Genomic DNA, 255,204 nt, shown 5'->3' on the forward strand with positions numbered 1-255,204 from the left:
AACAGACACATAGTGCTAGGATACTCTCCTGCTCACTTAGGTTAGCGAAAGCATTTGGATTTTGTCTAAAATGCTTTCAGGTCCCCAAGTGACTCTTATTTTACCTCTGACCACTGTCAAGGTTTATAATAATTGTAATTGGAATCATTGGGATTTTGTGAAATGTTATTAAGTTAAATGTAATGCTTTTTAAACAATGTTTATGTACTCTCTCCTCAAATTTGAGTTAAATCTATGGCTAATATATGGATTATTATATATTATGGATTATAAATGGATTATATAAACAGTTTATGGGGTCTGTGAGAGGTCAAAGCCCTTACAGTTCACAAAATAACATATCTCCTTCATTTTAATCTTAAAAGGAAACTTTTAATTAAGGGTTCACTCCAAGCATTGATAAATAATGGATAAATTAATGGACTTTAACATATTCATTTTATTGATTTTTTGGTGGATTATATGCATGGTCTGAATATTTTTTTCAGGGTTACATGCCCATAAAATGGACCAAACACATTAAAACCATCCCTGAACTTTCAACTGAGATAAAAAATAAATGAAAGTCCTTTTAAGGTACAAAGGGTGGCTTTCAAGGTTTCTTGTCAATTTTAAAGGGCTTTACTCTCTGAATATAATCCAATAAGTATACCTTGTATATTTCAGTATAACAGTATATAACAGTGCATTCACATTTCATTAATTATCCTAAATATACCAAATATCCCTATAAAATACATAGTTGTAACATTGCTAACTGGTACATACATGGACTTACAATCTTAAAGATAAAGGAATTTGTTTCAGAGAGGTTCTGCCTCCCTTGTCTATAATTTATATAACTATACTGATTTCATTAATCATTGTAAACTATTGTAACTACCCCTTAAAAGCAGAAGCAGTTACTCCTTGCATTGCACAATCCAGCAGTATTTCTCTGAGAGCCCTTTCAGAATCAGACACAGAAAATTCTGATCTGAATGAATAATTTAGACGAGCAACATTCACAAAGTTTTGTAGACTACCTGCGACTGTGAAGGTAAAAGCAAACGGATAAAAGTCGCTCCCCATACTGTCACACAGCATCACTCTCACTCATCCACTCTGTACATATTCAGTTGTTTGTCCCTCTATACACCTGGCATCACAAACCCCGCTTCATCTGTCACTCTGCAGCAATCAGGTTCCTGTTCACCACCGATGAAAGGCTGAACAGGCACCGGCACCGTGACAGCAGAAGAGGACGTCTGCCCGCAGCCTGCGGGACTGAAACAAGTTAAACATATGAGACACAGCGAATCAACTTGACTGCAAAAACAGCAGCCATTTCTGTGGAGAGCAGCTAACCCCTAAAGGGTTTTCCCAAGGACAACCACTGTAATTTTATAAATAGTTTTTTTTTTTAATTGTTTTAAATCACAGTCATTTTTAGTTTTTCACTGAGTTTTTTTTTTCACTATGAAAGTTGTATCATAGCCTATTCATCAAAATAGGAGTTGGATAAATGTACTTTTTACTCCACAACATTCATTGTAGGCAGCGGTTAGACTCCCATTACAATCCTAACCGTTTAACATGCCAGCAGTAATAAAATGGTTGTTTCCCACTGTTGTCTACACTTTTATGTAAGATAGATAGATAGATAGATAGATAGATAGATAGATAGATAGATAGATAGATAGATAGATACACACATACATACATACACAGATACATAGATAGATTGTCATTTTGGTACAATGGTAGTCATACTGAAACCAGTACACTGAGTTCAGCGCAGTTACCCTCCACTCTTATAAACAGACAGTTGTTTGGGCGAACAGAGGGTGGAGCTAGATGTGTGTGGACAATGACTCACTGGACACAAATGTGTTCATAGATAAGCCCTGCAACAGATCATGTTAGCCTCACTTTATTTTAATCTAACTGGTGAGAATATTATCCCTGTGTTAAACTTGGCTTGTTATTTCAGGTCCATTAAAAAAAAAAAAAACTATTTTGGCTTATAATGTTATAAATGTTTGTCTATATATATATATATATATATATATATATATATATATATATATATATATATATATATATATATATATATATATATATATATATATAAAAAACTAATAAAAATTGCATTTTCAAAGCAACACAGCTCAGCTGTGTTTAGAGCATGATGTTATCGGAATACTTGAAGGGGTCGGGGCCGTTGTTTTCAGCGCATGCGCAATGTGGCGCCACACTGCCCGCGCCGGTGGTGAATGCAACTGGGAGAAATTCAACTGCGTGATCTGGACCAGGCAGGCGGAGGCGGCGGTACCTGCACATTTTTCACCCACCCGGACAAAGAGTGACTGGAGAACAGGTAAGAAGCCCTGGCAGTGTCCCCCCTTCGCTTCAGAGTGTATAATGTCGAATAAATTCGTGAACGAGGCCCGTTTTGTGGATGCATCAACAGCGTAGATGGTGTGGTGTCGCCGCATGTCGGCTTTTGGAGTTCAAAACAAACGTGACGAAGCAGGGAATAAAATGTGAAATTCGTGTCCTTCGTAGTTGTGTTTCTGTCATTACGGGTGCGACTCTGCTTCGCTGTGGGCCTTTTCACTGGGAGCTTTCTTAAATGTCCCCGTGGTGTGCCAGTTGGGGAAGTTTAATGCTCTACATTTCCACGCCGCCGCTCGTTCTCAGCAGGAAAAGTACAGAAAGTAGGCCTAGCGCGAGGCCCCGCGTAACGCTGTGACTGACAGCTGCACGGCCAATCAGATGCGAGATACCACCCATCGAGGACTCTCTCAACCAGTCATAGTTCCCCAAAGCGTGACGTCAATGATGTTTTATTTCGCGGTACGCCCACTGGTTATAAAACAGCGGACAATAAAGTGTTGGTAGTAACGTTGGTAGAGGCGGTCAACAAAAGGGAACCTGAAGGGAGACGAGGCAGCATGCGCTCGTCGTATGATCTGACCTGAACGCATGTTTGAAAAATTAAATTAGTGTATGATACCGTTGTCTCCGATTATAACAGTAAAATAAACAACTAAGGATTAAACATACTATCGCAAAATATGTTTCTTTCAACGTCACCCGTAAATAAATAATCATAACTCGTTTCCGGATTCAAAATTGTGGCATGACCAACTCCTGGTTTTCGCCCTGCCTGCCTGTGATGCTGTCGTCTGTCTGGCTCTTCGTGCAGGCCATAAAAACACCCACTGTGATTAAAAATCCTGCATTTTACTGAACAGAACGATGTTCCCTCTATAATATCCTGCTAGGTATCTGTCTGCAACACGCTAATAATCAGAAGGCTCTCTTCCATTGTCTCCTATTGTGTCTATACGTGGGATCGGCTGATCAGAAAACACGTGGGCCGGGTAGTGTGAAGATATCCGGTTTGTAGGCTGCATTGAAAGCCAGTCACTCCAGGCTGCCTCCGCAATGGTGAACCGAGCCAGCTATATCCTGGGCAAAAAGTAAGACGTTTTGATATATAATGTTAATGGTTTAGCTTTTGTTAAATGTCGCCGATATCTCGTTTCATCTGTCCTCGACACGTTCATCTGTATGCCCGACAAAAGAGGCGCTGCTATCGGGAGAGAACGGAAATTTTCCATGACAGACATGCAGATTATCCTCCTACACCAGGCCTTTTATTGCAGCTCAGGAGCTGGACACCAACCCCTGAGCTGCACTAAAAATCGGTCGACTATTAGCTTGCTTCGTGATTGCATGAATGCTTTCCTACTGTACTGGTGGGTGCTTAGGAGAGGAAGTGAAAGCTGTGGACACGATTTCCTAGTCATTCTTGTCCATTCTCTCATCGTGCCATTTTGATAGCTAATGAAATATTAAATATTTCCCATTTTGATATAGATCCTTATAGGAACCCATGTGAGGTTATTTTCTCAACTGATGATCATTGAGCATCTGGTATAAGTTGCACATTTCACCACCATTTGAGGGGCCTGGCTCACCATGATATGTATGAATGTTCCCTTGCTTTACACTGTGTTGTACTACCATACAGCATGTGTAATCTGTAGCTTGTGTATCTTTTCCCAGCTTTGGACTGCATTATTGTTCTGCTGGCATACAGTGGGAGTGGCCTACTAGCCTTTTAACACCAAAATTGCTGCTCAGGTACAAAGCTGTGATTTAACATAGTCTTCTGGTAAAAAAAAGTATTATTGTCTGAGACAGACGAGGCTGACTGCAAGATTGTAAAGACCTTGATAGTCAACTAAACTGTAGTCATGGCTAGACACAATGTGTGTTTCTCAGTAGTGTACCTAAGGTCAAATGGGCGCAGTTTTGATTGGTATCTTTATGGGTTAATGTGTGTGTGTGTGTGTGTGTGTGTGTGTGTGTGTGTGTGTGTGTGTGTACAGGAAGGGAGCCTTGATGTGGGCAGTATGAGTAAGACGCCCCCCACCAGAAGAGGGATATCATTTGAGGTGGGAGCTCAGCTTGAGGCCAGAGACAGCCTCAAAAACTGGTGAGTCATGGCCTCACTCATTCCTCTCCATCCCTGTAACTGTTCATTGGCTTCACTCTCTCTCATATATTCTTGTTTTCTCTATTGTGGGCCTGGGCTAGCTGTTTTCTATGTCTCTCCAACAACAAAAGATTAATAAAAGAGCTAAGAAAACCTTCCAAACATCTTAATGCTTCTTTGGCGGTAAACAGCTGTTATGGATGTGTGCTCTCGAGCAGCCTTTGATCTGGATTGAAAATGAAGGGCATTGATTGATTGATTGATTGATTGATTGATTGATTGATCTGTGAATGTTTAACAGTATTATAAATGATATTAATGGTTACAATATACTTAACATGCATATCAAATTGTGATTGTTACACAAAAATGTCAGGAGCCTTTTGGAATAGACTAGTCAATCTTTTTACATAGTGTCTGCTCCACACTTGTTACTCTAAAATATCAGTTACTAATTGGATAACATTACATTACTTCACCTTCATGATTTATTGTTTTTCTACATCCAACTTTTTCAACATTGATTGATTTATTCCTTCTGACTTTCCATCCTCATTATGTTGTGTGTTGGAATAAAGAAAAAGGAACTTAAAACCCCTTCCTCTCCATAACACATTATTGATTTTTTTTGTCTTGCAGGTATGCTGCCAACATAGAGAAGATTGACTACGAAGGTGAAAAAGTGCTTATCCATTACCGGCAGTGGAGCCACCGTTACGACGAGTGGTTTGACTGGACAAGTCCATACCTGAGACCTGTAGAGAGGGTACAGCTGAGGCGACAGGGCTTGCAGGACGACGCTCCTGTACCTGTAAGTTACGTACGTTGTTTATACTTACTTTGACCTGTGTCACATAGAGCAACTGGACGTTCGTCCCCATTTTGAGGTTATCTTGTGTTCCTATAACCTTTGTTCTGCCGTGTAGTTCTGCAGAGACAGGTTCCTTATCTTTCTATCTATATTTTGACAGCGTCTCTACAGTGTGTCAGTACTAGATCAAATGTCTCTATCCTTCCTCCAGGGCTTTCATGTGAATGACAAGGTCCTTGCCAGCTGGTCTGACTGCCGTTTCTACCCCGCTAAGGTCATTTCGGTCAATAAAAATGGTTGGTATCAATAATCTCAGGTTATTGTCTTAAAGTATGGCTCCATAATATTTTAAGTTATGCTTGATTGGGCAGTGTGTTATGGTAGATGTAAAAAGTTTTCCTCTTATTATATGTTTTTTTTTTTATTTTAATGCAAGATGGAGCAAAGTCTAAAATGTTGAACTGTCACTTTTGTTTTCACAAAGGAAACTGTGGTGTTGCATGGCATTCAGTAATAGCAAAATGGCTGTTTGTGTCACTAGCGAGAGAGCGAGAGAGAGAGCGCTGTCTGATGCATAATCACAAAACTGCAAATGGGACGATTTCACACCAAGAATAAAAAGAACAGCTGAAGCATATATATGGTATTTGATATGGTTTTCATCAGCTTTCCTTTATCCCCCTCAGCATCCTACACTGTGAAGTTCTATGATGGTGTTATACAGACAGTGAAGGGAATACACGTGAAGCCTTTTATTAAAGAGGTACATGTCATTTATTGATCATAAATATCCACAATCAATCCCACTGTGTCTGTATGCTTTGTTTTCATTCATGGATTGATCATAATTTTCTGTTCTCGTTTCCTTCAACTTCCTCTTTGTCCTTATGGCATAGAGAGGTGGTGTTGGTGGAGGGAAGTCTCGGTCCACTGAAAGGAACATGGTTAGAAGGTGCCCAAACCGCAGAGACAGGAGGCCTCAGGAGAACGGAGGTCCCAAGAACAAGCGAGCCAGACGCAGCACCTCCGACCAAGAGGAGGACAGCAACAGTGAGGACGAAGAGCGTGAAGAAACAATGGTTAATGAGAAAAACAAGAAAATAAATGGTGAGGTAGAGGCTGCAGCCACTGTCAAACAGGAGGAGGAAATATCAGAGCAAGCAGACCAGAACAAGCACAGGGATGCAGAAAAGGGGGCTGGACTCACAAATGGGGTGAAAGTAGAAGACGACGATGAGCAGAATGAGGAAAGATGCCACATAAATGGAGACGTGAAAAAGGAAGAGGAGGAACTAGAGCAGAGTGAAACAAAGCCATATACAGAGTCACCTAAGCCATACGCTGAGTTGCCCGCTCAAACGTCAGCACAAACGGAGCAGGTGTCGGTCACTATGACAACCACAGAATCCAATGGCGATGTGGAGCAGAAGCCAAACGTCCAATCAGAAAGCCCTCAGCCAGCAGCAGATGTGCCACCTCCCCAGCCTGTGAAACGTAAGTTGATTAATTGTGCTGAAATGTCATGGGATCAGTTGGATTCTGAAAATGAGAAACTGTAGTATAATGTCACAAGATCTGGGCATGTTTTCAAGATATTTTATTAAATGAATGTATTTTGTGTTTGATAGCGGTAAGGAAGCAGGGCTTCCACAACCCCAACAGATTCAGCAGAGAACCATGTAAGTACTCAAAACTAATTAAATAAATAAATGTACAAATCACTTGCATTATTTGATGTGTTTCCTTTAGATGCATCACTGATATTCTGCTTTATTTTAGTGTACCGGGTTATCAAAAACCAACCTCCCCCTGTCCTGTCCATCAACCTCGACCACAACCCGTTTAAGTGCAGCGCTCCTGGCTGTACAAAGTCATTCCGTAAGGCCAAGCTGCTGCACTACCACATGAAGTATTATCATGGTGAGGAGCAGCCTCTGGAGGGTGAGCGCAGCCCCACCAGGAGTGTCCAGACCAGAGCCTCTGAGAAACAGGTTACTGGCACCTGTTTGGACGGCCCCAAGAGAAGGCGCACTATCTCTGCCTCTATGCGTGAGTTTCTCTCCAGTTTCACTTCTGTCCCAATTAATGGGACCGAAAGACTGGATCAGCTAACATTTCTTTAATGTTCGAACCAAATGTATGTCTTGCAACCACAAAAGCAGAAATGCTGAATCACAATGCACTTTAATTACTAATCACTCACTTATAAGACAAGGCTGCTATGTAAAGTTGGCACATCCAGCCTGGCCTGAAAACATTTGCCCTTTGATTTCTCCCAGACTCTGTTGGAGCTGCCGCAGCTCCCCGTGGGGAGGTGAAGACTGCTGGTAGGCGCACATCGGCACCACCTTTAGTCAGCACCCAGGGCCATCAGCAGAGGGCACTGCTGAGGGAGAAGAGCAAGGAGAACCAGCTGGACAGAAATGGATGCCAGCAGCAGGACAAGGACCTGGACAAAAGTTGCTTTGACATTGGTCAGTATCATGCAGTAGGATGTAGTTGTTTATTAAGTTGGGAAATACACTGCAATGTTTTACAAAGAGCCCTACCTGTTCATCATAAAGTTTTCCTCTGTACAGTTTAACTTATAGAATAGTCATCTGTGCACAGACGAGGCTTAACTCATACTACCACTTGATGCTCCCCAGGGTCAGTTAAAGACAAACTGAAAGAGAAACCAAAGCAGAAGGACTTCCTCCGGATTAAACTAAAGAAGAAGAAAAAGAAAAAGAAGGCCAAGTCTGGTAAGAAGGGGGTCCCTGTCTTTGGGCCTCCTCACATATTGGCTGCTCTGCATGCGCACTCACAGTGACATTGTGGAATTGGCTTGCCTACACAGCATAAAGCACTCCATTCACTCCTCTTGGTGTGGTGGCTGAGCCTTTGTGTGTGGGAGAAGTGTCACATCTGTCGCTGGCCTCTGCCACTCCATTATGCCAATAATCAAAAAGCTCCAATTATTATTATTTTTTTAACATCATAGCTTGTATTTGCTCTTGTGTCCGGCAGCTCTGACATTACAGATGTTGAAAACCAGATTTTTATTGTGGCCACTAAGATTGACTTATCCAACACCAATCCAACACTGTTCTCTCCATTTTTAGTTGGCATTCACATGTATATGCAGTAAGTTTGGCATGAACACAGATGTAAAGGTTACCTTCCACATTGATTATTTCACATTATTTAAAGGCCTGAAACCCAGGCCAGTATGGATTTTATCAAACTGATTGTCCCTGACTGTTCTTGCAGCTATCATTTGTTTGTTGTGCCACAGTCTGTCACCTCCTGATGAGCGCCTTTTTAAAAATTTCAAAGTTGACATTTTGTTCTACATCTGCTTCCCCCCTTCCCTGTATTAACAGACTACACAGGTAGTGAGGAGAATATTGACATCTCTGTATTGGGTCTTCAGTCCAAATTGAATTTGCCACTCAAATACCCCCTCTCACACAATCACAAGCCTGAGGCCTACCCCAGCAGGCCCGGATACAGCTACTCAGAGCAGATACATGTGGATGGTGGGTATCTCTGTGACGGTGTGTGTGTGTGTGTGTGTGTGTGACTGTGTGCATGTGTGTGGCTCGGTGTGTGTGTGTGTGTGTGTGTGTATTGGTTTGTGTGCGTGACTCTACATGGCTTCCTCTCCCCTCCATTTTCTTCTTCCTCTGGATTCAATCCATCATGCTGTTTGTTTTAGTTTTTATCTGCATCTCGCCTGGTATCCGTTTCCAAATGTTGCTTGAAACACATCATGAGCTGCAGAATAAAACAGCTTGGTTGCTTGAATCCTGAGCTGTTCTTTGCTGCTGCGGCTTGCTTCTATGTCTAATCTACACACATTCATTATAACCAAAATTGTAGCATTAGGGAAGTTTAATAGAGCTACATTTTAGAAGTAAATACTGACATGTTGTGTCACTTCAATGAAAAACCAAAACTTGTTTGTTACTGTAGATGATGATAGCATCAGTGACTGGTCCACTGACAGTTGTGGGTGGAGCGACGATGAATTTGGGGGAGATTTGGACTTCACCACGCCTCCACTGAGTGTGGACTCTGGTGCCGTGGACACAAGTGACCAGGAAATAGTGAGATGTATCTGTGAGGTGGAGGAAGAGAATGACTTCATGATTCAGGTGAGCTGGCTGGTTTTTGTCACCCCTTATACCTTGTCTATTTTTAAGTCATTCCAAGAATTGTTTTTAATATGGGCATACTCGTTCTTCACCTAGTGTGAAGATTGTTTGTGCTGGCAACATGGCACCTGCATGGGCCTGCTGGAAGACAATGTTCCAGACAGATACACTTGCTACATCTGCAGAGACCCACCAGGTGAGGGAAAACACCACCACCTTAAATTTTAAATTGCTTACTGTCATTAAGATTTGTTCATACAAACACTCGTTTACTTTTATTTTGGTAGAGAAAACTTCACACTTCCTCAAATTATAGTCAAATTATAGTCTGCCATCTAGTGGACAATATGAAAGAACTTTTCAGATTTTTTTTACAGCTCATCAAAAAATGTTGTTACCTGAGAACAATGTTAACCCCAGGAACCAGTAATCAAGGTCCTGGTGTAGCAAGCACAGACCAAGAAAAAGGTGTTGTTAATTTCATACAGAGTCTTACAAATGGTTGAACGGTGGCTTTTTTTTAGAAGAAGAAATGGTGACTTTTGAGATATAGAGCTGACACTCTGCCAGAGAGGAGTAAACTTGTATGCATGATCAGAGCAAGATGCACATAGCCTGTAATGCTGAGCACAGACCACAAGATTGTAGTCAATGATTTTACTCTCACTGACAGTTTTTGAAGATCGCTGACAGGACGCCTTGACCAGAGGCTTTGTTTGCAAATCAGCAATCTATTACCATGTGTAAACTTTTCAAAAGTGCAACCCGAGAGCTTGCAGATGCCCCAAAGATATCAAACAGGAAAAATATGTATGGGTTGGGCAGCCATGCGAGGAGCTACAGCCAGTGACAGCAGACATTCATTGCATTCATGCATCTTATTGTCTGGAGGGGGCGCAGTGATGTAGTACATTGGTCAGTATCATGCAGTAAGATGAACACAGAGACCTTCAGATACACAAAAGCTTTTCAGTAGTGTAGCCTTGTCCTTGCTGAACCACAATACGAGCAGGCAACGATATTTTGTTGTTGTAAAAATACTCCCTTATTCTCTTCTTTTCCTTCCTTGTTCTTTTGCTGCAAATCAGTGCACAAACAACTTTGACCACTCGTTTCTTGTTTTAACTTCGTTTGTGTCTTTAACAAAACATGGTTTGGGGACCAGTCAGACCTGTCTGGGATTCCCCCTGCTGAAAGATGTTACCTGTCATTGAAGGACAGACTCTCTATCACAGAAAAACGGCTTTACTCATTGCATTTGATTACATTTCGTCACAATTTGTTGATCGCTCCCAGGTCAGAGGCAGAGTCTGCGCTACTGGTATGATCGCGAGTGGTTGAGCAATGGCCACATGTATGGCCTGTCCTTCCTGGAGGAGAACTACTCCCACCAAAATGCCAAGAAGATCACCACCACCCACCAGCTGCTGGGAGATGTGCACCACCTGGTAGAGGTCCTCAATGGACTGCAGCTCAAGATGAGCGTCCTTCAGTGAGTCAAAAGCATTTACATGAAGAGCTCTGAGGGTGTTATCCTGATGGATTCTGGAGTCAAATTAAATGTGGATCATGACATAAATTATTGTTGTCCAGGGTGGTATCAATCAAACCAACATAGATGTGTTTTAATTTTATTTCCCCTCTCATCAGGAGCAATACTCACCCTGACTTGCAGCTGTGGCGGCAGCCCTGGAAGCATTTAGAGCGGTCCCGGGCCTGCTCTGACTCGTGTCGTGGAAGTGATGCAGCTCCATCCCCTGTGACACCTGATGAGGACATGAGCCGAGGAGAGATTTTAATGTCCAACGCCCTGGAGAAGCTGAGCCGGGCTGCCACAGCTGCCACCTCCTCTTCGTCCTGCTCTTCCTCCCCCTTCCCATCCTTCCAGGACTCATACATTACCAGTGAACATTGCTATCAGAAACCACGGGCATATTACCCGGCGGTGGAGCAGAGGCTGGTGGTGGAGACCCGACAGGGCTCCGAGCTGGAGGACAGTATGAGGAGCACTGAGGAACTGTTGGAGCGGGAGCAGCGCTATGGAAGCCTGCTGGAGACAGACAAGCCTAAAGCAACTGGCACCAGTTACAAGGTTGGGCACTATTCCACACCAGACACTGGTGTGGAATAGTTTAAAGTGCAGCCCAAGACAGGCTACACATTTATGGGCAGTTTTTTATGCTAATGTTCCTTTGGACTTGTCAGTGACTCTCTAAAGGTCTATGTGCTGTGTTGATTTTAGAGTGGACCACAGAAGGTTTTCAATCACGCAGATAATTTGTGAAGGCAGCATCACATCAGAGTTATTTAAGGTGTTCACCGATTTAGCTCAGCTTTTTTAGTTTTGTTTGAATACCAATCATGATACAACTATCTATTTTGGTCATTTATTTCTTGTGTGCATGAATAATGTGTATCGATTTGGCTGAAAGCTTTTGTAGAATCCATTTGTATTGAAAATCAAGTCTGACGTTTTTACTTGGATATCTTTAGGCTTCATTTGGTGGCTCTTGGTCTCAGGCTGAGACGAAGGAAGAGGCGGGAAGAGATTCTGCAGATGCTACAGATGATAACAGCATGCAGCATCAACAGAGGCAGATCAACCTGCTGGATCACATCGATGCAGTTCAGGATGAGGTCTCACACAGGATGGACTTCATTGAAAGGGAGCTGGATGGTAAGACCTGTGGTAGCTTGCGCCTAGTTATTAACAAAGTGTTTTCTGCAGTATAGGAAACTTTTAAAATTCTGTCCCAAATGATCATAAAATCAGATTTTAAAATGGATGAGTTTAAGATGACACCTGCTTATATCAGTGGTTCATCAGCCAATAAATAGTTTATATAAGCAGCCAGCTCTTTTATGATTTTTTTTATATCCAACAATGTTCAGAAATGTTTGAATCAGGAGAGATCACACAGCATAAAGTAGTAGTTACTGCTAATTACTTTGAATGTATGCCATTTAAGGTATCAGAAATGTTACCAATAAAGACTGTTAATACCAACAGTTTAAAGTATTTTAACCTGTTTCATTGCTCGGACATATGAAGGATATAAAAAAATGAAACAAAGTAAAATAACATAAACCATAAAACAGCCATGGTTACAAGCATCCATTATCTCCATTATCTTAGGATGAATACATCAATTACTCACTGTGTCATAGATTATCCATTTCATCCATTTGCTCTCGATCTTAGCTGAAAAGGCAGCTTCTCCATCATATAGATCTCTCTAACAATTTCTAATCACTGCAGAATAGCAGGGGGTTCAGTTGTTTTTACTTGTGATCATTAATATCTTGTATGTATATATATTTATCACTATCAGTGAAGTCACTTATACTTCCAAGGTACACAACTTTAATTCTTTGGGTATCATAAATCCCAGAATGTCCTTGATTATAAAATGCACATTGTCCCAAAATGATTATATCTCATAAAGATCCAAACTTTGATTTAAATGGAATTCCTACATTAGCCTTGGTGGCAAAGTGGCTGCAAAGTGGAAAATTATTTCCACCCTAGTACTGTGAACTTAAAAGGCTTAATGAGTTTTATTATTCCTGGTTAAAATACCTCTATTAAAGAACCTCTATGTGTAATGTAAGTGCCACTTGGAGCACTGAATGTAAGCACATTTTGTTTTGATGATTCAAGGAGTTATAAAGCAGATCAGAGATAGTCTGGTGGCTTATGCAGGAGCACAGGACAGAGTTTCTGTGGGGTAAAAGAAACACATCTCTTGTAACCATGTGCTCACCTCTGCTTCTTCCTCTGCTTTGTTCCCAGTGCTGGAGAGCTGGCTGGACTACACTGGGGAACTGGAACCCCCGGAACCCCTGGCCCGTCTGCCTCAGCTCAAACACCGCATGAAGCGGCTGCTGACACAGCTGGGCAAGGTGCAGCAGATTGCCCTGTACAGTTCCACATGAGGGCGCCAGAGAACGGCAGTGGCCACAGTCCACATAGCATGCAGATAAAGTGCAGCGGAGGAAGCTCACTGGTCTCTGGCTGCGAAGATAACAATTTTAATGCAAGTGCAAGACTCGGATTGTATAGCACATTCATCTGCTGCTGTTTTTCCTCCTGAAAAGGTTCTGTGCGGTGGAATCCGATGCAATGGCCAGCCAGTGTCATATATGAGAATTTTATATGAACATTTATGGAAAGTCAGCATCTTAAATCAGGATTAAACACAAAAAGTAACCTCGTAAATGCAGGAGAAAATCCTTAGGACCAGATTACACTTCTATGGTTCCCATGCAACTCTAAACCTTATGAATGCCTTTTGTCTGAGCTACTGCTTAAGGTCGCCCTGTCTCTCAGTACACAGTGCTTTACATGCAGAAGCTTTATATTTCATATTTCAAATTGCAATTGAGTTCCTGAACCTACATGGCCTCTTTGCAATAGTTTTTTGAACTTCATTTCAAATGGGTCACTGTTTTTTACATTTTACCCAAAGCTCAGTTCTGGTCACGTGTCCTGCCATACTACATTAAAACTCTCACTGTACAAGCAGTTTCTACAAATAATTTGTTCTGTTCTTGATCTACCCCAAGGTTTTTGTTTTATACTACACTGTGAAGTTATTTTTGTCTGGAATCAAAGGCAACTTATTTTCAAGTGTGATTTCTTTTTTTGTCTTCAATTGTAATGCTTCTTTCCTTACAGCTTTATCAGTTATTTTTTGTGTTTGTCAGTTGCTCGTTCCCTTATTTCAATTTCCTCTTTGCATTGTTGTTGCTGTAGCACTTGACTTATGATTCACTGAAAACTGTAACGTGGACTTGTCTTTTCTTAAACTAGCATCTTGTGTGCTTTGTCAGTGACAGATACTACTTAGACCTGTAAATTTCTTTTTTTTCTGTTCTGTTTAATCTGTTTATTTACAGTATTTTGGTTTGTAAATATGTTACTCAGAAATGTGCTCTTCTGTATTGAAAAAATCTCCAAAATCTTATATTGTATGCTACTGTACTGTAAGTGTCTGGCTTAGAAGCAGGGAAATGTCCAAAACAATGCAAACAGATTTGCTGGTACATAAATAAACTCTCATTGTTATTACTCACCATGGACACATTGTTGACTGTTCATCCTATTTACTCAGCTGGCAACAACACTAAGCAGTGAAGTCAAAGGTTGCATCAGTCACAGTTCATGCGCAGGCATCATTCAGTTTGATGTAACATGTTTTCTTTCACAGCTGATTTGTGCGCTTACACAATCAGATTGAAGTCAGGGCAGCAGGAGTTTGCAGGTTGAGGGCATGAGCTTGTGACTGAGTCTTTCTCATAGAGGAAACTTTTCAAAATGGTTTCCTGTTGGAGTGCAACTGAGCAAGGCATTCGACCTCAAACCATCCAGTGGAGCTTCCCATAACCTGAAAACAGCGCTGAAAACATGTAGGAGGGACTTCTCTGTGAGAAAATACACCCCCAAAACGGGACTGCGTGCATACTTTATGTTTTTATTGCATAGCCGATTTGTGCGGTTACGTAATCCGATTGAAAATAGAAACTTGATGGAAATTCTAATCGGTTAATCTCCAAAATTTTAGTCAACATCACGTGGTGACAGCAGAGCGACCGGTAGCATGTCGTATACGAAGAACTTGTACAGTGTCAGGCCAGCATGTTCATCTCTTGATTTGCACTGCACTCTTACCAAAGATGGACTATATAAGAGAAGGTAGGCATACCCTTGATTAAGTAAATATATAAACAAATGCGATTGTCTCATGTCCCTCCGATCAACAGTGGGCGTAAACTTGAGTGTGGTTACCTTACAGCCGTCAGTTTAAACCTCCTCTTGACTCTGAAACGGAGTTGCGTCTTCATTATTTGCGAGCAGAGTGAGACCTCCCGCTCCTCCTCCTGTCTGTGCTGTGCGCCGCCTCCTCCCATTGGCTCCTCCGCTGTGTCTGCGACGCAGCGTGTAGTTCCGCCCAGAGTCACATCGAAATACTAGTTGAGGCAGAGGAAGCGGCAGGAGAGAGAGCAGCGTGTACTGTATACTTAAATATACATATCTGCGTTGATATATAACAATACAACTGGAGAGGAATTGACTGGAACCCACCGGATACACATTTTACCGACGAGGTAAGTCTCGCCATCCGTGTTCCCGCGTTAGAATTCCCCCCCATTCACCATTTACAGATGTGCCCGATGCCACAGGAGATTATCTCAGCTCGCTGTATTTCCCAACCTGTTCACGTTTCTGTCTGTACATCGCGTCGTTTGTTGGGGGAAATGGTGGCAGCCTTTAGAGAAACAACTAAACCATTGTTTCACTGGCTGAAAGAGACGTTTAAACGCCGGGAGGACCTGGCGTTAGTACTTCTTCATTGAGCGCGAGCGAAGCGGCTCAGTTGGGAAAAACTGCAGCTCAATTGAAATGAGTTCATCGCTGCTCCCCTCAACAGTAATGCGACATGAGGGCTGTTTTTACGCCGTATCTTCATTTGGTCAGCGCAGCACGGATTGTTAGTTGTTTGTTTTCTCTCACATGCTGATCCCACTATATAATAAGCCAGCTTTTTTTTTTTTTTTTTTAGCTATTTATGATAAAAAACCGAGGCCTGTCACGATGCGTAACATCGTAAAACGCCGAGCTAAAACAACTACAAAAAAAAAAAGGCTCGCTTCCAATAGCTTCTAGCTTGATGAATTAATCACAGTGATTCAATACAAAGTTCAAACCTAAAATCCCTAGAGCAATGGGAATTGGCCTATTTGATAGTAGTAACACCAGGCATAGCTTTGAAACTCACTGTTGAGTATAATAATAATGATGATAATAATTCCAGTTGTGTATTAGAGAACATTAACAGGATTTAGAGTTAGGATTTTGCTTTACCCAGACTTTGAACAGGAGTCCTTTTAACGCTAGCTCGAAAGCCCCAAAGCTGTGTGTGTGTGTATGTGTGTTGAATGTGTGTGTCTTGTCACTGTAGATAATACTCTTTGTTCTGCACATTTTTTTCCAAACAGTGCCTGAGTCTAGACTGGGCAGATCCATCATAATCAATCAGATCAATCACAATGATGTAGCTTCAGGTGCTACACCAGTGTTCAGACACCACGTGATGGATGACAATGTCACCATGGCCATGCGAAGGTCACACAGGTGGAGAGTGTAACAGAGTGGGCATCAGGTGTTTCCCCTTACCTAAAATAGCCACCATCATCTTTGGTTATACTTTCAAAGGACACTGTGTTCTGTAGTCTCCCAGTTACATATCAGGAACACATGGGATATTGTAGTAATTGTTGATAAAGGAGATTAAAAAAAATCCCATGAAGTAGAAGGTCACCATAACCTTTGTTTTAAGTACAGCAGATACACCGTGTATTAAAACCTTCATTCTGGTGTCTAATTTCAGTTTTAGTATGTTGTAGTTTTATTGCTCTGGGGGTTAAATTCAGGTGTTGTATCCCCCACAATGCCTTCAGTGGTGTCACATGGTCAATGAAGGGTTGAATGGAGCTTACACAACAAGCAACAACCGACCATTTGTTGTCACTCACAACACTCTTGACAAAGACTGGTGTGAAGACTGGGAAGGCTAATAGATAACAAGCTATTGGCAGTTTGTTTCTGTAAACTAGCCTCTTGTTTTAAAAGCAGGAGAAAGAGTCGACAGTTTATTGTTGGTTTATTGCCATATTGTTGCAATCAGTCCACTCCTGGTTGATTATTACAGTGAAAGCCAAACGAATGGGCGTGCTGAGAGTTGTTTATTAAGCCACGCGTTGTACTTGAGGTCTTGAAATCTCCAGGAAATGTGTCCATCTGGTCTCTGTATGCTGTGATTATTAGCCCCCATGGAAGTTTTGAATCATCTTAAAATGGCTTTACACGCTTTATTAAAATGCTTTGTTTTCAAGCTGCCAGTTCTTTTGTTAATCTGCCCGATTGTGGAGAGATTCCACCTTTCACACATACTTAGAGAAATTAGAAACAAATAGAAAATATGTTGTGTGTATTTCCGTTTTGTGTGCAACAAGGCAGAAAAATGTGTCTCTGCTTGCATATGAAAAACAAGTTGCAATCAGAAACTATTCAAAACAGGACATATTAAGGCATATTCACATAGGAGCTACATGAAATTCAAACCAATAGAGTTGCGGTGATTGATTGGCTAGTTATCAATGGTTAAGTTAATCTATTTTGAAAGTCAAGATTCTTTGTTTCCACCTCCTTAAATGTGAATGTTTTCTGCTTACTTAACTACTCCATGACAGTAAACTAAAAATGATTTGGTTATGAACAAAACAAGACACTTGGAGGATGTCATCTTGGGCTTTGGGAAACACTGCCATTCTGACATTATATGGAACAAAAAACAGCACACACAAGACAAGACATAGGTAATTGCAACCTCAAAAACAAACTTATCCGGGTGCTCACGTTGAAAACAAGGCAGAAGAATACAACACCACTGTACATGATATAGCAGTATACTGTAATTAAACGATATATGGTGTTTTCAATATGGCAGCATGAGGGAACCACACTATTAAGTTTCCTTTCAGCTTGGATTACAACTTGCACATCATTTATTATAGGGATTACAGAGTATATAAAAAGTGAGAAATGCTCTTGTGTAGAAGAGGATTTCTTGCAGGGATGAATGTCAGGGAATAACACTCACTGGAGACATGGAGACAGTAATTAAGCCACTGTGCTGACAGCCAGTCTGCCTTGTGTTCACTCTCACCTCAGCATTACTGTGTCTCTTGGTTTGCCAGCGCTGCAGGGCAAAACAAAGCCGTCGTCAGACATGGGCATTTACTGGGACTTCTGCTCCTAATTGGAATAATAATAAATAGGGCTGCAGCTATCGAATTTTTTTAGAATCGAGTATTCTACCGATTATCCCATCGATTAATCGAGTAATGTAATAAAAGATTAAGTTTGCATTATTAAACAACAATACCAAATACTGCATAACGAAAATGACAGGCCTGTTAAATAGACCAATCAATTAGCTTTTATTCCTGAAAAAATCATTCAGGTATTTATTCTAACTATTCCTAACACTGGAAGTAAAGGTGTGTGTGTTTGTGTGTGCACGCGTGCGTGAGTGAGAGAAGAGTGATGAGTTATTTGGTGTAGGCTATTACTCTTTTGCAGTTTAACACAAATTAGTTTTCCCATCTTAACATGATATCTAGTCATACCGACATCAGGCTACAGCCTCTACAAATACCATACCGTCTAGCTAACAATGGTAGGCTACGTTAATCTAGCTAACATCAATGTTTACGTTAGCTTGTGTTGGCGGCACTTAACAACTGGATGCTTTTGGTTCAGATGTTGAATCATTGTTGACATGCTGTTGTTGTACACCAGTTGTGATTTGCAGTAGACACACTGCACATTGTTATCTTCTTTTTTAAGTGTGAAATGATCCCAAACTTTGGACATTCTCTGTCTTTTATGGAAGGTTTCTTGGCTCTCCACCATCATGCCAACTCAATTCTGAATGCAGTGGTGTGTGTCCACAGTAACCTAAGCAGGCCACATAACGCGGGTGATAGGAATTAAACGAAAGCCTCAAGGCAGAGTTTTTGCTTCGACCATTGTTTGTAATCGAATTATTTGAGTTACTCGAATAATCGTTTCAGCTCTAATAATAATACCTCAGTTGTCAATAGCACACCCTTTTCACATTATGCTATTGCCTTTCAGTCCTCTGGTACCAAAACAGTGTTTTTGAAAAATTCGTAGCTACTAGGATGGTGTTCAAACTATGTATTTGTCTGACCCTCCTGGGGCTCTGCTGCTGCTGCTGTGTTTTTGTAACTGAGCTGCATCTGTAATCTAAGCTTTGAAAGGCCTCGAGTTACAGCACAGCAGCTTCAAGCTTTCACACTGAAAAACAGCTGATGCATAGACACCTCTGTTCCAGGTTAACTTCTTGAATTTCCCTCGACCCCGGCCGAATAGCTTATTCAAACAGATATCCTATTTATTCCTGCTCCATCGGCCTCTCTGCAGGGACGGATTGACTGTAGATATACTTATTTCAAACAAAACGAATGACAAAATGCCAGAGACAGTCGCTAGCAGGTTTCTGTGAGGTTGCGGCAGTGTCCACACACTCATCTGCTGGATCACACCCCCGCTGGAGGAAGGGCTCCATTTTCTTTATCAGCATCAGCAACATCAGCAGGTGGTGATGAGGAGGAGAGGCAGACAGAGCACAGGTGGTAAGCTTGTTGATTCAAAGTGTTGGAACCTTGCCAAGCTGGACCTCTGGATGCTCAGGACTGTCCTTCAGTGCTGCTGTTCAATTAGGATCATGTATTTTAAGAGCTTCTCCTCACACACCAGCACATATACTCCATATCTACCGCATGTATTGCATCACACCAAACATCAGCGTCTTCTTTTAGTTTCTCTTAGAGTTGTCAGTTGGTTTCCTAGTCCGTATTCTTTTAAAGTAAGAGAAGCAATTCCCACTTGGAGGAATCTCTTTGTATTCATGAGTGTGTGAGCATGATGGGAGGCAATGAAAGAATATGTTCCACTTCTCCCCTGAGGAAACTCCCAGTTTGTCATAAGCTGGCTTGCATGGACTGCACACTAGGCTGTCTTAAAACCCAAGACATGTTAGCAGCATGAAGCTTTATTTACAGTGTCTCATGATAGGCCATGCACAAGGTGAATCATTCCATACTTGGCTGGCTTCAATGGTCAAGGGAACGCCTTGGAAAGTTAAATGCTTTAGTGAGCAAATGGCAGATACAGTGCCCTGGTGGTTTGAAGATCCTCCCCTCAGGCTGTGTTAAGTTCAGACTGAGATGATGCTCAGAGTGCCAGTCATCTAATGCCGGAATTTCATATGGAGATATAGGGTCCCTAGTGAGTATGTGTAGCTCAGTGCAAGTCATGACTTGTCCATGGTGCACGTATATATACTGTTTATACACTCAAGGAAAATAGATAAATGTCTGTGGCTTTATGTGACTCATTTGACAGCGTTTTGCTGCATTGAAAGTTGAGGACAATTGCTCAGATCCTCCTGAGAGCTAAGCAGGAGCCTCGCCGACTGGCGAGGCATTCCACGTCGTATTCGTTGTCGTGACGAGAAGAGAATGACTTTATGTAAATCGTGGTGAAAAAGGTCATTCGATTTCAGCAGCGCCACCAGCTGAGCTGAGGATGACTCGGGGAAGGGGGGCCCCCGTGGTTGCCAAGGACACCGCCGACCTCCCCGGCGAGCGCTTGCAGGGGAAGGCGCCAGAGGAGCCACCTCTGTGTTTCTGTGGGAGATTGAGTTGTCAGTAATCAGTCACTGTGACAGCCAAGCTGACCACATGGATAACTCTATTAGCAGAGGCTGTGTTCCTGTGAGGCAACAGGCCTCTTAGCGCTGATTCACACAGAGACACAGGCTGAGACGTGTTCTGATTCAAAGACCTCTGTGTATTCGCAGGCAGAGGTCTCTAATGTTTCTGGGCACAAGGGTTCTCAGGTTCTGTGGTGCTGTGTTAATGTTTTATGGAGATAGTCTCTAATGTTTCCACCCAGCTTGTTCAACTAATTCTGGTTCTGTGTGTCTGAGACAGTGCGAGTGTATGTGTGATCTAGTGGTCAGGCTACACAGATGGTCACGCTGCTGCCTCCACAGCTGCCCTTCGGCCAGTCTGACCGCTGTCTACAGATCCTGCTGAGCCTCCAGCAGGACTCTGGTGCTCTGGAAACTCTGCCTGCACACATCAGCCAGCGAGGACCCACAACACACGCACACATGCATGCGCGTGCATACACACACACACACACACACACACACACACACACATACACATACACATACACATACACATACACATACACACATACACATACACACCACACATACACACAGCACCCCTCTCCCACTTTGTCTTTCTCTGGGCTGTCTGCTCAAGTGAGCACGGCAGAGGAAATCCCCATAGACTGAGTGGCAGCTAGCCTAGCGTGGCAGAGTAGCGGCAGGTACTCTGTTAGCAGCACTGAGTGCAGAACCGACAGCTCTGGCCATTCACTCTTATTTATAGCCAGATAGCAAGAGGAGCTCAGCCAGGAGAGACTCATTCAGACGGGCTCACACCTCGCTCTGACCTATCACAGCAGATTTATCAACACTCATTTGCTTCTGTGTGCCCCCTTAGTAGTGCTGATATTTTTCTCCTTTTTACCTGATCCTCCCTTCTTAGTCTTCTTTGTGTTGGACCTGTCTATGCTAGTGTGTATTGATTTATTGAAGATGTGTGTCATGTAGCTACAGCAATCTATATTGCCATTCCTTTATTAGTCAATTTATCATCGTTTGAACGCATCAGCTGTGGCAGTGCCTTGCAGGGAATTATGTGGAGTCGAAGGAAAGATGAAAATCATCATTCATGAGTGTTTTCATGTGAGAGGTTAGCAAGCACAGAATGAATATTTTGTATGTTCCCATTGTTCACACCACTCAGAACCTGTAATGTAGACCTAGTAGTAGCGGTGGGCGATCTGATGATTTTCAATTGATCTTGGAGGCGAAGGTGAATCGTAGAGATCGCAGTGTTTGAATGTCCTCTTACATCTGTTGGCAAATTTCACGTAACCTCATCAACAAGCAGATCAGTGCTACATAGATTAACTAATAAAGTGATGTAGCCAACTACATGGTTAAGTTATCTCTACAGACTAGCAGATGAGGAGCTTGAGAACCATCTTTAATGTGATATTGTGTTTTAAATTCAGAAATTCATTAAAAAACATTACAATTGATTGGGATTGAATAGATTGTAAAAGGAAATTGGGCTAGATCGACCACCTCTATCTTTTAATGTATTGTTGTACTGTTGTATAAAATCGAAGTATATTTGTTTTTGGTAATTTCTTTCATCTGTTATTGCAGTGTGTGTCATTCTGTTAAATGAGCTGTCCTCTGTCAAATATTTGTGCTCTCTTGGCTTTGTATATGTGTACCTGACACACCGTGACAGATCTACCGCTGCGCTAAGGATTGTGGGTCAGAATAGCCAGCAAAGAAGGTTGCAACTGCAATGTTGCAATTTGCAGCCGGATGTAGTAGGGCAGCCTGGTATTTTTGGTGTACTGCATTTCACATAGTACATTTTGGGACATACCAAGTCCTTTTTTGGCGTACCAAATAGTACAATAGTATGGGTGTTAAAATGCAGGGATGGACTTTTTAAAGCAGAAAAAGCACTGGTGTGACGAACAACGTTAACAATGCCTCCATTTTCTTAAGCGTTCCAGTAAGGAAAGTCATTGAAAGAGCATGAACAATACCAGTGCCCTGGAACCAGCCATCATTAATGGTTTGGAATTAATTCCGCCTGTGCTTTTCCCTCTTTGAAAAGCCAAATGTCTTCCGTGAAAAGGGTCTGCTATTAATTAAACTTTTGAGGGTTTACATTATCTCATCCGAACAGAAGAATATTACATTCATTTGGCACTTTTGTCTGAGGTTATTCACAGTAGGAGTCATCAACAGATCACGGTCTATAAATGCCCACAATGGTCTGAGAGGAGGTCTAATCAGATAAGATTAAGTGAAAACACCTGTGTTGTAGCCATCCACATTTTAATAACATGGCATTCAGTCAATTGTTGATTAAAATATTGCAATATATGTACATTTAGGGCATTAAGAGATCATGTATGTCATTATTACACATCTTGGTGTATTGTCCAGTCTTAGTTTATAGTTCAATACAAGAGTAGGGCGGGTGGCAAGAGGACACAATCACGTCTAAGAGTCAAAACACACTGACTCGTAAGACTCACTTAAAACTGATATGCAGCTCAGTGCCGGGAAACACTACTTTATTAATACATGGTGACCAAAATAGATGCCTCTCTGACTCTGTGTGGGTATATAGTACAGTGTACTAAACAGTGGGGAACATGTGAGGAATGACTCACATCCCAGCTGCCCCCACACACATACATGCACAGAAGACCTAACATACCATGCACATACAAAATTCATTACAGCTACGTACAGTCCCTCGTCTGACACGGGCCTAATGGAGTTTCCAGTTTGCTGGTCCGAGACGTCACCTCACCAGTGGAATATATTGCTGTTGGTCTCTGTGTCTGTATTAGTGCAGTAAATTTAGCGTGCTGCTGGAAGTTATGACAAATAATTTTACGAACCATAGCACTTTATTTAGGATGCCAGTTGGCTGTCTTCTGAGACTCTCCCTTTGTGGCTGTGTGTATTTTCACGTGACAGATGACGCATGCTGATCATGCCAGTAGCTATATGGTTATAAATCAATACAACCAAATGCTGCTCTTTAATCTCAGAAGACCATTAGCAGATAAAGTGGCCCCACAAGGAATAATGTAATTCGTTAAAAGCCCTCAGAGAGTAATGAGGAGGGGTCTTGCAAGGATGAGAGATGAGTATGAGTGAATATACTGTGGGTGTATGTATACTGTGCCTTAAGTTATCTGAGACTGTGTGTGTGCCTTGAGGTTATGTGCCTGTTTACATGGATGGCTGTGAGTGCAACAGAGGCTGTCCCCAATCCGCCATGAGTATAGAGGTCAGTGTGGGTGTGTGTAGAGGGGGGCCCCCTTTTTTGGCAGGCAGATCAGTGCAGTGGCTGCTGCGTGCCAATCAGTGTTGTTGCTGAGGAACCAGGCATTTACTTCTAGACACACACGCATAGAAAAATTCAAATGATTGACGGCCAGTTTAGGATTTCCTCTATAAATAGATGCAACAATGCGCTTCATTAGACACGTGTTTTGAGGAGACAAAGACGCACACACTGTGAATGATTATCACGACCCAGAAGACAAGGTCGTGAGTCTCCTGACACACATACAAATGCTATTGGATGTGTGTGTGTGTGTGTGTGTGTGTGTGTGTGTGTGTGTGTGTGTGTGTGTGTGTGTGTGTGTGTGTGTGTCTCATAGCTTCACAGCAGCAGTCGCAATATTGTCCCTGTGTGTGTAATATCCCATGTCCCATCCAAGTACAACCTCTACAACATTTTTATCACTTGCATTTTGAGTTATGGCTGGCTTCAGGCTCAGGATATTAGATGTGGAAGTGACTGAGTGAGTCTGCTTTCAGATTCAGAGGGGATGAGTCAATTATAGTAATGCTGTATTTAGCATTTATTAGGCCTTTTTAATCCTGGAAGGATCAAACAGGAAGGTCCGTATTTGAGGAGCAAGATTTGTTTCTCTCACTGTCTTAAAATAGCTTCTGTGACACGTATCTTACATTTCCTTTTTTCTTTGTAACCAATGTGACATTATTTTTGCTTTGCCGTCTATTCAGAGTCAATCTCCATGTAAATGTGTATATATCAATTATGTGAGCTCATACCTGTGCAGGATTGTTCTTCAAAACTACCTAATCCAGTATTATTAGTTTAGTTTCAAAACCAGCGGCGAGTGTTGTTCCACATTTTGAACTGGGTTTTGGATAAGAATAGACTACTTTGATAGAATCATGAGGGAAAGAGACATCACAGAGATGTCTCATTATAGTTTTTGTTGTATCATCAAAAGTTGGAAAAAGAGAGATCTGTCAGCTCATATCAAGAGAATCATATAAGCTGTGAGGAGGCCTCAGGAGAGCAAGCTGTCATTTAATTAAGTAGATGTGGAGCATGGGGAGCTGAGCGTGTGCGCCCGCATGCATGTGAGTGTGTGCTCGTCTCCAGGCCCGTTCGTCTGTGTGCGTTTGCTGGCAGTATCAGCAGGAGATGTTCTGTGCTATAGGTCAGTTTTTATGTGATTGGGAACACGAGCAAACTCCAGGTCAGGTTCCCTGCCTTGCCTCCACAACAAAACATAATAACATTCAACCATCTTTTTCTATCAAAAGGGTTGTTATTGACCTGACAGGAGGGGGTGGAGGAGTGAGGGCTGAAACACCAAACAAATGGATTTCCTTCTTTTAATTCTCTTACCAAACGGCCTGGGTTAGAGCAATAATCTGGAACTGAGCCTGTCACAGTCCATTAGCTTTACTCTGGCGGGATTGCTACCTCTGCAGACTCAGAACTGTAAACACAGGCTTGGCCTGGTTACGAAAAGTTGGAAAGAAATTTCTAGTAAGGCTCCCCTGGATGGAAAAGTCCCCTGTCTAAGAACAAGGCGTCACCACTCTGGTGACTGTGCAGGGATTAGTTTTTTGCTCTTATTTGTTGCCCTGACAGCAAAACACTCTAGCACACAAAGATGGGCAGACCTAGAAGTTGGGCTGTTGGCAGGAGGGTAGTATCCCTGGAATTTGTGCTGGCCTATTTTCTGTTGTGATGTGAAGCCAGTGAAGTCCTGACTTCAGACTGAGGCTCCAGTTGAGGACAGGCACGCTTGTGTTCCTCTTTGATAGGAACTGTCATAGAATAATTTGGTTCCCAGAGCAAGCAGACAGCCAAGTGACACTACTTCCTCTCACTGGAAATTAGTAGTTAATTGTCAGTAGCAAGGCACCTAATCTGGATCTTTTGATGGACACTGCCCATTAATGTGTCTCTGAGTGGCTGGATGCCCCCTACTCACAGCACTGTGTTGTGTGCTAAAACAGCTAATTTTATAGTGGCATTTAAATGTGACCAGCTGAAGACCCACCTGTGTGCTAATGATGCTGATTAATCAGCACTTTGATATGCCACATTCATCAGGAGAAGTGCTCACTAACATGGATTTTAACAAATTTGTGTTCAAAATTTGAGGGAAGTTGGATCTTAAAATGTTGTCAGTGCACACAAAAATCCAACACAAAAGTGTTGTGTTTATATTTTTGTTGAGTCCAAAAGTGAAAACCCAGGCAAAATTGCGGGTCCCCTCTGTCTTGGTGGCATCACAACAGTGTCTGCTAATATTTCTAGCAGATGACTGATAACAGATGGCCTGTTAACTGTTTCTGCTGTTTTCTGTTTTTAATGAATGCAAAGATGGATAATAGTTGCTCTGTGGTGGGCTTTTTTTTTTTTACATAACTTGCAATGTTTACATTTCATTTATTTGTCTGAAATATTCAAAAAATTACTCTTATGTCTGCCGGTCGCCATTCTGCCTGTAACATTGAGAAGACTGAAAACGTTAAACAGAATCCGTGGCTACTATGTTTTTGCTATATAGATATGTGTGTGTGTGTGTGAGTGGATTTTCAGTTCACTGAAGGAGACGCAGACTCAACCTCACCAGGTTTGCTGTAGACCTCTCCCTCATAGAAGGTGACAGTTTAGACGCTTATAGATTTCTGCTTTATATCACCATGGCAATTCGCCTGATGGCTGAGTCAGGCTCTCCACAGAGACCCAGAGGTGGGTTAATATGAGGTCAGCGTGCTGACATTCACTGTGGTCAAGCCAAAGAGGTCAGAGTCAGGGAACGGCCATGATGAGAATGATGATGACAAGGAGTAAATCTGCAGTCACAGTTGCCATGGCAATAAAGAGGAACGAGGCCTAATTGAGGAGTCTATGGGGTGGGGGGGGGTCAGCATCACGGCTGGGCTCTCAGGCATCCATCATGCTTCCTGCCTAGACTTCCTGACGGTCCAAGGTGAGATGGAGATGGATAGACAAAGACAGGGAGAGAGTGCATGGAGTGGAGAGGGAGGACGACGTGGGAGGGGCAGAAGGAAAATGGAGGAGGAGCAGGGGATGTGTTCATCGATCTCTCAGCGTCGGCTGCTGACATGGCAGCTACAGGACTCCTTTTTGTTGGCAGAGACACCATATATCTACTGTAGGTGTTTTGGCACACATCTCTGTGTCCACACATGAACGTGAGCCGGCGCCTGTAGCTCAGTGTTAAGGTTAGGGCACATCCTCTCTTTTCTCACAGGATGATGTGAGTGAGGTAGGAGGAAGCAGATAGGAGAGAGGGAGAGAGGGATGCTAAATATGTAACATATTTATTAAACTGACATATTTCAACATGTCTTTGTCATATAGTAATTGCATCTGAATTGAAAACTTCCCAGTCTCCCAGAGGCAGTGCTGACACCAAACTGTAGTAAAGGCTGACCTTTGTGGCATAGAAATGGCCTCATGTGGTTTTCCTCTGACACGATTTGTTCCTGCTGTCATTTCTTCACCCAGCTCACTCCCCTTGGCCCCTCGCTGCGTGGCATGACATTTAGCGCCGAGATGAGGTCCTGCTGGCAGCTACACACCCGCACTGGGAAATGGACTCAGAGAACAGATGAAGGAAATCAGCATGTAGAGCCAGCATGTAATTCGTGTTTTACCCATCTGCAAACGGAAGGGATGAGTTAAACAGGTTCTTCTGTCAGGGAGACCATTTACGAGAGCGATCCAGCACTCATGTTGTCGAGGCTAGAGGGACTCGTGAACTCTCTCAGTCCCTCCCCCATCCTCATCCACTTTAATGGTATGGTGTGAATATGGGACAAACCCTACAAGCTGCACAGATTGCAGATGGAATATCCCCCCCCCCCCCCGTCATCTGAGACTACTACAGATTTTCTCTTCCAATAACACGAAGCTCTGCTGTCGTATGTAGACAGTCTGCATGGCTCATTTGAGTGTCTGTGTTTGGCAGGGTAAATGGACCTAAATCGGTTCCTCTCATTTCTACCACTATCTATTCCCCTTGTCTCCTTGCCTCACATCTGTCCCTTGGGGCTATCCCAGCTTAGAATAAACATCGGCAACCAGCTTTGTCTCTATGGCAACAGCTGAGCATGCTGAACGGGCGAGCAGGCACAGTAGGATGGAGTGGCAGTGGATGCTACTAAGCGGGACTTTTGAGGTGATTTGATGCTAGGTTAAGGGGGTCTGAGGTTTGCTTGTGGCCCCCGGGGGAGTCGACGTTCTCTCAGGTGGAAACCAAAGGAATAAGCACAGATTGATGGTGCGTGAGTGATGGAAGTTGGTTACCAGTATAAGGGGTCAGTGGGGTTGGGCTGTGAAAGCCACCCAGTCAGTCTGTCAGTTGGTTTAAGCTCACCCTGACCCCGTCTCTCTTAACACCTCAATTACACGACTAGCCTGCTACAATTAAAGCGGCTTTTGCCCCCCTCCCTCTTTCTGTAACAGCCTGAGGAAGTGTTGGATTGATCCGGCCAATACGCTCAAGCATGCAGAGTATTTGTTTTTCTTTTTTCCTTGTTCACTTGTCTAAATATTATTTAGTTCCACCGTTGAGCCGGATTTGTCAGCAGGGATTTTGCCGGGCATGTTTTCACTCCCCATGCTGATGGCTGAGCACTTCCAACACTCGATGTTTCTACATTTTTTTTCCTGACTGTTTTATGTAATTTGAGGATTGTGCACAGTTGTACCCATCTGCTTCCCTGGTTGTTTCCAAGCAAGCAAGATGACCTCTGACTTTATTCATGCGTCAACAGGCAGCTGTCTGTTTAGACCTTTGTCAGGGAATCAAAGGATGAAACTGCTGGTTATACAGACATGGCATGAAATCGTCATCACTGTTGGTTTACTGCTAGAATCCTCACTAACCAACCCTGAAGGTTATCTGGTACCAGCATCTCAAGGTCGTTCCAGGGGGTTGGCTCTGACTCAGGAAGTGATTATAGCCACTCTTTTAGTCGCGCTAACCATAAACACAATTACAATTGCCCCCACTTCATGCATGTTAGCATTATGTGCCATGCGATCTCTGCGTATCTGGGCTGTTTGTGGTGCGGTGCAGGCAGGTTTGGCTTTGTCTTCCAGTTGTAAGCATTGACCTAGAAGAGGCAGAGGCTCCATCTGCTGTTATGTGCAACATGAGACACTCTCCTGGGCACAGCCAGGTAATTCAATACCACTTCCTGTCCTCACCTTGTGCAAACAGGCAAGGCCTAAGAGGTACCATATCAGGGAAAGTGGGGGAGGGGGGGCGTTTTGTTCAGTAATTATCGGTGGGGACAAGCGGCTGGTTTCAAGGGGAAAACAAATGAGGTGGGCTTGGGAGCTTCTTGTTAAACCTGGCCTGATCTATCTGTGTGTGTGTGTGTGTGTGTGTGTGTGTGTGTGTGTGTGTGTGTGTGTGTGTGTGTTTGCACAGCCATCTGTGTGGAAGTGTGACCTTTCCTTGAGAATTGATAGAGAAAACGCCCTCTCTCCTCGTCCCGACTGGCTCTTGTGTCATCATATACGTATCCCTGTATGCCAATGTGAAGTCAAGAAGAGACCGAGAGAGATACTGTCAGGGCTAGACTTGTGACTAAATTCTGTTGCCCCCTTCAGCCCCATACTTATTGAACTGCGACTAGTGCTGATAGGATTAGTCAATTAATTGATAAATCGATCAGTACTGTGTTGCAGATATACCTAATACAGTTAAGTATGTACAGTTAAGTTTTATTTATACAGCACTTTGCTCAAACAAGTTTGCAAAGTGCTGTACAGGATACAGTAAAACATAAATAAAAAGTTAACTAACTGGCTAACCCCAGCTCATCCTGTCTTTTAATGCTACTTTGGCCCTGAAGAGCTGATAGTATAGCTCAGCTCCGGCTCTGGTTCTGGTGCCCGGTGCGGAGCTCATGGGCAACATTTCCTGTTGTGTCACCTCTGTTACGGGCCTGAAAATCTCCTCCTGGCAGTCCAAAGTTTCTGTGGTTATAGTGTAAACATCGACAGTCCCCTATCACTCCGGCCATCAGCACAGCTAACTGAGCTAACTAGCTTACAGCAGCTACAATTATGTATGTAGTGAATCCTTGAACCTTAGACTTGGAAAAATTGGGATTTCCACTATGTTTTGACATTTTACTCTTGAAACCAGTGATTCTTAAACTTTCCTTCACCTTCAGAAGCTAAAAGAAAATTCATGCCTCACCTCCTAAACAAAAAAATGGTTTTCATTTTCATAAATCATTGATAAAACCGGGGGGGAATTCCTAATATAATGCGCTCATGTGAATTTTATTGAGGTGAACAGGTGAACAAGATTGCCTTTTTAGTATTGGAGCACTTTTTGTTTTTGCCACATTTGTCACCATGTGAATCATATTTGTGGCAACTGTGGTGCAGGAGGTAGAGCAGGTTGTTCGCTAATCGGAGTGTTGGTGGTTTGATCCGCGGATCTTCTGGCTGCACGTTTAAGTATCCTTAGGCAAGATACTGAAACACAAATTGTTCCTGATGGCTGTCCATCAGTGTGTGAGTGAACGAGTGGCTGAGCATGGAAATATCATGGGTTGCTCTGGATAGAGAGCAGGTTGCCACATTGCTTGGCAGTCTCTGACATCAGTGTATGAATGTGTGTGTGAAAAGTGTAGTGTGACAAGTGGGCTTTGTGAAGTCAGTAGACTAGGAAAGTGCAATATAAAAAAATCAATTTACCATTTGTGCAACTTTAGCTCTGCTCAACACCCCCCCCTCCCAGTCATTAGCTGCAGCTGACAGAAGCGCTGTCAAACATGAGTCAGTTATGAATGGGAAAATCCAGACATCTTCTGTCAGTTACGAAGAATTTCATCCACTCATTTTGAAAAGTCCATAGAAAGAATTATATAATGACACCTGCCTTGTCTTCAACTGGCATTTTCATTTGTCCAAGCAATGATGTCTTATGTGATGCTCTAGCAATGTCCAGTTTTTATTTCCAAACTGTTAATATCATTGAGTATAATGTTTTCTCTTCTTCTCCTTGGGCAGAGTGGTTTTCAGTGACGAGACAGGAAGATGGATGAGCTGCAGGATGTACAGCTGACTGAGATCAAGCCACTGCTGACCAACAAGGTGAGTTGAGGACAGTGACAAGCTGCTAAGGCAATTGGCACACAACTGTGCACCTGAGCCAATATGTTACACATACAAACGAAAAAGACTTGTGGTGTACGCTTAAAGCGAACGAGCACCCCATATGGCCCCACCAGGCAAATACATACGCTAATACACTCAGCATGCACACTCTGCAGTACCGTTCATCAAAGTGAATTATTCATATCTGCTTGACTGTCGAGAGGGGAAAGAAAAGAAGGGAGCGAGCGAGCAAGTCAATCTAAAAAAAAAAAAAGGTTGTAGACGGAATGAAGCAAGAAAGAAGTGAGGCAGGGTGTCTAACGTAAGACACTCAGTCAGAAAAGAGAGTCAACCAAGTACCCAGAGAGATCAAAGGAGAAACTGGAAGAAACTCATCTCTTTATTTCTAAGAGCTTGAAAGACTCCCACAAGTGAGCTATGGCAAAAACAGAAGGAAGGAGGAGAAAAAACCCAAAGGGAGATCAAAGCTCTTCCCACATCCTCATCTGGCCTCCTCCTCCTCCTCTTCCCTGCTCCATCTCAACAGCTGATGGGCTGATTAGAAAGAGGGTGTGTCTGTGGAATACACAGGAGTGTTTTGTTCTCCCCTCAGGCAACTGTCACAGACATTCAGGGTGGCAAAGTGCCTCAGAGGAGAAGTGAGTTGTGACGGATCAGATCTAAGGGGGCTGCATCACCTCAGCAGTGGGTCTGAAGAATTAGCAGTAACATATTTCTCAGTGTTGGGCTGCGTGCTGTGTAAGGTAGATGCCTTGTGTGAGGTGACAGGGTGCGGAGTATTCATCATAAAAGTAATCTAAATGAAGGATACTGGCACTGACCTCTCACTCCACCTAGTGGCCAGCTCATTAAAAAAACAAAGCCAGAAGTCTGGAAAGCAGAGGGAGATAATGACATGATAACAGTGATGATAGAGGACTCTCATTTTCTCTCTGATTCAATGTGGAAATGATGAAAGCAGCTTCTGGTTTCCATACAGATGATACATTTATGAATGATAACACTGGAGATGCAGCCAAGAGTGAGGAGTAACAGGACTGTCTGCAGCAGCCAAGTAACCTTAGCAACAGTAAATAACAAGGTGACAGATTTAATGGCCTTCAGCAAAGGTTACTAACATATGTGATTATAGTTCAACTTTGCGGCCGAAGATACATAAGGGATAATGGATAATTAACTCCTTCTCTAGTGCAACAGTTGGCATAGCAACAAATTGCTTTGCTTTGTCAATCAACCTCAGACTTACAATTCCTTCCTGAACCTTCAGCATGTTTCTATTATACTTCAACAACAGAAAAGTGTACAACAGTAATCAAGTAGTGTCGATTCTGGCTAGGGTTGTACAATTAATAGAATTTGTTTTTTAGATTTGAAATACCTCTTCTTTTTTTTTAAGTGTCTGGCTGCCAACCTATTACTGATCCAGTGGTTTGGAAACAGGGGGTGGGACAGAAACTTATTTCAACTGTCCTGTCAAGCAGAATTTGTTTTTTTGTGGTATGTTTAGAAAATAAAAAAGACAAAGCATTTGCAGTGACAAAGCAATGCTATGATTTGTCTTGTGCTATAAATCCGGAGGGAGAGCCTGTGGTCATCAAGAAAGGTGACACCAATTTAACTGATGAAGCGACGCGCAGGTGTGCACAATAGGCGTAGGCGCGACCTCATGTACAGTGAACTCGATCCCATGCAGTGCATGTACTGGCTCCCTACAGTGATGACTATACGTGTAATGTTCCCACATTCAATACTGCATGAAGAGTAGAACGTAACAGACACCTAGAACTTTTTAAAAGGACTCGTTGAAGCCCATGGTGGCGCAGAACACATTACATTCCTTTATTTGTTTTTCAGATTAATTTTAAGAGTTTAAGAAAATCCATTGTTATACTTCTTAAAGGACATCTTTTTAAAGTTCCATAAATGCATGATGTTTCCACAGTCAATGAGTAGTCATATTAGATAATTGTGATTTTGATTTGTGCCAAATTCAGGCAGCCCTAACACTGACTGGAAACACGGGTTTCCCATGATTGCTGCTGCACCTCTATATCAGTCGAAGAAGAAAGAAAGGGAGGGCCACCATCTGTTTCTACACCCATATACTCCCTACTAGTCTGGCCTGTAAATGAATTCCACAAGAGTGGTCTCTGTTGTTGCTGCCCACTCTCGCTTTACTGCCCATCTCTTCTGTGGCATCCTGCTCTCTGAAAAAAGACAAACACCAGCTAAGACAATACTCTGTAAAAATTTGGCAGCAACACTCATGTAATATGTGTAAAGCATTTATTTGGTATGATACAAAAAAAAAACTGGTTTATGGTGATGATTTCTGAAGCGGAGAAGAGCAATTTATTACCTGAAAACTGGAGATTTTTGCAGTCATAACTGGCCATGATCAAGAAAATGCTATAATTGTGCTGTATGTCTCAAATGTCAATCAGTAGATCCAGTAGCAGCAGTCACTGGTAGACACTCAGTTTGAACCCGTAACATGCTTGTTTTTCTGCAATCCAGGCGCAGCGTTCTCTGCTTGGACCCCACTAACTTGCTGAAATCTAACTGATCAGACATTGTTACTATCGTTTCTGAAAAAATGACCAAATGTTTTGATCTAATTGTGCCACATTCTGCTTCTTGTCAAAATTTGTAAAGAGATTATAGAAATGGGATACTGGTGGATTTGCTCCCAATTATTAACACATATTATAGGTATTTAGACAATTCTGTATGTTGAATACCTCTGACACATCGTGTACTGCAGTGCCGTCCACCTACACTGAATGAGCCTCCAGCAGAGTGTTACAAGTACAATAGGTATTTTGACTGGCTCCACATACACATAGAAATGTGGCATTTGTGAGTTTAGTGTATATTTAATCTCTCCTCTTTCACCTTTCTTGCAGAATGCACGCAACTTTCAAGATTTCGACTGCCAGGTGAGTGTTGCTCTCTCTGCCTACACAAAGCACTGGTGTGCCATCATGGCAGATGCTGTTACAGTGGTAGGGGGGTTGGGGCATAGGGACATGGCCCCATTCTCACAGTCCTACTGCTGAAGCCATTTGTTCGCTTGCTCTACATTTGAACATCATTTCCTCACAGGCAGCATCCAGTTTTACCTCACACGGGTGTCATCCACAACAGAGGCCATTAACTTTTCAAGATGGACTTTGAATGTTTTTGTCATACAGTTTTTGCCCAGCCTGTTCTCCAGGTTTGTCGTTTGCAGCTTTGTGTCAGTATCAGAGGGATGGTCAAACCTGACTTTAAAAGGATCTTTTTATAATTTAGAGTTCTGGTTAAAATGATAAAAGAGCCTAACACAGATGTCTTTATTTTGGTGGGTTGCATACTGTATTTGTATGAATTCACTGGTATGTTTGTGGCCTGTGGACGATTTACACTGATAATAAAATGGTGTAAAACTGCCAGTAGAGATTTTTCACAGGTCTTTCAGAACATAACTCTGTCTCTCACCAAGTGTCAAATAAGTGATATAAGTTGCACTTTGTATGTGATAAAATCAGGAAAATCGGGTGGTTCTTTAGTCTGTTTTTGTTTGTGTGACGGATGTATATGATTTTCACAGTGTACTTTCTTAGTAAATGTCTGAAGAGACGTAAAGGTGCAGTGACCTAAGACATCCATTTATAGGGAGAGTTTTTTGCTATTGCTCCTGTGTTGCAGAGACTGTTTGCCTTTTTCACAGTGAGCTGTTCGGCCATAGTCAGATCTTTTTATGTGATAATGTAAGAATAATTATCACTCAAGCACAAAGGGGTATTGTCCTTGAGCAGGAAGTGTTCCAGATCCCTTTCTTTGATAGTGTCTTTGCATTGGGAATGGGATTGCTGGCCCTCCGCCTCTGTGCTAGGCAATTAGCTTGTTCTTGCAAGGAGCCGTATGCATAAGGAGTGACTTCCCACAGGCAAGCACACTGCCGTGTTTCTTGAGCATCACGGCTGCAAAGGGTTAAACCTTTCATCCCTCTCTCACTTTCTGCAGTCACGGCTGCTTCCAGCCTGCATCCCACCAGAGCTAAATATAGCTGCTGCAGGCAGGGGAGGAGAGGAAAGCATGTTAGCTGGAGTAGGCTGCATGCTCCCAAGCACCCATTCCAGTCTGCTTTGCCAATACTAGCACTCTGACATTCATAAAATGCTCACTCGTATTTTCAATATGATTTCTTTCCAGTCATCCTCTTGTGATTTAGTCCAGGTCCTGCATTTGTACTTTAAAGAAGGATGTGTCCCAGTGGTATTGCGGCAGACTTAACTGTATTTGACCTTATTTCCATGGCAGCCATTTTGACCTCACACAGTCACATTCAAGAGTCTCAAGGAACAATTCCTTGAACTGGTGATCCTTTGAACCCTATTTGGAAGTTTAAGTAAATGTTTAGTGAAAACCAAAGTGAGTACTTAATAGATATTATAGCCATTTTCACGGATGACTTTTTAACTATTTCACGGCAGGAAGAGAACAGGTTTAACAACATTGATGATGACTGAATTCCACTGTGCTGCTTCAGTTTTGGGTCCCTGAAATTTGCACATACTGTCACACTGTCAAGACATACCAGGAGACTAAAAATAGAACAGAGCTGAAGCATAGGCAATGTTATTTATAAGACCTGTGCTTTTGTTACTATGACAAGTCAAGATGTCTGCAGTTAAAATGACTTGTGAAATTAGTTAGCAATCTTGTGAATGGCATGTATTCAAAGAGCAGCGTGCAGTTTACTTTGGGGTTCATAGAAATTAAATGTGTAGGGTTAAGATGGTATCCGGGGGCGTTAGCTAGCTTACCAGCAATTTATTAATTGGCCGCACCACACTATTAAGTTTAAATTGTAGAAGCATCCTGTAGTGTTCCAAAATGTGTTTCTAACAATATACAAAATGTTAGATATGTGTTGCTATTTTAGTCTCCTTCATTTATGTAATGTAAGAATTAAAAAAATACCCAATGTTATTTCATTGTACCTGGCTACCACTGCCACGCAGCTCAGTAGTACAAGAATACAGTTGGAGCCCAGATGCAGAACAAGGCATTAGCATCAGATTTCCCATGAATCCCTTCTGTGTGTGGGGGAGGGGTCCTCACCACTGCACCTTCAGTCTGAGCAGCCCATGTGACATTCCAGCATCTGGAGGGCAAATCCAGCTCTCTTTCCTCTCCTTTTGCTCCTACAGCTCCCACCACAGGCAGTCCACAGCCACTGCAACAGTCATGTCGGAAGCCTGTGCACCTGCATTAGGAGGGGGTGGCGTTGATGGTGGTGGTGGTGGTGGTAGGTATGAGAGGAAATCCAGAAGGGTGTGGTGCTGCAGTCTTTTGTCCCTCATGATGTCCTGCTCACACCACTGAGAAGCGAGGAGGGGAGGAAGGTGTGAGTCAGCCTCCTCCACCCATGGGACACTGCTGTGTTTTTAAGTGCATACTTTAGAACACGGAGTTACTTCATGTGCATGGAAATAGCTGACTGTACACTTTATAAATAGAACCTGTTAGGTTTGATGATGTATGCTGTGGAGAGTCAAAGATGGTCTCCACGAAACCAGAATGAATGTGATATTTTAGTTTTATGTTATTTTTATTTTTTATCTTATATGTACCATTTCAAAATAATTATTTCTTTATGGGTTTTTTCCTTGTAATCAACATGACTATTTAGGTATCACCTTTCAGGGTCACGTCCAGTTTTGATACCAGTCTCCTTATTGACCTTGTACCGTTGCAACAAGCAGTCTAGTAGAAGCTGCCACCTTTATTTGTCAGACAAAGGGCTGTCAAGTCACGACTTTGGCTTTTTCAGTCTCCACTGTCTGATTAAGCCCAGCAGAGGGTGCCATAACCCTGTTCATTGTGGCTCAAGGGCTACAGTATGTTTAGTGTGATGTGTTTTTAGTCCTCTGTGCTGCTATAAAGCTACGTTTTAGCATAACAGAAGTGTAGCTTATTGCACATATGTGGTACAGTCACCGTCTTAGAAGAAGATAAAACTGACCATGCCATGTGTCACACAATGTCGTACTGTGTACAGTTTAAAACAAGCTGTTTTCCTGATCTTGTCCATTGTTTATATGCGTGGGTGTGAGGAAAACAAACTTTATATTTTTGCAGTGTTAATGTAAAGCTCTATATTGAACTGAGCTATGCAGACCAGTGCGTCACTGTGCCAGAATGACTCCTCAGACTGCAGAGTCCTGGACACACAATGACTCAGTGTCTGACACAATGAGGCACCTGTACTGTCAAGGAAATGGTATACATGTGTTAGTTCACACACATCCTCTCCGTGAGATGATGTGACCAATTGCATGTACTCCATGATCTGGCATAAATGATTGAACACTGCAACACTTCCAGTTAGTCATATTCTGACTGTGATCTGATTTAAATGACCTGGGATTGAACTAATGATGTGGTACACTGGAAAAAGATCTTTATTGGAAATTGAATGTCAAAGATGCTACTCTCTTGTTGCAACATATTGAGCATTATTGCATTATTGTTTTTCTGTTTGTCCATTCTGCATATCATTATCATTTATTTGTTGAAATGTACACACAGTAAACATGTGTCAGTGGCACCCTCTTTGGGTTAAGATAGGGAAAATTTAGAGGAGAAACAACTTGCAATTTACAACCAAAGATGCTGCTGCATTGACTAGCCAATGGAGCACCCCTTTGTCTTTGTGATCCCACCCACCCTGTGATTTTTGCACATGTGCTATTGGCTACAAAAAGCAGTCTGTCTCAGACAAAGGTGTTATACCGTGCACTGCCTGCAGTTGTGCAGATGACAGAAGGGAGTAGAGAAGGAGAGATCAATAAACTATGTGGATCAAATAACTCTGAGGCAGATTTAGGGTTGTGAATGTTGAGTAAAAATAGCAGCCCATAATGGGATCATTTTCTGGTGAGCATGGAACATAATCAGGGTCATCTTTTCAACGCCAATACTACTACTATGCTGAAGTCAGACTGCTGCATTTTATGCTGGTCCTGCTGAGTTACTCTCTTTTGCAACTGGAAGTCATTAACAGAGTCTAACTATAGACATTGGGGGCGGGAATACTTCTTATTTGGATACTTAAGGTCATTCACACTCTCCTCCATCAGCAAGGTGACGCTAAAGTGAACCTGGAGACAATTGTTGGTGAATTTAAGTTATGAGCAGCCATTTTGCTGATGCAGTGCAAAGCCCAGGGTGTCAGCTGTCAAAGTCAGCCTCCTCTCCTCTCCTCACCTCTATATCACTATAACAGTGTGACGTCAGCAGCCTGCCCATTTTTCCACGACTGCCTCTGCATCCTTTGCACCCCATCACCCCTCTTCCACACAAACATGTCCCACTCTCCCCCTCCTCTCTCTCTGCTCTCCTCCAAGCCCCACCCTCTCCCTCCACCCACCTGACCCTCCGCAGTCCAATTAGATGCACCGGTGGCTGGATGTATGGATGCACAGTGACTACCAAGCACAAACTGCAGTCTCACTCTCCTCCCCCTCTGTCTCTTTTCCTGCTCTCTTTCCCTCCTCTTGTCTCTGTCTCTCTCTCTCTTTCTCTCTCTCTCTCTATCGCTCTCTCTCTTTCTCTCCCTCTATCTGTTTTGCATTCGTATCCACCCCTCCCTCCTCTTCTGCTTTCATTCAGATTATTTACCCATCTCCTTCTGACTCCCTCTGCTATTTCTTTCTCCTCCCTCTCTTCCTCGCCACTGCCGCTGCTCTAGCCGCCTCACCCTACATCCCTCCCTTTCTACCAACGCTCCCTCCCTCCTCCTCCTCCTCCTCCTCCTCTTCGTCCTCCTCCTCCTCCTTTTGGAGATCTTCAAAGCTGACCAGCACACACTCGCACATAGCATAACACACTCCTCTCCTGCGTGGGAAAAACATGTCAGCTATTCTGGACCTGGACCAGATTGCATGCTCTGGGAATGGAGTGGTGAGTGACAAATGCGTCTTGTCTGCCTTGACACACCTGGCTGGTTCCATGTAGCAGGGGGTTCAGATTTAAGGGAGAGGTTGTTGTGTGGTCTCCCCAAAGAGAGGGTGACAGCAGCTGGCTCTAAGACGGGAGAAGCTGGAGGAGGTCTCTCCAGGCTCGCTTGTCACCACCTTCAGCAGACGGCTGAGACTTGGGGCTTTTTCTCTCTGGGCAGCTGCAAGTGTGGGGTGAACATTTGGCTAGTGTGTGTGTTTGTGCTTGCAGGTCACACAGCGCCCCATGTGTGCAGCCTTAATGCACTTTTTAATGTGATGTTATGAAAGATGCATGTGTGTAGTGCTCAAGTGTCTGCAAATGCTACAACCAGAGGATGTGTACGTGCATGTCAGTATGTTGGTGTGCATCCCTTGAGTAGCTGGTATTGGTGTGTTTCATAGTGCCTGTGCATGTGTACTTTTGTGTTTATCCACAACTGCAGGGATGCGTGTTTTGCCTAGTAAACGGTGAATAGCTGTGGATGGTGCATAGTGCCATTGTTGAGTAAATGATCTGTTATCACTGAACAGAGGCAGGGAGGTCACTTGCCCCACACACACTCTGTAGCAACAACATATCAAAACCTCTGTGGCAGCTCCTTCCCTCCCCTGCAGAGACCTTGAGTTTGTAGTTTTCAACCCACCGCTTTGATGACATACACACACACTGTGTGTGTGCTGCAGGTGGGGAGGGCTGTGTTTGTGTCAAAAGCAAGCAGGGTGGCATGAATGTGGAGACTGGAGAACATGCAAGTGTGTGTGTGTCTTATGAACATGCTTACATGTGTACACTTTAGTCATTTTCAGGCTGCTGGCGATTTCTGCCCTGTAATGCTGCTCTCTGAGGTGATTGATGCCAGTCCTAGCGGGGTGGGGAATCAGGGAGGAGGCAGGGGGTGATTGATAAAAGAGAGATTGCGGGAAGAGGAACAGCATGACATACTGCTCTGCTTTTTCCACCTCACCCCACCTTCCTCGCTATCCACAATCGTTTTGGGACCAAAATCCAAGTGTGCCCCAGGCAACCCTCTGAAACCCCTCTCCTCAAAGCACAAACCCCTACTCAGTATTCCTGTCTCACCTACAACCCCTCAAAACACTCTTTGTCCAACCACTAGCCACCATGACCGTATGAAAGAGGAGAAAGGGGTTGCTGCCATTGCAGTGCTCACTCTCCTTTTTCGCCTCCAGCTGTCCAGGCTAGCTGCCCCACCCCATGTCTGTTGTCTTGAGACTCTGCTCTGAGCACATATATACTCATACATATTTGTGTGAAAGGAAATGGTGAGGGGCAGAGCTCTCAGATCAATACAGCTTTCAGACCATGCCAAGATTTAAATTGATAGATAAAAGGTCCTCTCCCTCATAGCTCTTTCTCCGTGATTCTCCACCCTCGTCTGTGCCAGGACATGGCTGAAAAGGCATGATAAATTTAAGCGCTGCACCCCTTCTGTTTTCTGTTAGTCATACAGGACTCCCCCTGTCTTCTCTCTCTTTCCTCCTGTCTCTGTCACTCTGTCCCTGCTCGTTTTCACGCTCTATTTCCTCCCATCCACTCCCAGACTCTCTCTATCTCTCCTTCTATCTGTCTCATCTTCATTTTGTTCATTTCCTTTTCCCCGGTGGGGTGACACGCCTGCTTTTTCTGGCACATGTACCACACATACACATGACAGACGGCAGACATTTGAGTAAGTGTGTTTTGCTCGTTTCTTCGAGCAAGGCCTCTCTTTCTACACTGAGTGTCCTTGACTCCGTCCTTGTCCAAAAACCAAAATACCTCTGCAGACACAGTCATGGGCAGCTTTCTCTCCGACTATAACAGGTTGTTTTAGTCATCTACCAGGCCGGGGTTGCAGAATCATTCCGTGATCTGTGAAAAGGCCTCTGAAGAGTGAACAGCTTCCTGTCGGCAGGAGAGTTTATTCAGGAGTTATTCTATCTCAGGAGTAGATGGGTACACTGTAGCACATAGTCAGCTTTTTGTGTAGTTTTTGTGTGCACTTGTCATGTTTTGTGTGACAGGCTAATCTCTGTACCAACACCCACACAGATGAAGATATCTCATCCCATAGCTGACAGGGCGAGCTGTTTCACTCTTGTGTTACCGTTCCCATTACAGATTGCAGATGCAAATGACTGCAGCCTTGTCCTTGAGAATTAACCTTCATCTCCTCTGAAGAGATGGTGACACATATCCATCAGCTAAATATCTGCAGTGGGAAGCCAGCAGGGGAACCAGCAGTGCACACAGTCAGAGTCTCGCTGCCTCGTTGTCTGTCAGCCATAACCTGTGTCCCTCATCCGCTCAGGCTCTCTCTCTTTATTATTGATGACCGGTGGGCCTTGAGACCAGGCGAGTGCTGGGCCCCGCCCGCCGCTCCTGCTCTGTGCAGTACATACACACATACATAGACATAGCTATATCATTGCACACCCTTGTATGCAGCACCAAGTCATGCTGACCTTGGGAAGGGAGTATGTTTGTGTGCGTGACGCAAACTGATGCTTCTGGAAAGTCTGTAAACCAGCTTTGTCACTTCCTGTACATTTTATTGCTTCTCATTATGTCACTTCCTACACAGAATCTCATCGACAGTCATGACAGCCTCTGACTGTTCTTGCTGTGTCATCTTTTAACCAATTCCCCGCACTGATCTTAATCAGATAGCGGTGTCTTCCAGGCAAATTAAGAGTTGAAAACGAAAGCTGAAACGACCTGTCAGCAATTTAATGTGTAGTTTCGTGTCTTTGTAGAAGATTGCATTGTGAAGTGCTAACATCTGGCTTCGTCTGGCTCTGCAGATATTCAAACAAAACAAAGAAGCTGGTGTGAGCTCTTATGATTTGAATGGGTCTGTCTGCAAAGACGTTCATTTTTTGCAGAGTCATACTTGTGAAAGCACTGTGAGCTTCAGCCCTGTGGATAAAGAGTGTTTCTCAGACCGCCTATTCAGTGCTTTGTTTGTCCAGGGGTACAGGGGATGTGTGGTGGCAGAGAGGAGCATGCTCTGCATCCTCAATAACCCCAAATGTCCTGTTGGTCAAAGGCTGTTTACTTCAGTCTATCTGTCAGAATGTGTTTCCTGTATCTGATGAATACCATCATTTGTGTGTGCAAGTGTTGATGTAGATTGAATGTCTTTCAGTCCCCCTTTTCCTCTCTTGCATCTGCTTTACCAGGCAATGTGGCATATATTGCTTTGATTTAACCAAAATAACTGTAAGCTTATGCCTGTTGTGGGAATCATATGGATAACCTCCTGCTTTGCGCTTGGCTGAGATAATGTTCATGTAAAGACAAAAAGCCCACACAACATAATTAATATTCTACTGCTAAGAGTGATGAGATGGAGTTTTATCATCAAAACTCCTATGAATCAAACAATACTAAAATGAATTTATCCTCCTGATAAATATTGTTTGTGTAACCTGATGTGCTGTAGCTTCTGCCTCGGTGCCACAGAACTCCAAACGTATTCAAATCACCACACAGTTGCATTTGATGACAATGAACATTCTGTTCATTTTGAAACAACTTTGCAACTAGTCTATAGTGATGATTTATGTGCTGAGCAAACACGAGTGTGGTTCTATTTATACTACTCTCCAAGTTTGACAAGTGTAAAGAAATAAAGCGCATTGGCCAGGTTCATCATAATGAGGGAGTAAGTCACCAAAATGCAGCAGTATGACTCTTTTATGCATTTTTTTTGGATGATACTTGTGTTCTGGGGCACAACCTATATGAGGCTTTAGCTACAAAGACAGAATTTTTAAGCCTTTTTTCCTTCATGTAAACCATGTATTGCTATATGTATCGATCCTCAACACTCTTCTCTATGGCTGCAGGAGCATGACATTGAGACCCCCCATGGCGTTCTCCATGTGACAATGAGAGGTGTTCCCAAGGGCAACAGACCCGTCATCCTCACCTATCACGACATCGGCCTCAACCGTGAGTCAGCCGAAAAAAAGATCATAGACTGTGATAGAAGTGGATGTGGCCGCAAGTACATCACCTATTGATAAGCACAATGTGTGTACACATTTTTTCGGAGCCAGAGGTGACCATATCTGTAGGGTGGTGCAGGGACTGAGGACACTTTTAAAGTGGTGCCCATGCGCCACATTTTACTTTGAGATGGAACAATTATTTTAAAAATAAAGTTACTGTATTAAAAATGACTTTAAACTACCTATTGAGACCATAACTGTTATATTTATAAACTGATAACTGAGTTAATAACTCAAGTGAGAACTAGGGTCATTTTCTCATAGATTTTGATACAGTCTGACTTCTTTTTTCAACCACTGGAGTCACCTTTTGAAAGAATGCAGGTATTTCCACATTGACTTCACTCATCAGACCCCTAAACTACATCCACTTTTGTTATGCAGTCCATGACATAGTCAGTAATGCACAATGCCCCAGATATGATGAAACTCCTGAATTCATGACAGTGTCCTCTGTTTGCACCTTTCTAGACAAGTCGTGCTTCAACACCCTCTTCAACTATGAGGACATGCAGGAGATCACGCAGCACTTTGCAGTGGTCCACGTGGATGCGCCCGGCCAGCAGGAGGGCGCACCTCCCTTCCCCACCGGGTGGGTGTCACACTGGCTTTACTGATGAATGAGAACTCATTTATCTTCTGTGCCGCAATCACTTCATTAACTCAGGATGCAAAGTGAACTGGTTGTTCATTTGCTAATGGTGCACATTCATTGTCCAACCATTTGATCAGAAAGTGTTCAAGTGTTTATATTTAGGATTAATTGATTCAAGCATTTACACACATGTTTCATCCGTCTGCAGTTATCGCTACCCGACGATGGACGAATTGGCTGAAATGTTGCCCTCTGTGATGACTCAGCTCAAGTGAGTGACCCTCCCTGTAGATAGCTGATCAATAATGAAATGCATAAATTGACTGTTCCTCTCCAGTCCCTCAGTAACCACTGGTTCCTCTACAGGGTCAACAGCGTGATCGGCATTGGCGTGGGAGCAGGAGCATACATCCTCTCCCGCTTTGCAGTGAGTCCCCATCCTGATGAGAGCATCTACATTTCAACCCATTTGTTGTTTACATTTTTTGAATACCTCCTCAGGGTCCTTTTTTTGTCCTCCTCTCCGTCACACCTATAATAATTGAAGCATTTCAGGCCACGCAGCGTGTTACATTACTGAGCATTAAAGCCTCCCATCAAGCCCACACAGGGCATCAGGTCTCTCCACAGTCTGCTGCATATGCTGCCATTCTCCACATGATGAATCACCTTGGTGATTCTCTCCTTTTCAGTTCCTTTCGTCTTGTTTCCACATTCAACGCAGCGGAGCTAAAATAAGCGCAGTGTGTGTACAATAGAGCAGAAAGAGCTAGAAGTGACAGAGAAGAGCGAGGGAGCACTGAAAGATGAATAATGAAACGAGAGGATGGTGGTCAGGGCTAAAGAAAAGGGAAGGTGCTGGGATTAGGAGAGCGTATGGTGTTGTTTAGAATTAATGAAGGAAATTGATTCTGAAATGCATTTGCTTAAACCGGCTTGGAACAAAATTTGTTTACCCTTCATAGATTTATAGCAGCTGTTGCTGCATCGCATTCGTGTCGTCCTGAAAGCAGCCTCCGCATTATTCCCTCAGCATTGGGCGAGATGGATCTTAGATTTCCCCAGACATTCTCCTTCTGTCTTCAAGCAATTCCAAAACCGCACCCCTTAAATTTGAAGCCCAGAATTTCATCTTTATTGTTTTGTGCCTTCATTTAAACACATAGACATGCTTCATTTTTCACATTAGAGAACACTGCAGTGGTCTGATGCTGTATCTGCACAGGGAATACACAAAACTTGGATAAGAAAAAATTACACACTGATTGTGAATATAGGTATGCACAGGCACAGTTCCTTTAGTCCACATGATGAATGTATCCTGTCAAGCCTAAATCACGCAGTAGGTTTGTGCAGGAGTGTAAACTAAAAGCTTTAAGCTCACTACTACACACACAATGCAAGATACCAGACATGAAGGACTAGCTTATTGCCCTTAAAGTATTTTCAGTCCAACTTTTAAGTTGGCACTGACTTTTCTTATCCTTCCTAGCTAAACAACCCGACCCTGGTTGAGGGGCTGGTTCTGATCAACGTGGACCCATGTGCCGAAGGCTGGATCGACTGGGCAGCTTCGAAGGTCAGTATCACCACTGAGTCATGCACCTAAAAAAAGTCTGCTGTACACAACATGGAGCTGTTGCTTAAATAATTCACCAGCCATTTTAGTCCCAGCCTTTTTGTGAGGTTGCTATTAGTGAATGCATTCATTTTTTGCTCTCACCCTCATTACTATTTACTATTACTATTTTATGCTATTTATTCTCACATTTCTTAGTATTTTTTTCTACGTGATGCATGAAGTATAGAAGATTACAGCTTACATAATCATTCACTCTCCCAGCCACTGCTTATGCCCATGATACTTATAATAATATATTGTTTTAAAGAGACCTTACACAACGATGTACTTTCTGGCTACAAGTGTTTGAGTTAATGGCAGCAGCAGGGGCTCTAATCCTGTGTTAATTGGGTTCACCAGCAGGTAGTTTTTGGGTTAAGGGCACTCCAAAGTTAATCAGAACTCAGCTTCAGATTTTACTGGACTAAACGTACTGTAGTGGACAAATGTAATTTAATGCTGTGAACTGCATTTCATTGTGCGTGCTCAACAAGATTGCTCGGGGAGAGCATTTGTTTCAAAGTCAGATGCAGGGGGACATGATAAAACTGTTGTCCCATACAGATTAAAATCGCCACACTTAATTTGCACTCGTTAGTATTTGTCTCAACCTAGCAAGTGTATAGAAGATTATTGAATAGTGGCAATGACAGATTATTGCGTGTGACTTGTCTGGTCTGATGAGGACCAACCAGGAAGGTTGCATTTATAACAACATGAATCTTAAATGCAACTGTAGGTCACCAGGACAACACATCATTCATAATTTCTAAAACATAAACATGGCCTCTCTGTGTATTTGCTTCTGTCATGAATGTAAAATCATTTTAAAAAGATTCGATACAGAAACTATATGTTGACACAGGCACAGATGTACAGCCATAACCAAAAGGTTCCTTAGTAAATTCTGAATCTTGCCTGAATGTGTCCCCTCCTCTGTGTGCAGCTGTCTGGATGGACCAGTAACTTGGTGGACATCGTCATGTCTCACCACTTCAGCGCCGTGAGTTTCTGTACATTATACTTTTTCTTACCTTTTTCATTGATGGTGTGAAACCATAACTGAACCCCTGGAGGCATTTCTTGATTTCCCTTGATACCTTTACCTCATATAGCAGACATGTACTTATTATTCTATTTCTGTCCTCATAGATACACAGACAGGTAGACTGTGACACATAGATTACAGACTCAGTTTAATAACTGTCAGTGCTGTAGTTTAGCATATTGCACATATAAACCCCACAGAGCTTGTCTGGAGGGCTTATGCAAATTTAAACAGCTTCTTGCACATTGAATACTTAGTCTACCTCTTATTTCATTTGAGCTCTTTATGGTTCAAAAAACCTTTTCTGTTTTTTTTTTTATTTTTTTCTCTGCTCTGTTCCCCAGGATGAGCTGACAGATAACCAGGAGCTGATCCAGACCTACCGCCTCCACATCGCCCAAGACATCAACCAGGACAACCTGGCCCTCTTCTGTGGCTCCTACCAATAGTATGATGCAATGCATTTGTATACACTGAAAATGAATGTTGTCTGTGTTTTATATGCAGTTTCCTAAGCTTTTCTTCAGTTATTGTGTTCTTGATCACATTTACTGTTACAGCTGAGGCAAATCTTCAGTATAACCGCATCTGAACACGTAGAATGTAGCTATGCATCACGAAATGCAAACAACAGGCGTTCAATATTACATCATGATGTCTGCAGGAAAACGGGATTTCTGCCAAGTCACCTTACAGTTAGCCAGATCAAACTGTTCCAGTTCCAATAACTCATCACAATTTGTCTCCCTCCACCAGCCGTCGGGACCTGGAGATCGAGAGGCCAGTTGTCGGTCTGAATGAGGACACAGTCAACACACTAACGTAGGTTTTCAAACCAAGAAGTCTCAAATGAAACCATTTGTCCCTGTTTGCACAGTTTTGAGAATACATACAGCTCATCTTTTCCCTAATCTAGGTGCCCTGCTTTGCTGGTGGTTGGTGACACATCACCTGCTGTGGAGGCCGTAGTGAGTTACACTCCATCATCTCAGTAACCCAAGTAGGAAGCTTTGTAAACTGTTAACAGTTGAGCTCAGTATTAACCTCTCATTGATTTGTCAGGTGGAGTGCAATTCCAGGTTAAATCCGACCAAGACCACACTGCTAAAGGTGAAGCTTTCTGTATTATGCTTGTTGAATGGATAAATAACATTTGATATCCATCATTTTACAATAAAAATAATTTATTAATGAGATGGATCATCTTTATCACAGATGGCTGATTGTGGAGGCTTGCCCCAAGTGGTACAGGTGGGTTTGTTTGTGAAGACACATGTCCATGCACTTTCCATGTCATCTAACGATTTTATTTTGTTGTCTTAATTATTTAACTTTTTCTTAATTTTAACCTTCATCTTTTATCTTTCCACAGCCAGGGAAACTTGCTGAGGCCTTCAAGTACTTTGTTCAGGGAATGGGCTACAGTAAGTAAACATGTTCTCATTTCTTTTTGCTGCTTGTGGTCAGTGAGTAAAAACATCCAAAAATAAACTTGTACTGGTTTAAACTAGCCGACTCTACACAGAATGTCCAAGAACTGTTTACCTTTTGGGCTGACGTGTTTGTGGTAAAAGGTTTCTGTTTTCTTCACTGAATTTCCTGTTGACGTGAGTGCAATGAAAAAAGTTACTTAAATGAGGATTGTTTTCACTGCAGTCTGCTATGAGCTTGTTGCTTAACACCCTTGCCGATGGGGTTTGGACCGCTGCCAGCAGTGCATGAAAAGACGACAGTTTTTTTTTTTTTTAGTCAGCCTGGTCACAGAGAGGCAGCCTGAGCGGCTCGGTGGACGCTAACACCATTTCCTCTCTGCTTTTTGCAGTGTGTGGTTCCCACAACCCTCAGTAGGTGAGGTGTGAGTGCTTTTAGCATGACTGAAATGACAGTGGCACTCAAGATACGCTGAACAGAAATTCACTTCCTGTTCAGCACAGTGGGAGTGAAAAGTACCCTCTGTTTTATTTTTTGTGTTCTTTTTCTGCCTGGTGTGCCTTTCTTTTCTATCCACAACTGTTTAATGATGCAGTCTCTTTCTAGAGACGCTCAAAATGCATACTTAAACAGACCCTCAGGATTTTACGGTCATTCATCTGCAAGAAAAAAAACAACAAAAAAAAAAACACCAATAAACCACACTGACTTGCAGTATACCAACCAGACTCTGCTCCATGGATGGATGAAGTCATGGATGTAGGTTTGCTTGCTCTGGCCACAAATGACGTCTGTCTGCGTGTGTTTTTCGGTATTGCTAATTCTCTTTTGCCCTCACCTGTTCCCAAACCCTTCACCGTGGGAGGTGCCCTTGGGTGTAGCTAGTGTGCCGGCGCCTCAGTGTTGCTGTAAAGGCCACCAAGTCCCCCTGTTGAGTAAATGCCACCGCAGGATTAGAACAGATTAAAAAGAATGTTTTCACGCAGAGAAAGTGTGGAAAATAAATCTCACCACCTCAGCGTGTTTCTGAAAGCTGCTTTTCCCTCATTAACACGTTGCCACAGTGTGAAATGCACATGAGAAAGTGCCAGGAAAGTACAGGAAATCAAGATTTTAACCTACACACATGCTATGATTTTTAACTTGGATGAATTGGATTTCTTTGTGATGATAGCAAACAGCTTCATGTCCTCCCTGACAGGGCCTCAGTTTTAATCAGAAAGGTGGGATGAAGCAACATGAGAGCTCCCTTTTCAACCTCTCTCCCTCTTTTGTTTCCCTCTTTGATCATTGCTTACAGTTCCCTACGTTCTTCTCAGTCACCTGAGCAACGAATCAGGTACCAGGTTCTCGAGCAGCTGCCAGACTTGAAGGCTTTGAACCCACTGGCCTCTTAACACCCTACAGTGCATAAATGTCAATGTATGCAGAACTTCTCCAGGGAGCTGTTTGATATTTGTAGTCAGCAGCAGCCAGTACTAAAGACAGTGAGACCCTTCTGCATACCTTGACACACATTTATTCATCCGCCTGTTGGAGTTTGTCCTGTTAGCATGGATCCTGTCCTCAGTGTCCTATTTTGTTGCATGACCTGCTGGTGTTGCTTTATGTCAGTTCAGTTGGATTGCTGTATTCTGCTGTTGTATTGCTTTCCTGTTTTATTTTCAACAGTGGAGACTCATGCAATAAGTTTCCATTACGCATTTCTTTTATTTGATTAGCCTCCATATTTGTAGAACTGTTTGCATGGTAAGCACTTCTGTTGTGGTTGCATGTGGGTATCTGAATGTTCCCACAGTGCTCTGAGTCTGTGTGCAGCGTGAGTGGAATATTAATGCGTGTCTCTCTTTTTCAGTGCCGTCAGCAGGAATGACTCGTCTGGCTCGCTCGCGCACCACCTCCTCCTCCAGCATCACCTCCATGGACAGCAGTCGCAGCCGCAACAACCTCAACAGCCTGCTGGAGGGCAGCGCCACCGGGGCCCTGGACAACCAGGCCGGACCCCAGACCATGGAGGTCTCCTGCTGAACTCCACCCCAACCCGACCCCTGCACACCCCCATAGTAACTTATGTGTCCCCTCCCTCTCTCCCTCCCCCTCCCTTTCGCTCTCTCTCTTCTCTCTCTCAACCTGCTCCCTAAGCACCTCCATGCCAGGAGGATCTGTAATGAACTATGTGATTAGAAAAAGATGATGTAATAAATATATTAACAGATGCATATTATTAAATATTGAATATTGAATACACTGTCAAAGTCACATTCCAACCAGAAACCATAACTACATTCAGATGTGTTGTATATTCAGATGGTCAAACCATATCATTGACTCAGCTTTCCCACTTTGTATTTATTTTTTTTTTTCACATTGTCTTTGTTTTAAATGTCTTCACACAAACTGTAGAAATTCTCCATGTCTTCAAAACAATTTATTTTTCATTACACGGTACATCACTTTTACTGTTTCAGCTCTTCTCCTCAGTTGTGAACTCTAAACTTGTGGGTTGCATTGATTGTGAGTCACCGTATCTTCTTGTTTTTAATCTCAAATTCGCTGCAGCGTTGCACTGAATTAGTCACAAAGCATACAGACGGATCACTAAACCTACCGTAGCTGCAGAATTAAAGGTGAAGTGATGTGGATGATAAACTGTAGCACACCATCAGTAAAACTAAATCAAAGCTGTAGAGAGAGCATTCAGTGTGAAGGAGAAGTCCTGTACCAGTGTGTCACCTCTGTCATTTCACATGCACTCGTTCATTTTGGATTCTTTTTGTAATTGAACTCCTTTTCTTCCTGCCTTGTGTTGATGTTTTCGTTCAGTTAAATAGATTCTCCAGTGATGTTTTAACAACCTGTAACAAGTGGGTTTCTGATGTGAAAAGTATGAGTCCTTTCACCGAGGGGCCCAGCGGTGCTTCTCACTATCTGCTGATTCAACTCATTTATATTACTACTGAATAAAGCTACAACATAAGAACATGTCTGTCTGCTGTTTCAGTTTATCAGCACATTGCCAATAATATATCTGCACACACAAGGTGAATGTGTTTGGATGAAAGAAAGAGAAAGTAAAGTAGTAAATATCTCCGTGCAGAGCGTGCAGTGCTTTCCTCTTCTGTAAGTGGAAAAGTGAGGTGAGTGTGGTCAGTTAGTTTCCAACCGCACTTGTTCTTATTTCCTAACAGAGTGACAACTTTTGATAGCACAATCTATATCCATCACACATGAAGAAAAACAATGGTCCAGTCAGTTATAAAAGTTATGTATTTTTCATTATCTTAAATTTAGTCTTTTTTTTCAGTTTGGTTTAGTCTCAGGTAGTTTGCAGAATGGCTTTTCATTTGACTCAAGTAATGTTTGAAACCATTTAATTCTATTATTGCCTTTTTTAAATTTTGTATTTAAAAATGTTTAGTTTTAGTTTAGTAGATAACTCCACTGTATTTCATTTAGTTGTATTACTTTCACTATTAGATCTAGTTTTTATTGAATTGTAATATGTTTTTTGTCTAAGGCAAGATTAAAGTAGTTCAAAATAGGTATTACCATACAAACAACACGTTAATAAACATACTCCATTGTCCTGGGGGCTCACTGGAGATTATTTTGTCCTGGGCACAGGCAAAACTATCGGCAGTGCTGAACTTGTCTACCAATTCCACCTCATTCTTGACATATCAAAATCTTTGATCAAATTAGATAAAGACTAAAGACAAGGTCATTCCCTATATAGTTTTATTTGTTATTTTTGCAAGCACACAATATCAATTAAGTTAGTTTTCATTGATTTCATCTGTCTAGTTTCTATTTTTATTTCAGTTAACTGAGACAATATACAGGATGTGATGAGAATAAAGCTCTGAATGTTAATCTGATGTTCATATCACCCACTGAGGCTTCTCGGATCACGGTGGTGTCTCCAGCATGACAATTTTCCTCAAGTGGCAGCAAAGAGAAACTAAAGAAGAACACACGGGGATGGAAACAATAATATCTGGACACTATGTTTCGTTAACATGCAACAAGATAAGATGTGATGTTCCTTCACTGATACTCAGATACAGAGGGAAATAGTAGCAGCACAAGATTAAGTTTCAAAAAACAGAAACTATAATAAAGAGATACGTCAAGAACTAAATAACAATTTGAATAGAAAATACAGTAAATGCTACGAGAATAAAGATAAACATACTATATACATAAACTGTCTTTGTATGTACATAACTTGTGCAAATATGATGAATGTGCATGTGCAAATGTGCAACCCTGTATTGATTATTCACCGATAACCGCAGTAAAAAAAAAAAAAAAAAAAACAGAAAATGTCTTAGCCTTATGCATTCAGTATTATCACTTCTTGTCTAATACAACCAGAACACAATCATTTTAAACATAAAAAAAAATCTAAATGTTCATAAAGCTAACACATTTACAGGGGGCAATTCATAACACCATGTGAGAAAGATCTCCTACTTTCAAATGGAGCCAATTGATTTTTGATGAGCAGTTCTTTCCACGGTGCGAACATGCAGTTCTCTGTGATGATAACGGACACAAATTTCGACCTCTGCTGGTAAAGATACTTTTATTGTTTCCATCCACAGCAGAGCTGTTCCTCTGCCTCCAGATAAGTATATCTGATTAAAGACTGGAACACGTAGTGAGCTAACGCTTCTGTGGCCTCTGTGAGCATGAACTTGGAACCAGCACATCATTTCTGCCGTCCCTGATGTGCATAAATTAATATTTATAGTTTAAGGCTGCACGTTTCTCATTGAGTGAAGGATGAACCATTTTCATTTCATTTGACCTTTTCACACACAAACAATTCACTGGTACAAAATGCCCTTATACTGACAGTCATAATGCTCCATGACTGCTCTGTTTCACTGAACTGTGGTGTCAGCTTGATAGATAAACTTGTGACTGTTGATAAACGCTGGCAGGGAGAACCTTCGTCATGTTTCTGCAGAGGTTTGACCCGTATCTGACAGAAACATCGGTGGCATCACTTTAAACTGACTGATAGTGACTGTAATTAGAGCGCTGACTGAACTGACAGGGAAAAATGCAGACAAACTTTTCCATTAATCAGACATGACAGATCAATTATAGTTTAACCTAATCAACAGGAACTGTTGGTGTGCAGTGACATCACTGCTTTGGCCCACCACAGTGCACCACAAGCTGTATGTACATGCAAATGCTGTTTACGTAGACACACAGCTCATTCCATAAACAAGTGATGCACTATTAGCTCCACTTGAAAACACTCTGCCTCAGAGAGATCAACACAAGCTTTTTTTTCTTTTTTTTTCTGAGTCAGGATGTCACGGTCTCGAGCGTCACAGGAAACTGCAGCAGGGTGACATACTTGCAGGAAGCCTCGTCTCCTCGGTCAGCCCCCCTCTATAAACAGCTGCGAAAACACTGCTGTCTTCATGGGAACAGAGCAGAGGAGGGACCACAGTCATTCTGATTGATCAGCAGGCCTGAGTGGGAACCTGAGCTCTGACATTTAAACACAACAGGCATCCATTTGAATGCGTGTGAGCATTTGTCATCAGGAAGATTTGGAGTTTACCAGTTGATCAGAGACGGACCTGGCTCACTGTCAGCGAGGAATCTAATTTTCGTGCGACACATCTAATAGGGAAAAATTAAAGGAGGTGAGCATGATACTTGCTTAAAGGAAGCATCAATTCTCTTTTTTTCCCCTTTATTTTGTCCAATGACTTGATTTTTGACCCTAGAATATTAGCAGCTTAATGCCTGATCACTTGTTTTGTATAAATCATTCATTATTCTTCCTCTAAGTGAATCAGTTGCTGGTTAAAAAGTGTTTTGTAAATGAGCTGAATTAACATTAAGCTTTTTTTTATTAACCTTCTGCTGCTGCTATAATAGAGCGATAACACTTACACAAAGGGCACAGATTATACGCTAATGCAATGAATTTCTAACCAGTGCATTTCTCATGATAATTCAATCCATGTATTAATGCAGGATGTATAATGAATTCCTGTTGCTCACATTAACATGTTGCTATCACTGTGTGTGAATGGAGTTTTTTTTTTAATTCGCAGATTCTTCACACATTAATCAATATGCATCAAGTCAGATGGATTTCAGTTAGATAAAAGTGTATTTATTCATGTCTTTATATTTATTCATTTTTGCATTTTATGACCAGTTTGACGAAAGAAAATCACCTGACGTTTCATTACTGTTACTGTTCTGCTCTCAGAAAGACTGAACAACGAGGGTGTTAAAATAAAGGTTTTATGTAACTCAAATCCAGCCAATTTGGTGGCATTCCTGCATGAAGTAAACCAGAATCAATGATCTATTTAAGTGTTAACTAATCACATTAAGTCACAGCAACCATTTGTTAATAATAAGCAGTGGGAACACATGATAAATCCTGCATTAAATCATCACGAATCAATCATTACTTAAGTATCTGATTTGTACCCTTATAATGAAGTTACCGAAAAACAAGTCGTATGCGTCATAACCATGAAATGCCATCCTTTAATTATTCGTGTCTATCACTCTTATGTGAAGTCGACTTTATTCCTCGCAAACATGCTGCATGGAAATTTAACACAGGATATCACTGCCTCTTGTTGTGGTTTGGCGCCTTCCTGTATCATCTAGCTTTTGTCGCCAGGCTATGAAATAAAGTACCTGCGAGCTGTTTCCTCTGGTGGCAGTCATAATGTGATAACTAGTGGGATAACTGAATTTTCAATGTGAAGGTTACTGAAGGCCCTTGAAGGCACACAGCTTTCTGAGGATGCACCTCCATCTCACCCTGTCTCTGTCTGTGCCTCTCTTTTTCAGCCACAAGAGTCATTTCACATCAGCAGCAAGCCAAGGAACATGGGGACCTGCCCCATCAGATGTCAGTCCAACCGTACAATCCTAGAGAATTCAGCTGAACCTGTAACATCAGGTAGATTATGTCCCCAAATCCTCAACATGCAAAAGAAAAAATAAGAAAAATAGAACTTGGTTTATTGTATTTGTCTGCTTCTTCCTCTCTGCAGCCAACGAGGACAGCATCATTGTATCCCTCTGTGACTACCCGTCCTTTGGCCGTACTGAACTGACCATGTGCATTGGAGAACAACTCACCGTCCTCTCAGAGTACGTGACGCTGCTTTCTAATGTTTCACCTTCACCCTCGTTCTCACTTAAAGAGATACAATTAGTCATGACTGCTTGTTTTCTCCAACAGTGACGGTGATTTCATGATCGTGAGATCCACAACCACAGGCCGTGAGATCTATGTACCCACAAACTACACCGCCAAGGTAACACACAGGTAAGCCCCTGTCACATGGATGTGCATTAAAACGCCTGTCCCGTCACTGTGTGTGTAAGAGAGAAAGCAGAGGAGTTGTACGGAGGTGTGATGAAAGGCGGGGAGTTCCCTGTGAGGTAGGAGGAGTCTCTGTGAAGTTGCCCTTTACCTCAGTGGAGACAGAGGCTTGGAACAAGACCTCAGTTCTCTCCAGAGACAAGACGTCAGCCTCTGCCTAATGTACTTTCAGTACTCCTCCAGTGGGGAATGAGCTTTGATATTGTTCATCTGGATTTTCCAAACTTGAAAACAACAGCAACATATGTATACAAACACACACACACACACACACACACACACACACACACACACACACACACACATTTTATTTTATTTTATTTTATTTTATTTTTTTCTTTGTCTGAATAGCAACACTGTCTTACCGTCCCCATGTGTCTCTCTCTGTGTTCAGGTGGCTGTTTGCAGGTATCAGCAGGTACAAAGCAACAGAGCTGCTCATGCAGCCTACTAACTCCAACGGAGCCTTCTTGATCCGAGAGTCAGAGACAAACAGAGGTTAGAGGGTTGTTTCCTGCTTCTTTAATTCTCACGCGTATTATAAGCAAACTCAATCCAGCTGGAGCTTCAGTGTGTAAAATTCTCCTAAATATAATGTCCTCATCTTATGTTTCTGATGAAGTTTTCACATTTTTTTTAAAACCGTATATTCTAATGTGTCAGATCAAGAGAATGGCTTGATTTGCATTAGAAACAGCTAGATCTATGGCTCAGGAAGGATAGGGAACATGAATTAATGCTGGAACAAATGAAGATTCAAGAGCCGTGTAGTTTATTCAACTGTGTGGTTTTCTGACGTTCAGATTGTTACTCGCTGTCTGTCCTGAGGAGGACCAACTCTTCATACCAGGACTGTGTAAAGCACTACCGCATCTCTTACCTCCAAAACAGCTGGGTCTACATATCTCCGGGACTCACCTTCCCCTCCCTGCATCACCTGGTGCAGCACTACTCAGGTTTGTACTGAGGATGTAATGCTTATATTCTAGCCTGAACCCAACAGTGACAAAATCTAAATAGTAAAATGTCGCCTCCTCCTTCAGAGTCTGCAGATGGACTGTGCGCTCGGCTGACCAGGCCTTGCTTCATCCAGGGTTTCGACAACGCTCGAGATGCCAGGCCTATACCCATAACTGTCAGGAGGCCGACTATCAACTGGAAGGACATCAGCAGGTGTGACATCAGCCTCTACTAATGACCGCCACAAGATGTCACTCTGTTACTTGCTGTACAGTAGAGCATGGGCCTCTAGTGGCATCCTTTTGTTTGTGCAGCTTATTATTTTCACTTTTTGTAGACTTTGTGTCTGAAATATGTCGTGTCAGCTTACAATGACTACAATAACTTGTGATTCATTGCTGAGTAAACTTGGTGTGAGGCATGCATACAATATAATAAGACTGTGGTTGTACTGGGCATCTGCCAGGTTTGATTTTGTATCCTACAGGGCAACTTCTGTTTATTACTTATGTTTATACACCAGTTAAAAAGTGTCCTAGACACCATGAATCCATGTTTGGGAAAACTTAAACCGATATTGTGATCGCTTTACTCATTCGGATCCTTCTCTGTCTCCTTCAGGTCAGTGATCTTCAAGAGGAAGAGGACAGAGTCAGGTAACTCACTGGTGAGCGAGGGGCTAAGGGAGGCCATCACCTCCTACCTCCAAATGACAGAGGGCAACGATCACAGCTGGGACACCTGAGGAAAGACAGCGGATCAGTCAGAGAGAATGAAGTCAGTCAGATGCTGTCCTGCCTCATCTGTAAGTTTGGGCAAGCCAGTAGACAAGGTTGTCTGCGTGCCCATGCGTAGTCTCCACTGACCGGCCTGGAGCAGCAATGGGGGCTGAGACACTACAACGGTTGGAGTCATACTATATGTCTGTAAGAGGGCTGTTTGTTGGTGTGTGTTCAGACAGGCCCACAGTGGAGGTGTGCGCTGAGAACTGAATGCCATTTGTTCTCAAAAGTTGAATGTTTCTTTTAATTTATACTTTAATGTATATGCTTTTTAAATGCAATATGTGGATAATATTCTAACATGATTGTTGTCATGGCAATGTTATTGGAATCCAATAAACTATGTGACAAATAAATAACATATAAATATAACCACCCAAAACAAAAGAGAGTCTTCCCTGTTTTTTTTTTCTTGGGAAAATATGTAATCATAATAAACAGAATACATAACCTGTGCAGTGTGTGTGACTGAGGCCAGTGGTTCTGGCAGAGTGAGCCTCTCTGCCAGCAGATGCCGCTTAATTACCTCCAATAATTCATCAAAGCCTTCCACTTCCTGCCGAACAGTTCAGTTCAGGAAGAAGAAATAATGGCGACGCTTCTGGGGTGCGAGTCCCCTTGTACTGGAGGAAAACGAAGAAACTGCAATAGCAACATCGTCACGAAGTTCACGTCCAGCAAAATCACTGGCCAGGGTTTCAGTCGAGGGACGCAGGTAAGAGAAACGACGAATGTTTCGACAGTTTCGACATACGAATTGTTGATCGACGCAGACCAGGGACTTGCGCTTGAGTCCAGCCTGAAAATGAAGACGTAGCCTTGGAGACTTGACTGGGGATGAACTCGCCCCTGCAAGCGTTGGGTTTCCAGCTAGCTGCAACGTTATGTACTAGTTCTACAGAGCAAACCCTTGGTTTTTTTATCCATTGTGTTCTGGATAGTAATACCTGCTCGCTGACAAGGAAATTAACGCCAGCTTTACAAAATGTGCATGAAACAAGCTCCGCTTCAAGTGGGTCTTTTGTTGTTAGCTTCACATTAGCTTAGCATTACAGGCCATGTGAAATACGATAATAAAAACGCTCTGAGCCGAAGCTTTGTCGGACTGGTAGTGTGCTTATCAGACGGTGGGGTGTGAATGTTTCTAGACGACACGTACTTTAGTGTTGGGAGTATTTGTATCGCAATAACCAACGGCCTTAACATTTGCTAATGTTAGCAGACGCGTTAACGTCAGCTAGCTAGCTAAGCCAGCTGAACAGCTCAGGTGATTACGTAACCACATAGTATCCACAATAACTGTCGTTTCCATAAATGGATACGCCACAGCAGCTGTTTGCACCAGTTAACGTAAGCAAGTTTTTTTTTTCGTATTTCCACACACGCAAATATTGACACGATAATGGTAACGTCGGAGCACATATTTGTCAGGTCAGTTTTGGTGTAACGCTTGTTTACGTCAACTGTTTTGACCAGTGGTCGGCATATGGACGTCACACCTGCCCTCACACTTAGACACTGTGAGACACTGTATATTTATTGCACCTCGCCCCTTTCACTCTCCTGACTTAGGCCTTTACATCCGTAGGCTGGTTAAAACATGTATTGCCTTGCAATTAGACTCGTGCATTTCACCTGGCTGACTTGCAGTTTTATGGTAGTGTGGAATGGTATCATGAACTCAACAAAGTTTATATCCTTGATAACCTTTACAAACGTGGAAAATGCACAAAAGTGTTGAGATAGCTGCCATATTCTGAACACTATGCAAAATCCACTATCATTAAGTCAGTACTTTAGGTGTCTAGGAAGGGAGCTGGTCATCATGACTTTGCCAAAAGCCGCTGTTTAGAACTGAAATCATTCCCAAAAGCTGCTCCATTGTGTCACTCCCCTCCATTCCACTCACAATTTATAGTTACAAAAATATGAACACTGTGTCATCAAGTGAACGTTTTCTTTGCTTACTGGGCTGCAGCGGTTGTCAGCATTTAATTTTTACGTTTTCAAATGCATGTATGGTAAATGGATTGTAATTTTTGGTTGTTATTCGGGGCAGATTTCCTCTGATCACTTACTTATGAGCTATTAGCTGCTTTTCATTATTTTATCTCAAATTAGAAGAATTATTGTGACACAGTTGTGAGCTTCTTTGCTTTGGTCATACTGATTTTCAGGGCATTTAAAAGCACTTAAAAGCCAGTTGGTGCCACTTTGGTGAGTGTTGAATGCAGCAGGATTGGGCTTGTTTACTGCTGTGACACTGCTCAAGTATAAAGAGAAATAATGTTCAGATTTTACAAAAGAGTTATTTGTTTTTAGCGTCAAAATTTTTCTGCTTTGTCAGATGTGTATTATTCCATCATACACTTTGAGAAAAAATATCACTATTCATGCACATCTCTTTTGTCAGACTGTTGCCACAACCATGTATTTTTAAAAGGGTATTTAGGTGAAGACTCTGCTTTACCTTATTGCATTGTTCCAGAATAAATTTGCACCCACGGACTGAGCAAAAACAGGTCACCGTCCTCAGCTTGAATTATTTGAGGGATTCTGTTATCTGTTACCTGGTCTGCTATGTATGACCTGAGGTGTTGCTGACCTCGAATCAAATTTAAAATCTGTTTCACAAGCTTTATTCTCTAAAGACATTTTTTGTGTTCAAAAGCTGACATTTGGTGTCTGTGAAGGAAGATTATTTTAAGATTATATCAACAGGGGGGTTCCAAACAATATGTTTTAAATGTTTATAAATGACTGGCCATATATTAAAACATTTATAGAGTACATATACATATTTTCTACTTCGAATCACTTCATGCTTTTCTCTGCATGAAACATGCCGCCAACACCAAAGTAAAGTAAAAATACTAAAGCCTTACATCCACTAGTACAAGCAAAAATAGATGATTTAAAACCTTTTTTGAAGCACTGATGCAAATAACCATACACTGTGCACGTTGCACTATTTCAAGCTGCCTTTGCTTATGTGTTGTAGCTCCCAGGAGGCCTGCTCCAGGAGAGAGATAAAAGGGCCAAGTGGCATGGCATCCCTACTCTGCTGCAGAAGCTCTACGAGAGCAGCCATCCCAACAGTGACCTCTCCCATGCCCATAGCTTTCTTAAGGTAACTACACAGCACTAGTCCACAATGAGGCTGTGGTATCGCTGGGTTTAGCAGTTTGTTGATTAATGTCACACTTGGGGCCGGGCTGATTTAAATTAAAGTTGGACAATGGCTTTTTGTCAGGTATTATCATCCCAGCTCTCCATGGAGGCCATGTCTTTTGTCACGGAGGACAGGAAGACTGCTCAGGAATCCACCTTTCCCAACACGCACACCTTTGACCTCTTTGGTGGAGTCGATGTAAGTTTGACATCTCTAGTGCTTGATGTTCTTTAACTATTGGACATGGACATTGTTACGTTTAGAGAAGCAGTTGGCAAGTGTTGGTATAGCGCAGAGTGTATTGGCTCACAGCACTGAATGCTCATTTTCCTGTTTACCTGAAGCTGCTTGTGGAGATCTTGATGAGACCCACATTAACTATGCAGAAGAAAAAACCCAAAAGTAAGTAGGATTGACCTTATATCTGTGAATATGTCAGTGCTTATAGAAAAGTGAACATCTTTTGAAATGATGATAATTTTGTTTTAATGTCATGCTACTTTGCTCAGACTAACACCTGTGTTTCTGTTACAACAGTGAATGATGACCTGGTCAAGGACTGCCTAAGTGTTCTTTACAACTGTTGTATATGTGTGAGTATCTTGTTCCACTTGTATGGACTGAGGAAATGTCAGGTGCATCATGCCTTACTTTAGTTTAGCATATGCACATAACTAGAAGTGTTTTTCTATCAGTTGGATTAGTTTATTGAATTAAAACTAAAACTTAAATATGTTTGTGTGCTTTTTTTCAAAATGCAGACGGAGGAAGTCACAAAGAGCCTGGCTGGGAGAGACGACTTTGTTCTATTTCTCTTTACCCTTATGACAAACAAGAAGACCTTCCTACAGACTGCCACCCTTATTGAAGATATTCTTGGAGTTAAAAAGGTCAGAGTTATCCTTGTACTAAATCCTCAGCATGAGCATTTAAACATTGTTTATGGGCCTGTAAATCCACTGTTAGAAGGCCTTTGAAGTCACTTTGTGATTTATGTGGTGACACATTTGGCAATCTAGTCATCTTCTTCAAAACTGATAGCTTTATGTGCCCCTTTGTTACCATAATGACAAATCTCGATTTTTCTGTGCAAATAACAGCCCTTTTTTATTCTGTGTTCTGCAGATAAATTAGTATTGTTATCGGCTCACTCTATTGTTTTTGTACAGACACCTCCAGTGCCAGAATGATTGTGCCTGGCAGAGCTTCAGACACCCTTATGTCACACCCAAGCCTTAATTTTAGAATTGTTCTGTACCTCGCTTGAATTTCTCTAGATATTTTTCTGCATTTTAATATTCATGTCACGATCTTTGCTTGGCTCTGTAGTTTAAAAAACGGGGGGAAGGGACAATTAATCAGATTGCTTGGACCCCAGATACATATTTGTGCATTACTATATCTTTTGATCAGCTAATTAATCAGCCACTCGATCAAAGTTGCTTTGTGTTTTTTCTGCTCCTGGTATTTTTAATTAATGGTTAAGATAACAAGGAACAGTTTGACACAGCATTTCTTCTTTTTAGTAATTAACAGTAGTTAACAGTTCATATGTTTGTGTATTTAGGAGATGATCCAGTTAGAGGGTATCCCCAACCTGTCAGGTCTGGTCCAAAGCTTTGACCAACAACAGCTGGCCAACTTCTGTCGCATCCTGTCAGTCACCATCTCAGAACCTGATGTTGGAAACGACGACAAGCACACCCTTTTGGCCAAAAACGCCCAGCAGAAACGCAATGCTAGCCCCTCACGAGCAGAAGTCAACCAGGGTAGGTTGTCTTCATTGGTCAGACTGACTGTATAATGTATTGTGTGCCATTGCGAAGAAGGATCAGTAAATTGACTCTTTCTCCAATAGTAACCCTGCTGAACATCCCTGGCTTCATTGAGCGGCTGTGTAAGCTGGCCACTAGGAAAGTGTCTGAGGCCACGGGAGCTAACTTCCTGCAGGAGCTGGAGGACTGGTACACCTGGCTGGACAATGCCCTGGTTTTGGACGCCCTCATGCAGATGGCTACAGAGGAGGCTGAGCAGAGCAGCACTGGTAAGACAGCTATCACTTCTGCTGCCTTTTCCCCATACTTGCTTAAATTCTCTGAACATTGATTTGGATGGATTTTTTTTTTTCACTTGTTATCAGAGTCATCAGACGAGAGTTCCCTGGCCACCAGCCCCCTGAGACATCGACTGCCCCAGTCCATGAAGATCGTTCATGAGATCATGTATAAAGTGGAAGTTCTCTACGTGCTGTGTGTCCTTCTTATGGGCCGACAGAGGAACCAGGTACTCATCTCCTTCTTCCTCGAGATTAAAACTGTAGTGTTCGGTCTCAGCAGCTTTGTATTTTGTTGCTGCACAGGTGCACAAGATGCTGGCTGAGTTCCGTCTCATCCCGGGACTCAACAATCTATTTGACAAGCTGATCTGGAGAAAATACACAGCTTCAAATCATGTAGTGCATGGCCAGAATGAGAACTGCGACTGTAGTCCGGTATGAATTTTTAACCCAACAATATTCTTATAAACATGACTCTGGGCCATTAATGATCCTTTAACACAACAATTTACACTAATCAACATTTTCATTGTGCAGGAAATATCCTTTAAAATCCAGTTCCTGAGGCTACTTCAGAGTTTCAGTGATCACCATGAGTAAGTAACCCATTGAGTTCCCTTGGATCTGACTATATGTTGTAAGTTTTGTTTGTTGTTTAAATTATTTCCATCTTTCAGGAACAAATACCTTCTGCTGAACAGCCAGGAGCTGAATGAACTGAGTGCCATATCCATGAAGGCTAACATCCCTGAGGTGGAAGCTCTCGTCAACACCGACAGAAGCCTAGTGTGTGATGGGAAGAAGGGTCTCCTGACAAGAATCCTCACTGTCATGAAGAGGGAGCCTCCTGACTCGTCATTCAGGTGTGCATCATGTAGGGCAAAGATCATGACGCAGGAAATAAAGATGCCGACGTTCACAGAATCAAACAGCCTCTCTTCTCTCTTTAAAAGGATTTCTCAATCTGTATCTCTAGTTTTGCTTTTTATACTTTAGCTCAATCTCTCTGTTTCTCTGTGTAGATTCTGGCAGGCAAGGGCAGTTGAAAGTTTTCTCAGAGGAGCCACTTCCTATGCAGACCAAATGTTCCTCCTGAAGAGGGGATTACTAGAGGTAAAACTACAACTGCAGATTGGTTTTCTCATCATCCACGAAAACACCATACATCACACAGATCTTATCTTGATTTTGATTTATCTTGAATGAATGGCGGCTCAGTTTATGCTTCAATCCTTCGACAGCACATCCTGTTCTGCATCATAGACAGCGGCTGTACATCTCGAGATGTCCTACAGAGCTACTTTGATCTACTGGGAGAGCTCATGAAGTTCAACATTGATGCCTTCAAAAGATTCAACAAATATGTCAACACTCCAGAGAAGGTATCTTTGTACACCTCATGGCTTTTAAGAATGTATTTGCTAGTCTAACAAATCACAATTTACAGGAATTTCTCAACCTGTGCAGTGGAAGACCATTTGTCTAATTGTATGCTCAAATTTCTGCTCTGTAGTTTCAGACCTTCCTGACGCAGATCAACAGTTCTCTGGTGGACTCTAACATGCTGGTGCGCTGCATCGTCCTTTCATTGGACCGTTTTGAGAGCCAGACGGAAGATGTCAAAGGTGGGACAGGGTGGAAAGTTTACACATGTCGACTCATTCATAAGAAAGCCTTTAAAGGAGAAGTTACATATCCCACCCTGGATAACTAAACAAAGATTAACCATGAATGTGAACAATAGAAATATACTTAATTCTCCTACTTAAAATATAAGAAATAATTGGAAGTGCTTTTCCAAGAAGAGGTCATTAAAAATTAATTTTGGTGTCGTGTCTTTTTCCCAGTGGTGGAAGTACTTTCTGAGTGCTGCCTGCTGTCCTACATGGCGAGAGTGGAGAACAGGCTGTCCTTCCTTTTCAGACTGATCAACATCATCAACGTACAGACGCTCACACAGGTCTCATTTCATTTTCACCTTGTCACATGGATCCATTAGACTCACAAATAAATTGAGGGCTATTTTGATGTAATCTAAAGCAGGTAACATTTTAATAAATTTTTACTTGTCAGTATTGTGATACGTAATAGTTAATCACTCAGATCCTGTTCATGTCTGCATCCATCCTGTTGATCCTGCAGGAGAATGTGAGCTGTTTAAACACCAGTTTGGTAATCTTGATGCTGGCCAGAAGAAAGGCTAAACTGCCCTTCTACCTCAACGCCCTGCGGGAGAAGGAGTATGCTGAGAAGTACCCGGGCTGCCTGCTCAACAACTTCCACAACCTACTGCGCTTCTGGCAGCGCCACTACCTCAACAAAGACAAAGACAGCACCTGTCTGGAGAACGTGAGTAGCTCTGATGAATTGAAGGCATTTACTGTACAAAAATGTACAAGAGCTAACTGTTGAAAGCAACAAGCAGCACGAGGTGTGTCCCCTCTGTTTACTGCTTATGTTCAGTCACTTAAATATCATCCATTCAAAACATTCTGACAGGGAAATCACAAGTATGCATGCTGTGAAAACAGCAAGTGCAACAACTACTTGAAGTACTTTGAGTGCTGCTTCTCAGTAACACGTGTCGTGGGGCTGAAGGCAAGCTCAAAGAACAGGTTAAGAGCTCAGTTCCAAACAATTCTCAGAGACTGATTTTTAAAAAAGCAGCAGAGTTGTGTTCTGTGAAGATGTTGTGGGTAAAACACACTTTTCGCTGCAGAAAATACATTAAGAACCAAGAGGGTGTTCTCGTTTTCAACTACAATAAGAATTTTGGTTCCCCGGCCATTGCTGATTGCTCAAAGAAAAGTGTGTTTCTCACTACTAAAATTTTCTGACCATCAAAAGAATCTTCTTAAACCCCCCCTTTTCAAGCTGTAGCACATGAAAGAACAGTTGAGATACAAACAATAATCTCAGTATTCCTGCTATTTCCGCTGAGGTAAACACAGGAACACAACAAGGTGTTGGCACCTTCCGAACTTTGTGTTTCCAGAACTTTTATTTGGTCATGATATGTTGGTAGAATACGGACTTTTAATTTTGTTGATGATGAAATGGACCAGGATGTGATAATAGGCAAGTGTGTGTCAACAAATTAGCCATAAAAAATATAAAGTGATGAGATTGTTGCACATTTTCTTGCTCTGCTGCCCCCAAGTGGCCAAAGATGACACTCATGACTGCCTCAACATGAACAGTTTCCTAAATATTTTCACAGGCATTTAGACAACCGTAACCAAGACATTGTATGTAGCTTCAATTTACATTGCTTTAGGGTGGTATTGCTTTGATAGAGTCTCACTTTCTGTTATTTAATGCTGAAGTGATCACTGTTTTATTCATCCAGGAATACAGCAAGGTTAAATTGATATCTCTGTCAGGGCATCTAGTATAATTCCCCCAAAACTATCCCTAACACAAAAAGCTTAGCATGACAGCTAACTGCAGCTAGCACACACTGCGGTTAACAAACTAATTTAAGCGTTTTCTTGTTCTAAATCCTGTCTGGTTTCCCTCTGCAGAGCTCCTGTATTCCCTTCAGCTACTGGAAGGAGACGGTGTCGGTGCTGCTGGGATCAGACAGGACTTCTCCGTGTGCCATAGCAAGCTACATTGATGAGCCCTTCATGGATCTGGACAGAGACCTGCTGGAGGATTGACCCTCAGTGTGTGCACTCGGTGTGCTGGGGGTGGGACCGGGCAGAGGGTCACAGGGAGCATGGACACCTAAAGCTGGTGATGACTCCACTGAGCTGAGCCATCCAGGCGCTTCGTGACTGCGTTCTGGATGTAAAGACTCACCTGTTTGCTGTCTGTACCTTCACATGGAGGCCCTCATCACTGAGGCGCAGGGATGAAATTTGTGTTTCCTCTCACTTAGTTACCATCCTCGTCTTCAAAGGAGGAGGATGAGATCTGTTTGCCCACCCCAGATTGCCCCGACATCGTTTAACAGACAATTAAGGGACCTTGTGAAATGACACCGACATTGGTTGTTTGCTTTAGGTGAAATTCAGATAGAGCCTTTTATATAACCTATACAAAATTCTATGAAAAAATATGTATGATTCAACAAATTCTATGTAAGAAAAAAGATTCTTTTCACGTGGACTTGGTTGGCCACAGATTACGTCACCCAGTGCTGGTCAGTGGTTCATCACGGGGTTGCCAGTAGTCAGGAGCTCTCTCACCACTACCTACACTCTCTGCTGACTCCATGCGGCTCCACTGCCCAACCTGTGGGGGCCATTGGAGTGTTTGCAGGAGTCTTATCGATGAAAAGCATTTTCGTTTAACCTGTCTGTGGGTCTATTTTATTAGGTGGCTATTGTTGATTGGTGCTTTCTGGCTCTACTCGGCACATTTTCGGTAGCTTCTGGGCCGGCTGACATGTTTCACAAATCACGCAGGGGTCCTCTCACCTAAAACCATCCACTTGATCTGTTGTGGCTTCAGAAGCTTCACCCAGGGACTCGTTTCTTTACCAGGCTATTTTTGTTGACTTACTTTTGTCTTTGTTGAAAACAACGGCTTTTAGCTCTGGGTAAACTGTAGAATAAAACATTGCACAGATAAAAAAAATGTTTTTATTGTTTATTATATTTTAACACATTTGTTGATTAAAAAGTTTTCATTTTGTAACACAGTTTGTATCCATGTTGTGAGAGATGCTTTGGGAAGAGAATAAACTATGCAGGCGCTAGTGTTACGATACCACTTTCATTGTTCCAGTCCACGCAATGTTTATGTGAACTAGCCTTCTGCCTAACATCATCAGCATTGGACTGAAGGTTTACCACTTCCTCTGGTTTCTGGGATTTCTTAAAATCTTTGACTACAAGCTGAGAATGACAATCTTGCTATGTGATGGCTCTTTTTGCATGGCACCACTTGATCTTTAGTTTGGATAAAGATGAAGCAGTGGGCACGGCTGTGTTGATGATGTGTCCGTGGCCTGAATGTGCAGCTGTTCTGTGGAAAGATGCTGAGCTGAACAGACATTTGGTGTCTCAAATGAAACAGACCCAACCTGAAATAAGTACAAATGGATGAGCTACCTCATATTTTACCCTGACACCGTACAGATCGATCCACTTCTAATGACAAGTGTACAGTTTTACTCCCAGCATGTCATGAGTCATAATACATGTTCATGTGAATGTATAAGGGCATTTCTACAGTTGGCCCCTGATGCCATGAGTTACTAGTGCTATGCCGCCTTGGGATGCAAACACAAACGTCCTTTACACTTCGAAAGCCTTTTTATTTGCTTTAAAGCTAATTAACCAGAAATGTTTCCTTCTTTTCTAGCTTTCATTCAGCATGTCTTAAATCTGTTGATGGGTGTGCACATACTTTGAATTAGTTCATCTTTTGGGCTTTGCAGTGATGTTAATGCAACACTTTACAAGTGCTTCTCTCTTACACTCTCTGTTTCTCTGAGATAATTGCAACGGTTTCTTGATGACATTATTTGACACAGGCTACGTACATTGGCAGTGTTGTCACACTCTTAGTACTGATGGTGTGTTATCACTGATCCAAATCCCTCTTATCACTTCACTCATCCACCATGGAAGTCAACAAGGTTATTGGTATGAAAAACGTGAATGTTGTGAGTGCTCTTCTGGAGCGACTGTATAAACAATCTCTGAACCCTGACTTCTGTAGCTGTGTGACCTGAACTCAGAGAGTGATCCTTCTGTATGATGCACACGAGAACTGGTTCTCGACAGTTATGCTGTATGTGGTGTGATGCTCCTAGTAGGCCTTAGATCTCATCCATTAGTTTGTATAGAAAATGGTGAAATGCTATCCCCTTGGCCACAAACATGCTGCATAGTGTTAAAATAAGACACTATTTCGGTTTTTATTTTGATCCCTCATAGTTTGACTTCATTAACTGAAGATTTATTTAATGTTTGGCATGTTTTGCAACCTGTCCTATATTCACATTCAAAACCATGTGGTGCTCTTTAACAAAAATCAAATATGATTGTGTCTCACCTCACGAGGATAAGCAGTAGTTTGATGAAAGAACCACCTTTACAAGACGCTGATGGAGTATATTCGTGGTGTAAAATCTAAATAGTGAATTTATTTGAGATAAGAGCCCATGTCTTTTTTTTTTCATTTAGCGTTGGCATTGAACAATGCGTAAAGTCTTACATGGTTGTGTTTAAAAACTCACTCTGGTCTTAATCTCTTTCTAACCCCGTTTGATCATCAGATAATAGATTCATGGTTCAGTTTCACATTCTATAAACTACTTACATAACTAACTTACACCGGTTTCCTCTAATGCTGGTATTGAACTTCATTTTCCTTATTTAACAGCTGTTTGTCCAATTAATATTATAATAAATTCTTCTTTAGACCTTTTTTGCGTGATTTCCATCTTTATCGCAACTTCACATTTGGAGATGAAAAAAAACAGGCGGTCATCATAAAGGGTTTAAAAGTCTTTATTTGGATGTGTCCTCACAGTCGAACACAGCTGTTGCAGCTGGCTGGCTGTGATATGTTTGGTCGCAGTGGTCAGCCACTACACATCATTCAGCGAGCTGAAATACACAAGACAGGGATGTTTATTAGCAACCACATACACAGTGTCATAGAGCTACTCATGACCACACTAGACATCACATGAGAGGGCTGTGTGAGGTCGTCTTCAACAGAGGATTACACCCAGTCTCTTCTAAGATTAGTTCATGTTATGAAGCCTGCGGCTAATTTTGACAAATACTTCCAAAGGTCATACAATTCAGCAGCGCACTGGTATGAAAGGCATGTATTTAGTTTACTAACCTTGCTGCCTTGGTCACGGGTGCGAACCCGGAGCTTGTCGACCTGCGTTTCGGCCATGTCAGCCCTCTCCTCTGCATCCTCCAGCTCATGCTGGAGCTTCCTGTACTTGGACAGGTTGGAGTTGGCCTGCTCCTCCTGCAGAGAGAAAGCCAAGAGGACAGTTCAGTGTACAGGCAGCTGTAGAGGAGCTCCAGCTCTTCAGTTACTTTTTACACTATATGAACCACCACAGATTTGGTTAATGATTAAGATGATCATTTATCACTGACTGTACAATAACGCTACACTACTGACTCACCGCCTCTTCCGCCTGTCTCTTGTAACTCTTCACTTTGGCCTGCAGCTTGTCGATGAGGTCCTGCAGCCGGACCAGATTCTTCTTATCTTCCTCAGCCTGCACAAACAGCAAAGGGAGCTCTTACCTTGCGATCATTGTTTACATTAGTTGTACACCCCAGCATGCATCTGTGCAAACAGACCGGTGGTTTACCTGGTAGGAGAGCTCTTTGATTCTCCTCTCATACTTGCGTACTGCCTTCTGATACTCTTGGCTCTTCTTTTGCTCAGACTCCAGTTCATTCTCCAGTTCTTTGACCTGCGAGCAAAAATGAGAAAATAACCAGTCCACCGTCCAAAATTACAAGCAAGAATGATCTAATCTGATTTAATGATGATTCAGTCTGTCTCGTCTCTCACCCTGGCCTCTAGCTTCTGGACCTGCTTCTTGCCGCCCTTGAGGGCAATCTGCTCGGCCTCGTCCAGACGCATCTGCAGATCCTTTATGGTCTGCTCCATGTTCTTCTTCATCCTCTCCAGATGGGAGCTGGTGTCTTGCTCTTTCTTCAGCTCCTCTGCCATCATCGCTGCCTACAAATTGAGACGATCGACAATCTCTAACTGGATTAGAAACAACAAGGCTGAACAGTCTACCGTTAATCTGTAATGTAAATTGTAAACTGTGGATCATTCACTTTATATTTAGTTTATCACAGATCTTACATCAGTGATGGCCTTTTTGGCCTTCTCTTCTGCATTGCGGCACTCCTGCACGGCATCGTCCACCTCACTTGACAGCATGGACAGATCACTCTCCAGCTTCTTCTTCTGGTTGATCAATCCAGTGTTCTAGTGCAAAAAAGACAGATTGTCAACAATCCTCTCAGAATGTCATTTTATCTTGTTTTTAATATAGATTCTTTCATTTCTTAAACTTGTAACCACTGGCTGGAATTCAGCGGAACCTAACAGGTCATCAATAACAAGAACAAATACCTTAGAAACACTGTCTTTTGGAGAATGTTTTGATCAGCTCATTTATTTATTTGAAATGATTTGTTCGCCGTCAGAAGCACTGTGGGTTTTAAATGCATCGTCCTACCTGAGAGTGCAACAGGTTGACTCTCTCGGTGGCCTCCAGCAGCTCATGCTCAGCTAGCTTGCGTGCACGGTCATTCTGCTCCAGCAGTGCCCTGAGCTCCTCCACCTCTGCAGCCAGCAGGGTGTTCCGGCGCTCCATCATTGCCGCCTGCTCCTTCAGCTCCTCGTTCTGGTGAGCAGTGTCATCCAGCTCCAACTGAATGTCCTGGGGTCACAGATTAATGATTAAAGAACATGCTGACAATGGAGTGTGTCTCATGTGTGAATCGGACAGAAAAGTGAACCAATGGGCTGCAAGATGAACAGACCTTGATCTGAATCTGCAGGTTTCTCAGGAGTTTCTGGGACTCTGAGGCCTGCCTGTTGGCGTGGCTCAGCTGCACCTCCATCTCATTCAGGTCACCCTCCATCTTCTTCTTCAGGCGCAATGCCTCGTTGCGAGACTTGGCCTCAGCATCCAAGGTGGTCTGCATGGAGTCCAGCGTTCTCTGGTGGCTACGGCTAGAAGACGAACGACGTAATGGAGGGAGAGATTAGCAGGATGCAGTTTTAATGTAGCGCTTGATCGGAGAGAATCAAAGGTCTGCTGTAAGAAGGACAAAAAGAGTCATCACGGAATCTCACCGAAGGTTGTCGATTTCCTCATCCTTCTCAGCCACCTTCCTGTCAACGTCCGCCTTCATCTGGTTAAGCTCCAGCTGGATGCGGAGAGTTTTGCTTTCTTCATGCTCCAGAGCGCCCTGAGAGAAACAGACAGTTAATGCTTAAAGATGCTGCTGTCCGTCATCTTGGTGAAAAACGTCCCAGACCAGAAAAATCAGGAAGTGAAAGAACCAAAACTGCTTACTTCAGCTTCCTCCAGGGCAGCTTGAATCTCACTTTTCTCCATGTCCAGCCCCTTCTTCATTTTCTCCAGCTCGTGAATGGTTTTTGCTCCCTGGCTGATTTGATCTGACAGGTCAGCGATCTCCTCTGGGGGAGCAGCAGATTGCTAGTTAATATTTGGTGAAAAGTCAACGTAAAACCAATAATCCGTTCTAATCGATCTTCGTGACAGGGTATTTGAGGTGTGAGCTACGACGACAGGTACCTTGGAGGTTCTTGTTCTCCCTCTTGAGGGTCTCCAGATGATCCAGAGCCTCCTCGTAGGAGTTCTTCAGCTTGAAGAGGTCGGTGCTCAGGCCACGAGACTCTTTCTGAGAGGTCTCCAGCTCTGACTGGCACTCCTCATACTTCTGTCTCCACTCCGCCAGCACCTGGAGGAGATGAGGCGAACTCAAGTCATGAATCGGCCTTGCAGCTCAAGACTGGTTCAAAAATATGCAATCATTCATTAAAGGCAATTATCTGTACCCGCTGCCATCTGCTGATACCTTGTCAAAGTTGCGTTGCTTCTTGTCGAGGGCAGCGGCTGCGGCATTGGCGCGTTCCAGGTCAATGACCAGGTCCTCGATCTCTGTCTGGAGTCGATGTTTAGTCTTCTCCAGGGAGGAACACTTGGCGTTGGAAGCCTCCACAGTCTCTTCAGCCTCCTGCAGACGTGTGACCAGCTTCTTCCTAATGAGAACCGAACACATTTTAGCGTTCGCGCATTCAAACGGCCGGCCATCTGATTCTGTAAGTTAGAAAGACATCTCACTCACTTGGCTTCCTCCAGCTCCTCGGTCCTCTGGATGGCGTCGGTCTCGTACTTCGTCCTCCACTGAGCCACCTCGGCGTTGGCCTTGGACAGCGCTCTCTGCAGCTCAGCCTTGGCCTCCTGCTCCTCATCGTACTGCTCCCTCAGGAGATCGCAGTCATGTCGAGATGACTGCAGCGCGTGGGCCAGGGCGCTCTTAGACTTTACAGACCATAGATCATAAAGGTGGAGATCAGTGACTTGCACAGGATGATATTTGAATTTCTGCAGAGGGAGCAACCAGTTTTCTAAGCAACAACCATTGATGCGCTGATAAGCAGCTGACCTTGTTCTCCTCCTCCAGCTGTTTCTTGAGCTCCTCAACATTCTGGCTGAAGGAGTTCTTGGCACGCTGGAGCTGGGAGACCATGGCTTCCCGCTCTTCAAGCTTCCTGCTCACTTCACCTACATGGGGAGGAGAAATGGATATCTTTGTTACTAACTGGTTGGTGAGATGTTTCTGAGATTTAGAACAAAATGAAAGCCTCTTACCACTCTCAGCCTGAACACGGGCCCGCTGGGTGTTGGACTCGTTGAGCTGCCTCTGGAGCTCGTCCGCCTTGGCTTTAGCCTCGTTCATCTGGTCTTCATAGAGACGGCACATCTTCTCTGAAGTGGCCTGCAGACAACAGAAGGACATTTTTGAGAGTCTGGTCCATTTTGGTCCCACACCAGTTTAATTTTTGATCTACTTCTTTCCACCTACCTTGCCCTTGGAGAGCTGTTCCACGGTCGAGGCCAGATCGTCAGCCTCCATCTTGGCCTCGCTCCTCTCCTTCTCCAGCTTCTGCCTGACTCGCTGCAGGCTGTCGATCTGCTCGCTTAGCTCCGCAACGCTGTCGGCATGCTTCTTCCGCAAGGCCGCCGTGGTGGCCTCGTGGTGGAGCATGGCTTCCTCCAGGTCTCTCCGCAGCTTCAGGTATTCTGACTCTCTCTTCTTGTTCATCTCGATCTGGGCTGAGGTGGCCCCACCAGCCTCCTCCAGGCGCTCACTCAGCTCCTCCAGCTCACGAGCCACGTCGCCACGCTGCTTCTCCACTTTGGCCCTTAAGGCGCGATCGGCGTCCAGCTCCTCCTCCAGCTCCTCTGTGCGAGCCTGGGGGAAAGAAACGGTCAGTTATTTTGTCATTTTGTCATTTTATAACTGATCTGTTAGAGGTCACGAGGCTAGTGTCCACCTGTAGCTCCTTCATCTTCTTCTGGAGCTGATTGACCAAGGCTTGCTCGTCTTCAATCCGCGTGCCCATCTCATTCATTTCAAAGTCTTTTCTGGTAGGAAACATTTAGCAATGAATATCAATCATCAAGTTTTAATAGCAAGACAATGTTTTCCTGTGACTACATGACAATTCTCACTTCTTCAGCTTCTCTTCGAGTTGCTGCTTGTCATTCTCCAAGTCCATAACAGACTCCAGGGAGAGTTTCAGATCTCCCTCCAGCTTGCGTTTGACCCGTTCCAGGTCCATACGCAGCTTCTTCTCCTGTTCCAGTGAGCCCTCCAGCTGATTGACAGTGGGAAGAGTGAAACATGTTACACTGTGTGTGTATGATCTGAGTACTCGTGGACTAAATGAAACAACAGTATTTATTGTTCAGCTCTTTTATTGTGAGCTTTTTTACACTCACATCATCTACTTGCTGCTCGAGCTTTGCCTTGGCTTTGGTCAGAGTATTGACTTTGTCTTCCTCTGCCTGCAGGTCGTCCAGAGTCTGCTGATGAGCCTCCTGGAGAGCCTTCCTCTCTTTGGTCAGCTTCACTATTGTTTCATCCAGAACTGCCATTTCTTCAATCAGGTTCTTCACCTGCGAGCCAGAGAAGGAGAATATATAACATAACACTTATTTCTATTTTCCTCCGCACATCCACTATATGTGCACTGGCTCTATCTGTGGCCTCTTGACGCCCTCTAGAGGAAACTCACTGCTCTCCCTCTCCGGTTCCCTCACCTTGTTCTCAATGGCATGTTTCTCCTTTTCCACTTTGGCCAGAGTTATCTCCAGGTCGTCGATGTCTTTCTTCAGCTCGGCGCACTCGTCCTCCAGCTTGCGCTTCTTGGCGAGCACATTAGAGCTCATCTCCTCCTCGTCCTCCAGCCTCTCCAAGATTTCTTTTACTTTGGCCTCCAGCTGGATCTTAGCTTTGATGAGCAGGTCACACCGGTCCTCTGCATCGGCCAGGTTGTCCTGCTCCTACGGGAGACAGGAGAGGTGTGTTCAGCGCATTCCCGCTCACCACAGCATCCTTGCCACAGTGAGGAACTGCCACTTACCGCCTGCAGTTGCAGAGAGAGGTCATTCTTCTCTTGGATCAGGCTGACCTGCCTCTCCTCCAACTCTTTGCGCTTGGCCTCAGACTTCTCCAGGGCCTCCTTCAGTTTTGCCAGCTCCTCCTTCAGAGCAGCCAGCTCTTTCTCCGTAGTGGCGCTCTTCAGTAGAGGCTTGATTTTAAAGAAGAGCTTCATCCAGGGCCAGTGCTTGACGGCGTTGAAGGCGCGGATGTTATACTGGATGATCATCAGAGCCTCCCTGAAAACAGGACGAAATCAAAGGGAAGAATGAGAATTTTTCTACAACTAAATGTTTTCTTGTCGGATTCGAAACAAAGCACAGAAACCACTGGCTCCCAACCAGGTGCCAAATATGTACCCCAGGGGGTGTTTCCATTAGTGAAACGATTGGGGGAGTATCTAATTGGAAAAAAAAAAAAATGATTTAATGTAAGAGTATTTATAGACATTATGTCAGCTGAAACACCTCAGTGCTGCAGTTTAGGACTGAGAGTGTGTGAGAACTAGTTGAAAAGTGAACAGAGAGGTCAAAACAGATAGCTTTCTAGAAATTAAATATAGTAATGTATAAATTGTTAAAAAATATCTAGCTAAAAGTAACAGATGGGCTAAACAGCTGAAATTGTAAATAAGTATAAGATAACGGTGAGCTCACAGTAATGGATGAATTGTTAAAACATTTAGCTAAAAATAACAGATAAATGCTTGAAATAGCTGCATAAACACCACATTAACTAAATATCTGTACCTATGAAACAATGGTTGAAGTAGTTAGCTATGGTAACTGATATATTGTTTATATTTTAGCTAAAAACTAGTTTTAACATCACTGGCGGTGGTGTTGATGAAGGAGCTCATGTGACGGGGCTGTGGTGGAGCAACACGGTGATTTTAGAGCAGCAGAACTGAAGTTCAGATCAAGTAAAGGGAGGAAGGTCAAAAAGATTTATCCGGGAGTTCCCCCCGTCTATTTATTTTGTGACTTCTCCTTGGTGCTTAATTTTTGGCACTAATCCTGCACCCGTCCAGTCTCTTGTGTCTAATCATACACTGAAGGATGCGACATGAAATCATACACCTGATGCTGCTTTTGATGTTTCACGACTGTGACCAAACGGGGTCACCAGATTGATTTAGTCTCAGCAGAATGGCGTCTCGCAGCCCTAAATATGGACCCAGATCAGACCGGTCAAGGACTTCCTGTCACTGTTTACAGGGTGAGTTTGAGTGAGTGTGCACACGCCGGGGGTTGGAGGTGACTGAAGGAGGGTGGGGGAGCCGGTCGCATATTTGACATGACTCCACGCCGGGTGCCTCTCAAAGGTGAGCGTCTGTGTTTATTTAGAAACTAAAGCCCTCTGTCCAACGGCCGACTTAAATCCTCTGTCACCCGCCACATATCCCACCAATGCACTCACTTAGAAGTACAGGCGCCGCGGACAAAAGGGGCCAGGGGCCATGAGGCACGGAGGGGGCCGTGGGTTGTATTTTTAGGGAGGGCCCGAGCAGCTGCCACTTGACACATGTCGCCACCTGGCTCTGAGGACACCGTCAGCATTGTTTAATTTAGAGAGAGTGGACGGAGAGAATAGCCGAAGACCTGAAACGTTTGTGTGTGTTAGAGAGAGTGTGTGCGAATTTGTGTGTGTGTGTGTGTGTGTGTGAGGGTGGGATGGAGCCCTTATTAACAGTGCGGCCACACACATGCCTGGTAACCATACAAGGGCAAGCACACGCCTCACACACGCCGATAACACTGCCCTTGCGTGCCACACATAGCAGGGCGAGGGAGTGAACACTAAGGTGTAGTGTATCACAAGCTGAAAGGCCCGCGGCTGATCGTGTTGCTATTGAACCTGTTCAGAGAAGCAACTGTTGAGGGAGGTCTTTTTTATACACCATGTCTTCACCTTCCTGTGAGGTATTGAGTTCAAAGGCTTTCATGCGCCTATGAATATATTCTGTATCCACTCAGGTTCATAAAAGAGCTTTTATGCACAGAACTGAGAGTCACTGCAGGGTTTTCACCTCCTTTCCATCATCCTCTGCAGCTCCAGCCTCATGATTTTGCCACGAGCGGCGGCCTGCAGCAACGTCAGGACTTTGGCTAAGCGCTCGTCCCTCAGCTCCTCGAGGTAACCCAGCAGGCCCGCCTTGAAGAACACCTACATGACACGAGGAACGAAACAATGACCTAACCAAAAGTAACTCAGTAAATGAATAAATATATAAATACATTTGTGGGAACTGGAAATTGATCATGTAATTTTAAGATTTTTGGAAACGCAATAAATGGTTCGTTTGAAGTTAATTAAACTTTATTTCAGTGTTATGTCACTGAAACAATGTCAAACCCTTAAGCAGCATCAGTTGCAACTGTATACTGGCCATCTAAATAATGTTTATGGATAAACTACACAGTATTTATTAACCATTTACAAAGTGCTATAAACTTCAATAGTAACTTTACAGTAAACAACTGCCTAACACATTGTTTACAAAGCATTTTTTTTGTTATTTTTGGTAACAGTGAAATGACTATTAAAAATAGTTAAATTAAAGTTAATTATAGTTAAATTATAAATGTACCATTTATTGATGGTATTATGAAGTTCCCCTCCGGGCAAAAAAGTGCTTGTCTTCCTACAGCTGAGTGTTTGAGCTTCACTCTGTAGAATAGCGTATGTGCAGAGTTTGACACCACAAGGCCGTTTTCACATTCAGGGCTGAAAGGACATTTTCTCTGTGCTCCTTGAAAATCTGATTTTTTACAGTCGGGCCTATGATTTGTGACATCACAAAATGTTTGAAAGCCAATCGTGACCAAATATTCAGCATAACACTGAGAATAGACTTTACAGTGAAGTGGGAGGGATGTTGTGCTGAGCAGTTCGCAATATTTTCTTCTTAATATATTCTGGAATATCCACTGATGCAGATGGAACAGGTGCCAGTTTAGATGTAAGCTTTGGTACATGTGTGGAAGTGATCTTCAAAGTTATTGTCACACGTTAATAAAAAAAAAATACCATCACACTATGTTTTCATTTTTAAATAACATTTTAATAACCATATATTGTTTATATTATTTTTCCATTCACACCTCTGCATTACACAAGCTGCTCCCTTCGTACCTTTGTGTGTCCGAATCTATACTGGTTGTGGTCGACATCCAGGGAGGCCAAGAGTTTCTCTGCAGCTTTCCTGCTGTCCACAAACTTATCATCTGGGATGGCGTGTGGGTTCAGGATGCGGTATCTGAACAAATGAACAAAAGCGTCCTTCAGGACTGATTCAAAGTCGATCTCATGAAATCCAAAGAGCGATCTGAACGCGGTCCGTACCGCTGTTTGAATTCTGCGTAGAGGATGCGGTTGGGGAATCCCTTCCTGCAGATCCGGATGCCTTCTAGCACACCGTTACAGCGCAGCTGGTGCAGCACCATGAATGGATCCATGATCCCTGTGCAGAACAGGTTCAAAAAATGAGACAGGTCGAATTTGTTTATCTCCTAATGATGTGACATTGCGCCGTGTGTTACCTGGAGTCTTGGTCTCATTAGGGATGATGCATCGGACAAAGTGAGGCTGGGTGCTGCGCAGGTTGGTCATCAGCTTATTCAGATTTTCCTGAAGGAAGGAGAAACATCGCAGATGAAGTTAAATAATTAAAAAAAAATGAGGATTCTACATTTAGTGCAAAACACAACAACAACCTCTTGATGGACTTTGTGCTCCTCTCATGTGACTCACGGTGACGTAAAGGCGAGAGGAGCCAGCACAGACTTAAAGTGATGTTCATGTGATCATTGCCCTAAACATCACTGCAAGTCTTAACTGCCTCCGTCCCAGCTGTCCGGTGATGCCCACACTTTCTCCCGGCACACAAAACATTGAAGATATTTGGAATAACCTCAGTGAACATATGATGGACCGTTTAACCCCGCAGTGTCCGTCTCACCTTGTGAAGCTGAGACACGGTCTGGAACGAGGCCGCCTTCTTCCTCTTTTCTTTGAGGCCGGTCTTTGGGTCGGATACTGAAAAGGAATACGCAGAGTGACTGATCTGACAGCTTTAAAATGGCAGCTTTGCGTTATCGACCCCTGTTTGCTCTACCTGAGTCTGAGCTGACGTAATTCTCGTACAGACACGCCAGCAGCTTGTTGGACGACTTCTGGAAACACGCCACCACCGTCTCGTTCAGCGGGTCTTTATTTTTGTCCAGCCAGCCAAAGATGTTGTATGGCACCTGAATAAATCACAGCGACGAGTTGACTTCTTCAATTCTGAATGTGAGGAAAAAAACTGTGAGACTGTCTTAGGGCTTCAGTGAGAGGGCACTTACCACCCCGGCATAGTGCACCAGCTCAAAGTGGGCTTCGTACTTGCGCTTCTTGTCTGGCCGCGGCTTGAGGAAATTAGGCGACTTCCCGATGTGATTGTCATACATCTTAGCTTTAAAGCTGTTGTCTGTGGCCTTTGGGAACATGCACTCCTCTTCAAGGATGGACATGATGCCCATCGGCTGGAGCGAGAGCAGAGCGTCAGTCGAACAGTTATGGTTAAACTTTGATCCACTCTGGGGAAAACCCTCCGCTCACCTTTTCGATTAGATCAATGCAAGCCTGAAGGTCCAGGCCGAAGTCGATGAAGGTCCACTCGATGCCCTCCCTCTTGTACTCCTCCTGCTCCAGGATGAACATGTGGTGGTTGAAGAACTGCTGCAGCTTCTCGTTTGTGAAGTTGATGCACAGCTGCTCGAAGCTGTTGAGCTGCAGTGAACGAGGAACAGGTGCTCAGGGCAAGCATTAAAAGAGAGCGGCGCGGAAAGCACGAGAACACTGTGCGGAGATTCATCCCGCAGTATAAATCATTCACCACAACAGGATGAAAAGTTGAGACACAGAAACACAGAACCGGAAAAAGCCAGTCGGGTGGTAGTGGTTTTCAGTAAAGCCGTGTTTAATATCAAATAGCTGCAGTATGGAACAACTTACTTCAAAGATCTCAAAACCAGCGATGTCGAGGACTCCTATGAAGTACTGGCGAGGCAGGGAGGTGTACAGGGTCCGGTTGATCCGTCCCACGAGCCATTTGAACATGCGGTCATATGTGGCTTTGGCCAGAGCACCGACGGCATAGTTTACCTACCGCACCCACGCACAAACACACACAAGTATCACAGCTGTCATTCACATGGGTAGCCTCTGTTGCTTAGATACCAGATTCTAGAGTGTGTGGAGTGGCGAGCGTATTGATCGACTGAGGATTAAGAAGCTGCCCCTCATCAGCGTAGCCGTTCAGCAAAGTGAAGAGAAGCTGAACACACCGATGGTTTCGCTCCTTCATACTGCAGCCCTGCTTTTATTCCCCTCATTTTTCACTTAGTATTACAAACAAAATATACAAAATATATTTTGTTCAAGCATCGAAACAAAACACGGACGTTAGACGTTTTGTCTCCTCACCTGTTCGACGTTCTGTCCCTTCACCACATACTCATTCCCCACTTTCACTCTCGGGTGGAGGAGGCCCTTTATGAGGTCTGCTGAGCTGACCCCCATCAGGTATGAGGCCTTGTCTGCACCTGTCGCACAAACGTTAGAGAAATCACAATCTCGCTTTTAAATCAAGCGATCATGTTGTGCCAAAAGTCTCACTGCTCGCTCTCACTTTCAGTGCCGTCGGCCTCCGCCTGCTCCTCGCGCTGCTTCTGCTTGAACTTCATGTTGCCAAAGTGCATGATGGCCCCGACTATTTTATAGCAGCCATACTTCTCATCGGGCAGGAAGCCGAGGATGTCCATGGCATGCTGTGAAGACGCCGAAAAAAAATCTACTCAATGCGCTGCGTTCAAATGCAGCCGAGTGTCTTTCCATGTGGGGAAATAAAAAGCTCTTACATCAGTGGCCATCAGCTCCTGTCCGTCATCCATGTTCTCCACAATGGTCACGCCCTGAGAGCAGAAGTGGTAGTCGTACGGGTTGGAGGACACCAGCAGCATGTCTGGAAGAGAAGAGGGTTTTTTTTTAAAGAATCACGTCACAGCCCTATCAGCAGTACGTAATAAAATATCCAAAGCAGCAGGACTGACGAACCGAACAGTTCTGGTTTCTTCTGCGACATGATCTGGTAGTAGATGTGGTAGCTCCTCTCACCGGGCTGCTGAAATATCACTCTGGATTTTTCCAGAAGATCTGAAGGACAGAAAGAAGAGAAACGTGTTCATGTGAGACCTGAAACAAGAAGAGAAAAACACTATGATGATTATGTTTAACTTACATATATCAATGTCAGCTGAGGCTAGTTTGCCAGTCGGTCCAAAGTGGATCCTGATGAACTTTCCCTGTGGGAAAATGTACAAAAGAACTATGAAATTTTTTAAAATTCAACCAACAAATGACTGTTTCTATAGTATATTAGCTACAGGCAGAGGTAGAAAGTAAGGGAATTTTGAGTATTTCCATGTTCTACTTCTTTATGTGTTCCACTCCACTAGAGTTCAGAGGCAAGTACTGCATTATTTACTCCACTACATATTTTTAACCACTTAACTTATTCATTACTTTGCAGATTTAGTTGAATGATACGAAATGTAAATCAACAAATAAATGATTTGACCACCCATCACAGAGGGTAACCATATACATAACCTGTCATCACTAGGGGGCTCTCTAACAAAACAAACAGAAGATATTTTCCGACTCAGTGTCCGAGCCTGCCCTCTGGATAATAAACACCAGAGGCATTTTGGATTCTGCTCCGATCTGATTTTACAGGCAGCTTTTAGGGATTAAAAGTCGATTTATCTTCACTTCTGTTTATCAACCTGACTGCAGCAGCGATCCGCTCCACTGTCGGGTGTTCATGCGCTGTAATGTTGACTGCAGACTGGAGCTGGAGTTGGAAATGTACTTTACTTCATGAGCATAACGTTACAGAGGGAAGAGGGGAAAAGGGGAGAGAGAGAGAGAACCGGGGTCTGTTAAGTTAAATTATAAGCTTGTTGACGGAGTAACACTTTGCTGATCGCTTTGCTGGTGGTAACAAACTTTTAACAACTACCTCTGCAGATGAAAATCTACCGGACGTGATTATATATATTGTTTAAAGTTTTATTCGATTTAAGTCTCTTTAGCTGAATTCTCTATCCTGGAAGTAGAAACGGGCGACGGGATGAAACACACCGTTACCTTGAGTAACTCGTAAAACCTTTGAATGTCGAATTCCCACATATTATACCTTTAAACCACATTTATCAGCTTCAACATTTAAGTGATGAATTTAGAAATTCATCAGTAATTCTAATCTATAGTATAATAATCATATGCATTACGATGAAATATCTGCATAATTTTAATTTTGAAACTTTGTTTAGTAATTTTGTACCTTTACTTAAGCACATGATCTGAGGACTTCTTCCCCCTCCGTCTACAGGGATTTTTTAGGTACTCACAAAACGGGATGAGTTGTCATTCCTCAGCGTCTTGGCGTTACCAAACGCCTCCATGGCCGGGTTCGCCTCGATGATCTGATCCTCCAGAGTCCCCTGGGAGAGAAAAGTAAAATGTAATAATGCCACATTATTTTAAATGTGACCATTTTATTTAAAATCATTGTTAAAAATAATGCGGCTGCATTAGTTTTTTTTCCTGCAACTAAAACTCACCCCTGTTTTAGTGGCAGGACCTTGCTGCAAAAGAAAGCAAGTGAGAAGCCTGTGAGCGTCGTCTCATTTAAAGCATGACTGAATAATGATTCACAACCAAAGGGGAACATCAGAACCAACTGGAAAATTAGGGACTGGTTGTTAAAGCTGTGATAAAAAAAAAAAAAAAACCCAAACACAATGGCCACCTTGTTTTATATGATGAAGTGTGGTGAACGCAGGGGGACAAAAAGGTAGGAAAAATGACCAGGAAACAACACAGAAAAGTCAAAAGCAAAACTCAAAGCAAGGGGAAAAATAAAAATAAAAAGAGAAAAGACACGGGAAGGAGAAAAGAAAAAATATCTAAAAATCAATCAGAAAGTGGCTGAAAGGGCGACACACATGAGGGTGAAGACATGAATGTAATCAGTTTGTCACATTCAACATTCTGACAGTGAGGAAAATGTATGGGAACTGTTTAAAGGGAATACACTGAGGGATTCCTGGGACCAAAGAAAAAATGAAGAAAATAAAAATAAAATACAGCAAAAAAAAAAAAAGAAAAAAAAAAGCTGGGAAACAAAAATACAGGTTGCCACATCAGCCTTACTCCTTTTTTGGCAGGGTTGTCCCCAAGAGCTGCCACAATGGCAAAATACTGAATGACACGTTTCGTGTTGACAGTTTTGCCAGCACCGGATTCTCCGCTATAGGAGTGTGAAACAATAACAAAGTGTACATACATACAGCAGGTAAAAAGTGGTCACAAAACTGGTAAAGGTGGTGTAAATCAAAATCATTACACTGCATGTTAGAAAACACAAAGAAAAAGAAAAAAAAGTGAGGGACAGATTTCAGTAAAAAGAGGAAAAAGGTCAAATGTTTAAAAGGTAGCTGTGTGTGAATGTCCTCATGTAATGTGACTAATCATACGGTCATAACTGTCTGCTTGTTTTAAATCAGGGACTGGAAACAAGACATTTTGTGACATTTTCAATTTGATACTTACGTGATGAGCATGGACTGGTTCTCACGATCTGATGAAGACAAAACGACACCAGGCATATGATGAGTGTGTGTGCCTTTATATTTGGTATCGGTGCTTGTGTGAACTCATGTTGTTTCAATACTTGGGCGTATATATAGGAACACTCACTGCGCAGCATGTCGTTGTATGCGTTATCTGCGATGGAGTAGATGTGCGGTGGCACCTCAGAGCGGCGTTTGCCTTTGTAGGCGGCGACCACAGGGGCCGTGTAGACGGGCAGCCATTTGTACGGATTCACCGTCACACAGAAGAGCCCGGAGTAGGTCTGAGGAAACAGGAGAGGCGTTATACCTTTGATTTGTATTCATTTATTTATCTACACTGACATTTTACTTCTTTGTATCTTTTATCTTGCTGTGACTTTATCTTTTTAATATCTTTTTTCTTATGTCTTTTGGCCTTTTGGTGGATTTATTTGACAGGACAGCTGAATAGTGGCAGGGAAAGAAGAGACAGAGAGGGGACAGCGTCCAGCGATGGGCCACTCGCTGGAATCTAACCCCGGCTGTTGCTGCGTGGACACAGCCGCTGTACACGGGGTGCACATCCTACCAATCGTGCTATTGGGAAGCTCCATTTTAATTTGTCCAGACTTAAACTTCATCTTGTCATGCTCTGTTTGACCTGACTGTTGCCCTCTGAGTAACTTGCTTTTTTTTTTGGCCAACCTCACATCAGTTTCAAAAAAGGCACTATAACGTAATTATTATTATCATTAGTACGACAATATCAACCCTCTCTGAGGCATCGCCTGAAGTCTCAGTGAGCAGTTCTGCTGTTCTCTGGTTGACATTGCTCAAAGTGTAATTTAATCTGGATAATCATGCCTCTAAAGGAACATGGAAACACGTGAGACGGGATGTACTCACATAGATCATCCACGCAGCGTAGCGTCTACGCAGGTTGAACAGCACAGAGGCCTCGTTGAGGTGCGTCAGCATGGCCATGTCTTCAATCATGTCATACTTGGGAGGGTTCATCTGCTGGATGTCACCGTCCTTCACGGTCAGAGTCTGAAGAGATGGACGCAGGCAGACATGAGGAGGATGTGGCTAATAGTTTAGGTTTTTCCATTCATCACTGCAGATGAAGCAATGATCACTCACCCTCCCATCTTTGGTTTCAACAGTGACTTTGTCACCGCTGATCTCCTTGATCTCAATCTCGATGTACGCCTCTTTTTCATCAGGGACCCAGGCTCGCTTCTTACCTAAAGGAACAGCAGAGGGTGTGGGCTGAGTGGAAAACTCTCCATGATGCAAATGTTGGCAGAGATAATAAAAAAGTGAAGAAAACCAAATTTGCTTCAAATCAACATGAAAAAACACACTGGCAGAAACATTTAACCAAACAGGGGAGTTATCCATAAAGTTATTTTAAAACTTTAGTTAGACAAAAATAGTTATCTCAGCAAATGTGTAATCAGAAAAGCCATTTTAAACTTTATTAATTTAAGTGCAGAACAGCACATTTCAAAAACCAAATATTTTAAAACAAACTACTTTTTTTCAAAAACAGTTTGGTTGTATTGTTTCATGTGTTTCCAGAACACATCTGATCTGTAAGTCATTATATATATTTTCCTTATACATAGTTTGATACGTTTCAATATTGTTATGTCTTTAAAAACAACAAATGAAAGTGCAGTGACTTTGTGCGTAATCTTACATCATGGGCTAAATTGTTTGCCTTATCTAAAAACAGATATGAATTAAATATCAAATAAAAACTGTACTAATTCATGAAATGAGTATATATATAATATCTAATGTGATTCGCCCTTCACGTTCCCTTAATCAGGCCTACCGTCAAAAGCGATGGTCTGCGCCGCCAGCAGCTCCAGGTCAGTTTTGCGTAAAAACGGGGCCGCCTCCCCGAACTCCTTCATGTCATACCGCGACATGCTGACAACTCCTCGCCGGTCCCAGAAACCAGAGAGGCGGACGAGGTGAGGAACTCCTTTGGTGAGAAAACAAAGCTTTTCGTTAGAGTCGTTAAAGCTGTTTCTGTCACTTCAGTCTTCCGCTACTGACGAAAACGCGAAATCACCGCTTTGTGCGTTAAGAGCGCAAATCCAACTTCACCAACTGAGAAGGGAAAAGAAAGAAACGTGTCGCGCGTGAAGTGACACGTGCCAGGGATGGTAAGCGGTACCACTACACTTCTGTGAGTGAAATTAATTCTCTTCAAGAGGTTTAAAGGGCGGCCGGCCCGCGCGTAAAGTGCGTGACAAGCGACCTACCAAACAAAGGCACAGAGCTGTCCACTCCCTGACCTCAGCACGACCACAACGAAATAACAACGTGCTGAGATGTACCCTCCTTTATACTGTGTTCCTCAAGGTCACGGTCAGTGCACATTTGTCCCTCATTAGCATATGCCACCTCCTCCGACGCCCATTGGTGCTGAGCGCCTGTCTCAATTGACACAAAAGGAAAGCTACGTTTTTGTCATTGCGTTAAACCCAAGCCGGCTATTTTTGTATCCCAGTTATTTTGCGCACTGTACACACTGCGAGGGAGTGGGAGAGAGTTGCACGAAGAGCATCCCTGTATGGGGGGAATGTTTTCACTCTGTGGGGTTTTGAAGGGCAGGGCATCATTGCCTCTGACAGGACAGTGACATGTGTCAACGTTTAAGAGACTGTGATCGGAGAAAAGACACCACATCCATGCACAGAATAAAAGTCTGAGTACATATGTTTGATTTGGACACAAGCGTACTCTCCTCAGCTCATGTTGCCCTTAAGTAATAGCCCTGCAGCTTTTGTGTTGTTAAGTGCCAACCGAGATGTTTGCTATTGTGTGTGGCCACAGAGGATGCAACCTTAGAAGAGATTATTTCAGGAGCGGTGTGGCATTAAACATGCTACTATAAATACACAACATTATATTAATAGAGAGAAACATGGCGCGTGGCTCTGGCCACACAATAAAGTCCCTCACTTGAATTGAAAAGTGATAAAACACGAGCGACGACTGATCCGAGATATGTGAGGTAAGATTTTAAACGTTGTTTTCATTTGATTCGGGTTTTCTCTGACACCGCGGGGAGCGTTATCTCCAGCTCCTGAGCCTCGGACCTCCGACGAAAACATGAAGTGTGTTGGGAAACTCTCCTCTGATAGCACAGCGTGTGATATTGCCACACGTAGCTGCTGTTATTGTGTGTATCCAGTGATTCTGGTGTAAGTAGAGTGCTCTCACACTCTGGCTCCACCAGATCTGACCTTCAGAGCAAGGGGAGAGGTTGGTGCCTGGTATGAGAGCAGGGTGACAGTGCAGCATGGGTGGTGGTGGTGGTGGTGGTGTGTGTGTGTGTGTTGGGGGGGGGGGAGGGGACCACAGTTTCTCAGAATAGACAAAGCCAGAGTCCAGCATTCCTGATAGGGAGATTGACTGTTAACTGTTGGCTGCGTCCAATTCTGCAAAAGCCGCGGAGATAAGCTGAAGACGGGCGTCTGCTTGCCGGCCTGTAACTCGTTGTAACTTTTACAAACACTGCGAGGCGATAAACTGACCTGTAATACGACAGAAGGCGTTTACTCTGTTTCCATCAACACACACAAACACGGAGGGAAACGAGAAAACACACTCCCACATGGATGTCTTGACTTGCGCGGTGGCCATCTTTGTTGATGCCGCTATCTGTTGCCGTGGCAGACTGAGAGGTGTTGCCGTGATGGCTCAAACTTTCTTGGGCATCAGTTAGATAGAGCGGGCCGGAGCTATTCTGGGACGAGGGGCTCTTCAGAGAGCCAGAGGCTGGTTTGTGTACTATGTCACTTGCTGCACCATTTGAAAAGCTGGCATGCTGATAACACATGAGGAGGAGATGATTCCCAAAGTCCCCAGAGCTGCTGGCTTTAAATAAGTCCACATACTGCGGCACGTAAACACACACACACACACACACACACACACACAGTGAAGTGCTCGCAGCGTTAGCGTCGTCCCTCAGCACATCTCTCTGCACCGACACACTGCAGCCCACTGCAACAGCTGACTTCTCACAGCAACAGCTCTCCTTTCGTCCCCAGTGTTCCTCAAAATCATTTAGACCTGAATGTGGCCAGGCCCATTAATACTCATGTTTTCATGATTGGACATTTGTGCAGCTTTGAATTACCTTCTCCTATAAAATGACCACGCTGATGCCCAGCCTGAAGGCCCCCAGGCCCGAAAATGCTGCACACAGCTCTCAGCTCTTTTTGGGGGATTGGCCGGCCGACAGTTCGGTGTTGTGCTAGTGAGGAGGCGACATTTTGGGCATCAAGACTTGATCTGGGGGTCGGTCACAGTTGTTTTAGATCATCATGCACTGAATGCCAGCAGGCTTAGGCAGTGAGATGGAGAGAGATTGGGAATTATGAGTGCAGTCATTCTCAGCAGTGCTTAATCACACACGGCACAGTCGCATCGCTCTGCATGCTCACTGCTGCACAGGTGGGACTGATCGTCACCAACAGGACCGTCCAAATGTTGCTTCACTGAGATGAACAGCTTTAAAATTCAAATCCTACTTTTATATTGTTCTTATGTTTTGAAAAAGTTCATTTACCCAAGTACTGTAGTGTCGAATTAATGTGAAGTACATGACTTACTTTCTACTTCTGTTCCTCCACTCTTCAGAGGCAAATGTTCTACTTGTTCCTTCTCTACACTTATCTGACAGCTTAAGTTACTAGTTTCTTTACAAATTAAGATTACATGCGCAAACAAACACTACACAATATTTTTTTTATAATTACAGCTGAAAGCATCAGACAACAGACAGAAAATGTATCAGGAATAATTCTGATTGTTGGAGTTTTCCTTTTGGTTATTTTAGCAGTGAAGTCGTTACTTTGATCTCACGGTAACTCTCAAAACATTTCTTACTATTTATATATATGTGACATTATATCTATCTATCTATCTATCTATCTATCTATCTATCTATCTATCTATCTATCTATCTATCTATCTATCTATCTATCTATCTATCTATCTATCTATCTATCTACATATGTATATGTATATTACCAACCTACAACCAGTTGATTAATGGGGAATATAATCAACAAATGAATTCAGCTGCAGTCCTTTATAATATCACTAAAAATGGGCTTCACCTCAACAAACTACAACAGTAATAACCTGCTTTACATGAATACATTAGTAATCATGACTAATTAAATGAAATATACTTGTATAACAATTACAGGGTAAATGTCTTTGCTTTGAGCAATCTTAATTTAAAATGTTCAATGTTGTTTAATGTGTACATTAATATTTTCACTTAAGGTACATTCTCTCTTGTCAATTACAGTATTTTCAACATGGGAAAGAAGTTTTAATTAAGTAAAGGATACAATCAATAATCAATCCTTAATTATCGCCACACACACACACACACAGGTAAAAAAAAAAAGAACAAAAGGAACAAAAAGAAAAGCACCTCAGAAAAGGCTCTACTTCTCATACAGAAACTTAATGAGACTGAAATCTGGAGCTAAATTCAGTCAACTGTCAGCACAGAGCCTAAAGGATACAGTCAGACTCCTCAGTCCTCCTCCACCGTTTACATTTATTTTTTCTTATGTAGCCTGAAGAGACTCAAACTAAATTTAATTCTGTAACTTCTATAACCTTTAACCTTCTAACCACTGTCTCCATCTCCCATCGTTTACTTTGACTCTATTGAAGCAAGCTGAAATGCATTTATTTAAAAAGCCAGTGATGAAAGAAGTTTGTGATTGTTATTACAATTATGATCACAACATTTAAAATTAAAGAATGACTAAATTTAATGAAAGGAAAAAAAACAATAACACAAAGAGTTGGTCTGTCTAATATAGATATTAATTTATCTCTTTATTTTTCTGTCTCACGTTTTTTATTGAGACTCATGCAACCTTTTCCAGGGAACAAATCTGTGCACATTTTCTTTCAGTTAAAAATGTTATTATAGCGGTACACATTTAGTTTTGCACACTCTTTGTTTTAAATGTCTTGTTTCTGTTATCATTTTCTTTTCTCCCTTTCTGTAAAAAGTGCCGTACTACTTTGCTCGCCTGCTTGTGGGGACAAATATTAAGATCCCTGTTTTGCTCTCGCGCAGTAACCTAAAAATGGGCGGTGAAGCAATGTTTCATTTTGGATCAAAGCATTCATGGAGGCTGGATATTTCTGTAATCGCCTCGCGCCTGCCCACAATACCTTGCAGCAACTGTGTGGGCTCAGGTCTTAGCCATCGCTTCATCAGAGTGGAGACGGACTGACGCGTGGCACAAACACACTCTAAAGCCCCAATTACTCGAACACACACCCGCTCCACCTCCCTGACATCCACCCATACCCGGGCAACAATAACACACAGCAGAGTTAATCAGTCTTTTAGCGAGCCGATTGGAGGCCTGATACCTCAGCTATTAGCCTCTGGCTCCAGACAATAGTCCATCTCTCATTGTGCTAAGTTGTGGTCTGGGTCAGTGGGCCCGGCCCGCCTGGCCAGCCCTGCCCTCAGAATGCATGGCAGCCCTCAGCTGTCTTTCTATTTCAGGAGCATGGAGGCATACCTCGGCCCAGCTGGGGCATCAGAGACAATGGGCATGCTGCCTTATCCAAACACAGGCCCGCAGACAATCTGACGCACTCCAGGATCCCAGCGAGAGCCCCGCTGCAGCCCCTCCTGCCCAATAAAGCAGAAGGAAAGGGTTAACAAGGCTGCACGGACACTTAGACACATCAGTCAGGAGCTCCGAGACTTCCACTAAACACACATCGACAAGCAATCCTTCGTAAGGGGAGATAAATCTGTTGTGAGATGTGTGATAACAGACAGAAATGTAGTGAAGAGTAAACAACTCCACTCAGTTCGTCCAGCGTTTTATTCGTGGACAACAGCTCCACTGAGGATGTGAAGTGTGTGCTGCGGATCCTTTCAAGTCGACTGATGCAAATCATTGAGAGACAAGTGTCTCAGTGAAACCAAACATTTTTTATTTGTGTGTGAGTTTTTTCACCGAGCTTGTACAGCTGCAGTGATCGATTGATGAGTTGTCAGTTATCAAATTAGTCGTCAACTGTTTTGATAAAAGGTTCATCGGTTTGAGTCATTTTATTATTGAAGTATAAAACGTCAATTTTTTCTGATTCCAGCTTGGTAGTTGAGAAAATGCCTGTCGGATTAATCAACAATGAAAATAATCATTTGTTTATTTTTCTGTATTCACAGTGAATTTGTGCTCGTCCTGATGTCTGTACAGAAGACTTCAGTGCACACAAAGTACTCCTCTTGGTTTTTGATTTCTTGTGTTCAGGTTCCAATGAAATCACAATTTATAACCAGTGGGCTTCGGTTGCTTGACTCTAAATAGACTTGGAAGGGAAACCTGTCTAGCTGCTTGGAAAGACCTTCAGTTAGTGACCTACAGCATCTCGCTGTCAGGGCGGACATGGCTCCACCTAATTTACTGTCAGTCCCATTGCGGCTCTGTTAAAGACGTCCAGGGATGCAGGTGCCGCTGCTCGGCCTCTGACCATAATTGCTGTTTAGACAGAGCTGCTGTCACAATGAGAGGCATTTCAGCAGGCCGCGTGGTGGCTCTTTCACAGTTTACACAGGCTCCAGGCCCTCATATATTTCCTTGCAAAGTGCATTCACGCATGCACCAAAGTGCATGCATACACACAAACACCATCGCCACCTATGCCATGGCACACCACGTCACCTGTCGCCTGTGGCAACTGCTCAAACACACACAAAGAGAGAGAGAAAGAGAGAGAGACAGAGCGAGCAAGCACATGTGTGGGTTCAATTAGTTCACTCGGTTGCCAGGCAGAATGTGAGCAAACTGACACGGATCATGATGCAGAGGACCTTCAGCAAACACACCGAGCGCAGACCTGAGGAGACCTGAGGCTGGTCATTGAAGCAGTCCTCCATTTAAAGATTAGTACACATTTAAATATACATTTCTAATAAACCGTACTTTTAATAAATAATACATAATGGCTTCATAATTTGTTATTGAATCACTTATAAGGGTGTTATCAGTGGCTCCTGCACAGAGTCATTCATTTTCATAACATCTCTGTCGCTGTATTGTTGAAGTGGAGGGAATCTGCTTTAATGGCTTCTTGACCTTTACAGCAGCACGCCCCATGGCTTACTACGAAGACAGGAACTCTCAAGCTGATATCAGTCACTCACTTTTCTAATAAACCATCACATCTGAATTACTGAATGTTAATACAGGCTGTCAGTAAACGCGTGTTGAACAGTTTAATGGTGCAAATCAAAGTCACGACTCTTAAAACAATGCATTAAGTCCACAGCTCATAATCTCACAATAGAATATGTATCCTTGTGTATTTATTTTTTTAAATATTTGTCATTTTTGCATTTTTAAGATTTTAGTTTATTTGTATATGAACTGTCCATATGTAACCCTAACCCTTACAAACAGAAGCAAACCAATTGTCTTTAATGTTGAGTTTCCCCTTGACAATCAAATAAAGAATTTCACATACAATATCTTGTTGCTTTTATCTTGAAGTCAAATGTGCATGTACAATAATTTTTAAATCTAGTGACACTGTTAAAGTTATTCTTTGTGATTTCTCCTTGACTTTTGAACTCTATTACTCTTGCCCATCTTCATTAACATGCTAATTATGTAAATACTGGCATGCAGAATATTCAATTCAGCAGCCATAACCTGTAAATCTTAAGGTTTTATGTGGTCAAAAACCTAAATACCAGAAAAAAAGAATTAAAATGCTTGACTCTTTAAATTGAATTACTAACATGCTTGTTTAAAGGACACTAAAGGACAAACACCGACCCTGGCCACGGTCTGTTCACCCTGCTGACAAAAGATCCAGGAGTATCTGCTGTTGTACCACCAGACTGACTTTCCTCAGGCTGTTGCTGACTCCTGAACTCATCCTCAACACTCCTCCATCAATGCTTTAACTTTATGACTTGAACATTTGTTTATTAGTTTAGTTAGTTATAATTCTATGTCACTGTATGTGTGTGTGTGTGTGTGTGTGTGTGTGTGTGTGTGTGTGTGTGTGTGTGTGTGTGTGTGTGTGTGTGTGTGTGTAGCATAGGGAACTACAACTAAAGTTTTGTTACATGAACTTGTGTTGTAAAACGACAACTAACTGTAATTAGTTAGCCAATTTTTAGTTTACAGATAAAAAACATCTAAATTACATAGAAGAAATTGAGCTCCATGTTGGTCCCACAGGTCGTGAAAATAGAGCAGGCCTCTTATACAGACGGAGGATGTGAAAGTACAGTAAGTACTGTGTGTGCAGTGCTGATCTGGGGGAGAGGTGGACACAGAGGAGGAGACAAAGGGACGTGGACAACATGCTCATGTGTGGAGCCATCAGAGCAGAGGCACACACAGGACAGCTGCTCCAAGTTTAAAGAATTTTGCTGTCCTGCATAAGCAGACGTATGGCAGCTCTGACGGGCAAGTGAGTTTTTTTTTTTTTTTGTTGGTTTTGGTAAACTATTTCTCTTTGGCTAATCTAAACTGTATTAGAAAAGTTGCTTTAATTTTGATCTTTGAACACAAATGAAAAAAAAAAAGGTTTGGCAGCTCGGCAGTGTCTTTTTGGTGGGATCATTGACAACAACATGACACTCAGATGCTTTATGGCAACATACAGCAGTGACGAGTGAGGTATAATTTCTCTATTATGTTACAACCTATGTCAGCTACATACTGTGCTACTGCAAAAAGTTAAGACTTGTTTCTTAATCAATAACAGGAATTAAATTAAACACATTGTTTGTTCCAGAGCTGATGGTGGAAGTAGCTGAGGAGTGAGCCATCTTGCTTGTTCATGACTGTGCAGTAGTACATCAGGGATGTGACAGTGCAGATTAAAAAACATTTCTAGTCAAAAGAAGAGAGAAATTAAAACCTGCATGTTAGAAAACATGAATGCTTTAAGTGAAGTTATATTATAATTATAATTCCTTAAATCATTTTTTGGGATCTTTGGTGATGGAGTGATTTTATTGTTTGTGATGCAGGTATTTACTAGGTGAGGAGAATTTTTTTTCTATAATTCCTTAATCTGATTAGATCTAACTAGCACCTAGTGCTTAATGCTTACCCATAATGAGAATCACCAAACTGGCTACTGCCATTATCCATTATTGAGGTTTACACATGGCTTTGCATTATGGAGGGTTGATTTTCCAATCACACATCAAGACATCAACTTTCAACTGATGTCACTGACGGCTCCAGTTTTTCTCGGTAGCTTCACCGACAGAGATCAGTCTCACCTATGGCTTCCTCTCCAGCAGGCCTGTGAGCGATCCTGCCAACATTTAACAGCTAGTCGGAGCTATGTGGGGCCCCAGGATGTTGAGCAGTGAGAGGCTGGAGCAGGAGCAGGTGAAGAGGGTCCTGAGGGAAAGCCCTGTGCTCCTGCTTCACTCTCCAAGACGTAACAGAAGGATCAGCCCGGCATCCAGAGAAGTGCTACTTGCCGGCAGCAGGCCAGACACTCGGACAGCTGGCACCGTGTGTCTCAGTCCTCCTCTTCTCTCTCTGCATTTAGCGCACAATACGGCAGTGTGTTCACAGTTTGTTGTCATCTCTTAATTGGCAGTGCAAGAATAGTGAGAACATCAGAGGCGTCCCAGGAGGAGAACTCTCACCTGGGGCTGCTGACAGAGCCGAGGTGACACAAAATCTCAATTTAGAGGATTTTTGCAAAGAGAAAAATGTTTCCTTTAAAGAAAGTGTCCCAGGACCTCCTGTCAACTGTGTGTCAGAGAAAAACAGGACTGTAAATGGGAAGCAAATTTGCCCTTTTGGTGGAAACTTTGTGGACCTGACCAATGCTGCCCTCTACTGCCACGCAGCACGAGTCACACGTCCACAATGAGTGTTCATATCACATCATTGCCTTTATGATGACGTCAGTTTAGTCTCAAATTAAATGTCTATATGTGTTGGCTCACGCTGTGGCAGTCACACCATGATTCCCATGAATTAGATGGACATACATACATTCTTTGATGGAAAAAGTAGTTAAAATGGACAATACGTAGACACCAAAACACTAAAGTAGTAACACTCAAATAGGTTTTGTTGACATGTAATCCACAGTTGCATCACAGAGGTCACCATCTAAAGGTGCAGATGTTTTTCATACATTTTTAAGCATTATTATTTCAAACTGGAAGAAAAGATGAATTCATCTTTTGCTGATTCTAACTGGACTGGGGGACTTACCGATTGAGAAGGCTTATTGCAGCATGGAGACTGTTAAACAGTTAGATTATCTCTCCAGATGTGATTTATTGCGAGGATGTAAAGTCAGCCAAGAGGAGAGAGTTTGTGGAGCTGTGCTCTTTTTTTCTTTTCTCCTTTTTTAAGCACAGGGCTTTGATTTGAACCTGGACTGCTGCTCAGCACTGTTTTTCACAGAAAAACGTCAACTTTTACAACACGACTGCTCTTGTTCTGTCCTACAGATGGTCACACAGCATTTTTCTCAATTTTTAGTAAGTCTTGAAACATGTTTAAGAAGACAGAATGCTGAGGTGCAAATGAAAACTGCCTCACCATCCCTCGCTTTCTCGTTTTTAATATCATCATTATTGTTCATTACATTGCCTTTCTCTTCTTGCAGTGGCCAAGATGTTTGTTTGATTTCAGCAGCCTGCAGATGAAGATGACTGTGTATACCCCTAATGGAACTGATGCTTGAAATCATGTGTAAAAACATCTCTCTTGACCTTTGACCCCCACCAGGATGTTGGCCAGATTAAGGACTCAGTCAAAAAGAAGATGGCTGAAGTTTATTCTTGACTCGGTCAGAATCACTAAAGAAGTGATTAGCCTCCAGCGCCCATGATGTCCATTAACATAAGACCCAGTCATCTTTGAGTAAAACAAACAACTGTCATGCAGTCAAAGGTTTAATAGCGCTCAGTTTTATATCGTGGCAATCAAACAATTTGAAACCGAGATATTGTTTCTCATAGATTTTACAAAGCTGTGTGAAAACATAGTCATTTATGTTGTAACACTTACACAGAAGTGTGTCTTTTATTTGGGAAGAGGCACGGGCAGTTTGATTTACCTGAGATGTGTGGGACTGTACCTAGAGAGATCTGACGCAAGAGAACATGTGAAATAATATCTTGCCAAATGAGAAACATCTGATGAAAACTGAATTCACTGCATTTTATTTTTTTAAAAGATCTGTTGTAAATAAATATAACTGAACTGGTCAAAAAAAAACAAAAAACATCATGGTGACACGACTGAGCCTGTGAATCAGGAAGAAAACTTACAAACTTACACATTAAAGTACTTCATGTTTGATGAGCTCAGATGGAGCGCTGTTGAACATTAAATGTATTTGGTTTCTGAGATTGTGGGAGTGGTGTTTGCTGCTTTCTGTTGATGTAGAAGCTTGACAAGTGATTATCTGAAAGTGTTTTTCACACACACACACACACACACACACACACACACGCACACACACACACACACACACACACACACACACACACACACACACACACACACACACACACACACACACACACACACACACACACACACACACACACACACCCCGGTCATTATACAAAAAATAAACAAAACAAAATTTTAAATTATACAAGGTAAAATAAGTGACTGTATAAGTATTCACCCCCTTCAAGTCAGTATTTAGTAAATGCACCTTTGGCCGCAATAACAGCACTGAGTCTGTGTGGATCAGACTCAGTCAGGCTTGCACATCTGGACACTACCAATGTACACCATTCTTCTTTGCAAACCTGCTCAGCCTCTGTCAGGGTGCATGGGGATCGGCTGTGAAAAGTCCATTTCAAATCCAGCCACAAATTCTCTGTTGGACTGAGGTCTGGACTTTGACTCGGCTATTCCAGAACATTCACCTGGTTGTCTTTAAACCGTTTCTGTGGAGCTTTCGCTGGTCATTGTCCTGCTAGAAATTAAATCTTCTCCCAAGTTGCAGTTCTCTTGCAGTCTGAATCAGGTTGTCCTCCAGGATTTCCCTCTATTTTGCTGCATTCATTTTACCCTCTACCTTTACAAGCCTTCCAGGACCTGCTGCTGAGGAGCATCTCCACAACATGATGCTGCGACCACCAAGCTTCACAGTGGGGATGGTGCGTTTGTGGTGATGTGCATTGTTCGATGTCTGCCAAAACATAGTGTCTAGTCTGATGTCCAAAAAGCTACATTTTGGTGTCTTCCGTCTCCCACATGCCTTTGGGTGAACTCTAGTCGAGATATAATGAGCTTTCTTCCACAGTGGCTTTCTCTCTGCCAATATCCCATAAAGCTTTGACTGGTGAAGACACCCAGGCAACTCTTGCTTTATGCAGCGTCTCTCCCATCTCAGCTGCTAAAGCTTTTAACTCCTTCAGAGTAGTCGTAGGTGTCAAGGCATATCCCTGCACTTTATTCCCTCCATTTGTTAATGATGGAGTTCACTGAACTCCATGGGATGTTCAATGACTTGTGTTTTGAAATGTTTTTGTATCCATCCCCTGCCTTGTACTTTTCAATAAGCTTTTCACAGAGTTGCTTGGAGTGTTCTTGTGTCTTCATGGTGTAATTGTAACCAGCAAATACTGATCAGCCTGTGACTGGACCTTCAGGCACAGACGTCTTTATACTACAATCAACTGAGACACATTCACTAAACTCGGCTGATCTCCAGTTTACTAATTGTGAGACTACTAGCAACAATTAGCTGGACCTCCGTTGAATTAGGTCAGTCACTTTAAAGGGGGCTAATACTTATGCAATCACTTATTTTACATTATAGATTTTTAATTACATTACCTTACTTTGAGGAAATCGGTTTTCACTTACACACCATACAGTTTTTCTTTGTAAATTTCTTGTTTTCTTGTTTTGATCTATTTCATCTTTATTACAGTGCCTATGGATATTTTAGAGTAGATATTAGTATCGTATCATCTTTAAGGGGGGCTGCACAGTGGCCCAGTGGCCCACTGCTGCCTCACAGCTAGAAGATCGCCGGTTCGCGTCCCGGTTGGGACGCCTGGGATCTTTCTGTGTGGAGTTTGTATGTTCTCCCTGTGCAAGCGTGGGTTTTCACCGGGTACTCCGGCTTCCTCCCACAGTCCAAAAACATACTGAGGTTAACTGATCATTCTAAATTGTCCGTAGGTGTGAATGAGAGTGTGGTTGTTTGTCTCTATGTGTAGCCCTGCGATAGACTGGCGACCTGTCCAGGGTGTCCCCTGCCTTTGCCCTAAGTCAGCTGGGATAGGCTCCAGCCCCCCCGCGACCCTGCAGAGGATTAAGCGGCGTACATATAATGTGGACAGATGATGGATGGATGGATGGATCATCTTTAAGGCCCTTGTGGACCTTAGATCCTCCAGAAAAGCAGGGGGACTGGCCTTTAGATATCAGGGCCCCATTGCTCTGGATTGACTCTCTTTGAATTCTCTTTTAAGTCACATGCTTCATCAATGCTCTATTGTTTTATCATTTTAATATATTATATAGCCTACTTACAATTTGTTTATCACCAGTTTTAATGTTCTTGGTGTATATATTTATCATTACTATCATTAAAATTCCATTTCTTTATTTTGCTGGTTTCAAGCACTTTGTAGCTGTTTTGAATGCCACTGTACATGTGCTATGTACCATCTCATGGCGTTGCAGTGTTGCTTCTTCACCAGCAGAGGGCGCACTGCTCCTCCTTGTTACCATCACGTCACAGTTTTGAATCAGTTCACATGTGGTCAGCTCAGTCTGAGAGGAAGCACAAAAGGAACTTTGTGAGTGAACTGCACCTTGCAAGCAGCTGCTTTTATGACCAACACAGCGACAACGATAGCTACATTTGACCAAATAACACTTTGTTGTATGTTGGCACACTGTGAGCCAGCTCTGGGCTCCTGTAAACCCTGACACACTTTCTATTTGTGTTCACTGACAGCAACACTCGTTCCACCTCACAGTCATTAACAAGGTGTTTCTCTGCGTTTCTCAATGACAGGAAGGGGCTATCTCAAAGGAAGTGGAAGTAGGAGCGTCCCTCTCTCTCTCTCTCTCTCTCTCTCTCTCTCTCTGTTTCCCACACACACACACCCCCCACGGTCGTCCACTCGCCTGCCCATCCTGTAGCTGTGAGTGGTGCGAGCCAGGAACACCCCCTCTCTGCAGGGCTTCGGCTGCCTGCTAGTGTTTTGGTAATCGTCATCCTCCCTGACCTGCTGGCCCGATCCTGGCGCCAGGAGTCTCCTCGCCTCCCCTCCAACTCCTCAAGCCAACTACCCCCGACCCCACGGATAATTCAGACCAGCTGTTGCAAGGTGCCTTGCCTACTCCCACCCACTAGACTCACACTTGCCTCTTCTACAGTCTTGAGTTTGTCCCGGGGAAAGAGAAAAAAAAACCCAAAAAAACAGCCCGGCTGTGGGGCTTTTTGGCTTCTTTCTGTCTTTGCATGGGGTCTCACTGGTGCATAAAATAAATCCAAGTCAATCACTGGCCTGGTTCCTGCTCTGCAATAAATCAGCACTGTGTCTGGATTTGATGTTGCAATATGGAAAGACACATTCAGAGGCTATGCTGTCAAACTGCTTGATATTTGTATTGCTGGGTCTTTTTCGAGAGTCGCTGACCTGAATTTCTCTCATTCCTCGTAGCACTCAGTCTTAATGAAATGGAATGTGTGTCACTGAGAAATGAGAGTCGAGGACAGACCCGAGTTTTGTTGCAGAGCCATCCCTTCATTGGAGTCACATGAAGAGCATGTGCGTCCACCATGATCAAGTGATACTGCGAGGGGATCGAGAGCTAGTGCCAAGGAATGTTTGAGGAGAAGGACGAGAAAGAAAAAGGCCATAGATCGTTTTCCTCCTCTGTTGAAAAGGAGGTGTTCCTCAAGCATGTGTGTGCTTCTCCTTTTGTACACTTGAGTGTTTTTGGCATTTGGGGGCTCTGTGTAAAATAAGGTGCCTCTCTGTCTATGCTCTAACCGCAGCGGGACTTTGGACTGAGATGGAGGGGAACCCCAAGCTTTTTGATCCCCGCTCCACAACCCCAGCACTGCTGAGTAACGGCCCACAAGTGAACTGAGTACATGCATATGTGTGTGTGTGTGTGTGTGTGTGTGTGACAGAGGTTTGGATTGTTTTTTCCACGGTGGCGGTGGCGGCAGTGGTGGTAGTGGTGCGGTTGCCTCACTGAGGAGCAGTGGATGGTTGTCAGAGGCCTGATGGAGGGGGATGGGGGCACTGGTACAAAGAGCTGTTCTGGTGGAACTATGGAGGAAAATAGTTCATGCTGCACTGGGATTTCCTGCCTTTGCCCACCCCTCCTCCACTCCCTCTCCTGTCTACCCGCTCTGTTCTCGACGCCCTTCAGCCGTATGGAAACAGCTCGGGCAATATTTCAACTGGAGATGGGCGAAGCAGTTAATTTAATGAGAAGGACTGCGGGGATCACGGGGCGAGAGATCCAGTGTTGATCCAGATGCAATCGGGTTTCCATAATTCCATTTCCTCCCTTAATCTGTCCAGCGACGGGCCTCAGAGAGGATGAATAGTTTTGACTATGTCCCATTCATGTCTCTCGCAATGACATGCAACATTATTGGACAGAGTTATCTGATCTCTTATCGCACACAGCTGGAATACACATTACTTGGCCCTGACATTGGCGCCGTGAATGGAAGCAGAAGACAGCCACATCACTGTTAAATGTAAGAGGGACAGGTGTGTCACCATTTGGCCGCCCCTCAGACATATCGCGTGGGTGTCAAAGAGGAGGTGGACGGGGAGACGAGGCGGTCTGGGTTTAATGTTTAAACCAGTCCCCTTCTCCTTCTAGGGCTTTGATCTTAGGTGTCAGCGGCGGAGCTGGGGGGCATGTGTCACTCATTAGCAGTGTGGTGAGAGTGTGCTGGCTCACATGTTCCCCCAGCGTGGAGGAGAGGATGCTGTGAAAATGGCCGCTCATGGGGTGTTCCTGCTAATAAACCCTGGGGGTGGCGTCAGAGCGTTGAGGAGTGGGAGGGTGGGTTGTGGAGTGGGAAAAAAACAAAAAGAAAAGAAAGCTAGCAGGAATAGCAGTGCAGTTGACTCCGATAACTGTATGTGCTGAGGATTGCTTTTATCATGGTGCACACACACACTTATGCTAAACTGATAGCACAGGAAGTGGAAGAGACGATTTCATTGAAAAGCCCCGCTGCCAGCACTCACTGTCTTTGGAGGGGAGGGAAATGGAAACCAGATGTCTGAGATCCACCGTGAATATGTCAAAGCTCTCAGACTATGTCAGTTCCTCCACGTCCCATTGGTGGACTGAAACTTTTTCTGCACAGTCATCAGTAACGTCTATAATACTCCCTCCCCGCGGACATCTCGTACACTTCTTGGCTGCAGAGACTCCGGGAAAGAAGCTTCACTGTTCCAGAAGATGATTTTTTTCTCTCTCCCTTCTCTATTCCTTAGGTTTCAGACCTCACCACATTCCTCAAATTTCAGGGTAACTTCCCATATCCCAAGGCTCCGTCGGGTGGCAAATCTCTCAGCACTCCTTTGTGGATAGATTGCTTTCTCTTGCTTGAGAAAATAACAAGCTATAGAGTAATGACTTAACAAGCAACAGGATAATGGCTTCAGCATGTGCAGGACTGTGTGCATGTGTCTGTGTGCGTGCATAGATTTGGAATTGTGGCAGTGCTTCCTTGCCTCTGTGTGTGTGTGTGTGTGTGTGTGTGTGTGTCTATTGTTTGGAAACCAACTGTGCAGAATCAACTGGTTCGTGGAGTTGTTTGAAAGTTGGACCGCTGATGAATAGATTGCTCTCCTCCAGGTCTGGAGCCTTTGGGGAATCAGCGGCCCCCAGTACGTCCCAATGACAGAGGCGGCCTGTGGGGTGTCGGTGGGAGTGACGGGTGTTTTCCATCATAGCCAGCTGCTGTGGAGGCCTCCCACACCGAAGAGTGTGTACGCCTCCGTGTTCACCTACGTCTGTGTGTTTGTATCTGGGGATGTTGGAGACAGTATGTGGTGATTTATGACAATATGACAGCTGTCATGTGTACTGTGTGTATGGGTGTGAGAGAATGAAGCAGATTGCCGATGTTTACTATCTGTGTTTTGATGCCGTGCATCTGTTCCTCGTGCTCGCTGCCTCGAGTTAACTTTCTTTGATCTCCATCGGAACAAATGGTGAGCACTTGACGCCTCAGACGTCAACGGTGACAGACCCAACTCCACTTCCTGCCCCAGTCAGCCCGGCGTGGCTTTAACACTGTGAACACGTCAGGCTGTTCATGGGAAATGGCATGCTACAGATGCAACCGTGACTCAATTAACAATCCTCTTCCTGACAGTGATATTAATACGTGCGACGCGTTCGGTCGCAGCGTGATCCAGCTTGCCCGAGTCTGTGCTTCTCCCTTTCACACACAACTTTGTAAGTTTCAGCAAATCAAAACCTTGAAAAGTGAGGAACAAGTGGGGAGACGTTTCCCAGCGCAGAGCCTGATGCTGTTTACACACTGTTACACCATGACATGTCCCAACAGGTGGGCACAGATCTTAGCTCTTTCATAATGCCCTGTCAAAGCCTGCGGCGACAGCTCAACGTCCTCTTGCACCTTGTCTGGGAAAATATGCTCAGGTGCATTCCAGTGTGGCAAACAGGTGATATGTCAGGTGGAGAGGAGTCCTTTTTTTCTGTTTTTTGCCTTGCTGGTGGCTCTTTATTTAATTATTGTCTGCTGTTTTGTTAGTTCACCATTTTGATCCCGACTTAAATACCTCAACAACTCCTGGATTGATTGCCATCATGGTGGTGACAGTCATGGGGATGAATCTGAATGACTTTTGTGATGCCCTGACTTTCGGATTTTTCTAGGGAAATTTCTTCATGGTTATGAGATAGATATCTGTAAAATTTGCAACAGGCAGTCTTGTCAGCCCCAGGATGAATTGTAATCAGGGTGGCCATCCCTTAACTTTTCATCTCACATCATCACCCAATAAAAACACTTGTCTAACACTTTGGTTTAGAGGTGCAGTGTGTGAGATTTAGGATCAGAAAATTAAGTTCTCATTAGTGTAAAATCACCTGAAACCAAGGAAATGTGTGTTTTTGTTACCTTAGAATGAGCCTTTATGTCTACAGAAGGAGCAGCTCCTCTTTCACAGAGTTGCCTCCACAGTAGAACTGAACGTCCCAACTAAACAGTTTCTGTAGAGAAGGCCTCTCATGCTTTGTTTTGGGTTTTATTTCTTGCATTCTTAGCAGGGGAGCTGGAGAAGGGTGTGACGAGGGGTGGTCAGTTGGTTGCAGTCTGCCACCGCAGCACTTGATGCCACTTAATCCTACGCACTGGACCTTTAACATTCAACCATTAACATCAGCCTCAGCTGTATTTTGTGTTGAGGCTACATTAGCAAATGCTAGCAAGCTAAACTCTGGTGAGGAACATGGTCGCCAAACACTACCATGTCAGTGTAAGATAAGATCTTTTTTCATGACATTTTGAAATGAAGACATTTCATCTGAAGAAGGGGGAAACATATAAAGATATATTTTCTATCTAAATTACTATGTTTTATACTCTGGTTTATTTTGAGAACAGGCGGAATGTCATTCTTCTTTTAGATAAAATCAGGGACTATTTAACGTGATGCACTTTGCCTTTAATGGTTAAGATCAGCAGAGTGATTTGAGAGATTGTCAAACAACATGCCACCTTGCTCAGTGCTCGGTTGTCCAACAGAAGAGGCGGACATTAAAGTGTTGGAGGAACTGAGGAGAATTTGTCCCAGTGCTTTTCTGTACCCACAGCCTGAAAATAAATCAACTTATCAAGTTAAGGCAAGGACAATGAGCTTTACTTCAGCTGTGTCATTGTGAGCATGTTGCCTTGCTGAGGTTTTCCTCACACAGCTGCTGGCATGCCTGTAGACTCTTGGTTGGTTAATTAGATTCACATTAAAATTATTGTCATATATTTCATTCTTTTTTATGGTCAGAGGAGAATCTGCTTTGTCTGCTTAGTGTTCAGCTCGCTTGGATGCCACACAAGTACTGAGGAGTAATGATAGTTAAGTGGGCTGGGTCAGGATACTCTCTGAGAATCTCTTGTTTCCTGTCTCAGGGTAGAAGTCAGGTTTATTTTCTCCCTCCCTCCCTCTCCTCTCCTCTCCTCTCCAGCCCCACTAGTCCCAGTGTGAGGCAATGCCCAGAAGGACACGCAGAGGAAAAGCAGCAGAGAGCTCAGGCGCCATCCATCCTTCCACCTCTCCCCCTTCTCCTCTCGCTCTCTCTTTCTCTCTCCCTCTCTCTCGCTATGCTTCTCACTGGCATTGAGTCCGCTGCAACACATGTCTCTGATCAAGTCCAGCCTGCGTCATCAGTTAGTAAACTCCAGGCTCCAGGAAAACCAACAGAGAGCACATTCATAGCCGGCGACCCTGTGACTGTGTGTGTGATTCATTACTCTTTAATATGCACCCCCTACCCCCATCCCCTAACCCACCCAACCACTTCTCCAATCCAGCCTTGGGGCAACTCCACAGCCTGATCAAATCCATCATTAAGCATACTTGTGGTGTTACCGCTGTTGGCCTTCTTATTTACCAGATGCAGCGGTTGTGTCTCAGGCCCGTTTGCAGCTCAGCAGAGGGGCATTAGCTCTGTGCTCTGACACTTACATCAGAGCTTCACTGTGTCAAGGGCAGCAGAACTTTGCAGAAGATCACCCAGAGGCAACCCTAGAGAGGGAAAGTTATCAACTCCAAAACATTAGAGAGTAATGAAGTGCTTTGGAGCAAGGTGACAGACACCAAGAGGTGCTAATCTTGGTGAGAAGGGCCAAGGAAGTAATGCATGAGGTGAGAGGAGCCTGGGGAGTACAGCCGAGGATAGGATGATAGCTTCAGTGCTATCACAACTAAACAGGCATTCTGCTCCTAAGTATAAAGCATGAAGATGACTCGGTTTCCATTCCCCCAGACAGCTGCCTCCTCACACCCTGCCCACTGTTGTGCTGTATGATGTTATGTTTGCGATGACTCCTTGGTATGAAAAAAGGGAACTAGGTCGTACTTCATGAGAACTGTTTTTTTTTCTTTTCTTTTTTTCATTGGTGTGCCCAAATTTCACTTCCGGCCTTAAATCTTCCCTCCTTTACGTGATCAGTGAGAATATGAAGTGTTGCATGAATTACAAGGCAGCTTTATTTACATAACAGATTTCAGACAGAGGGTCAGTTGATAGTAGTAAATTTAATGCAGAGGGATGTTGTGTAATGTTTACTGTTCGTTGACATTAGGTCCCACAATAAGAGTAATTTAGTGCTGCTAAAGCTCGTCCACACATGCAAAATTAGATTATATTGATAGGATGCCTAAGTCTCAATGTGATCCTAGTGATCAGGGCTGCCCAAACAGGGGACAATGGGCCACAGGTGGCCTGCCAAAGGATTTGATTTGTGCTCGCCAGATGTTTACAGCTAAAATAAGTAAAATAATGACAAGAAATCACATGAGTCAATTTTCTGTTTTATTTAGAGTTAAAACGTTCTTATAAAATTAGGCCTTTGTAGGATTCCGATATTTCATTTTGTCATAATCTGAGCACAGTAGATAGAATTACTTTTTGCACAGGAAGTCAGTCAGTTGAGGGAACTTGAGCTCAGAGAGGCAAGTGAAAAAAAGCTATTTGGCGGACAGCTTGTTTATTCAGTTCGAAATATGTGTGCATGAGTTTGTATTATTTTGTATTGTGAGTTTGTATTATTACCTCATTGATATTGTAAATATTTTTTTTTCTAAATTCAACAAGCATAGAAAATGGATCACCTGATTTTTTTCTCTTCACTTGTATAGTATCATTTCGTCTCTAAATAATTAAACACAACAGAAGTTTGCTTTTAGTTTGTGGTCGACGCCCTGGTTAGTAAGTAAGTAATGTTTTGGAACTTCTGCAAGTGATTATTTAGCAGATTGACCTAGCACAATCGTAAAATCAAAAAGAAAGAATAACAAGCCTCTCGCTAAGATGACTCATGTTCAGCACCTTTATATTTTACAAATCACAGCTCGAATTCACAAGTAACATCAAGGGTCACATCACCACTGATGATCAGCTCTCTGTCAAGTGACTGTAACGTATCCTCAGGTCATCCTAATGAGCCTCAGGTGATAGTCACACATATTCAGTATCTACGCTATGGTTCATCTCCAGCAGGTCACTGATGAGCACAAGACTGAGCCACAGTCTGGAGTGAAAGTGTGTCTGAAGTCTTCTCCTGGGAGAGTTCTCTCCAGGTCTTGTGTGTCATGAGTACAGGACGAGTCCTGTTTATGAGATGCTGACAGCTCCTTCCTGTCTCCCAGGCCGTGAGCCCTAACTGCTGCTCCTGCACCGAAGGCCACTCCACAGTTCCTGGCCACCCAACTCCACCCCAAAAACTTGGCTTAAAAGAGCAGCCATGGGTGGGACAGCTGATGGGGGGGGGATGGTACATGGCGCTGGTTGTGGCATAGTGCAGCAGCAGCAGCAGCAGCAGAAACAGCACATGAGCTCTGCAGCTCGTCGACCCAGGCTGCTTTTTTGGGTAAACTAGGCCAATGTAAACTCCCACTTCCTGTCGGCCTTGTCTCAGAGGGGGAGAGATGATCCTTCTGTGAAGAGGGAAAGGGCTGCTGCTCTGTAGGGACCGTTTCCACTCACTACACACACACACACACACACACACACACACACACACACACACACACACACACACACACACATAAATAGAAATACAGCCAGAGAGTGAGTGGGAGAGAGCAAGCAAGCGAGTGAGAGAGCGAGGAATACACAAACACAGTGGGGTTCAGGAATGTTAAACACATGCTTTATGGCATAAATAGCAGCCACTTTTGGTAAATTACAGTGAGTGCTCTGGCACTGTAAAGCACACAGCAGGAAAACGCTCTCAGATTTCAGATCCAGGCCCCGCACTCTCCCCAAGGAACAAGAAAGGGAGCATGTTGTGTTTTCATTTCTCTATAAAAAGGCAGAAAGAAGTACAGTAACTTATGATGCAGCAGAGTTCTAAATGTAGGAGTTTATACTGGCCAAGTTAAGCTGTGCTGCTTGGGCAATGGTGACAGCTTAAGAAAACAAAATCTTATTTTTAAACCTCACCTATTCTCAGGATGCAGCTTGCTGTAGCACGCAAAATTTATTAAATGGTGACAGACAACATGGATGAAAATCATTAGAAAAAGTTCGACAATAGAGATCAAATGAGGGACTTTTTTCAATTGTCCTTGCTTACACCCTCACCTCAGGACACACCAGCTGACATCATCAAAACAGTCCAGAGCTAACATCCAACAGCTGAGATTTTTAATAGCCCTTTCTTCCAAGAGCATCCTGGGTAATAGACATGGGAACATAATGACCAAAGAAACCACAATCTAGGACTATCACATTAATTCCATACTGGACCTGGTTGGCGTTCGGGCGCAGATGTTTGGGAGTCTGTATAAGCAATCTGAAGGAGTGTGTGCGTGAGGTGAGTCAGTGCTACATGCAGCAGTGGATGTCCTGGCTGGTAGCTGCGAGCACATTTCCCTGACTCAGAAGAAACTGTGTCGTGGAACAGCTTACCTCACCGTGTGCTGGCCTGGCTGGGCCTCAGCCCACGCACACCAGCAGCTAACTGACTGACTGACTAGTGGTCTGACTTACTGACTGCGAGCAGAGGAGCCATGGGAACCTAAAGCTCCAGTCAGGGCAGACTGTGACTCACCGTCTGGGCGGAGGAAGAGGAGAATGTTATACTCTCCCTGAGGAGGAAAAAAAATATACACACACACACTGCAAATCACAGATATGGCTTACTGGCGTTCCACCTTAAGATCTTTTCAAGAGCTGTAGTGAGCATGTATGAACTTGTGTTCTTGGGATTGATTGGAAACAGAAGTTGACTTTCACTTAGGTTCTCTTTTAACTGCACACACACACACACACACACACATGCACATCCAGCAATGTTTACACAGTGACGGTGAGAAGTAAATGGCAGGTGGAAACTGGAAACAGGTGCAGTCAGTTGTTCCCCTCCATCACTGAGTGTGTTCACCTGCACATCTGCAAATTCAGCTTAGCCACAATGACCACTTCGCTCTCCACGCCTAATGTCAAGATGGTGAAAACGAACGTCCCAGTTAATGATCAAACAGACCTTTTATAACCAACGACTGCACCCATTTCCACATTTGATCAAAGACATAAAACTGTTCAACTGTGAATTCTGACGCTAAAGCAAACAGCGGAGCAAGTTTTAATAAACATAAATTACTTTATTGAATGAAAATGAATCAGTTACAACATAAGAATAAAAAGTGAACACATGAGCATGGTACAAAATTGAAATAACACATCATCTGCACATTGCACTATAAAACACTGCCATAAAATGTTTAGGAAAGTTACAAATTCATCTTTGTACGGCCTGTTTACAGGCTTCTGATCTCACATGAGACAACCATCACACCAACACTTACAAATCTTTGGTCCCAGCCTTCTTACATCTCAACCTGTTTGGTGCTAATTTCTACTAATACTGCAATCAATGTTTATTCAAATCCACATATACTTACTGAGGTAAAAAAAAAAAAAAAAAAAGAAGAAAAGGCACATTTTTTGGTTTTCAAAACTTACACAATTTCAAGGCACAAATTCATTCACGTTACATAATATGGCTTTGGCTGTTATTATTAACACTGTGGTAACCTTGAGTGCACGGCTTGCATTGTCATCGAAGCTCCTTTGGACAACAACAGAGTGAACGTCTTTTTCTATCTCTGAAAAGCATCAGATTAAAGAGAAGGTTTGGATGTAGTCAAAACAGAGGCTTAAAACGATCCCCCGCTGGTGAAGAAGGACTAACTGGTGCCATTCTTTTGTGATGACACGCTTCCTCTTTTTTTTCTTAAGCAAACCAAGGGCAGTGGAAGTCACCTGCTATCAACCAGCGAAGGTCATGGCTGTAGCACCTGTTAGCACCTCGTCTATCTACACCACAGTACCAGGGACAGCTGTGTGTGCATTTGCTTTTGTGTGTGTGTGTGTGTGTGTGTGTGTATGTGTGTGTTTTTAAGGCACGCTGAGAGATTTATTCCACCCACGCACCCCTACCTCTCAGCAGCTGTGTCTGAGCCATGATCCTGAGCTGGCCGGCACCAGGACAGAGACAGGAAAGAACACCTCTTACCCCAATGAGTTCACTACATATTTGGTCTTTGGAATGGGCACAATAGCAACAAAGGGGCTGATATCAAGTGAGTGTTGCCATTGCTCTGTTCAGATTTGGTCCGGCTTCAAGACCTCAATCTAAAATCTGCTCCTCGGATGATTTATCACAGAGCAGAGAAGCTAAAAAGGCTTGTAAAGTCACATCCAATCCCTCCAAGTCTCTCATTCAGGCCGTTTCAAGCTCTCTGGGGCCTTACAGGCAGTCAGCAGGCCCGTTGGCTCGCCTCTAACCCTCCACTGTCCTGAGCTCTGAGTGGGTCCCCTCTGTCTGTCTCTGTGGTGTCTCACACCGCGCTGGAGCAGCACCCCGAGGAGCTGTGTTTCTGCAGCAGCGACATGCGGCTGAAGGTACGAGAGCAGATGCCACACTGGTACTTCTTCACCTCGGCGTGGGTCTGCAGGTGAGCCCGCAGGTTGGAGCGGTCGGCGAAGGCCCGGTTGCAGTGGGGGCAGGAGAACGGGCGCTCACCTGGAGAGAGAGAGAGGGAGGGAGGGAGGAAACACGTCGTTTAACTTAACAGGCCTTTGACAACAGTCAGGCGTCTCTGAGTTTACAAGAGCCTTCCATTAACGCCTCACTCACACACACACACACACACACACACACACACACACACACACACACACACACACACACTCTGGAGATAATGAAGACTCACATGGTCAGCTGGTGGGGTCAGAGCCTGACTGAATTAACATGATTCAATCAGAGCCAAATGAGATTAGCACGCTAACAAGTTGCTGCAGGTACTAAGTGTTCAGTGATAGCAGAGCGCCTTCAGGCATTCTTTGAAGCCTTTTGTCACATGTGTGTAGGCCGGTCCTCCCCAGTAGCCGCGATAAGATAATTAGCCGACGAGTCATTGTTGCTGTGACATTAAACACAATGACTGATCAATGAGAGCAGGGTCTACAGAGGGCTTCCCTATGTGATAACGTCTGCTGATCAGGTGTTGGAGCTCATCAGCCTGATTGTCATGGATATCCTTCACTTCACAGCCCAGATGATGAAGAAATGTCCTGCTGACTCACAGTGACAGCAACTCAGATGTTGATACAGCGCCACAGAAACACGCATTGGGGATTTCTTCACTCATGACTCAACATTAAAGTGGAACTCTAGCAGATGGGTGAGGGTGTTTAGAGTTGCTCGGTCTTACCTGTGTGTGTGCGGATGTGGCCGCGCAGCAGCCAAGGCCTGGAGAAAGCCTTTCCGCAGGTGGTGCACACGCAGGGCAGGGTGTGTGAGCGGATGTGCATCTTCAGCGCCCCGAGGCTGGTGTACTCTTTGGGGCAGTGCTTGCAGAGGAAGGCTGGCCTGCTGGCGGCTGTGACCGGCGCCTCCCTCTCCTCCTCTTCCTCAGGGGGACTGATGTGAGGCATGACACCAGTGCATTTCATCCGCTGGCGGGGGCCGTATGTGTGCACGGGTTCGGGGCTGGGGGGGTCTGAGCTGCGCCCTTCGTCCTCCTCTCCACAACTGCTGGCGCTGCTGCTGAGGCTGGACGGGGAGCTGAGGTCCAGGGGGCCTGGGGTGGCGGAGGGCTCTGTTTGGGAGGTGGGCAGGTAGAGGGTGGGCAGGACACTCAGGTCCCACACCAGGCCTGTCGTGAAGCAGGTGGCAATGGAGGTGTTGTCCCCTGACGAGAGCTCAGCGAGAGGATACCTCTCCAGTGAAGTGTCTGAGAGAGAAAGGAGGGGATGTTTCAGACATGCAGCCAGTGTACAAAAAGTACCAAGATGTATGATGATTGATCACAGAACAACACACAAACACATTTGGAATATGTTTTTAAAAAACTTCCCCCAACTACATCTACAGTGTCTGGATTTATTTTGGTGTTACATTCTTGTTTTTCTCGGCAGTTAATGAGCGTAAAGCTGAAGCCATGGGAAGGCTTCATGGGCCGTTTCCTCCCACGTATTCACAAGGGCTTGTAACATGAATGGAGCTCTGTCTGGTTGCAGAAAGGGGGGAAAGTGCGTTTAACGGGCCCCGACTTGAACGGGGAGTAGCCAGGCTTGTAGTTGAACCAGGCACAAAAAGCATAAAAAACAATATGTTCCCAAAATAAAGTCACAGTAATCTAAGAAAAAGACTCACAAGCACTTCGCGAAAACAGGTGGTTTTCTATCTACTTTGCGCACTTACGTAAGGATGCGTTCATAATTCATACAAGAAATAATAATTTTAAAAAAAATTGTCCCAACTCACCATTCTGACATTCCAGTTCACTGTAGTTTGGCTTTTGTTTGGCGAAGTACTTTTTGACCAAGAAGGATCGAGGCATCGTCCTCGTGTGCGTTAAACAAACTGTGCGTAAAAGTCTCCTGTGGTCACGACGCACAGCTTCTACAAGAGCCAAGAAAAAGTGGATCAAATCGTGGTCCTCGGGATTCCGCAGGAAACAGGGAAGTATCCTCCTAAGGTCCACGAGTTCGAGCGGACTTCAGCGGACGAGCGTGTGCGTGCAGCCTTCATAGAAAATGACTAAATGCTGGCCTCTGTTCTGAAATACTCTGACACAGGCGGTAGGGGTGTGCTCGCCCCGAGGGCCCTCCCCACCTCCCGTATCAGCGCTCAAGTGCGCAGGATGAAGTCTTCATGCTCACACACTTTTACAACAACAAAAACACGAGCCTCACAGCGTTCACACACACACGAACCCACTGGTGTTGACCCAGAGACAGGAAGGGGCGAGGGAACAGTAGCAAATTATTACAATTAGTGCGAATAAATGACATAAAAGTGGCAGTGTGACGCTGTGTGGTCCAAGCGTGCAGATACATTCCCACCTCTGTATACCTGCAGATGTCACGTGATAAAAACAATTTGCCATATATTTTGATCCAGTTTTATAACAGTGAAGCTCATAGTGTGCGTACTGGTGTAAAGACTTAATGCTGTATCTTATGTATGAGGAGAAACATCATCCAACTCTGCAGACTACAGGAGGCTACAGGCTCACACTTAAGCTTCAAATTAAACTCTACAGTTCAAATTATCTGCACAAGTGTGGGTGACTTAGAGCAGAAGTCACTGACTTCATCTTAAACAATCGGCCTCATGTGTTTCCCTTATTTTGGGAATTTGCAAGAGAATGAGGTCTGAACTTAAGACTTCGTGAAGAGGCTTAATGTCAGTGTCATTCCACTGAGGTTGAGAGGACTGTATGAATGAATTTGGATTCAAAATACTGTTTCTCATCGGAGCCCCCTGTTGTAGGATGTCACGGTGTCACCAGACCTGCCACACTTTATTTAATAAGGCTACACCCTGATACACACAGGCTGCCTCAGCCCACCGACCTCAGTGGGGTAAGTCCGCCATCTTCCGGGAGACAGAGGGTAGTGTTGTACGACCTGCTCATGTCAATGAACACTGGGGGGCTCTCAATCACCTGTGAAATGACACATTGAAACAACATGTGAGCTGTGCGTTTTAAATGTACGTCCAGTCACAGAAATAATAAATATATAATTAGCTATATTTGCTCCCACTGATTATCCACCTTCCACCTTCATTACTGACATATGGGCCGCAATAAACAGTGAGAAACAATACAAAATTAGAGTTTCCCAAAAAGACATGATGCCATAGCAGATGAACAGGATTATTTCCCCCTGATAATATATGAAATACAAACTTTTTATAATATAATATAAAAATGCACAGGTTTTTACGTGTATCCTGCAGGGTTATCATATATTCAACATTCCTGTACTGTACATGCTGGAGGAACTGTAGGCTACGCCTCTTCAGGGTAATGCTTAGTGTCATGACCACAATGTTACAGTTCCTTGACAAATATGTTGGAAATCAAAACTGCATCCTTTTCTTTTTTCCAACACAAATTGGAAGCAAATGTGACAGGACTTCCTATGAAGATAAAGAGGAACTCTTTGTGTTTTGATGTGCACAGTTAGCACAGGCTGCACAGTGGCTCAGTAGGAGACACCAGGGCTTCACAGATAGGAAGTGAAAGTTTCATTTCTTGCTCTGATGCCTTTTGTGGAGTTCATTTGTTTTAGGTTTGAATTCAAATTCATGTTTTCTCCCAAAGCCAAAGATGTCACTGGGCTGTTGTTGTGAATCTACATTGCCCACAGATCTTAAAGTTAATATGTCAGAGCAAGTCAAAAAGCTAATATCATTAATATTTAGCGTGCAGATATTCAGAATACTGGTTAGATTTTTCTCAAGTACTGACAGTGGCACACTGCTACTGTAAGTTACACAATGTAAAATAAGTTGATCTACATCGATCAAATCCAACCACCAGATGGAGACAGAGAGTCACTTACGTTTCTGCCAGCTACTGATGCACAGCTCTGCGTGCAGCTCAATGATAATACAATCCTCCACAACAGCTGATCTGACGCATGCCTATATTAACGTATGAGGGGACTATTTTCACTAGAAGCTGCTTAATTTAAGTGTAGTAACTTCATGAATAGACAGCGCCGCCCTCTTCCGTCTTGGCTACGAGCATTCGTATTCAAACAGTCCAATACTAAGGGATGGTTTGGTACAGTTAGCCTTCCTGTAGCTATCACAAACAACGCATCTTACACAGTAAGAGAGAAACCAACACACAAGAGTGAATGAAACGTACAAAGTTTGTTAACATGACGTTCACTGTCATGACGTGCAACCTACCAGAATCAAATCAAACCGCAGGCGCAGGGTGCGTCCTCTGATTGGTGGATGACTCCTGGTGGGCGGAGGCAGGGGCGTGCCCTCTGTTGTCTGTGTTCGGTTAAAGATTTGAAATAGAAGACAACAGACTGCTCGGCTGTGACAGTTTCTGGCTTTTAAAGGCTTTTTCTTGAATTAAAGGTCCTTGTGAACGTTTACAGATTGACTCTCCACAATGAGCCGCGACTGAAACACTAACAGCAGGTAAGGACGCTGCACAGCTGAAGGCTAATATACCGAGATTTACGTTACGACTGCGTACGTTAGACAATAAAGCAGCAATCATTATGATAGCTGTTGACATCAGCGACGCATTTTATTTATTCAGCTACTATCCCAGTGTTGCGTTTCATCCGGACTGCTGGCTGTCATCGGTTGTCTCGGGCTAGTTTGGTTGCAGCCATGGAAGGTTTAATGACATATTACTGCAAACCACTGAGGACTGAGCATGACCTAAATACACGAGACAGTGTGTGTAAAAATACATTTAAACTGAATTCAGTCAATGAGAGAAGTTCGATTGTACAACGAGGTGATCTGTGTGGCTGCAGGAGTTTTTTTCTTCTTAATCCTGTTGTTCCTCCCAACATTGATTACTGTGTATGGCAGCGAGTGAAAACACAACAACAGCAATGCAACAGCATTATTAGGGTTAGTGTGCACCGCAGACACAGAGCCATCGGAGTCCAGTAAAAGGTGCAGGCCAGGCTTTGCACTGACAAGATGTTTGATAAAGGGAGCCCCTGATAAAAGGAGCCCCTCCCCGTATACGCCCACAGACAGATGGACCCTAACAATGAAAGTCTTGGGGAGTGGGCATCACTATTAAAAAAAACACAATTTCATTGGACACCCTAGTCAGCTGACCGAGATTGCTTGAAGTTTGAAAAATAATAATGGAGGCCAGGTCACTTGGCATCACTCCCAAACAGTCAAAGAGGGATTAGAGTGACATGACATGAAGGTATGAACATGTTTGTGACTACATGAGCCAGTATTCTCCTTCTCTTCAGCAGATAGAGACTGTGAGCTTCCTGCTAAAGAAAGAAGGGAAGGAGGACAGCAGCACACACCTCAAGAGAGGACAAAGAGAAAGACGTCATGTTCAAAACAATCAGCCGTCTGCTTTTTGGGGGAGAGGAGGAGACCCCTGAAACAGTCAAGTCTGGAGAAGAGGTGGAAGAAGAGTGGCTTGTCGTCAGTCATCAAGGTCAGTCATGGGACACGTTTTCCATATATTTATTATACTAAATTCATAAAGGCATATAATGTGGTTTATTCTGGCAAATGTGCAATATGATTCACAGTTAGTGGAAATGGACATTTTTGTAATGGAAATTTCATGTTTTTACTGAAAAAACTATTGAGATCATGATGATGTGACATCTGTTGGGGTCTGTGCCAAACGGATATGTCCTCTTACATCTAGAAAACAAGACCTGAAGGCCAGGCGACTCTGCAGCACTATAGTACTTTATTTTAATAATTCTTTGTCACCTTTGGTCCTTTGGTCCTACAGGAACAGGTGAAAAACACAGGTCCCTTTTTTGGCTATACTGAATAGTTGCCTAACTATAACATGACAGACCCCCATTTTGTGTCCACAGAGGCAGGTTCAGCAGAAAACCAGGATGCAAAACTGACTGACATCCAACCGTCAAACTCCACCCCACATGGGGACACAGTCGCAGCTGTGGCAGCTGACATCAGGTGAGGGAGCAGGAGGAATCAATTTTCTTGACATATAGGATTTCAACATCAGGAAACCGTTGCAAGATAATATTTTGTATACTGACTATAAATAGACCATTTCAGTTCAATTTCATTTGACTTCACATTAACCTATACTGATGAATACTGACTCTCAAGGCTTTTGTATTCACATACCTGTTTGTGTTTTTATGCAGTGTTTTGGATCCAGAGCCTGCGGTTGAAAGCAGCAGCAGCCCCAGTCGAGCCATCTCAGGCTCCAGTTCACAGCCTAAGGCTTTGCTAGAAGTGACAAAGATAACCTCCACTCAGAAGGCCAAGACCTGGGCAGACCGACAGCACATGACTCGTAACGCCATCCAGCGCCAGAACCGTGTTCGTCAAGGCGTCCAACATCACTCCTTCCCCCTCCAACAGCCAGGACATCGCAACCTCTGCCACTAAGGCTCTGGTGCCACTACTGCATATGTTAACCAAGAGATGATCTCACAACACTCATCATACACTTATTTAACATACACTGCAATATATACATACACACACACCTTTTAGTCTTGTGTAGACATAAGCTATACATCTAGTCTGGATGTAATTACAACAACAACTCTTACCACCAGGTAGTAGGCAGCTACTTTATGACTTGTACTGTATCTGAATTTGGAGTGCTATTGTTCACCTCATGTAATGAGATGTTTTGTTTTTTTTTGTTTGTGTGCATGTGGATGAAAAAAGTGCAGCCAATGCAAATGTATGCTGTAACATTTTGGAGAAAGTGATGTGATTTGTGCATGGACATGCATTACCTCTAGCCTATACTCGACTGAGATGATCGATCATCTGATCCAATATTCAGCTTTATTTTAATCAGTGTTTCTTTAGTTTGTTTTTTTTTATCCAATTGTCAATAAAATAAATTAATTTAAAACTATGCTACTTTTGCCCTGATGCATCACCTTATCTGCAAAGTAACTATTAACTAAAAGTCATCCAATAAATGTAGTGGACTGGATGTATTAAGACCTCAAAAATGGAAATGCTCAGTAAAGTACCTCAAGTACCTCAAATTGTACTCAAGTAACTGTACTGAGTTAATGTAGCCTACTTGGTAACTTTCCATCACTGCCTCAGTGCCAGATGCTTTAAAGTTTAGCCTGAACTTGCTGCTGCACACATGGTTTTGAAGTGATTAACTGTGTCCACTTACCACCGATCAGATGTGTTGATTTCTGACTTTGCATGTCACCATATGATCTCATCAGTTAACACAAATATGTAAAGCAAATGTGTGAGATCATTTACATTAAAGATTTTGCATTTGCTCAGTTAATTTTTAAGGCCAGGTTTGTTCATTTTAACAGATGTACTGTATTCGTCAATGACTGCATATAAAGATGTCGGCTATATATTCATATTTGTAAAGTAATTTACTAACGCACCAATAGGAGTCCATAGAGGGTGTGTGGTAGTCACACAATGTAATGTACAGTAGGCAGGTGTGACACTTGTTCAGTTAACTTAAGCAAGAAATCACAGAAACAAACTTCGAGCAAAAGTTATAGACCTAACTGTAATTATAATTTCCAATAAATTGCACAGGTTTGAGGCAGCAGCTACAATAAACATAATCCAAAAATTCCTCCTGACACTTAGTAAACGCAGCCATCTGTCAGCTGCTCACCCTTTACAGCACATCATTCTCATTTGTTCTTGCAGAAAAATAGTTGAGTCCTCATTTCCTGCTACCTCGACAGAAGTGTTCGTGTAATATTCATATACATTCCCAGCCAGTCTCTGTTCTGGAAAATGTAGACACAGATGCAGAATCCCTGACTCACCACTGTTACTGCACATTACAGTAACAATGGTGAGTCAAGGTTTCTGCATCTGTGTCTGCTATGTGCTTGACCAGACTACAATTTGAAATGGCTGAAGTTTCAAATGATGTTTAAAAACCTCTGCTTAATGAATGGGGTATAAATCATTTATTTTAACCAAAGATTAAATTAATTAGGAATTTAACATGAATTAATGATATTCATTGTAATATGTTACCCTGTTTTCAATGTAACCTCCATAAGTGATATTACATTTGAAAAACTTGGTGCCCTTAAAATGAACAATCTCCATCAACCATCAATGATTTTGCCCTGGGAAATGGATTCCACCTTGTAGTACTGTAAGGACACTTAATCACAATCAGAGGAATTTGTATATTTTGTCTCAGATCTTTTCACGCATTCTGATAAAGTATTGTTAATTTCAATATTAACTTGAATAAGGCCTTTACCCATAAGTATCATTTACACTGGGGATTCTGGGAACACATCTCCATTACTTTGTATAAAGTTAAAAAGGTGCTAAAAATAGCTTGAAGCTAGAAGTGTCAACTAACAAATGAAAATTAAATGAACCTGCACCATTTCCCACCCTAATTATGTACCCACACAACCCTGAATACATTGCCTAAAATCACATTCTATACAGTTTATTTTAGTGAACATTTATTTAACCGGGCCAGTCATTGGAAGTCTAGCAAAAGGCAAAGTCAATGTATGTTGACAACCATGTAAAAAAAAAAAAAAAGAAGTCTTTTTTTGTGTCCCCACCACTTTTCAACACACTTTTTTGGCACTTTTTGGTTGACTTTCACCCCTGGCGCATCTGTACCATTTTCTATTTATCTGAAAAAACAATGTCATATTAAATGCGGCAAGTTGATTTAACATAAATAACATTATCATAACTCACTTTAAAGTCGTTTGAAACATTTATATCTGAACATCAGTACAAATTTTGTTAGAAAGGTAATTTGATGTTATACACTACAAAAATCAATCAGTAATCTTTAAATCAAATGTAGACATCTGACATCTCAGTCTGATAAGGTTTAAGTAAAGGTGGAGAAATTTCGTGTAAATTAATATCACAGCAAGACTTTTGTAGCCTTATTTCAGGCAATTATTACCTTTATTAAATCACTTAAAAGGTTCTTGTGAGAATCTTTTACTGGATCACGTTACATTTTAGAAATTACACTACATTTGAACCATCAGCTAATATTTACGTTTCTGTTCATTATCTTCTGCTCAGTTACTCTCAGACAGGCATTTGTGTGTTTCTGGTTGTCCTCCTTCTGTCTTCTTTGGTAAGTCATATAGACAGGTTTGTCTTCTTACATCTTCCAGAGCATCTGAATACTGAAGGTTAGACAAAACCACTGGGGTCCACCTTGCTATCACATTGCACAATACAGTAGATACTTTAAACAGGGTAGGATACTGCAGGCAAGGGACCGGCCAAGTTTCCATACAAGATTTCTGCCATCAGAGAGGGTGACACCACTCCACAACTCAACCCCTGAGCAGCCTAATCATTGCAATGCATGATGCACGTTTTATTGTGCATCTACAGCTAACATTTCATGCAATATAATTCAAAAAGCACACTAATCAAGTAAAGCAAAAATAAACAGAAAACTATAAAACAAAGGCTGGCTGGTGAAGTTACCCCTCTTGGTCTGGAGAGAGTAGGTGTCAAAGTGGCTCCATCAGTAATGCCTTTTGTAAGAGATACAAGAAGGTAAAGGATGGTAAGTGACTGGTCTTTGAACTGTGTGTCTGTCTATCTGTGCCCTTGATACAGCTGAGGGGGAGGCCAGCAGAAAGGCTTCATTGCCCTCACGTGGTGAAAAGATGTGACGCCAGTCTACCTCACAACAGGCCTCCTGTGAATCTCAACATACTGTACACGAAGATGTCTGTTCATATGAGGCAAATAACAAGGTAGGAACGAGAAGGATTGTGTGCAACTTGTGGGAACTCAGAAGTTAACCTGACAAGTTAAACTTGATGGCATGTTTCACAACTTTGGCAGGGTCATTGGGGACCGGAGGCGATTTACAGTAGAGAGTTCTTCAGCAGGACCCTTTTTTGTACTTTCGAAGTTGTTATTTTATCGAAAAAATTTCAGCAAGAGCTGGTTAAATGGTGAAACAGATTTGCATCTTAGCACAAGCATTAGGGAACCTCAAAGGAGTAGGAAATAAACTAAGCTTTCTTGCAAAGAGTTGGATGAGAGGATTGTTACCACTGATACCACACAAACATGACGCCACCACCAGCGACAGCTTAGCTTAGCTTAGCACAAAGAGTAGAAACAAATTAAATAGCAAGCGGGGCTCAGACTAAAAGGTATTCATACAAAAACATCTGTGTATAAAAGCCATGTTGGGATTTTACAGGGGCTTATGTGCCAGACTGTTTTTGGTCAGGCAAGGTCACTTCCTGGAGTCTTGACATCACTGTGAGGTTGCCAGGCGCTCAGTGGGGACTCCAGGAAGTCATTGTGCCCGGCCAAGAAATAGTACAGCTCATAAACCCCTATTAAACTACGAATAAATGTACGGACATCAAAAACTATTTGGACTTAAAATAATTTCATCAACAAAGAATGGAATGGTTTGGCATACCTTGTCAGCTTTGAACATCTTCGTAGGAATCTCAGAGTCACACCCACCTTTTCTCTGACACGTGGCTTGTGAGCCGGAGGAACAATAGCAGACATGTTGTTGCTTACTGCGGGCTTCGTGTCATTAGTGAAAAGCTGTTTGTGGCCGCTATCAGGCATCGAATAGATCTTCCCTCCACCTGTATGTGGCTGATATGGTCACCCCTCACCTCATGGATCTGACTGTGCTTTGTCAGACTGTGGACTGGAGCGGCACGAAATAAAAGTATAATTCATGATATCGCACAACATGGCTCCACCTGTACTGCACTTACAAGAACTAAAAAAAATACTTGTGTCTTTGAAGGCCGTAAGGTCAAAGGTCAGGTCTGTTCTCATGTTTTTTAGACTGAAGGTAAGTTTTCTTGATTGAAAGTCAAGATATTGCGCTAAAATGTTTCTATTTAAAAGTGAAAGTCACCCATACAAATATTTACTAAATAATATTTTAGTAAATAGCAAATTACTCAGGTAAAGTATCTGAAATTAAATATACTTAAGTATCATAAACATAGATAACAGTAAAGTGTACTCATATTGTACTTGGTTCAAAACCTTTTTATATAAAAATAAAAACTAGGACTTTGCTGCTTGTGCTGTATTTATGCATAAAATTGAAATGTCCAAATGACATTGAACTGCTCACGATTTGACGGATGTGTATGCTGAGATCTCATTGGTCAGCAGGTTAACGCACCTGCTATGTTTGATTACATGTTCAACTGTGGGAAAGGTGAAGTTTATGTACTTTTACAATTACTGGAGGCATATTGTGTTCTTTTGAGTTAATTGTTGAATGAATACAGTGAGGATGAATGTTTCCCTTGAGACAAAACTCAACCAGCAGTTCACACGCGGATATAAAAGCTGTGCTGGTTCAACTCAATTACCTGACGGCTCATCCCCAAGTGACTTCACCTGTGACCTGAATAAAAACCATGGTGAGAGGAAACAGACAAAGTGTCCTACTGATTTAAACCTGCCATGGTGCCAACATTGTGGGTATAAATCGCCTGATAAGAACCCAAGGGAGAAAATGGGCAGGATCTCTGAAACTCGAGGACTATTTGCATCTTTGCACTCTACAACATTTCCATCATGTTGACAGTTTCAAACTTTGTCTCTTTGCTGCTGCCACAGACTTCAGCCACCTCCCACAGGAGGTCCCTCTCAAACAGCTTGTGTCTGGTAGCCCAAATGTATCCGACCAAAGCTTGTCCGATCTCAAACAGACAGACAAAGATGGCCCCATGCAGGACAAACCTGCTTATGCTGTGTCTATCACCTTTGCCATTGGAGTGACAATTGCTCTGATCCTGCATATTTACATGATGGGGATTCTGGTATGTCATGCATGTCAAATATGTAAGTGTTTACCACAACTGTATTATGTAACCTCGTGACAGTTACTTCCTCTCAGGCCATTGTGAAAGGCGTGTCGGCGTCAGATCACGAGCGCTGTACTGCACTCAGCCAGAGAGTCCTTCATGATGGTGGATCCAGTGTGGATGCAGCCATTGCTGCTGCCCTGTGTTTGGGTGTTGTGCATCCACATGTGTCAGGTATTGGTGGGTATGTGACTGATTAATTTATGTACTTAATATAAACGTGTCTGATCACAAATCTGGTCCTTAACTCCCTAACTGTCTTTTCCACAGAGGTGGGGTGATGATGGTTCATGACATCCAGAAAAATGTGACCAGGGTGATACATTTTCAGGGAACTGCGCCTAAAACACTTAAAGAGGAGATGCTGCAAAATGTTTCACAATTAAAGGTGATAAAAAGGCGGTGGGGGGTGGGGGGGGGCACAATTCATGATTTTTTATTTCATTATTTGTCATTTTCCTTCATTTATTCAGGCAGGTTTGCAGGTGGGAGTGCCAGGTATGCTCCGAGGGTTACATCACGCTCACAGCCTGTATGGGAGGTAAAAGACTTCCGATGAAGTGAAATTTAACCTGGTGTTTATTAAGTCAAAGTCACGTCTAACCACAAAATCTCTCAAGTTTATCATGGGAGGATGTGGTCACCCGAGCTGCTGCTGTTGCCAAAGAAGGTTTCAATGTGTCTGTCAGTCTCGGTGAGTTTAACCACTGACTCATTATACAATTTGAGGTGATCCATCCGGATGTGACTCATTTATGTCATTCTGCAGCTGAGGCTATATTGAAGGTAAAAAGTGAGCGGCTGTCGCAGCGTTTCACGGACATGTTCCTCCCGGGTGGCCAAGCTCTGCGTGCCGGATCATTTGTGAGGATGCCAGGTCTGGCTGGAGTCATGGAGGCCAGCCTGTGGAACTTCTATGAGGGGAACTTCTCACAGGAGATGGAGGATGAGGTGACATCCACATATTAAATCAACCTGGTTTTCAGAGAGTGTTACAATCACCCAAATGTCAGTGATTTATCATCTGTATTTTCATTCATAGATACGAGCTAATGGAGGGGTCCTGAGCAGAGACGACATCAGTAACTACAGTGTGCAAGTGGAGCAGCCAGTGGAAGGCCTGTACAATGGTAGAAACTAGATATTGCTCAACAATACACTGAATGGCAGTGAATGTATTCTTGATGCCTTCATCTGTACTGTCTCACTCTTGTTTCTTGTCTCAGAATTTATTACTCAAGTTCCTCCTCCCCCGTCTGCTGGTGCAGTGTTGATATCAGCCCTCAATCTTTTGGAAGGCTTCCATCTCACTGAGAACAATAACAAAGAAAATCAAACATACCAGCAGATTGCAGAGGTGCTGATTACAAAACTCTATTATTATATTACAGTGTACATTTATATTATGGCCTGGTTGGAATAAAAGCATTCCTGCATAAAGGTGATTTATTTTGCTCCATTCAGGCTCTGAAAGCAGCTTTGGCTATGGCCAGTGGTTTGGGTGATCCTAAGTATAACTCTTCAGTGACTGAGCTGCTCTCTGACATGCTGAGGTAAACCATGAAGAGTCAGGGATTAATCACACTATGCAATCTTGATTAACTGATTGTCTGTCTGTCTATGAAATGTCAGCAATAGGGCACAGGCCCATTTGGCTTTTTTTTTTTTGTGAAAAAATGAACAAATGATTAGGGTGGCTCAGGTAATTTTACTGGTTAAGGTGTGTTTACAGGTCTTGAGGAGTACAACTGCATGAAGTGACATATAACCTTTTAAGGCTTCAGAAGAAGCTGCATGCAATCTGATAAACTGCCTCCAGTGATGTCACTCAGTGGTTACATTGTGGGTGGTGTAGGTGCCACAAACAATCCACTAGTCTGTCACTGCACTCTTACAACAATGACTAATTAGGGACAGTTTAAGAACACATCATTAAAATCCATGCAGCAGAACCAGAGATATCACCACTTTTATGGTACATGCATCTATGTGTTTTATAACATATATCATTTTCATATTTTGGTGACATTATGGACTACTGACTCTGCTGCGCAACACGAAACTGACTCATCAGTAAATCTGCAAAATTCTGTTAATTTTCTCTGTGCTCTCACTAAAGTAAGAATCAAACTGAAGCGCTGCATCAGAGGGTCAAATACTCCGCTGTGCGCCCCCTGCAGACAGAGCTGATGGCCGGGCAAGTGGTGGTGATGGGACCAGATAACGTCATGGTGACACTGGCCAGGTGACAGTAGTCTGACATATGACTACACCGCAATAATGTGCGGTATGTACTGCAGGGCTCTATGACTATTTTATCATATCTCTTGTCTTTATGATCTGGCAGTTCCCTGAGCAGGCCATTCGGGAGCAGAATAGTAACAAGGTCTGGCGTCATTCTCAACAGTCTCATTCTTGACTTCTCCTGGCCAAACAAAACCCACGGACAACAATTCACCCAGGAGGTACATTAGAAATCTCCCCCGATACAATGAGTGGCAAAGCATTGTTTTTAAATATGGCTCTCTGTTTGACGCCGGTGCTACAGAACAACAGAGTCCAGCCAGGCAAGAGGCCCCTATCATCGCTCCTGCCCACAATAGTGGTGCCAGTGTGGAGTAAATGCGGGATCTATGCAGCAATAAGCACTTCAGGTGGACAACAGAGTTTGAGTGTGATCACCCAGGTTTGATTATGTTACATTTTAAAGGTTTGAGTAACTGCTCCAAACGACTCTCCTTGATTAATTTACTGACAGAGACTTGTGTGTGAATTAGGTGTTGATTGATTTGATGTCCCTCCATGAAGAGAAAAACAATAGCCTCTCCCTGATGAGACTCCACCCCAAACTCCAGCCAAACAGACCTCATGCTGACTGTAAGTATGACACAATATTTTTGTCACTTGAACTTTGTCTTTGTTAGTATAACATTAGTCATTTTTCCATTTTATAGTTTCATGGTTTCCTAATTCTCCCTCATCAGCTGAATTTCCAGAAGAGGGTGTGCAGTTTCTGGATGAAAAAGGCCACAAAGTTCAAGGAGTGAAGATGAAGTCTGCTTTCCAGGGGGTCATGAGGAACAAAGATACCATTTTGGCCATAACACTACCTCAACTATCTGGTGGTTTATTGTAGCTGAATTGATGTCATGAACTTTCATTAATATCTTCAAAGGGCATTTTATAAAGCGATGGTATCCAGACAAGCTTGTTCGACTGTATGATGTAAGTCTGAGGTTGTTGTTTGCCAGTGTTGGATTGTCTTAAGTTATTTGGATCACCAGCCAACAGAGGGCACTCCTCCTACAGGTGCCTCTATTAAAATAAGACGAAATTGCCTAATCATGTGATGTCTGACCTTACCACACTTGAGCTCTGATCTGATATTTCTTCATGGCTTTTTAAATAAATGATAACAGACAGGTTTATGCGGGTTGAGGACACACATGGTGACTGAGCATATGCAAGCTGAACAAAACGAGGGCTGTTGCGTAAAAGTCACTGATGTGCTGTCAAGATACTGTCAGACAGTCATACCAGCTGAATCACAAGGTAGGACATGTCACATGCGTTCAGTCTGTGTGCAAACAAACATGTCACTCAAAATTTTGCTCTCCAGCCATTGGTTAGCCTACTTTGCTTGGTATGTGTTGACCATGTTTGGGGAGTAATATCAGGACATGGTGACCTGTGATAATGGAGACGTGTTGTCTTCATCAAATCCTACTCAGAAAAATAAAGCTGCAGTTGAGTTTTGGGTTTTTATTTTAATGTCTAATCTGACGATCTAGTACAGTTTGTCAGAAAGGACGAGAAGACAAATGTGTCATTACGTCTCATAGAATTTACTGCTTAACTCTTCCGTCTCAACACATCAATAACACACAATGTAGATGGATGCCTAAGTCAGTATTCACACATTTTTCTAGTGATGGAATCTAACCTAGTACATTTACAGAAGCACTATACTTGATTACAGTTTCGGCCTTTACTTGACTATTTCAGTTCTCTGTTACTTCCAGTCACTTAGGAGACAAACATTTTACTCCACTGTATTTAACATTACATCACGCTCACAGCCTGTATGGGAGGTAAAAGACTTCCGATGAAGTGAAATTTAACCTGGTGTTTATTAAGTCAAAGTCACGTCTAACCACAAAAGGGGCACACTTTGTTTATTCAGTTTATTCATGTGCATTTGATACCTAAGTAAATTAAAAATCAGTTGCTTTGAGACTTTTATTTAAGTACTATTTGGATGTGTCACTTTCACCAAACTAAAAATTTCACATGATATGTTTACTTTTCCTTAGGTATTACTTAAGGGTTCTTTTTACAACACAGCTTAAAAACGTGTATTTTAAAGGTATATTAATTTCCCTTAATAAATTCACAAACAGAAGAAAAAGTTGCAGTTTTAAAATCAAAGAATGAATTTGATCTAGCATCATCTTCACTTTTGCACTGCACTTTTCATTCTCAGTTTTGAGTATGGGTGGGCAGATTGATCCAAAATATCTATCTTGTAGTCAATTGGATCGATACAAAGGGATCAGTTTCAGCTCGACTTTTCAACAGTGTGTCATTTTATTTACATGTTTCATCCGATATGCAGCGACAGCTGAACGTGAGAGGAGCGTTGTTTGAAGCTACCTCGCAGCTGATGATTAAAAGGTTGCACGGAGGGAAATGCCCCATCAGTCTTTTCAGAGAGGCAAGGAATATATGCAGTAAAATAAAAGTTTTAGTCAAACTGATCATCATATATTGAGCCCTGTGGAACTTGTTATCTAAACAAATGAATTTGAAAGCAATATCTCAAACCTGAAATATGAAAATGGCTGAATACAGTAATCTTATAAAATATAACATATCGTAACTATTCACATAATTATATATGATAATGTTTTTGTATGTATGCCCTTTCTCTTTACATAAATATAATTTTTTGTTGTTATTTGCTTCTAAAAACTGTCCTGTGCTTTCATATAAAAATGTATGAACATCCTATCTGCCATATAGTGGCTGTCGGATCAAAACCAAATGCAGTGACGTCACCCACCGCTAGTTTGGGGGCGTTCACTGGTTACAGTCCTTGACCTCGTGTCCAATGAGCAGCCGCTCGCGCTCATGTGGGCAGGTCTGGGGCGGACAGGTTGAGAGCTGCCGAGTGGGTGTTGTCGGTCACAGGCAGGTCAGTATTTAAATGTCTGCGGGTCACCTCGCTGCTTAAATGTTAGATAAGAGAGAGAAGAAGGCTGACGCTGCCGCAGTCATCTGCTCTTACCAGCAATAAGTTACAGCAACAATGGAAAAACCTGTCGAGGAGTAACTGTTTTGGACAAGTGAGAACGGTGAGTAAACAGAGGTGTCTGTGTTACAAGGGCTGAGCCGACTCTCAGTGAATTTGAGTGAATGTGTTGGCGGGACATCGCAGAACAGCTCGGCTGTGAGCATCATAGGTCCCATTAACAAGCAGGCTCCAGGGACTTGTGTCAGCAACTCAATTCATTTACAATTTCCGAATACATGCTCAAGTTTCAAGTTATTTTATATACTCCAAGCCTATACGTTTTTTGTCGTGTTTTTGTGTTTTCAGTAAAAGAGTGAGTGCTTTCAGATATAAAAATGTATTTTTATTCGACTTTCGTGTTCAGTTTACTTTCTCCAGCTCGGGGGTGTTGTTAGGCTGCAGTGAAGTACTCCTGTTGTATCTCCACAGGGACACGGGGGTAAATACGCACAACACCTGCTTGAACACCGTTAAACCGACTGAACTGCTGGAGATAAGTAGTCTCAATGGAGCTCAGAACTGTAGTAAAGGACAAGTTTTTCATAGTGATACGCGGGAAGTCGAGGAAAGGCTTCAGCCGCGGATGTATCGGCCGTGTGGAGGCGGAGACGCAGCGTGGGGAGCTGATGGGGCTGCTGTACTGCGGGGGAAGCAACGCAGGGAGCCCCAAGAGCGGAGGCATGGTGAGGAGGGAGGACACGTACCCTCTGACCCGCCACCAGGCCCAGCTACTGCTCTTCATTTCCTCCATAAGCAAACGCCTGGAGCTGCTGTGTAACCCCCAGCTGTTCGCCGCCATCTGCGAGCTGTCTCAGGATGACCTGGTGGTGGTGAAGTACAAGAAGGGACACCTGCCCGGGCTGGTGAAGAACCTCATGAAAATCGGGAGGAAGGAGAACAAGGACGACCTGCACATGCTGGGCTTTGAGGTGGAACCTGTGGTGGGTAGAGAAGTAATGTGTGTGTGTGTGTGTGTGTGTGTGTGTGTGTGTGTGTGTGTGTGTGTGTGTGTGTGTGTGTGTGTGTGTCTGTCTGTCTGTCTGTCTGTGTTTAAGGTGTAGGGCTATATCATCACCACTGATCTGTGTCTTTAGTCAAGCTTATCAGTAAAAAGACTGCCAGAGAGATGCATAACTTTCATGTCGTAAGCACAGAATCTACACACGCGCACCAGTGTTTATCTCTGTTCTGTACATCTGAGTGTAGCATCTGTTTCTCTTTGTCCTCCTTGTAGGACTATGGTAGCAATCTGTCATCCAAGAAAGCTGCTCCTCTGCCCCTGTTCAGTGCTGCAGACATCCTGCAGGTGGTCCCATCCTACTCCAATCCCCTCGGACTGCACTTGAAAGATGGCCAATGTGGAAGTACGTAAAGGGGTCGGGGTCAAAGCCTTTTCAAAGTCAGTATGTGGTTCATCACCACAAGATACTTGGTGTGATGACTCTAAGTTTATCAGTTCCCACTAGATAAACTCCCCATACAAATTATAAGAAATTAATTTTGATTCAAAAGCAACCTATGCCACCTCCCCATCCAGTCAGCCTATTTAATCCCAACCATGACCCTGTATAAAAACACCTACGATTCCGGGGGGGCGCATTGAAGATGCATCCCCAGAACACAACTGGAATAACTGGTCCTGTTGCCCTGGAATGCAACTCAGCAAATTGTCTGATGGTTTTTGTACATGGTGCACTCTGAGCTGTCTACATACCTCATGTTCCATGTTATGCAATCTGTTTAGGCCCCTCGTGACAAGACACCAAAAAATGTCATTAGCCTCCCCTCACCCGCATATCCTCCATACCTTTCTGCAGGTCTAAACGAAAAAGCGGTGACGCGCATCAACTCCATGCCGACAATGCGCTCTCGTCCACGACAACTGAGCGAGAACCATAGAGAGCAGACTGTCATTCGGACCCAAAGTTTGAGCACATCTCATATGACTTTGGAGGTGGGATCCATGGTGGAGGTGGTGTCCAACTCAGGGATCACAGTGTATGGAGTGATCCGGTGGTTGGGGACCCCTGGAGGGAAGACTGGTGAATGGGCTGGGATTGAATTGGTGAGTGACTAAGATTTTGTACATTTTCAGTTACATTTTCCTTTGGCTTTGGGCAGTGAAGACTCTATATCTGATTTGGTTTTCATTGTTTCAGGAATACGATGTGAACGGCTGCTCTGATGGGAAGTATGGAGGCCAGAGGTATTTCACCTGCAAAGGAGCCAGAGCGTTGTTTGTTCCCGTCATGAAGTGCAGCCCTGACAGCAGGTTCTTCTCTTCAACAGGGAAGGAAACTTCAAAATCCACTGAAATGCCTCCAGGTTAGACACCTCTCCTAAGTTTGATGGACAACTGTATATAATCAGTGCAAATGTACAAATTACACACATTATATTCTATGATGACTTGTTTTTTTAATGGTTTTCTTAGTCTTCTACAAAGTAAAATGTTAAAGTTGTTTTTTTTTTTTTACCAGAGTGAAATTGTACTTTACAAAATTAATTAGCTTCCCTGCCAATTGTCAATTCTAAAGTGCTGTGCCAGATATTTTGCTACTTATTACTTAAAGCTTAAGGGATGGATGTTTTTCATTCCTCTCTAGCTTTATTTCATTCCTCTCTAGCTTTATTTACATTAGCATATCACACAACCTCACAGAATAGGATCTAGGCATCCTAATGTGTTCTCAGTAGCTAAACTGACATTGCTTTCACACCCTTCTGCCTCAGGCAGGAGTAAGTTGAGAAAAATGATGCCAATTACACCTGAAACCATGCACGGTGTGTGACATTACTTATCAGTGAAACATGTGTGACATACCTGTGAACTTCTCTGTAATGGCAAATGAATCATTGTCCATGAAGTCCTGTCTGATATTCGAGTGTGTCTACGCCCAGTGAGAAAGCTACATTTCCCAGCTACAGGTGAAATGATGATCTGTGTTCAGATGTTATTTTAATAGCAACATTTGTTCTTCTATGTTTCCCTTCCCATCAGTTCCACCATTTGAGGAGTCAGAGGATTATGCACCACCTATCTCTGAATCAGAGGCCTTGTCTTTGTTAGTGGGAAGAATGAAAGGGATTCAGGGTCACATCAACTCCTGTTACCTTGATACCACACTCTTCAGGTAAAACCAGCTCAACGCTCCTTGGGGGAATTGTTTCTCAGGTAGCACACCTTTGCAAATTCAGCTCAGATTTACTAGATTTACTAAAGAAGGCATTCCTGGAAAAGAGGCGGTGTGAATGTTCGATGTCTGACACAAAACTGCATTGCTGGCTTTAAAAGTTGAATAATACCAATTATGTATGAAAGATGTGCAATATTTAAAGGTCTGTTGAAAAGTTGATGATAAACTGCATTGCAATAAAGTTTCTAGCTAGTGTGAATGAGTTCATGAGAGTTGAAGTGTAAATAAGAGAAATCAAAGGAGGAATGTCTTAATGGAGCTGAATATTTGATGTTTCTCCATTTAAAATGTGAAACCAGTTAAATACCGAAACAGCAGTGTGTGACTAATAAATAGAAGTTGTCTGTGTGGAAGAACAAATAAATGGCCTCAGCATTCATAACAAATAAAGGAGCATAGTGAACTGTATTGAGATATGTGCAGAGTTGGTAAAACTGTGTTTTTCTCTCTTCAGTTTGTTCAGCTCATCTGTGACCCTGGATAATATCTACCAGAAGCCTGCTGACACAGAGCAACCTGTAACATGCACTCTCAGAAAAATAGTGAACCGTCTACGCAGGTATAAACACTGTTGTCAGGGCAGTCTTGCCTTGTGTTATCATCATGTTTACAAAACAGGAACACTGTGACATTTTACATAATCTCTACTGGTAAACATGCAGTCTTTCTTGATGATACTCCATATTCACTAGCTCAGTGGTTCTCAATCTTTTTTAAGTTGGGACCCCTTAATTGACACAAATTAGACCCCAATTGATATGATGTTGTGTTTGATAATAACTTAGCTTTTAGATATTGTATCACAAAAACTGAAATCCATGAAATCCATGATCAAAACTAGATTTACAGTCTAACACTGTGTTCTACATATGGATGGAACTCTAAATAAATTACTGCCCCTTTTACTTGGCTACCAACTTGGAGAACCACTGAAGTAGCTAATGCAAAAAAAGTGCATATACTTTAATTTTACATAAGAGGGTGGGTCGTTTGTGTTTACCCTTGATTGTTTTGGTGTATGCAGCTAATTCTGCGTGGGATGTATTGTGTTTGTTTACTGGTGGCTAAATTATATATTGCAGACATGGGTTTGTCCCTGCTGAGAGTGTGATGAATTTCCGTAAACAGCTTGGGTGCGACACCTTCCAAACAGATGAAAAAGGTACACACCCAGTTTTGAAACATTCATTGTTAGAAATATATTTCAATTGAAGTGCTTGAGTTATTGCAGCATTGAATTCTGAAGCCCACTGTTAAAGTCTATATGCTTTTACATTTGTTTTTAATTTTTAACAATTGGTTTTATAAGTTTTTTTATACATGTATGTTTTAAAACTTTCCTTCACTGCAGACCCAGAAGAGTTCATCTCAGTCTTCTTTCAGAAGGTGCTTTGCATGGAGCCACTGCTCAAGCTCAGGTAGGGCCCTGAGCCACAAACTATTCAAAATACTGTCCTGCTTGACTACATAAAGTGTAGTTATTCAAATGATGCTCCTTTTTAGATCAAGAGGGGAAAGATCTGAGGGTGCCTATACTTTCCAGATCTTTCTGGAAAAAGAACAGATCGGACAGATTCCCTCCGTCCAGCAGCTGCTGGACACATCCTGTCTGTCAGGTGACCTCAAGTTTGAAGAGGTGAGCACATGCTCCTCCTTTAGAGAGCAGCCCCAATGTGTTTATCAAGTTTTTGTCTTTACAATCACATAACCCATATACTGCCTTTGCTGTTCATCCAACAGATGCCGTCCCTTCTAATGGTTCACATGCCAAGGTTTGGAAACAAGTATAAGATGTTTTCTCATATCATTCCTTCAACTGAGCTCGACATCACAGATCTCCTATACAACTGTAAGGAGCAGACATGATTAACACTGAACTAAATTGTTAATTATGTGAATGTAATCCCTTTTTTAATATGGTGTTTTATTTGAAGAGCTGAAAGATGCTTACAGATCCTCTACTTTTTCCTAACAGCTCCAAGGGAATGCTTCATATGTGGGCATTTGGCAGAGCACGAGTGTGTACAGTGTCTGCCAGATCACAAACTGCAGCCAGGCAGAGTGAAACAGTATTGCACTACGTGCAACACACAGGTAAGATCTTTCAAAATCTTTTAGGCCTTTTTTTACAGTATCCCACTGTGCAGACCTGTAGTATTAAATGTTCTACTTTTCTTGCAGGTGCACACCCATCCCTCACGACAGGGTCACTCTCCCAAAGCTCTCACAGTACCAGACGATGTAGCCTCTCACAGTTCTGTGCCCAGACACATGATGAAGCTGTTTGCTGTGCTCTGCATTCGAACTAGCCACTATGTGTCCTTCATCAAATATGGACCTGATCCTCACTCCTGGCTCTTCTTTGACAGCATGGCAGACAGATGTGGTAAGATAGATTCCAGCATCTTTTGTTTATTTGAATAATGATTGTTACTGGTCTTTTGCTCCATTATTACCATACAGGTAATTTTTTTCTGATGTTCGTGCAAACTATGACTTGTTTTAGTTTTTCTATAAGTGGTTACACGTGACAGCCATATTTGCTGATAATGCAGCCTCCACAAGATTGGATAAAGCTATGCTCTGACGTCTGTGACATGTTGTTATCTTTTCTTGAGCTGATGTCTAATCTTAAGACTACTCTTCCATTTTTTTAAAGGTGATGATCAACAGGGCTACAACATTCCAGAGATCAGGGTGTGTCCGGAGTTGGGTGACTTCCTGTCCCAGCCGGAGGAGCAGCTGGCTCGAGCTGACCCCACCCAAACTCCTGAACTGGTGTGCAGGCTTCTGTGTGACTCTTACATGTTTTTGTACCAGAACCCGGCCAACTCACTTTCAAAGCCCAACCATCAGGAGCCATAAATGCATGTAAGGATGAGGACACAACGTTCCCATAACAGTGCCCTTTAATAACCTTGCATCTCTGCTTAATCAGCAAGATGGTGTGTTTGTTATTACATCCAAACAGCAGGAACTGAAGTGGATGCTTTTAACATCATTGGATTAAACAATAATGTAGTTAAGAAATTTGACTCTGAATGATCTCGGTCAAAGGTGATTTGTAAGGAGGGAAAGAATGTGCAGTGAAAATACAGTTTGCACCCATCTTCAATTCCCTCGTTTTTCCTATTGAATTACCTTTTGTTGTTGCACTGTGTTATTTATATCAAGATTTGTAAAGGAATTTTTTGCTTGCTGGTGATTTTCATGAATTTGACTTTGACTTACCACATAATAAATGCATAACAACATCAAAGTTCACTCAAGCTCTTCATTACCGTTTTTTTTTGCCATGTTGCATAATTTTAACTCTGTCAGCAGTGATGGGGGGGGGGGGGGTGTAAAACTCACTGAAGCTTCCCACATCAAATTTACAAAACGAATTGCATAAATACATGTATGTTGTCTTGCATTTACTTGAAACAGATGCACAACACAGATGTTATGAGTGCATATTACTTACTTAATTTTTAATACAGCCTTTTTCATTAACAAAATGTAAGAGTTGGAAGTTGATGTACGTGTACATTTTTTATTGTACTAAAAATCTGACAAAAAACAATTTGGAATCAGTTTCATTTGATAAAATTATTTCTTTGTGTTTAAATTGCACAGAAGCTGCTAAAGAAGACGCATCATTGCCATCATATTTATTACCAGCTTTTACTGTATGGAATAAGATGTTTTTATCTGTTCAGTCAACTACATTTAAGACTATTTAAAGACAAAAAGATTTGCTAAAGATTCTGGCCTTACCAGAACATTGTGAAACAGTGGCTGTGTGGCCTGGTTGCTCTTAATAGGTAATATTATGGACTGAAATGCCCTCTTGTGGACAAAAATTAGTTTGCAAGTAACACAAGTCACTCAGCCCCACCACAAGTCTGCCTCATTTTTATGCCTAAACAGATTCTCTTTGTTTTCCTGAGTGAATAAAAAAACGGACCTGTAAAGGACAACACAATTTCATACTGTTTACTTTGTTTATATTGGGAGGACCCTGCCACCTTTCTAGCTTCCAACTTTGTTCGTCGGATCATATTTTCCTCTAAAACGGCTTGGAAAAAAAAGAATATTTTTGAGTTTTTGTCATTGTAATTTGACATTTACAATAATGTTGATACATTATTAAACAATTAATATTGTACATGTTAAATGTTTAGTGCCCCTTGAACAGAGACGTTTTCCTGTTACAAATGTGTCTGTGTGTACGAAGGTCAGCAGACCACACCGTCATTCTCATAAGCTGTGAGGGAAGGATATTGATGAAAAACCATTTTTAAAACTATTGGCTTTAAATTATCATTTGCAACATTACCGTGCAATCTGCTATGTTGTTGCGACAGCCTATAACTAATATTGAAATAATTCTAAGACACTGGTGTTTTTAAATGCTTTTCTGTGTATTCTGATAAGATTTACAGTTGTTCAGTGGCCATCTGTCAGCCAGTTTGGGAATCCCACTAAAAACACACCAATTTTCATTCATTTTTTGTTTTGTTTTTTAGGTTAGCCTGAACCATACCTTTAACTTAAAACTGACTGATCAACTTTAGTGTAGACCTCTCTTCCTTTAAGTTGTTATTTGATCGGCCTGTTGGCTCTCAAGGTTGTGGAGGGCAGAACTGGCTCATGCTGGTTATGTGCCACGTATTCTGGCCTGCACCATGTTTGAACTCACTATAAGCACAACACCATTCCAAAGCCTTGAAGGCAGCCAAAGTTTAACCATCTAAAATGTTAAATTCTGGTAATGATGCCTGTAACATGTTTCATGTGTGCCATTAGACTAACTAAGACGTGTAACTTGATATACAGAAATGACAGTGGGGTGAGTGAGGTCACAAAGGCATTCTGTCTGAAGGAACAGGATAATTATGTATCTATCATAGATCAAATAAATATCTATCATTGTCATAATCATCACTGTACATAAAGCAGCATATATAGACATACACATGCATGTAAAGCAAATATACACATCTACATGCTGTATGAAGCACAGTATTTGCATTCTGTATTCTTGCACTACAGTAGTCTTGTTAACACTTCACAGAAACTGTTGAATTGAACGTTATTTCTATTAATTTAGCCTATATATTTATATACCCTTCTGTACTTTGAGTTGGCAACCTTACACTTAATATTTAATTTATTGTCAGCTGTATGTCTGTATAGTCCTGATATTTGTCCCCGGAACAGATTGTACATGCAACGAACCGAATCAGATTCCTTGTTTGTTTACAGGAGAGATTCCGATGATGATGGTGGGTTGTTGTTATAAATATTATTACTGATTCCATGTAGAAAGAACTTGCTCTAAGTCCCTTAACAGATCAAAGATACACACAACACACAGATACACTTCATGTGCTCCCAGCACACGAGTGCCTCACTCAGGACTGCGTGTGACATCGTGGTCTTAAGAGCAACACGTTTTGGCAAGAGGAGGAGCTACACTGCTCTGTACCATTTAAATTGAGGAGCATGCGCATTGGTCTGCAATCGGGACTTAAGCTCTTACACAACTGTGTCTTTTCTTCATTCTGCCTGCATCTCCTCGCCGGTGTCAACCACACACGTTTCTCATTTCTGATTTTTAATCAAACAACACTTAGGAAATGAGTGGGGACCATTCCCACAGCGAAGACCAGGTACAGTTACATGTATTTCGTAATGTCACCGCTCTTGGTAAACGGGCACAATTTGTTGCTGCCGTTTTATTTGCTTGGTTTGACAAGGCAACTTAGCTAGCTAACTGTGAATAGTGCCTGCTAGCGTGCGTTAGCCGACTGTGTTTGGAAACCAACTCATTTTGTTGTTAACAGCGTCTTGACACGTACCATCACATTTGTATTTGTAATGTTACGGGGAGGGGATTTTGGGTTGGCTTTCGGGTTTGTGTGTCTAGGCATGAAGTCCAAGACAAACTCATACATTTTATGTGGCGTTAGCTGTAACAGTTAGCCAGTGTTAGCCGGACGGCTTCAGCTTCAGCCGCTGAGCCATCCTACAAGCCAATGTAGCATGCTAGGCTAGCTAGCTGGGCAGCTAACAAACTGTCGATTTGACATCCAGCAAGTTCAAAGTTAGTTAGCCGGCTAGTTAGCTACTACGAAATTTAACATTCGTCTGCTTTTGATTTTTCAGGTTGACGGTGGCTCCCGTTTCAATGGTAAGTTTATGACATGAACCTAACGTGTTAAACGGAGTATTTTCCTTAAATTGTGACATATCTCTGCTGATCAAATGTAGCGTTACGTTAGTTCTCAGTAGAGGACAGAAATGGCGTCCAGAGACTAAGTCCTCTGCCTCACTCACAAGCGCCTATTGTTCAAAAGGGAGGTCTAATAAAAGCTTTTCCACTAAATATTTTCCCTATTCGAGTCACTATTGGCACACACCTCGAGGTGTTTTATCAGTTTATCGCACTAGAATTTATTTTTGGTTAGCTTTTAATCCCAAATTTCCCACCTGAAAGTGAGGGTTTGGGGGTTGAGGACTTAGTCTCTGCGCCATTTTCTTTTTCGGTGTAGCGGCCTGACTGCACTGCAAGCTGAACCCAGGCTGTAAGTGCCAATAGCTGTGCGTTGAGGAGAACTGCGAAGGCATAGTGCTTCATCATGATCCCATGTGGTGACCAGTAATGCTCTGATGTTTTTCTTCTTCACGGCATTAAACCCTTTTTTTCCACAGCTAAAGTTATTTTCAGTGTAGCTACACGGAGTTAACATCCCCACATGCTAGGAGAAAGTGGACCGTATTTAAGTTGAATCCATATTCCAACAGTCAGCACATCAAGTCTTAAACTTTTAATTCATCATAACATTATAAGCTATTAGGGGTATTGGATTTTATAAGTTTTGATGCTTCCCTAAAGTAAAAAAGACACTTCAAGTGTTTGTAATATTATGTTTCTAGAGCTCAAACAGAAAAATTATCATGAATTCAACATCCCACTCATATCCCCACAAAAGTACTTTATTTTTTCTAGGATGTACGCTTACCTACTACCTATATTAAAAACTACTGAGCAGACTTCCCTGTGCTTTTTGTATTGCTGAAATTGACCTAGACAAATTTACCAGTCCGCTTACGTGGCTTAATTTCTGAGTGATGGGACAACATTTGAGTATGAGACATCAGTGCTTTGGCTTCACTTCTTTTTCTAGAGAGCGCTACTGGCCCTCTTCAGAATGAACCGAACAGTCGAAGGCCTAGATGAACAAGTTAGATTTGCGTTTTAAAAAGCATCTCAACCACTGACTATTATATTGTATTTTAAGTATACATATTAGACTCTTGAGCACAGCGTGTTTACTAGTCAGTCGCATAAGTCATTTTTAAAAATTTTGTATTAACCATCTACCAGCTGAGAACCGTAGAGCGGACTCTTCCAAAAATCCGTCAGATAAACTCTAGTTTGTCTTCAGAAATGTGATGGAACACAAAAGGGGCCTGTCTATTGAAATGTATCACAGTGATCTGGCTTAGATCTGAGAACGGCCTGAATAAAATCTGTCATATTCAAATAATGGAGGAACAAATACAACTAGTTTACAGTGATGCATAGAACAACCAGGGTAAAGCTCCAGTCTGTTTTTGTTTGGGGTTTAACAAATCACTCACTGATCAGACTTTTTCAGTTCATTCTCCTGAACATGTTTGTCCTACACTGGTATACTACTGTTGGTGTTTGTTGATGGAGTTTGTGTCAGCTCTCCAATTTTGATAATGGCCTTTTTCAAGAGAGGGTGAAAGCTTACTCTGTTCACTAGCATGTTTCGACCTGTCGGATGTTTCATATTGTCTCATAAACAATGAGGCTTATACGGGCTGTAGGAGGTGCTGTGCTACTGTGTCGATTTTCTGTTCTCCACATGGCATGACATTTAAGTTGTCGCACTTGTTTAGACCTTGTTTGTCATTTAATTCAAGTTTTTACTTGGAGGAACTACGTAGGTGGACTTTGAGTGTTGTCTTAGTTGGTCAGTGATAAGATTGTCTTTCATAGCCTATCCACATGAGCTCCTGGTTGAGGGAGAGTGCACTTTGTTTTGTCTTTGCCACTTGTGTATAGAATCATACTTTGTCCATTAGACCGTAGGTACACAGCAGTCATACCTTTTCTTCAGTCCACTGTTGGATTGTTTCAGTCAACATCTCATTCACTTTTGAAGAAGATGACACTGTTCTCTTCTTGTAGACTCCCACAAGCATAAAGACAAGTACAAAGAGAAGGAACACAAACATAAGGACCACAAGAAGGATAAGGAACGGGATAAATCAAAGCATGGCAACAGGTATGGTGTGTTTTGTAATTTTTTTTTTTTTTAATACTCTTCATAGATGTATGTTTCTAATGGCATGTGTGCAAAGTGGACAAGACGTACCACTTGATTACTACAGTATTTTAAGCATTGAATAGCTGAAACCACCAGAAATTGATAGTTTTTTGTATTTCTTCAAATTCTAGCGATCACAAGGATTCCTCTGATAAAAAACACAGAGATAAGGAAAAGATGAAGCACAAAGATGGTAGCACAGACAAATACAAGGACAAGCACAAGGAGAAAAGGAAGGAAGAGAAGGTGAGTTAGTTTTGTTAAATTAATGGATGATTGTACATGTGGTTTTGCTAATTTAGTGTTTGTCTTTTCTTTAAGGGGTTATAATGGATTGTGCAGTATTAAGCTCTTGCAAATCATACAAGTTCATCTATCAAGTTGATAGCCTTCAGCTATTTAACCCATAAGCTAAATTAATTGTGTATTTCTTGTTTGCATCCTCTGTATCAACTATGATTTGAAAGATCTTTCCTATCAAACTAGGACATGAAAATGTTGAAAGAAATCTGAGTAACTCTTCACTATTAAAGTCTACTGTTAGTATGCAAATATGGAGGATGCTGAGTGTAATTTTAATGTATTTTCTCAGAGAGAAGCCATTTCGTATTTGTATTATCTTCTATTTTATCCTGCAGGGAGGATCCAGTCGAGATTTAAGATCTTTTCTTCTAGGGAATCCTGGTCAAGATGACAGCATAGGCAGTTTAGAATAAATTTAAAAAAGCACCATATGCTACAAGTGACCAAGAATCTACTGTGGCTAAATGGTTTACATGCTCTGACTGCTGCCATTCTGAAACAACCAACTTTGTTTGGGGCAGGAAAGTACAGAAAAGTTAGTTACCTTAAGCAATCCTGTATTTATTTAATGATAAGCTGTTCCAATTACAATATTTGGCACAACTGGACTGGTGCCTTTGTGGACATAGGTGATTATCATATGCTGTTGGTCTTTTTATATAGTTTTTTCCATCTTAACACTTTTTTTTTTTTTATGAACCTTTCAGATGAAGTCCTTTGATGGTAAAATCAAAAAGGAAAAGGAGAATGGCTTTGCCAGGTACGTCTGTACACCACATTTTACTTAAGTGCTATGTTTAGGCGACCAGCAGATGCACTTTGAAATGTAACCATTTGTGATTTTGAATGTTTTCTTTTACAGCCCACATGTGAAGTCTGAGCCTGAGGATGATATTTACCACTCGCCTAAACATGAGAAATCTCTAAAAAGAGAACGGGATGACGACAACGAGTGAGTGGCTTATTTGATTAGACTTCAACGTGTCTTTAAAGCGTTTAGGTATTTGTAGTTGCCTGTGACCAAATGTGTAACTTGCCTGTGACCAAATGTGTCTTTCAGCTCTGAGTTCAAGCCCAAGAAAATAAAGATCGATATAAAGACTGAAAATGACAAAAGGGCCAAGAAAAGGAAACCGGATGAGGTAAGAAGTAAGCCATAAGCAGAATAAAAGCTTGAGCTTATTATTTTCTCCAATATACTTTTGAAAGCACTATATGAGGGAACACCTGAAGAACCAGGGAGGCTTGAGTCTGTCTTTTGTTCTCATACTGACATTTTTTTTCTGCCAACCTGAGAACTAAAAGAACTAAAATAGTTTCTCTTCCCATTTTTAGGACACCAAGTCCAAAAAGACAAAAAACAAAAAAGGAGAAGTTGTTGATGGAAAAAAGAAAGCAAAGAAAGAGCCAGAGGAGAAGTGGAAATGGTGAGTTATTCATGCAACTGCGTAGTTATCAGAGTGGATGTATTGGGTGTTATTGTTGGATCAAGCAATGTTTTGTTAATCTGGTATATTCAGACTGAATATTGGATGGCATTGTTGTGATCTTGATTCCAGGTGGGAGGAAGAGCGATACACAGACGGCGTCAAATGGAAGTTTCTGGAACACAAAGGACCAGTGTTTGCACCGCCGTATGAGCCTCTTCCTAGCAATGTCAAATTTTACTATGATGGTACGATTTTATTTCCCACAGGTGTACTTAACTTCTATGTAAGTCAAGGTGTTTACGGTAGAAACATGTGATTAACAAAACACCTATTTTTGCATAATTTAGGTAAGCCCATGAAGCTCAGCCCAGGGGCAGAAGAGGTGGCCACGTTCTTTGCCAAGATGCTGGATCACGAGTACACCACAAAGGATATCTTCCGCAAAAACTTCTTTAAAGATTGGAGGAAGGTAGGGGAAAATAATTTGCTTGATTTTCCAAACATCCATACAGAGGCTTGTAGTTATTGAAAGACTTGTTTTTGAATGTAACATGTTGATCTCATGCAGGAAATGACTGCTGAGGAAAAGACCAAGCTCACAGACCTGAAGAAGTGTGACTTCTCTGAGATGAGCGACTACTTCAAGGCACAGTCTGAAGCCAGGAAGGCCATGACAAAAGAAGAGAAACTGGTTAGTTGCTTTGGTAATTATATCAAAACTAAATCTGATTTTGTATGTATTTTTATTTATTTTTTATTGATTTATTCAACTGGTGTTGGGTCACCCAGTATAATAAAGAGAGGACCTTTTGACTTTTACGTTTAGATACATATTTGTACTAATACATGTAAGCACTTTGCCCAAAATCATCAGGATCTAAAGAAGATACAGTAAATCCTTTGAAACAGCAAATCCACCTTGACAGATATCATTCAATTTTTTTTTGTAGTGTCACAAGTAAAATCATCACTAATATACACTTTTCATATGTTTTTAAGGAGACAACTGCAACACGAGATGACATTAAAGGAGAATTTATTTGAACAAAACAGGCAGTACAGTCATACGATAAAAATAATATTTTCATTCTGTGACATTTCTTCCATTAATAAATCAGACCAGACTTTATAAAACTTCCCCAGGTAATTATTAGTTCTTGTGATGGGATTCTAGAAGCCATGTTTGTCACTCATTTTAATCATCCATGGTAAAGAACCTTAATTGGACCAACAATAAAGCTTACCCCCAATGCAAGTACAAATTTTTGTTTGCAAATACCTTTTTTCAGAGGCACGACTGGCTATAATCTCCATTACATTTGACTATGTGGTTCTAGATGGGAGAAACACGGAATGAATACAGAAAAGAACTTGCTTCATTTTGACACCACCAGTGATTCAGTTTAGCTGGTGTATGATATACCCATGAGTAAATTTCCCACCTGCATATGACTGACCTGCCGGTACCAGCCACAGTGTATTTCCATACATTCTGTTATGTTTTGGATTTTACATTTTAAATTATTGGAGGGAGGTTATTGCTATAATTTTCTAATGAACGGGGGCGAAACTCTTCATGCAGCTCTTAATTTCTCCCCTGTTCCAATTGATGGATGGTGCTAAATTGAATATCCTTGCGCTTCTGTTGTTTTTGAAGTTTCAACAGTAACTGCAGTAAGAATTTTTCTTTTCTTTTTTTGACATTTAAGTTATTGAGCCCAATAAGATGATCTGATGTGGGGGTTGTTTGTTTTTCTTTTCCTTTTTTATTATAGAAAATAAAAGCAGAAAATGAGCGCCTCCTGCAGGAGTATGGCTTCTGCATCATGGACAACCACAAGGAACGTATTGCTAATTTCCGCATTGAGCCTCCGGGTCTCTTCCGTGGCCGTGGAGACCATCCTAAGATGGGCATGCTCAAACGGCGTATCAGACCTCAAGACATCATCATCAACTGCAGCAAGTGAGTATACAGTTGTTTGATGCGGATGAACTGATATGTTGAGTGGGTAATGATTGAATGTTTTATTCATGTTCTCTTCATAGGGACTCCAAGCACCCTGAGCCTCCTCCAGGCACAAAGTGGAAAGAGGTTCGTCATGACAACAAGGTGACCTGGCTGGTGTCGTGGACGGAGAACATTCAGGGCTCCATCAAGTACATCATGCTGAACCCCAGCTCCAGGATCAAGGTATGCTGATGGAATGAATTCTTCACTGCGAGGAGGTTTCGCCGTGTCTTCAAAAGAGATGTTGCTGGGCAGGGAACATGTTGTGCTGTGCTACATGTGCTGCATGCCTCACAAAGAAACATTTAATTCATTCATTTCTCTTGTTTTCATTGTTTGCTTGCAGGGAGAGAAGGACTGGCAGAAGTATGAAACTGCGCGCAGACTGAAAAAGTGTGTGGACCGTATCCGAAACCAGTACCGTGAGGACTGGAAGTCTAAGGAGATGAGGATCAGACAGAGGGCGGTGGCCCTCTACTTCATCGACAAGGTGAGCTGCATGATTGCTATTGACATTGTCCTGAGTGTATACAGCTTGGGGAAGTTTAATGCGGTGTAATTGCTTTTTAACGATGACTGTAACTTGCAGACGGGGTTTAGCAGGTGCTTAAACACTAACCGCAGTGAGGGTACGGTCTCTGTAAGCCGGCTTTAATCCATCTGTCCTGATGTGCTCTAGCTGGCTCTGAGAGCGGGTAATGAGAAGGAGGAAGGGGAGACTGCGGACACCGTGGGCTGTTGCTCGCTCAGAGTTGAACACATCAAACTCTATCCAGAGAACGATGGTCAAGAGTATGTGGTGGAGTTCGACTTCCTGGGTAAAGACTCCATCCGCTACTACAACAAAGTCCCCGTGGAGAAGAGGGTAAGGACTGTAAAGCTTTGTTCTGTTTTTTTAAGTCTCCACCCACTGCCTCTATTAATTCATGTGTGTTCGGTGTCCTCTAGGTGTTCAAGAATCTTCAGTTGTTCATGGAGAACAAAGAGCCTGATGATGACCTGTTTGATCGCCTGAATGTAAGCAAAACTTGATCTGTGAAAGGAAATTAGTATGAGGGTTTCCTTAATTTGGTAATTCCCTCCTCTTTTTTATAATGAAAAATTTAGCATTTACATCTCTCCACTCATAATGTCTAGTGAAAATATTCCCATTGAACCACAATTTGAATTGTGTAAAAGGTGGGATGAGCAACTCTACAGAAAATTGATTGTTGGGTTGAATTCTTAGGTTGTCAAATAATTTCATCCACAAGTCCCAGGACACTGCTTTCACAGTAACTGAAACCCTGTTTTACATTTATTTTGGCAGAAATACTTGGGACGATGGTTTCTTTTTATTAAATAAATACTTTGTCTTAGAACATTGTGTTTAACTTTAACACTTGCGCTCACTGGCCCCTCTCTCCACAGACTTCAGTTCTGAACAAGCACCTTCAGGAGCTGATGGACGGTCTGACAGCCAAAGTTTTCCGTACCTACAATGCTTCAATCACACTGCAGCAGCAGCTGAAGGAGCTCACAAATGGTACGTCTTCAACTACAGGATCAAAAACCATGACACTAGAATCCGAGAGACAGAAATTGTGTCCATCTGATTGACTTGTTTGGTATTCATAATAGGCTTTTCATCTGGGTGTCTGCTGTCATGGATTATTCTGCACACAGGAAACTCATTATACTCTGTCTTTCTCAAGGGGAGGACAACGTTCCAGCCAAGATCTTGTCCTACAACAGGGCAAACAGGGCTGTGGCTATCCTGTGTAACCATCAGAGGGCTCCACCCAAGACATTTGAAAAATCTATGCAGAACCTTCAGACTAAGGTGATGGTTGTTTCATGTGCTTGACATGCACTTTTGTTTTCTTTGCCTGATGTAGTTTAGTTTAGTCTTTTATGGTTTCGCAGACAAACCATGGCAACTTTTTTAACAACACCCCCATAACTTGTTTTAAAAGGCGAATGGCAGCAAAAATAAGAATTTGGGGTACAATGTATTTCATCAGATATTGTGAAAGATTTTAGATGGATGACTATATTTTAATGTCTCAGGTTGTTTTGAATTCAGTGTTGATATTATGTATACATATTTTACCAAAAACTGTTTTGACATCTATGTTGCTGTGGCTGTACACTTCAGTGTTTCACTATTATATTTTTGAGACTAATCAGTCATTTTTATCTTAGATCGATGCTAAAAGGGACCAGCTTTCTGATGCCAAGAGAGAACTAAAGAGCGCCAAGGCTGATGCCAAAGTACGGAGAGATGAAAAATCCAAAAAGTAAGTATTTAAACATTTGGCATACCTAAATAGTTGTCTCCTTGGTCAACAGAGTTAAGCACATTTCTAACCTGGTGTGCTGCCTGTCTTTGTAGGACTGTGGAGACCAAGAAGAAGGCCGTTCAGAGGATAGAAGAGCAGCTGATGAAGCTGGAGGTGCAGGCAACTGACCGTGAAGAGAACAAGCAGATTGCCCTGGGCACTTCCAAGCTCAACTATCTGGACCCTCGCATCTCTGTGGCTTGGTGAGATGATATTCTGGACAACACTTTAACTTGTTCTTGAGGACGAGGATGCACTAGTAATGCTACAATGTTGAGAACTGTACAGAATCCTAATGTCCATCTTTTGTCTCCTAGGTGCAAGAAGTGGGGCATTCCAATCGAGAAGATCTACAACAAAACCCAGCGCGAGAAGTTCGCCTGGGCCATCGACATGGCAGAAGATGACTATGAATTTTAAATCCCAGTTTGTTTTTAACAATGATACACCCCTTTTTTTTATCGGATACTTGTTTTTTAGCTTAACCGAATCTTGCTCGATGGCCAGACCTGACCAGGAATTTCAGACAGTTTGAGCAGCAGCAACATGGTAAGATGAAATGAGGCCACAATGAAGTGGCAGCAGGGGGTTGTGGGTAGTCTAAACATCTGATCTGAGATCAGGCATCCAGGCTGAACTATTCCCACAACTGAGCATCAAGGCATAGTCCCAGTAATTGGAAGGCCTTTTACCTTTGTCTCTCTCCCTCCTCAGGGACGATGCCTGAACTATGAACTCTGTGGTCCTATAGCTACTGTATTCAGCAAAAACAAAAAATGCTTTGTATCATTTTATTTCTTGTTCACTTGCTCTGTATTTTAGCCCTCCCATGTATTATTAATGAATTCTATATTTTGATAGACAAAGTTAAATGAATTCCTTAACTACACCCACGCGCCTTCGAGGAAATGGAAATGTGAGCTCGACTTTTGAGTTGTGTGTGCATGTGTGTGTATGAGGGGCTCGGCCATGGATCTGTTTGGGTGAATATTTTAAACTGGACTATGTTGAATTGTTTAGCATGAAAGAGGATGTCTGGGCAGGCAAGGGGAAAATACTGCAACCATGTCAATATTTACTTAAGCAAGCAGAATGTGAATATTTTGTTTTACAGCCTCCATCAGGGACTTGTTTTTCTGTGTAAATGTGAACCAATCATTTTTATCCTTGAGTTGCTAGCATCCTCTGAATCTCTCTGCATAGCCCTGTCTACATCTGATTTTAACTTAATTTAACAATTGTTCCAAGACAAAAAAACTCCCGTATCTGTTACTTGAAGATAATGCTATGATAATGTATTTAAAGTGGGGAAAATGGAAAGTGTTTTTCTTCCCAAGAGGGTATGTGAGGGATATCAACTTTGCCAAAAAAAAATCACCAATCTGTTACAAGTTAGGCAGTTTTTTTAATTGTGTAAAGATTGAGGATAAAGTAATGTAACATTTAATGTGAATTATCAGTTCATTTTATTCCACTCTTTACAATAGGAAATTGATGTAAGTAGCTGTAAAGTCAACATCCTATTCCTGTTTTACCTTCTGTCATAGCCTTTGATCATGTTTTTCTTGTTTTATGCTCATTGTAGGTTGAAAATGAATAAAATCCTACAAGTAAATGTGTTTGTGTTCTGTCTCACAATTCAGTTGGGGATATGATTGAGGTTTCTTGAAAATTTTGGAGACAAATGTTTTCCTCCATTTTGAAAACAAGACCCTCCTGCTTGAGTATCACAGCTGCCTGTTGGTTTTGGACTAGCAGCCTTTGTGGAGGTCTTGCCAAAGTTGAAGCGTCCTCATATTTGCTTCATGAAACATTTGATCCTCTGTAATTGCAAGATGAGCTTTAGACTTTCTCAGAAAAATCTCAGCCTGTGGTGCACTGTATACAATGTTTAAACAAAACGTGAAGACATTCTGCAGTTTTTTTTTTTTCTTTTCTTTCAACAGTGAATAAATCCATCTCTTTTAAACTGCACTTACAGAATGCATAATGTTCTCAGTTGAAAATGGACCATGTGTGACGGGGCTCATTACAACCCTGAACATTCCAGTAAACTACTGTTCCTCGAGTTCTCCTTTGTGCCCTCTTCAAAAAGGATTTTATTTCCGTGGCAACATCTGGCAGCACTGTGCCCCTCTTTGCCCACAGCGCACATTCTTCATCGAATAGAGAAGCTCTGGTCACCATCTGCAAAGACTAAATACCGTACAGTACACCTTGCAGACAAAATAAATAGGTTTTTCTGCAAAAACGGCCTGCCATGGAAACAGATTAAGAATCTTTCTTCCATAATTCATCTCTCAGCACAAACTGTACTGTCAGCTGCTCACCAGCAGGTGAGGCTGTGTGCATTTCTCCAGTCCCAGCGCCTTACCTGGTACTTTCACATTCATCACACTGAATAATTTGACTGGTATCCATGGTTTAATTTGTATTCACTCCTTGTGCAAGGTGCCAAGAAAAAAATAATGAGACGTGACTGCTTGGTGAGTATTCAGTTTATTCTGTAAAGATTCAGAAGTGTAGAAAGGATGATACAACAGTGCTTTATGATCAGACTATTTCATAAAAGTTTTTTTAAGTGATCATAACACCGTAAGTCCAGATTCCATTTATCTCAAACCAAAATAAATTTGTAACATTCGACACAAGTGCATACACTGCTGGTAGGAGATCAACCTCCAATTTCACTTTGGATGGTATAGCACCGTTCTTAGCTATTAGCAGCTTGACAAAGATGCAGCTTAATAGGATTCATGTAGTGACTATGTTTATATAAACACAAGAAAATTCAGAGGAGAGCAAAGATCTCCTCATTTGGCTCTCTAGCTAGCACAATATCTCACTCTGTCAGTGTTTAGGGATCAAATTGATAATTTTGCTTTAAACAACATTTTGCCAGTAACAATATTTGATACAATTACAGCTTAAAGTTAAACATCTCCAAGTGTACAGAAAGCAGCACAAGATTTTTTTCACAGATATAGACTAACAGTGACCATCGATGCACTGGCAGGTTTTTTTTCTTCTTTTTTTTTTTTTTCAGGACAGCACAGTAGCCGGAAAGCAAGGTGATGGACATACAGGTCATATAAACACATGGACAGAGCTGAGTAAGGCAACGTTAGCGTGACAGGCTTCTCTCTGTTCAGTTTGCAGGGCAGTGTAGTGTATTGATCTTGACGGAGCTGTCAATACCTTTTACTGTGGGGCAGTGTGATTTTTAGCATTGCTGTCTTCATTAGTGCATTGTATATAGTCTCTTGCGTGTAGCTGAACTGCGAAGTGATCACCAACATTTATACAGATCTAAATAAACCATGTTTGATTGCATCTGGACTTACAGTGACTATAGAAGAGTAAATAGAATTGAAAAACCAAATAACGGAAAAAGTAAAGTTCAAGGCAGTGCTGAAGTACTGGTTGCTAAAAAAGTAAAAAATATCACAAAGCCAACAATAACATTTCCTCGACACATCTTTTGTTTGTCCAGTCAGTACAAACCCTCTTTTATAGTGCAGTTTCAATCATATATATATATTTCTCCCTCTGACCCAAAAACAATATCTCTCGGCCCTATCCTATCCTATCTTCGCTCATTCAAGTCAGTTTTCCAGTCAGTGTGCGTCTTTTCTCTTTCTTTTCTTTGATCCCTCGTACTGACCTCATTGTGCACCCTCCCCACACAACCACAAAGAAGCATGAAAGGCTTAAACATCACAGGACTCAAAGGTGAGAAGTTCTTTCTTTTGACGATGGCAGGAAGTGATGGCAGATGGAAGAGGAGGAGGCGGAGGAGGAGAAGGAGGAAGAGGAGGAGGAGGAGGAGGAGGAGGAGGGGTGGGGGGTATTCACAGTTACAGTCAGAGTCCAACGGTCCAGCTACAATCACATCTGCTGTCATTATGAACACTCTTATTAGACCACGGCCAGGGGAGCAAGCCAGCCTTTAAACATGATGTTCCTCTGGCGGTATCGGGCCTGTTTCATCACACCTCCAGCAGCTCCATCCTCAGGCGATCCCTAACAGCAACACACACACACACACACACACACACACACACACACACACACACACACACACACACACACACAAACAAAACATGCGCACATTGTGAGGGCATGATTCGAGAGTTCATGTTATATTGTATTACAGTTGGACATGTGAGGTTTTTGGGAGGGAGAGCTGTAAAAAGATGCCTGTGTGCCTTGTGGAAATCCACCTCACCAAAGACAATTGTCATGATTTATTCACATATATTAGCATGCGCTCTCAATCTATAATTCAACGGCCCAGACTCCTACTTATCTAAAAATAGCTTCTTAAACACAGACCTTTGATTGTCTGAATAAGCTACTCAGCATGAGTACCTGTACACACTTCTCCTGCCTCCTTTTTACTGTACATCACGCTGCAACGACAACAAACAACCTGCTGTCAGGCTTTCATCACTCCACCTGGCTTTCATTGGTTTTGTTTTCTTGATTGATGAATAGCACTAAGCTTGTAAAATATCACAAGGCACTGAGAGTTGTATCTTACTTAAGGAGCTCTTGTCAAACTGTGCAATTCTAGCTCTATGGTGGAAGTACCTGGCCTGATTGGCGTCAGTCTGTTGTTCGATGAGCGACTGACTGGCCACTGGCTGCTGGTGGTCCTCCGCTCCCTCTGACCAGGGATCCTGCAGGACTGGCGGCGCTGCCTCCTCAGCTCTGCCTCGCTGACCACTCCCGTTGGACCCCATCAGACCTAGCAGCGGTGAGTATGAATCCTGCCACACAACACGCTGCCCTGAGTTCAGTCCTGCTTCCCCCTCAAGGTGCTTGTTCATGTCTTGCTCAACAAGTTTCTTTTTGGCCACCGGAGAGTCATTCGGTGACTCCGCTTCAGCGCCTCCGTGGCCCATCTCTTCCTCCGATTCTGCAGGCGGTCTTTGATAGGTCTCCAGCCACTTCAGCTGCCCATTCTTGTGGCTGTACCTGCTGTCACTGAACCAGCGCACCACCTCTGACTTGGGAAGGCCTGTCTGGACGCTCAAGTCTTCGTACTGCTGACTGCTGGGCCAGCGAGTGTTGGAGAATACCTGTCGGAGGATGTGCAGCTGCTGTGGACTCTTGTTGCCCCAGGGGGGTGAGAAAGACGGCTGAGATGTAGACACCTCAGCTATCTCAGATTTATGTTCTTTATGCGCACCCTCAGATGTAGTCTCTGGTTCATTCATCTTCAACCTCTTGAAGCTGATCTTGATGGGGTCAACTTTAAGCTCGGGGCAGGTCCTATCCTTGGCAAATGGGTCCTCCTCCTTTATGAGTTGCTGTAAGATTGACATGCCTTTCATGGGAAAGTCCTTGTTGCCTTTACCCTCATCCAAAACAGATGAGCTGCTTTTTGTAATGACAGTAGTGCTGGTGCTTTCATTTGGGGATTTGCTGGCATGGTTAAGGTTAGGGACACTGTCATTACAGGTAGTACTGGGATATTCATTGCTAATACTGCTGTTGTTGTTCTTGTGGATGTAGTTGTTGCGTTCGTTGTTGGGCTTTGCGGCATTGGCATGCTCTTGTGGACTGTTGATGCCGCTGTTATGATTGTTACACATGATGTTGGATTTGCTGGTGTTATCGATGATCACTTGACCCTTGGTACTGTTTGAACCCTCCAATCCAGTTGGTGAACTGTTGCTTTTGACATTTGGTTTCCCGTTGGTGTCAGCAACACAGTGCTCCTCATTATTGCTAATGTTGGTAGAGCAAGTTGCAATGCTGTTGATGCTGTTGGTCGGGCTGCTGTTGAGCAGCAGTTTCCTGGTGACAGTCTCACCACCGTTACTACTGCTGGAATAGCTGCTGATGCTGCTGCTACTACTGCAACTACTGCTGCTACTGCTGCTTCGACTGCTGCTGGTGCTACTGACACAACCGCTGCTTCCAGCCATGTCCAGGCTGATGCCATTGCTCTTGTCCGGCTCCACAGTGGGTTGAGTATTCTTGGTCAGTACCTTTGTTGTTCTGACTGTGGATGGAAACTCTGGGGGGACAATTGGAGTTGAATATGACACCCTAGTGACATGGGGGTTGGTTGACATGTTTGCCTGTGTAGTTATGACTCCGACAGGCCTGGTTTTCATACCACCATAGGGAACTTTGGCCATCTGAAAGTTTGGTCCTTTTGAGCCTGGATGGGCAGTGACAGTGTGGTGGGTTACAATGTGATTGACTTGCCGATGTGTGGCGGGTTTCTTTTGAGGTGCTCCACCCTGGAACACAGTGTTGAACATCTTCCTCCTGGCCTCTTCAATCTCTTCAGGAGACCAGCTTATGCCCTGCTTGAGCCTTTGGGCAGTAAACCACAGTTTGATCTGCTCTTCGGGGAACTCTGAGACCACCGTTAGGTAGCAGAGTTCGGCTTTGGTCGGGTACGGGAACTTGCCAAAGGATGTCTTGAGAAAGCTGCTGGTGTCCATGGCGGCATCGTAGGTGGGGATGCTGCTCAGAGGGATCATCACCTTTGGAAGGTCTTTATTGGAATTAGAGGAGGGGGTAGAGTAAAGGGAGGGAGTGTGCTGGTGAAAGACTTGGTTGGACACTGTCGTCGCAATCACATGAGTGACAGTGGTCCTCGGCATAGCTGGGGCGGCAGAAACAGTGAGAGCCCCGTTTTGGAGTTCAGGCACATTTGTCAGCATGCTGGGGTCTACATCCTTTCCAGTGTCTATCTTCCGTACCTCCACGGTGTGAGAAACCACAATCTTCTTGTGCTCCCCCTTGGCTTTCATCATTTTTGCAATCGGTGTTTTAGTGAGGGAGATGCCAGATTCTTTGTATTCTTCTCCGCTGTCCGTGAAGAGGCTTTGCTCCACTGTTGTTACTCCATCCCTCTGGTTAACAGTTAGGGAGGCTGTGACTAAGCCCTCCATTATCTTAGGGTGGGCGTTAGCGTTATGCAGAGCCAGAGCCTCAAAGCGGACGACTGACACTCCACAGTTCAGGCAGTAGAAGGTGGGCTGGGCCCTGAAGTCTAAGTGGCAGTTGTGCATGTGATCCAAAAAGTAATTCAGATCTCTGGACTCAAAACGGCACTTTGGACAGCTGTATGTACCTCCTTTCTGCATCTCGATGCCACTTTCGGATTTGGAGGAGCTGTGAGAGAAATGGCCAGACTCTTCTCCAGAGATACTGAGTATGCTATCCTCTGGGATTGTTGGTAGGAGTTCTGGTAGCGAGCCCAGTATGATTTCCTCACGCACATGTTTGGATTTGGATGGTATCATGCAGGGTACAGTGGATTTCCTCTTGCTGGCCATTGTGCAGCTTCGTGTAGATGGGAGAGTGAGTGATTGCTTGTCCTGTATGATGAAAACAGAGGGCGGGTGGAGAGTGGAGAGGGTTGAATGGAGTTTAGTGTCATGGACCAGCCACTATGAGATCACAGTGTTGCTTCATGCCCTCTTCCACTTTAGGACTCCTGTCACATGGACAAGTTTAACAGCTCCCAAGGAACCTGAGAGGAAAGAGTACAAAAAAAGAGAGACAAACCTCCTTAATATAGTTAATTACAGAAAAAAAGGGAATCACGGCACAGCAAAATGTGAAAAACCCCCTCTTACATGGATAGTAGATTGCTAGTTTCTACTTTGGGCAAATTATTGAAACACATATGAAATATTAAGCCAGAACATGTAACAGTAAGCAGGATGTATTGGAAGCTAATAGCCCCACACACGATATTAAGTGTGGGTGGAAATACAGTGTGATAAGTGTAGGTGGTATTTATCAGCAATTACAACACTAAAGTTAAGTCTCTGGCTTTCTTTTATGGAAAAGAAAATCCATTTGCATTATGCTCATAATCCAATTAATTTACTGTCCTGAAAGAAGTAAAGAGGATCGCATTCTCGAAACACATGATTTTTGTTAAATGCCATCAGAGTTCATGAACAACATTATTATTAAAGGCTTTAAAATTAAGATATTGATTACTAAATATTTCAAAGGAATCTACAGAGAAAAAGGCTTTTCAGTGCACACACACGCACACACTCACACACACAGACACTCTCTCTCTTTCAATCATTGCAGCCTGTCAATGTTCTGGTTATTTACTTGGATTTACAGACTTCTGTCTAGCTGTCACTTCTTATGAATTCAGAAAAAAAGAGCATGAAAATCGACAGAGCCAGAAACGACAGTCTAATCTCTGGGATATTTGTTGTTTTTCTTCACTGTTGCCATAGGTTTGGCTCCTCTAATCATTGATGGCACGTACCCACTGAATTATTTTTAGTGAAGCTTCGTGATATTAACAAAAAACATGCAGTAGAAATGCAGTAAAGCTGAAGTTAATATCACGTAAGCGTGATGTGCTGTGTTTGAATCTGTGTTATGGATCTTCTTTTGCCAGATGCCACAAGCCTCCCTCCAGAAAAAAAAACAAAACTTAATATCAGTAAATAAATATTGTCTGAAAAACTACCTCTGGGATTTTGCATCTATTGAGTGGGATGCACTCGACCACTCTAAATTGATAGCGCTGGTATCTGGAATCTAACCTTACCAGCTGTTTCACATTGTCTGCAGCGGGCACAAATATGCAAAAATATGCTCACAGCTTTGTGTTTGTCTGCAAAAATATTTCTTAAACTTGTCTTGTATGGTGTGGATATTATTATTTTAAATTATGTGAATTTTTACAGGGAGAATTGGTGCATTTTTTAAAATATATTTGACATTTTTTTTCTAATGCTCGTGCCGTCCTGCTCATTTTTGGTCTGATACTGTAAAGCAGGCGCATGAAGGGTAAGTGGCTTTGCTGGTGAGGGTGAGCATTTTACACTTGGATGTGAGCCACATGTTTTACATTGGACGTTACAGTGTACCTTCCTGGCATAATGTTGTGTCAAGAGGGGAAATCAGGTGACTGTGTGTGTGTGTGTGTTTGTGTGTGTGTGTGCGCCCCGGCAACAACAGTTCTATTACGGACCTGAAACATTCTCATAAGGTCTGAGGAGGTTACTACAAACACATCTGAAGCCATTTGCAAGCTGCAGGCTCAAACACTCTCATCCTACATGTGCTCAGCAAGCAGCATGGCGTCTCATGCATGCATACAAACACAATACACACATCGCCGGCTGCACAAAGCCATTAGCAAACCACATCCACAGGCTTCCCTTCCCTACAACACTCCAGACATACGGATGGATATGGATTGTCTCTGCAGTCTTCAACATTTCTCTTTTTTTTTGTTCTACTCTGCATTATGAATCAGAAAACAAGCCTCTGTTCTCTCACATTGCCACAAATATTCAACAAAGTTTCCTCGGAAAAAGACAATGGATACACGCCAGCCAGTGTTTCATTAGATGTACAGCTGGTTCTTATAGTTATTTTAGCCCTGGAACGTACAAAATATGTGAAACAAATGATGAGAGAAAAATATCAAAGTGGAGACGGGGCTCTGCACCCTCTGCCCGCTGCATGAACTTTTGACACACACACACACACACACACACACACACACACACACACACACACACACATGCAGACACAGAGGCACGCACACACACAGCCTCAGTAAATCACTTACATCTTCCTTTCTGAGAGTGGAAAAGTGTTGATGTGTGACATGCTGTTGAAAACTGCCCTCATCCTATCACCATCTATCCATATCACACAGGCTTTACATTCTCCTGCGAGCTTATCATTCTGGGAATAGCATCAGCTGCACAAATTCAGCCACCGTACCACCCGAAAACCAGTTTCTGTCGAAATCCAGCACACCTCAATATCTTGCGCCGCATTTTGTCCGATACAAAGAAAGACACTTTCACATACTTTTTCAGCAGATTTTGTCGTCACGCTGCGCTTGTACACAGTGAGAGGCACTTTCACAGACTTTCGTTTTACTGCATCCACGTGCTTGTTCACCATGGCCGGCTGGTTGGTAAATAAAAGATGAACCTGTTCCAGAATTAAAACCCTCAAATGACGGCCCAGCAGTACACACTGATCCCGGACAGACTGTGACATCCTCCTTGTATATACCTCTTTTCATTTCGGCTGCTGCTTTCTGACAGACAAAAAAATAAAAAACCCTCTAAAACAAAACAAAACAAACAAACAACAAAAAAACTAGGTCACCAGCATCTTATGCAGTAATCCCGGTTCACTGCATCCAGACGCGGGCATGTGCTGTATGTTTTGCCGCCAGAGAGGTCATGATATCCTCTGACGGCACACTCGATTAACCCCTGGTAAGGACACAGCGTTCATTGAGTTTGTTCCACTGAACGAGGGATTTAGGAGTGAGCTTTCACGCTACAGAGGGATGTAGTCATGCACATTTGATACATCTGCGTGAGAGATGTCACCATGCTATAGGAGTTTGTGAAAAATCCGTGTCGGCTCAGTGTTAGCTGCGCTGAAGTGTTTGTCACACGGACAGCACACTGAACGCCAGGATGTTACAGATAATGAAGTGATGGCGAAGGTAACTTGGTCTCGGTGGTGGGCTGTAACCGGTGGAACAGCCCCCGGAGGGGGACGCCTGTCTGTGACGAGACAGACGCTGGCCTAGCACAGACGGCTCCCCTCCCCGGAAAAACACTCCACTTCCTGCATGAGAAAACCCAAGACAAGCCAAAAGTTGAGAAAGGTTACATAAAGAATCAGGTCACCTATCAAAAGAATGGGCTGCTTTATCTGGCGGAGTGAGACGTGCGATCAGACACAAGACAAGGGCTTCCCAGACAGGGAGCCATTGAATGGTTGCCGCTGAAAAGCCAGGCCTTGTGTTTCAGCGGCGAGGTAGACAACGCTCAGACGATCACTGTCCCCAGTGTGTCTTACGTCCTCGCACTGGCACTGGCTCGGTGGCACAGGGGGAGGAAAGTCTTTTCATCTCAGCGGACCGGGGGAGTCGTATGTGAAGTGAGGGAAAGTGGCAGAGCTCTCAGACGGGCTCTTCGAACACCCACGCTCGGCGTAAGCGGAGGGGCCTTGTTCGCCCGACTCCAACCACGTTTCCACCATTCAACTTTTCAAAAACAAGCGTTTCAAAACAAATGGGATTAGGCTAGGTTTAAATTCTGATGGGGTTTATACGTTCCGCCTGATTTAATAGCAGCTTTAAGATTTACAGGAGGGCCTCTCTTATGTGCTCTTACACCATCATTTCCATAACAATATTATATTTACATCTCATTAATATTTAATTATACTCTTCATACTTCAACACGGCGAACAGCTGAGTGTGTTGCTCCCGTTTCAGCGAGGCAATTGAAAGAAAGCAGCATGTATTCCCTTTCATCACCTCATAAACTGCTGCAGTAATTACAATATTACAACACGAAAAACATGCCCAATCTACAGCGAGCTGCTACCAGCGGAAAGGGAGGCGAGGCTGCAAAGTGGTTGCTAAACATTAAAATTTAATTCAAAACAGTCCACTGATTCAGACACTCCCAGATTGCTGGGTCACCTACAGTTGACATTAACAAACGGAGATTGGTGTTTCTGTTGTGCCGCCTGTCACATGAATGAGAATGTGACGGCTGGAGGAGGAGGAAGGACAAAGGAAGACAAAACTCAGACATTTGGGGAGTGAAGTGAGAGGATGACTGATGATGATGACAGGCTCTGCTGTTTCAATATTCCTCCCCGCTGACACCTCGTAGGCACACGTCTCCACACACACTCCTCACACACTCCCTCCTCACCTCCGCAACACTTAGCACCTGCTCCGATCTGTCTTTCTCTTTGAACTGAATAACTGGCGAGGAGTCTCTTGATGCGACAGTCGCAGAAAACAGCTACAAAAACACACACGCGCACACACACACACACACACACAAAAAATGGGCATAAATTTTCTCACCTATGAAAATATTTGTTTTGCGTGTAATTATCTTTGACAGTGATCCACGGTTGTCTCCCTCAAATATCTGCCAAAAACAATGACCCCGCCGTTCTCTGGGGGGTTTTTTGGGCAGAGAGGAGGGAACTCCTGACAGATACATCTGAATGATCAAAAATCTGTTTAGCGAGAACATTTTCTGCCAAATGTCCATTAAATAGATTAACATCATGTGAGTGGATCAGCTGGACACCCAAATATAAGCCAGAGACAGAGAGCAATTACTGTCTTGCACAGAGAAGAGATTGGGAACAATGGCGCCTCATTTATAAGGGAAACGTGATCCAGTGCTGGAGCATTTAGACGGCTGACTGTCGAAGTGTGATTGTTCTCTTTCCGCCGTGTCTCCCGTGTCCATCATAATGCCAGCGTGGACTAATGTGGAGTTTTTATTGACAGTGAGGGTGGACAGGTTGCAGTCTGGGGGGACATCTTTGTGTGCACGAATGGCACTGTACGCTTGCCAGCATGAATAAGTGTCAGGCTCCAGTGTTACGTGTGCTGAAAAACAATTGAGAGTCATCAGGGTCCTTAGCACAGTGCTAATACAGCACACGCGTCCACGCTGTCCTCGCCGCCTGTCCAGCTGAGGACATGCCGTCGCTCCAGTGTGGAGTCTCCATCGCCACTGCGGGCTCCCTTTTTTTTTTTCTCTCTCTACATGGGTGTGTTTGTGTGCGTATTAGTGTCTGAATTAGTGTGTGAGATGCAGGTGTTGTCAGCCAATCTCGTCCTCCTCACACACACACACCCCCACACCCACACACACACACTGCCCCCCCCCTTACCTCCATGACTGCAGCCTCGTCCACTGGGAGACCGGTCGGTGGTGCCACTCATGTGTTAACATCGCCATGGCAACCCCTCTCTTCCCCTTGCCCACCACGCCACACACACACACACACACACACACACACACACACACACACACACACACACAGCGGAGTCACTCGCCCACACCCACTAACCTCAAGACACACACACACACACACACACACACACACACACACACACACACACACACACAAGACGTACACGCTGAATCCACAGGACTGCATCCGGTGCAGGACAAACTTAATCCACATGCCTCGCCAGCCATCTTTGAAAAGTCCATTCACAGTTTAAGTCTCTTTCAGCTAACTTTGGGTGAGGTCCGCGACACAAAAACTTTGCCTTTTCTCTCTCACTCAGGTTGTAGCGACACAAAGGTCCACTCGCCGCTGTTCTTATTTTTATGACGGAGGATGATGAAAGAAACATCGCAGCTGTACTCGCTGCAAATGACCTCCTGTCAGTGTTATTGTCTCGCTAAATCAGTGCAGAGGCCTGGAGACTGTGGCGGACACCACATACCTACTGCACTCTGCCTGTCTGAGCATCTTTGTTGCATGGTCCTGTTTTGTGTTAGGGCGAGCGCTCGCCGTTGAAGTAATACATTGTTCTTCGAACCCGTCTATCTGTGGCCCAGATGAATGACAGACAAATAAACCATGGTGCACAGAGAAAAAAAATTCTGAGTCATGCATCCTTTTACATCACTTTTTGATGAATAACTTCTTCAGTTCTGTAGCCAAGACTACAGGCATTCATTTGGCAAGTTAAGAAGAAAAGGAAGAAAGATGGCGGCGTACCGCACATTGTACTGTCCATCCTAAAATGGCTGACATCACAGTCTCCTCTAAGTGCCAAAGCATGGCAAATGCCAGCTCCTGCTGACCAAACCTTTCTTGCATGGGACAGAGAAAGTGGCAGGGGCTCTTTCCCCACTAGCCCCAAGGTTCCCCCCCACCCCCCACCCCCGTCAGTGCACGGGCGTTTCTTTTGGTTGGAACTGTGCAAACATGCTGTTTTAGTGGGGCTTTTGAGCGGACTGGGCTTCGATACGGCATTGGTCCGATGACAAAAGCAATACGGAAAAGGGTGAAAGACCCCAATAAAAGTGAACCTGTACAGAACGCCGTCCTTTCTGCTGGGTAAAATAGGACTCTGGATTGGTTTTGCGGAGATTTTTTTTTTTTTGGCGAGGATCAGGAGGTACGCTGCTATCATGAAAGCTTATTTGTATAAAAAGGGCTGGAAAATAGATCTGGTTGGCATTAGACAGTTGATTTTCTCCTCTGAACTCAAGGAATGTTATACACTCCATGTCAGCTAAATCGGCAAATCATGACCATATGACCTTCCTCGGTATTCTCTGGCAGTGGATTCATTTTGAGCTGTGGGAGGCACACACAAACATAACATCCACACTGACTGTTGTTGTTAAACAGTACAGCAAATCCTGAAAAGTACAGTTTCCAGGTATATGAGGGGTGGCATGTGCAGAGACGCTGCTTTTTGCAGAGGGGAGTGGGCAGTCTTGGCCCACTACATTGTGTCTGTGTATACAAACACTCCGCTGTGGCCATAACGAAAACTGTGAGCTGTGCCTAATTGCAGGGAGAGAGGGATGAAAGGCAATATGCCTGGCCTCATTAGAGCAGTTCCGAGAAGGGAGATGGAAGACCGTTCCCAGGGATCCACAAAGGGAATTGACATTCCCCTAGTGTAAGCGTCCTGCTGGAGTGAAAACCTCCACACACACTGAACTCACTGGGCCAAGCTGAACCCAATCCGCCAGATCTGCACAGCGAAAGCTCATTTACCTTTGTTTAGCCGGTCATCACACACGCCTGAAAAATTAACCATCGGAGTGCAGCAATGTCCAGCGGAGACTGGACTCCTGCGCCTGGAGTCCCTCTCCACAGTCCAAACACCTACTCTCTCAGGAAAACCTCAATGGCTAAAGTGTTGCGCAGTCATTTCCATGACCTACATTATATGTAACAAGCTTACATGGTTAAATAATTAAAACACATTCCAAAAAATTTCCAGTGATTCATGCCTGTCTAGCTGGCTGCTCGGATATTTGGGATTTGTCTCTTGTGTTATGGACCCACACATGATCCACGGAGGCAACGTTAGTCAGCACAGAGGTCCCTCCCCTGAAGGCAGAGGGAGACACATGGCATTCAAAGCTGGGTCAATATTTATCCACTGATAGAAAAATGTGATCGTGTACAGGAGCTGTTTTATATATATATATATATATATATATATATATATATATATATATATATATATATATATATATATATATATATACACACATTTTTTTAACACAACGAGTCAACGATCATCCACAGTTTGCAAAATATCTGCGCGCTCCTGAGACGAACAGCTCCCCTTACTGTATTGTATATGCTTCAATGTGTGTGCGCGCGTGTTGTGTGTGTGTGTGTGTGTGTGTGTGTGTGTGTGTGTGTGTGTGTGCGCGCGAGTAGGGCAGCAGCACATGTTGGCAGGAGGAAGAGGAGGAAATGAAAGAAAAAGAGTGCTGTGCATAGACACACACAGGCCTACCTTTCTGCTCGGGCAGGAGGAAGGAACGTGTGGGGAGAGAGTGAGCGATCAATAGATGAAAATTGATAGTTTGGCGTGCAGTTTGAACGTCTCCGGAGTCGGAGGCTTCTTATATCGGTTGATAAGCTCGCTATAGCGCTGTGCCCAGAAGTCTTTCACAACTAAAAGCACGCACACTCAACAGCGCAGTGGGGGAAACACAGCGCGTTGTGCAATAAAATAAGCAGATACGCCACATTGTATAGCGCTAGAAGGAGCGCACGGTCAGCCACACGGAGGATCCGTTGTTGTAACTGTAACAAACTGCCGAGTTAACCCGTTTCACTCCATTCACAAGGCTGTGGGGCAACACACCGCCTCGGAGCCTACTTGCCAAAGGCGATCTGGCACTCTATATAACCTTATGAATATTCCCCCCCCCCAAAAAAAATCCTCCACCCCCCTCCTCCACCTACTGTCGCCATTTTATACATTGGCGACTTCATATAAACTGCCTTGACTACAGCACCAGATGAAAATTCAATATTCAATAGCGAGGCGGAATTTCAGTAAACAACTTTGGAGATCGCGCCTCGCCAATAATGGGAGGCATTCGCGTTTCGGAAGAGTAGATGTGTCCTTACCTCAACAGTCGGTGGGAAAAAATGGAATCCGACATTAATATATAAATGAATAATATTGGATTAGCTCCGATCGTTGCGTTTTGAGAAGAAGAGGAGGCGAGCAGGGGGTGGGAGCTCTCCTCAAGTGAACCCGGTGAACTGGCGTGAACCCGTCAGTGACCACGGCAAGGTACATTACATTACATTACCTATCCACCCCTCTGCCACACTGTATGGAGACGGCAAAACAACTATGGTCGGCGGTGCAGGACGAGGCAGCTCCAAAAAAATTATAGCGAGTGTATTTCCTATGAACACGTGATTCGAAGCGTCATCCAAAATCCAAAAGCCCTTTCATCTAAAATTTTGGAGAGGGGCGGGGATGAGATGGGGATGTGTGTGTGTGTGTGTATGTGTGATTGTGTGTGAGTGTGTGTGCGCGCGCGCCAGCGCGTGTGTGTAGAAGGGGAGGACGAGGAGGAGAAGGAGGAGGAGGAGGAGAGGGGGTACGTATACTGAGCCCAGTGCACATTTGGGTATGTCGTTATAGGGGTAAGGCAGTGCTCTAACAGACTGGGTTATACATAGCTACAATGGCGCCGCGGAGCAGGCTGAGCAGATGGATTGTATTGTGTAAATGTGGGATTTGACAGGAGTTCACTGATCTGCCGTTTCCCTCAGCTTCATCACCCAAAAGGTCCTCTTAATTAGGTCACATGCTTTTTCAATAGATGGCTGCCGTCTTTAGAAAATGAAAGAAAAATCTCTTGATGGGCTACTATGAATATTAATCGTTGTGGGAATTGTCATTTCAAGCACAGGCCTATTAGCCTACCGGCTTAAAATAGACTTTTACGCACACGCGTAATAGTGGTACAGCAATTTACGCAGATGCACAGTAAATGCAGCCTGGTTGTTCATGTCCATTTTTGAAGCTGAACATAAAGAGACATATTTCCTTCAATCAAATGACCATTGCTACTTATTTCTTGTTGTGAACTAGGGGGCTATACGGCTGTGACCCTCGTGACCTTGTTGGCCTGCTGTGCGTAAAAGCGCACTGGGAAAAGCGCAGACGGCCAAAACAGACATGGGCAGGTTTAGAAAAAAGTCTGTAATTTAATAAAGTAAAATAACAATGGTAATATATTTGAGAAGGACATAAAGAGAACATATCAACAAGTCCAAGAAGAGAAATATATTATTGTATTACAGTACGTAAATGACATGAAGTATTCGGGGGTAACTCTAAAGCAAATTCATATTTATACACATTATATGTCTACTTATGATATAGTTATATAACATGTTTATCATGTATACTGTCTTATGTGTATGTGTAACAGGTAGCGAGACTATAGCTGGAAGCCTGCAGCATAAATAACAGAATTATACAACGTCATCCTCGCCGTCTGTGGTAGAGTAGAAACATATAGGGCAACTACAGGCCTCCATTATTTAGGAAACATGGATTTTCTCTTCCCTCCCACTTTGTCCTGACTGGGTTCAGACGTTGCCTGTAGCTGTGGCTGTATACAGTCAGTAACAACAAAGATTATCTATCAGCAAGATGAATCACTCAACAGCAAAATAAAAACCGCTGCCCCTGGTTCTGGTCTGCAGTCATGAGCCGTGTAGTTTTACATGATAGAACTACAAATAAAAGACACTTGTCAAATATGACAAAATGTAACATTTCTTATTACAGCAATAAATTCAGTGCGTTGATACTATGGTGATCAAGTGATGGTGTGGTCAACGCTCAATGTTTGATTTTTTATTTTTTTTCCATTTTAGATTTCTTAGCATCTTCGCACTGTTTCTGCCTTCTGTTGGACAGTTTGGGGGAGTGAGTGTGTGTCGGATTCCTCTGGATGTGTCGGCTTTAGCCCCTTTAACTGCAGGCCTGCCTTTCCGGCCCAGTAGGCCTATATGCCCAAGATTTTATCTGGGTTGAACAGATTAGAGGCTCCCAAGAGATCTCTTGATTATCTTCTAAATAAAAAAAAAACACACACACATCTGTTTGTTTATGTTTGTCGGTTTACGTTTTCATTTTATTTCTGAATGCTCTGCGAGACTGGATGCTGCAGATTCAGGCAGTCCGGCAGTCGCCACAGGAGTCACCAAATCGACTTAACCTTCACCATACTTCAAGTTTTTAAGTTTAGATGGCCTGTCTGTTCATTTGCAAGCGTCGTGTAGACTACAGCTGATGAAATTAAAACGATGGGCCTACCAGGTGATCTACCTTATTGGGTGGTTTATAAAGATGGATGCGATACGGAGCTTATTTATTTAATTTATTTATTTATTTGACAGAATCCATTATTTTTGCGCATCGGGACAATCTTTCGTGTATAAACTCTGTGATATAGTTAGAACAAGGTGTACCGTGTTGAGCGTTTCACGTAGTTTGTTGTCACTTTACGTCAACGCTCAGCATCCGACAGAGGCGGATACTGTTGCTATGGTTACGCGCAGGCGGCGCACAGAGGTGGTAATCTGTTTACATGATCCCCCAGGTTTTTGGCTTTTAGCAGCCTTTTACAGTGACCTTAGCATCACTGGATATCCACAACATGAAGGGCTGATTTCCCGATAACAACACGTCTATTAAATTGGGTTTTACGGTTCAACTCCGTCACTAGGCTTACTTTGGCCCGAGTGTAGGCTCACACACCTAGCAGCGTTTTGAAATATAAACCCAAACCACAATCATTACACAACCTTGTTTAGTTTTTTTTTTTTATTTTTTTTTTTAGCATTGGTAAGTAATTATAAACAAGACCGCCGATTAGCTAAAACAGCCAAGAGCAGCGGCACGCTATAAAACTGAAAGTGCAACACCACTGAAAAAAACAAAAAACAAAAAACAATCCTCACAAGAACTTTTGTTTCACTATGACTGGTTCAAGGCTCTGGTCTCAACGAGTCCCACCGGCCGTGAGAGCTGGAAAAATCCTCAGAGTGAGAGCTCCCTGCTCTGGCCGGCTCTCTGCGGTGTAACCGGATCAGGGCAGAGCAGAGGGACGTACACGAGCCTTGTTTGCCTCCAAACGAGCCAATGAGACCGGCTTTACATTAGACTGACAGTGAGGCTCAGCGAGCCCGGAGACGCCATCCCACTTTGACGCCCGTCGAACAGCCAATACGGATCCACGAGGGACAGGAACGGAGGGAAAAAAACGAAATACGAACTTGTCTTCCTGTAGGTGAAAACGTTACCTGGCCGTCACCTGCGGTACGTTAGAGCCTGCTGGAGGGAAAGTGGGATCAACATCCACAAAGATGGCTCTGTCGCAGATCCTGGACGACTCGCCTCTGAGGCTGGGTCCCAAACACACCGGGGTCGACGACCTGAACCTGCAGGAGCTGTACAACGAGAGACACCGCCTGGCTCTGGAGGAGCTGCTGTCCGGGGGGCTCGACAACTTTGTGGACTTTCTCAGGAGGGAGAGGATCCCCAACTTTCTGTCGGACGATGAGATCCAGGGGATCAGGAGCGCCGCCGTGCCCCCGCGGTGTGTGTCCCTCCACGGGGAGGACTTGACTCTGGAGCAGTCGGTCAGCAGCTCTATGGACTGCTCCTCCGTCACCTATTTCCCCGAGGTGTCGGACGTGGAGCCGCCGCTGCTGGAGATGGGCTGGCCCGCCTTCACCGCCGGCTCCTACCGGGGAGTCACACGGGCCGTGGCGCACTTCCAGCCCAGCTACGGGGAGTGCATCTACAGCTGCAAGGAGGCTGCGAGGCGTATGATTAAAAGTGCCAGAGAGGTATGCACGTAGACACACAACGGGTTCACATGATGATTACATGTTACAGTCCCAATAATAATTATATTACTTTGTAAAAAAAAAAAAAAGAAAAGAAAAAAAAGAAAGAAAAGAAAATACCACCCCGCAGGCACTGTTCCATATTGAAGGTATTTATTTTTCATTTGGATATTCTTGAGGTGAAATATTGCAAAAATATCTAGTATTGTATGGCATCATACACACTGGTGTTATTTCACAGTGTAGGATTAATACAGTTCCTACAGTGTTGTCTAGGCCTACGGGCTCCAGTGATGGTGCGACAGCATGTGTTTGTGTGGTATCATCCTCAAACAGGATTATTATTTTGGCTGGTTGTCACACTCAAATTGATATTCCATCAAATATCCACCCCACCACAAAATAAAGCAAGCGTGTGTGTGTGTGTGTGTGTGTGTGTGTGTGTGTGTCTATACAGTCACTTATTTTTGGTGGGAAAATCTTCTTTGTATCATCCTAGTTAAAATATGTGCCAGATTGTCCCCATGGAATTTCCTTGATCAGTCTGAAATGCAGAAGTTCAGGCTCTTTTGAAATCTTGATCAGAAAAGAAAGTAGTGACCAAAAGGATGGAACAAACAAAAGGAGGGCATGAATATTCATGCTTATGTTCCTGATGCGAGCTGTCAGTCCAGCTCTGTGCTTTTGTAAGGAATCATACTAGCATGAAAGGAGTGTGTGGCGGCAGCGGCAGCAGCAGCAGCAGCAGCACCTCGGGCCTGCAGAGGGCCTGCGTGCCAGATGTGCCCTGACTTGCTCTGCTCCCCTCCATGATAGTTTGCATTCCCTCTTTCATTAGAGAGCTTTAAACACTGGATTTTCGCTCCCCTTGCCACATACGATGCGGTGGTATATACACAGTGCCCTGGCAACCCTCTCTGGCAATGTTCTCTTCCAAGTTTAACTGTTAGATCGTCTGTCCTTTTGTGATGTCGAGGCACTCACAAAAGGGACACGGTCTTTATTGTCCCTGACTGTAACAACACACTGTGCATCTAACCGTCACTGGTCGGCTCACAGGAACAGCCCGCTCCTGTATTTCTGTGAAATTTAACTCGTGTTTTTTTTTTTTTACACATTTTCCTAAAAATACGCGCCCACACACCATCATCCAAACAAGGCGGGGAACACTTGACAAAGCCGCATGTGGATAACACCAGTTTGAAGCAGTAAATCTGAGATCTGTAAACATCCGCGTCTAATCCTCGACGCACAGCCTTTACCCCAGCATGTGAAATGCCTTTCTTCCTCGCGAAAAAGAGACGTCTCGGTGCAGCCCTGAGCTCCGGAAAATGGAAGCTGGCCCTACAGTGCACCTACTTGTCTCCGGTATGAAAGTAACTTGTTTGCTGACCAAGCGTTACTGCCGATTGCCATGGTAACAGACCCCAGTCAATAGAAAGCTCATCAGCACACACATTAACTGGGAGTGTGTCTGACAGAGATTCACAGCTCTGTTTGAATAAGGCCCCGCATTTGATAATAATAAAAACAGTCATGTGCTGCATGTGAGGGAGCACGGCTGCGGCCCTAAAAGGAATTCTATTATATTACCTCTGTAATTTTCCACTGCAGGTGATTGCCATAGTTACAGACTCCCTGACAGACCTGGATATCTTTAAGGATCTGCAGGAGGCATGCTCCAACCGTAAAGTCCCTGTCTACATCCTGCTGGACCAGTCATGTGCTCCTGCTTTCCTCAAGATGTGCAGAAATGTCGGCGTTCGCCTGGATGACCTTCGGGTATGTGGTTGGTTCGGTAAAGCTGGGTGTGGCTCTTTGTGCACAATGCCAACATTAGATGGCATCAAAAACAAATATGTCCTTTTTAAGATCTCATTATGACTGGGCGGGTCTGCACTTATCACCCTGCTCTCTCTCTCTCTCTCTCTCTCTCTCTCTCTCTCTCTCTCTCTCTCTCTCTCTCTCTCTCTCTCTCTCTCTCTCTCTCTCCCTCTTTCTCTCTCTCTCTCTCTCTCTCTTTTAATCCGCACAGCAAATGCGAGTGCGAACCATAACAGGTACAACTTATTACATGAGATCAGGAGCGAGGATTACTGGGGAGGTTCATGAGAGGTTCATGCTGATTGATGGGAACAGAGTGGCTACAGGTTCCTACAGGTAACAGCCCGACACTATACACTACACCACAGCTGGGCATTATGTAGATTGGAAATGCCTAAAACTCCCAGATTTACCAGATTGTAACGTAGCAGTAATAAAGTGGGTTTGCATAATAAAACCCTGATTCCAAACACGTTGGGACACTTTGTGAAGAATAAAAGAAAATGCCATTATTTGCTCATCCATTTTGACGTACATTGAAAACAGCACAAAGACAAATTATACAACATCATCAACTTCGGTAATTTTTGTAAAAAAATTAAAAAAAAAACGTTTAATTTGAATTCTCATATAAATTGGTACAGGGGCAACAAAAGACTGGGAACGATGGGGAATCTCAAGACACACCTGATCCCTGTGCTGCGAAGCAGGATTTGCTGTTACCGGGGAAACTTCAGGGTCAGCCCTGGGTTTTCAGTATTAGGTCGCGGTCACACATACAGAAAATCATTATTTGCCTCCCGTACACTTCCATTCCATGGACACGAAGGCTCAAAAGAAATATTCCCATCCTGGTGCGAAGCAAATCTGCATCTCGGCTTTGTGTAGAGTTCAACTTGGGTGAATTTTGACCTGCAAAGTCGCGGCCACGACCAAAAGGAAAGACGTGTGTTTGCTTCATCCCACAAGCAGCTACACACTAGCAAACTGAGTTCAGTGTTCCTCACATTCAGCACCGGCAGACGATTTTAACTGCCTGCATTTGCGTATTTGTGACCGTGACCTTGCAACACAGGTTCACTTCTTAGCCGGAGGTAGCCATGGTAATTTTTGCTGCATACCTAAACAGCTGTGGAGCAGGTTATGTTTGAGATAAGGGATCAATCCTTCTCTGGTAAATGGCATCATCATTCATAGAAGATCCAGTGGAGCTAGGTGCGCAGACTGAATCGGTGGACTCCAGTGTAGGACGACAGCCTCCTGTCGTCATCATCTCATTTTTTCTTTTTCATTTTGGCTGCAAGCAGTGTCAAAGCCATTGTACTGAAATGTCTTTTTACCGATATCATTTTACGACAGAGACGGATTGAAGCACTTAATCGTCGTGGTTATAAGATATTAAATTGCCGCTCTTAATTATGTATTACCCAAGTCCCAGCTTCTTTGGAATCAAGGTTGTACTGTGTAGCAAATATTTCAGCCGTGCATGCATTTAAATCTCATTCCTGCGCAGGTTCAACTGGACTGATGGTAAACTAAACAGCAGCAACCTGATCGAGCTCTCTGGTCAGATAACAGAGAAATTTGATGAGGAGTTCCGCATCCTCTACGCCCAGTCTCTACCGATAAACACCCGAGGGACTCAGAGTGTGCGGAACAGTGGCATATATGATCCTCTACTCCTCAAACATTTGGTCACCTCCTCCCCTCATCCTGCCAGAGAGCGGCCTGCAGAGCCATTGGGTCTAACCAGCACCCCCACCCGCAAGCCCCAAACTGTGCCTGTCCAGCCCCCATGTGAACCCTCCACTCCAGTTCGAAATAAAACCATTCCAGTGTCCCAGTCCTCCACTGTAGATGAGAACTGGACGGAGCAGGTGGAGATCCTGGCTGGTAGCACCACTCGCCTTTTCCCTGCAGATCTGCTTGCAGAAGAAGCGCCCACGACCCCTCGCATAATTCCCTGCCACGCCTCCACTCAGACCAGCCGCTCGGTGACAGACGGCAACACCCAGACTGACCTCCAGCTCACGCAACACCCCGAACTCACCACGCCAGCAAGCCCAGGACCAAAAGGAGCCACCTCTCCTCGGCCTTCCCGGCACATCTCGCCCACCCAGGCAGCTCCAGACGGCGCCTTAAAGGACTGCTTCCACAAGCTGACCAAAGAGCGCCAGTATCACTACTCAGCCATCCGCTCCAAGCTCGAGCACATGGTGAGCGCCCTGTCCCAGAGGCGAGAGCTAGCAGACATCACCAACATGACTCAGGGGCCTGGCGCTCCCAGCAGGCAGAGGGTACACAAAGACTGTGGGCAGGAACCGAACCCCAGACTGCTTGTTGAAAGTGCGGCCATGGGCACATGGCCAAGAGCCAGATGTGCGCACTAGAGTGTCTTCAGGGATTTAAGCAATGAAGGGTGGTGGTGGTGGTGGTGGTGGTGGTGGTGGTGGGGGGGTTCTTGCAGATCCTCTGTTTCAAATAAATGTTTTCGGCTTGTAGGGTAGAACCAACCTTTCTTCTATTTGTCGTCTTTCCTGCAGGGAACCAAAGACACGGTGCAATAATCATCTTTTGACCATGTCAGTTTAATGAATATTATCGGCTGAGGTGGTTAACACTGGATGACATCTGCTGTAGAATGAATGAAAGTACATTGAGGTGCTGTTTTGGTTGTTTAGTCACATTTGGTTTAACCGCAATTGAACAACACCTCGGAGAGCAGTTGGCTCTTACTGCGCCCTGCTAATAAACAAAGTAGTAGCTGTTGTTACATGAGTGCTTTATTTTTCCTCTTCTCTACCACTTCCTATTTACCCATCTTTTGTGTTCATGTCTAGCTCAGTTGTACTTGAGATCGCAATCAAAGTCCTCGTGAGGAATGTCTCTGAAAACATTTGTCTAGAGGTTTCAGGACACACAAGGAAGCAAACCACTTCCTTCAACAGTGACTTCACAAGGAGAATGAGCACCTGCGCCCTGTACACTGCAGTGCCTTCATGCAATTAGCAGAGAGACGGCATCTGTGATACTGGCACCTCTGCTGATCGTGTTGCCAATCACAGTTGCTGTCTAGGGCGGATTTGGAGAAGAAACTCTGTCACAGATAGCATAGATTAAGATTTCTTTACACACACACAGATTGGATCCTACAATTGCTGTTTTTTTTCTGTTGTATTATGTTTCATAATAAGCATATACGGGGTGATTTTTATAATTCATGTTGATCATTTCGATGTATAACATCCAACAACAACTGTACAAGACAAATAATACATTCTCACCATCACACATTGCACTGACATGAATTATCATGTAAGATACTGTAAATACAGACCGCACCCTTTTTTGTTAATCTTTTCACTAATTACGTACAAACTCAACAACCACCTGACATTAATGTTTCCATATTTACATTTGACGTATAAATGTAATAATATTTGAGCCGCATTTTAAGTCTTTTTCAAGAGAATTCCACAGTTTCATTCCATACACTCCTTCAACGTAGTTCATGCATGCTGACCTTAAAAATCTAAATCCCCCTCATCATTTTATTGTCACAAGAACCTCTATAGTGTAATAGTCCATTTCTGGCTTTGAACATGGCTAATGATGTTTTAAATCCACTAAATCTTTAAACCTCAACACATGTGACAGTATGATTGGAGCCAAGAGTGAAACGTAAGCAGATATTCTTTACTTTCACGTATAAACACATTTTTGGCAATGATCCGTCAAATATTGAGCTCTAGTTGGGAAAGCAATTTGTAGGAATTGAACTATTGTACAATCTAACAATAAACTTTACCGCCCAAAAATGATATCTGTGCACAGAAACAGCAATCTTGACAGGGAATTATATGATTATTAATTACTATAAGTATCTTTCACTGCATTATGTTCTGTGTATATATATATATATAAAAAAAAGAAATGTGTGATAGGCCAGTATCGGCTGATGGAATCTGTGGGGGCGATATATCAGTCAGGCTCTAATAGTAATTTTACACTCATATACTCGCCATCATTATTGTATCAATAGTATTTCAGACAGCTAAATGATCAAAGAAAGAGCATGTTTTATGTAGCAAGGCAGTGTAGTGAGGCAGTGGGCTAGCAGTCTTACAGAGCCTCATATTGGCAACAACCTGCTTAAAGTTAGTCTGAATCGCCACATAAACTGAATCATGGCATAACAAGGACACTGAGCCGGGCACGAACACTGCTTCCGTTTTGATATCTCGGACTTAAGCGCAAAGGTCCTGCTGTGAATGATCAAAACAAGTCCGAGCTCTGGCACGGGTCACAAGTGTTCTCAGTTATTAATGCAATACTCACTCTGAGCTTAACGTGGCTAATATTTAACTTGATTGACGAGATGAGGTGTAACTTCCTGCTATCAAGATGTAGAGACAGCTTTGTTCATGGAGGATGGACACGTGTTTCATGTGGTTGCAGTAAACGATCAAGAGCAGGAAGCAGTAGGCGACCGAAGGATTATGTTTACACATGAACTACTTCAGCCTGCTTAAGTACATTTCTACGGTCCAGCAGGCATATGATGACACAAAAAGGGCTGCACTGTAAACACACTGACAGCAGCTCATCTTTACAAATCCTGTTGATTTTGTGTGAGGAAAGTTCATCTGTTGGTCCCGCTTTCCAGAGAAATGTAGTTAAAGGTCATAATTAGCATGATTATACCAACTAACTATAACATATTGAAGGGATTTAAAAACAAACAACAGTGTTATAAAGGTTTTTTCCATTTACAAAGATGCCACATTATTAGCCCACAATACAAACTGTACCGTGGCAATAAGGTAAGAACAGCAGGCCCTTCAGCGGCTCCTCCTGTGGAGCGTGAATCTCCTACCAGGCAAACACATCAAAAGCCTCTGCATTCATTATGTAAAATGGCGCAGCTGAAGGGAATTGATCTACAAGTAAATACAATGGTGGTAATATGTGAGAGAATGGTATTTGATTTTAATTGGCTGCTGCAAAGCAACCACTGGCTGTAATCAAGGAAGCAGTGGGGGATCCAAAACACACCAGTCTGCACCTATTAGGCTCGGCTCACTGGTAAACAGAGTCGCTCGCATATTCCACTTCACATGTGACAATTAAAAGGCAACATCTATGATTTACTTTTTATTAGATTTTTTTTGTGTCTATAGAAAGTGCTTATTCCTACTAATTTACTGGGATCCTGCTTGATGAAGAGCATTAGCCGTAACACTAGCAGGTCTCAGCCACCAGAGAGAGCCCTGCCCTCAGATAAAGCTCGCTCCCTGCTTCAGGCCCCTCACACAAATGTGTTGGCGCTCTAAATAATTTATTTCATAGAATAAAACAGCAACATATCTGTATTTGTCACTGCAAAGATTTTGTTGAATTGTCATAATTTAATCCAAATTGTAGATGTTTGTATCATAGATTCCCTCCGATGACTGCGGCACGCTATTTTAAAGGATAAGTTCACCCAAAAATGTAATTATAATCATTACCTGCTCACCCTAATGCCAGTGAAAAATTGGATGAAGTTTCGTGGTCAAAACAAAACATTTCTGGAACTTCACAGCAAAGCAGTATTGCAGCGTTCCCATAAACAACCGCCTGCAAAACATAAAATAGCTCCATACAAGTCGTCCAGCCTAATCCAAGCTTCCGGACACTCCAGGCTCCCAAATTAATTTCAAAGGATGTTATTGATATCTCTAACAGGCAGCAGAGCTCATGCACCCACTACAGACAGGGTGGGTGCTAATAATTTTATCTCAGTGAAGATTTTGGCTTTATAAAGGGTGTAATTAACATCTTTTAAACCAATTCTCCGGGCTTCCAGAGACTTGGATTATGCTCAACAAGCTTTATGAAGCCATTTTTTGTTTTACTCTTTGATGTTTTAAAACAAGTCCCCATCTACCTCAGCCGTTTAGGAGAATACTGCAACACTGTTTTGATGTGGAACACCAAACTTCAGATAGTAAATAATGACTGATTTTTAATTTTTTGGTCGAACTGATCCTTTAAAGTGTAAAACGTACATTTTCAAGTTTGGGGTGGACGTATTCGGAAGGAACACACAGCCCCCGTCTGATGTCCTCATAAGGTCACTCGTGATCCCTGGAGGATTGTTGTGGCGGAGCATCTCCTAATGCATGCTGGGTAAAATCCTTGTGGATGTCAGCATGTCTGACAGAAGGTGTAACAATATATCCTACAAAATATTGTGTCAAGGCCTAATCCAGTTAGCCAGCATGCGTATTATTGTGCATAATGACAAATCACACCCATACAGATGTAAGAGATGTAAATGTGAAATGCAAAACCTGTAATATATTCATTACACATTCAGGTTTGTATGTGTATTAAGTGTTTTTTTTTCTTTGCATAATCCTGTGTTTTTTACTGCATGAAATGTAAATTTGAAGGCCAGAGGTTGTGTGTAGTATGACTGCAGTATTTCACACTAACAGCCCCTCTGCCCCCGCCTCACAGCCCCTCAGAGAGTCCCAGGGGACAGAATAGATCAGGATGATGCAGACAGACATCACTCGTCATACAATTGATTATTGGATTTGTATCCATCACTGGTATATTTATGTAGGCTGCCCCTGTGCCGGCGTGTTGAATGCACAGACTGGACTTTTATCTGTGACGCAATGTGCTCATCATGGCCTGATGATATGATATAAACTGAACAAACAGTCAGAACAGTGGCTTTTGTTTTTTTTTGTCAGATGCTCATACTTTGGCTCTTGTGCCTGTAAAAAAAAAAAAAATCAAACATCAAGTTTGGCTTCTGACAGCGCCTGACAGATTCAAACGGCTCCCCTGGTGCCGAACGTAAACCTTTTAATTACTGCAAACATGGTTGATGAGTTTGAAGCTTGATTACTTGGCCTTCATTAGTCAGATTGTGAGCTATAGTGACTCCCAGAGGCGCAATTTGGCATCTCTAAACGCTGCCAGCCTCTGTGTTTAGCAATTACATTTACCCTACAGTACACCCAAACAGGTGTGTGCGGCCAAATACACACACAAACAAGCCCATGTACGATTTTATTATCAGCTCGAACTAGCGGGGCTGGATGCGGGAAATTTCAGTCTCTCCTTTTGAACGGAGAGAAAGAACCTGACTAAAAGTACACACTGATAAAATGTGCTTAATGTGCTGAGTCTGACTTTGTTGAACTGTGGCTGTCATAATGATTTGGTGTTTGCTGTGCCGTCTTGGCTTTGTTTTCCATCAGGGCGGCTGGCGGTTGTCACTACGGCGAGGAGGGAGCGTTCTGCCTCGGGCCACGACACACTGATAATGAATGTTCAGCTCATTGGAAAAATAAAGTGCGTCTGAATTATGTGGTCAGGAACTGGCCGTTGTTTGGGTGTGTGAGTCACACACACACACACACACACACACACACACACACACACACACACACACACACACACACACTGACATGCGCGGACGTTCAGTTTGCACAACAGTCACTCACTTCCTGTGTAGTAATGCTGATGCCAGGCCCGCAGTTAGGCTAATGCAGGTGGAAGGTATTGTTGATAGGCTCTTTGTGCATGTTGGGCTTTAACGTGCCGTCCGGCAGCAGCCTTGACGCTATTTTTAGACGGGTACAGCTGCTCCTTAGCACCCACCCTTAAACCAGCCATTCACTGGAGATTTATGGCACAAGCCCCTGAGAAACAGCTGTAGTGTCTTGCCACTCGCTGGTCCGAGAAGAGCAAGCCGTAGTCTTCCGAGAATCATATTTATTCTGCGTACTTCTTGTGTTTGCCTTCATTCTGTTCAGTCTTAAACGCAGTTATCAGTGAGTTGGACGCCTCACGCTGCTGAACGTTGAAACCACAAGTCTGGAGCGTCCGGTACTGCAGCGATGAGTCAGGCTCTGGTCACAACACCACCTGGGTCCAACACAAGTTCAACACTTGTGGTGAGCTGCTCCCCCACAGCACCATGTGTCCTGGCACGTTAGCTCAGCACACTGTCTTACATCTGAAAAATAACAATATAGTTTGTTCCTGATGACTCTGTGTTTGCTCAGGGAAGACTACAAGGACTTTGCGTCTTGTGCAAAAAACCACAGATTCGTCCTCTTCTTCATTTTCTGCCTCCCTTGATTCTGTATAACTACAGATCACCACAGCAGCAGCCTGACCACAATTGTCACATGATTATAGTCGTGTAAATTAGCAGGAAACTGCTGTGAAACTACAGTGGACAGACTAACTGGCATTCTGGTGATTGTGTGTGTGTGTGTGTGTGTGTGTGTGTGGTTGGGGATGGGCACTAAATACGCAGCTCCCTCCGCCACACTATAGCAGCTAAGCTTAAGTTTAGCTTATCACTGTCAGTTTGTTGTCTCCATTATTCAAAAGGACACCTTATCAGCCGAGGCGACTCGTATTAGCCTCCTCCTGCTGTGTGCTCCACACAATGATGTTCTACACTGTTCCGCGTTAACTCTGGTGTCTATTTCAGCAGCTCTCTATCCATTTATTGATGCATGTCTTTCATTGATCCCTGCATTGACTTGCCATGCAATCCATTACCCATCTGTCTGTTTCAGCGGGCTTTTAAATGATTCGTCAGATTGAGCTATTAAGGGGAGTAGTGGTGAAGTCCAAAGGTTGGTGATACATTCAGGGAGAGAGGGGGCTCTGTGAGCGTGTGTGTGTGTGAGTATGTGTGTTTGTGTGTGTGTGTGTGTGTGTGTGTGTGTGTGTGTGTGTGTGTGTGTGTGTGTGTGTGTGTGTGTGTGTTTTTACATGGCTTGACTTGCGATTCATTACCGTGATATCTGTGCAACATCATAATGTCAGCTGTTATTTCCTAATTTTCTGTTGACAATCTTTGTTCACTGTTAATGTTTTCAGCACAAATTCTGACACATTGCACCTTTAAGGTATCAAACTTTTTTGTTTGTTTGTTTTGGTACCAAAACTGTGGTATTGTATTGACATTTTTAGCAAACACAAGGTAAGAGTGAGACAGATTAGTACCTCTCTCTCCTACAGCCAGTAAATCTTAGTTACGCATAAAGACGCTAACAGGGAAACAGGCCTAGTTTTAAAAGACAAAACAAAAAAAGCTTAAAAACCTCAAGCTTACTAATTAACAAGTTATATCTTTATCATTTAATCTGTTAAAAAAATGTAATACAAAAATAACACATTTTTAGTTTTACAGGGAGTTACACTGAAACCATTTCTTGGCCGAGCTATAGCTCATCACATCGTCTTGTGGCTCTTGCTTCAGGTTCTACTCAATGGAAAGATACAAAGCGGCGCCAAGCTACTCATTTAACGCACAGCAAGAAAGCGAGTAAGCGTTTTTCCCGAAATGTCTGACTGTTCCTTCGGTTTAAATGTTTAAAACTCATGAAAACCTTTTAGAATTCAATTAGAGAAAAAAAAAAGGTTTTTAAAAATGCTTTGTCATCAGGCTGCAAAAACAGGTTGTGTTTCTAAAAGTTGACATTTCGGAGGTTTTCACCTGACAACAGCGATATTTAGGAAAAACACACCCTTCACGCAGCTCGCTCTCCCTTAAAGATCTGGGAATGCATCTTAAAGAGATTATCGTAGTTAGACAGAGGAAAGTTGGCTGAGATTTTTGATGTTTCATTCCTTTTTGAATTATCTCTGGGTTTTCCAGGGTAACACTTTAATCTTCCTGTAAGAACACACTTTGAGGAAACAAAGAAAATGCCACCAGCCAAACATAGAAGTGGGGGGTTTCCAGATTGAGATGCAAGATGGATTCATATATATTCATGAATTCAGTCAGAAAAGTCAAACGGAAGCAGTATGATAATCTTGCAGTAATTGCATTTTTCCCTCCAACTGTTTTTGGCAGAGCTCAGAGCCACATCCTGAGACATGTGATGGGGAACGCACTCTCGAGGACTGTCACAGTGGTGAACGGTGGATACACTCTGACCCTGTATACCTAAGGCCAGTCAATCCACAGCGGGGTCAAGTGGTGGTTATGCCAAATCCAATGGATTCATGGGTAATGGGATGGCTATCATTAGTCCTCGGATGGTCAATTATATGTTTAATTAAGCAGGACAGACATCAGATAATTGAACTATTGACTGGTCTCTCCGAGTCACATCCGTCTCCTCATTCACGACAGACCAGCTGAAGTCATATCAGATTTGTTCGGAGGCACGGCATCCTGATGAGAGTAGAAATAAAATCCAGCCCTTTCATTTACTCGACAGATTCATTCGATGTCCTGACCTCTGACTGAGGAAGTTCTCATTTTTAATTTTCTGACACATTTTCTCTCGCAGACCTCAGGAAATGCCGTTATAAGATCCGCCCCCCCCTAAAAGAAACATCCAAAGGACCATATTTCAAACTATCAAGCTTTTTTTTCATACTTGTCAGTCTGCTGGATACATGTCAGCAGCCGTCTGAAAAGTGCTGACATTGCTGCCCTCCTGTCCGGCAGCCCGCTCCCTCTGTGTGAACTTGGATTTAGCTCAAGGGTATAGCCACCCTGCTAATGTGATGTAGCTCCAAGAAGGAAACAAATTGGCCTGACGTCTCATACACTGCCTTGTCTTGATTGTGTGATGGCTTCTACTGCTAATGTGTTACGATGGGTAGACCTGCGCGGGGCGAGGGAGACGGGTGTGTGTGTGTGTGTGTGTGTGTGTGTGTGTGTGTGTGTGTGTGAGAAAGAGAGAGAGACAGAAAAGGGAGAGGAGGGAAGAGAGAGGGAGGATGGGGGGAAGGGCCTCAGTCTGCAAGATCAGCACAAGTGGAATTGCATTGATTCAGTTAACTGCAGAGTTGGAGCGTGATGTGGAATTCTGTTTATCAAGGGTGGAGTTTACGCGATAGGCTCCATTTTGATCTTATTTTTCTACATCGCATTCATAATCAGCCCCTGCTCTCTTACTTTTGCCAATAAAATATCAGATCATCCTTATGCACGTAGCTTAGCCCCACCTGGAGTTTCATATTTGCAGCAAAATGAGCAGATACGTTCCTTACTGATTAAATGTCTCAATTTAAACGACCACATGATGTATTTCCCAAGTGTCTTCCGTGCCGAAAAACACAACTAGAAAGGCTCGCACGGCTCGTATGTGACGGCACTGGCAGATACACACGGTAAACATCATCATAATCTGTAATAATCTGCAAGATCAGATGTAAACAGCTCAAATAATGTTCAAGAAATGTGCCGCATAGTCAGAGTAAACACAGACTTGTGTTTCATATTCAAACTGGAGCCTCTGGCCCAGAAACAACATCTGCTGAATCTTAACAAAGTGCTAAATAAATCTCAAACATTGTACTAATTATAGGGAATAAAGCACAGGACTGCTAGCTTTGTATTTGGCTGCTTCTCATGAATGGGGAGGGTTATACTGAAGATGTGATGTATTTATTGTACTGAAAGTACATTCTTTAACTGGCTGATGTTCCCATAATATAAATCTGTTTCACATCGGATAAGATTGGCCAATTATACTTAAGAACGGATGGTGTTTTGTGTGTTCAAAAGCAATCTGCGTGCAGTCTGTACACGTTCTTGGCATCCAGTTAAGATACACGTGTTGTAAATGAATGAGGTTCTCTCTTTAAAATGTCGCGGATGTATATTTTCTTTTCTCCTTTACCTCTCTCCCCCTCTCTTTCCTTTCCTCATTTCTCCGTCTCGCTGTAGGGAATTTGTCTCTGAGGGTTTATCATGACTGCCTCATATTTCCCCCCCTAGTTTGTCATTTTGCTGATCCAGACGCTTTTTCATATTTCAGTATTCTTATCATCCGCTGGCAGTAAGATGATCCATTTCACTTATTTCTTAGAAGTGTGACTGTCGCCTAAGTCAATATCTCCAGAATGAATTCAGTGAATGGAGGGGCCGGCCGAGGAGGGGCAGCTAGTTAGTGGAAGCTGTGGTGGTGGTGGTGGTGGTGGTACTGGTGGAGGAGCACGACACTTTTTTTATCCAGAGTCAGCAAGGGTAAAATGTCAGGCATTTCTTAGGGAAGCTGCTCCATAGGATTCCATTGGAAGCTTTAATCTTAATTGAGAGCATCGCACATTGATATTCCATAGGCCTCTTTGCCCTTCGCCTCTCAGCTACTTTCATTTAGAGGACAGCCGTACTGCACTAGAGCATGGGGATTGCTTTGTCAGACAGCCAAGAGGCCAAAGGCAAGGTCAACATCTCTTTGTGACAGTGGCTCGCTATGGAGTGAAGGCATCACCTCCTTGATTCTGTCACCGCTTTCATGAAACGTTTCCTGAAGTGGAACTGAATGAATTGTATCACATTATGACCTTAAACTGGCATGTGATATCAGGGAGGACTCTGTAGGAGTCATTTGTACTGGGGACATGTCGTCACCACTTTTTGAAGGGGCTGATTTTGTCCCCATCATTTTTTTGAGCACAATGAGTTAGAAATAGCTTGCACTAAGAAATGCTTATAGACAAATTCGATAAAATGGATTCTGATGAGGGCTATTATGTGTTTTTTTTCATTTAGTAATGGTACCTAAATTCCCTAAAAATGTTGTTGTTTTTTTAATCTGAGCCCTTACATCGCCACCACTTTTCAACAAAAAGCGGCACCTTTGACACTCGTATTTCAGTTTATTCTATGAAAGAAAAAATATTCTGTCTATTTGTAAGTATCACAATAATACAAAGTTATACTCTTTTAATAATTTCAATGGATGTCACTGGATTGATTGGATGGAAATCAAACAGCTAACTGACTCTTAAAATCACATTTATTATGAAAGCATATTTCACATTTCTGTCAATTTTAATCAAAATGTACAATATTTATGTAATCTAAATCAGCAGTACATTTTTGCACTAAATGTCATGACGTTGACGCCATCGTCCACTGCAACAAAGAGAACGTCCTCCGTCCCCACGTGAAACCAGCAACATATTGAACCTTAATAGGGTGGAATTTTCTGAATATTATAGCAGCCGCGCTGTCACACGTGACCATAAAAACAATGGTGTCACATGGGCATTGACAGATAATCTACCGTGACCAGAGAATCCTGGGCCTGAATTTAGTTTTTCACAGCGTTCTAACCATAAGACAGGGGGAAAAAACACCATGACAAGAGTTCATTACCATGTTTTCTGGTCAGTTATTGTCGTGATAGCTTCCGTCTGCAGGTTTGACTGGGGTGGGCTCCTATTGTAACAGTTATTTTTGAGAATGGTGAATGAAGAAGGTGGTACTGATTACATTAAGTAAAAAACATTTAGTAAATACAGCACATTTGTTTTGTTAAATAATGTCTTGTTTTCCCATCAAATCTACCAAGGATTCTAATTATATTTACTTCATTTTCTTGTGGTTTTGGCTCAAGGCTACTATTGAATTGACTTGGGATTTTAATCATATCTACTCACTTTTATATGCCATGGTACTAAACTGTTATTATTCTGATCTACTTACTTATGTTCACTCGATATATATATATATATATATATTTTTTTTTTTTTCAAAGTTTAAGATATCACAGCTTTGAAATTGACATTGTGTGCAAAAAAAGTTTCACCAAAAATGTTTTGTATATTTTAGTTTCAGTTTGATTCTTGTAATTTTACAGCTGCCTGACCGGAATGACGATTTCATGGACTGAAGGAAGCCCCAGAGATTATTCACGTATATTTAACTGATATAATCATTTGACTCTAAATACAAACTCTTCACGGAGGAAGAGATCAATGCCTCATCCGTGTCGGAAAGCTCCCAAATTAGTGTTTGGTGGCTCACGATAGGTGCAGCAGCATCCGCTAATCCTCAAACAAAGGAGAAGGACAAACTGGCCCTAACAGATGCAGCGATAAGGCCCATGTCATCAAGTAAGGTGAGGAGAAGAGGAAGGTGTGGGATGGCAACGCTCTCGCCACTCCTGTGGGAAGACTCGTCATGCCACCTTTCCAGAAGTGATGAAAACAGATGGAAATAAACACACACACACACACACACACACACACACACACACACACACACACACACACAAACCCCCACAAACCGTTTACAGATGAGCGCACAGCCCCTATCCGTGGGACTGAGGACCGAGCTCGCCTCCATTTCTCATGCTCCTGCCTCAGCCTACTGCTGACACAGATATACTGTAAAGAGATAGCAGCACAGATAGGTATGCACGCTCACGTCAAAGACGCCCCGGGGGTAAGCAGGTCTGAAAACACAAAGAGTGAGGGGATAACATACGAGCCATCTGACACACTTTTCTTATTAATCTCAAATATTTATGTGACACTTTCAGCTGATTTGGGGAAGCTACGCTCAAGATAACAAGTTGAAGTCTCCGCAGCAAACTCAAGTGTTCCTTCTGCTGATGAAACACTGAATCAGGATTAAAGGATTAGTCCTTCAAAAAAGATTTGTTTTACTAGCACACATATGAATAACAGGTTCCTATGGAGGGACTGCAGCCTCTGACAGATTTATCAGGTGATCAGGGCTTGATAAAGCTTCACAGAAGCTGCTCCTATTTCAAAGTCCTCTCCTCTGGTTCTGTGGGAAAGACAGGCGCTCCTGCTTTCCACTCCTTCCACCAATCAACCACCGCAGCCTTTACTAAACACCTCGGCTGCCGCTGATGAATCAACACAGCGAGCCTCCCAATCTATTCAGACAACAAAGCAACTAGACTCCTCAGCAGGACATTGGGAAAGAATCTTTAAAGAAAGGGTCCACTATATCACATGGATCAATAAAATCTATTCAAACCAGGCGGTGATACTTTACTCTTTCCAATACGCAACCTCATTTTTGAACTTATCAGGAGACATGAGGACGTTATCCAAAATACACGTTTTTTCTTTTTTTCATGTATCATATTTAATCACCTCCTTAGAATGGACCCCAAAGTTTGCTGTTCGGCAACATTTGCTCCAGCAATTCAGCAATCGATTACACAATCGGCATTTAAAAATAATCACTAGCAGTAAATCATATCGATGCTGGCAGTTTTATTTTAGGCAGTTGCGAATAGAGCAGCTTTCGTTTTTTTTTTGTGTGGAAAGAGGATGCGTGGGGTCCACACATGAGTCAAGGCTGTTCCTCTCCTCGGGATTTAAATATAGCCCCACTCACCATTACTGCTGTCACTCACAGACTTATAGTGACCTTCTGACCCCGCCTGTACAAAAGAGACTTGAAGCTGACACACTCACTCCAAGCGTTTTTCAACCAGCGCAGCAAACAGAGGCAGAGACACATTTACATTTCTTTTTTTTCTGGGTTTTGATCAGTGTGCAGCCTGATAGGTATCATTTATCTCATTTGTCTGATTTTGTCTAAGGACAGTGAGTACACGGGAGGCAGGCAGAAGGGGGGTTCCCACAACTCTTGGACAGTTGAACGTTTCTCAACACCTGACATGCAGGCTGAGGTCAAAGTTTGTTGGGTTACAACTCACAGGCCACCTGCATGTGTTGTTGTTCAGCTTGGACATGTTGATGCTGCAGGCCATTGCTCTGCCACGTGTGGGCGGTGTGTTCCTTCACACGATTCACTTTCCTTTCTCCGACACCAGACTGTGGCTTTTTAAAAATTGTTTGAAGTCAGTGCATTCATACCGGTTGGATTCTTTGATTTTGCTGTTTAAAGACTACAAACAGTTGTAATGTCAGTTTGCAATCAGATGTATCGTGTGATAAATGATTAGGAAGCACAATATTATGCAATTCAGAACAACATCACAACAAACTACAGCCTCACTTAAACACGTCTCTAAGAAGCCTTCACAACAGTTCAGAGAAGCAGCTACAATTACTTTGGTCCAGACTGAGATATTTTAACAGTTAATAGTTTGCTTGGTGACATTTCAGTGACAGCATCACAATGTAACTTGTATTCTTTAATGGGAAAATTTATACTTATACCTATGTATACAAATCATTTGTAGAAAGGTGCAGAATTAAAGTAAAAACAAAAACACCCCAACAAAAACTAAACGAAAAAAAAAGTAAAAAGGGCTTTACAGGATTCGCCCATAAGTACTGCCTAATGTTAGCTAGCTAGCATTAGTGACATTAACATTAGCTAGCATTAGTGACATTAAAGATAGCTAGTGAGCCTTAGCAATGTTAACATTAGCGGTCGTTAGCAACGTTAACATTAGCAAAATTTCCTCCATTAAAGCTTCCCTCCAGAGTCTCTCCTCCAAAACACATAAACGTGAACTCCCTGACTAGTGACTACACTGCCTGGTGTGTTAGTGGCTAGTTTGCCATCTTAGCTGTTTTAGTCTAATAAATACATAAACAAACAGCTGTGTGCAATGTAACCTAGTCCAAAATGGCTGCCGGGCCTCTGAGTCCCTGCTGTGGCTGTGTGCTTTGTGCTAGTATTGGGAAATGTTGGCTGCGCTTTAGCTGCCATTCTTGTGCCACTAGCTTGCTAATAGCTTTAGCAATACAAGCAGATTACCAGAGGCTTGTGACAACCACATGCACTGGATTGTTTTTATTCCCCCTCAGGGCATTTGATTTATTGATTGCTGTCTGGACTTTTTTTCCCGAAAAATAACTTTTCGACCCTTGCTTAAAGACCCAAATTTTGACTGATGTGTAAATAAGCAATTGCTAACATCTTTGCCACGTACCACCTGTAAGCGTGACCAGTGAACTATCAGGAAGTCACGGCTCCCACCCAAGATATTCTCCGGCACAAAATTAACCCCAAATAACCCCCATAAAAGCACAGTCTTACTTGTTCATACTGTTTATACTGCTAAAAGAACATTAATTAAAGAACATGATACAACGTCACAGTGGGTAGATGTTTACCTTTGAGCAGAGCCATGCTAGCTATTCTTCCCACTTTATGCTAAGCTAAGCTAAGCTAACTGCCTGCTGACTGTAACTTCCCAAAGGCTTAAACTGATCCTTTTAAAAGATGATGTTGCATTGATAATTTGTTTGCCAAGGAATTAGGAACTGATACAAGGCTGATTTGATTAATCGTAAGTAATATAGTAAAACTTCTTAGTATTTAATGCACTTGTCAGAGTTGATCACTTGCAAGTAACCATGGGAATTTAATTTCTGTTCACAAGACAAGAAGCAGATTTATGTGACAGCAGGCAGTTTCAACTGTTGGTCTTAAAAGTGAACTCCGTCTTACATTCAGTGGGAAATCTTATTACACCCTTCATAAACCTTGTTGTTTACTTGTAACCTTTCATTTAATTTTTTTTTGAGAAGTTGGGGTTTCTTTTTTTTTCTGCCGTTAAATCCCAGAACAAAGTACTTCCTGTATCTTGGCCACAAAAAGAGCAAACAACTACATGGGTTCACTGTAGCTTAAAGGCCTGCCTCCCTTGAAATAGATTCCTTATAAGCTCTGTGTTGGCCAATCTCAGGCTTCTCTCCCTGTCAGTCCAACCACAGCACACAGTCGGTTGTTCCTCAGTTGTTGTAGCAGAGGCTTAACATCGAACATGATGACAAAGATGGCCATAGAATCAAAGAATGGGCGTGTGAACGCTGTTCTGCCAAGTCCTCCAGCTGCAGCAAAGCCAAAGACGGATACGGCTGCGCTAAAGTCAGCTGAAAGGACAAATAATATGGCTTTAAGTTCGGCATACTGCTTCTGGGAACCATGACGGAAGAGTTATGACACAAGGGAGATGTTAACATGACACATTAGTGGAAGATTGACACACCCAATTCCTAGGAGGCCTGTGAGACGTTACCAGAACGTATGACACTGCTGCCATATTCTCATGTCAGCGACACCCGCAGAAACTTATGAAGAAGGGTGTTGATGGTACGTGTGCACTGACAACTGGAGTTTCAATTTCAACCCCCATCTGTTCTTTCTCACTCTCTCACACTTCTTGAAGGAAACTACATTCAACCTAAAGTGTGTCAAGGAAAATCTAACACAGGAACACAAATCACTAAAGAAAAACATGCTCTCTTCTTTTCCATTCCCTAACAGCAGCAAGAACTGCTTATTTTCTCATCTGCAGTGTCACCAGTCCCACCGTTACTTTTCCTGGATGCAAGTTTGTTATATACCAGAGACATAATATGGTCCCAGAGGGCTGGACCTGCTTTCCAGGTTCTGTTAAACCCGAGAGGATCCACATGCTGTTGTCTGAGCAGGAGCTGACCCTTAATCAGCCAAAGCTTTGCCAACAGCAACTGAGAGCCACAATTATCTGCCCTATAGATAGGTGGGTTGTATACTTGGGGGCCGGGGGTGCTGGGGAAAGGGAAGAGGCTGTCAGGAGGGGGGTTGGGGGGGAGAGCCTGAGCTAACCTCTGTGGCTCGTGTTTCTACTGTGCACTAATGGACGCCTGTCATCATTATGGACAGAAACAGGAGGGCGCCTGCCAGCTGCATGACCCCCATAAAACAGAGCAGGAAATCCTAGCAGGGACTGAAAGGGAAAGAGATCTCCTCTCTTCTTTTTTCTCCTCTTCTCTTTAACGAGCATTCCTCCACTCTCCGGGCCTCTTATTTGTGCTGCGAAACTGCAGTGTCACTCATGAAACGGGAGAATATTATGTGCATCCATCGTAGGAACGGGAGTCAAGGTGTTGAGGGTGCGGTTATTAGACGATTAGTCACTTTCACATCAGCTGCACAGTTCATTTACCCCTGTTGTGCAGGCTAGTAAAACCTCTCTGTTTTTCACCTCTGTTAACAGGCTGTTTTATAATGTTTCTGTCACGCTGGGAGGAACCTGTATAATCATTACATACAGTAGTTCACCCTTTGCTCTGTAACCGAAGTCCAGGGTCTGTAATGTGACAGGACTTTGTCACACTTCTCTCGGTGGTGTCCACTTAAACGTGACAAGCGCTTTATCAGAGGGCCTTCCAATCAGATCCCCAGGAGTTCATGCACAAACACGCTGAACACAACGTCCCCAGGAAGCCAGATTCCTTATTACAGCCAATAAGATAGCGGGACAAGCTTTATTGTAGCTCTGAAGCTACACATTAATCCACTCCGTTGGAGCCTGCAGAGCCCATCATGTGATAACTTTAGTCATTACCAGCAGTACAATCATAATTACTGTGGAATCTTTCAGGATGTGGCAACACAGAAAAAAAAGACAACTTGATACTCCAAGTAGGAGCAAAGGCAATCAAAAAAAAAAAAGAAAAGAAAAAAAGCCACCGTCACATGATTTTACTAATAATACGTGCCTCTGTGTGACAGAGCAAGAGAGTACACATGAATGTCTGTAACTGCATGCGCATGTCTGCGTGTATGTATGAGTGCCATGTCCATGGAGACGTCGTTGTGCGTGTGTGATCACTGCATGATTCACAGTGTCACAACCGTGCACAGAAACGACTGGACATCCTGACCGGAAACCACAGCCGCCGAAGCTGCGTTTTCCTGCGACATACAACCCAGCACTCTCACAAAGAGTCACTTGACTGGACCCTCATATAGGAAGTGAAAGAGGAAGCCCCTCGTCCATCCTGTCCTCCATCCCAATCTCTGCACTGCGCTTCACGTGAAGCCGCTCTTACAGACCAGCCCCAGTATGAGCCACTTCTGTTGCAAAACAACAACGATAAGAACTGGCTGAGGCTGGAAACGGCTTGCTATTGGGGGGTCAAATGTCTGGTCAGTTGACATCCAGCCACAGAAGATTAGTGACAAACATTACAGATAATGCAGAACTCACCAAATTGATCAACGGGGTTCGTTTGAAACAAAAGAATATTTACGCAGCTGATCAACCAGCCATTTTGTGTCTAATCTCTCACAGGTTTTGTGACAGTCGCTCAGGAGCTCTTCAACAAGATACTCAGTGTTTACACAGCCAAGCTGGACCAAATCAACACTGTCCAGAAGAGATGGGTATGATATCACAGATGGAAGTGGTGAGTGATGTTGGACTGTGGGCTCTGTTGGCCCCGGCCTTCCCTCATGGCTCGAGGCCTCTGGCTGTGTTCATTGGTGACAGTGTACGTAGCCTGGCAGCCTGCATTCCTCTGCCTCTCCCCACACAATGGTGAGTATCTGCAGCATTCCTCTGTCTGTGTGCGCTGTCTGAGACGCAGCCAGGCCTTGGCAAACCCCAGCACTCAGCCAAGAGGTTGGCATTGTGTTCAACGGATTTTGACGGACTCATTTTGAGTTTAATGCCCCGAATGCCAGCCATCTATAGGTGTTATTTAGTGTTTAAACGCGTCATCATCAAATCCACAATGAACAGCTTGTCATATTAGTCACTATGTAATAAAAGGGAGCTGAGATTTTGAAATTAATTCAGGGGATGATGTTGGTTCCCATTTAAGCTGCCTCATCATCCCCTTCTGACTTTTGTTTCCGTGCAATCGTTCTTTTTCTCCATCTGTTTTTTTTTTTTTCTAAAAATGCAAGCGTGTCTGTTCTAAACCGTTTTCACTGCTCTTTATCCTTCTCCAGCTATTCGGCTTTCTCTCTTGTTCTGATGCCACAGCCGTGCAGACACCTTTCCCTCCTGCTGACTCAGTAGCCAGCCTCAGGCGCTGTGGGCTCGGGGTGTTGGTGGCGGGGAGGAGGAGGGGGAGGGAGAGGGGGAAGGGAAGGGTAGGGGAAGAGGGGGGGGTGGGTGAGTGCGAGGCTCCCACATCAGGCCCGCCAGCCTATCACATGCGAGGGAAAAGAGCTGGCTAATCGTTTCTACAATGGCACCCTGCACACTGTCACACAGCACCACAAACCGCTCTCCTCGCCAAACACTTCTACTGTATTGTTCCGCTGTTGCTTGGAAATCCACATGCGATGTACGCAAGTGCGCAAAAACATACGACACCGAACAAAGAAATGCACGGTTTGAAAAGCCACACCTACCGAAAACGCAGCAGTTTATGCAATGTCAAATACATGCAAGTACACACACACACACACACACACACACACGCATGCCTCGCACATAATTCTCTTTGGTACTGCGTGTGAAAATACACACTCACATTTAGGGCCGTTCGGGCTAAAATTCTGTATAATTAACAAACTTTTAGTTGATGTCAAAGCTGCACTGCGTTGTGTTGAGGAAGAAATTTCTAATCAGAGGAGCAAAATCTTCACTGACTGAGTTTTATGTTTAAACAAAATAAATACACCAACTCTCTTTGTTTTCATGACTGAATAAACAAACTGACCTTGAAGGGCAGCACAAATTCCATCTGTTTTACCTTGTTTATATGTGGCGGACCCTGCCACCTCTCTACCTTCAAACAGTGTTCTGGGGACCTTATTTTCCTCTGAGAGCAGCATGTTTATTTGGTTATGGAAAAGATAAATATTTCTGAGTTTGTATAATCACCTCACTCATCCTGTAAATACAAAAAATGGGACTTTGAGTGTCTTCTCCAAAACTACATGGTGCCCCTTAAGCACTCGGCATTTTAATAATTCACCTGACTGTCGTTTGCAAATGATGTCATGACATGTTGAAAAAAAAAACTGTATTCATTGGAGAACAAAACATTTTACTTCTCCAACTGAATAACAAAAGTCTTTAGTGTCTGCACGGCAGTCATCCGAGCTGCTTCACTGTTAATGAGTATATTTACGAGTACGCTTTGAAAACAGAGGAAACTTCATTTTAAAATTAAACCGTGCCTATAAACAAAGTCATGTGCCACATATAAGAGCCACTGATTAACAAGCCTTTTCCAATAACAGTAAAATACAGAGCAGCGTCATTCATCGCCATAACCATCTGGTTATTTTCTGCTACATCCTTGACTCATCTACGTCATGTCCTCCCGGCGCAGCGGGCCGACCTTCGGGGATTAGGCCTGTTTTCAGAAGGAAAGTGCTTTTGCACCTGTGGTGTGATTTCAGAGCTGCTTTCCCTCAACAGAGGGCTGAGGTCAAATCTGTCAGGGGTCGCACATGAAAAGAGAACCTGGTTTCCAGGCTAAAGGGTGGCGGCGTTAAAAGAGCCACCTGCCCAGCTGAACTCTCACGGAGAGGGTAACCGGTGAGAAAGTCTCAAAGATTTTGTGCACACACGCCGTCACAGAGGTTACAGACTCAATTTACAATGTGACCACTTATCTCACATTATCACAGTGGCCTTGGAACTATTACGGTCGTCCAAATATTATTGTAGTGCTGAACTGAGAATGATCTGTGTTCAGGAAATTTGCTTGATGATTTCAAAATGTAACAAGGGTAGAGACGGGCGGGGGGGGAGAAAAACATATCCAGTGAAAGAATTCCTGTGAAGCCGTCCAGAGCAGCAGTGAGCAGTGTGCCGCTGTTGTTGTTTCTCTCTTCCTCTGTTAATGAATGCAGAGGTGATCTGTTTGTCTGAGGAAGAGAGCGGAGGGGAAGCCTGATTTCCACTGCATTTTATCTGTGCCCCACAGCCCCTGCCAGTCAGCCCCCCTGTGCTTTCACATGCCGGGGTCCCACAGGAAGCAGCACTCCATGAAGGGCAAAGGTCACGGAAGGAGAGAAAGCCACTCGTCCTTTTCATTCACCAACAAACGCACGGCAGCACTGTGGCTGCGACTGCGCTGCTTCCTCTGCCCGCCTAACTAAAACTTATAACACGGCAATAAAATGACATAACTTCTTGAAACTTGCAGTGTGCGTTTATAAGGATTTGAATCGTTTTATAAGGTCATAATATAATTTTAGGGCAGAATTTACGGTGGAGACATGTGCTTCTAGTCTCAGTATCTAACCCAGACACAATTCACTCTCCTATTTTTTGCTTGCTACATTTGGGCTGCGACTAAAGACCATTCTTGCATTAATATGTTCTAGATTAATGCTTCAATGTAAAATGTACGCCATCGGTGTCAGCACAATGTCCGAGAACCCACAGTGACGTCTTCAGATTGCTTCCTTTTTTCCAACCGAAAGTCCGAAACCCAAAGTCTCTTCATGTACTGCCGTAAATGTCACAGAAAAGCAGCAAACCCTCACGTCTAAGAAGCTGAAACCAGCAGCTGTTTGACATGTTTGCTTGATTTAACTGACTAATGGTTGCAGCTCAGTATATACTAAGAAGACGTCAATGCGATGATTTTATGCTGTGTGTGCACAGACATTACCCAGGACGCATCGTCTTTTATGGATTCAGAAAATGTAAAATGTGCTCTTTGTATATTGTGTGTCTGATTATTTAAAAAGAAAAAAAATGTTGGAATAGTGAGAGTAATTAATACAAATTACAATCCAGTGACTGACTAGATAATTGTGCATGTGAGGTGAGTGTTCTTCAGTCATCATGTAATTCCATCAGCAGATGAGACAAGGTTTTAAAAAGTCACAATAGGTTTATTGATCCATAGTAAATGAAAAAAACATAGTAGATGAAAAAAAAAAAAAATTTGCATAATTATATATATTATCTTGGAAAGAAAAAGCAAATGCGGAACACATCTGTCCAGCAGAATCAGCTTCATAAAAATAATAGAAATGTCATTTCTAGCATCATTCTTCTTCTCAGCATGTTTTCTCTATTCTAAGGAAGCGTGAACACAAAATATCATTTGAGCTACAAAAACTAAGCAAAGCAAAACAAATCACCAAAATGAAGATCGAGCAGTAACTGTAGCAGAAGGATTACAGCTGTATATTCATAATAAAAAGGGAATATTCTCTGATTTCAAGTATCTCCTGTATAAAATAAACACATCTCATACATGTCCTGCATGCATGCATTGTAATTTTTTCCATTCATAACTTGTTGCCTAGTTGTGTATCTATTACAATTATCTGAGTGAAGTCCATCGTTAATTAGAACTTGGTGAGTCCACGGGACTGTTTGCTCAGGCGCTGTCAACATAATGCCTCCGCGTGGAAAACCACCAGCTCTGCAGGAAATTAACAAACTCACATTAAATACTCTGGGGAGGAGGGATTGTCACTGGTGGACCCAGTTTCGTGGTAACAGTTCGCACCGGACAGTTTCTCGCATTTGAGTTTGTATGCATCCCTCTCCCGGGCCAGTCTGTTGAGTTCATGTTTCAGCTGCTCCACCTGTGACACCAGGCTCGTCTTCTCGTGCTCCAGAATGTGTTTCTGCTGGACGCGCTTGTGACGGCACGACTGTGCGTAACCCCTGTTTTTCAGGGTCCGGCGCTTCTGCTTCAGACGCATCACCTCGTCCTTGCTGAGGCCTCGGAGGAGCCGGTTGAGCTCCCTGACGGACATGGACACCAGCTGGTCGTCTGAGAAGTGGGAATCGGCGTTGGATCGCCTGTCGTGGCGGCTGTGCTGCCCGAGGTGGTGGTGCGCACCGAGGACCTGCTGGTCGTCCGGAGACTGAGGGGACGCGCACCCCATGTCATCTTTTAGATAAGGGTCTTGGCAGTGACTGCTGGGGATGCCTTGCATGTCAGGGTGACCCGGGAGACCCGGGTAGTGCTGGACCGGCTCGCCCAGGTGGCCGTAGCCGTCGTACTCAGCTTGGAAAGGCGGCTGATGGTGGCTGTGGGGCGCAGAAGGGTGCCCCTGCTGCGCCGTGGCGCCGATCAGGGCCTCCATCGCGTCCTCGGGTGTCAGACCAAAAGCTTGAGGGTACATTTGCTGAGGGTAACCCCCGTTGTTGGGTATCCAGAACTGCTCGGGGTTATTTCTCTGCTCGCTCGGGTTCAGGTTTGGCGATGACGGGACTGAGTTGCAAGGTGTGCTGCCAGGGGTGGACGAGACCGAATCTGGTCTCTGGAGCTGGCTGCATGGCCCGATGAAGGAGCGGTCCATCCCCTGCATCGCCTCCTTCTTGACGCCGAACTTCATCAGGTCAAAGTCGCTGACGAAATCCATGGTGCTTTTCTGCAGTCCCAAATGTGAATGCGCCTCAGCGGTCATATTAAATAACAAGCTAGTCTCTCCAAAATATCCACGGCTAGTTCATGCAGTCAGTGCCAGCGCGCTTACTTCAGAAAAAAAAAAATAGTAATTCCAAACTTTGAATTCAGCTCAGAAGGAGAGAGAGAGAGAAAAAAAAACATGCGTGCGTAAAAGCCTCCCACCTTCTCAAACTCGGTGCGAACTGCTTGTTCTTCACCGCGCAGCCTGTTTGGCTTCAGCAGCCTCTCACTGAATGTCCACAGATGCCAGCGGGCTGGACGCACCTCTGCCTGCTCAGGAGAAGCGCACTTTCTTCATAAAGCTGCATTGGCATGATGTCACGCCTTCCGGACTACACCTCCACGCCGCTCTCCAATGAAAACACGCGCAAGGGGGCCATTTGCATAAAAGCTGCTACGAGTGTGTCCCCACGAGCCGCTCGACGCGATCATTTGACCAAAACCCATAAATGCACGGCAGCACATTATCATCTGCAATAGGCTTTTTATTTGACCCTCCATTTTACATGTAGGCCTTTTTATCCCACAGCGCTGTTCACAGTTATCACAGCGTGTTGTTGCCCAGTCAGACACACACACACACACACACACACACACACACACACGAGGACTGGAAACTGACTAGAAACTACTTTTAATATTTTAACACAAATTCTCTCGGTGTGTGAGAACATTGTTTGCTCACTCCAAATCAGTAATAATATTTAATAAAACAAAACAAAACAAAAAACTAGTACAGTGTGAATTTATTTATCTTTCAGCCTTTATTTGATTTCTATATTTCACGTCTCAATTTGTAGTGACTTCTACATGTTGTCGGCCTCATTTCAATTAAACAATAAAAAAAAGAGGCTGCAGACAAATACTTTGACACCATGTGTGTCGCTGTGTCCCCTGTGTGTTAGTCCACGGGAGAATACTGACACCTTGTGGCTGTTATTCTACACTGCAGGACGTCCACTGAACCCTCACAGGCCTTCACCAGGGCAAGAAGGAGCAGCCGGTGATGTAAAACGTCCCCAAGCGTCATGCTTGAGTGAAAGTAATGGTATCGTGTTGAATTATCACTCTGGTAAATCTGAAAGTCGCCCTTTGGGGTAGTGCTTTACGATCTAGGCAATGTATATTTTATAAAAGATCTATTCAACTGGCAGCCAAATTTAACAATCCCCCCCCCTTTTTTTGCGGACTAATTGGCCCATTCATCAATCCTGTCTTTTACTAAGCACAAAAATGTTCTATTTTCATTAAAAAACGATTAAACCCAGGCTCAACAGGAGAAAATGATGAGGATCAAACTGACAAACTGATCTACCTCTGAGACTCGAAAGGTGCACATTTTTTCCTGTATATATCGAGTTTATTTCTCAAAAGCAGGCAAAAAACTTAAAAGCTGTTTTGTTTTCACACCTGAAGGTCAGATGAAAACATTTTAGAAATCATCGCATGAACCAACTCCAATTATTTTTTTTTTGTTTTGTTGTTCTGTTTTTCAATAAGTTACACTGCTATGAATTCTGGGTTACTCTCACAGTCTGTAGGATTGTGCTCATACTAAATATTGATCCAAGATGGCGCCGGAGATGGCGCCCCTGTGCTGCGCTCTCCCCTACTTCCTGTACATGGAGCAACGTAAAATCAGTGTACGTGTACACGTACTAGGCCCATAAAGCCAAGTCTGCTTCTGAACATGTGCAGGCTCCAAACATCTGTAGAGGGAGCCTTCAGACTCCTACAGTGGGTTGGCTCTAAGCCCCAGCAGCCAGAGAAGTGGCTGAAGGTTTTAACCAACCCTACCACCAGAAATCGTGAGGCCCCTGATAACAGATTGTCTCTGAAACAATAAAAAAGCCTCTGGCATGTTCCAGGATCTGCTGTCTGATTCAGGAATGTCACCCCTAGTGGCGTCCAGAGGTGACACAGGACTGCGCAGGATATCCAAGGGTTAAGCGACGCTCTTGCCCCGAGCTGACCTTCTCAGGCAGCGCTCGCTCCAAAGATAGTGAGCGCTTCGCTGACAAGATAGAGGACTGAAGCCAAAACCAATAGAAAATACTGTCTGAGAACGCAGCCGCATTGTTTCGGTCCGTTTGAGTTGCTGGGAATAAAGGAAAAGAGGAGACAGTGTGACTGAGCGAGGACGGCTCAGGGACACATGTTGGGACTCATGCCAGCAGGGCAGGGTCACACTATGTGCTATAACTTATACTAATGATAGGATGCTAACAGCGCAAGTGCACATCACCACCAGGGACTCTGACCATATTTCATCACAAAAACATATATAGTAAAACAGTCACACCTCCTAAAAATGTATGTATGTATATATATATATATATATATTTCTATATATATATATATATATATATATATATATATATATATATGTATATATATATATATATATATTTCTATACTCAAGAAAAAAACAGTACTCACCATGACAGCCCCAACAGCTCTTGGAAACAAAGACTCACTTATTTGCACCCATTAGACAGATTCGGATATCAATTTGATATCAACCTGCCTACAAGCTCTATCAATCACATAGCTACTTTATGGGTGACCGAGGCTGCGGATAGTTGGGGTATGGATCTGCCAGTTCCATTAAAGTGGGGAGGATTTATATGTTGCCTGAAAGGCTGGAAGTACAGGCCTGCTTCACACGATCTGTGTTGCCATCAATTACAAAAATGCAGAAATCTCATACAGTATTAAAAAACCCTGTTTTTCGGTTACCAGATGAGGATATGACACGCTAACAGGTTGATGCATAATGGGGTCTTCTTGGAGGATGTCACATTTCAAGTCTATTCTTTTGTTGTTATGGACTTTTAAACTTTTTTTCGAAAAATTATGGCAAAATGTTTATCCAATGCTACTTTCGGTACAGAATTTGACACTCGAATGAACAAACCATTGAGAAGCAGTCAGAAAACACAGCCTGCATCGCAACATCCTGTAGCTGTGCTGATTAGCACCATGAGGGCAATTAGCAAAGGGTAATCATGTGGGCATCAACAGTCATTTGTTTGTTTCTCTCAATATCCTTTTAAAATGTGACTGCTGGATAACAGGAGGCAAACAAGGGCTGTGTACTGTCACAACAGGCAACAAGAAAACCAGTGTTAGATGCAGCCTTAAAGGAAAAGTTCACCCAAAAATGAAAATTCAGTCATTATCTGCTCACTCTGGAGCAGAACGGAAGTCGGATGAAGTTTCACAGTGCACAAAACATTTCTGGATCTTCACAGAAAAATGGGGTTGCAGCATTCTTCTAAACAACTGAAAGAGATGTAGACTTGTTTTATTATGTAATAAAAAAACAACAAAAACAAAACGGTGTAATCCAAGTCTCCGGAAGCCCTGAGATCACAAATTGCTTTGAAAAGAAATTATCCACACCCTTGCAGTTGAGCTTGTGCACCCAAGTCAGACGGAGTGAACGCTAACAGTTTTGATCACCAATTACAGTGAAGACTTTAGCTTTTGAAAGGATGTAAACAATATTTCTTTACATCTGAAAACACGTCCCCACCTTCTCCAGCTGCTTAGGAGAATGCTGAAACGCTGTTTCAAAATGAAATGTTTTGTGGACTACGAAACTTCCTCTGACCTTCCATGGGCATGGGGGTGAGTAGGCGATGACTGGATTATCATTGCTGGGTGAACTTATCCTTTAAAAAAAGGACCGTGAGTTTATTCTACTTAAGAATTCTACAAATGCATTGATAAAGCTCTTGCTGTTTCCAGAACGCATTGATTTGGATTCCCCCTTTCTATGTCAAAATGGCTATCAGAAAAATTCCCATTTGTCCTAAAAACAGACATGATGAATACATGGAGGCGGTATAGACTGCAGACTCTAACACTGGGAACTGGCCAACACAAAGATCTAGGTGCAATGGCTGAGGTATCTCACCAACAAGCATGTCGGGACACAACAACTGTGTTTGTTTTAAAATGTAATTATTAGCATCACTACTGTTATTTATATTATTTTTTATTTAACTTCCTTTTTCCGTTGTTGCCTCTGTACTGTACCATTCAGTTCTTGGTTGATATCAAGTTGAACTGTTCTTGCATATTTGACAACTATTCCAAAAAAAAAAAAAGGAAAGTAGAAAAACGTGAATTTCAACACTGAACAGTTTTTCTTGGGACGGATGCCTTCTGCCTCTGGCATCCTGACAGAACTGTACAATATCTCTTTCTCTCTCTCTCTCTCTCTCTCTTGCTGTATACACAACATCTTTCCCACATGGCAGTGGGGTTCTGTGTGTTTCAGGGGCTATTTTGTAAACACCAAGGGCCATAACTAAGAGTTAGCTTTACTTGCTTTTCTAGTCCACAGGTAACAAACATGGAGCGAACAAGTAGCATCAGGAGAAAAGCCATGGCCAGACAACACAAAGGGGAAGTCATGATTGCCGGAGAACAACTCAGGTATGAGAGGGAGAGGGTTTTTAGAAAAGTTCAAATGTTAAATATAAATGACTGATTTTTAAGGTGTATAAGGTGTTAAGGTGATTTTCACAGTATGATAACCCGCTCTGTAAATATCCCAGTTTCATCATATCAATCTCTTTTACAATGATCATTCTTGTTATTATCAGTTGAAATGACATAAAAAGAAATAAAAAGAAACAGATTTTTCACAAAATATCATGACTTGACAGCCATCGAAATATTATTTTTAAAATTACACTTATACAGGTAGAATTCAGTAGATGAGCAAATGTACACAGCATGATAACCGCCAGTTTTCATACCATGATGTACCTTAAAAACGCTGCAAACCTTTCTGGCTCACTTGAATTAAATTTGAAGGTTGAGGCTTCATGACGGGAAACTGATCAAGGACAGACGCTACCACCTGCGCACCTATCCAAACTGCTTCGTGGCACAGGAACTTATAGACTGGCTTGTGAGCCATAAAGAAGCTCCAGATCGAGCAACTGCTGCCTGCCTCATGCAGCACCTCATGGATCACGACATCATCCACCATGGTAAGAAGGAAGGAACGGCACGAGCCTCAGCAAGGATATTGAGAGAAAAAATGTGATTGTACTTTTATTTACAGACTCTCTGATTAAAGAAGTCGTTTGAAACTGTGTGTTGCCTTTTCTCAGTGTGTGATAAGAGGCCAGTCTTCAAGGATGCCAAACTGCTGTACCGTTTCCGCAAAGACGATGGCACATTTCCCTTCAGTACAGAGGTGAAAATCTTCATGCGAGGACAACAACTATATGAACAGTAAGAGCTGCTGTTTGTCTTACACTGTGATTCTCCTGTTTCAACAGCTAACCTTGAAATGCAATGTCAGTCACAGTCATGCTCACACACACTGAGTTGATCAGGATAGGATGAGGTTACAATTTCACACAAAGCAACACAGTATATATTTGTAATTTGCAGAAATGCTGCTTTCAGTATTTCTCAAATGTCATTTGCATGTTATGAAGCATTTGATTTGTGCTCTTCAGGCTCATAGCAGACAAAAACTCCATTCTGCAGCTGAGAGAGGAGCATGGCGTTGCATATCGGCGCTCCTTTCCCGGCTGCCAGTTGATTGACTGGCTCCTTCAGAATGCAGAGGCAGAGTCCCGGCGCCGGGGACTGGAGCTGTGCCGCACATTGCAGGAGCATGGCATCATTCAGCACGGTGAGGAGCGTCCTCATTTGCCCCTTTGATGTATGGCAACAGCAATGAGTCTGCAGCCGGTGGCTGCATGCAGTGGATGGCTAGCTGGGACTTTTGCAATCTAAAGCATATATACTGATCAACTCTTTGTGAGACACCCCATTAATGTGAGACCTGTTGTTTTGTGCTCTCTTGCACTCCCATCACTAGTGGCAAAGAAACATGACTTCTTTGACAGCGGACTGCTCTATCAGTTCTGCATCAATTTCCGCCGCCGTCGCCGTCTATCTGCGCTTTTAAATGAAAGCGAACGAGACGAAGACGAAGGAGTGGCAGTGTCGACACCCGAGGACACCCATCCTGAAAGTCCATTTGTTCTGCGCAAAAGCCAACCTCAGGAGGGCAACAGCGCTTTTCAGTCTGGTAAAAAAAAAAAAAAAAAATCTCACTATCTCTGCGCTTTATCCACTTTGTTTTGAACACAGATTAATTGCATTGTAATTTTACAAATGCAAATTTATTAACAGTGGAGTCGAGCAAAGACCTGAAACAGGTTACCAGTGGGCGTCGAGGCAGCTTGAATTCCCTTCAGCTTCACTCAGCTGGATTCCCACCTCTCGCCCAGTCTTCATCGTCAGTGGTGAGATGCAATCCTAAATCAGGCAAGTGCGTGATGAATATTCATGTGGAAAGTGTTTCAAAATGTCTTTGAAGCATCCCACGCTGGGAAAATGTTGAAATCTTTTCATGATTTCACAGTGCTGAGAAGAACTTTTACATGTGAAGAGTTACTGGCACCCGGCGCACCCTTCCTCAAGAAAGTGTTGACGGTGAGTTGCTGCAAAACCATGGCTACTGTAGAGCTAATCACAATGGTGTCATCTCTAGGATTTAACAGCGTCAATCAAGTAAAACCTGGACAACCTCCCCCCAACGTCCCACAGTGGATGACAGAAGTATGGGACAAAACTTCAACACTCCTTTAGATTGGGAGCTTTCGCCTACAGGTCTATTATAAAGGGGTGACATATTTAGGTCGTTTCATATTTCACATGAGAACAAAGACATTCTTGGAGAGGTTTTTTTTTTCATGTGGATTAAAGATGTTGTATTTGACCATTTTTGATTTGATTTTGATTTGATCTGTCATTTTTCTCACCCTCCGACCATCACAGGTGATAGGAGATGCCCTGGGCTGGGGCTTTGTTGTCAGAGGCGTGGCTCCTTGTTACGTGCAGGCTGTTGACCCTGGAAGCCCCGCAGCAGTTGCTGGAGTTAAGGTTGGATAATACGTGACATACGCGGCACTGACAGTCAAAATTGTTAACTATTAAATTAAATCAAAACATATGTACCTCCTGTTCCTTAGGTGCGGCAGTTTGTGTGTCAGGTGAATGGCCAGTGTGTTCTCTACCTGGACTACAGGACAGTCACCAGACTGGTGATGACAGGGACCCGCACTGTTGTGCTGGAAGTAATGGAACCACTGGAATGACAACAATAAAACCGCCTTTAATTATGTCAATTGTTTTCAAATATGAATATAAGTATAAAATCTGTCCTCAATTGTTCTCTAGTATGTGCTCATTTGTGGGAACCATTCAATGAAAAAGCTAGATAACACAGGGTGCATGTGGTATTTTTCATTAATCTAAATACATGTTAGCTTTTTGTGACTGAAAATAAAATATTGCATTAACACGACCACAATTAATACTAACTTTTGGCAATCCAGCCATTGCCCTGCTCCCTGATACGACTTCCGTCGTTCGGTCGCCGCCATTTTGGATCGAGAGTTGTCTCACTTGTAAAAGATAACATTAGCGAGCACTGGCCTGCCCACCGGTGAAAGTACAAGGATTGCTCAGAGGACACTGGCCTGGTCCTGGCACTCACCAGTTTTGGAGTAGACTGTTTTAATGAGATGTGCACCACTTTGCCCTGCCCTTCGTTCTTCCTGCCAGTTAGCAGCTGCAGATGTGACAGCTAACCAGCTAGCTCAGTTAGCTAGCTGTGTTGGAGCATCAGCACCGGCTTTGAGGAGAGCGTACATCACCATCAGTCCTGCACGCCCCGACCAGCCAGCTAACTTCTTTGTTCGCCCTTTATATGGTGAGGCAGCCAGTGTAAAGCTATTCCCCAGACCCGTCATCAGGTGAGTAAAACGCAACGCTCGCTAGTCAGTACAAATGAAGAAATAAATAACGCTAACCGGCTATGCAGCGCTAGCTTTGATGCTAAGTACAGTAGGTGACCAAGCCTGCAAGAGCGGGCGGCGCAGCTAATGTTGGCTAACACACCAACGCTAGCCCACAGAGCTAACAACATGTCCTGTAAATCGCTGATCCCCGCAATCAGTGGACACAGCGGAGCAACAAAGGTCACAGATATGTTACCGTGTCAGTGTTTCTGGGCGAGCCAGCACTTAGTCAGTAATGAAAGCTAACTTTGCAGCATGGCCATTGAGAAGCATGTCCGCTGAAACCAGTACCATTACTGGGCCCCCGAAGAAACTTATGTCTTGAACAGATAATGTTATCCTGTCATCGTTAGTAAATACGTTGGCTGTGTGTTGTTGAATGGGAACGTGCTGAAGGGGCGTGCCGTCTCTTATGGTGTTGGTTGTCATTGATTAGCTACTTACAACATCATACGTAGGAATTGAGTGGCTGTGATTAGCCTTAAAAAGATGACAAACTAATAATCACACAATCATTTGTTTGTTCTTAGAGATGTATCAGCTCCCAGTGAACAACCTCACAAGAATCAGGAGAGCGAGGAAACAAGTGAAAAAGGCTCTTGGAGACATTGGACTGGAGTTCTGCAAGGAGGCGGCGGAGGTGGGTGTGATTTGGTTGCATGTGAGTAGAAAGTCAAAAATGATTTGAGAGACTTGACATGAAGATGATTCTCATTCATGTTTCAAAATGAAGTTGTAAGTGAAAAGTAGTATCTAATTCTTGAGATCTTATCTCAAATGTTGAAAAATTATTCACTTAATTCCATGTCAGCTCAGGAGAATAAGTCAAGTTGTTTTTACTGTTTGTGATAACATTTTATACAAGATTACATTTGTCCTAATCTTTCCAATTACCTCCACAGGAATTCAAAGACTTTTGCCCAAATGATCAATTTGTAAAAGGCACTCTTTGCCTTGATATCTGCGGATGGGATCCATCATACTCTAAAACACAGGTAAATCTGACTACACTGTCCAAGGCCTTTTCAACTGCTCATGCACAAATCACATTTGTCTTAATCCCATTGTTTTGTCCCATGATGTCTCTTAGGAATACCGATCGAAGCCATTTTGCTGCACAGAGTGCCCCTTTTCTTCCAAATACTACTCAGGCTACAAGAATCACTTCCGCAATGTGCACAGGAAAATCTTTGACAGCAAAATTCTGCTCAACTGTCCCTACTGCACATTCACTGCAAGCAAGAGAACTCTGGAGACACACGTTAAAATATTCCACATGCCCAAATCAGCACGGCAGAACTATGGAAACTCACAGGGAATTGCACTAGGAAAGAATGACAAAACCTATCTTGATAGAGCCAGACAGGGAAATGGTGTGGAGAAAGCAATGTACTTTTGTAAAAAGTGCACGTTCCGGGACTCTCTCTACAATGTTGTGAGAAGGCACATCTACAGGGAACATTTTCAGCACATTGTCTCACCGTATCTTGGTATGGTTTCTGAATCGTTGGTCAAAAATGGTGCTAATTCTGTCAATGGCAACAATATCCTATGTAAACGCTGCCAGTTCTCCACACGTAGCTACGAGGCTCTAGTACAGCATGTTATAGAGTACCATGAGCGCATCGGTGCTCAGGTGACCACCATGATTGGACACGCTACTGTTGTTGTCTCAAGACCCCAGCTCTTACCAGAGGTGTCTCAGAAAGCACCTGTGATCGTTAGCAGGGGGCTTACACATAGAGCTGACTCACAACCCCAACCAGTAATCGGCTATTTAAAGCCAGTAGGCCCTGTTGTAAAAAATCAGTCTTCCATTGCAGCCGGTAAGGTGCGTGTCGCAGTTCCTGGCAACCCCATTGTGGCTGAAAATAACTCAGCGGGTGTAAACACAGCGCAGACGCAGAAGTGGAAGATATGTACAGTTTGCAATGAGCTTTTTCCTGAAACCCTCTATAATGCCCATTTTGAGAACGCACACAAGGCAAAGAAAGTGTGGGCACTGGCTAAGTACATTATGAAAATCCACAACTTCACCAGCAAGTGTTTGCTTTGCAACCGCTACTTGCCCAGCGACACGCTGCTTAACCACATGCTAATCCACGGGCTCACCTGTCCACAGTGCCACTCTGCTTTCCACAATGTTGAGAAAATCATGGAGCACACGTCTCAGGCTCATCCCGATGACTTTGTTGGACCCCCAGGTGCATCACCGCTGACCTTTGATCTCACCATCAAACAAGAGAAGTCCAGTAACGTACAGCTTGTCGTTCTCACCTTTAACATGAAGGAATCTATCAATGGTCAGGATCAGTCTGCACCTGCTCAGAATGCTGTTCCACCTCTAGTCAAAGTTAGCGCTCCCAGAATGATTGAGAAAAGGCCCGACTCACTTTCTGGTAGAAGTTATCCAGCAGTTACTCACAAGAGTGAGGTTGGAAAGACTCTGTGTCCGCTGTGCTTCACCATCCTCAAAGGTCCCATCTCCGACGCTTTGGCCATGCATCTGAGGGAGCGACACCAAGTGCTCCAAACAATGCATCCTGTAGAAAAAAAGATGACGTACAAGTGCATTCATTGCTTGGGGGTGTACACCAGTAACATGGTGGCGTCCACAATCACCCTGCATCTTGTGCAGTGCAGGGCAGTTGGTAGGACCCAGGCAGGCCAAGGCTTCAAGTCTGCCTTGACTCTCAACTCGTCTGGTGCTGGCTTCCTCAAGAGACAGCCACCACCGCCGGCCATGACCAACCCTAAGAAATTAAAACTGAGCAAGGAGTCAAAGATTTCCACCACAGCTGTTGGAAGTCAGTTTGGATCTGATGGCCTTGCTCTGGATCCCAGAAGCTATGAACACAAGACGTATGAGGCCAGGAAGAATTTCCTGACCGCTTACTTCAACCGGCGACCCTACCTTACTCCTCAGGAAGAGGAAAGGCTGTCGGCAAGTCTGTGGCTATGGAAATCTGACATTTCTAGTCACTTTGCAACCAAGAGAAGGGTCTGTGAGAAATTATGTGAGACCAAGAAGGTGTCTGTGCTGCTCGGCTTCGACATGCATGCTGTCAGGAAAGTTAAGCACGACCTGATATTTGAGGAAAGCAAGTTAGACGGCACCTCAGTGGCAAGACCTGGAGGCCTCAAGTTTGGTACTCCGAGCACAGACCAAAACAGGCAGTGTGAGACTCTAAACTGTACCTTAAAACTCAGTACGTGCACAGAGACCATTTCCATTGACTCAGACAGTGAACCAGAAATAGAGGAGACACCCACTGAGAATGGAAATGTTGACACGAACCAACAAGAGAATGTATTATCCCAGGAGCCAGTAAACCTGATTGAGGAGACAGAACCTGTGAACACTGACGACTCCCCCAGAGAGCAGGAGAGTGCTTTGCAAGATGGGAAAGCAGATGTGGGGATGACATCCTGGTAGTGTCCCTGCTTAGCAGTGTGCCTTGGTTGAGTAACAGTTCAGTTTCAAAGAAGTGTATAAATTTTAAGACAACAAAGAACACAACACAGGTCGACAGACCATAACAAAACCTGATTATTTGGTCAGATATTTGGTTCAGCTCCTGATGTTTCCAGACAGACAAACAGTTACACTATAGTGCATAAGTATATGGCATATGTAAGTGACATTGTATATATTTTAGCCATTGCTCTTTGTTAGGATCTTCATACAATCTGTGTTATTCACCTTTAAACTGTCACAAGATTTATGAAATGATTATGCCATCTTCCCTACTTGCATAGTTTTGTTATCTCAACTGTGACAATGCTTTATCATACTGTTATTTCACATTTAGAAAGTGTAGGATATGCTAATTGCTTATGTACACGTTTTAATAAATATGTTTGTTTAATAAAAAAAATTGCAGTTCTTTCCTACACAAGTCTGTGATAATTATGGGTAATATCAATATGTAATTGATCCCTAATTTCTACAGGGCAGGAAAGGAAGATAAGCCTCAGTCTCACTTTCAGTTGGATGCCTATTCATAGGAAGCACATAGAAGCAGAGAAACTGCTATTCCATTTTTGTTTGGATAAGTACATTTTAAGTGGACTGTTTTTATAAAAAGGAAAGAAAGCTTCTATCATTTGCAAGTGGAAGGCTACATGAACAACATAAAACACTGCAACTTTCCAAGATATGGGGTTAGCCTAAGTTAAATTAATATTTTGAACGCACAAGCCTCACTTCTTTAATCACGGTACCTTACTGTTAATCTAAAGCGACTACGGATAGTCTCGGGAATGTGAGGTCTCCACAACAGACGAGCTTTTTACCAATGAGTTTGCTCTCATTTAACGGGCCCCTGAACTTCCGCCCTCCCTCGACGTTGATTGGTGCAGTGGCCGGAGGAGGCGGGACTTCTTGCTGGTACAGTAGCAGAATTGGCCAACCGCCAGCGTGCATCACTGCTGAGGCCACAGTCTGCAGCTGCAAAAATGTCCATATTGTGTCTGTATTCACAACTAGAGCTTTCTATAACTCCTTAGCTGTACTCTTAAAGGGAAAACAAGCTTTTAGCAGTCGTGAGTATACCTGTCAATAATGATGATCTCATATTAGCCCCGTGGCTGTAGTTTGTAGTTGTTTTTTATGCGTTTTCCTACACACTGTTTATAAACAGCTAGTTAGCACCTGAAGCTAAAGCTGGTGGTATCTACGGTACGTTGTGTAGCCAGAGCTGTCAGCGGTGGCAGGTTGGCATCCTGACGCACAGCATTGACTTGATATACATCGTAATGAATTCATGTTACTGAATTTCTTATTGCTGAGCTTACAAGGCTGCTATTTAGCTAATGTGTGTTAGCTCCTGTTTATCTGCGAATGTTTGCTTCAGGTTCAGTTTCCTCACCATCGCCGGTATCCGTTAGTTTCCCATTTGATTCTGTACAATAGCTTAAATCTTTCATAAGCTTGTTGAAACATGCAGCATTCTACACATAATCCCTGTGTGCTTATACAGTGCAGCTATAACAGATCAGTCTCTAGTTAAACTGTGAAGCAGACTTTATATTCACTGTGATGGCTTACAGTATATTACAGTGTAGCACGTCTCAAGAGCATCCTGATAGATTTGTATAGTCTGCTGAAGTGAATGTGAACCAGTGGATGACTAAGCGCAGCAGCATGACATGCAAAATATTTCTGAATGTCACCTCTCTCTGTTTTCATCCAGGATGCCATTGGGACAGCTGAGAGGAATGGCAAGAGAACCCACAGGGTTTGATTAGGCCGGCTGTGTGTTGGAGGTTCACAGTGTGTAAATAATGTCGTACAGTAACCGAGAGCTAGTGGAGTCCTTTTTAAGCTACAAACTGTCTCAGAGGAACTATCCAACCTCCCTGCTGAGGCCAGATGATGCCGGTGGAAGGACTGAGGCAGACAAAGCCAACTCACCAGCCACAAATGGCCTGCTGGCCAACAGCAGCAACGGGGGCGGCCAGCCAGGTGCTGACATAGAGGCTGTTAAAGCAGCACTTCGGGACTCATCTGAAGAGTTTGAACTGCTCTTCACACAAGCGTTTAGTGACCTCTCCACGCAGCTCGACATCACTCCTGACACAGCCTACCACAGCTTTAAGAGCGTGATGGACGAGGTGTTCAAGGACGGAGTCAACTGGGGACGTGTAGTGGGCCTGTTTGCATTTGGCGGCGTGCTGTGTGTGGAATGCGTTGAGAAGGATTCGAGCGAGCTGGTCTCCCGCATCGCAGACTGGATGACCATGTACCTGGATGAGCACATCAATCCGTGGATCGAGAGCCAAGGAGGATGGGTGAGTCGGCAGGGGAGGGAGTAAACACACAGCTTCATTTATGGTTCGTGATGATCAACACGTCGACCTGATACTGATCAGCATCTTCATCAAAACTATGTATAAGCTATAAGTTAAAGTCATTCAATTATGGTGGGCTGTGGGGTCAAGTTTTACTGCCACACTGATCTTTAACCTCATGTTACTTTGCATAAAAGACTCCCACACAAGAAAATAGATGTACAGATTTTAGATGTGGGGAAAGAAGAGCACTGCTGTCAGGTCAGTAGTTGGGATTGGCGGTTGAGGTCTTGTCATTATCTGGAGTGAAAAAAGTTTGATCACTGTATCCCAGACAGTATCAAAGATACTTCTGAATATGTATCATTTTTAATTGGGTTTCACTGAGAAAATTAGCTGCGCTGAGAATCTACTCAAAGTAAAGGCACAAAACACAAAACATCTACTAAAACTTCTCAGACTACCCCTGTAGCACAGTGCACTTTGCTGCTGTTGAGCTGTATTTGCACACATGATGAAACTATTTCTCACATCTTCAAAAAGGCACAGAATTTTCCGAATGATTCTTCTTTTGTGTGTGAATAACGCAGTGAGTTATTCCTTGTTCATATCTCAGTCACACTATCTTGGATAAGAAACAAAAGATGGTATGATAAAAAAAGAAAGAGAAACGTATGTACATTTATGCACCTACATTATATTAAAGCATGAATACCAGTAAACTGTCTATACATGCCTACCAGGGCTGTCAAGACACCAGATTTTGACTGCATCGTTGTACATTATTGTTACTGCAAAATCTACCACATTTCAAAAGAAATATGCAAAATAGTAGTCATACCTATCTTAAGCTTTTTTACTATGTGTTTTCTCTCTTGATGACAAATAATTTAACTTATTACAATTACAGGGAGGTGTAGGGAGAGTCTGTAACCATAGCTGTAAAGAAAAAGTGGTCAAAAAGAACAATTACCACTGAAAATGCAACCAGATAAACTCATAAACATAAGACACACAAGGCTGAATATCTTTGCTGAAATTTTCTCAAAATCATATTATTATTAACATAAATATTTCATCATCAGTATCACGGTTATCATAATATTATGTTATTGCAACACCCCTAATGCATACATATTTATAGTCAGTAAAGATTTAGTAAGGACTACACTGATGACAAAATCCACACATGCAAAATGATTGCCTAATATATTGTGGTTTTGTGGGAAACCACTTCCATTTTCGATAAACTATTTTCTTGAAGATGTATGAAAACTCATTCTTCACAAAAGTATTAATACTTAAAACTACCGATGTCAGTGCAGTATTCCTTTCATGCGGATGCGAAAGAGGCGAAGACATTGTCTAATTCCTCTCCCTCTTGTTTTTGTTTTTGTCTGAATCCATTTTTGATTCCAGGACTCCTTTGCTGAGGTTTTTGGGCGAGACGCAGCTGCAGAAGCGAGGAGATCTCGGGAGACTCTGAGTAGGTGGCTGCTGGTTGGAGTGGCGCTGCTAATGGGAGTTGTGCTCGGTGTCCTCATCGCTAAGAAACAGTGAAGGTGCTGCATTTTGTCCACCGCCGCACACCCCGTGTAATGCCAACAAGAAGAAAAACTTAATAGTTGATGTTTACAAAAAGCCCAGTCTGCTTGTGCACTGACAGATTGTGGATTGGCTGATGCCATTTGTGGGAGTATCCATAATATGTAGCTTGGTGAGCTGTTATACTTCTCACCCCGCTTTGTCCTGTGTCTTTTATTTTTTTAACACACAGCAGAGATTATCACTTTGTTAAAGGGTGTTAACTCTCCAGACTGGAAGTGCTTTAAATGAACCTGATAAGCTAAGAGACAGTGAAACAGATTCAGCTGGTTTGATGAGACTGCCTGTTTTTTCTGTTTTGTTCTGTTTTGTTTTCTTTTTTCCTTTGTGTGTTATCCAAGGACCAAATTTTACTACTTACAAACTAAAAAGCTGACAGAGAATATACGTCATATTTCCTTTTCACTGTGTAATGCTCAGCTCCTTCTGTTGGCTGTACTGGAGTTTTAGGCATGCTTCAAAAAATAAATATATTTATGTTTTTCTTGTGTCTTCTTGATTGGTTTCCTTGCCAGTGGAAAAAATACTTTCACTTCTGCAGTGTCAAGCTGAGTCGAACAAACTGTAATAGGCAACATATCTCCCATAGGACCCACAGTACTGTCCCTGTTAGTGTCTATATTTTTACATCAAGAGAAGTACTAGATTTACTGAGCGAATTCGAAGTCTTAGAATGAGGTGAAACAAAATGGCAATTCAGTTTCATTATCCGTCTAGAAAAGTCCAACATCGTGAACCCATAATGGCTCTTTTTCAGGTACAGAGGAATCTGAAGTATGTGTAATAACTACGACATTTTAATGGGAGCAGATGAAATATTGAGCATCCTTTGGGAGATGTGACGGATTATCAAGATCGTCTATAACACTGACTTTTACTCTAATGGATCAATTTATACTGTGAACAGACAGGGAGAGCAATGCCCCACTCTGACTCCAAACCACACAGAGCTACAACGATTAGTCAAATAACCAAAAAAAAATAAAAATTAATACTTGATTCATAGTTTATAACATTTCAATCTATTTTAGCATTTGCTGGTTCCAGCTTATGTAAATATTTGCTGCTTCTCTTTGTGGTTTGAATTTGGGGAATTTGAACGGCTGATTGGACAAAAGGAGCTATTTGAATATGTAAAAGCTCTTGGAAATTGAGAAGAGATTGTCACAGTTCTTTTACTTTTTCACTCTTTTTATTTGATAACTAAACAATGTATCAATTGTGAAAATAATCAGCAGATTAATGAATACATCAGATATATCAAGGATAGCAAAAGGATCAAAATTATATCAAAAACATTTCAAATATTTGCCAGTCACATGAAGGGGGACATAAAAACAAAATGGTTATTATTAAAAAATATTATTTAACCAGGTGAGATCGACTCATCTACTATACGTCATATTCTTTATATTTGTGTGTTGATGTTGAGACTACATAAGAAAACTATAACCAAGTATCATTAAATGTACAGAATCTCAGTTTACAGGAAGTGTTCTATTTCATTGTCCTGGTTCAGAATCTTTGTATCGCGGTCTGAAGTGTGAAGCCTTCCTCGGATCCTATTCAGTTCAGCTTCTTCATAATGTGCATCAGCAATGTAAATGACAATATGAACGGCGCACATACACATAAATGCTGTTATCTCTACGCTGCAGTGTTCTGGGTTTTACATCCTGTGGCAGTTGGGGGCAGGGGGGGAAACTGGAGCTGCAGTGTTTCGTTTGCACCTTTTGGGGGTGCTCATAGACCACTTGTTTCAAAAGGAGTGTGCCTCAAACCCTGGCAGGAGCTTTTAGTTAAGAGTTCATTCTAGCTGTGGATGGAACTGCATAGTTTTGTCATTAAGAGGTGCATCGGTTTCCTCCTTCAGGAAACCAGAATGAAATAAGTCCAAGGATGGTTAGAGTCTCCAAGACTGTCAACGATTTGTTAGTTTCTGCCCCAACTAATGACACAGTGCAACTCATTTGTGCAGGATGAAACAGCCTATGTGGGAAAAGTGGCAAGTGTCAAAGCAGTAAAAGAGAGAGAAGGCCACTAACGGATGGCTGTTTTCAGAGCTGGCCTGTGGTTGCTAATCTATCCCTGGCATTTGTTACCATTTCCCCAGAGCAGAGCTGGCGGCTGCAGCAGATAAACAATAGATAGAGACAGTTAAGGAAAAGAGTATAAATTATGGATGTGCCTGCCAAATGATCTTTCATATCTTTTTTTTTTTCCTCTCCTCATCATTTGTCTCATATTTGTTTTCCTAATTCCTAGTCATCCATTCAAGGTAAACATTTGTGGATTTTACAGGTTTGTCTGCTCTAGAGGGATTTATGGTAAACTTTAGGGCTCAAATAGAAAACACCACCGTCTCACTCTGTTTCACAGGCCATTTCACAGGCACCTCATCAAGGTGCAGGGTGACTGCTGCTGACATTAAGCTTCAGTAAGAAGAATCTATTTTAATGGCTTGATGAATAACCCAGCCTGGATGATTGCAGTCGACACAGTTTGCGCCTCACAGTTGGTTTGTCCCCAAAACACTCAGGGGAGTGACCGCGTGTGTCCTGCAGTGTCATGAGTGGGTGGCGTGCCCAGATGTTCACAGGGTCATGCTCACTAAGCTGAAACTAAATGCATAAATGAAAGTCCTTTTCCCCCGTTAAGTCTGCAGTGAAGCATGTAAAATGCGCTGCAGCAGTGTTGTGTGCGCGTTCAATTATATCTATGTCTCAACTGAAGCGTTCTGTGCACGTCCTCAGATTATGAAACCTGGCTGGATTAATTTGACCCGAACATCACACACTGATTTTGAAAGTATGAGCGAGCAAACAGACGGAGTTCTTCTACCCACAGCCGTGTCCTCAAATGAAAACAGTCCTGTGTTTACTGTGTCCGTCCCAAGTCTCTCTGGTGCCGCTCGCCGACTAACTGACAGGGAGTGTGAGAGCGGCGGTGCCAGCAGCAGGTGGATGGTTTGGGGTCTGTGGACTCAGTGATAACATATCAGTTATCCCCCAGTCTTGAGTGAGCAACCCCAGCCCTGCTGCTGGGCATGAAGTAACTGCAATGCACATACAGTACATGCCACTGCACTGCTGTCTGAATGTCATAACGGAGGAAATGGAGGAAGCAAATTTGTTCCCAGCATATTTTCAGTTGTCCTTTGCTGCAGAGGTTTGCCAGTGAACTCTCCGTATACAGTCTAATCCACTCAGTTACCGAGCCACGTTTGATCGATATTAAACAGTTATCTGTGGTGCTCTGAGTAGGGTTACCTCCATACAGACAATCACTGTAGCTCAGCACGTCTTCTCCACACAACTAAAGTACTGCTGACAAGTTAAGAACATTCTTTAAAAAATAAAAAAAAACATTTTCAGCATACATTTATATATTTTTGTCTATGCAACAAAAGTTATTGTACTGTATTCTACACACTATATTATGTTGTTACAGTTTGAGATGAAAAACACAAGCTACGAGCTAACATTACAATGTTTTATGTGTTCATGCATGAGTAAAAAGAAAAAAAGATCACCTTTAATGTAATACATAATATAAACTCTCAGATGAGCCTTTCTGCTTTATTATAAATGAATGCCACTAATACCATAAATACAATTTTCTGTTTATATTTAAAGGAGCATTATGCAATATTTTGCCACCTATTGAACTCATACTTTCAACAAATAGGGGCAGCATGTCACCAGAGTGGCTAAATCCTGCGAACTGTATTCTGTTTATGACTGTTGCTGCTGTTAGCTTGTTAGCTCGGTTAGCCAGAGAGTTGTGTTTACATCACAGGAGCTCTGGAGCTCTGTGAGAAAGAGGTTAAAAGGCTTGGGGCTAGCTACTTAGGATGCTAACTTTAGTAGATATTTCTAATAATATTCATTAAAATAAGAAGATTTTGGGTTAATTATTGAGAACAGAAATTCTCATATATTTCACACTAAAGTAAGATGCAGGACTTTTACTTGTAATTGGGTATTTCTATTTTGTATTAAAAAGGAGGTATTGCTACGTACTTAAAGCAACTAAAAGAAACTGAAACTTTTTGTTGATTCTGGCAGCCCCTTTGGGTGAAAGATGATGACGCTGAACCAGGATAGATTGTAACTTAAGTACTTACTGTACTACCAGATTACAGAGCAGCCTCTGTCCTCCAGTTGGGGGACCTTGGGATTTTATATCAAATTATACAATGTGGCTACAATGTGTAAAAATATGTTTGTATGACCCAAACACTTGTCAAATAAACAACTAAACATCAAACTTTTGAATCACCCTAACCCTAGAAAATTGGCTTGGGGCTTAATATTCTGTGACTTATCCGAACTGGATAAATTAGAACCTGGTATCAGGCATTAAGATTAACTATAATAATTCAACAGAAATACACAAATGTTCTCACTGATGATCTTATCTGCTTCTGTAGGGCAGGTGGAGGCACTGGTTTTAAATTAAGACTGTTCCATGATTAGTTTAAGTTCCTTGTATGTGAGTACAGGATGTGAACACTTTTTTTTTCCCACAGCTGCTCATATCTGCTTCAGTCAGAACAATGACATAAACACAGTTCACGTGAAGACTTTCGGTGTTCTGACTCAATCCAGGCTCTTATTTTTTTCTTTTAATATCTTTTTACTGTCATGGTGCCTATCATAACTCATCATTACTAAGCAAGTTCTCTGCAGTTTCCTGCCTGTTGCATTCAAGCAGGAAAGTGGAAATTCTTTGCATGAAAGAAAATCCCCCTTGTGTGATGAGTAATAACAAATACAAACATGACCTTGTGGCTCTGTGTGTGTGTTTAAACCTGAAGCCCAGTTGCTCATCAACTGGCAGCTCTGGTCTAAATATAAAACCATGGCGTAAGTGATGCACTTTAGTTAAATGTTTGTCACTTCTGCAGAATGGAGAATTTGCATACATGTACAATGACACTGTCAAAGTGGAGCGCTGCCCGTACAAAGGGAGCAGTGTACCTGAGCAGGGGAGTACAATAACAGCAGTCAGACGGCCTCGCTGTGGTCAGTTCACTGAGCTGAACGGATAAACCCGAGAATTCAAATGACATCAGAAACAGAGGCCTTCATAACCCCAGCAGAATCGGTCACACATTTTATTATTATCTCTGTGGAGTTTCAAATATCAACTTTGCAAATACAAAACCCATCTGTGTAACACAAAAAGTATAATTTCACATTATGAATAAAAGATGAGGGATTACCCGGACAAGGCAGTCAAATCGGATTTGTGTTTGTATTTACAGCTGCAACAATTCCCTTATCTGACATCAAACCAGCACTGGATCAAGATAACATCAACATAATTAGTGCTTCCTCCTAAAATACAGTTGAAATTAAACAGACAACCTCATTCGTGTGTAGAAACACGTATGTACAAATTCACACAAATAACTGACAAGCAAGCACACGATCCGGTTCCTGAATATTCACAGCTTTCAAGTCAAGCCTTCGTTGTCATTTCACACCAGTGTGGGCACCATGCCAGAGCTGAGGTGGTGTGTGTAGGGTAAGGTCGCAGAGGAATGCAGCGGTGACTGTGTTGGGATGAGGTGCGGCGTGTGGCTGTAGGTGAGGAGGGTCCCGGGGCCGAGGGAAAAGGGCCCACCGTTGGCGTCCAGGGAGGACGGCTGAGTCATGTCTGAGTACGACTCAAACATGGGCGCCTTCTTGCTCTTCTTGTTCTTGTTGGACACTTTCCTGTTGCGGGTTTGGATGCCGTCCTTCTTCATGGTGAGGGGACGGTTGACCTAGGAAAAGACAGAAATCAGTTTCTTATAATAATGTTGCACAGCAGCACGTGGGCTTTTACCAGGAATATAGTTTCGACTGACTCACATTGTGCAGTTTGAAATAGAGTCCACAGGCGTTACACACAGGCTCTCCGTTGGCGTTGCGTCTCCACAGTGTTGTCGTGCTGGTGTGACAGTTGGCACACAGTGTGCCGGCCCGCTTGCTGACAATCTGAAACACAGAAAAGAAATCATCTTTTGCAACAATTTATTGTTTGTTGAATATAACACAAATTGGCTAGCCACCCAGGAAAAGTGTGTTACTGTGTATGTCAGTGGGTCATACCAGTCTCTTCTTGGGTCGGATCAGTGGTCTGTTTTGGCCGTTCATCTTGTGGTACAGTCCACAGGCGTTACACAGGTAGTGGCCTGTACCATCCCTGCGCCACAGAGGGGTAGCTGTGGCTCCACAGTTAACACACTCTCTGGCCTCTGTTTAGAATTAGAAAATACACGTTTGTTACTCAACATGTGTCATTTTGTCATCACTACAAAACCTATATGGGAATAGCTTATATCTAATTAATGAATTATAGCTCACATTTTTTTCAATTATGAGCTTCCTCAGTGGATGGATTTTCCAAGTTTTTATGTCACTGTAGATAATCGAGATTATTTTTCTTTTTTTTTTGGCACTTTAAGAAATTCTTGCCCAAGTTTGTTTCAAAGTTCATTCTTGGACCTGGAATTTTTTTTCTATTTGAACATCGACCATTCGATGGCCATAGAAGGTCATCTGATATGACAGAACACTCCTAAACAGCCACTAAATGGACCTTGTGATTGTTTCCAATGTCAAGAAAGAAAGAAAGTTTGGATCTTAAAAGTCATTAGTTTTCTCTGACTGACCTGTCATGTAATTGAACAATGGATTTAACAAAATATGACACATCTTAGTGTATTTTTCACCTGGAGTGGATATCCGCATCTTGTTGTGGAGTTTGGGTGAGTATGAGGGGCTGATCCAGGACCCAGGGCTGGAGTAGAGGGCGGCAGAGTTGTAGTCCTGTGGGCCTGTCATGTATGAGCTGTAGGGGCTCAGCATGTGTGGGTGGGAGGAAGGAGTGTACACACTCCCAGCAGCAGGGGTCAGGTTCAGGAAGCTGCTGCTTGCCCCAGACCCCCCCAGAGGACTCAGGCGCTCGGCCTTCAAGGCCTCCTGAAGCCGGGGGCTCTCCCTGCCATCTCTCCCTGGGGACGAGTATCCGTCTCTGGAGGTGGTGAAGGAGGAGGTGATTCCAGGGGTGTAGAGGGATGTTGGGGTGTGTGAGTGCAGCTTGGGGCTGCTCCAGGTGGAGGCCGGGGTGCTGTAGGGTGAGCTCAGAGAGTGGCTGACCGGCCCGTCCAGCAGCTGGAGGTTGCCGAGGAGGCTCGGCGAGCTGAACACCTGACGGACTTTAGACAGAACAAAGTCATGTTATTTTTTGGGACGCTGGGCAAGAAGATGGATTTGATGGGTTACAGTGGGTGGGAGCACTGACCCGAGTTGTGTCTGTAGCTGGATGGCACTCGGCTGTGGCTCGGGGCGGAGAAGAAAGAGGGGAGGCTGGCAAGGTCATGGTCCTGGCTGGAGAAGAAGGCCTCTCCCTCCTCTCCTTGAGGCAGCAGGCCGGGCTCCGAGGAGAAACTGGCCAGAGGATCTGAGCTGAGCAGAGCTGGAGACACCCAGTGGGAATGCTCTGACGAATCCTCCATGCTGACAGAACAAAGCTCAACCTAAGACACTGCCATAGCAGGGATGTCAGAAATCCACAGTGCCATCCCCTCAGGACTCTTTTTCAAAAGAGGAGAACCTATTTTTTGCCAGCCACGGCAATTTATGCCACCATCACCAGTTTCTGATTTACTGTTACTCTGATTGAAGCAGAGGCGTTATTACTACTTCACCTCACAACAACCAATCTGACTTGAAGTTATCAGGGACAAGATCTCTCGACAGCAGGCTTCTTTAAACTTCCTTTTCTAGGAAAAGGAAGTTTGACAGCAGCTGAAAGTCAAAAGTAAAAATAAATGGGTCTATAATTGTAGTGATGCAGTCGGTGACCAAACGGTTACGAGGTGGCCTTTCTACAATAGGTGTGCCAGTTAGAAGAATGCAAAAGACGTGTCCTCAGGGACGCCCCAGCAGGCAAACAGCACAACACTCCAAACAGCTGAGCTGTGAACGGAGGCAGGTTCTCTAAGTGAAAGTGTAAGCAGAAATGTGACAGTCTCACACCTGTTTGTGGCATTCATCAAATAATCCTTCAGTAGTGTTTTTGTTTTTTTATTCAATAATATAACTGAGACTTGTGGTACATTTTTACACATGAAAATCTCATTAAAAAAAAAAAAGTTCTGCCTCACAAAGCTGATGAAACTTGCAAGAGAACTGAGAACAGCAACAATAGACCAGGCCAGGCCGCTCTGGCTCCGTATCTTTAGAGGAAAGAGAAGAGGCTGATAGTGTCTGATAAAGTCTGAGAAAATCTGATAGACGGGCATTATTATGATGCTAAATATATCCAGCGCCACCGATACAACATGACCCCAATCTCATCTGATTAATAGAAATCTGTTTGAGACTAGAAATGTGACAAATGTCAAAACACAGCAGAGTGAGACAGAGACACTGAGCAAATGAGACTGTACTGAGAAGTTAACATTTACATTTAGGTAGATTTAATTGTTTCACTGAACAGTTTTTCAGACATGAGCTGCACACAAAAACATTCTTGTGTAGCTTGAGGTTTAATTATTATCCTAACTGAGCGATCGGTCAGTTGACATTTAGCACACTTATTTGTATTAATATATATAGTTACATATAAGGCATATAAAATATCTAATTAGACATTAATTAATTTGACCTCAGGTCAACTAAAAGCATGACGATCAGGGTGACTATTGAATAACTTAATTAAACTAGATAAACTAAATAAATTAGACCAGCCAGTCACACAGACCGATATAAGAAATGATAAAAAAAAATTTAAGTTTAAGACAAACTGGCCTTTTTCTTAATAAGGAAACCTGATCGACCCAAAGCCAACGCCTCACCTCTCATATCTCTACAAGTCACAGTCTATCAAGCTATAAATGGCCTAAAACAATATTAAACCTCAGCTGTAAAAGTTTTCAGTGCTTAGATATGCCTTCATAAGCCGGATATTCGTTAGTGTACTGGTGTCTAGAGAAGACCAACAGGAGAGACAATGAGCCGAGGGGTCACCTACCTGAGTGGATGCCACAGATGAGCGAGGTGAGCTGCAGGATTCTGGGTTAGAGTTATAAAGCCAGGCGCGCGGGTCTACCTCAGTATAAGGCTGACGGCTACGAGTACTACTTCTCCAACCAGCAGCAAAGTTTAGGGCTAAGAGACAGTCCGTGGGAGGGGTTGGGGACACATTTTTTAAAAGACACACCTCTTTGGTCCAGGGAGAAACAACTTGTATGAAGGCAGATGAGACCTATTTGCAACTTTAAATTCAAAGTGATGTCAAACTGTGTTATTAATGTAGAAATAGCAGAAACAATTTCTGTCTCATCAAAAAGTTACGGGATCTGGAGCAAGAGGGAATGGTGAAGGTGTCAGCTTTAAATCTTGCTTTCTTCCTCTTCCTTCATGGTTGACTGTGGTGGTGGTGTAGTATTGATAACATGTCTGAGAAGGCATCATATATAAGAAGCATATCAGCACCAAACTGTTATCAAAAAAATGAGTAGGTACATACAAATATCAGACTGTCACACAAATGTAACATAAAGTACATTGCACAGCTGTGGCAGTAGGGCCAGGAGCCTGCAGGATGGGTGCTTTTTGTCTGTTGATGAAATGTGCATACAACCCCTGATAAGGCCGAGCCCACATGGAAAAAAGTCCACAGACATTTGAACAAAGCAATTATAAAATGCAAAGACTCAATTTCTTTGTGGTCCAGGTAAAGCTTAGAGTGGAACACAGTAATGCAAATCGGGAAAGTAGCTGCAATCATGGGGGAGAGATATGGTCTGGACACGGCCTGGCAGCGCACAAGCCCGACACTGTCCCAGTCATTTGATAGTCAAAGCAGCTTCCCAACTTTCCTCTCTCTTTGTTCATTTACAGTTTTCAGGGAAATCAGGGGAGGAAAACAGTTGGAAAAAAATATTAGGCCTTTTTCTTTATTGTGCAACACTGGGCTTTATTCCACTAATTTAGAATTCACAGCAGTTAAATGTAAAATTGAAATGACATCCTCATCAGGTAGTGATGGGAAGATAAACTGCATCAGTTAGATGCAAATCTGAGTGAAGGTCCTTGGCACAAAAACTGGTTGTGGAGTCTATTTATTTCCCTAAAAATGCCAGTCCTTCTCCAGCTGCCTGGTATAAAGTTTACGTTGCGCGCCAACAGAAACAAACTGCAAAGTGAAGATCACAGAGGTCACAGGAAGCACAGAGCCGCACTGAGATCTCCTCACCATCAGGGCTGCGGCTGCCATGAAGACACCGAGCTCATGAACAGCTTGTGTTTCATGACTTATTCTCCTTTATGTCAAATCTTGTCGCACCCTGTAAATGGTCTCATATAATCATATAGATTAGAAATGAAATGGTCATTTTGAGAGGGTTGTGGTTTCCGATGCCTGCATTTTTTATTTTTTATTTTTTTTGCCACATTTACATACAAATAAGACATTTAGTCACTTGTTGAAAATGTGCCAATTACTATAATTACAAAACTGCACTGTTTAAACATTTTACATATATGTATGTGTGTGTATCTCACAGATGCAATATGTAAGAATTGGCCACCCACAAAATGAAACATTTCATTTCTTACTCAAAGTAAATGAGGAGCACCACATCACGGCCGCTAACTGTCAATAACTGTGGCTGCTGTTGGCTAGTTAGCTTAGTTCGCTGTGTAGCTAGCGGTCTGAACTTGGAACTTGGGGTCCAGATCTGTGTTGATGTTTACACTGCTAGCACAGGGGCTTTAATATGGGACGGGCTGGGGCTAGCTGGTTAGCATGCTAACACGTCAGAATTTTTGAACGTTTCAAACAAATTTCATACCAATTGACCCTTTAACTTTTACTGAAGCTCCACTTTTGGGTCCTTTTTGTAAGACTGGCAGCCTCGGTAACAAGGTCCGGGGTACAAAGTAAAACTCATTTTGCTGTGCTGACGCCTTAACAGAAAATAAATGCAAAGATGTTTGTCGTTGCTAAGTCACTGTGTTATCTACTTCTTCGGCATCCATTTTCCACTTGCTTTTATTGCACTTGTCTCTCTCCTTTCAGCGGTTAAGTGGGATTGAGCTGAACTGCTCGTGGAGCTCGTAGGCCTGTGTGAATGAGAGTGATAATGTGAGAGTGAAATGAGGTGGCAGTGCGGACAGCTGGGCAGGGACGTGGCTGCTGTCACTGTGTGAGCGGGCTGCTCTTCTCTGATAAGAGGTTATCAAGATGAAAGGAGGAGGCCAGGAATTACAGGCCCCCCCGCTCACTGTCATGCAGAAGCACAGACGTACTCGCAGACATACAGGACATTGCAGCACGTCTGTGGTCGATCTATATAACTCATAAAGCCTGCGCGCACACACAACACGCGTGCTCTGTTGACAGTATCTCGACAGAAGCAGTTGGAGGTGACAATGGAACGTCTTGTTGGACAGTTGGGAGGGTCGCGTGAGCCTGTTGTAGCCGGCTGACGGATGGTGTTGTGTGTCACCAGTGGACTTTGGGGACAGTTTTCTAATTCCCAAGAAACAGGCTTCTGTGTAGGCGGTGGTCTTATCTCTGCCACACAGAGCTGCAGCGACATACCCAGGAGAGCTCTCTCTCTCTCTCTCTCTCTCTCTCACACACACACACACACACACACACACACACACACACACACACACACACACACACACACACACACACACACACAAGCTTTCATAAACACTGTCCTCTCCATCGTCTTTTAATTTCATCAGCTGCTCACATATTCAGTCAGCAGAGAATAACTAGTTTCCATGTTGCTTTCTTGGCACAAACCTCTGATGTGCACATGATGTTCAGTGTGTCAGGCAGCGTGTGACTGTGTGTCTCTCTAATGACGAATAAAGTGAAGTAGCTGAGTGGCCAGAGTTTGCCACTGCAGTGTCATTGGCTGAGATATCGTGGCTTTTTATATTGCTGATTTTTCTGTAATCTCAGTGCTCTGCTGCAGCTCCACCATGACACAGATATGCAAAAGCACATAAGCATCACCACAGTGAATGGGACTGAAATTAGTTTCCTCTCTGTTTTGGCCTTTTGTGTTAATTTGTTGTTGGTGTAGCTCAGGGGAGCCGAATCACTTTGTGTTTGAGGGACAAAATGAAAAGCTGATGGTGGGCCACAGGCCAAAACTATTTTGTTGTATTAAGATGCAAAATGGTACCAAGTCACTGACTGCCCTCCACGTTAAGGTTTATGAAAAATAATTGAAAAGAAAAAAAAAATCTCCATCATCCTAATTAAAGAGCATTTTTGTCTCAGAAAAATAAATCTGCATAATTATTATTTCACTTTTTCTGATGTTTTTCCGTGAGCATCTGGTGGGCCGAGTTGAACCTTATGACAGGCTGACTGTGGCCCACAGGCACCACTTTGGCCAGTGCTGGTGCAGCTGCTTGTTCTTATTACTTGTTGAGTTACCCTCACAAAAATTCAATATACATCAGGTTCATTTATTTGAGGAAGCTTGGGTAAGGCTCAAGAAAATTGTACACTAATATCAGTGTACCAGAGGTATATTTGTAAGTGGAGGTACTTGTTGGGACTAAAATAGCCAACTTTTTAGTTTATGAAAGTATACACTCATCACACTCAAACTACTAGTTTAATGTAGTTACTGTTTAGAGCTGAAGGTGGCGGGGTCTGCCAAATATAAAAAAGTAAAACGGTATGAACTTGTTTTGTCCTTTAACGTTTTTAGTTTATTTAACTTAACGTTTATTCAGTCTAGAAAGCAAAGGGATTCTGTTTAGTTTGTTTAGGAATTTTAAAAAAAACAGTCAATTGACATCTTTCGCTTCTGATTAAAGTTTCTTCTCTAACACTACATATTGCACCTTTAAAGTATACTACCAGGTTATTATTGAGGTATAATATGAATTGACTTGAAATATATCTTTGATGTAGATGTAGATGTATGTTTTCTTCAGTATATCTTGAGCAAATTATAAAGCACAAGCATAAGCAGAATATAACTTTGAATAAACTTCTTTTACATATTTCTTTCTTAACTTTTAGAGCACCTAGAGTCACTATTTGAACTTTTTATGAATATACGATGTATTATATTTCTGTATTTCCATGTTTATGTTTATCAGTCCTGTTATTCTATGGTATTATTCTCACCCATTCATCCAGTTTCCCACTTTTACTTACCTGTAAGTATGTTCAAATCACCTTCCTCCACTTAGTCTGGCAGTATACCATATGGTGTATGTGTAAATTGGCTTGTTCTAGCTCTTCGCTGAAGATTCAAAACCAAGACTCCATGATGAATCAACATCATTACATCAGATGGAAATATTGTAGATGGCACCTGCGCCATTTTATAAACACATAGTTGTGGGTATTAACACAGTTTGACTGCAGAGGATGACTTTGGTGGTACACAAACATCACTAAACCTACTGAATTTTCAAACACATTTTAAGGTTTTATTATGACATTTGTGTGGTTTTAAGCGAATGATTTGAATTAAAGTTACATTTGTTTTGTGGAGGCATATTCATTTAAATGTTTCACTTGTGACTCTGATTGAGGGGAAAACTGAAACAACACAAAACAAAGTGTGAGTAATTCTACTATTTGAACTTGAAGTTGAGTTTCCTGCTGACACGGCTTCACATTTGTGAGCAGCACTGAATCACTAGACACACTAGATAACAACACCTGACTCCTCCAGCAGAGAGGAAACCAGGAGGACAGGAGAAGCACTTGAGACATTTCTGCCCCCTAGTGGTAAAAATAGAAACTCATCCAATATGATGTAGTAGATTAACATGTTTTTTCTTCTTCTAAATGTATAATAAGTTATAAAACTAAATAAAGCAAAACATACTGTAATGTCTAATGTCTTTTAAATAAATGTGCATTTTTACAGTCTCAGGTTAAAATTAAATACCAAATATCTATCTATCTATCTATCTATCTATCTATCTATCTATCTATCTATCTATCTATCTATCTATCTATCTATCTATCTGGTGCATCATGGGGGTATTAAGTGTTATACGCTGTGCTTTATTCAGTTGTTTACGGTCATTTCTTCACTGTCGTTGTGCAATAAGGTGTGTCTCCAGTTGTGACTCAGAGGGGTCAGAGGTCAGCTGCTGTGCCAACAAGACACGGCGCCTGTGATGTGGTGCCTCCAAAGGCTGTTTAAAAAACTGGAATTAGGAAGACAGAGACCAACAGGGACAATGACATCTGAAGAGACCAGATAGCCTTCTGTCGTGGTTATCTATGAAATCAAGCATTAGCCACCAAAATGCTTGAACTCTTTGTCTATTAAAGACACTGACAACAAAGACATTAGTAGCTCCATATATATATATATATATATATATATATATATATATATATATATATATATATATATATATATATATATATATATATATATATATATAAAATGCCAGAAGTAGCAGAAGAGCAGTTTAACTCTTATAGTGAAAGAGTTAACTAAACAAAACAATAACAAAAGTTAACTTTGAAAGTGGGCCGCACGTCAAATAACCGGAAGGCAAATTTACGAGGAACACTTAAAGGCAGCAGCAGCAGCAGTCGGTGGACCTTCTCAGACATGAACATGACGGGGGGAAATAATCCAGTAACACTGAAAGTTATCCTCATAGGAAACTCTGGGTAACACCAACTAGCTTGTGTCAACTCTTATTTCACTTGTAATGAAAATGTGGATGTATTTTCTCCGCTGACATTTGTTTCACTTTCATTTAACCGTTGATTTTGAATCTTTGAATCTCGGTAAATCCTGATGAACGGACACAAAAGTATTGAAGTATTTGACAGAACAGTGATAAAACGGCTCAATAAAGATAGATCTGAGTGTTGTCCCTTTACCTGTGTGTGTGTGTGTGTGTGTGTGTGTGTGTGTGTGTGTGTGTGTGTGTGTGTGTGTGTGTGTGTGTGTCCATACAGGGTGGGGAAATCCTCCTTCATGAACAGATATGTGAATCACCGCTTCACCAACATGTACCGCAGCACTGTAGGGACTGACTTCCTCACCAAAACAGTCAGCATAGACGGGGACACAGTGACCCTGCAGGTAATCCTCAGTGCACCTGCTCAGCCACACTGAAACACACCATATAGACAGCGTATACACACCATAATTTGCCATGTATGGACACTCGGAGCACTAACACACAAATGTCCCTCAGATGTGGGACACAGCGGGGACAGAGAGGTTCCAGTCTCTGGGCACTCCTCTGTACAGAGGAGCCAACTGCTGCATGCTGGTGTTCGATGTCACATCCAGGGCCAGTTTCTCGGCCCTGGAGGGCTGGAGGAAGGAGTTTCTGATCCAGGCCGAGCCTGAGGACCCAGCCAGCTTCCCCTTCATCGTGCTGGGAAACAAGACTGACCTGAGCGACAGGGAGGTCAGTGGACGTGTCATCATGTGAAGTAATAAACCACAGACAGGCTGCTGGGGGTCTGTGAGGAGTGGAAGTCGTATCAAGTGACAGTTTATCACTCTATTTTGTGATTCACAATCATTTTTTCTTAGTTCCACCCTTGAGGCCACTGTCTTTAAATGACGAAACATGGCTGTGAGTTCAGCATATCAAGACTGTTTTAATCGCATCTGCTTGACAGTCGCAACATGGAAGAAAAGAACAAATAAACATCCACGAGTTGTGTTGAAGACATATCTATTGACATAACCATAGTAACTAGCTAACCAGCTAGCCATTAGCCAGTTTGTGCCTCAAGATATGATGGTCCATCCAACACTCCCCCAATTCTCTGAACTCCTGGTTAGAACCGAGTCAGCTGATAGTACCGCTAGCTGCATGGCTAACTGGGCTAACCAGCTAACATAAGCTACAGTTAGCAGTAGTTAGCTGTATCTCTGGTGATCCCTGCTGGAAAAACCAGCATAGACCAGCCCCAAAACACAGCATAGCTGGTCTTGCTGGGATACACTGCACACTATTATGTTATGAGTATGAATTCAACAGGCTGCCAGTTCTTACATATTGCACCTTTAATCAAATCACTTGATACCCCTGTTGTTGTCCGATCAGTTCTGTAAGTTCCACCCCTCAGAGGAATCAGCTATAATGCTGACACAAGGCAAATTATATATCCTGTCAAATCTTGGTCAGTGAGCTCCACTCACATCCAGACTGATAATACTGGAAGCAAAACAATTAGTTTACACTGATTAATTAAAAATAAATAAGCAACTTTACCCAAAAATAAATAATTACAGTCATTTCTAAGCAAAAACTGTAGTCATTCTCTGGTTCTGGCTTATGCAGTGTGAAGATTTTAATGCATTTCTCTATATCATTTCATTGTACTGTGGATGCAGATTAATCAATAATGAAAACATCTGTTGCAGCCTGGTCACGGCCAATGTCGCATCCAGGTGATAGCCATTTTCTGATGGTTTTTACTAAATGGCATATTTCATTGACTGTGACCTGCTCTGTAATTCTTTTAATTCTTAATTTTACCAGGCAAGATACCATTTTGTTTTTACAGTCATGACAAGTGCCAGAAGACACCTGTAGTGATGAGGAAAAAAAAACACAAGACAAACCAAAAAAATACAAGTGAATAATTAGTAAAGTGAGTACAAGTGTTGTTTAAAAAAAGCATAATTCATCAGTAGGAGCCTGTGGGAGCAGTCACTGAGTTCAGTTTTATTGTTTTTCTAACAACTTCCAATCATTAGATTGAACTTGAATGACAACAGACGAAGGATGTGTAAGACTTAATGTTTTTTTTACTTGGCCACTAATGCTTGCTGCAGTCGCTGACACAGACAGTAGGTCAAGTATCCAACAAGAGTTATATAAATAAGCCTATGTAGAATTGTGTATTTGTTGAATACAATACTTTGCTTTTAGAATGCATTTGGCCATGGTAAAGGTTAAAGTAATCACTGGGGCTCATCCCTTTTACCAGACATAGAGAACACACCGTCTGACTTTTGTTCCATTTTATTCCTCATCACATTCTCTATCCTGCTGTGTCAGTGCTGCCAGATGTTGGTGCTATGATCAGTGTCTTTGCTCGCAGGTTTCTGGCAGGCAGGCCCGGCAGTGGTGTGAAGAGATAGGAGCAGAATACTTTGAGGGAAGTGCCAAAGAAGATCACAATGTGGAGGAGCCGTTTCTGAGAGCCGCTCAGGGCAGCTTACAACAGGTGATCAACCGTTTAACCAACTTTCGTAGTGAAAAAGAAAGACACAACCTATCTCTATGTTTAACATGTTTATTTTTTGATGATAAAAGATACATTACTCCCTACAGTACAAAAAACACACATTGGAAAATACAGGACATTTCCAGATAACCTGCAAACAGCCGAGAGAAACTCGCAACACCTGTGAGTGCTGAGCGGCACTCGTCCCAGTGTGGGAGGGAAAGTTCAGAGAGACCTCGGCACTGCTGATGATGACCTATCTAACGAGGGTGCAAAAATAGTGACCCAGCAAAGGTACTGTGGAAGGAAAGGACACAATTGTATACCACATGGAAAGAGGAACAAACTCATTAAATGTTTTTTTCTTTTTTTGAGAACCTTCAGCTTATGGTCTAACTTAAGGCATCACTACTAAAATACACTGCTTTTGCATGCATGTCTAGTTTTGTTCAACAGACACACTGACACGCACAAAAATCATGAATGCATATGAAGAGAAAGTTCATTTCTAGAAAGAAATCGGGAGAAACCACAAACAGAAACCAAGGTGCCGGCCGGAGAAAAGGCGGCAGGCGGGAACCTTGGCTCTGATCTTCCGGGCTGTTACCATCACAACTGACTCCGCCCTTACAAAGTAGATATACACTCATGTGCAGTCAGAAACCTACTCCCTGTACAAGTTTGTATTGTAATGAACCTAGCAGTGATTCAGACTCCTACAGTGAATCAGCTTGACAGAAGCAAATTAGAACAATCAGGGAGACTATATATATTTATATATATATATTTGTTTCTTTTATAAGTAAAGACACAAAAGGCAATCAAGAGATGACCAACATGTAAAAACTGTTTGTTACAGGTAATTATATAAAAGGCCAAGATGTTTTTTTTTGTTTGTTTTATTCTTGCTCTATGAACGAACTAATTTACAGGTGAGTACACTCCGGCTATGTAAGCTTTCTTCCCAAGACACCCCCATTCAACGACATACGGGTTTACACGTCACAGTTAGCTTGCACATCATCTGTAGTCTGAAATACAGAGCCGTGGAAGGAAAAAATTAAAATTTATTAAATGGATTCACATACATCAATAGGATAGGGAAAATATGTCTACTAATATAATTTGCCATTCTAAAAATTAAAGAAGAGGTGAGACACCACATTCATGAGCATAAAAAGTGTAGGACAACTGATCAGGATATTGGGGGGGGGGGGTATGAAAAGATCCGATGTTATTTTTTCCACATACCCCAGGAAATTCCATGTTTGGCAAACAAAGCAACACAAGCATTGAGTAGTAAACAAAGTAAAAACTCTCCTCTCTCTGGGTCCACTTCAAAGTTCCCTTCAGTCCTATAACCTCTGCGGTTCTACTTGGAACAAATACAAAAGTCTTTCTCTCTTTCATCACCATCTGTTAACAACAAGAACATACAACCAACTGAATGAAGACTTTTAAAAATATAGTGGCAACCTCAACACAGCCACCCATCTTCCCACAAACACAAACTATGGGGATGAACAACAGTTAAAAAAAGTGATGTTTTTAAAAATGCACACAACATACACATACACATAGGAGAAAAAAAAGCTTAAAAAATACAAAAATAAACTACACAAAAGATCTTCTGCGTCATTGCTTGCTAATTTTTTGGGAAGATTTTGCAAGATTTTTTTTTTGTGTGTGCTGCAAGTCTCAGTCCTAGCAATGTCTGTCGTTCATTCTCTACAAATCTCTTCCTTTGTCACTCTTTTTCGTCCATTTTGAAGTGTCGGCCACCAGTCCTCATCTTGGGGTAAAAAGCGCACAGTGATGACATTACCAGGAAACTGGAGTCCAGTACGATGACTATAGACTTGGTTCTCGATGAAGCAAATTTGTTTTGAGCAAAAAAAAAAAAAAAAGAAAGGAAAAAAATTATGTCCTCTGTCTTTGAGGACAAGTGCTTTATTTGTTTCCATACCGATTTTTCCTCTCATCTAAACTAATGCCTCCACAGCCTTTTTCAACACTGTACATGTAGTCTCTCTCTACATCCCCCCAGGATTCACAAAACAAAGACCAAAAAAAGAAAGGGTAACATTGCGCTCAGGCTGGCTCCCAGTTTGTGAAAGATGTAAATGCTTCTCTATACTGCTCAACTACTGAAACAAGCCAAAAAATAGATGTTAAACGATGGAAGGGGATGTGACTGAAAAAGATAATGTGCTTCTAAGTTTGTGTTGCTCTAAAAATAGTACGACCAACAGAACGAGGAGGAAGGAGGGTTTTTATCTACAGAAAACATCTCTCAGATTGACTTTCATCTCTGCTTCATTTGCTTGTTCTGCCTCCGTTGCTGTCTTGATCTGAGACTTGAGGGTGGAGGATGAGATTAGGATGAGGATGAGGAGGTGGAGGAGGGGTGAAGGTCAGTCTTCCTGATAAAAGGACAGCGAGTGGAAAAAGGACAAAAGACTGGGAGGGGTCTCTGGGCAACCTCACTGGTCCGTCCTTGCTTTCTTTGGACCAGTAGTCTTACTGCAAGAGCACACACAAGACCAGAGTAAGTATTGCTTCATCCATCAGTGTAATGTAAATGTCTGTTCCTGTGTGCAGAGTGAAACATGAACACTATACTTACGTATCTGGAGAGGTGCCTGGTCTTTTCGGGGCCGGTTTTGCAGAGGCGGCATCTTTGCCAGATTCTACAAAACACAGAAATGGTTAAGATGTATATATTTTTTAAAACGAATGGATTCCTCACTTTTTAAAAACTGAGTATTGTTTTTTTTATTATATGTACTCACCTTGGAGCCATCGGACTTGAGTGGCAGGACCGTAGCCCTTCTCGTTGCGGGCGGCAATGCGGAAGATGATGGCTGGCTTGGTGGTGTAGTCGATGTGGGCGTTAGAGAGGCTGGATGACTGCACCAAGCAAGAGGGGTTGGGCCCACAGTACACACGCATGAAGGCTAGCTGTGCCGGGGTGGAGGCCTTGGCTTCGGCTGTCTGGTTGCTCTGGATGGCCAGGTACACGGAGTACTCGATAATCTTTCCTGAAGTCACCGAGGGTGGCTCCCAGGTCAGGTGGGCACCATCTGGGCTCTGCATAGGGACAGTGACAAAAGCTTATGAGAACAGCTGATGTTTTGGTCATATTTTACACACTTCACTTTCATGTATTATGATTATCTACAACTAAATAAGAAGATGACAAAGTGCTTGACAGCTTTGTTTACCTTGCTGATTTTGATGGCGCAAGGCGCCCCTGGGAAGCCTGGTAGGCATGTCTTGAATGCAGATATCTCTGAGAAAGATCCGCGACCACAAGCATTGATTCCAGCAACACGGAACTTGTAGGCTGTTCCCGGCTGCAGCTCCATTTTCTTCATCTGGCTGTAATCTGGCATGATGCCAGAGTCGTCCTATCAAAAAACAGCAGGTTAGTATTTATTGAGCAAAACCACATCCAGGCTTCGAAATGTGAAAAAAAGCTTCCTGAGACGCTTACATCTCCTTGAGAATCATCTGCTGGCACATAGAAATGTGTGACGACCATATTTGTCACTTTAACAATTCCAACATCAAACCACTGGTTCTCCTTCTTTACAACAGGCTTCACTGGGGTTGGCTGAGGGCCTTGCTTCTGTAAGACAAAAAAATAATAGAGTCACATTTATTCAGTCCCTCTGAACCAGCCAAATGTTCAGTAATAGTACAATGACTCACCTCTCCCTCTATGCCATTGGCGACCTCTGCTAGAGCGGCTGCTGCTTGCAGTTTGGCTGGGCTTGCTACCGATACAGATGGTGCAAATGTGCTTGATGGAGCGAGTGCTATGACGTATAAGGAAGAATACAACAAAAAAAATGAATCTACTATACAAAAACACATCCAGAGTTATTATCAAAATGAGCTCAAGTCTTACTCTCAGCAGTTGTACGTGGCAGCAGTGACGCCACGGCGCTGGTGACAGCAGCAGCCATCTCGTTGTGTCCATTGCTCTCAACAGAGGGGTCGTTGAGGCTGTCAGCAGGCGCAAGACCCTCAGTGGGTAGGCTGGTGTCCACGCTGGCCTGCTGTGCTGCAGCCTGAGCCTCCTGGAGCTGCTGCTGCTGTTGGACCAGTGCAGCGAGCTCCTGCTGTGTCAGCATGATGGGGATGTTGGTGGGTTGCTGACTCTCTCCAGTAGAGTCGCTCTCATCTGTTAACAAAAAAGATTTAAGAATTCACACAACTAACATCATGAAAGCATCAAAACAGCTAGTACAGTGACTGTAGAGGCTGCAGTAGCTTCAGCCAAACTCTACCATTTCTGCGGACGCTATGCAAATGTTAATTTTTTGGACCATCACAGTTAACTACAGCCAGACATTGATCCAAACAATATGGTTCATCATCAAAACAAAAACAAGTGAGCAATCAGACCATACAAGACTATGGTTGAACTCACTCATTACGGCTTGCTGAGCTGCCTGGAGAACAGCCTGGATAGCGAGGGCCTGGGCTTCCTCAGTGGCTGCAGCCTGCGCAGCTGCCTCTGCTGCTGCTGTCACAGCCAGCTCCTCGTCTGACAGCCCTGTCACCATGAGCGTGGCCCCCTGGCCCTCAGACATCAGCTCTGAGGGCAGATTCAAGGCTGTTGCTGTGGCTGCTTCTCCCTGAAAGAACAAAATACAGCTCATATACAAACTGAATTCAAGTTTGATTGAGTAGTCAATAGTGGCTTTTGGTGTGACATCACGCTGTATCTACCTCTGCTTGTGTCTCCATGGCGGTAGATCCCTGCTCTGCAGGTGCTGCTTCTGCTGATGCCGTCTCATCAGTCTGCATGGGTTCCTCTGTGGAGCTGGCAGCAGTGCTCACACCCTCTGTGATCGATGAGATCGACTGCAGAGAATAAAGAGAAATCATCATCAGAGATGCAGCCTAAAGACAGACGTGCTCCTTAAAAACTAATCAGCAGTAGTGGTCAGACCATTTGCTAATTCTGAAAGTACATTAGAGCATTTCTTACAGGTACAGAGGGTCCGGGGGCAGGTGTAGACTGAGTGACAGTAGTTATGGCCCTGCCCTGGGTGGTGGTAACTATGCCAGTGGCTGCAGTGGTGGAGGCAGCTTCTGTGCTGCTGGTATCTTCTGCTCCCTCCTCCGTCTGTTGCGCTGCTGATTGATACAAATACAGAATTAAAGTTTGACTTGACATGGCATCTATCACAATAAGCACTTTTAGATGTTACATTATTTTAATACTCCGATAACAGACATTTAATTCAAGTAAAGAAGATGAAGATGTATCCTGGCGAGCTAACAGTTAAAGTGTATGTGGTGGTACCTGTGCCTTCGCCTGTCTCCATGCTGCAGGTGGCTGTGGTGGCTGTGTTGGTGGTTCCAGTCTCATGTGTTTCACAGGGCGGGTTGGAGCAGACTGTCTGGACCATGCCTGTCGCAGTGCTGGTCTGGTCACCTCCCATGCTGGAGGTGGCCGTGGACGGGGTGTTGGTTGTCCCCGTCTCGTGTGTTTCGCAGGGTGGGTTGGAGCACACCCTCTGCGTGGTGCCCGTCTGGCCTGCGTTCATGCTAGACGATGCCTGTGTGGCTGTGTTGGTGGTTCCTGTGACGTGGGTCTCACAAGGTGGGTTGGAGCACAGCTGCTGGACTCCCCCCATGTTAGAGGATGCTGTGGTAGCTGTATTAGTTGTCCCAGTTTCGTGGGTCTCGCATGGTGGGTTGGAGCACACACGCAGCGCAGACATGTTTGAAGATGCCGTCGTGGCTGTGTTGGTGGTGCCCGTTTCGTGGGTCTCGCAGGGCGGGTTAGAGCACACCTGTCCTGCTCCAATTGTAGCAGAGGAGGTGGTGGCCGTGTTGGTGGTTCCGGTCTCGTGGGTCTCGCAGGGCGGATTAGAGCAGACCTGTCCTGCTCCGATGGTGGCAGAAGAGGTGGTGGCTGTGTTGGTGGTTCCGGTCTCATGGGTCTCACAGGGCGGGTTAGAGCAGACCAGGGTGACGGTTCCAGAGCCCTCTCCAGCTGCTCCAGCCTCAGTGGAGCTGGGCTGCTCAGAGGTTGGTGAAGCAAGGATGGACACTGGTAGATCCTGCACTGGTTGAGCTTCTACACCGCTGGGAGTTGTTATTAGAGTCACTTGGGTGGGCTGATTCTAGGCAGGAGAGAGAGAAAAGCGATTACAGTCACAGCATATTTTTCATATCAAATATAGAATCATTTCATTTCCACTCTGGCTTTTATCCCATTGTTTTTCTCATTGATCTGTAGTGAGGGAAATAGTCATTACAGCCCTAAAATTTGCAGTAGGGTAGTAGTCTTCCTTGATTGCAATGGAGTAAAGTAAGGCTTGTGACACACAATGCTGCCATGATTTACTGACTCATGACATGAATATAAATACATCTCCAGCCACATCAATCTACACGGTCTTACCTGCACTGTCATGGTAGAGGAGGGCAGTGAGGAGGCAGAAGTTAGACTGGTCTGAGCGGTTGACACAGTTATGGCAGATGGGCTGATGACCTGGCTGGACAGGGTAGCGATGGTTCCCAGTGTGGTGATGGGGGTAACCAGAGAGGCATTGGAACTGTCCACAGTGCCTCCTGCCAGGCTGGTGGAGACTGTACCAGTGACTGTGCCAAGAGTGGTGACACCTGGAAGGATGATAAGGGTAATTTAAAAATTAAAAAACAAATATTTCTGAATACAAAGCAAAAAACAACAACAACAGAACAACTGTGATAATAAGATGTCATCCAGTGAATTTCACAGTAAACAAATAACTGGAACATGGCATCTCTTACCAGTAGTCCCCTTGACAACCAGAGTTGTGACAGTGGGCTTAACTGCAGACACAGTCACTGGTGTAACAAGTCGAACACCACCCACTGTGCTCATGGGCACAGTGCGCAAAATAGTGCCAGGTTGTCCAGGAGCACCTTTCAAAACCACCTGGAGAAACACAATACAGGATGAGACTCCCAAGTTTAAACATAAATGAGCAGCACAACAAAGACAAAATCTATGAATACTATTACTACTGTACAAACAGAGTCAGTTACCTGTGTCAGTCCCTGCTGGCCGGCCGCAGTGGCAAGTTTGGGCACTGCGGTGATGATTTTACCTGGAGTTCCAGTGGTCATCACCTTTGTGGTAAGAATTGTGATAGGCGTTTTCATGCCCGCACTGCTTGTCACACCTGCAAGAACAAAAGCGTGTATGAATATCAGTTTTCCACCAATTACGACAACATGACACCCTTTTTAATTACCTTTTTTTAATTCACAAATGCAAATATTTTGTTTTTATTCCTGCTAACTGCCAAAAATGGTTAAGCCACTGAAGAAAACAATATTAAAACGATCAAAAACTACTTCTGTTATGGAGTGCCATCAACATTCGCCCAGAAAATCAACCAATTGACAACTGACACAGAAGTTTGTTTGGTTAAGATTTCATTCAAGCTACAGTAATAGAATGAACATCACTTTTTTATAAGTACTGATCTCATTCATAAATGTGCATGCTGAAGTAGTTGTGACACTTGTGCGAGTTAAGACCTGTAGCGCCTGGCTGGGTCATGATGGCCGACATTGGGATAGTCTTAATGATGGTGGTGCCCTGCTTCGTGGTGGTAGGAGAGACCCCGCTGATGTTGAGGATAGTGGGCTTGTTTCCTGTGCCTCCTGCCTGGGAAGTGGTGATGATGGTGGTGGGTTTGCCATCTGCGGAGGTCACCAGCTTCAGGATGGTGCCGGCTGGGAGGGGACCTTTTGTCTGGAGAAAAGAGGCTGATGTTACGTAAACCGTCTGAAGAAAGACATCTGGTGCCTGTCTCAGGAGTTTTAAGCTACCTCCTTTTTTTCCTGCACTCATGCAGATAGCTGACCTGTATGATCTGTGTGAGAGGGTTAGTGGAAGCCTGGCCTGTGACAGCTGATGTCTGCACTGGCTTGGTTTGTACCACAGACATCATCTTGCCAAGGTTGGAGATCTGCCGACATAGGAGAGAGACTCAAGTTTATGAGTCACCAGAACACATCTGACAGCACAGGGGAGGTGGACCACCAAACGGATGGCTATATGAATCATCCTATCACTAAAACTGACAGTCATGCAGATCACCAACATCATGCTCCCTGTTTTCTTAGGAGAGTTCTCCAACAGTCGCTGTAGGCCAACCTTTACTCCCTCCCCCACTGGTTCATGCTCAATGCAAGTTGTCACCATCTTGTGACAAGACTTAAAAAACAAAACACTAACACATCTAGTGTGAAAACAATATTTACAGATCCCATGATTTACAGCATGCGTGTGAAAGCACCAAAGGTTGCTCTCAGAGTGCCAGTTTGACACTGTGTTATACAATTTCCACAGAGTCCTGTTTTCTTACCAGAGTGCCACTGCTGCCCATAGTGAGGGGACTCTTGACCAGGGTAATGGTCTTGGTGACTCCTCCCACCACAGTGGTTACCACCTGGGCCTGTTGGGCAACTGTGACAGCACCAGATTTGTGCACGGTGATGATGGGTCTGGTGGTGGTGGGAGAGGATGCAGTTGCTGTGCCAACTTGGGCTGCAGCGGTTTTCAGCATCCGGGTTGCTGGGTTACTGACCTACAAACAAAACATTATTTATAGAATTCACCTGTGACACATAATGTTAGAAATGAGAAGGAAGGTTTAGTGGGATCTTTACCATGACTGGTGAGGCCACTTTCACTGTGGCTGTGCCAGGAGAAACAGCTACTGTCTTGAGAATGGTGGCACCTGCAGGAACATTGAGGACAGTGCCTGCAGAGGAGGGAGGGATCTTCTGTGTTGCTGCAGCTGCTGCGGCTAAAGCTGCCATGCCACTCATCTGAGGGCTGCTGCCAATTGGCTAAAAGCAGAAAAAGTAAAGATTTTTTTTTAAACACAGACTCCATGCAAAATCTCAAATAAGATAAAATGAAGTGCAGAACTGGTCATACCGATCCTTGTGTAGTCTGGGCTGGCACAACCATTCGGACACCTGGAGGAAGTGATGTCACAGTGAGAGGGGATTTCCCAGGCTGGCTGGGGCGGACTGTGACAACAGATGCGCCTGTGGCAGACTGTTGTGCTGCGACCTTCAAAACAGCTGTAAAGTAAGGTAACCAATGATTAGACTGTTGCAGCTGGTGAGCTTACTTTTGTAGGGACAACAAGGAGTTGGAAAAAAGGAATCATTGGTAACTAGTTTAATACCTGTCTGTTGTAGGCTCTGAGCAGAGGGTGCTGCAGCAGCTGGTGCAGGGCTCTTTGGAGAGTTCAAAGGCTGTGAGGGAGTTGCACTCATGACCGGCGAGGCTGCAGCAGGAGTTGCAGGGATGTCATATTTCTGCAGCTGCAGTAAGTAGGTGTCAGCAGTTGAAACGGCACCCCAGCTAACCTCCAGGGAGTTTGTGTTGGCACGGACTAACTGCACCCGGGCTGGTGCATGGGGTCGCTCTGGAAAGGTAGAAGGCAAAAAATGTAACAACATTTTAAAACCTGAGCCACTTAAATCACACTTAATAACAAAACCACTACATTAAAAGCAAACTCACCAGTTTCCAGATACCACAGGTCTTTACAACAGACTTGGTTGTTCCAAGCTTTACGGTAACCGTCACGGCCACTCCAAACATAAAGTCTGGAATTGATGGCCACAGCACAGTGGCCAGCACGGGCCCTGGGGATGTTGTCTTCAAGAGTATCCATCAACACTGTCTCCCAACACATGGAGTCTACAGACAAACACATGGTTTAACATTTAACTCAAAACCCATTTTATTCAAACCTCTTCAAAGTGAACTCTACTATAATAGATAGTTTCACGAACCGAGATTTAGGCAAGCAAGAGTGTTTGTGCACTTCCACTCCTTCTCATGTGTGGCCACTTTGACGTCATCCATTACCAAGGGTACCCATCCTCCAAAAACGTACATCCTGCAAAGTGAGAAATTAAATGAGATGCTGCTACCAAGCAAAATGTACTCTCTACTGGGAATTCATACATGGTTAAAACCAACATTCAGTAAGCTATGGGTTAGGTGCAGCAGTTGTCTTACTTGTTTGTGATGGTGGTGGCAGAGTGAAGACTTCTGGGGAGCGGTGCTGTCCCGCTTACTGAGGGTTTGTTCCATGTCAGAGTATCTGGGGACAACCATCAGCCAAAGTATGTTAGATAACATGTAATCACATAAAACATGGCATCACAGGTAAGGCAAATTCACACACATTATTGTCAAACATGAACTTTTTATCCTCTTTGAAAGTTTGATGATGCTCAGTCTTCTTTAGTCTGTTTGTGCCTGTCAGACTCAGTATTGCTATTTACACTCAAACAGGGCGCTTATAATTTCTGCGCTGTCATTTTGCCATTCATACTTCATTCAACCTACCAATATCAAGCGTCCACAGATCTCCGAGACGACAGCCGCTCATTCCTCCATAGATTATCAGGCGAGATTTCCTGCTCGTCTTTTCTGTGTATACCACAGCAGTGTGGCTCTCGCGGGGTGGAGGCAAAACTCCGTATGTGATTGGTATATCCCATCCAACAACGCTGGAACCCGCACGAAGCTCAAGTGTATACAGATCATTCAGGTATCTGAGAACAACAACAAAGAAAAACCCCACAGACATCATGAGTCCAATTCATGTTCTAGATTCAAGTACAACCAGTCAGCAGACATAGCAGCCCCAGAGTTTCCTGCTGGAAGGAAATCAGTACCTGGGAATGTTGTTTTTTGGGTCCTCACTGTCATTGGCCAGTCCACCGAACAGGTAGCATTTGTTGCCAACCAGGGAAAAACTGTGGCCAAGACGAGGACAAGGAGGGGGCCCATTCTTTGGGTTTTTTGCTTTCAACTTCTTCCATTCCCATCTGCTGGCCTGTAACAGAATCCAGGGTCAAAACATCATAGTATTGATTTTTTTAAGGTCATAGCCAAAGCTGTGACAAACAAGTCATGAGTTGACCTCATTCCCTATTTGATAGTGAGGACTTTATTTTACCAATATCCTTATTTTAAAAGGTTGCACATTTACTTATGTCCTATTTAATTTCTCAGTTACCACCTGCATTAGAATGTTTCTATATCACAACAAGTAACAGACAGTGTATATAACTTTAACTTCCTTGTACTGTATACAAAGTGAAACTTTTGTAAGAATAAGAATTAACAATATTTTGCACATGAAGGATATGTTAATTAAATATGGTTAAACTAAAAAACAGGCATTGACACAATTAGTTATTCCACCTTCCTCATCAAAATGTAACTTCACTTGTAGTTTATCTACAAGGAACAGCTGAGTAGTTTGCTGTTCTGCTGGAGTGAACCATCTGAATTCTGAATAAGGAAATTAGTATTATGTAACTTAATGCTGAGAGAACCATGACACATCTAAGAATAGACTATTTTTCACACCCATAACAGTGTGGGATTCATAACATTTTAATTGAATTAATTTTTGAAGTGCACATTCAGAATCAACACATTCAACTACATGTAGCATTTTCACTTAACATGTACAGTAGTGAAACTTCAAGATCAAGATTGACTTGCTTACTTTTATTTAACTGCCCTGTACTTATGTAAGCAACTATATATATATATATATATATATATATATATATATATATATATATATATATATATATATATAGAGAGAGAGATATAGATATAGATAGATATAGATATATAGATATATATAGAGATATAGATAGATAGATATATGACTAAAACTGTACTTGCTGCATGATGACAAATGTTCTGAAAAAATTTGTTTCGCTTAATAAATGTGCTGACTCTAATAAATGTATCTCTGAGTTTCGCTTCCTTTATAACACAACTTTGCCCTGAGGCAGATGTAAGTGTGACACGTTTGATTACTCATATTATCAGGGTATGTCTATCTTCCCCAAAAATATGAGGTAATATAATTTAGAAACATTTCATAATTTTAATGCAAACGCATTACCTGTAGTTCATAGAGATCATTGCTGTACTTCCCATACTCCACCATTCCACCAAACACCAGCAATCTTGTGCCATCACAGACAAAACCATATGCAGCACATCCAGGGGGTATATCACCACGGACGGCTGGGATAAACCACTGGTTTGTTGCTAGAAAAAAAAAAACAAAACACAATAATGGCAGTGATGTTATCAGTTGAGGCTTACTAATAACAAGTCAGACAAAATATGAAACAAGTTTGTTATGACCAAAACAAAGCTGTTAGTTTCTGACTAATATAACCCCTTAAAACTCTGTTTTTAACAATAGACGATAAACCAAAATGTATTTTTAATGAATGGGACATACACTAGATATGCTGAATGATCCTGTCGTTATTGGTTTAAGTGCAGGAAATTGGGGCAGATACGCTTAAACCAACCAGCATCATCCATTTTATTTTAGCCCGCCTTTTTTAACGTGCATTACAACCTTTCCTCCAGTAGAGGGGGCCAAATTTAATCAGACACGACCAGCCTGGCCTGCTGAGGCCTATATACTACTTAGTTCTGCACGTCACGAATCGATCTTTACAAATAAAATTTAACTGTTTTGAGATGAAGAATCAATGTGAAATTGCACTGTTTTTGATTTTACAGATGTAGATTAGTTCAGTAAACCATCAGCTTGCTGCAAATAAACAATCGACAAAGTTATACACACAAAGTTCATCTTACCAGTGTTGTATACATGTAATTCATCAACAATTCCTTCGTTTCCGCCGCCGAAGACAACCATAAGCTCCTTTATAGCCACAGCTCTGTGACCATGTCTGGGCCGGGGAACAGGACCGGACCATCCGAGGACCCGTTTCCACCGCGGCTGCAGAACCGACGCCGTGGTCCCAGACACCGCGGAGCCAGGGGCAGACATGACTTCTGTCAGAAGAAATAATAAAAGCGCATTTGTCTTCACCTCCACAGTAATCGTGTTGTTTCAAAAGAACAATCGTAGGAACTGAAAGGCAGCATCTGATCGTGCACTGTAGCCAACTTCTTAAAACAGTTAGCGCGACCACAGCGGCTGAAAAGCTTAACTGTTAGCTTTAGCTGCTAGCTCTGGCTAATACATTCAATCAAAGGAACACAGTCGAAGAGACTTTGTGGAAATTGGAGCGAGTACTGCCTCACAATCCTTCGGATACGATCGACGTTACAGTTGTGCGAATGGATACAGAACATGTTTACGACATATAAGTTGTATCTTAGCTAGCTATTAGTTGTTTCTAACCATTGAATTCAATCCATGGAAGCAGCCATCTTGCAGCCAAACAAACCCCCGCTAACGCTACTGCCAGCCTGAAAAATGGCGGAAGCGAATGAGAAAGAAAAATACATGATAGCTAGCCAAGTACACCAGCAAAGCAATACCTCACAATAAAAATTTGACTTGATACAATAATAGCGGGCGGACAAAGCAGAACAATACATACTTCCAACACAGAATTAACCCATAATTGAAACCGTTATCAAGAGTCGGCTATTTTCATGCTTCTCTGGGAGTCGCCATATTGTAGCTATCAAGCTAAGCATTTTGTGAAACCGCTTTAACGCAAATATTACCATTAGGAAATAACTGAAGCTTACTTTTACCGTCGCAACCGTGTAGAAATCACATGTCCTAAGATCAGTCGAAATAATTTACTGAAATATACTTAAACATTTGAGTGTAATCGCAGTATTCAAATGATTTCTGACGCTAGCTGTACTCCGTTAGCACTAGCGGCTAGTCGCTCAACCTAATTTGCCCAAGCTAACAGCGTTAGCTGTTCGGCTGGCATCTGTCAAAGCGTCGCCGTATTTTACAATTAAATGCAATGTGATTTCGTCTTACTTTGGCATGCATATTTTACCTGATATAAATGCAGTTGCAACACCACACTTTAGACGCGGCTAAACTGAAATAAACTGCATAAACGGAGTGTTATTATGTTTCATGCCGTCTCTGGAAGCAGCCATCTTTTCGACATCGGCCTAGTTCTACAGCTCCCACAAGAAAAATGGCCGGACGGTATGCAACAACAAAACATAACAAACCGAAAAAGGCGCATATATTTCAGATCTCTACTTACTTCTTTCGATGCAGTGATTGCAAAAACACGGGTATGTGGTCTGATCTTGCGGTAATAATCCAAATTCATTCGATTTTTGAAGAAGTATTTCCTCTCATGCCTGCCTGGAAGCTGCCATCTTCTTGACAACCAGAGGCGGAGGAAAATGGAAGAGAGTTGGCGTCACCCAAAGTAAACATGGCGACAGAGACCCGCTCGCTAATCATTTCAGACAGAAACACATATGCAGTTTTCGTTATTTGCCATTCTGAATAGGCGGAATATGATATGTATAGTGAGATGCTTCAAAGGACACTTGAAATATTTACTAAGCAGACAAATAGCAGTCAGTACGCGGAGTTTCAGCAAATTACAACAAGTTGTGTTACAGCACTGGGCTTATTGTCCCTTACTAAAGATGGCGACATCCGTACTGTTGCAACTTTTATTTTAACACCGATGCCGGTGATGCTTTTCATCCGCCATTAACCTACTTAGATATCTCCATACATGCACAATAATAGTGTACAAGCACTAATTTACACATTTAACGCTCGCACGTATTAAAGTTGCCACGCCCACACCCACCATCAGTGCGCCCTCCACTGATACAACTACTGCATTACTGAAACACCATCAACATCAATAAAGCCCAGTGCAGTGTTCCTCTGTCTCAAAACAGTGTGTGTCCAGCCGCATGCCTCGGTTAGTCTCAAACCAAAAAGAAATCTGGAAGATTATAAAACCTCTCTAGCTATTTTGGTTTGAAGAAATAGATCCATATGTGGTCCAAGGTCTGGCTGTGTAAAAGTGTAAGTTAAACTGGGTTCATGACAATCCCCATTCATTTTAAAGCTGACCTCTTTGACACAGAAAGGATTAGAAAATGCAGAATGTAAATTAGGAATATTATAGTACAAGGATGTGTTTTTAGTACTGACACATCATTAGAAGGATCTGCGTCCTGCCTTCATGTCACTGGTAAGTTCTCAAACCCCTTCACTCTTTTTCAACTTGGGCAAAACCTGAACTCATATGATATCCACATTGCCAGATCCACGTTCTGTTATTCCTATCCTCAACTCAATCCTCTAAATATTGAGTTAAAAATATTGCACAAATCACTTCATGCCCTTCCTCTTCTTCTTCTCCTTCTTTTTCATCTTGTCCTCCTTTTTCTTCTTCTTATACTATACAGTATATGTATATAATTATAAGTAAATTATTAGTATCATTAGCATTACTATTATTGATCAAAATAATAGCTTGTAATGAATGTGCTTGCAGTAATCAGCACAGCCTCATTCAAATGATTTAATGTTTAATTCTGTGTGGAAAACAAATGGGTTCTTCTATGCAGTACACCTTTTGTCCATTAGATGACAGACTTGCAGTGTTTTGTTTTGCTTTGAATGTGTTCTGCAGCTTGAAATTAACATTTAATGTGTGATTAATACAGGGGCAAAGAATGGCCTTTGGTTCATATCATTCACATGATCTTATTCATGCAAATAGTCAGTTGGAGTTTAACGTCCCTACATGCCCTCTTAGGGGTTGTCACTTATTCTGTCTGATTATATCACTGCAGGTTGAAGATGCTCTGAGCTGTGCGGGGAGTTGGGCTAGGCGAGGTCACCAGACTCCATGTCCCAGTAGGACTGATAGCGGCATATTTTTTCCTGATCTAATAGTTGCAACAGAGTTAAAGGGGAGTCATGTAGATGTCATTCAAGCACAGTCTGTATGCAGCCCCATATCCCTGAAAAGAGGTCTGATCATTTGTCAAAAGAAATCACCTGTATGGGTATACTGTACCATTGGCATGGTTGTGGAGAAGTAACAGTGCAATGCAAAAGCATGTTAGAATTTACTCTATGCTGACTGAAAGACCAGACAGCAGTTACATTTCATGAATTCTGTTATGTAAAGATTGAAGCCACTCCTGGCACCTTCTTCCTCCGATCTCACATAACCAGAGAAGAAAATGTGTAGATTGTGTCATTTAATGTATTGTGTTATGGTTGGCAATTAAAAAAACAAGTAAAAACAGGTCAGAAACAATCAAACAAAGAAGAGAATTTAAAAAATGAATAGATAGATAGATAGATAGATAGATAGATAGATAGATAGATAGATAGATAGATAGATAGATAGATAGATAGATCTGAACTTTGCAGCTTGATGGCTCAAGGCTTTGTGACATGGAATGTGACATGGAATGTAATTCTTCTCTTAAAATATTCTTAAAATATTTTCCTTGTCTGCTACCTTTAGCAGAAATGTCAAGACCGGAAAAGAATATGAAACAAACTTTCGAATTACTGGTCAATCATCACCTTTTACCGCACTTCATAAAATGTGTTTAATACAACATTCTTGTTGTAATGTTCACGTTCATAGTCTATGCGTTTCAACCATGCCGCACACAGTTCCGTCTCCTCCTCAGTCTTGTAGCTGTTGGATGTGTGTCCCCAGATCCGCCGCCTCCACAGTCAGTTATAAAATGGTCACCGCTGGGTCGCTGGGTGTGACATTGCCACAGATCTGGTTAAGAACCTCCACTTCTTCCTCTTTGGTGGTTGTTGTCGTTCTCGTACATAGTTTGGATGTTTTGATTTCAGGTGAATTCAAGAAAAAGCAGAAAACAGAACTAAGTTGCTGAAAACGTGTCAGTGTGCTTCTCACGTGCACTGAGGGAGAGGGATTTCTTCTGATGTCTTATAAACAGGTCGGAGAGTCATTAGTCACGTAATTGAGATAGTGATTGGATTAGTGGATAAAAAATTCCAATCGACGCAACCTGAGGTGACTCTGTCTACAGAAAGAAAAGGAGGCGATATAGAAACTATAGAAACTATAGAAAAGACTGACAAATGGTAAAAAAAAAAAAAAGAAAGAAAATAGGGCACCTTTACCTTTAACTGAGTGAGCAGTCTATACAGTTAAAACCCTCTACTCTAAATCATTTTTATTAATTATTATCATCATTATAATTAATTGGACGTCATGGCACACTTTTCTTTGTCAGCATTTTGCTTATTGAAGTACTGATGATTTAAATAACAAAACCCAGATACACGTGTAATTCAATTTATAGTAATGCAGCTCATCTGTCCTATACTGAACCTATCGGGATTTTAATCAAGGTCTTGCAAGCGTCATCCAACGAGAGCGTGCACAGCGAAGCTATACAGGTCAGTGTATCTCAGACCCACACCTTGACCTTCACCACTGATTTGAGCTGTCTGTAATTGTTTACACTCAGTAAGAGTCTTAGGAAACGGCTGGAGGACTGAACTCTGAAAGCCTAAAGAGATCACGATGCTAAGCCTCACAAGTGACACAGATCAAGTATTATAACAGCAGGAGGTGGAATTGTTTGAGGAGGTGTATGTAGGGTTTTATCCACCGTAGACATCACTGCTGATCAGTGTGTCAGCTTTTTCTAAAAACACAATTTTCTTGTGTGATATAGTGATAACCTTGGATTCATGGCTCGAAAATTTTGTGGCTAAATTAACAATTTGATCATCATTATACAGAAGTCAAAACATCGTATCACCTGGTTCTCGCTTCACTGGTCACTGCAGATCTGTATGGAGCACCAGTCTCAAAAGGTATACATAAAGGATTTTGTTCACAGTGAGACTGTTAGCCACTTACCTCTTTGACGTAGACTGGTGATGTCATTGTGGGGGTGGCTGTTTACGTTTCTTTTGACATTTGGATTAGGAAGTAGCGTATTGATTCCACGTAAACTCAAGGCAGACTGTTTATGATAACCCTGATGTCTACCCTGATGTTCCTGCAAGCCTGTGTTTTTTTCTACTCTACCGCTCCAAATGCCTATTATCCTTCTGTCCTCAGCCTATGTATGGTGGCATCATACGCAAAGCCTCATAAACCTACAGGAAGACTTTTAGGAAAAAAAAACATGAAAACTTTCCTAAAGTTTTCAGTTAGGTCCAATAGGAACTGACAGTATTGTCTTACCATTGTAACATAATCATCAATTATAGTTAAAAATGTTTCTTTGTTGTTTTTGTCCATCTCATGAAAAACCTATTTCAAATACTGTTAAATGAAGCAAGGTTTTTACAGTCATATTAAGAGTTTTCCTAACCAACCTTTTATTCTGAAAGTCTGTTGCCTTTATGATTACAGCGTTTATCAGAGTAATGTTTAAGGTTGTTCTGTGGTCTTTTGCATTTGCAGTCTCAGTCTCTCTATTATTTTTTTCCCTTTGATATATTTGGTCAACATACTGAGAACAGGTGTTGAATCAAAGCCTTATACATCTGAGCTGAGACAGCTTAGCCATTTTGGCTTTCCTGTCCCATTCGACCCTACTCACTCTTAACCCTTGTATGGTATTCAGGTCAAACTGACCCATTTCAAATGTTTTGTATACATCATTTCTACCTGAAACTCAATGGTCTTAGCTGATTTTCTGTGATAAACATGTACACAAATAACTGAGTACACATGCTACTATACCTCACACATTTATATCCTTCATATGGTCTTTGGGTCAGTTTGACCCACATACACAGACACAAACACAAAATTAAAAAAACAAAGTGAATTTGAAGATGGCCTTCATACGGAATATGCACCACAGGGAGCACCACAGGCAGTCGCTGGAGCAGCCAAACAATGACAGAAAACTAATCACACTTCCACTTTTAATTGTGTTCTAGTACAGACTGATTGCAATCTTTAAACATATATGTCATCTCTATTGTTTGAAATTAAGATAAAGACAATTTATTTTAATGGTTTATGAAGTAAAATTTTATTTCAGCATTGTTTTTAAAACCCCAGTTATGTCCCGGTTTAATTTTTTATAGAGGGTCCCAAAAGTGAAGATGATACAAGGGTTAAGACCATGTTGCCTACTACAGTATCATTAATAGTAATAATGGCTGAGAGCATTGATAGTAATGATAATACTTCTATGATACTACAGACACTCAAGTGTCTACCTTGCAACTTCATAGTTTATGGAAGATTGAAACACCCACAATCAAAAAGAGCTACACATAAATGACTCAATAAATAATCTAATATGCAGCTGAATGCACCAAAAATGATATGTTAAAATGTATGTGAAGGTACTGATTGTATATCATATAATTATGAAATTTGACATCAATTGTCATCTATATATTTATTTTTGTTCACACTTGTGTATTTATATTTGTTTACAATTTAAGTAGCCAGTCAGTCAGTCAGTCAGTTAGTTAATTGGTTAGTCAATCAGGGGCCATTTTGACCCTCCATAACAACTAACTTTGTCTCAGCAGCAGCTTTCTCCAGAGAGCACCTCCTCTGCATTTTCTTGTACCAGTCCTCTGTTAGGTCAGTCAAATTGAGCAAATTCCTTGTACACGTGTTGCATTACCTGTCAGATTCAATCGTGCTTGAGAAACGGATTCTTTCTACTTGCTATGTAAGCTTTTGTTCAGCATATAAATTGTGTTTATATCCAGTAGATGCTGTAGAGCTCCTCATAGCAGAGTTACAATACGGTCACACAGAGGCGGCCTTCACTTCACATACTGATAAGCAGATGGTCATAGATTATTCCTCGCTTCATTGAACACCTGTCATTGTCTCCGAACAGAAGTTAAAAGTTCACCTCAAATTCAAAAATGACCTTCATGTCTAATTCTGGTGTGGAAAAATAGAAATGCCCTTAGATACTTTGTACTGAAGGCCACGCACAACAGTGTAATCCTTTCTTGATCCTGATACGATAATGAAGGTAGAGATCATCCATCCTAATGGTAACATCAAGCAGGTTACCTAAGGGCAGATTGAATGTGATTAGCGTTCGTAATAGCTCTGATGACTGGATTATCTGAATCTAAAACAATGTCCTTCCTTCCTGACTGCATCCTTTCTGCCAAAATGCTAGTGATGGGATGAGATCAGGATACAACTGATAAATTCCTGCAATCCCCTTGTTGGCTCCCGACCACTGATTTAAGCCACATGTGTTCCACTGAATCCTGTGGTGTCTAATCACTATGATCAAAGTTGGGGGTTGTTTTTTGTTGATCAAATCAAGCAATTAATTACTCAATAGTTCAATTAATTAAATGTCCAGTCAGACAGCCCTATAAATTCACTAACGGTCCTCGTTAATAGACTGCCATCGACCGACATCGAGCATCGCAGGAGACACTGTGACACACATGAAACGCAAATTTTAGTTTTTAATATTCAAATTCTTTATTTATATAGAAGGCAAAATGAAGCACGGCCGAGTTACGGAGCTCCCGGAGGATTTCTATATCCCCATTCCTCTGGATACGGACAACATCACGTCTCTCAGCCCCTTCCTGGTCCCCCAGGACCATCTAGCAAGCGCAGGCACCTACTACTCAATGGCAGCGTTCACATTTTTTGTTTTTGTTTCGGGCACTGCCATCAATCTGCTTACAATCGCATGCACCATCCAGTACAAGAAGCTGCGGTCCCACCTCAACTACATCCTGGTGAACTTGGCTGCGGCGAACCTTCTTGTGTCCTGTGTGGGCTCCTTCACTGCCTGCTGCTCCTTCGCAAACAGATACTTCATCTTTGGACCCCATATGTGCAAGATTGAGGGTTTCATGGCAACACTTGGTGGTAAGACAAACTCTGAGACACAGGTTTATTAGATTGTGACACTTGAGTTTTAATGGGCCAAATCTTTGTTTTAATCCTACTTTATGTCACTTCCAGGTATGGTCAGTCTGTGGTCTCTAGCTGTGGTAGCTTTTGAAAGATGGTTGGTCATCTGCAAGCCACTCGGTAACTTTGTGTTCAAGCCCGACCACGCTATAGCTTGCTGTGTGTTCACCTGGGTTTTTGGACTGATTGCATCAGCCCCTCCACTGTTCGGATGGAGCAGGTAAGTATTACACACGCACCTTTACATTCACCCTGATCGGGCTGCAGTACAGACTTAATGTGCTTGTGATGATCTCTCTAGGTACATCCCTGAAGGCCTGCAGTGCTCCTGTGGTCCTGACTGGTACACCACAAACAACAAATACAACAATGAATCCTATGTGATGTTCCTGTTCGGCTTCTGCTTCACTGTTCCTTTAGCCACAATCGTGTTCTGCTACGCTCAGCTGCTCATCACACTGAAAATGGTGAGGCAAACCACCACTGAAGTCTAGGGATTGTGTCATTCCTGCTCAACAAGGTGTAAACCAGAGAGTGATGGTTGATGATATATGCTGAACAAGAGGCATAAGCAAAGTCGCATCCCCTGTGCAACGACCACTAAACATGCAGAACCCCGAAGTCATGAGTCTTTTAATGCTTCTCTCACTCAACAGGCAGCAAAGGCCCAAGCTGAGTCTGCCTCCACCCAGAAGGCAGAGCGGGAGGTGACCAGGATGGTGGTCGTCATGGTGCTGGGCTTCCTGGTGTGCTGGACACCTTACACCGTTTTTTCTCTGTGGGTCGTGAATAACCGCGGACAGACTTTCGACCTGAGATTTGCATCAATACCAGCCATCTTTTCCAAGTCCTCTGCAGTCTACAACCCAATTATCTACGTTCTCCTCAATAAACAGGTCAGCTAGTTGTACTGTCAGAGTTGAAAATACATTACAATTATGGACAGACACTGTGTACATGATACACAAAAAGACAGGTTAATATGCGTCATGTCTCGGAGGCGTCTGGGAAGTACAGTTAATGGCTTTTCCTATTGTAAAGCTGCTAATTTTTGATCAACTTGCAGCATGCTTGATTGAAAATGCCACAGCAACGTACCTAGCTGCAGTTAAAAGCATCAGTTTCTGCTAAATACAAAGAGACACTGGTATAAACAGCTTTATTGTTAAAAAAAGGGAATGTAGAGGCCTGACAACTGAAATATAAAAAATAACAATGTGGAGCTCAACAGCCACTCAATTTCTAGCATGAAAGAGCAGGAATATTTCTAAACGTGTTTTTCTTCCGATGTGTTTCAGTTCCGCTCATGCATGATGAAGATGCTGGGGATGGGTTCAGGTGATGATGAAGAGTCATCAACATCGCAGTCAGTGACCGAAGTCTCCAAAGTTGGACCTGCTTAGACTGAAAACTGAGACTGTTGACTTGTCTGCCGCTTATGATTGTGAATTGTAAATAAGAATAAATGCACGTGTGTTTTGTCATTTGAAATGATACACGGAAAGGATAACAACATTATACATAATCTGCAAAGTGAAAAATAAAAAAAAATGTACAAACGTGTGTTTGTATTTGTGTGTGTGTGCGGCACATTCACTGGTTTGGACAGCTGTTTCCTTCGATTGTTTTTGTGTTGCAAGGAACACTGCCGCATGTGAGTTGCACAAACTGTGTTCTCAAATGAAGTCATCCTTTCCAGAGACATTCAAAGGTTATTTTTGTCACTGTTCATGATTTTAAACTCACACAAATATAATGTTATGTCCATACGATGGCGTCCATATGATGGCGTTTTGTGTAATGGATTGCACAGATACTGAGTGTTACTCCTTGAGGTAATTATGTGTGCAGATCAAACTGTTGATCAGTACCAGATCATTTCTCCTGTTTCATATGATTGCATGTATGAGGCAATTCAATGCAAACAGCACCTCGTGCAATAGCACCATGCTCTGTATGTACGCTGCATCCCTTAATCTCAGCGAAGGAGGTGAAATGCCAAAAAGGTAACACAGATCTTGAGTTAAACCAGGGAGGTGGATTACAAAGGGCTTCAGTGCCCGGGTTTAAGAGATTAATTGTAATTGGAAACCAGATTAGCGAGAAAAGACCTGCTGCGCTATTCCTTAAGAGAGAGGGATTAATCTGCTCTGATGTTAAAAACAAGCGATCATGCGGCGCGCTGTTCGTGTGGGTGCATGTTTGTTTGCGTGTTACCTGTCTGTATTCACAAACGATAAAATCGTGAGACTCTTATTATGAGCCCTATACGCTGAGGTTCTTAACAGACAGGATGTGTGTAACAATCAGTCTTCATATTCATAATTCAGATCATCCGCTGAAACAACAATCTCTTCCAAAGACCTGCTGTACCTCACTCCTCTGTATCACACGTGATCTCCAACCATTAGAACATGCAAGTGTATATATTTTCCAGTGACAATAACACTTGATATGAAAACACGTCACAGAGGTTGTCCTCAACTCTTCTCCCAAACTGGTTTGCCACCTATCGGAAAACAGCCAAGGCAGGAATCTACTAAATGACTTACGTCAATTAATTCAACTCTAGTCAATCATTCAATTATGGAATTAATCAAGGTTAAAATGGGGATGAGTGGTAACCTGGCTGGCCTTATAAAAGTCAGTCCTCAACAAAAGCTGTTATCAGAGATGTTAGGGATGCAGACCTAACAGCTTTCACGTTTGCCTGCTAAACTTCTATTCCTTATTCTTATTATATGATATAAGTGATATAGGGTCGAGCGAAAACATCAGCGAGGAGAGCTCTTGAAGTGTTACGATTGAAATCAATAGTCATATAAAAATGAAGGCCAATCGAGACATGGAGCTCCCTGAAGACTTCTGGATACCCGTCCCTCTGGACACCAATAACATCACGGCACTCAGTCCCTTCCTGGTGCCTCAGGACCACTTAGGGGGCTCGGGCACCTTCTACGCAATGGCAGCATTCATGTTCTTCGTATTCACGGTCGGCACTGCCATCAATCTGCTTACAGTCGCGTGCACCATCAAGTACAAGAAGCTGCGGTCCCACCTCAACTACATCCTGGTGAACTTGGCTGTGGCGAACCTTCTTGTGTCCTGTGTGGGCTCCTTCACTGCCTGCTGCTCCTTCGCAAACAGATACTTCATCTTTGGACCCCATATGTGCAAGATTGAGGGTTTCATGGCAACACTTGGCGGTGAGATTGATTTGTATCTGATTTGGAATAATCAGCTGATTCAATCTGAGCTCCAATATAATGCTTTGAATGTTTTTTTTGTCTCATCCCAGGTATGGTCAGTCTGTGGTCTCTAGCTGTGGTAGCTTTTGAAAGATGGTTGGTCATCTGCAAGCCACTCGGTAACTTTGTGTTCAAGCCCGACCACGCTATAGCTTGCTGTGTGTTCACCTGGGTTTTTGCACTGATTGCCTCAGTTCCTCCATTGTTCGGATGGAGCAGGTAAGCAACAGAAATCCAACCTACCTGCTGCAACTCATCAATACTGGGAAACTGGTTACACCCACAATGCTTTTGTGACGATCTCTCTAGGTACATCCCTGAAGGCCTGCAGTGCTCCTGTGGTCCCGACTGGTACACCACAAACAACAAATACAACAATGAATCCTATGTGATGTTCCTGTTCGGCTTCTGCTTCGCTGTTCCCTTCGCCACCATCATCTTCTGCTACACTCAGCTGCTCATCACACTGAAAATGGTGAGGCAAAAAATGTGACGATATTGAGCTCAAATGTTGTTTTGAGACGACATCAATTTTACACTTTTTTGACACTGAAGAAGTCTTCTCAAAATTGAACAATATCGTGTGTCTGTGTGTGTATATATATTTCAATGCACGTCTTCTTATGTCTCACCAAGAATGAAGTTTATCATAAAAATCTATCGTCCCAAAACACTTAGTAAATGTGCAGCTACTGGTATAAGTGCTGACGTAGTGAGAACTCCTCTCTTCTTCAACAGGCAGCGAAGGCCCAAGCTGAGTCTGCCTCCACCCAGAAGGCAGAGCGGGAGGTGACCAGGATGGTGGTCGTCATGGTGCTGGGCTTCCTGGTGTGCTGGATGCCTTACGCCTCCTTTGCCCTGTGGGTTGTGAATAACCGAGGGCAATCCTTCGACCTGAGGCTGGCGACCATACCTTCCTGCTTTTCGAAGGCCTCTGCAGTCTACAACCCACTTATCTACGTTGTCTTAAACAAACAGGTCGGTTCAATGTTGTAATGAGCAACTGAACACTTTTACAAAGAGAACAGATTTGAGGTACTTGTACTTTATCTATTACATAGCATTTTGTACAGTTTTATACTTTTACACCACCACATCTCAGATTGCAGTAATTGTACTTTTTAACTACATAGCCTGACAACTTTTGTTACTAGTTACTTTCCGGTGAAAACCATGTATTTCCAAATGTGGTACTGATGTGATTTTGAATGTGAATGGACTGAGAAAAACACTCCTACTTATTAAGCTAAAAAAAAAACCTCTCTTGTATAAGTGGACACGTGTATTGTCACAAAGCTTAAATTAGGGCTGGCTTTCAGAGTTCATGTAAAGTTGACTGTGGGTTGTTGAATCAACAGAACTGTTTTCTGTATGTAGAAAATGATCCCACTGAAAACCGGGGGCAGTTTACAGTATCCTCCACGGGGCCTTTATTGATACAACCATTGGAGTGTGTCAGAGTACATTTTAAAGTTCTAAATGTTGGCTTGGATGGAATATTTAGCTTTTATTCGCCAGTTCTCTCGATAGGTGGTGATCAAGATAAATGGAGAGGAAGAAGAAGCAAAATGCCAGATTTTGCACTAGACTAGATGATTAGTAGAAAGTTATTCACTGACTTCTATGATCAATAATTCGTATCATTCAGTTCTAAGCAAAAAATGACAAACTTTTCCTTGTTCAGTTTTTATTTAACATATGGTTTGCTGCTTTTCCAGTAAATGAGGCGTCTTTGGGTTTTGGTCTGTTGGTTGGACAAAAGAATGATTTGAAGCAGCACTTTGGGCTCTGGCAGGTTGTGATGAGCATTTTTAGCCATTTTATTGACTAATATAATAATCATATACACTGATAATTAAAGTAATTGTTGGTTGCAGTCCTTTCCTGCAGAGATTTGTTGTTGTCTTGTCTTGTTGTCTCTACAGCATCAATGTAATTGACTTCAACAAACTGTCTTTTCCCTTTCAGTTCCGTTCATGCATGTTGATGATGCTCGGGATGGGTTCAGCTGAGGAGGAGTCCTCAACATCACAGTCAGTGACTGAAGTCTCCAAAGTTGGACCTGCTTAGACCCAACACTGTGACTGTTGTCCTCTCTGCCACTGATGATCGTGTGTTGTAAATAAGAATAAATGGATGAGTATTTTGCCACATGAAAAGATGTATTCTGTATATGCAATGTTGCAACTCAAGTGAGAAATCATACTATCTGCAAAGTGAAAAATAAAATAAAAATTACAAACAAGTATATTGTGTGTTTGTGTGTTGATTTTAAAAAACATCAAATTCACTGGTTTGGAAACTAACAGTTCCCTCATGAAGGTGATTGTGTAAAAGGCTCTTACACACCCCGTGGTGAAAGTGCGTCAGTAGCCCAGAGGTCTTGCATTGATTTGAACAGACTTTTTAATGCAATTTTCAAGTTGAAATCATCACTTAAGCCGTTAAGATGAAATCCGTTAATGATGTTATGCTCTCACATAAAGATGTCTATAGTAACAGCGGTCCACTGATTGTAACATACATTTTACCAAACCTAGTTTTGAAGGCATTTTCAAAAACTAACAAAATATAATTCACATATTTTGGAAACAGATTTTTTAAAGTATTTGTTTAGTTGAAACATGACAGCTCTCATGTTGCATGAGCATTTTTTTTCTTATTTTAATCAACAACTCAACACTTTTAATTTTACAAAGAGTACAGATTTGAGGTACTTGTACTTTATATCTTACATACCATTTTGTACAGTTTTATACTTTTACACCACCACATCTCAGATTGCACTGATTATACTTTTTAATCAACTACATAGCCTGACTACTTTAGTTACTAGTCACCTTCCAGTGAAAACCATGTATTAGTACTGTGGTACTGATGTGATTTTGAATGTGAACGGACAGAAAAAAACCCTCTCTTGTATTAGCGGACACTTGTATTGTCACAAAGCTTAAAATAGGGTTGGCTTTCAGAGTTCATGTAAAGTTGACCGTGGGCTGTTGAATCAACAGCGCTGCAGATTAAACAACCCATCAGTACAGTAACATTTAGTGGTTTAAATAAAATCAACCTTCATCTACATCAGTAAGATGTAAATACACATTCATATAGCATTAACATTAATCCAAAACATCACATGCCATATTTTGATATGTTATTTACATTTTGCTGATTATTCGTAAATACTTTTACTTGAGTAATGTTTTGAATGCAGGACTTCTACTTGTTGATATCTCAGTGACTTGATGTGCAGACGCTTTAAGTCAATACTGTATTATCTTGATTTGGGTATACCTGTGGCATTTTTATATCACATTAAAAATGCCAATGCTACATTATGAATTCATCCACTAGCACCGCTATATTGTATACATATTTAGATAGTTTTAAGATAATTTAGATAAGTTTCTGTTTGTAGAAAATGATCCCACTGAAAACCGTGGGCAGTTTACAGTATCCTCCACGGGGCCTTTAATGATGCAGCCATTGGAGTGTGTCAGAGTACATTTAGTTCTACACCCATTGGCTTGGATGGAACATTTAGCTTTTATCCGTCAGTTCTCTAGATGGATGGTTAACAAGATAGAGGAGAGGAAGAAGAAGCAAGATGCCAGATTTTGCACTAGACTTGATGATTAGTAGAAAATTATTCACTGGCTACAATGATCAATAATTCATTTCATCCAGTTCTAAGCAAAAAATGTCAAACATTTCCTGGTTTAATTTTTATTTAACATATGGTTTGCTGCTTTTCCAGTAAATGAGGCATCATTGGGTTTTGGTCTGTTGGTTGGACAAAAGAACAATTTGAAGTAGCACTTTGGGCTCTGGCAGGTTGTAATGAGCATTTTTAGCAATTTTATTGACTAATAATAACTAATTTAATAATCATATACAGTGATAACTAAAGTAATTGTTAGTTGCAGCCCTGTCCTGCAGAGACTTGTTGTTGTCTTGTCTTGTTGTCTCTACAGCATCAATGTAATTGACTTCAACAAACTGTAACTAACAGTTCCCTCGTGAAGGTGATTGTGTAAAAGGCTCTTACACACCCCGTGGTGAAAGTGCGTCATTATTTGCAGAGAAGAGAAAGCTATGTAGTGACAAAAAGTTTCACTAATCTGTTGCAATCAAAGTCTCCACAAGCCCAGAGGTCTTGCATTGATTTGAACAGACTTTATTAATACAATTTCTAAGATGAAACCATCACTATGGCCATGAAGCTAAAATCCTTTAATGATGTTATGCTCCCACATAAAGATGTCTATAGTAAAAGTGGTCCACTGATTGTAACATATATTTTACCAAACCTAGTTTTGTGGGCATTTGCAAAAAAAACAAATAAAAAACAAAATATATCTCACAAATTCTGGAAATAGATTTTTTGAAGTATTCATATTAGTTGAAACATCACAGCGCTCATGTTGCATTAGCATCAAAACTTTTAATTTTACAAAGAGTACAGATTTGAGGTACTTGTACTTTAATCAACAACATAGCCTGACAACTTTAGTTACTAGTTACTTTCCAGTGAAAACCATGTATTTCCTAATGTGGTACTGATGTGCTTTTATGCTCCTTCCTCACATTATTTGTTTTCTGGCTTACTGCCAATCATTTCCTCATTCTGTCATGTTACTCCCACTGGACTCCCAACCTGGATAGCAGACTGACCTGTTGAACATCACTGATGATCAGATTATGTGATAGACAAACAAAAGACTCTGCGGTAGGATGTAATGAGATGAACCGTGTACGTTCGTGTACTGAGAGACTTATCTCTTTATTAGCTCTAATGTGGCCCATGCTGTTATAGTGGTGCATGATGTGTGTACAGGTACGCAAGTGCAGGTGTGCATGGTTTGTGTGGGCTGTCTGTGAAACAAAGCTTTGTTGTTAATCCCCCCTTGAGCCAATTAAGTTTAGCCTGAGTAATATTCAACGTTCCTATAAATGCGGCGCTAACCCCTCCATCAGAGAGACGCGCCTCTGTTAGAAGACACTCAGGACATCTGTGTTACTTGAAATTAGAAGTCAGGGGGTTTTTTTTGTAGTTTTACACACAGTAACATTGTTTTAACAGCTTTTTGAGAAGTCCTTCTTTATTTGACAAAAATGAGCTGGAAGCGTCCGGTAGAGCTCCCAGAAGACTTCTGGATACCCATCCCCCTGGACACCGACAACATCACATCCCTCAGCCCGTACCTGGTTCCCCAGGATCACTTAGGGAGCCCTGGCATCTTTTATTCCATGTCAGCATTCATGTTCTTCCTCTTTGTGGCTGGTACAGGCATCAACACCATCACTATCGCATGCACTGTTCAATACAAGAAGCTCCGCTCTCACCTGAACTACATCCTGGTGAACTTGGCCATAGCGAACCTCCTCGTCTCCACTGTGGGCTCCTTCACCTGCTTCTACTGCTTTGCCTTCAGATACATGATTCTCGGTCCACTTGGGTGCAAGATTGAGGGATTTACAGCAACTATTGGTGGTAAGGACTTTAATCAAATGTACAATATTGCTGCTTGTTTGTGATTTTGATTGTTTATTGTTCATAAAGTACTTTTGTGTTAAAACTTCATCCACTTTTGGAACTGGGATCTTTTGTACTGTTTTATATGTCAGGCAAAACAGCTTCAAATAGCATGAGGTCACTTCATCCCAGAATAAAATAAGCTATTATGTAAAATTGTGTGGTAAAACCATCAGCATAAAGGTCTTTCATGTCAACATATATCAATATATGTTTATGAGAAAACGGCAACAGCAACTGGAGCATTTTTTGTTCCAGGAACAAGACTTTGAACTTCGTTTTCCCATCCTGCACAGTTCCTTCACTATTAGTTTCCTGTAGATTTAAGTAGTGGGGTGTTCATTTTGTATCAACCTCAAAGCAATGCTGATCCTGCTGAACTGTCGAACTTTCCCTTTCACACTTATAACGCTGAGTTCTACAAAGGAGTCCTGGTCATGGCAGCAGCATAACACATTTCACATAATCATTTTTTACACAAAAGAAACAAACAACAGACATAAAACAAGACAACAAATTACATCAAGACAATTGCTTTACCAGTGCGCAGTAACAGGACATACATCCAGTGTTCAAATAGTCCCATTTTTAAAGGATAAGCTTTTAGCAAACACGGCTGTAAAAAAAAAAAAAAAAAAAACCTATTGCAATCTCCGCTTTCTAACATTTTAGCCTCAACTATGCTGTGACAGTTCCCTCACTGATTGTCAGCTGTTGTGTAAGCCTTTCATATCTCCTCTGTCTTGTTGCAGGTATGGTCAGCCTGTGGTCTCTTGCTGTGGTAGCATTTGAGAGGTGGCTCGTGGTCTGCAAGCCACTCGGGAACTTTGTCTTCAAGCCGATCCATGCTATCGCTTGCTGTGCAATGACTTGGGTCTTTGCTTTGTGTGCTGCCGTTCCCCCTCTGGTTGGATGGAGTAGGTCAGTGTACAAAGACCAAACACACAACAGTGTTTATTTGGTTTTAATAGTTGGTATAGTAATCCAGTTATTTTTGAGAAAATGTGCAAATGGTGCATCTGACTTTTTTAATTCCATAATCTTAAAGAACTAATCTTTCTCACTTGTATAAGAGCTTGTATAAGGATAATGAGTAACATTTATCCCCTGCTCCTTATTCCAAACCACACCAGCACATACATAACATATGGCCACAGTACTGATTCAGTGTCTGTCTCTCCAGGTATATCCCAGAGGGCATGCAGTGCTCCTGTGGGCCGGACTGGTACACAACTGACAACAAGTTTAACAATGAGACCTACGTGATGTTCCTCTTCTGCTTCTGCTTCTCTGTCCCCTTCTCCACCATCGTTTTCTGCTACTCACAGCTGCTCCTCATACTGAAATCGGTAGGTCTCAGGTCACCGAGGCTGATTTTATGATCGCAGTTAGGAATAATATCTCACCTGATTTCACAGAGCTGAGGCCAACCACTTGTCTGTAACTCTCCTCCAACAGGCAGCGAAGGCCCAAGCTGAGTCTGCCTCCACCCAGAAGGCAGAGCGGGAGGTGACCAGGATGGTGGTCGTCATGGTGCTGGGCTTCCTGGTGTGCTGGATGCCTTACGCCTCCTTTGCTCTGTGGATGATCAACAATCGGGGGCAACCCTTCGACCTGAGACTGGCCACCATACCTTCCTGTCTGTCTAAAGCCTCCACGGTCTACAACCCAATGATCTACATCCTCCTCAACAAACAGGTTCTTTCATTCACTCTGATCTGACAGTTATTTGTGGAGAGGAGGGTAATTTCGTCTCCACTCAACTGAACTGAGGCTGTACTGAGATTAGAGCCACAAAAGAGAAAAGAGCTTGTTTTATTTGGATTTTATCACTGGCCAGTGGCGCCCTCTAATGGTGGCTTAAAAACCTACACAAAGCTTGTTCCATCCTCAGAGGGAACGTCTAACATGCCCATTAATAATGCTTCAGATTTTCAGTCCTGGTAACACTTCATTATAACCATAATTGATACATGTATATTATCGACAGTGATATGATGGCTTCATTCTTGTTAAAATGTGCTTATTGTAAGTTGCTTTGGACAAAAGCCTCTGCTAGATGCCCCTAATGGAAATGTAAATAACAGTCTTGACATGATATGTTGTTGATCTGCGCCAGCATTTTCTGCTGGGCCTCTGAGGACATTCTCCTTGAGGCTGTGCTAAGCTGTGCTAACAGTGTAAACAACACCAACAATCCTCCAGTGCTCGAGCCTCCCAGTCCAGGCTGCCAGCTGCGCCACTGAATAAGCAAACTCTGATGGTTATTATGAAGTATTACCTCAATTCTTTATTGATTTGGATTACATGGACAAATACTGTATATCAGCAGAAGTCACCAGATGTACTCTTACGGTATACATCCTCAAAGAGAATTGTCCTGCAGAGATACACACAATAATGTAAAGACACAAATGTTCTTCTGTTGTTTTTCTCTTTCAGTTCCGCACATGTATAAAGCAGATGCTGGGGATGAGCACAGGAGATGATGAGGAGTCAACCAGTACATCAACCACTGAGGTCTCTAAAGTCGGACCTTCTTAATCAAAATCAAGAGTTGCGTTTTGTAAATAGCGCTGAATCGACAAATTACATGACAAATGGATTATTGTTATTGTTATCGATTATTGTCACACATGAGGAGTTATATGCAAAGAAAAAAAAATAGAATAAAAAACTGAGAAATTAATATATGTGTCATAGTGAATATTTGTGTCACTACAAGACTATTAATTTTAGATGCACATGGCAAAAGTACATATGTCTAAGAGTTGAATTCCGTTTACAAATCTTGATTATGTTACAAGAAATGAAGATGTCCGAGTCAGGTCGCTGAAACCCATCGTAGTTTTTGCACAATTAGCCTTGGAAGGCAAAGATTGAAGAGTGTGTTAGACATTGCTGTGACTGAGTTGTGCTGCATGTGCATGTATACAACCTGCAATTTAACAGAGAATCAATAAACAGTTGAGCTACAACTTTGCAGCTTACATCTGTGCTTGAGAAACAACTGCAGACATTGTCAGCAAACACTCTGGGATCAGCTGATCAGATAGTTTGTGAGATTAGAGGGGTTTACTTCTGAAAAAGCAAAGCCCCCAGATTTCTTCTTTGTCTACAATCCCAGGATTCATTTCGGTGTTCAACACAGCCCCCAAGCAGCGTCATTTCCCTCCAGCACACTGTGAATATTTTGAAACTC

At 42.8% G+C, this 255,204-nt stretch overlaps 22 protein-coding genes and 2 long non-coding RNA genes across 46 annotated transcripts; 17 read left to right on the top strand and 7 right to left on the bottom strand.

Annotated features, from left to right (window-relative positions):
* Positions 1-2,218: 2,218 nt before the first annotated feature.
* On the top strand, positions 2,219-14,521 carry phf20a (PHD finger protein 20, a). 8 transcript variants are annotated; one of them, XM_037100008.1, is made up of 19 exons: positions 2,246-2,359; positions 3,353-3,467; positions 4,057-4,134; positions 4,383-4,489; positions 5,129-5,309; positions 5,512-5,596; positions 5,987-6,063; positions 6,197-6,794; positions 6,929-6,979; positions 7,080-7,349; positions 7,580-7,774; positions 7,949-8,044; positions 8,666-8,821; positions 9,258-9,439; positions 9,536-9,635; positions 10,736-10,931; positions 11,090-11,531; positions 11,933-12,116; positions 13,233-14,521. In XM_037100008.1, exons 4-19 carry the CDS (start codon positions 4,407-4,409, stop codon positions 13,373-13,375), a joined length of 3,039 nt encoding a protein of 1,012 aa, XP_036955903.1. In that variant the 5' UTR covers positions 2,246-2,359; positions 3,353-3,467; positions 4,057-4,134; positions 4,383-4,406; the 3' UTR covers positions 13,376-14,521. The 8 variants fall into 8 exon arrangements, with proteins under 8 accessions (XP_036955904.1, XP_036955903.1, XP_036955909.1 ...); XM_037100013.1 differs by having other exon boundaries at positions 2,247-2,359; positions 5,129-5,300; XM_037100010.1 differs by lacking the exon at positions 2,246-2,359 and adding an exon at positions 2,885-3,208.
* Positions 14,522-15,370: 849 nt separating this feature from the next.
* Positions 15,371-50,859, top strand: ndrg3a (ndrg family member 3a). Of its 3 annotated transcripts, XM_037100016.1 has the most exons (17): positions 15,371-15,547; positions 31,067-31,150; positions 34,081-34,113; positions 43,018-43,123; positions 43,654-43,774; positions 43,986-44,048; positions 44,144-44,204; positions 45,270-45,356; positions 46,345-46,401; positions 46,791-46,894; positions 47,203-47,268; positions 47,363-47,414; positions 47,509-47,556; positions 47,662-47,697; positions 47,819-47,870; positions 49,178-49,216; positions 49,733-50,859. In XM_037100016.1, the coding sequence occupies exons 2-17, from the start codon at positions 31,094-31,096 to the stop codon at positions 49,903-49,905; spliced, it is 1,155 nt and encodes a 384-aa protein (XP_036955911.1). In that variant the 5' UTR covers positions 15,371-15,547; positions 31,067-31,093; the 3' UTR covers positions 49,906-50,859. The 3 variants fall into 3 exon arrangements, with proteins under 3 accessions (XP_036955911.1, XP_036955913.1, XP_036955914.1); XM_037100018.1 differs by lacking the exon at positions 49,178-49,216 and having other exon boundaries at positions 15,372-15,547; XM_037100019.1 differs by lacking the exons at positions 15,371-15,547; positions 31,067-31,150; positions 34,081-34,113 and adding an exon at positions 38,729-39,127.
* A 2,427-nt stretch (positions 50,860-53,286) lies between these two features.
* On the top strand, positions 53,287-57,407 carry si:ch211-25d12.7 (src-like-adapter 2). Its single transcript, XM_037101057.1, has 8 exons — positions 53,287-53,549; positions 54,727-54,838; positions 54,933-55,032; positions 55,124-55,210; positions 55,662-55,765; positions 56,071-56,223; positions 56,311-56,440; positions 56,849-57,407. The coding sequence occupies exons 2-8, from the start codon at positions 54,766-54,768 to the stop codon at positions 56,970-56,972; spliced, it is 771 nt and encodes a 256-aa protein (XP_036956952.1). The 5' UTR covers positions 53,287-53,549; positions 54,727-54,765; the 3' UTR covers positions 56,973-57,407.
* A 140-nt stretch (positions 57,408-57,547) lies between these two features.
* On the top strand, positions 57,548-67,102 carry trpc4apa (transient receptor potential cation channel, subfamily C, member 4 associated protein a). The gene is made up of 18 exons (XM_037101056.1): positions 57,548-57,724; positions 60,011-60,139; positions 60,263-60,379; positions 60,526-60,583; positions 60,719-60,774; positions 60,943-61,071; positions 61,749-61,950; positions 62,040-62,225; positions 62,322-62,464; positions 62,541-62,672; positions 62,775-62,833; positions 62,915-63,100; positions 63,260-63,350; positions 63,479-63,619; positions 63,751-63,862; positions 64,085-64,197; positions 64,380-64,586; positions 65,762-67,102. Exons 1-18 carry the CDS (start codon positions 57,599-57,601, stop codon positions 65,897-65,899), a joined length of 2,325 nt encoding a protein of 774 aa, XP_036956951.1. The 5' UTR covers positions 57,548-57,598; the 3' UTR covers positions 65,900-67,102.
* A 1,586-nt stretch (positions 67,103-68,688) lies between these two features.
* myh7ba (myosin, heavy chain 7B, cardiac muscle, beta a) lies at positions 68,689-85,387 on the bottom strand. 3 transcript variants are annotated; one of them, XM_037102250.1, is made up of 41 exons: positions 84,896-85,387; positions 84,196-84,299; positions 83,959-84,102; positions 83,198-83,354; positions 83,051-83,078; positions 82,652-82,748; positions 81,847-81,939; positions 80,673-80,736; positions 80,489-80,587; positions 80,293-80,396; positions 80,064-80,202; positions 79,859-79,977; positions 79,388-79,537; positions 78,992-79,162; positions 78,736-78,915; positions 78,507-78,639; positions 78,351-78,427; positions 77,932-78,019; positions 77,735-77,852; positions 77,525-77,648; positions 76,419-76,555; positions 74,373-74,628; positions 74,050-74,292; positions 73,729-73,905; positions 73,459-73,604; positions 73,281-73,371; positions 72,809-73,198; positions 72,595-72,721; positions 72,389-72,507; positions 72,068-72,264; positions 71,798-71,981; positions 71,515-71,680; positions 71,272-71,396; positions 71,049-71,164; positions 70,733-70,925; positions 70,426-70,629; positions 70,047-70,172; positions 69,744-69,914; positions 69,538-69,642; positions 69,346-69,441; positions 68,810-69,182 (listed from the first exon to the last, which is right to left on the bottom strand). In XM_037102250.1, exons 1-41 carry the CDS (start codon positions 84,990-84,992, stop codon positions 68,949-68,951), a joined length of 5,889 nt encoding a protein of 1,962 aa, XP_036958145.1. In that variant the 5' UTR covers positions 84,993-85,387; the 3' UTR covers positions 68,810-68,948. The 3 variants fall into 3 exon arrangements, with proteins under 3 accessions (XP_036958144.1, XP_036958145.1, XP_036958142.1); XM_037102249.1 differs by lacking the exons at positions 82,652-82,748; positions 83,959-84,102; positions 84,196-84,299; positions 84,896-85,387 and adding exons at positions 68,689-68,803; positions 82,060-82,083 and having other exon boundaries at positions 69,048-69,182; positions 83,198-83,286; XM_037102247.1 differs by lacking the exons at positions 82,652-82,748; positions 83,959-84,102; positions 84,196-84,299; positions 84,896-85,387 and adding an exon at positions 82,060-82,083 and having other exon boundaries at positions 83,198-83,286.
* A 7,122-nt stretch (positions 85,388-92,509) lies between these two features.
* Positions 92,510-95,494, top strand: LOC119021473. Its single transcript, XR_005075595.1, has 2 exons — positions 92,510-92,565; positions 93,410-95,494. It is a non-coding gene; the product is annotated as an uncharacterized LOC119021473 (long non-coding RNA).
* Positions 95,495-107,442: 11,948 nt separating this feature from the next.
* On the bottom strand, positions 107,443-113,010 carry snai1a (snail family zinc finger 1a). 2 transcript variants are annotated; one of them, XM_037102186.1, is made up of 5 exons: positions 112,728-113,010; positions 111,732-111,823; positions 110,638-110,775; positions 109,583-110,104; positions 107,443-108,891 (listed from the first exon to the last, which is right to left on the bottom strand). In XM_037102186.1, exons 3-5 carry the CDS (start codon positions 110,711-110,713, stop codon positions 108,707-108,709), a joined length of 783 nt encoding a protein of 260 aa, XP_036958081.1. In that variant the 5' UTR covers positions 110,714-110,775; positions 111,732-111,823; positions 112,728-113,010; the 3' UTR covers positions 107,443-108,706. The 2 variants fall into 2 exon arrangements, with proteins under 2 accessions (XP_036958081.1, XP_036958080.1); XM_037102185.1 differs by lacking the exons at positions 111,732-111,823; positions 112,728-113,010 and having other exon boundaries at positions 110,638-111,443.
* Positions 113,011-113,151: 141 nt separating this feature from the next.
* tp53inp2 (tumor protein p53 inducible nuclear protein 2) lies at positions 113,152-115,761 on the top strand. 2 transcript variants are annotated; one of them, XM_037102189.1, is made up of 4 exons: positions 113,152-113,325; positions 114,138-114,331; positions 114,729-114,831; positions 115,029-115,761. In XM_037102189.1, the coding sequence occupies exons 2-4, from the start codon at positions 114,223-114,225 to the stop codon at positions 115,273-115,275; spliced, it is 459 nt and encodes a 152-aa protein (XP_036958084.1). In that variant the 5' UTR covers positions 113,152-113,325; positions 114,138-114,222; the 3' UTR covers positions 115,276-115,761. The 2 variants fall into 2 exon arrangements, with proteins under 2 accessions (XP_036958084.1, XP_036958083.1); XM_037102188.1 differs by having other exon boundaries at positions 113,153-113,325; positions 114,135-114,331.
* A 4,266-nt stretch (positions 115,762-120,027) lies between these two features.
* Positions 120,028-124,476, top strand: LOC119021252 (glutathione hydrolase 7-like). Of its 2 annotated transcripts, XM_037101427.1 has the most exons (15): positions 120,029-120,278; positions 120,478-120,680; positions 120,758-120,909; positions 120,996-121,113; positions 121,199-121,266; positions 121,346-121,419; positions 121,495-121,676; positions 121,768-121,855; positions 121,952-122,082; positions 122,190-122,278; positions 122,845-122,970; positions 123,073-123,190; positions 123,274-123,411; positions 123,503-123,602; positions 123,710-124,476. In XM_037101427.1, exons 1-15 carry the CDS (start codon positions 120,134-120,136, stop codon positions 123,859-123,861), a joined length of 1,884 nt encoding a protein of 627 aa, XP_036957322.1. In that variant the 5' UTR covers positions 120,029-120,133; the 3' UTR covers positions 123,862-124,476. The 2 variants fall into 2 exon arrangements, with proteins under 2 accessions (XP_036957323.1, XP_036957322.1); XM_037101428.1 differs by lacking the exon at positions 120,478-120,680 and having other exon boundaries at positions 120,028-120,278; positions 120,744-120,909.
* Positions 124,477-125,893: 1,417 nt separating this feature from the next.
* Positions 125,894-132,479, top strand: cyldb (cylindromatosis (turban tumor syndrome), b). Its single transcript, XM_037102519.1, has 14 exons — positions 125,894-126,079; positions 126,448-126,959; positions 127,253-127,382; positions 127,836-128,083; positions 128,178-128,343; positions 129,020-129,152; positions 129,670-129,774; positions 130,298-130,377; positions 130,567-130,633; positions 130,719-130,851; positions 130,956-131,064; positions 131,191-131,309; positions 131,397-131,601; positions 131,875-132,479. The coding sequence occupies exons 2-14, from the start codon at positions 126,525-126,527 to the stop codon at positions 132,078-132,080; spliced, it is 2,136 nt and encodes a 711-aa protein (XP_036958414.1). The 5' UTR covers positions 125,894-126,079; positions 126,448-126,524; the 3' UTR covers positions 132,081-132,479.
* A 2,236-nt stretch (positions 132,480-134,715) lies between these two features.
* On the top strand, positions 134,716-145,244 carry top1l (DNA topoisomerase I, like). Its single transcript, XM_037101867.1, has 21 exons — positions 134,716-134,872; positions 135,369-135,393; positions 137,425-137,521; positions 137,695-137,809; positions 138,574-138,626; positions 138,729-138,818; positions 138,927-139,008; positions 139,202-139,293; positions 139,426-139,541; positions 139,644-139,765; positions 139,865-139,987; positions 141,072-141,259; positions 141,343-141,487; positions 141,651-141,794; positions 141,984-142,169; positions 142,253-142,321; positions 142,715-142,829; positions 142,999-143,126; positions 143,489-143,583; positions 143,679-143,828; positions 143,943-145,244. Exons 1-21 carry the CDS (start codon positions 134,840-134,842, stop codon positions 144,043-144,045), a joined length of 2,271 nt encoding a protein of 756 aa, XP_036957762.1. The 5' UTR covers positions 134,716-134,839; the 3' UTR covers positions 144,046-145,244.
* An 861-nt stretch (positions 145,245-146,105) lies between these two features.
* si:ch211-232b12.5 (zinc fingers and homeoboxes protein 3) lies at positions 146,106-159,917 on the bottom strand. 2 transcript variants are annotated; one of them, XM_037101875.1, is made up of 3 exons: positions 159,565-159,917; positions 148,219-151,126; positions 146,106-147,648 (listed from the first exon to the last, which is right to left on the bottom strand). In XM_037101875.1, the coding sequence occupies exons 2-3, from the start codon at positions 150,927-150,929 to the stop codon at positions 147,615-147,617; spliced, it is 2,745 nt and encodes a 914-aa protein (XP_036957770.1). In that variant the 5' UTR covers positions 150,930-151,126; positions 159,565-159,917; the 3' UTR covers positions 146,106-147,614. The 2 variants fall into 2 exon arrangements, with proteins under 2 accessions (XP_036957770.1, XP_036957772.1); XM_037101877.1 differs by lacking the exon at positions 159,565-159,917 and adding an exon at positions 158,942-159,306.
* Positions 159,918-162,285: 2,368 nt separating this feature from the next.
* fam83d (family with sequence similarity 83 member D) lies at positions 162,286-167,919 on the top strand. Its single transcript, XM_037102085.1, has 4 exons — positions 162,286-163,320; positions 164,935-165,102; positions 165,356-165,480; positions 166,658-167,919. Exons 1-4 carry the CDS (start codon positions 162,835-162,837, stop codon positions 167,532-167,534), a joined length of 1,656 nt encoding a protein of 551 aa, XP_036957980.1. The 5' UTR covers positions 162,286-162,834; the 3' UTR covers positions 167,535-167,919.
* A 20,521-nt stretch (positions 167,920-188,440) lies between these two features.
* Positions 188,441-190,283, bottom strand: mafbb (v-maf avian musculoaponeurotic fibrosarcoma oncogene homolog Bb). The gene has a single exon (XM_037102480.1). It carries the CDS (start codon positions 189,995-189,997, stop codon positions 189,020-189,022), a length of 978 nt encoding a protein of 325 aa, XP_036958375.1. The 5' UTR covers positions 189,998-190,283; the 3' UTR covers positions 188,441-189,019.
* A 3,018-nt stretch (positions 190,284-193,301) lies between these two features.
* si:dkeyp-97e7.9 (DEP domain-containing mTOR-interacting protein) lies at positions 193,302-197,150 on the top strand. The gene is made up of 9 exons (XM_037101282.1): positions 193,302-194,445; positions 194,830-195,008; positions 195,132-195,255; positions 195,486-195,664; positions 195,854-196,066; positions 196,171-196,305; positions 196,403-196,473; positions 196,819-196,923; positions 197,013-197,150. Exons 1-9 carry the CDS (start codon positions 194,363-194,365, stop codon positions 197,136-197,138), a joined length of 1,215 nt encoding a protein of 404 aa, XP_036957177.1. The 5' UTR covers positions 193,302-194,362; the 3' UTR covers positions 197,139-197,150.
* Positions 195,047-197,501, bottom strand: LOC119021194. Of its 2 annotated transcripts, none has more exons than XR_005075502.1 (5): positions 197,365-197,501; positions 196,999-197,129; positions 196,803-196,912; positions 196,202-196,296; positions 195,047-196,063 (listed from the first exon to the last, which is right to left on the bottom strand). It is a non-coding gene; the product is annotated as an uncharacterized LOC119021194 (long non-coding RNA). The 2 variants fall into 2 exon arrangements; XR_005075501.1 differs by having other exon boundaries at positions 196,188-196,296.
* Positions 197,437-201,737, top strand: adnpa (activity-dependent neuroprotector homeobox a). Its single transcript, XM_037101278.1, has 4 exons — positions 197,437-197,798; positions 198,374-198,483; positions 198,746-198,838; positions 198,934-201,737. Exons 2-4 carry the CDS (start codon positions 198,376-198,378, stop codon positions 201,277-201,279), a joined length of 2,547 nt encoding a protein of 848 aa, XP_036957173.1. The 5' UTR covers positions 197,437-197,798; positions 198,374-198,375; the 3' UTR covers positions 201,280-201,737.
* Positions 201,738-202,232: 495 nt separating this feature from the next.
* Positions 202,233-205,725, top strand: LOC119021192 (bcl-2-like protein 1). 2 transcript variants are annotated; one of them, XM_037101280.1, is made up of 3 exons: positions 202,233-202,388; positions 203,039-203,636; positions 205,056-205,725. In XM_037101280.1, the coding sequence occupies exons 2-3, from the start codon at positions 203,130-203,132 to the stop codon at positions 205,194-205,196; spliced, it is 648 nt and encodes a 215-aa protein (XP_036957175.1). In that variant the 5' UTR covers positions 202,233-202,388; positions 203,039-203,129; the 3' UTR covers positions 205,197-205,725. The 2 variants fall into 2 exon arrangements, with proteins under 2 accessions (XP_036957175.1, XP_036957176.1); XM_037101281.1 differs by lacking the exon at positions 202,233-202,388 and adding an exon at positions 202,421-202,524.
* Positions 205,726-210,327: 4,602 nt separating this feature from the next.
* gata1a (GATA binding protein 1a) lies at positions 210,328-214,386 on the bottom strand. 2 transcript variants are annotated; one of them, XM_037099634.1, is made up of 6 exons: positions 214,272-214,386; positions 212,538-212,780; positions 211,966-212,451; positions 211,343-211,488; positions 211,103-211,228; positions 210,328-211,014 (listed from the first exon to the last, which is right to left on the bottom strand). In XM_037099634.1, exons 2-6 carry the CDS (start codon positions 212,749-212,751, stop codon positions 210,727-210,729), a joined length of 1,260 nt encoding a protein of 419 aa, XP_036955529.1. In that variant the 5' UTR covers positions 212,752-212,780; positions 214,272-214,386; the 3' UTR covers positions 210,328-210,726. The 2 variants fall into 2 exon arrangements, with proteins under 2 accessions (XP_036955529.1, XP_036955530.1); XM_037099635.1 differs by having other exon boundaries at positions 212,538-212,752; positions 214,272-214,375.
* A 5,442-nt stretch (positions 214,387-219,828) lies between these two features.
* si:dkey-13a21.4 (uncharacterized protein LOC494576 homolog) lies at positions 219,829-224,371 on the top strand. The gene is made up of 5 exons (XM_037099864.1): positions 219,829-219,932; positions 220,227-220,353; positions 220,469-220,687; positions 222,339-222,464; positions 222,572-224,371. The coding sequence occupies exons 1-5, from the start codon at positions 219,871-219,873 to the stop codon at positions 222,656-222,658; spliced, it is 621 nt and encodes a 206-aa protein (XP_036955759.1). The 5' UTR covers positions 219,829-219,870; the 3' UTR covers positions 222,659-224,371.
* On the bottom strand, positions 223,346-236,700 carry hcfc1a (host cell factor C1a). Its single transcript, XM_037099855.1, has 28 exons — positions 236,559-236,700; positions 235,165-235,365; positions 234,449-234,597; positions 233,196-233,356; positions 232,864-233,072; positions 232,531-232,615; positions 232,302-232,408; positions 232,027-232,206; positions 231,686-231,928; positions 231,430-231,578; positions 231,156-231,338; positions 230,852-231,073; positions 230,348-230,452; positions 230,019-230,235; positions 229,521-229,657; positions 229,263-229,410; positions 228,892-229,112; positions 227,785-228,610; positions 227,467-227,615; positions 227,205-227,339; positions 226,903-227,110; positions 226,378-226,653; positions 226,179-226,285; positions 225,961-226,095; positions 225,689-225,874; positions 225,257-225,554; positions 225,091-225,154; positions 223,346-224,987 (listed from the first exon to the last, which is right to left on the bottom strand). Exons 2-28 carry the CDS (start codon positions 235,358-235,360, stop codon positions 224,948-224,950), a joined length of 5,136 nt encoding a protein of 1,711 aa, XP_036955750.1. The 5' UTR covers positions 235,361-235,365; positions 236,559-236,700; the 3' UTR covers positions 223,346-224,947.
* Positions 236,346-244,781, top strand: LOC119020510 (blue-sensitive opsin-like). Of its 5 annotated transcripts, XM_037099859.1 has the most exons (7): positions 237,486-237,518; positions 239,694-239,731; positions 242,787-243,173; positions 243,270-243,438; positions 243,520-243,685; positions 243,875-244,114; positions 244,517-244,781. In XM_037099859.1, exons 3-7 carry the CDS (start codon positions 242,795-242,797, stop codon positions 244,619-244,621), a joined length of 1,059 nt encoding a protein of 352 aa, XP_036955754.1. In that variant the 5' UTR covers positions 237,486-237,518; positions 239,694-239,731; positions 242,787-242,794; the 3' UTR covers positions 244,622-244,781. The 5 variants fall into 5 exon arrangements, with proteins under 5 accessions (XP_036955751.1, XP_036955752.1, XP_036955753.1 ...); XM_037099856.1 differs by lacking the exons at positions 237,486-237,518; positions 239,694-239,731 and adding an exon at positions 236,346-236,497; XM_037099857.1 differs by lacking the exon at positions 239,694-239,731 and having other exon boundaries at positions 236,878-237,518.
* A 1,059-nt stretch (positions 244,782-245,840) lies between these two features.
* Positions 245,841-248,712, top strand: LOC119020512 (blue-sensitive opsin-like). The gene is made up of 5 exons (XM_037099863.1): positions 245,841-246,424; positions 246,517-246,685; positions 246,776-246,941; positions 247,205-247,444; positions 248,435-248,712. Exons 1-5 carry the CDS (start codon positions 246,046-246,048, stop codon positions 248,534-248,536), a joined length of 1,056 nt encoding a protein of 351 aa, XP_036955758.1. The 5' UTR covers positions 245,841-246,045; the 3' UTR covers positions 248,537-248,712.
* A 2,637-nt stretch (positions 248,713-251,349) lies between these two features.
* On the top strand, positions 251,350-254,674 carry LOC119020511 (blue-sensitive opsin-like). The gene is made up of 5 exons (XM_037099862.1): positions 251,350-251,960; positions 252,755-252,923; positions 253,186-253,351; positions 253,461-253,700; positions 254,445-254,674. The coding sequence occupies exons 1-5, from the start codon at positions 251,582-251,584 to the stop codon at positions 254,544-254,546; spliced, it is 1,056 nt and encodes a 351-aa protein (XP_036955757.1). The 5' UTR covers positions 251,350-251,581; the 3' UTR covers positions 254,547-254,674.
* Positions 254,675-255,204: the final 530 nt, after the last annotated feature.

The sequence above is a fragment of the Acanthopagrus latus genome, chromosome 6, assembly GCF_904848185.1.
Source record: "Acanthopagrus latus isolate v.2019 chromosome 6, fAcaLat1.1, whole genome shotgun sequence".
Taxonomy (NCBI): Eukaryota; Metazoa; Chordata; class Actinopteri; order Spariformes; family Sparidae; genus Acanthopagrus; species Acanthopagrus latus.

What these genes read in the sequence shown, in the direction of transcription:
- phf20a (XM_037100009.1), top strand. Translation starts at nt 4,407, where the DNA reads ATGAGTAAGACGCCCCCCACCAGAAGAGGGATATCATTTGAGGTGGGA. An exon ending in TGAAGCCTTTTATTAAAGAG is followed by an intron (nt 6,064 to 6,196) that starts GTACATGTCATT and finishes CTTATGGCATAG; the next exon opens with AGAGGTGGTGTTGGTGGAGG. An exon ending in GAAAAAGAAGGCCAAGTCTG is followed by an intron (nt 8,045 to 8,665) that starts GTAAGAAGGGGG and finishes CTGTATTAACAG; the next exon opens with ACTACACAGGTAGTGAGGAG.
- ndrg3a (XM_037100016.1), top strand. Translation starts at nt 31,094, where the DNA reads ATGGATGAGCTGCAGGATGTACAGCTGACTGAGATCAAGCCACTGCTG. An exon ending in TCTGTGATGACTCAGCTCAA is followed by an intron (nt 44,049 to 44,143) that starts GTGAGTGACCCT and finishes GTTCCTCTACAG; the next exon opens with GGTCAACAGCGTGATCGGCA. An exon ending in TGTCTCACCACTTCAGCGCC is followed by an intron (nt 46,402 to 46,790) that starts GTGAGTTTCTGT and finishes TCTGTTCCCCAG; the next exon opens with GATGAGCTGACAGATAACCA.
- si:ch211-25d12.7 (XM_037101057.1), top strand. Translation starts at nt 54,766, where the DNA reads ATGGGGACCTGCCCCATCAGATGTCAGTCCAACCGTACAATCCTAGAG. An exon ending in CAACTCACCGTCCTCTCAGA is followed by an intron (nt 55,033 to 55,123) that starts GTACGTGACGCT and finishes TTTCTCCAACAG; the next exon opens with TGACGGTGATTTCATGATCG. An exon ending in AACTGGAAGGACATCAGCAG is followed by an intron (nt 56,441 to 56,848) that starts GTGTGACATCAG and finishes TGTCTCCTTCAG; the next exon opens with GTCAGTGATCTTCAAGAGGA.
- trpc4apa (XM_037101056.1), top strand. Translation starts at nt 57,599, where the DNA reads ATGGCGACGCTTCTGGGGTGCGAGTCCCCTTGTACTGGAGGAAAACGA. An exon ending in ATGTCAACACTCCAGAGAAG is followed by an intron (nt 63,620 to 63,750) that starts GTATCTTTGTAC and finishes TCTGCTCTGTAG; the next exon opens with TTTCAGACCTTCCTGACGCA. An exon ending in CCAGACGGAAGATGTCAAAG is followed by an intron (nt 63,863 to 64,084) that starts GTGGGACAGGGT and finishes TCTTTTTCCCAG; the next exon opens with TGGTGGAAGTACTTTCTGAG.
- myh7ba (XM_037102250.1), bottom strand. Translation starts at nt 84,992, where the DNA reads ATGTCGCGGTATGACATGAAGGAGTTCGGGGAGGCGGCCCCGTTTTTA. An exon ending in CTCAGCTGACATTGATATAT is followed by an intron (nt 80,588 to 80,672) that starts GTAAGTTAAACA and finishes TCTGTCCTTCAG; the next exon opens with ATCTTCTGGAAAAATCCAGA. An exon ending in AGGAGCTGATGGCCACTGAT is followed by an intron (nt 80,203 to 80,292) that starts GTAAGAGCTTTT and finishes GCGTCTTCACAG; the next exon opens with CATGCCATGGACATCCTCGG.
- snai1a (XM_037102186.1), bottom strand. Translation starts at nt 110,713, where the DNA reads ATGCCTCGATCCTTCTTGGTCAAAAAGTACTTCGCCAAACAAAAGCCA. An exon ending in TGAACTGGAATGTCAGAATG is followed by an intron (nt 110,105 to 110,637) that starts GTGAGTTGGGAC and finishes TTTCTCTCTCAG; the next exon opens with ACACTTCACTGGAGAGGTAT. An exon ending in CCACATCCGCACACACACAG is followed by an intron (nt 108,892 to 109,582) that starts GTAAGACCGAGC and finishes CTCTCTCTCCAG; the next exon opens with GTGAGCGCCCGTTCTCCTGC.
- tp53inp2 (XM_037102189.1), top strand. Translation starts at nt 114,223, where the DNA reads ATGTTCAAAACAATCAGCCGTCTGCTTTTTGGGGGAGAGGAGGAGACC. An exon ending in GCTTGTCGTCAGTCATCAAG is followed by an intron (nt 114,332 to 114,728) that starts GTCAGTCATGGG and finishes TTGTGTCCACAG; the next exon opens with AGGCAGGTTCAGCAGAAAAC. An exon ending in GCTGTGGCAGCTGACATCAG is followed by an intron (nt 114,832 to 115,028) that starts GTGAGGGAGCAG and finishes GTTTTTATGCAG; the next exon opens with TGTTTTGGATCCAGAGCCTG.
- LOC119021252 (XM_037101427.1), top strand. Translation starts at nt 120,134, where the DNA reads ATGAATACAGTGAGGATGAATGTTTCCCTTGAGACAAAACTCAACCAG. An exon ending in CAATGTGTCTGTCAGTCTCG is followed by an intron (nt 121,420 to 121,494) that starts GTGAGTTTAACC and finishes GTCATTCTGCAG; the next exon opens with CTGAGGCTATATTGAAGGTA. An exon ending in AAACAGACCTCATGCTGACT is followed by an intron (nt 123,603 to 123,709) that starts GTAAGTATGACA and finishes CTCCCTCATCAG; the next exon opens with CTGAATTTCCAGAAGAGGGT.
- cyldb (XM_037102519.1), top strand. Translation starts at nt 126,525, where the DNA reads ATGGAGCTCAGAACTGTAGTAAAGGACAAGTTTTTCATAGTGATACGC. An exon ending in GAAAGATGGCCAATGTGGAA is followed by an intron (nt 127,383 to 127,835) that starts GTACGTAAAGGG and finishes ACCTTTCTGCAG; the next exon opens with GTCTAAACGAAAAAGCGGTG. An exon ending in CAGCATGGCAGACAGATGTG is followed by an intron (nt 131,602 to 131,874) that starts GTAAGATAGATT and finishes ATTTTTTTAAAG; the next exon opens with GTGATGATCAACAGGGCTAC.
- top1l (XM_037101867.1), top strand. Translation starts at nt 134,840, where the DNA reads ATGAGTGGGGACCATTCCCACAGCGAAGACCAG. An exon ending in CCCTCTACTTCATCGACAAG is followed by an intron (nt 141,795 to 141,983) that starts GTGAGCTGCATG and finishes GATGTGCTCTAG; the next exon opens with CTGGCTCTGAGAGCGGGTAA. An exon ending in ACCTGTTTGATCGCCTGAAT is followed by an intron (nt 142,322 to 142,714) that starts GTAAGCAAAACT and finishes CTCTCTCCACAG; the next exon opens with ACTTCAGTTCTGAACAAGCA.
- si:ch211-232b12.5 (XM_037101875.1), bottom strand. Translation starts at nt 150,929, where the DNA reads ATGGCCAGCAAGAGGAAATCCACTGTACCCTGCATGATACCATCCAAA. An exon ending in ACTGACGCCAATCAGGCCAG is followed by an intron (nt 147,649 to 148,218) that starts GTACTTCCACCA and finishes TGTTGCTGTTAG; the next exon opens with GGATCGCCTGAGGATGGAGC.
- fam83d (XM_037102085.1), top strand. Translation starts at nt 162,835, where the DNA reads ATGGCTCTGTCGCAGATCCTGGACGACTCGCCTCTGAGGCTGGGTCCC. An exon ending in TGATTAAAAGTGCCAGAGAG is followed by an intron (nt 163,321 to 164,934) that starts GTATGCACGTAG and finishes TTTCCACTGCAG; the next exon opens with GTGATTGCCATAGTTACAGA. An exon ending in TTCGCCTGGATGACCTTCGG is followed by an intron (nt 165,103 to 165,355) that starts GTATGTGGTTGG and finishes TAATCCGCACAG; the next exon opens with CAAATGCGAGTGCGAACCAT.
- mafbb (XM_037102480.1), bottom strand. Translation starts at nt 189,997, where the DNA reads ATGACCGCTGAGGCGCATTCACATTTGGGACTGCAGAAAAGCACCATG.
- si:dkeyp-97e7.9 (XM_037101282.1), top strand. Translation starts at nt 194,363, where the DNA reads ATGGAGCGAACAAGTAGCATCAGGAGAAAAGCCATGGCCAGACAACAC. An exon ending in TCACGACATCATCCACCATG is followed by an intron (nt 195,009 to 195,131) that starts GTAAGAAGGAAG and finishes GCCTTTTCTCAG; the next exon opens with TGTGTGATAAGAGGCCAGTC. An exon ending in GAGATGCAATCCTAAATCAG is followed by an intron (nt 196,306 to 196,402) that starts GCAAGTGCGTGA and finishes ATGATTTCACAG; the next exon opens with TGCTGAGAAGAACTTTTACA.
- adnpa (XM_037101278.1), top strand. Translation starts at nt 198,376, where the DNA reads ATGTATCAGCTCCCAGTGAACAACCTCACAAGAATCAGGAGAGCGAGG. An exon ending in TCTGCAAGGAGGCGGCGGAG is followed by an intron (nt 198,484 to 198,745) that starts GTGGGTGTGATT and finishes TTACCTCCACAG; the next exon opens with GAATTCAAAGACTTTTGCCC. An exon ending in CATCATACTCTAAAACACAG is followed by an intron (nt 198,839 to 198,933) that starts GTAAATCTGACT and finishes GATGTCTCTTAG; the next exon opens with GAATACCGATCGAAGCCATT.
- LOC119021192 (XM_037101280.1), top strand. Translation starts at nt 203,130, where the DNA reads ATGTCGTACAGTAACCGAGAGCTAGTGGAGTCCTTTTTAAGCTACAAA. An exon ending in TCGAGAGCCAAGGAGGATGG is followed by an intron (nt 203,637 to 205,055) that starts GTGAGTCGGCAG and finishes TTTTGATTCCAG; the next exon opens with GACTCCTTTGCTGAGGTTTT.
- gata1a (XM_037099634.1), bottom strand. Translation starts at nt 212,751, where the DNA reads ATGGAGGATTCGTCAGAGCATTCCCACTGGGTGTCTCCAGCTCTGCTC. An exon ending in CAGCTACAGACACAACTCGG is followed by an intron (nt 212,452 to 212,537) that starts GTCAGTGCTCCC and finishes TTCTGTCTAAAG; the next exon opens with TCCGTCAGGTGTTCAGCTCG. An exon ending in GATGCGGATATCCACTCCAG is followed by an intron (nt 211,489 to 211,965) that starts GTGAAAAATACA and finishes AATTCTAAACAG; the next exon opens with AGGCCAGAGAGTGTGTTAAC.
- si:dkey-13a21.4 (XM_037099864.1), top strand. Translation starts at nt 219,871, where the DNA reads ATGAACATGACGGGGGGAAATAATCCAGTAACACTGAAAGTTATCCTC. An exon ending in GGGACACAGTGACCCTGCAG is followed by an intron (nt 220,354 to 220,468) that starts GTAATCCTCAGT and finishes AATGTCCCTCAG; the next exon opens with ATGTGGGACACAGCGGGGAC. An exon ending in CTCAGGGCAGCTTACAACAG is followed by an intron (nt 222,465 to 222,571) that starts GTGATCAACCGT and finishes TACTCCCTACAG; the next exon opens with TACAAAAAACACACATTGGA.
- hcfc1a (XM_037099855.1), bottom strand. Translation starts at nt 235,360, where the DNA reads ATGTCTGCCCCTGGCTCCGCGGTGTCTGGGACCACGGCGTCGGTTCTG. An exon ending in ATGATCTCTATGAACTACAG is followed by an intron (nt 233,357 to 234,448) that starts GTAATGCGTTTG and finishes ATTCTGTTACAG; the next exon opens with GCCAGCAGATGGGAATGGAA. An exon ending in AAGTGGCCTCACCAGTCATG is followed by an intron (nt 231,074 to 231,155) that starts GTAAAGATCCCA and finishes TTTTGTTTGTAG; the next exon opens with GTCAGTAACCCAGCAACCCG.
- LOC119020510 (XM_037099856.1), top strand. Translation starts at nt 236,416, where the DNA reads ATGTTTCATGCCGTCTCTGGAAGCAGCCATCTTTTCGACATCGGCCTA. An exon ending in TTTCATGGCAACACTTGGTG is followed by an intron (nt 243,174 to 243,269) that starts GTAAGACAAACT and finishes TGTCACTTCCAG; the next exon opens with GTATGGTCAGTCTGTGGTCT. An exon ending in TGCTCATCACACTGAAAATG is followed by an intron (nt 243,686 to 243,874) that starts GTGAGGCAAACC and finishes CTCACTCAACAG; the next exon opens with GCAGCAAAGGCCCAAGCTGA.
- LOC119020512 (XM_037099863.1), top strand. Translation starts at nt 246,046, where the DNA reads ATGAAGGCCAATCGAGACATGGAGCTCCCTGAAGACTTCTGGATACCC. An exon ending in TTTCATGGCAACACTTGGCG is followed by an intron (nt 246,425 to 246,516) that starts GTGAGATTGATT and finishes GTCTCATCCCAG; the next exon opens with GTATGGTCAGTCTGTGGTCT. An exon ending in TGCTCATCACACTGAAAATG is followed by an intron (nt 246,942 to 247,204) that starts GTGAGGCAAAAA and finishes CTTCTTCAACAG; the next exon opens with GCAGCGAAGGCCCAAGCTGA.
- LOC119020511 (XM_037099862.1), top strand. Translation starts at nt 251,582, where the DNA reads ATGAGCTGGAAGCGTCCGGTAGAGCTCCCAGAAGACTTCTGGATACCC. An exon ending in ATTTACAGCAACTATTGGTG is followed by an intron (nt 251,961 to 252,754) that starts GTAAGGACTTTA and finishes GTCTTGTTGCAG; the next exon opens with GTATGGTCAGCCTGTGGTCT. An exon ending in ACATCCTCCTCAACAAACAG is followed by an intron (nt 253,701 to 254,444) that starts GTTCTTTCATTC and finishes TTTCTCTTTCAG; the next exon opens with TTCCGCACATGTATAAAGCA.